At 33.2% G+C, this 288,358-nt stretch overlaps 1 protein-coding gene and 1 long non-coding RNA gene across 3 annotated transcripts; both read left to right on the top strand.

The window, feature by feature from the left end:
* The first annotated feature begins 86,948 nt into the window (after positions 1 to 86,948).
* LOC115891526 lies at positions 86,949 to 88,960 on the top strand. The gene is made up of 2 exons (XR_004051872.1): positions 86,949 to 86,988; positions 88,602 to 88,960. It is a non-coding gene; the product is annotated as an uncharacterized LOC115891526 (long non-coding RNA).
* A 12,729-nt stretch (positions 88,961 to 101,689) lies between these two features.
* Positions 101,690 to 248,974, top strand: LOC115891525 (LIM domain only protein 3). Of its 2 annotated transcripts, none has more exons than XM_030912009.1 (6): positions 101,690 to 102,095; positions 154,414 to 154,712; positions 164,515 to 164,848; positions 222,138 to 222,326; positions 227,461 to 227,612; positions 246,737 to 248,974. In XM_030912009.1, the coding sequence occupies exons 2-5, from the start codon at positions 154,553 to 154,555 to the stop codon at positions 227,585 to 227,587; spliced, it is 810 nt and encodes a 269-aa protein (XP_030767869.1). In that variant the 5' UTR covers positions 101,690 to 102,095; positions 154,414 to 154,552; the 3' UTR covers positions 227,588 to 227,612; positions 246,737 to 248,974. The 2 variants fall into 2 exon arrangements, with proteins under 2 accessions (XP_030767869.1, XP_030767870.1); XM_030912010.1 differs by having other exon boundaries at positions 101,693 to 102,095; positions 222,147 to 222,326.
* Positions 248,975 to 288,358: the final 39,384 nt, after the last annotated feature.

Raw genomic sequence — 288,358 nt, 5'->3', positions numbered from 1 at the left:
GATAAAAGATCCAGATAATAGATGGCATCCACAGAATCAAATCCAGCAAGTGGCAATGTGTAGGACACCTGGCAAGAAGGACGAAAAATAGATGGACCACAAAAATTACAACATGGTCCCATGAGGAAAGAGACCTAGAAGAAGGCAAATCTGAAATGGGACCGTGATATAAGAAAATTAGCAGGGATAACTTGGGCCCGCTTAACCAACAATATACAACTTACAAAGAAAGTATCTAAATATGTGATGGAGGCTACAACATAATTGGAAATTTCAACCAGTCTTTATTAGTTCGCTTACGTTACTGAGGTATTCATTGAAGAGACTATCCCTTAGCGCTCAAACGCACTGACGACCAGGTCGCAGCGACCAGCATTTGATTCAATGGTCGCAGCTCCCTTTCCTAATAACATTGAATCAAATGCTGGTCGCTGCGACCTGGCCATCAGTGCGTTTGAGCGCTAAGGGATAGTCTCTTCAATGAATACCTCAGTAGGCTGAAACTAAGAAACAACGGCGAATGCAGATTCTGTGGGAAAAAATGGGAAAACACCGGAACACCTCATCACTGACTGTGCCGAGACGACAACCATTCGTACCATAAACTTTGATACGACTGCAATCGTAGATGGAGAACTACCTCTGTAAAACCGTCTCTGATACTGGCTTTTTTCAAAGCCCTGAGACTGTATGATGAGTTATAACTCTAAAGGGGACACAATAGATCTGTAAGATCGCGATGATTAACAACCTCTTCCATACAATCCACAATCTACGATAGAGAAACACACAGAAAGAATAATGATTGCCATCAAACTACAGCTGCATATGTATATACTTTTTTTCCATACTTCTTCAATTGACGTCCACTGTCATTCCTAACATGCCGAATGCATTACCGCGTTCACGACCGGCATCAAACAGTGTCTATCTATAAATTTTCCAAAGTTAATCCGTTGTTAAGCCGGGGCCGCTCGACCGATTCCTAAAACAATTAAGGCCATTAGAGCCGGTACGGACGGACAAATTAATACGACAAGAAACGGCCGATGATTAAGCGTTTCATTTGTGAGTCAATACGGAGTCCGAACAATGTTTAATAACGGAGGTGCAACTTGTCCGACTGTAGTTTCTGTCGCACATTTCGAATAGGTATGGAGAGAAGAGTAATTGCAATAGTTAGTCGGATAACGAGGCCGGATATGGAGCTCGTCCTTGATGATTCTGTGTTTCACATTATTGCGTAATACGGTTTCCAAATATTTATTTCCTTTTGCAACTGATTTATGGTATATTAATAAATGTCAAGCCTACATTTCTTTTTGAAACTAAAGCCTTGTTGACACGGTCAAGTCATCATCATCATTCTCAGCTTATTCAACCATTTCCAATTATGGTCACAATTTTAGATACCTTCTTTGTATTGGGCCCATTGTTGTCTAATATTGGTTAATTTCCTAATATCTAGATCCCATCTCAGGTTTGGTCTTCTTCTAGGTTTCTTGGGTACCTCGTGGGTACTATACTGTAATTTTTGTGGTCCATCTGTTGTCCGTTCTTCTTGCCAGGTGTCTTGCCCATTGAGGGATTTGATTCTGTGGATGACATCTATCACCTGGGTCTTTGCTATTGTCGTATCCACTCTATTCTTTTCCGGTCTTCCTTGGTTATTCCCGGCAGATTTCCTTCCATTGAGCGTTGTACGCCCTGCAGTTTCCTTATAATATCCGTTTTAAGCTTAAACAAGCAAAGAGAGGAGACGGGTAACACGCATAGCAACATAACATATATCCAATGATCTGTTTTTGAGGCGAAAATTCGATCGGCGCGGCGGCCATACTTTGGTGACAAGATTTCGAGGTGTCACTGAGCGAATTTTTATGTATTTTTGTGACTACTATTTTGTTTTAAATTTATAAACTGTGTTGTTTCATACAGTGAGATGTTCAGCGTATGGCTACAAAGGCCGAAGCGAGAAAAAAGTGACTGGAATTACATTTCACAGATAAAAATCGATACACAACTTTTGTTATGTAGTCATAAAATGTACATTTTTTTCATTATAGCAGTAAAAATATGAGAAATGCTTTTAATATGTCTTGTACCACATCCAAACCAAACTATTTTAAATAATTCCAAGTAGTATTTTCAATATCCTGTATTATAATTAATATTTGAAACTATAAATAATGCTACTCAGACTGGATTTCTCCAGTGGCTTAGGGAATTATAATCAGAGAAATACAATTTCTGCAATAAACATTTTTTTATATATTTTACATGTAAAAAAATGTATAAAGTATTGTTATCAAATATGTAAAATAATTGTAAACTATAAAAAAATGAAAAATTCTGGTGATAAAAAATCTATATGTAAAGTTGTTATATAAAACCTAAATTTATCTACCTAAGATTTGCTGGGGGTGGACAAACTTGTGGTGGGCTACTTGTTACTATATTTTTTTCAATATCCTTTCAAAAAATTTGCTAATTTTGGTGTATAATAATAGTTTCAGTGATTAATTAATAAAAAATTAAAAATAAATAAATAACACAAAGCTTCTAGAATTGTTTATTTTTTTTGTGGAAGAGTATGATATTCTTATGATTGAAGGTAACAAATATTAAAAATTACATTATTCATTGAATCCGTAAGCAAGTGTGAAGGGGATTGGCTAGATTCATTATTATACCGTATGACAAAAAAAAAACGGCGTCCAGTTGGCTTGTAAATGACGATCGATGACATTCTCCATATAATTTTACATATAAAATGACAGCGATTTTCATTTCATAGCCATCGCTAATGCCGTTTTTTTCGATGTTGTTTTATATAGTTTTTATGTCATTCATTGATCGCCATAAAGTTGAATAGAATATTTTTTCTAGAGTTTTTCATTATTCGTTCTTATAAAAAAAATTTCCTAGAGACCTAAGCTCCATGACTACTTGGTCCTTGTTTATTAAACACTCTTAAGTGAACGTATTTTTTACTACATTTTATCATCTCTTGGCATTAATTGTTTTTGAATCCAACGGTTTAACATTTTAAAAAATTAATAGATATACATTGTTTGATGCTGGCCGTGAATGATATAACGCATTGGACCTTTTAGGAATGACAATGAACGCCAACCTAAGAAAAAAAATATAACTATATATGTAGTTGTTTTCTGATGGTAATTACATTGTCGATCGTAAACTAGATTAAGTCGTTTAATATTGTTTCTGTGGCGCCGTTCTTTGTTTCGTTGTTAAACGCACGGCTTAATGAGTTCATATTTTCAGCCTGTCAATTATGTCGAAAAATAATGACCGTTGCAGGAAAATTACTGTCTTCTTAAAGAAATATATTCGCAAGCTGCTCGTTATTGTTGCTAGTATAAACCGAGAGCAGCGTTTTTGCAGTAAATAATTGGAAAAGTAATTTAAATAAAACCTAAATATGATTAAATTGAAGTAATAAAGCTACCTTATGGATCGCTATTGTATTATATTGTTTAATTTGAAATTGAATTTAATCATAACTGCCTTAATTAATACAGACATGTCTGACTTTTGTGCCCTAGCGGTATTACAGCTTTGAAGCTTAAGTATTAATAGAGGAGTGTACAACTGGTTTAAATTGAGAATCCCTACTTTGAGAATCTGTGATAAATCCTGTTACTATTACGCTTCATCAGTCAGTAATTTGTTTTCACAGGCTATAGTAATTTGTATCCATAGCAAGGTGATAAAAGCTACCGTTTTGTTTACCCCGCCTGGTCGCAGTAAAATAGGCACCAAGCCACCTCATAAAACATAATCCAAGTTAAAGTATTTTATAAATGATTAGCAGAAATCTAATCAAAACTGTCCCTGTTTAATTTCGTTTAGGAGGGGTGTTAATCACCGCGACCTTAAAGATCTATTGTGTCCCCCTTCCTGGAGTTATAAATTATAAACACACATTATTATACACTAATATTAATACTTGTAATTTGTGTAGAAATTTAAAATTATAGTGAATACAAATATGTTGAATATGAGTAATGTAGGTGGTGGCAACACTGTAAAGTATATATACGCCATTAAGAAATTTCAGTTGAATAAACAAGTGACACTAAAAATTTTAAAATTTCCCGGAAAATGTCAAGAAAAATATAAAATTTTCAACAATTTTTTTTGGCAAAAAAACCTCATAGACGTGTTTCTGGGATCGAAATACAAATACAAAACCAGTTAAAATACTTGTACATTTTTAATGGAAGACGAGCAACTTCAGATGTTGGCAACAGATCCCTAAATAGTGGAAAAATGAAGCACACCAACCTAGGCATAATAGTTCATAGTAGAACTCGCCAAGTAGAACACTGGCAAATCTGTAGTAGGTTTACTAATAGGACACTGTAAACTCAATTAATATTTAATGATGATGGTATTTACAAACAAAGCCACACGAGGGTTACAAGGGCAACAAAAAGGCAGATAAAATGGCCAACCAAAGTATTCTACCATTCATAGGCACCGAATACTTCTAGGGCACTGCAAAAGCAGTTACAAGAATTATCACAAAATAGTGAGTGGCCAACAAATTTCTAGAATGGTAGAAAAATTCCCTAGGGCATTCAGGTGAAAATGTTCATAGTAGAATATTCGCCAAAATTTACGGTAAACGTGTTGAACAAAGACAGGAAGACGGCCAAAGCTGAGGTACTGTCTACTATTAGGTCATTGTAAACGTAATAGGCGTCTAAATCTGATGGAATTGACCATAGTATGGGATGAAGGCATGAGCAGATTTAGACAATTTGTAGAAGAAACTACGGAACACATTTTATGTCAGGGCGACATCCTGGCAAATGACCAATTTTTTGTATTAGGCAATCATAAACCACTGTAAACTCTCCAGGGTTCAGTTTTTAAATTATTAGATTTTTTTCAAAAGGATAGGACTAAAGAATGTAACCTAGGGATTAGAAGAAGACCACAATGGACCTGAAAATGTAGCAGTGAAACAGGCAGATTCACTCCCCAAAAATCTAACCATGTTCACTATGTTCAATTTCTTTCGATCAAAAAAAGAAATTACAGAACACATTCTAGTCGATGATAACCCAACGGCAAAGAACAAACAGCTATAGGGAAGGTTCAGTTATTAGACATTGTGAAAACAATGTGATTGGGAATTGAAATCCAGGGATCAGAAGACTGCAATAGATCTGAAAAGATCGCATTAAAATAGACCAAAAGCCACCTCATAAAACCTAATCTAAGTTAAAGTATTTTATAAATGATTAGTAAAAAAATCTAATTAAAACTAATTTAAAAGAATAGTGAAAATCCAACGGGAATAAATGCGAGCCGAGAAACTCCTTCTTGCATTAAACAAACACGAAAATACTTCGTTATCGGTAATTGTTGCCTTATTGATCGTAAAATCGGATCAATTAAGTTTATTAAACAGGCAGTTTAGTTGGGCGCTCGATTCGATTTTAGAGTCGCGACGCGATGAGCTGGCGCGAGCGAACGTTTTCCCCACGGAATTCGCTCGCTCGTCGTCGTCTAATTGCGCAAAAACGAAAGCCCCATCAACTTTGCCACGCTGTCTTTCGGCATGCCGAGGAAATCGATGACGATTTCCATAATGAGTGTTGGAAAATTAATTGCTACGGGCGGATTTGTTAACGATTTTGCTTTTCTTTTTTACTTTGACAGTTGAAATTTATTAATTATTGCACCAGTTTCTAATTCCGTACATAAGAGACTACTTCGCGCCTTGAAAAGTTAGTACCATTTTTATTGGTTTATTTGAAATTGTAATATGCGGTTCAGAATGAGAATTTCACTCGTAATACCAAGTGTGTGGTACCAAATTATTCCTAAAAAATGCCTTTTCTAAATATGCTAATGAGCCATCATCGTTCCATTTAAAAAAATTGAGATATGATTAAAAATACGATTTGGGCATCTTTTAACCGGCTAGGACAGGACACTAAAAACATTAGACGATCAAATCTATTTTTCCAAGGCTTAATTAAAAAGTGTCAAAAGTTGACATGAAATATGTCATTCTATTCAGAGTGACATTTTCTATCAATTAAAGTAAAAAAATACCGTTGGTGGCATATAAAAATCAAAAGTTGTAGTCATTTCCTGTGAAACAGGAAACGACCAAAAACAATTGAATACGTCAATCAATCCTAATTTATGTCATATACTAACATATCAAATCTCATTTTTTTATCTGAAAAAATAAAAGAGAAATAGGGGTGAGCCACTTTTGAGACGCACCCGATTGATTAAAAGGCGATTTTTTCAAGATTATAAAAGATATTCAAAATATCCTCAAAAGATACGCTCCTTAAAATATTTTGGATAATTTAATACCTACCTGAAAATTTTATTTTACAACAAGATTTGCTTAAACCTTTGAATAAGAAGACTAAGGAAGGAGCATAATGCTATCCATGTATTCATGCATGGTGGGCGGAAAAGGCACCATAAAAGCTCTCTAGGGTAGTGATCCTTGACAGTTCTGTTTGACGATTCATTTGACACATTTGAATTTGATTTGAAATTTTGTGGATTTGTCGGTCTTTATGGAGCTTATTTTATGTTATTTATTATTTATTCTACTACTGATAGTTGTATAAAGGTAGTAAATCTAGATGGAAATTGTGGCAGAACTTAAATTAACAGTGACACTATCGCGATTTATCGAAAAAGACTCTAAAATAGTTGGTTGTGTAGCGTGCGGTAGATCTCGGCAAAAATTGAGTGAAATTATGGAACAACTTTTCGCTAGTAAGTGACTATATAATATACATATGTGTAGTAAACCGATCATTTATGAAATTCACTTAAATTAACTAAATTATATATTTTTCTTGCATTTTAGCTTTTATTTATTACTTGTCAAAGATTAGATGTCAAAGAATTTAGATACGTTAATTTGACTTACCTGCTTCAGTAGCGTATCGGATGTTTGTGTTAATAAATACTTATTATAACTTATCTATTTTTATTAGAATTATATCTTTTTATAACAATTTTAATAACTACCAACATTTATTCACAACGTAAAATAAAACAACAAATTATTGAGTCTACCCCACGTCTACCCTACATCATAGTTTTACATTTTTTAAATAAAATTAGAACGACACTGATAAACCGGAATTTAAGTCGGCCATATTTGAGGCCCATCGCGGTGTACCTAAGATTTTTGATATGCTCCTTCCTTAGTCTTCTTATTCAAAGGCTTAAACTAAGTTATTACATTTTTCCGATACAAAAAAGACCAAACCGTCGTTTATCGCCAACTCAAAAACAATCGAACCATACAACGTCAGCAGGAATAACATTCGGCCACAAAATCGTACGCCACGCGGTCCTTAAATATCCATCACTAACAAAGCCAAATTGGACCATAAGCACGCATATCTGCCGATCCAGGAGGATTATCAAAACCCCAATTGAATCGGAGCGAGGCGCCCGAGTGCGGCCCTGTATCGAACGCTTAATTGGATAACGAGGACGGTTGTTACATTCCGCACTAATTTATGTAAAACCCTTTTGGAAACGTGTGCTCGAACGCGAGCCTTCTGATAATGCGGAACGACGGAACTGTTCAAATATTAGGAAAACCGAGTCGAACTTCTCTAGAGCGTCTCCATCAATATGTATCTTATACAGGGTGAGTTTTCTATGATGTTCTCTATGGGTATCTCGGAAACTACTGGAGATAGAGAGTCCGTATAGGGAAAGAATTGCAGTTTTGTGGGCTCATAAATATGCGCCTTTCAGATTTTATTTTTCAAAAAGTTCATGGCTTACTAGATATTTCGAAAAAAAAAAATTTCGGCTATTTTAAAAATTGTCTCTAATTACATTATAATCTATTTTAGACAAAATGTTTTCAGATAAAAGTTGTAGATAATCACATTCTTATAATGAGATTGTGTGCTCCGTTTTTTTTTCTAAAGCTTGTCATTTTTGACATATGACACAAACATATGTTTTTTTTAAATGGAAACCATAGTTGGCCATGACTTCATAAAAAGCACCATTTTTAAGCTTTCTAGCGATATAAGCTATGATATCTTTTTTTTTTCGAAAAATTACTGAGTTATAGTCAATTCTTATCGTTTTTAAACAATTTCACTTAGTTATCCATGGAAACAAGTTCAATCGTGGTTGCTCTCAGAAATTTGATCTGTCACATCCAAACTTTCTAAATTAAAATAACCAAAAATTGTAAATATGAAAAGAGGTGGACCAATTGCATGGACCTTAAGTCGGCCGGTCGTTCTGTGAGAATAGGTAGTAATTCAGTTTTAAAAAGATGCAACTCAAAACAATGGCGGATTTTTGAACATTTTCTAAAATAACTTAAAGTGTATGTAGTGAAATTATTTTTTTTAAGTTTTAGTTTGTGTAATGTAAATTGTAAAGAACCGTTTAATAATATATTCTGACTTTTTATAAGTTATAAATCATAACAGAATAAGAATACCATGCATTCTATGTAAAATTAGTCAAGAAAGATAAAAATTGGCTATAACCTATAACTAAATAGAACTTTTCTAACATGCCTTGAAAATCGTTCTCTAAAAAATGTAACACTCACCGGTCAACATATCCTCGAAAATTTATGGTCAAGTAAAGTTGAACCGATAATCCTACACGCCTTTCATCATTTGAAAAATTCATATTTACAATTTTTGTTTATTTTAATTTACAAAGTTTGGATGTGACAGCTTCACATTTCTGAGAGCAAAGATGATTGAACTTGTTTTCATGGCTAACTAATTGAAATTGTTTAAAAATGATAAGAATTGGCTATAACTCAGTAATTTTTCGAAGAAAACTTATTATAGCTTATATTGCTGAAAATCTTAAAAATAATCTCTGCACGCAGGCCGCTATCTTGCGATGCGGGACTTAATATCTTACCGCTACTTTACGACAAGTCGTGTGTATATACTTTGCGCTGTGCTCGACATATTGTGGAAACGACCCAAGCTCACCTGATGATGGGGTAGGGGCCCGAAACCGGTAGTGAGAGCAAGTTGATCCACATTATGTCGAGCACAGCGTGGAATTAATTTCTATATTAGCAGTTCAAGGCAAGAAACTCTTATATAATTTTATTATATACCTAAAAACTGCAAGAAATTTATTTTCCATTAAATAATGATATATAGAAATGGCATTAAAAATATGAATGTTCATTATTAAATTAAACGATGAATTTGCTTTTGCCAGAAATTTTTTGTGCGAGAAAACCTAAAAACAAAGATTTTAAGACAAGGAAATTAGTATGTTGGAGATCGAAATTGTTGATAGTTGTTTTCATTTTGAAATCCACACATAGACATTGACTATTTTAGTTTAGTATTTTGTTTCTTCACATTTAGAAAAGTGGCTGCTGAAAACGGGAACATCTTGGACACAAATAGCAGAAAATGTTTCAAAACATTCCCTCTAAAAGTTCCGATTCCGCATCGAAACATTTCAGAAAACGGCTAGTGTCACCCCATTGGAAACACATGTAATAAAGTCATATAAAGTATATAAGTTTCGAAAATGTTTCCGATTTGTGGCATACCGTTTCCATTTTGTATCAAGAAACAGACACGATTATTAGAAATATTACCTAAAATGTGTCCAAAAATCCTTGGGGAATGTGAGGATATGAAAACTACAATTTCTAACCATACCATTTAAAAAAAGTTTCTATATCTCTAGAAGTCTAAAAACTGCTTTAGATTTTTATGTTTAAAAATCTCTCCCTTAACGGATCATCTATAGTAGTATATAAAATCCTTAAGTGACTGACTCACTGATTAATCACGATCCTGCTCAAACCACCCAACGTAAGAAGCTCAATTTTGGCATACAGATTGATTCTACGGTATAGAGTGTAGAGGTTCGATAAGAAGGGATTTTTGAAATTCCGGAATTCCGAAATTCCAGTTCCAGGGAGGTGGAACCACCCCTCAAATATTACGATATTTTTTATTTAAAAAACGGTCAAGTTTCCGAAAAAACGCTTAAACACGTATATTTTATATTGCTTTTTTGCATATTTTAACATTTTTTAAAAATGTATATAGGGTGTTTCGAAAAATCTGGTCACTGGTCAAGTGCTTGACCAAAAAAGTTGATTTTTGGAAATCGGATTGACTTTAGGGTGTAGAGGTTCGATAAGAAGAGATTTTTAGAAACTCGAATTCTAAGGGGCTGAAACCACCCCTCAAATATTAGAATATTTTTTATTTAAAAACCGGTGAGTTTTTCGAAAAAACTCTTAAACACGTATATTTTATTTTCTTGTTTTACACTCGGTTTTACATATTTTAAGATTTAAAAAAAAATTATACAGGGTGTTTCATAAAATATGACCATTGAGTAATCACGATTCTGCTTAAACTGCTTGACGTTTAAAGCTGATTTTTGGCAAACGGATTGACTGTGGGGTGTAGAGGTTCAATAAGGAGGGGTTTCTCAAATCTCAAATTCCAAGAGGGTGAAAACGCCCCTCAAATATTACAACATTTGTTATTTAAAAAACGGTTAATCTTTCGGGGAAAAGTTGGACACGCATAATTTATTTTGTTTTTTTACATATTTTGAAATTTTTAAAAAAATCATATAGGGTGTTCCAAAAAGTTGGGTAATTGATTAACCACGATTCTGCTTAAACTGCTTGACGTAAAAAGCTTATTTTTGGCAAACGGATTTTTCGAAAGTGAAATTCCAAGGAGATGAAACTGAAATATTACCAAGTTATATAATAATATCGCCATATTGTTTTTTCTCATGCTGACATAAATGTGAGAAAATTTTATCCAGATTGTATGTTAATAGAAATTCTTGGTTTGCTTTATCATCACCATTACAAATGATTAATTCGACGCGAACGAAGTCGCGGGTACACGCTATAATTCATATTTTTATGATTCCATCATTAACAACTTTTACTGTACAACCCTAAATACGACATATAAATTTTAAGAGACAATTAACATAATAAATTTCTAGCAAGCCGCAGTTCTGCACTCTCCGCGCCCGACTTGAGACCCCCAACGTCTCTACTTCCTCTCCCCCTCCCACCGACCCGCGTCTAATTTATTTCCGTAAATAATTACCCGCGAGCCCATTTACATAAATCACCAACACACACATACACACCAGCCGAACCCTTTATTCCCATAACGCATAAAGGCGAATTAGAGTCTATCTAGCCGGGTAGAACATAAAATGGAGGAAGTGCGCCTCGAGATAGCATAATAGAATGTGTAAAATATTGCGATAAGTTTGGGGGGAGCGAGGATTAGCACGGGGACACGTTACCGGCCCCCGGGGAGGAGATAAAGTTGGATTGTGAAGCGCTGCAGATCTGGCTTACCGGATTTACTAGAAGTTGGTTTAAGTAAAAGAAAACATACATCTGAAACATCGTTATTATCAATCAAAATCGTTATTATCAATCAAAATCGTTATTATCAAATTTAAATATATTTGATATTAATTAAATTTTAGTTACGTAATCGAGGACGCGATTTTTAAATTCATTGTTGCCGCCCATGGACATATTCGGCGCCGGCGCCGTGCTGACTAACTGGAATTTAAATTTCGCGTTAGGGATTCAGGTGGTAGCTCTGCTGTAAAAAACGTCAGGTTGCCGCATTTATTTATTTATTTCCTGATATTGTCATTAATTTTGATACTTTAGTTTTGTATATAACGAATTTTTGGTTGGAAAGTGAAATAGCAAAAGCGGTTCCACCGTTTCCACGGAAATTTCAAATAAAATAGTTCTGCCTCGGGCGCTAGGTGGTAGTGCAATTAATTTTTAGGTTAAAAAGTTGCTACTAGTTATTGCCAGATGCGTTCAATCAGATTTTTTTTGTAGTTTCCATAGTTTCCAACGGCCATTGTCATATTATTGTCAAATTCTCAAAAAATATTGTCGTTGTCATAGCGCCAATCATAATATTATCAAAAATAATTATCAAAACTTACTTTAACCAGTGCCTTCTATTATAAGATCAGCCTACGGGCGAGATTTATGACGTCACGCTAGTTAGATATAACGGATTAATAAATATGCTGTAGAATACATGGAAAACATAATTATTCCTCAGATTTTTGGTTTGTATTTTAAAAATGATATAGTTTAAATGACATATACATAATATACAGTTAATAACTACAACATATATACCTATTTATAGTAATAAATACTTTGGCAAATAAACTATGAACCATACAAATGCAGCAAATGTTTTACAATGTACAAATAATGTATAGGTACATAAGATAATGGGTAAAATGTAAATATATTTTAAATTTTGGGGTTTGAAAATCGATCTAAATTAACAAAAAACATTTAATATCTACTAATAGTGATGTATTATTATTTGCATTCACAAAATTTATATGTATATTTTGCAAGTATCAATGTTCGAAAAATTATATTTACAAATAATACAATATTATCTAAAAAAAGGCGTCAGCGATGGCTATGAAATGAAGATTGCTGGCATTTTATATGTTAAATTATTCTAAAATTTTTGATTTTCTTGGGATTTTAGGTTCGGGAAAAACGCTGATTAAGTTTCATTTTGGGTTTCATTATTTTATTTGGTTTAAAAACGTTTCGGCTAACTATAGCCTTCACAGTGTTGTGTCATATGAGAAAAATAGTGTCGAATATAATCCAAAAATTACATATACAATATAATTCACACCTCATAATGTTTACTGCAATTAATAAACTAATATAAACTTATCAAAAAGATGACCACATATTTTTTAAAATTATTGTTCTTAACACTAAAATTATCTACATTGACTATGGAGTACGCAGTAAACATTATGTGCGTGGTGTGAATATTTTATATGCAATTTTTGGATTATATTCGACACTATTTTTTCATATGACACAACACTGATGGAGGCTATAATGTTAGCCGAACCGTTTTTTTAAACCAAATAAAAAATAATGAAAACCAAATGAAAAATCAATCAGCGTTTTTCCCGAACCTAAATTCCAAGAAAATCAAAAAATTTAGAATATTTAGAATCAAGGTTCAAGAATATCAAATTTTCCAAGATTGTAAAATTCTAGTTAATTATTTTATGTGTACAGTTATTTAGGGAATGTCATCGATGTTTATTTCCAAGCCAACTAGACGCCGATTTTTTTCGATGATACAGTATAATTCTTACGTAAAATGTAAATAACATTAGACCAATTAAAACAAAGAAATATGAATTTCTTAGTATTTTTAGTAACACCTTTATTCTTAAAACTTAATTTTGTATTATGCAAATATACCAATTTTATTGTTATTTTATTCATATTGTATTCAGCCATCACTTAAATATTTGATATTAATTTAGTATTATAAATAATCAATACTATTCATTAAAAATTACTGAACAAATATATGTTATGCTTAACATACATTATATATTATCAAACAAAAACACATTCTTCTTTTAAACTGTATCAGTCTTGTCTTTACAAAAATCTTTTTAAAATTTGAACTCAAAATAATAATCTTTTTCATGATCTCTAATACACATATTCTTTATTTTTCCCTAGATCATAATACCTACTTACGTGTTTGAATCTATCGAAGCTGAACCAGCAACACTTGGAGTGGAGATTCCACAATATGAATAAAATAAACATAATTGTCCAGTTTTCATTAATACCATCATGGGAGAATATTATTTTTAAATTTATTAAAGATATTTTCAATAAAATTCTCTTGATTTATAACTCGTACCCACTTTTCTTGCTCTTCCGGACACTTTAGGCTGCCTAGTATAATAACTATCCTTAGTAACTATCCTTTCCACCAGGAACACAACAAAGATGAGGCATAGCACCAATAACACACTCCACTTAAGCTTTATTGATGAATTGTTAGAGTCTTAAAAACACACACACAAAATCACGATAAGTAAAAAAATGTATGGGCACTTTTAGGTTAAATCACTTGCACAACGTGTAATTTTTAAAATTTCTATTTTTTATGCGAAACCGAGAGTGACCATATATCTGGTAGTAGTTTATGTCACTTCAACACCAAAATAATTAGTTTTTTGCACTACAATAATAAATAATACCAAAAATCAAAGAGTTAAAACCAAAAATCAACCGACAAAATATGAAACGGAATCTAACCCAATATCTAAGTATGTACAGCTGATGAAGTAAACAAAAGTCCGCCCGTAGGCTGATCTTTTAATAGAAGGCACTGCTTTAACCTCTATGATCTAAACCATCAAAACGTTTTTCAAACTAATTTGTTATATGTGTTTTTATTAGACAATTCATTTTGTTTGTGGCCCTAAAAATATAATGTAAGTTATTTATTTTTGCTATCATTTAAGTACCTGTTTATATTTACTCTATTTACAAAATTTTGGGCGTATTACGTTGGTCTTGTTTTATTATAAGAAACGATGTTTAAATATTTGACTTATAATTAAAATCTTTAAATAATAAATAATATTTACACATGTTTGGCTTTAATTTTATATAATAATTGTATAAATTATACTGTTAAATCTTATTTTTTACACATCACAACGATACTTGTTATTAGTATTGTTGAATTTGTGTAAAAAATAAGATTTAATAATCAAATTTAATTATATATTTTAGAGTAGAATTCAATAAATACGCTCATTTAAAAAGCCCGCGCTTCGATCCATTTAAAACAAGCCCTACTCAATAGATGGCGCCACTTCTGTAGGACCATTTTTCAGTATGGCAGAGTCCATTCTTTTTCTAGCTAGGTATATTCTTTGAAATAGTGTTTTGATACTTTAACCGTAAAAATGTTTACTAGCAGAACCTCTTTTTAGAACCTCTTTTAGTGCGAAGTGTACAGATAGCTTAATAGTGGTATCAATAATAATAATAAGTAGCTCAATTTTTTCGACAAAGCTTCGATATGTATGTCCCATTTCAGAGAATTGTCCACAACAAGCCCCAAGAATTTTACAGATTTTACGACGTCAATGGTGTTGTTGTTAAGTACAAAAGGCTGCAACGAGTTTTTATACGACAAAGCTTTAGTTTTAGAAATGTTGAGACTCAGGAGGTTCGAATCGCACCAAGATTTAATGGTGATTAAGTCATTTAATATAATCCTATGAAGTGCCGTGATGTCCTTGTTGCTCCAAGTGAAGCTAGTGTCGTCCGCAAAAAGACATATTTTGCCACTGATGTTTATGTCTACTACCAGGTAATCCAACTCACCTTCAAATCAAAAATCGTGTCTAAAAATTCTACTGACGGTAAAATTAAGCAAAAAAAAAGCTTCTACATATAAATAAATATATAGGGTGTTTCAAAAAAGATGTGCAATCTCTCGTGGGTTGATTCCTCACGTAAAATATGCGCGCCACTGAATTCTTTTTCTTTTGTTATCAAAATTGTGTAGAACGTTTAATGTTCATTAAAAGTTGATCTTGTTTTTTTCGCGATTTTGGTTCCCTTAATGAGATAAAAGCAATTTTATTAATTTGCCTAACCTAACCAAGTCTAATAGCTACCTACGTTTATTTTGTATATATTTTGTTTATATATATATATGTCACTAACTGGCCAAAGTGTTAAATAGGTACCCATTGATTCCTCATCAAAAAATATGAAAAAAATTTCTATAAACATGGATGCAAAATGAATATTTTAAAGTTACAGGAAGTTAACACTTTTAAAAGATAAGTTTTTGGTAATTATCTCAAATACCACTATTTTTTTCTGATTTTGCTGTAACTAGTACTGACCTAGTGTTACCTACAACAATTAAGTTTTATAAAATTTAAGAATAAATTGGATTAAGTAAATAATTTATTAATATTATTTTTATTTGAATTTTATTAATCGTGATTCATAATATATTTGATATCATCTTTTAATCGGCACTAAATGACCTACACAATTTTGTTAACAAGAGCAAAAAAGTCAGTAGCGCACATATTTTTTTTAGAAAAATATTCCAGTGATAACCCATATGTAAATAATTTATTAAAAACGTCAGGAATCTCCCCACGAAAGATGGCACATGTTTTTTGAAACACCCTGTATATTACGTGCGACTGAAATCTGACCAATATGAATAATAAACATATCATATTTTTACAGTTGTATAAAACCAGAATTTTTCAACCATTATTGCAAAAGAATAATTAAGTAGGCATACTTATTCCATTAAATTTCTCAGACATAACATAATTTATTATACGTATATTATTCGGTTTTAATTTATGGTTTCTCTTATCGTATTCGCTAGCAATGCTTTTAATTTTTTTTGCTAGGTCAGTTAATTCAGTGCAATTTATCAATGTCGTATTTAATCTTCTAATAGAATAATTGCATTTATTAACACATGCATAAATTATGCTGATGCTATTCGAATACAATAGGATAACATCCTTTAATAAATGCGAATTTTTAGACAATTATAATTTCAATAATAATTTTAAAAATATAAAGGTTTACAACTACAATTTCTAGTGCTACTCATTTTATTACAGTAACTGTAAAAAACAACTCTTTTTTATACATAAGAATATATTTGAACTAAATTCTGTGCAGTGTTGTAAAATATTCGAAAATTTATTTTTGTAGTTTTTCATTTCTAGTTTTTTTTTAGTTAATATTTTAGAATTTTTTCTTGAGTTAATTCTCTATTTTTGTAGAATAGTTTCTTCCAAACCAAAGCCAACTAATGGGAATAAATGAGCAAATGCGAATAATTTTGAATTCTCTAAAAGATTAAGAAAATAAGTTGGAAAATCAATACCAATACTTTTTGAGTTTTTATTCTGAATTTTCTATTTATTTCTAATTATTCTCTTCAAAAAATTGATAACAAATTGGTATTCAAAACACGGCATATTTATATTGCAGAGTAAGTATGAACACTCCATACTTTTCAAATTACAAACGGCGAGTCAGTAGCTAAATCTATATAGTAAAGGTATCATAATATTACTGTGGAATACAGTCAAAGCTGTAGTGGATCTACTAACAGGTTATTGTAATCTGATAAGCCATCTATCACTAATGGAATTGATGGACGACGCCATGCGCAGGTTTATGTCAATCTGCAGAAGAAACGATAGAACATATTTGAGGTCGGTGTGCTAGTTTGCCAAATATGCGGTTCTCTGTACTAGGAAATGATAAGGCCATTGATAGAGAGCAATATGGAGAATTCAGTCTCCAAGTTGCTATACTTTTTGAAAAGGATACTACTGGAGAATGTAATCTAAGGATCAGAAGAAGACAACATTAAATCTGAAAAGATGGATCGCTGTGGATCAGTCCGATTAGGTTAGGTTGTCACACCCCGAAGAATTTTATCTAATCTCTAATACTGGGGAATCCAGGAAATCCCAATTTCGGCGAAAAAGACCGGTCCGTCATCTTTCTAGTAATATCAGGGTTGTTCCCTGCTAAATATCTAATTATATGGTGTTCCCCCTATTTTATACAACCCTACCTGTTCATAAAATGTTTTACTTCCATGAAACTGCATTTTACTGAAAAAAAATGTTAAAATTCTGACACTAATATTAACCCGACGGGAAATTCCAAGTTAGAATTGAAAAAATCAGTACCGCAGTTTGAAATTTAGGATGTTTAAACACGATTCAACAGAACCTCAGCTACTCTCAACCATCGTTTTCAGCCGAATGCAAATACGAAAATGTTTATTCATCGGTGCCGCGAGAAATAATAATATTTCATCGATTGCCATTAAGATTACGCGAACACGCGGCAGGTGGAGCCCGCAATTAACATGGAAATACGTAATGTGTTGCTTTAATAGAGATATTTAAATTTTAAAATATGGCCGGATTGCTCCTTTTGTTTTGGGTTTGTCTGTACGGACATTAACGTTCTCTGCCCGGTCTCTCTATCTCGCCATTACAGTCAACTCGATACTCCAGATAACTTTATTACTATCGAATTAACTGTTATTGATTGGCTACTGGTACGTTGGATGACGTTTTACCATTAACTGGATCTCTTGATTATTTATTTCAAGGTTCAGCTCATGTAAGAATCTTGCTCTAAATTTATTTTACGGCCTTAAAGTTTTGTATCATCTTGATCTGTTAATACTCTCAGCTTATCTACGTGTTGAGTTTAACTTTCATAACTTTGAGGTATTTATTTATCCATTAGAGTTCTGCCTATCTGTTCTTGATAGGAAATTATTTGTGCATTGGGCAACCCATCTACGTCGATGTACCGGTTCCTGCTCGATCATCGAAGTTAAGCGATGTTAGAGGATGCGAGTAGATGGACGGGTGAACGCCTAAAATCTCCGACGCGCTGTGAATTACATATTTAACTAAATTTCTTTGAAAAAAGTAGGCAATTTTCTATCCAGTTGTATATAAAAAAACTTGTGTGTGTATATATTGTTGCATACTTATACGAATGCCACTTTGTCTAAAAAATAAAACATTCGATAAATGTATACAGGATGCTACAAATTAGAGATACGAGCATTGGTATCTCGGAAACCGTAATAGATACGAAGATGGTTAAATTGGAGCAAAATTGCGCTTTAGGATGTTCACAAAGATGCCATCAAAAAAGTTTTAAAAATTTAAAGGATTGCTGAGTTTTTTGGAAAAAACGGATTTTTTTGAAAATCTATTTTATTTTTTCCTGTCGTTAATTTTTGGAAAATCAAAAAACTAATTGCACATTTTCATAGCCACTTTATTAAGACTATCTGATAGTATTTTTAGATTTTCAAATTAGCTGATAATTTGTGAGATACAGAGGCCAACTTAATTTTTTTGAATAAGGACTTGCATTTTTTATTTGAAGTTTTGAAAGAACTCGGCCTCTTGAGTACAATGATATGCCACACTTGATACTTTTTTTTTGTTTTGGGTACCTTAATAATATCAAACCTATTTAATTATTATTTCAAATAATTCCAAGTCCGACTCTGGTTTTTTAAATTATTTAATCTGATTATATTCATCGCAACAATATTGATCAGCGCTAATTAACATTGAATAGAAAAATCGAGCCAACTAAAAGATTCAAATAAATAATATCCAGGTCAGAAATTTAAAGATATTATTTTTAACTTTTTTTATTGTGAATTTGAAATCTCAATGCATAATATTAATCGTAGTTATTACAAATAAATCAACTTCTACAAACTAGTTTCTAATGCTATACATGTTGGAAAGGGTTACCACCCTCTTAAATGCACAAATTTATTTTTCGTTCAATCTTACTTATATAGCTCTTTGAACATATCTTCTTCTTATATTTCCGAATGCATTTTGTACTCTTTATTGTAAATATTGAAATGTATTGATTTCACTTTTACAAATGGCGTCAAGTAATGCCAACCCCCTCCTGCCCCTTGGCGACGGGAACCTCGCTGGTTATTATACTGCTCTACCATTCCCAATCCATCTTCCATGGAATTTATTTGATTGTTTATCTTATATTTATATTATTTTTTTATTATTTTATTGTATTTGGTATTCCGTTTTCAATGTTTTATCCCACGTCATTGTTAAGTTTAAAAATAATCAATTGTAACGATGAGTAGATTAAATATTTCAAAAAAAAATTAAAATTAGTTTAAATAAACTGTGTTCGAATGTCCGAAATAAAAAAAAAATATTAAGTGTGGCATATCATTATACTCAGGAGACCGAGTTCTTTCAAAATCTAAAATAAAAAATGTAGGTCCGTATTTAAAAAAATTAAGTTGGCCTCTGTATCTCACAAATTATCAGCTAATTTGCAAATATAAAAATACTATCAGATAGCCCTAATAAAGTGGTAATGAGAATGTGCAATTAGTTTTTTGATTTTCTAAAAAACAAAGACAGAAAAAAATAAAATTGATTTTCGAAATATTCCTGTTTTTTCCAAAAAACTCAGCAATCCTTGACATGTTTAAAACTTTTTTGATGGCATCTTGGTGAACATCCCAAAGCGCAACTTTGCCCCAATTTAACCATGTTCGTATCTATTACGGTTACCGAGATACCAATGCTCGTACCTCGAATTTGTAGCACCCTGTATTACCAGTCATGACCTATTCATGCGAAACCTGGATACATAAAATGGACATTGCATATAACCAAAAAGAGACATTTCCACTTTATTCTTTTATAAAGTGGATACGACAAAAGATCTAGGTTACAAATGTCATCCACAGAATCAAATCCCTCGAGTGGCAATGGTCAGGACACCTGGCAAGAAGAACGTACAATTTCGGAGACTTCAATTGAAAATGGTTGAATAAGCTGAAAATGATGATAAAGATGATGATGACCATCATATAGGAAAGATTCGGGTGTAGAAGGGAGTAGGGGTGTTGAGCTGAGCAATGTCAGAGATTGGACTAGCTTGAAGGCAGAACGAAATGAAGCAAGAATGAATTTGTATAGCAAGATGGCATGAAAAGAAGATCTAGTGCCAAGGTTGACATAAATTTCTCATTAATAAGCTATTTGTTTACAAAAAAGAAACATTCGTTTAACTAAACATTAAAGAACTAAAAAAAAAATATTGGCAGTTTCACAAGACACTAGCTTGAATTCATCTATGCACAATGTACTATTTACACTATTTTTTCTGTCTTTTACTAATAAACATTTACTTTTTGAATCACTTTACTTTTATGCTAAAAAGTTTTTGTTATTTAGTTTATCCTGTAAATCATTAATTAAGCGAGGTATAATGACATAAAACTCCTTTGCTATTCTCTTTTGTATAGTAATTCTTTAATAAGTTTTTTTTTCGCATGCCTGTTATTAAATGAAAATTATATTTCGATTTAAATATTGTATGATTTGTTCTCTCTCTGTAATAAGCTGTGCTACTAATTAACAGGTACATGCTATGTATAATGCAGTATTGGAATGGTAATTAATATATTATGTTATATTAATCGCAAATACGATAATACCTGTACGACAAATTTGACATTATGCAATAATTGGTATTAAGGTAACTGCGAAACACAATATAAAATATGTAAATCAATTTGTAAGATTAATTTACAATAATGAACAATTTTCATAAATATTTAAACATTTAAATAATATAAGTACTTATTATATATTTGACCGGCGCAGCGTTGGCCGCTTTTATATATTTTCTTTTAATCAAAATATTTTAGGAAACAAAAATAAATTAATCATAAATATATAAACAGTTATTATTTACATCAACAAAACTCACCGCCTTAAGAGCACTTAAGGAACATAAAGGGCCATCGCTACCGCTTTCCCGTTCAAAATATTCTAATAAGGTTGCGATGAGTTTTTTGCAACGGTTATTAAGCTATCTTGTACACTTCGCACTAAAAGATGTTCTAAAAAGAACAATGTTCGACTAAAAGATCTGTTATTGAAAATGTTTAAGCTTAAAGTATCACAACATAATTTATTTAAACCGAAAATTAGTAATACAAAACTAAAATGGCAAAACGAATGACAATGTCAGGAAGTAAATAAATAAATGTGGCAACTTGACATTTTTTACAGCAGACCACCTGAATCCCCAGTCTTCTTCCTGTGCCTTGCGCTTAGCCGCACGTTGGCGATTGTCTGTACTCTTCATACAATGTGTAGAGTGCCGTTTTCGGCTCTTCGAAATATAGTGGCTGCGTCGCTGATGTTACACCAATCCCGTATGTTTCTTAGCCAGGAATGTTGTTTTCTTCCTGGGCCTCGCCGTCCCTCTATTTTTCCTTGTAGAATCAGCTTAGGAATGTAATATTTGTCTCCTCTAAGGATATGGCCGAGGTATGAGACTTTCCTTTCTTTAACTATGTTAAGCATTTCTCGTTCATAGCCTGCAGTTCTTAAAACTTCTTCGTTGGTGGCATGGCACACGTAAGAGTCTCCGGAGAGTCCACATTTCGAAAGCCTCGATGCGGTTCAGGGTTCTAGCCTTGAGAGACCAGGTTTCTGCGCCGTATAGTAAGATAGGCCATATGTAGCATTTTACTACCCGTAGTCTAAGTGTTAGCGGTTGACTTTGCATAATTCGTTCTAAGTTTAACTTCCTCAACGCAGTCCCATCGTTCATTGATCATGGCACCCAGATATTTAAATCGTGGAACTCGCTCTATAATATTTCCATCCACGGTCAATGCGGTGTTGATTGTAGGCTGGCGTCCTATTACCATAAGTTTGGTCTTGGCAGCGTTGATTTTAAGACCGAAACGATTTCCCATGTCCCCTATCTTATTTATTATTTTCTGGAGATCCTCTAAAGTTGGTTGGTGGAATCCCCAGTGCGAAATTTAAATTCCAGTTAGTCAGCTTGGCGCCGAATATGTCTATGGTTGGCAACAATGAATTTAAAAATCGCGCCCTCGATTACGTAACTAAATGTTGATATCGTTTATAAATTGATAATAAAACTGTAGGTATAGTATTTCCGAAGTCAATTGGAAGTACCGAGACTCTTAATTCCCTTGTCCCGACGACGCGCGACGCCGACAAAGACACTGCCGAAATTAAATCCAGAGTCCTAACCTATTCCAACAAACTTCAGATAAACTATACTTATTTTATACATTGTTATTATCGTGCAATTTCAACTTATAATTATCAAATTTAAACTTTGACGAACGGTTAAGCCGCACCTTGCAATTATTTTGTGACCCATTTTCCTCCATCTCTTTATAACGGAATGTTGTCATTACAGACATTTTCTGGGCGGGGAATTGTAAAGGTACTAACGTAATAACATAAAAAATACTCGAAGAAAATCGGAAATTACCGCAAACAATGCTGGATTTCGAATAAAAATCACACGCTTCTTCCGATATCTCACGTCGATCAGATAAAGACTCGTAGATAATCGCAATCCGATCTCCGAACCGATTGATGGCGGAACAGTTATTTGAATGCAGCGTGGAACGATCTATGGAAATACGCGAAAACATTTAAAAGCGTAGAATCTCTTTCCTCCAAATTCGTCGAAATATCCGAAAACAAGCGTTGGAAATGAAGGGTTGCCTTTTGATGCAAATAGAAAGCGTTAATCAGAAGGCGACAATATGGTACAATTGCGGGTAAATTGCGTCAATGTAGAAGATTGAAGCCCGAATATAACGAAATGAATTTGTGGCTTTTTAGTTTCAATTTGTATAATATAAAATACGTACAAAAGAATATAAGCGATAATAAAATAAATTGTAGTTTTTTAAATATGTCAAAATTAACATTAAAATGCTATGAAACTAATAATATCGTAAACTTAAACCATACAGGGTGTTCAAAAGTTTTTAAAATACAAAATAGTTTTTTTTCGTTTTTTAAATGGAACCGGCTAAAAATTCTAAAATTATTTAAAAACAAAAAAAAATTTCATTTTTTAATTTTCCATTTAACAAAACAAACAGGGTGATCCATTAAAAAAAACAAAAAAAAAACTATTTTATATTTTAGGAAGTTGGCATAGAATTTTGAACATTTCTTGTATTTTTAATATTTTTTTTTAGAGGTTGAAAAAAAAATATTTTTTTTATTTATTTATTAACTAGCGTGTACCTGAGACTTCGTTAGCGTCGAATTAATAATTTGTAATGGTGATGATAAAGCAAAGCAAGAATTTCCATTAACATACAAACTGGATAAAATTTTCTCACATTTATGTCAGCATGAGAAAAAAACAATATGGCGATATTATTATATAACTTGGTAATATTTGAAGGGTAGTTTCATCTCGTTGGAATTTGACTTTCGAAAAAAAAGTTTGCCAAAAATAGGCTTTTTACGTCAAGCAGTTTAAGCAGAATCGTGGTTAATCAATTACCCAACTTTTTGGAACACCCTGTATGATTTTTTAAAAAATTTCAAAATACGTAAAAAAACAAAATAAATTATGCGTGTCCAAGCGTTTTCCCGAAAGACTAACCGTTTTTTAAATAACAAATATTGTAATATTTGAGAGGCGTTTTCACCCTCTTGAAATTTGAGATTCGAGAAAGCCCTCCTTATAGAATCTCTACACCCCACGGTTAATCCGTTTGCCAAAAATCAGCCTTAAACGTCAAGCAGTTTAAGCAGAATCGTGATTACTCAATGGTCATATTTTATGAAACAAATTAAAATATATATATATATATATATATATATATATATATATATATATATATATATATATATATATATATATATATATATATATATATATATATATATATATATATATATATATATATATATATATATATATATATATATATATATATATATATCAATCCAAATCTTAAAATATGTAAAACAACAAAATAAAATATATGTACGTGTTTAAGAGTTTTTCCGAAAAATTCACCGGTTTTTAAATAAAAATATTCTAATATTTGAGGGGTGTTCCCCACCCCCTTAGAATTCGAGTTTCAAAAAATCCCTTCTTATCGAACCTCTACACCCTAAAGTCAATCCGTTTTCCAAAAATCAGCTTTTTACGTTAAGCGCTTTAAGCAGGATCGTGATTAATTAATAACCATGTTTTTCGAAACACCCTGTATACATTTTTAAAAAATCTTAAAATATGTAAAAAAAACAAAATAAAATATATGTGTTTAAGCGTTTTTTCGGAAACTTGACCGTTTTTTAAATAAAAAATATTGTAATATTTGAGGGGCGGTTTCACCATCTTGGAACTGGAATTTCGAAAAATCCCTTCTTATCGAATCTCTACACCCTAGAATCAAGAGCATTCTGGAAGTTAAAAGACAGGATTTTCTACAATCATGACTTGACTACAAAAACCAAACCAAACCAATAACCAGATTTTTCGAAACACCCTGTATACATTTTTAAAAAATCTTAAAATATGTAAAAAAAACAAAATAAAATATATGTGTTTAAGCGTTTTTTCGGAAACTTGACCGTTTTTTAAATAAAAAATATTGTAATATTTGAGGGGTGGTTTCACCCTCTTGGAACTGGAATTTCGAAAAATCCCTTCTCATCGAACCTCTACACCCTAGAATCAAGAGCATTCTGGAAGTTAAAAGACAGGATTTTCTACAATCATGACTTGACTACAAAAACGAAACTGGCAGTGTACCGAGCAATTACAATCCCCACCATGTTATATGGGAGCGAAACCTGGGTGCCGTACCGCCGACACATGAAGGCATTGAACAAGCTGTAACAGAGACACCTTAGACAACTCTTAAGAATCCGGTGGTTCCATCATGTCTCAAACGTATCGGTCCTTGAAAAAGCTAACTGCGAGAGTATTGAAGTCATTGTTACAAAATCCCGCTTAAGATGGGCTGGTCACGTATGCAGAATGCAAGAAAACCGCATACCAAAATCTCTGCTTTACGGTGAGCTTGTAGACGGTAAGAGGAGGTCGGGTGGACAACTCAAAAGGTACAAGGACATTTTCCACAAAAACTTAAAGGAAAATAACATGCAGAATAATTAGGAAGAAGTAGTTCACAATAGAACTCAATGGAGAAGAATTGTAAACTCAGTTAACAGCGACAACCAAAATGTAAAGAGGCAACAAAGCAATGAGATTTTTGAATGTCCGGAGTGCGGTAGGCAAATAACATCACGTATCGGGCTTTTCAGTCACAGAAAAGCTCATGAAGCAGCATTCGACACGCATCTTTTGATGCGTGTCGAATACTCGTCAGCGAGTAATGGCAGTATGTATGTATGTACACCCTAGAATCAACCTGTATGCCAAAATTGAGCTTCTTACGTTGAGTGGTTTGAGCAGGATCGTGATTAATCAGTGAGTCACTTAAGGATTTTATATTATATTAGTATAGATATTTCTAAAACTCGCAAAACATATTTAAAATGGAGTTAAATGGTAGAGCAGAGCTCGGTTAGCTTCTGAATTTCGCTCCTTCTCATTTAGAAGTAATTCACTCTTTTGTTTGGATTTTTTTTTGGTTATATTGTTTTTTTTTATCAGCGTGTTATTTTTTATTTTGTAATATTTTTTTTGAAATAGTTCTATTTTTATTTGGGAATAAAGACATTTATTATTATATTTAATAATACCTGGAAAGGAAACCAAAAATGCATAATATACAGGGATACATACTTAATTACCCTGTAAAGATTCAAAATTCGTATGAACAAATTTTCGTTAGAACCTTAGGTTAGAACAGTGGCAGGAAGACAATATATGAGACTGGCTAGGGATCGCATAGCAAGAAAAGCCTTTTCGTATCTATTTTAGTTAGGTTGTTAAGGTATATTATGTTCCTTGGAACATTCTGCTAAGGAAAACATCCTCTATACAACATAAAAGTACGAGGTTAAACTGTTAAGTCCAAATTTAAAAGCGAAAAAGATGTTGCAAATCCCAAGGCGCAAGATTGCGTGAGAACGGAAAGAAACGCAGACGAATCACACATTCGTACAATACAACGATTGGCATTTAAAAGGCCACAGCGGCCGCAACCACAATAACAGCTGCAGCAGCAGCTTGAAGAGAGACCGGCTACCGGGCAGGATTCGGATGTTTTGGCGAGGACCGGACGGTCGATCTGGGCCACAATACGCTCCAAATGACAAGTGAAATACGCAAATGATGAAGAATTGTGCCTGGAGTGAATGGGCGTCGTAACGATCCGCACCGCATCGCGTGATTGTGTTCATTCTACGGCGCGAAGTCGGCCCCGTAATGAGATATTATTGTCCGAGGCGATGTCGCTGTCTCCTCTCTCTATCTATCTCTCTCACCCTCCGGCGCCCCCTTGCGGCCTGGGGGACCACCGGGGGACACCGCCGTCGACTGATTGCCGCCCCGGAATAGCCGGCCTGATTGCGAAATGCCGATTTTTTGCCAGAAATTGTCACATTCATTGACGCAATCTGGTAGCGATTCTGTCGTATTGTCGCTTACTTACTCATTAGAGAAACTCGTCGTTTCTGGGTGCTGTCTTCATTTTGGGCGTTTGTTTTGGTTTATGTAGATGAAATTTTCGGTTAATACAGTGGTCTAAAAAGTCCCTTAGACGTTTTTGGGGTTAGGTTTTGTGTAAGAAGCCATTAATATAATAATAATGGATTAATGTGTTTCTTGAAAACAGTCCGGATATTTCGCCACTGAAAGGGATATCCAAAAAATAAGTATTTTTTTTAAATATCACTGCATATTTGCTTTATTGTAAGTTTTTATTCTGGAGTTAAATAAACTATTAAAGGAACTTTTTTCAGCAGAAAGTTCTTTATTGCGATTTGACATAACCTGAACTTATTTACGTATTATCGAATTTCAAAAATCAAGATTATCAAATGAGTACGAATCATAAAACTTCAAGATTTTGTATTTAATCACAAGAATGAATAATTAACCGTGATAAATGCCATTGTGGTTAACTATATTTGCAAAAACTAGATGTTGACTCAAAATCTATACCAATATATAAAATCCTTAAGTGACTGACATACTGATTAATCACGATCCTGCTCAAACCATTCAACGTAAGAAGCTCAATTTTGGCATACAGGTTGATTCTAGGGTGTAGAGGTTCATTAACAAGGGATTTTTCGAAATTCCAGTTCCAAGAGGGTGAAACCACCCCTCAAGTATTACAATATTGTTTATTTAAAAAACGGTCAAGTTTCCGAAAAAACGCTTAAATACCTATATTTTATTTTGTTTTTTTACATATTTTATTTTTTTTTAAAAATGTATACAGGGTGTTTCGAAAAATCTGGTCATTGATTAATCACGATCCTGCTTAAAGCGCTTGACGTAAAAAGCTGATTTTTGGAAAACAGATTGACTTTAGGGTGTAGAGGTTCGATAAGAAGGGATTTTTTGAAACTCGAATTCTAAGGGGGTGAAACTATCCCTCAAATATTAAAATATTTTTTATTTAAAAACCTGTGAGTTTTTCGGAAAAAACTCTTAAACACGTATATTTTATTTTGTTGTTTTACATATTTTACGATTTTTTATAAATTTATACAGGGTGTTTCATAAAATATGACCATTGAGTAATCACGATTCTGCTTAAACTGCATAAAATAAACAATACTGACAAACTTTTTACTACTAAACTGACCAGTTATCATATACCGGGTGCGTCTCAAAAGTGGCTCACCCCTATAACTTTTGATATTTTTTAAGATAAAAAAACGAGATTTGGTATGTTAGTATATGACATAAATTAGGATTGATTGACGTATTAAATTGTTTTCGGTCACTTCCTGTTTCACCGGAAATCACTACAACTTTTAATTTTTAAATGGCACTCTCAGTATTTTTTTTACTTTATTCGATTGAAAATGACATTCTGAATCGAATGACATATTTTTGACACATTCGCTTAAAAACAAATTATATTTTAAGTTTAAATCTAGAGTGCCATGGCTGTATTAAAAACACTAATTTTTAATCAAGGAGCCTTGGAAAAATAGATTTGATCGTCTAATGTTTTTAGTGTCTTATACTGACCGGTTAAAAGATGCCCAAATCGTATTTATAATCATATATCAATTTCAAATGGAACGAGGGTGGCTCATTATCATATTTGGAAAAAGCATTTTTTGCGAATAATTTAATACCACACACTTGGTATTTCAAATCAATTTGTCGTTATGAACCGCATGTTATAATTTCCAACAAACCATATGCAAAAATGTCAAAAGTCGACATATGAGTCATTCTATTCAGAGTGTCATTTTGTATCGAATAAAGTAAAAAAATACCGAGGGTGCCATTAAAAAATCAAAAGTTGTAGTCATTTCCGGTAAACCGGAAGTGACCGAAAATAATTGAATATGTCAATCAGTCCTATTTAATGCCATATACTAACATACCAAACCTCGTTGTTTTATCTGAAAAAATAAAAATGTTATAGGGGTAAGCCACTTTTGAGACGCACCCGGTAACAAAGTCATATATGTTATGTTTTTACTTAGTTACCATGGCACCTGAATTACCAAGTCAACCAAACTTTCTATGCTTTGCTAGTGTCTTGTCAAATTAAAAATACAGGGTGTTTCTTAATGACATTTTAATACTCAAGGAGGTAATTCTTGGGCCTATTCTAAGAAGAAAACTTCATATGAATATATGTATGTCCTAAACATGTTAACTTTTCAGAGACAGGGTGGTAACATTTTCTAATTTTCTTTTTCAAAATATATCTGCTGTTATATTTGATACATGTCTTCCATGCATCAAAATGCTTATTTTGATATACAAAAAAATTGTTTTATTTCTTATTTTTTTCTTCTTCTTAATGATTTTCACAAAACTGTCACCACATCAGATTTTCAGCGATTTGATCCTGAACTAAACTGATTTTATTTTTTTAAGCAAAAACCCACTAAAAAAATCGAGATATAACAAATGTTTAGAGATGAATGGAGATTTTGAAAATAATTTTTATTTGGGAGAAGTCAGTGGTGTACCACTTTTTTCTCCAAAAATATTCAACGTTAAACTCCTATAGACGGCACTGGTTGAAATACATCAAAATCTTTGTACACCAAAAAATGTATTTTGATGCGTAGAAGACGGGTATTAAGTTTCATAAAGATATCTATAATAAAATCAGTGTTATTACGAAAAGATTGAAATTAATTATATCACGTGTTTTAATAATTTATAATTAGAAAACATTTTCAATTTTCTCAGGATTGTTTTTTTACTCATACTCTTGTAAAATCACGTTTTTACGAACTCAGACTGACCGTACCGCGAACAATCAACAAACGTAGCCCGTAAAGTATTCAAATCCCGACCGAATACCCGGCCAATTAGAGTGACTTATTGTTTTCCCACATCGGCGCTACGTGCCCGAGATGTAAATATGGGAGGGCCGTTCGTCAAAACTCAAGCCAAATAAATAAATATATTATATACCTGCAATTTTGATTTAAGGAACGGCGCGCCATGGGAAAGGTATCATTATTATAACTATATGATGGACGGACGTGACCGGACTGTAAGCATTTACGGAATGTGCCCGTATACAGCCGTCTCTCTTCATCTCTCCAGTCGCTTGCAGTCAGTGTTGTTAAAGTTGGGTGGTTTGTACGATAATTAGTACATAACATTGACTGGTAAAATTAAAGCGAACATAGGTACACCATTTTCCCAAATAAAAAACTAAGTACAATTACATGGCTATATTTCTGAATATCTACAAAATCTTTGAAATAACCTACCGTTAAAGTGTGTTTTTGGTGCGTTTAGTTTATACAATATTTTTTATATCCATAGATAATTAACAAACCATCCATATAATACTGTGTCCATTATAAATTAACAAACCATTAATTGCCAGAACAACAAGTGACATATCATCATCATTATCAGCTTTTCAACCATTTCCAATTATGGTGTAACCTCCCTCACATATTTAGATACTTTCTTTGGAGTTGGGTTCCTTGTATATTATTGTTGGCTATGCGAGCCCAATATATAGTTCGAGGTAGACTACCAAAGTCGTCCTGATGAACTCCGAAACCGGTCGAGGAATGGGTGGTCTCCTTGGCCTGGCAAGCTTTAAACAGAAAATTCGCACATAAAGCAGGTGTACGGCTGTTAAATGCTTTTCTGTATCATGCTGTAATTTTTGTCTATCTGTTGTCTATTCTTCTTGCCAGGTCTCATGCCCATTGCCATTTGAGTGATTTGATTCTGTGGATAACATGGGTCTTTTGTCGTATCCATTATTTTCTCTATTCTTTTACGGTCTTTATTGGTTTTTGCCAGCATATTTCGTTCCATTGGGCGTTGTGCGGTCTGTATTTTCCTTATAATATCCGTTTTAAGTGTCCAGGTTTCGAATGCATAGTTCATGATTGGTAGTACACATTGGTTGAATGTTTTTTTCTTTAGATATAGTGAGTTATGATTGAGTTTCTTCCATAAGTACTCCATGCTATTTTACTCCGTCCCAAATATATATATTTTTCTACTATTTTCAGTGTTGTGCCATTTATTAGAAAATCTTTTCTGTCTACTAGTTCGTTGTATATTAGTGTAGTTTTTGCTAAATTCATTTTGATACCTACTTTATTGCTGGCTGTATTTAGTTCATTAATTTGTGCTTGCAGTTCTTCAGGACTATCATCAGTATTTAGAACTATGTCATCAGCGAATCTTAGATGGTTAAGATATTCTTCATCTATCCTTTGTTGGTCCAGGTCTATCCGGTATGTTGACGGAAAATCTCTTCTATTTTTGCTGTAAACAGCTTTGGGGATATTGCATCTCCCTGTCGTACTTCTTTGCTAGTTGGGAGTTGGGTGCCAGTGATACATACATATTCATATTGATTGCGATCTGTCTTCATCTCCCAATACATATTTAATAAACAATCATTAAATATGTATTGGGAGTTTATGCATATCTGAAGTAATGCATATTAATTATTTCAAAAATGAGTAAATTTGAACCAAAAATAAAGTTTGAAATCACAGAATCAATTAACCCTCATTAAAACAAAATCTCAATTTATTGTTTTTATGGCAACTGTGGTAGATACATCCCACGATTTGTTAGGGGTTGTAGTAATAATACAATGACACTGGCAAAAAATAAATATTTTTATTTGTTTCCAAAAAACTTCTAATTGCCAGAGCAATAAGTTTTATGTTCTAATTAATGTGTTAGGCTACCCACTTAGTCCGTTTATATTCAACCAAATTATGGATAAAATAATTGACAAACTAAAAAATATAAGGACAAATATTGACTTATGTAGGTGAGAGTACAGATCAGATAAAAAGAAAACATTCTAAATTATAATAACTGTGGAAATGAAGACTATAAAGAGTTGTATGAAGGTGACAGAATGATTAGTAATAAACTCTTGAGAACAAACACAACAAGATTCAGGAAGTGGGAAAATGGATAAAACAGCTTCATTAGTTTTTTTTTCCAGCGAGCTTCACATTGTACTACGCGAGCTTCCGACCACTTTGTATTGTGCTGCTTGGACAACGCTTGGACTGCAGTACCTGACATTATTGTTTCACTTCTTTTTACAAGTTTTTTATATTCATTAAGTCGAACATTTAGAGGACGTTTTCTCTCCAATATATGACTCACCGCATTCGCAAGAGGCTTGGTAGATTCACTCTTTTCCTTATTTCGATATTTCCCGTCTTGTTTTTGTTAAGGCGCTTCTTAAAGTTGTTCTAGATTTTAAAACAAGTATAATTTTATATTGTTTGGCTATTAGTTTGATCTTTTCTGGATCCTCTCTTCCCCTTACATATATGAAACGAATTTCGAATTTTTCTTATTTAAACGTATTGTAAAAGCTCCGATCTTCAAAATAAAAAAAAGTTTCAATATCTAAAGTGGTTCTTAAATTATAGTGTGTTATGTGTTAAGAAGTTGAGTATTTAAATTATCGCCATTACTGACGTTTTCTCGTTATAAAAAAATGGACACCCTAACGATATCCTTATAACTCCATTTCAGATGCCCAGAAACATATCTACTTATTTTATCTAGTTATCTTTTCGAAAAAAGTTTTAAAATAAGCGGTTTGTGATCGTGATCTTACTTTACTTGATAGGGAAAGGCGTACCGGCAACGCCGCAACAGCACACCGTCGCATTTCTCTCACTCCGACTTAATAAGATCGCTATGCGATTTACTTCCACACATGTGAATATCTACCCAAAAGTAACAGTTGCCAGCACGGTATATTATTAGTTATAGTACGTGTCTTTAAATAGCTTCACAACACTAAAACCATTTTACCCTATCTCTTCTATCTCTTTCTCCGTGCTCGAAGGCCGGCCGACGGGATGGTCGGCGCACCAAACCGAAAAAAGACCGTACCGTAATTTTAATGCTGGTAAATTATTAATTTATGACGCTAATAAATTAAACGTCAAACTCATGCTCGTATATAATTAATTATTCAACGTAAACGGTTTAAAGTTCCAGCTAAATCGCTATGTTAAAACGTTATTATGCCCCCTCTAACAATAAATTATGGGTACTTTTTGTATTTAAGATAGCGAGCGACCCTAAATTCCAGGACGCGACTGGCAGATAAATGATGCGGGGGGCGACAAAAGCGCGACGCGACCTGACCTGCGGAAAAAACGTCTTTATATTTTTGGGCTGTTTCCATCGCGTCGTTCGTAATTAGGCTTGATGGGTATAGCAGATTTTGATTTTGCGGCCGTGATTTTGGGATTTTTTTTTCATACGTCACAAAAGTATTAATTTTTGCGACGTGATTGACATTCTTTTGTAACAAAGACGTAACATTGAATATCCGATATCGTATGGTCAAGTGGTACATTTATTCTGTGCTCTACAGGGTGAGTTTCCTACGATGGGGGAAGAATTGCAGTTTTGCGGTGTCATAAATATGCGCCTTTCAGATTTTTGAAAAAATTCATGGCTTACCTAGATATTTCGAAAAAAAGAAATTTCGGCTATTTTAAAAATTGTCCCTAATTCTATTATAATCTATTTTAGATAAAAAGTTTTCAGATAAAAGTTGTAGATAATCACAGCCCTAATGAGTTTGTGTTCTCCGATTTTTTCTAAAGCCTGTCATTTTTGACATATGACACAAATATTTGTTTTTTTTTAAATGGAAACCATAGTTGGTTATAACTTCATAGAAAGCTCCATTTTTAAGCTTTTCAACGATATAAGCTATAATATATTTTTTTTTCCAAAAATTACTGAAAGTTTAAAATTACTGATTGAGTTATACCCAATTCTTATCTTTCTTGACTAATTTCGCTTAGTTGGTATGGTATTCTTATTCTGTTATGATTTATAACTTATAAAAAGACATTATAACAGACAAAATAAACTTCTCCTGTACCGCCTCTTCAAGTGCTTCAAAATTCATATTTACAACTTTTGTTTATTTTAATTTACAAAGTTTGGATGTGACTGTTTCACATTACTGAGAGCAACGACGATTGAACTTGTTCCCATCGCTAAGTGAAATTGTTTAAAAAATATAAAAATTTGCTATAATTAAGTAATTTTTCAAAAGAAACATATTATAGCTAATATCGTCGAAATTGTGCCATATGTCAAAAATGACAGACTTTAGAGAAAAACGGATGACACAATCTCATTAAGGATGTGATTATCTACAATTTTTATCTAAAAACTTTTTGTGTAAAACAGATTATAATCGAATTAGAGACAATTTTTGAAATAGCCGAAATTTGTTTATTTCGAAATATCTAGTAAGCCGTGAACTTTTTCAAAAATCTGAAAAACGCATGTTTATGATCCCACAAAATTGCAATTCTTTTCCCATTTAATAGACTCTCTATCTCCAGTAGTTTCCGAGTTATCATAGAGAACATCGTAGGAAACTCACCCTGTAGAATGGACTCCTGAAAGTGACTACAATGAGGAAGATCGAAGCCTTTGAAATGTGGTTATTTCGTCGGATGCTGAAGATAACTTGGACGGAGCACATGTCAAATGACTCCGTATTTCGCATGAACCAAGAGCTCTCTCTTCTAAATATAATAAAGAAAAGAAAGAAAGCAGAAAATCAGCATACTTTGGTTATATTCTCAGGAACGACAAATACAATCTGTTACACCTTATCATCAAAGGTAAAGTTGAAGGGAAGCGAGGTCCAAGCAGAAGACAGATGTCGTGGATGAGAAACATAAGGGATTTGACAGGAATGAATGTCCAAGCACTCGTCAGAACAGTAGAAAGACGAGAAAAATTCGCTGTGGTTATCGCCAATCTTCGCTGAGAAGAGGCACCTCAAGAAGAAGATCTATCCTATTTGTCAAAAAAGTCTAATGCAAGTAGATACTACTTCGAATGGCGCCAAATGCGTGGCAAAACAATGATAATGTTGACATAATATACCTTATACCTTTAATGTATCGGTATGATATGGTATGATATGGCATTACCGTACTCGAAATGGCACATTTCTGGTCGAAAATCGATAAAACAACCTTCGTCGTCGTCGTTAAATCCAACCCCGTCTCTGCGAAATAACTGTCTCTCGCGCTGTATCGCTCACTCTCGGTCTTCCCTCCCTTTCTCGCTCGCACACGTACACACGCATTAATTGAGCTGTACAATTTCAATATATCCATATAAATAGAAGCAATTCGAGCACACAATGCGACTAAATTGAATATTACATAATGCAAACGAAAATTGAATAATAAAATAGGGGTCGGATTGGAGGGCCACAGAGAGAGACAGAAAGATGGGAGGGGGCGAGGGGAGATGCGAGGAGCGAGGAAGGGGGTCAGGTGGTAAATGGAGCTCCCTAATTTCGTCGGTGGGGTTGGGGGATCCCATTGTAAACGGTTCCAATTTATACGTTTAATTTGTTTAGTATTTAAAAGCTGTTAGGCGAGCTGCTGCCCCTATCGGAGAGAAACAGACTTCATACTTTGTTGTTATAAGGAACGATGTGCCTATATAATTTTAATTATAGCAAATACATACTTCATATTCTAATTACTTAAAAGATTAATTACCTCAGAATCTTTATTATGGATTGAGGTAACTATGATCTCAGGAACTTAGCTTTGATTACTCTGTTAGTAAATACGGTAGTGTTTTTTCTGTGCAGAAAGTTCGCAGTTGCGTATAACAGAAATGCCTCTATCTTTTAAATCAAGTAGAAACCACACACAAGTAAAATTCGTATCCAATAAGATATAAAAAAGCAGGTCTGTATGTATAATTAAGAGATCTCTTGAAACTTTCCGAGCCACCTTTGTGGAGCATAATTTGTCGCGGTCCTGGACGCCTTTTATAAAACGTTTATGATCCGTGTCGCGAACTGCGGAACCGAAAGGTGGTGGCCGGTCGGCCGCGGCTGAATTTATTCGAAAACTAGTTTCGAAGTTCCGAACGAACTCAAACAGGTAAACTGGACACAATAAATTCAGAAAGTTCGCCCCGTGGTCGCTGGAGTGGACGGCGGCGCTACGATAAAATATTTAACCGGGTTTGTACTTTAACTCCCCCCTTCTGACATGGCAAGAAACGGATAAAGATCTCAAATTGCGTCGAGGGAGGTCTTATTGTTAGGAGAATGGAATATAAATTATCAACATTTAATATAACAATCGTAGAGTGAAAAATAATATTAACAATACACGTAGAGTATTACAAATTACAGATTTGCTTCTTGGTGATCGTTTTGATCTAAGAGTAAATGGTGGTACATGAGCTCTCGCAGGGACCCCGGTTAGGTATGTATAATACATATATTTATTTTCTATATTTTTGTAGTTTTTATTATAAATAGAATATTCTGGAAAACATTACACAAACTATATTGGAGTGCATCGCACATAATCTGAATGATTAACAGATATAGAAAAACCTATGACAGAGATGAAACCTCAGGTGAAGCCTACGTAAAAAACGTAGCCTACGTAGAAAACGTATCTCAACCGTTGAACAACACAGAAATATAGAGTGAGAAAAAGTTGAAAAAGTGATAAAAAAAAGAAAAAAACGAGGAATCTTTGGAAATCGAAGGAAATAGAACACAAGTAACAAAAAGAATAAAAAAAACAACTTTCTGTAATGTGTAGTGGTTCTTTGTTAGATTATTAAAAGTGTGCATTTTAGTGAAACAACTATTCTTTAACAAAAAAATTAAACAAAAAAAAATTGTTTTTAGTCTTAGATCCTTAGTAGGAGACCCCTGTTTGACATTAGAATTAGAATTAGGAATTAGAATGAGTGGGAGGGGGGTTAATCACTTCGACCTTACAGATCCATTGTGTCCCCCTTTCTTGAATCATAACTCATCATACAGTCCCAGGGCTTTGACAAAAGCCAGTATCTGGGACGGTTTTATAGAGGGTAGTTCTCCATCTCCAATATCAGTCGTACCAAAATTCATGGCACGAATGGTTGTCGTCTCGGTGCACTCAGTGATGAGGTGTACTGGTGTTTCACCATCTTCCCCACAGAATCTGCATTCGCCGTTTCTTCTTAGTTTCAATCTACTGAGGTGTTCATTGAGGAGACAGTGTCCTGTTAAAAACCCCGTGACAATCCGAAGATTGTTCTTACTCAGACCCAGGAAGATCTGTGATTTTTCTTGATCATAAGCCCTCAGAAACTTCTTCGAGTGTCCTAGACCATTGCAAGCTTTCCATTCCAAGTTGCGGATGGAATCTTCCAAGTTCTTGAGTTCCGCCTTGAGTTGGTTACCACTTGGATGTTTGACATTAACGTTGATATTAATACTTACTCACTTTAAGTACTTTACTTTTTAATTAATTAATATTTACTTGATCAGGTGCTTAGTTGTTAAAATAGTACAATAGTCTACAACCCTGGGCTTGTTTTGGCTGACTGCACTAATATACTTCCATGTCGTTCGATTCTCTACTGGGTTCTGATCCAGTGTTACGTTTATTGCTCAGAGGTCCGTCCTGAGTAGTCCTTCGATCGCATCCCCAGGACTCAGGCGTCCAGTGCTTCTTTCCTCATGTCAGTGTCACATCTTTGAGACTTTTCAGGCTTGGACTTCATTTCGTAAATGTTGTTTATGAGTAAATTCCTGTGAAAACATCTAAGCTTTACTTTATTTGCTTTTTTCGTAGTCCAGATTTCGTAATCGTAGAATAGATCATTATCAACTTTAAACAGTTTGAGTTTGATAATAATCAGTGATTTAATTCTTCTGTAGAAAATTTAGTAAAAGTTAATGAAATCTGAAATTGAATATTTAATGAAGATGTTGACTTGTTTTGAAATTTCAGAAACGTTAAACGGTTATATGATATTAATGCTTTAAGTTAATTATGTCACTTTTTTCTTCTTAATATTGATTTTTTTTATTTGATTTCAGGTTTTCACCGTTTACAAATCTTTAGTGGTAAGTTAACTCATATTTAGTATAATAATACATAATTAACCAAAACCAACTAACTGAATTGAGGAAAAAAATCTGACCAACTTTTCGCTTTGATGTATTTCGATAGCTTGTCATCTAAATGAACTTGCACCAATTAGACCTCAAACATTTCTCTTAAAATGCAGGTATTTCGATACTTCCATAGCAGATAAGTTTACATTTGTTGAGAACTTTTGAGCTGTGCATCAACCATAAATGATATAAAAATATATATAAAATACGTGATTGCTTTATTTTTTTTTGTTTCTACTTAAAACATTCTTTTAATTCACATACATAACACAGTAATTTTAATAATGATGCTGACGTCCAGTGTCATTACTCAAGCCGAACAAAAGGATTGGGTAGCCACGCCGAAACAATTGAATCGTTAGATATGTCTGATGTTTTTGAATATGATTTATAGTTTTAGTTTTGGAGGTTAGGTTGATATAGAAGGAAAGAGGGAGATCTAAATAAGAGGATTATCGAATTTAAGTTGTCATGGTTGTGTAAGTTGTCATGTTTTACATGATAGTAAACTTAGTATCATAGAATAGAGATATTTTCATCTAAATAATTTCCAATTAAGAGATACTAAAGAAATAGGTTAACTTAAATCGACTCTCGGCTGCTAGTAAGTTACAGTTATTATAAATACTTTTCAGCTTGTTCATATTATTCAAAGAACTATCAGATAGAGACATAATACATAATCAAGACAGCATAACTGATATATTTAAAACAGTAGCAAGATCTGAATCTTTGTTAACTTTTAAATTGTGCTTACTCGTAAATAGATGTTTCTAATTATTCCAATTAATTATCAATTGTTTACAATCATTTGGAATGGTCTAAATATTCCGAATTATTCAGTAAAGTTCATAGGGTGCATTCAAATATGATATATTGAAATATTTGCTTTTTATTCAAACGTAAATTCTGATATTACTAGTTTAGAACTAGGTATATATAATATAGTTATCAGATATTGATAATATCGGTACTAAGAGAATTTCGGACTTCCATTGTGTTTAAAACTTACACAATGCTTTGCTGAGAAGTATCACTGACCGTTATTATTCAAATTATCATTGGTCACAGTGATTAACATTTAATAATCATTCGGTAATGTTATGTAAGCGGCAACGTTCTGTAAGTTAAATAAGTAAAGACAATGGAAGTCCGAAATTATTTTATTATCAATACTGAATCATTGTCTACCACATTCAAAGAGATATGGGATTACTTGTGCTACTTTCTATTTTTAAATTCGAAGTTGGTCAAAGAATGCCTAGAGAAGCTGAACAAATTCGCTCACCAGGAGATAGAAGGCAATGAAAAAGCAAACGATCCAGCTAGAAAAGGAGCGAACACTTCACTAATTGGGCCAGAACCGTTCTGCTTTCCAGGTGGAAACCAACTTAAAGCAGAACTCAAGAATTTGAAAGACTCCATCCGTTAACCTGGAATTTCCATCCTCCAACGGTCTAAGACACTCGAAACAATTCCTTAGAATTTACCACAGAGAAAAATCAAAGACTTTCCTTGATTTAAGTAAGAACAATCTTTGGATTGTCACGGGGTTTCTAACAGGACACTGTCTCCTCAACGAACACTTCAGTAGATTGAAGCTGAGGAAAAACGGCGAATGCAGATTCTGTGGAAAAAATGGGGAAACATCTTATCACTGAGTGCGCCGAGACAACCTTTAGTTCCATAAACTTTAGTACGGCTGATGTCAGAGATGAAGAGCTGGCCTCTGTAGAGCCGTCTCAGATACTGGCTTTTCTGAAAGCCCTGATTAAGGGGGACACAGAATAGATCTGTAAAGTCGTGGTGATTAATCCTCCTCCTAAACATTCTACATTTTACTACTTGGAGGAGCAACGTATTTAGTATTATTTATTATAAACGTATTGCAAAAGAATTAAATCTGTTCTATTAACATTATCACTTGTAATAAGGACAAACTGACAACATCGATAAATCTCTAACGTAAGAGAGATTAAAATAAGGGAAGTGACAACACTGGTTTCGATGCCCAGGTAGGAAAAAAGTTGAAGCAGCGACCGAGTACAAGCGTTTCTTAACGGAGGGCTTTTAATTTGGCTTTTTTTTTAGGGGTTTGTTATAATGGGGTATTCTATAACAGAAATTTAAAAAGGTACCTACTAGTTATTTTGAATATCAATATGAGCATTGATGAAAATGAGAACTTTGGACGAAGTTTTTTAGAGATACTTTTTCCATATCTAATAATATATCTATTAAAATTATGGCCTCTAGTTAAGGGTTGTAGAACACATATACTATTGGTAGAATAAATCGATTTTCTATGCTAAGAAATAAAATAATTTTCAAAACTACTCGCATATAAAATATTTTGTTCATTTTATATATTTTTTATGTCTCGTCATAGTTTAACACCATTATTTAATGTTATTACTCTATGAACATTGACAAAAAGTTGAAACGGAGAACTGCTGCTACAGAACATTTCTATTTTAATCCCTTTAAGTAAAAGGAATGCCGACGCCATAAATCATCATCAGTGTCCATAATACTCTGCTCGTCAATTAATTTTGGACACCTGTATTAAATTACAAGGATGTATTTTCAGTGGCATAGTCTTCAATCCTTTTAAAAGAAAGGATAGTTAGATTATTATTATTAGATAGATAGATTCATTACGTAACATATTTTATGCTACCGTATGATCGAGAAAAAATGGAGTCCAGTTGGCTTGGAAATGACGATCGTTGACATTTCCCACATAATTTTACATATAAAATGACAGCGATCTTCATTTCATAGCCATCGCTGACGCCGTTTTTTTTCGATCATGCGGTATATCATAATGAGAGATTCTTTTTCAACCAGTGATGTTCTGTTGTTTAATAAATTTTAAATATTTTACTATATTTTCAGGTACCTATTGTAATATTTAAAGTGCATCTATAGTTATTGGAGGTGCTGGTATTCCTGTTATAGAGAGTCTTAATTTGGATATTAGGGAACCAACTCATTTATAAATTAGTACTGCAGACAATACTGAAAAGAAAATAGTTGGTGTAGTCGATCTGCCTTTAGTCGTTGATGGTTCAAGTTATTATTCGCTCCGAAGTTATAAGTGCTATTGTAATCCCTTCATTGCCTCATAGATTTATTTTTGGATGTGATCTTATCTTGCGGTTTGATCTTATGGGACATCTTAATAAAATTGGTGGGAAGTCAACTCTAGATGTCCAGCCTAAGATTTTTTCATTTCCTTACAACACAATACGTTGTGCGCCGTTAATGATTTAACTGCACTAAAACAGAAAAAAACAAGCCGATCTTATCAACTCTTTTGATGGTATTAATAGTGAACATGGTGCAGATAAAATTGCTATGTAGATTGACACTGGTGATGCTAAACTATTTCCTCAAAAACGTTTTAATGTCACCACATAATATGTCAAAAATTTTAAATGAGGAAATTAATGATAAGCCTAAACTCGGTGTTGTGGAACCTTCTAATATAGTCCTTGGTGTTCTCTATTGCTTTTAGTTAAAAAAAAACAACTGCTGGATTTCGTTCTTGTTTTGATGGTATATCTTTAAATGAGGTTACAAAATATGAATTTCTCGCCAATATACGGATAAAAATACTCTTTTCAATTCAAGAGTATGGGTATCTCAATTCTATGAGCATAGAACAAAAATCTTACCTCGTGCAATATATGAATAAGTATAAGTAGATTTCACCATCAGATGGAGAAATATATCCATAACATCCAGATTTCTGTAAGACAAAAAAACGTTTGCAGATACTACTATACTGAGTATGCTTTTAATAAGTCTAATTAAACACAAATGATGCATTAAAGTACTTTGGAGAAGGTTTATAAGTAAAACTTCTTTACGCGCGATGGGAGTAAAAATTGAAGTGGAAAAGTGGTAATCTTGGAGCGTCGTAAGTCGGGTTCTACGTGAGCCAGGGGGTTGAAAAATGGAATGTAGATTATCGAAAAATCCCATCTTTTCATAGTATTTTAATGACGTTTTGTGGACTACGAAACCCCATAATCATCAATAATGAATCAAATCAAAAAAATCTTACGATTTAAATGAAATTTGGTATATCGATAGATTGGACCAAAGCCAAATTGACCATGTACGACACGTTGCACTGTGACAGTTAATTTTGACGTAAGAAACGTCAAAAGTTGATGTCGTCCGATCGCGACCAAATTTGGTGGGATAGGAGAGCGACGGTGCACGCGATCCCACCCTGTAAAGTTGGATACGACGTTTCGTTTACATCTTCATTCATCAGGAGCGGACTAAGGATTTGATATTAACGAAAAATGTGGTTCGATTTTGGCAGAATTTGGGAAGGGTACAGGATGCCCTTGACGTTTCGAACCGATGCCTCTAAATGGAGGAATTCATCAGGATTTTTCTTAATTAAGGGTCGATTGGAACCAAACTCGGCACGTTGATAGAAGTACCCGAATGGTGTCTTCAGGCGATTACTTTCTATATCGTTAAGGTGTCATTTTTTTTATAACGAGAAAACGTCAGTAATCGCGATAATTTAAAAACTCAACTTAACACATAACAGGCCATAACTCAAGAACCACTTTAGATATTTAATAATACATAAGAAAAAATCGATAAGGTTGTTTTTTCTATTCAAAAATTGTAAACAATACATCCATTTACTTTTAGAGCATAGCAATTTTCGGCAATCGTGTAATTTTTTTATTGATAAAGATTTTCACATACTCTTTATAAAGAAAATACAGCAGGAATATTAACAAAGGTCTTGAAAAAATTACAATCTATTATTTCTAATAGATTTCGAGATATCGATTTTTGAATTCAGAGTTCTAATAGCGCGACCACTGTCGAACACCCATTCAATTTCACTTATTTTTACCAAAAATGCAAGTGTTTCTAGCTTGTAGTTAAAAAAATTCAAGCTATAGGGAAAATTACAACGGTTCGTTAATAAATGAACAAATTAAGTATCACGAGACGTAATTAAACCGTGAAGCTGAACGCATGACGTACGCACCTTTCCCTAGAACTTTAAGTACTGAGAGAGGTATTGATTGGGTCGACCGGTCAACTGCGACAAATCTGCTATATCCCCTTCCACGTCTCTTAGCGATGTGCTCTCTCGGTTTATTTCATATGTTTGGTAACGTGTTTACTGTCCTCTCTTTGTTCAGTACATTATAAACGCATTGTACTCTTCTTACATACGGAAATCTCGACCCAAGACTAACCTTTGCCAGCCCTTAGTATAAGTCATCGTTAAGTCACTGTACAAGGTATTCTTTAGGAAAAACAAACTTTTCTAGTTTCCGGTAATCTAAATAGTAATAAACAACGTGATTTTTATGGTACAGAATAATAGAAAATAGCAAGTATAATCGAAATTCAAAGGAAATCTTCGTCCCTAAATTGAATCTATATTCTATTTCGAGATAAACTTCTGCGTGATAAGTATGTATATTTTATAACTATCATTTGTTAATGATTACATAAATCAGTCGTACTCATGGTACTCTTATTTTAATTATATCGAGGAAACAAAAATCGAAGGAGGTGTTTCGTGTGCTTAACTACATAAAAACAACAGTCTCTTTTTATATCGATACAAAATCGATGTGGCAAGCGTTACTCTGAATTATTGATTTCAGAAATGTTTAAGGGAGACCGGTAGTTGATTTACGGGGGCCGATTTAAGCAGGCGCCATCTCCGACAGCCTCCTCTCGTTCTTCCTCTCTTCTGCTCAGCGCTATCGGCGCGACGATTTATCAGAAACGTACGTGGCCGCGCATAACTTAAATTCGCGCCGGCTCGCCCGATAAATAATAGCAATTTAATTATTCAATTAAAAAATTTCGAATGACTCCTCTTCGATTTACGGTCGGTATGCGATATTAATGGCTCTGTCTCCTTCCCCGGTTAATGATTGCAATCTTTTGATTTGTTCTTCGTAAGAACCGGTATTGCGCTCGCCCAGTCGATTACTTTCTCTACGTGATTACCTTAAGTTTTAATGTTAGTTAATGCCGAACACTGGATATTAAATAAAGTTATATACAGGGTCTTAAATAAGTGCAAATATTTTTATGGTGGTATAGTTCGAGACCAGGAACACGTCTATGAGTTTTTTGGCGTTTCCTGTAGCCTTGTTCAATTTTATTTCGTTTTGAGCTATTTCCAAACGTGGAAAAAAAGTCCTCGGGTATAGATACACCCGAGGCAAAGGACTTTTTTTTCATAAATCTCAATGAAATAAGTAAACTTAGACCTTTCTAAAATAGCTGTTGTTTCGATGATATTTTGTTAATTACATCTCATTTTATGTTGATATATATATTCCACAAGATTAATATTTGAACAGGCGTTTATAATAATATGTAGAGTAGATATTTAAGAACGACAGTTTTCGCTCAATCTGCAGGAATATAATTACAATATTTATGTTTATTATTAATTATATTTTTATACATAATAATGTATCTATATGTCGTACAAAATAAAAACCGTTGGCTATCGATTAGGCGAATAAATGTGTGCAGTGCTACCACTACACAAATATGGCCCTTATGGGACGTTTTCAATGAGTTAATTATTATATTAAATCTTCCACTCGTTATTGTGTTGGCAACGGCGAGGAAGCGGCTGCAGCGGTGCCACGTTTATTTGATATTTGCCAGAATTTTCTGAACGTTAGTTGAGAGTTGTGTCTCGTGTGTATTGTATCTTTTAAAACCTTTATTCATCGATCGAAAACTGTTGTTTTCAGAATATTTTGTTTAGTAGTTGTTAGTTTTTTCTTTGAAAAATGCCTAAACAGTTAAATAGTCGGTGCCAAGAATTAGTGTCATCTCTGATACAATATTTTGAGAAAGAAAGGGTCAATAACGACCCGTCATATTATAATAAAGTATATTAAAGTAGACCAGTGAACTGAGTTTTTTTTTATTTTGAGAAACAAAACCTACTAATCTTCTATGGAAAATACTTATTAATTCTTGAAATATTTCAAACAGTTGGCTATATATTTTATAATCATTTGCCACTCTTTATAATAGATAATATTTTGAATTGCCCGAAAGCCAAACTGTTATTAATTAAACAAAATGTTTAAAACAATGTTTTTAAGACGCCATTACTTGTTTTAAATATTTGTTTAAAACAGAGTATTAAATAGGTTTGGTGTGTAGGTGTTTATTTCAATAAAAAATGAGAAAAACTCTTTCAAAATAAAAAAAATACAACTATAATACATAAGGAATAAAAAACAGAGTAATCAGCTCAACTTAATATTGTCTAAATAAACTATTAATTCTGTACTACTACTTGGAGGAGCACCATTAAGGGTTTCTAAAATCGAATTAAGTTTTGTCCTTTGGCTTTATCATTACTCAACATGATATGGTTTAAAACAGAGTATAAAAGTGTTGTAAACATATTTTCAACTTTGTATTTACAATGTTCTTTAAAACCATAAAAAAAAATTTAAACAATAAAAAAACATGTTTTGGTTGAAAATATTTTTTTTCAGTGCTGCTCCAAACTATTTAAAACTGTTAACAATTTAAAGTTTATTTTAGAATCTTTAATAGATCTTAGGTATAGTAAATTTTTCAAATATATTTCTCTTCCGATTACAATCTGGCAATAATGCTGTCTACAATCAACGCACGTGCTCGATGACATGCAACGGTTTTTATTTTGTACGACGTATATGTTATGTTTGTTTACGCGGCCTTAATTGATTAATATAACAGTATTATTGCTTGATGAGTAATACTGGCAACATCATCAATATACCGAGCTGATTGGGAAAATTATTGATTGAAATTGAATAAAAAACACTTTTTTATAAGCTTAGCAATATGTTCCTGAAGAATTAAGTTTGAATGTAATGTATGCACCTTAGTGTTAACGACGAAGAATGTGTTGCCAAACTGCCAAACATTTTATTTTTCTGAATGACTACAATATGTATCGATAACAATGCTAAGCAATTTTTATCTTAATTTTCAACGGAATTTTTTTTCCTAATAAAGTGTGTGTCCTCCGCGGTTTCTACGCACTTCTGCACACCGTTTTGTCATAGACTGAATGAGGCTCCGAATAATCTCTTCATGAAAGGCGTTCCACTCCTCTAGAAGATTTTCTCCCAAAGTTTGAAGATCTGGTGCTTGTGGATGACTTTGTAGTCTTCTCTTTAGTAGGTCCCAAAGGTGCCCAATAGGTGTGAGATCAGGACTATTATCAGGCCAGTCTATAATTGTGATATTGGACTCTTCAGGGTATCGATTCTCTTGCATTATGAGGACTGGCCTGATGATCCTGTTGTAAGATGAATTCTGGACCATGCTGAGTAGCAGATGGAATGACGTATGGTTCAGTATCTGTATCATTCAGGATTCATTATGCCGTCTAGAAATACATACAAGTCCGCACGCCCATTTGAAGTTATAACGCCATATCCAAACTACTTCTATTTAATTCCCGAATGACTTATGAAAATGAATACAAAATTTTTCAAAAAATGGAAGCAATTAAAAAAAGCACGAGAAGAAATAAAGTTTTTAACCTATCCTCGCTGTTAAAGTATCATTTAATCTACACTTACGGTTAAAGTACTATTTTATCTACTATTTTTGATAGATATAAGGCAATTTTAACAGTTGCTACGGAAAAAAAACATAGCAAAGCTGGAACTGGAATGTTATTTCAATCACCACAGAAATATATTAACCATAATTAATCGGTAGCGTATACAAATACGGCCCCATTACTAAAATTTCACCAAAATCCTAAAATGTTCAAATTGGCCATAATTCAAACGTGTCAGTTGAATGCCGCCCTGCGGCGGGGGGTCGTTTAAAATGCGGATCGGCCAGCCATTGAAAAACGAAAAGATCTCGAAAACCGTCGGCCAGACAATGCGGAATTACCTGGTCTTTAAGGGAATTCAATGGGAACGGACAACTCGGTGCATGAGCATTTTAATAAATAGGAGGCCGTTATTAGAGCGATTCCCTGGTCTCTCTTCTTCTGGTTCGGTTCGGTATCGCCCGCACAATGATCCCAGTTATTGATGGATTTGCTTTTGTTGTGTGGCATTTTTTACCTCCTCCGGTCAAATTTCGTCCCATACACCGGCACCGGTTCGAATCTTGAGAACGTTATTTGATTTGCTTGTACTCGGTTTACTTTATCACTGTCTATATGTTTAGGGTATACGTATATGGTCAGCGACATCACCTGTTTACAGTAACACTCGAAGAAATCTTTCGTCAACTAGACTGGACCACCAAAGGATTGGAGCTATCTAAAATTCGCTATGACATAGTTCTAATTATCAATAGTCCTGAAGAACCAGAAGTTCAAATTAACGAACTAAATAAAGCCAGCAACAAAGTAGGTTTCAAAATAAATTTAGCAAAATCTATAGTAATGTACAGATTGTACAGGGCGGGTCAACGATAGAGTAAAGTCCATTATCTCATTTGTTTCGAGGTTTACAAAAAATATTAAATATAAAAGTTATAGGGACGGTTAAGATACACATTTTAAAACTATTATAGAGTATACAGGGTGCTTTAAAAAAAGTGGCGAATATAACATATGTTTTTTTAAATGCAACACCTAATTTTTTATTTTATTTTTAGATTCTGCGTAAAATTCCTTATTTTTTTTTAATATGTAATATTATATACCTAAAATTAATAGTTTTTGTCATATTTAAATTTGTTTAAACAAATGTTAGATTGCAGTGTAGTAAAAATTGTCAGTGATGCCATTGTTTCTGAAGTTGGACAACTAAAATTTGGTAGGAGAATTTTATAGTGATATAGAAAAAGACGTACGTAAGATATTTTAGTTAAATTCTACAGGGTGTTCAAAATACATTTATAAATTTCAACTACTTAAAATTAAGAAATTTCAATTTTTTTAAATGGTACACTCTATATATTATAATTTTTTCTGATAAATTTTACAAAACTCTTCAACTTTATTAAGTATGTCATATACATATTTTTAATAGTTTGCGATTTATTCCATTTTTATTATTTTTACCCACATTTTTAATTCAGTTACGCCATAACATTATAGTTGACCTGACAAAAAGTAATAATTATTAAAATTTCATATCTGTTCAGCAAGTTAAGAACAAAACTTGAATTTTAGTTTAATTTGTTGTAATAAGTATTAATGGTAGAGATAATAATTACAGATTTTCCTGAAAATGAATTAGTAAGTGTGACTGCTAGACACAAAAAAGCCAAGAAAAACATATTTTATGATTCAGTACTATATATTATAGAGTACTTTGTTAAGAACTATAAGAATAGATGTAGATTATGTAGAAAACATTTTTATTTTATATTATATTATTTTCAGTGTGTAATGGGATGGTTTCACGGCACTAGTAATATTGGCTTTACGAAATTAATTATAAACCAAAATTACTACAAGTAAAAATACTTCACTGTATGTGAAAGAAAATTCCTATATCAGTAGTCGTCAACAATTAGGTAATCTAGTAATACCCTAATCTGGTAATACCCTAATCTGCAACTATTCGCCCCGACGGAAAATCCAAGATCCAAGTCTCATCAATCATGTCCATTCACCGAATCAAACCCCACAAGTGGAAATAGGCAAAACCAGAGTGAATGATACACAAAAATTACAGCATGCTTGGTACACTCCAGGAACTAAGAGACCTAGAAGAACACGAAATATTAGGAAATTTAGATAGAATATAATATAATTTTAGTAAATGTAACTAAACAAACATGCATTCAACAGACATATATATGCTTTTTATAATTTATGAAGAATCTATATCTAGGTAGAATTTAATCAATATATTCAAAATATAAGTAATTATTAATTAAAATAATTCAAAAATCAATAGATTCTAATTAAAATAAGGTTTTTATAACCGGTTCTGTTCCACCACCCCAAGCGTCCTAAACAAAGAGCGATTTCTCAAACCAACCGAAAAACAGACAGACATGGACCCGTCAATTTATTTATTTATTTGTTTCCCTAATTGGCCCCATGCGGTGAGCCAATGGCTAGACTCTTGTGTACAGGGCGACACTTGGGTCTTCTACCCGCAAAGGTTTATTAAAAAAAAGCATGTCTGAAATTTTATTTGCATAACAGGATATTTATTCTATTCGTTACATCTCAAATTTCTTAACGATGAAGAATTTTTAATTAATATAAACTAATTTATATTGAAATGACGAGCAGATTTAATTTTGTGGATAAACAAAACTTAATATATTCATTTTAAAATACTTTTTTTTATATGCAAAATAATTTTTCAAATCAACGTGACAATATTGATGCTCTTTGAATTGTCGACTGCTCAAAGTTCTAACATACATTAAAACACATCTAAACAATGAGATACAGTGTATTATTGTATTATAAATATTTCTCAAATATATTATCGGGTTTAAGTATTTTACCAACTATGGATAAATTGGTTTGATTATACTAGTATTACAATTTAAATGCAAATATTTGATTAAATTGTACTTTTAAATTTTTCAAAGTGTCGAAGTCTCTATCAAAATTTGGCATTAACATTAATACACAAGATGTTGCTCCTTAGTTTTTTTTACCTATTTATTTTAGATGGACACTACGCAGTTAGTGTCTAGTAAGAAGCTTTGTTATGCCTCTTTCATAAAGTACAAAAAACTTATACTTTTTTCTTTTTCAGCTAAATTTTTACCGATTTTTTTCAATATCTACACTCAGATGCAAAAAATTGTGTTATATTTTTTTTATTTTTAAACCTTATTCCTTGATTTTTTTTGGCAAACTGTGTATAAATATATATCAACTTTAATTCGTAAACTCAGTTTGTTGTAAACTTCAGTATTTGACTTATTATACACTTATACAGGGATAATCGAAAAGTCTAGAGACTATTTTTATAAGTTTTTTGTTTGTTTGTATATTCAGTTATTATAGTTAATTTTTTTTAATATCCTTAATTTTGTTAGTGTTACTAATATTTATAAAACCAAGTTTGTATCTTTACTTTTTTAACGTTTTTTTAAATTTTAATATATAGTTCTAATCGGTGTCGATATGAGATTACGACAATAGTCACCAAACCATCTCATGATATTAAAAAAAAAATTAAAAAATTGCAAATTGTCGGTTGAAAGTTGATTTCGCTCTTAAAAATTAACCAGGGCCATGTGTTGAGATGAGTCAATAAACAAAATGCTCAGGAGACATGGTTCTGACCGAAAAATAATGTTTTAGGAAAAGATACTCACGAAATTATTGCACAATGTGTTTTAAAGTTAAGGTAAAAAACAACTCCTCGATTAACCCTGTATAATATGCCAAATACTAAAGTTTCTAAAAACTGAGTTTATGAATTAAAGCTGCTAGATAAAATCTAAATAATAATAATACATTTCTAAAAAAAATCATGAAAATAAGGTTAAAAATAAAAAAAATATATAAAAAGGCCTCTACACTATGCGGAAAACTTTTCGAAACAGATTTCGTCGCCCAACTTTGTCGCGTTTCGATTTATTTCCAGTTGTCTTGACCCACTTTGGTTTGCCTCGACTTGCTTCGACCTACTTTCGATTCTTAAAAGCGCCTGAAAACTACTCGTGGAGAGGGCGTAGGGGATTTTTTTGGCGTTTCCTGTTGCCTCGTTCAATTTTGTATCGTTTTGAGCTACTTCCAAAACCTGGCGGTATCTGTACCCGAGGCAAAGGATTTTTTTTTATAAATCTCAGTGAAATAAGTAAACCTAGACGTTTCTAAAATAGCTGTTGTTACGATATTTCTTTAATTTGTTTTATGTTGATATATATTCCACAAAATTAATATTTAAACAGCCGTTTATAATATACATACAGAGTATATATATATATTTAAGAACAAAACTTTTCACTCAATCTGCAGGAATATAATTACAATATATTTATTATTAAACTGACTCTGACGAGGGGTAAGGAGACAAAAAACTCACAATCCTCCAAGATACCCATCCAAATTCAATTTGCTTCAAAAAAAGAAGGGGGGCGACATGTTTCGGTTCATTAACAATTCCCATCTTCAGACCCAGAAGCAAATTAAATTTGGATGGGCATCTTGGAGGATAGTGAGTATTTTGTCCCCGTACCCCTCGTCAGAGGTTTTACTTTGATATGTACTCACACTGGGTTGGAGAACGTTTAGTATTTATTATTATTAATTTTATTATAATGAATTAGTATATAAAATTGTATGCTTTGTATGTTTACGCGGCCATAATTGATTAATATAACAGTATTGCTTGATGAGTAATACTGGCAACATCATCAATATATCGAGCTGATTGGGAACATTATTGATTGACCCGATGTTCAATGAAAGATACACTTTTATATACAGGGTTGTTCACCACATACGACACGGAGTATTGTAGCTAAACGATTAGATTTTTACAAATTGTAAGTTTTCGGTTCGTTGAAGGACTATTAGAGCTACAAATTAAAAATATTTTTACAAGATACAGAGTGTCCCAAATAAATAAAAAATATCAAAGTTGTATTTTTTTAAATCGAACACCCTATATATTATTACATTTTTAGTTTCTACGATTAAAATAAAGGTAAATTTGATTAAGGTTTATTACACTTAAACCTTACCGTTTTTGAAATATTTTCAATTTTGTGAAATTGCAGTATAAATTTTAAGGCTTCATTTCTCCGAGGGTATCAAAGTTTTTAATACTAAATATTTACTGAAGTTTATTTATTGATCAGTTATTGTGTTGCAATAATAAAAACTTTACAACCTTATACAGAGTGTCTAAAAATTTATTTTAAATAATTACTAGCTTTAAACGGAAATAACTTGTTTAATTTAAATGGAACACCCTGTATATTTTATGAGAATCAGATGCACAATTTAAGTCTATCAAATTGTATTATACTATTTTTTACCTATCTCTTCAAGTTTCCGTAGAAAATGCATTTTCTTGTAACTTAGAACTCATTTATCAATATACCCATGGAAAACTGACATTTTAGATTATTTTTAAAGATGTAGCCAATTTTTAAAGAGTACAGATACTAATATTGTTGATATAGTTTGTTTATTTCATTAAAAAATAAAAAAAACTGTTAAAATATTTGTTAAAGAGGCCCAGTTAATATGATTGTATTTCCATCAATGTTTTTGTGAAATGTTTCAAAAAATATTTCGTAAAACATTTCGGCGATAGTGTAGAGACTGTTTAACTCTTTAAACTTGACAAAGAAATTTTGCGTTGTGTTTTTTTACATCTGAGTTGATTTTGTATATACAAAAAGAAATTTTCTTTTTGTATAAAAAAATGCATTTTTTCTGATGATATTTTAGTAGCATTGAAGCCTGCTTTTAGCAGCTCTTGTAGCGGTTCCATCGGTGAAGCCTACGTCGTTCCGCCCGGCCGGATCCTCCCCCATAACTCTTCCCTGCGTCCGATTTTTAATTAGCTGTCAAATGAACGAAATTGCACCTGACGGTTAATTATGTTTATGAATCGAGCGGCGAACGAGGGCCGATGGCGTGGCGGAGGGGCCAAGGCGGTACTCGTCGTTTAAAACGCAATTGTTAATTAAATTCGCCGCGCACCGAAAAATAAATAAGGTTTCGCCGATTTTCCCGTAGTGCGTCCGTCGCCGTCGCCCCAAAACTAATTTAGTTTTTAATTAGGATTATGGCCGTTTAGGCCGGATTTCGACGCGCGACCGTTTTACGATCGCCGACGTAAAAAAGGCTAAACCAGCGAGAGTGCGAAGAGGAAGGAGTTCTGGACGACGGAAAATTTAATAACTAACATAGTTTGGATAATTTGGTCGCTTTTTAATTTTTTACTTAATTAATGGTCTAACGCCTGTAGGAAAAATTCGATTATCCTTTGTGTAGTTATATAAAGATCATGTCCCGAGCAAAGGAGCTAATTAAAGTGCTTCGAAAGGATGGATAATTCTTGCTTGAAGCATGAACGCGGATAAACTGAGAGTTCTTGTGGATTTGGGAATTTATCACTTAAACTTATCTTATTTCTTCTTATATTAATGAAATATTTTAAAAGAATAAAAAACAGCAAGCTCATTTAACTTGTATCTTGTTGGTAACAGCAATGAAATTTTGGATGATTGCAGCAAATGAAATCTAGAATAGAAGGGATTCTAAATGAACCAGTGCACGCAACTTTGAAAGTAATACTTTGCTATGACATTAAATATAATACCAAAACACTTGAAATGGTATCGACATGTTTAAAGAATGCTCGATTCTTCTGAGAGAAAATAGAAAAAAGGTAAACCAAGAAGAAGGAAAAGAAAAAAGTGAAGATAGAATGGATACAATTACAAAAAACCAGACTGAGATTTGTCACTGTTAAGAATCCTCTCGTTGAACAGACTATATGTATATCTGACTGAAAGATTTGTGTAAAATTTCAAAATTAAAGGCAATGTCAGTCTAAGAATATATTTCATTTCACAATTTATCTTTATGTACTACTGTTAAAAAAATAAGTATCTGTTCTCTGAGATCTGTAGAATACAATATGTCAGACAAAAATAGTAGTAGTAATAAAAAACTAGTAAATTATTATTATAATTAACAATTGAACATATATTCAGTTTGTTAATAGTCATAAAAAATTACATTATCGATTTGTATGTTGAAAATAGTTGTATGTTTTATAAATGTTTAACGAGTAAATTTAAAATTCATGTTATATTTTAAAATTTAGATGATACCCAGTGAGCAAAGTTTTGTCACCTTTAAGGAACATTAGGGAACAGTTACGTATCTGCGTTTTATAAGCTTCATATCAGTATCAGGCAAAATATAGGCCTGGTAACGTAACAACGACATCACCTAGAACACATTTCCCTTAAAGGAATAAAATGCTCACTGGGTATAATGAAATAAATACGTTGTATATGTAATATTTGGTTTAGTACGAGAGTTGTCTTTTATATTTTGCATAATATAGACCCAGGTAATAGATGTCATCCACAGAGTGAAATTCCTCAAATGGCAATTGGCAGAACACCAGGCAAGAAGAAAGGACAACCAATGGACCACAAAAATTACAGCACGGTGCCCACGAGGAATTAAGAGACCTAGAAGAAGACCGAACCTGAGTTGGGACCATGATGTTAGGAAATTAGCAGGGATAACTTGGGCCCACATGGCCAACAATAGACAACAATGGGCTCAACTACAAAGAGAGTATCTAAATATGTGAGGGAGGCTAGACCATAATTGGAAATGGTTGAATAAGCTGAAGGTGATGATGGTGATGATATAGAGACATAGTAGGCGCCTGTAAACATATTTCAAATGTCAAAATTAACGATCATCTTTAATTAATTTAACGCCAATATTTTAGACCGCTTTGTTTAAAGCTGTGCCTAAACTGAATTTTTGAACTTGACAGTCGAAAAATGGAAAAGTCGAGAAAATTTTTGCGCAATAATTGTTTACAATTTTTGAAGACAATTGTCTCAACAAGAATGCATTGACAAGTCGGTTTCTATTTTCGACAATGGAGCGCCACATCAGCCGATAATTTCTTGTTGGTATGAAGTATTAAACGTTGACGGATTAGTCTTAGTGACGATCCAAGAACAGGTCCACGAACAACAGCAGTTACTCAAAAAAACGTCAATGCTGTACGTAAGCTGATCCAAGAAGATCGACAATTTATATAACATGATATTGAAGCATCATTGGGTATTTCGAAGATCTCAATTCGATAAATTTTACATGAAGAAGTATCTGCAAAAAAATAGCTTCTCGTTGGATATCGTATCTGTTGGAAGAATACAAAGCAATGAAGCAATCTTATGAACCTGAAAATAAACGTCGATCGACTGTTCAGGTGTTCCGAAATGAACCAAAACCGACAAAAGCTATCCGTTCTAAAAGTGTTTCCAAAAAGATGGTGGCGACATTTGTCTAAAAGATGAGTCATGTAGTAAAAATTCCTCTACAAGATCAAAGAACTGTTACTGCTGATTGGTGCACATCTATTTGTTTTGCCGAAACTAATTGCTGAGTTTCGAGAAACCAACCCTCGACGACGAATGATCAGGGCCGGATTTCCGCCTAGGCCTGCAAGGCCCGGGCCTAGGGGTCCAGCCAGGCTAGGGGCCCCATGCAATGAGTGGCGCGCAACTTTTATATATAAGCTACAAATTGGCTATGGAATTGGCCTAGGGGCCCTGGATGTCTAAGTCCGGCACTGAGAATGATCTTCCACCAAGGAAATGCAAATTCCGACACAGCTCGAAAAACAATTGAGTTTTTCAAGCAAGAAAACATCGAAATTTTTGGACCATCCCCCATACAGTTCCATTTTTTACGCCTATTCTACTTTCTTTTGGGTAAGTTAAGAATTAACTTTGTGGTCAAAGGTTCCAGTCCTCAGAAGAAGCAGTCAGTGTCTTCAAAAACGGAATTTTAAAGGTATTAACAAGAGAGTGGAATAACGGAGTTTTCAAAATTGGTTACAATGGATGTAGAAATGCATATTTCTTCATGAAATTATTTTTTTTCTCGGCGATATAAATAGTTACATCCGCGGACTAACCAGGCTGCTAACCCTAAATCCATCACACTACGAAAAAAAACTAAAGAGGCACAAATCCAAATCGTCTGTTTGCGGCAACAATCCGATTTATGGCCCGGGTCCCATCGAATTTGCACAAAACACAAACGCGGCCGCGGCGGTGTTGCCGTCCATTCGGCCGCACTTCACGTTGCGTTTTTAAAAAGTTGGCGCGTCGTGTGTGTTTGTACGTCCGAATAATTTTCGTCGGCCCGTGTTTCATCGGCAAGCGGCGTGCGGATGACAGTGGACGGGCCCGATGGGCCGACATTTCAATATAAAGTGGGAGGCAAAAAGACCGACTACCATGGACGATTGCTTCGGACGGCTTCGAATATTTCCAGAATCGACGGGAAATATATGAACGATTTGGCGCGGTATTGTGAATTTTTTCCTTTAAAAAAGAGATATATGGGCTATCCGGTTTTTGTTCTTCTGGGGGGCTTTTGGTTAAATAATAAAAATGGAACTATTTCCAGGTTTAGTTGGACTTAAAAATTTTAAACTAAATCAATCAGATTTTATAAAGAAAAACAACAAAGTATATGACAATAAATTAGAATTATATGAGAAGGGAGGTTACCGCGACCTTATAGATTTACTGTGTCCCCATTTCTTGAGTTATAACTCATCATACAGCCTCAGGGGTTTGACAAAAGCTAGTATCTGAGACGGTTTTACAGAGGTTAGTTCTCCATCTCCGATATCAGTCGTGCCAACGTTTATGGCAGGAAATGATGAGGTGATGAGGTGTTTTGGAGTTTTCCAATTTTTCCCACAGAATCTGCATTGGCCGTTGTTGATTTAATCTGTTAAGATATTAATTGAGGAGACAGTATTCTGTTAAAAACCCTATGACAATCCAAAGACTTACTTCAATGAACATTTCCATTTCATGTTATGGATGGAGTTGATGGAGTTTTCCAGGTTCTTGAATTCCGCTTTACGTTGGTTTCCAGTTGGGAAGCAGAACGGTTCTTATCCAGTTAGCGGAGTGTTTCTAGGTAGATCTTTTGCTTTTTCGTTACTTTCTATTTATTCTTTGACCAATTTCGAATTGATGATTACTGAGTTGGTCGCTTAAGGCTGCTTGTCAGAGGTAGACCTCTACAAGAAATAGATTTCTTGTTATATTTTATCTAAACGAATATCTTTATCTCTAAGATAAGTTGTATAGTGTAGATTTCTGCCCGAAGGATTCTAATGTAAGTGCCCACTGGTTCGGAGTATTTAGTTTTTGGCCTATATACTCCTACTCCTGTTCCCATGCCCTGTTCCTGCTTTGGTTTTGGAAGAATCAGAATACCACGTTACAGGACGATCTTTTCACTGCTGAGCAAACGATTCTCTCTTCAAATTCTTTTTGTTGCTCAATACTAGAGTCAAGTATTTCTCAAAGAAAGTTCTCAAATTCTTGGTATGTTATCCACTGGTAATTGGAGGAATGGAATTTTTCTTTTGAGCTCAAAAGGGTGTTCCAAGTTCCTGAGTTGACAATTCTCCCAGCACTTTTTCCGACAGTGACCATTCTAATCATTGTCGCACTAAAGATTGCACTAAAGAGAACAACAAAATTTGTGACAATAATTTTGAATCAACCAAGTTTATGAGAGAACGTTGTGTGGCATTTTAATTAGCAGTTGATTTCGTAAGTAAATGCAAAATAAATGTTGCACTAAATGTCTACAAAATATTTTTTTCTCTTTGGTAGTCATCTAAACAAGAAGTGCGGTAATGAAAATGCGTGAGTTAAGAACCTTTTAACTCACTCAAAATACGTGAGTTAAGAGCTTTTTAACTCACTGACGTAGATAAAACAATTTAAAGATTAATTTCTCTCCTTTACTTTTTCTACAAGTAAAACATTTTTAACCCCTTTCGATATTCTTCCGGGTGGCAACTTTTTATCTGACATTTCACCTGGCGGGGCAGCGGCAAGGGGAGGCGGCGGTGGCCTGTGGGAGGTGCGGAGTTCGGTGGGTAAACGGGGCCTCGCTTAATTAGTTGGCTAATCGATCGGAGTGAAGTTTTAATTGTTTACCGGCTTTTTTCCGGTCTGCGAGAGGTAATTAGTCGAAAGATTGCTTTTCGAGAGGGAGCAGAAAGAGCGAGCGAGCGAGGTCGATGTTTGCCGATCTTTTTTTCTCGCTTCTGTTTGTATTGTAGCGGAGAAAAAGAGAAATATATAGTATTAGTAATTACAACTGAAATCGATACAATAAATAAAGAACAAAACTAAAAAAACGTATTTTTTGAGTGACGATTATAGTTTTCTAAAAAAATCAAAGATGTTCAAATTGAGCACCTCCTTGTTGAATACACAATAAACATCTTTTGCGCACAGACTTACAACGATTTATTAGGCGAACTGGTTTAATAAGTCCAAAACCTTGCCTAGTAGCCTTCTGCAATTCTTCTCTCGTCCCAATGGTTCTTTCCTTATATACAAGGTCTTTTAATTTCCCCCATAAAAAAGTCGAAAGGAGTTAAATCATAGGACCTAGCAGACCAAGATATGGGCCCCTTGTTCCAACCCAATTCTTTATAAATTCTCCATTTAATAGTTTAGTTGTAACCTTGGCGTTTTAATTGTAATTGGTAAATACTAATATAGAATGTTGATTTACTTTTTCAGAAGTTTTTAATCATGTAGATAAATAATAATATAGAATATTAAATTGTGATAAAAAATAATTTGGCAACTAGGTTCACACAAAATCAGGGCCTGCTTCGATACAAAGATAAAAAAATATTTATCTCATTCTTAGAAATAAATACACATTATATCGTTGGAAAGGGTTAAACGCCAGCATTTTTTTAAGTTCACAGCCAACTATGATTTCCATTTAAAAAATTATATTTTTTATTATTTCTGGCAAAAAGAGCATGCATAGAAAAAAAACTGACTACGCCACTGGATTATGCTTAAAAAAGTGCTTTAAGAACGTTTTTACAGAATTTTGTTATTCCGCGAAATACAAAAGTTATGGGCAATTTTCCAAATGGTAAAAAATTCAAAAAGACCCCGTATCTCAGTTGGCAGTAAAAATATCAACAGGGGGTTTACGCCATTAAACGTGTCTCAGAAATCGAGCCCATGACATCTATGTCGGTGTTGCTCTAGTCAGGAAATAGGTTTTCTCTGTTAAAACAGGCCAATTTCGACCACCCTGTACATCGAACTAGTGGAAAGAAAAGACATTCTAGTAAATAACACTGGAAATAGTATAAGAATATATATATTTAGGGCAACTAATACAAAGCTCGGGGTTTCTTCTACCAGAAATTAACAGAAGAATTAAGTTCCATAGCTTAATATGGAAGCAATTATGGAAGCATTATGGAAGAAACTCAATCATATTTAAATCTAGAATGCCACTTTATCTTCAGAAGAGAACTTTAGACCAATGTGTACTACCTGGACACTTAAAACGGGCATTATAAGGAAACTGCACGTCGCACAACGCTCAATGGAATGAAATATACTGGGAATAATCAAGAGAGACCGTAAAAGAATACAGTGGCTACGACAAAAGACCCAGGTAATAGATGTCATCCACAGAATCAAATCCCTTAAGTGGCATGGGTAAGACACCTGGCAAGAAAAACGGATAACAGAAGGACAGACTACAGATGGATCACCAAAATTATAGACCTAGAGAAAGACCAAACTTGAGATGGCACCATGACATAAGAAAATTCGCAGGGATAACTTTGTCCCGTATTGTCAACAATAGACAAGAATGGGCTCTCACTACAAAGAGAGTATCTAAATATGTGAATAAGCTGAAAATGAAGATTATGATGAATTGTTGATGAACAAAACGATTCTTACTGAACAGGTCCTCATGATATTTCTGATTAGGCATAGGAAACATTTTTCTTTAGTATATATTATTTTACTTTTCTAATGAAGTGATGAACATATTTTATTTTTCAGCAATAAAACATCTGTTATTTTCAGTTCTGGAATTTAAAATATGGTATGAAGCATCTCCGTCAAACAAAGCTAAAATACCATATATTATTGTCTTAAACCATTAGGGCGAATGATAATCTAATCCGTCTGAAGCTGCAGGAGCTCCTCTCCGGTGCGTACCAATCTATTTGACTAAATGTTTCCTTTATTAAAATTCATGAGGGAGAACAATACCCAGTATACGCACAAGTCACCGTCCTTATGTATTACTCTTACTAATTACAATACCCATATATGACTACTGTGGATTATTTATGTTGTTTAATATTTATAATTATGGTAATCATAATCGGGTGTTTCGTGGTATGTGTTTTAAAAATATGATGCATTTAATTTGAGTTATACATAGAATAATTCAAAGAAGTCAATTAAGGTTTTGTTTGTTGTGAAGTTTGTTTTTTGAAAGCTAATCAATATTGTAACGATAAATAGATTAAATAATAATAAAAAACAGTGCGGGATTTGAAATTACTTGAAATAAATTGTGTTCAAATGTCCAAAACAAAAAAAATATATTAAGTGTGGCATTTTTAGAATTTTTAGAATTTAGAATGAGTGGGAGGGGGGTTAATCACTTCGACCTTACAGATCCATTGTGTCCCCCTTTCTTGAATCATAACTCATCATACAGTCCCAGGGCTTTGACAAAAGCCAGTATCTGGGACGGTTTTATAGAGGGTAGTTCTCCATCTCCAATATCAGTCGTACCAAAATTCATGGCACGAATGATTGTCGTCTCGGCGCACTCAGTGATGAGGTGTACTGGTGTTTCACCATCTTCCCACAGAATCTGCATTCGCCGTTTCTTCTTAGTTTCAATCTACTGAGGTGTTCATTGAGGAGACAGTGTCCTGTTAAAAACCCCGTGACAATCCGAAGATTGTTCTTACTCAGACCTAGGAAGATCTGTGATTTTTATTGATCATAAGCCCTCAGAAACTTCTTCGAGTGTCCTAGACCATTGCAAGATTTCCATTCCAGGTTGCGGATGGAATCTTCCAAGTTCTTGAGTTCCTCCTTGAGTTGGTTACCACTTGGAAAGCAGAACGGTTCTGGTCCAGTTAGTGGAGTGTTCGCTCCTTTTCTACCTAGATTATTTGCTTTTTCATTGCCTTTTATCCCTTGGTGAGCAGGCACCCAGTGTAGGAGGACTTTGTTTTCTTTGCCTAATTTATTCAGCTTCTCTATGTATTCTTTGACCAATTTCGAATTGATTGAGACTGAGTTGATCGCCTTTAACGCTGCTTGACTATCAGATAAGATGGCTATTTCTTGTTTCCGATAGTTCCTATCTAAGATAAGTTGTACGCATCTCTCGATAGCGTAGATTTCTGCCTGTAGGATACTAGGGTAAGTGCCCATTGGTTCGGAGTAATTAGCTCTGGCCCAAACACTCCGATCCCTGTTCCCGTATTGGTTTTGGAAGCATCAGTATACCAAGTTATGGTATGGTCTTTTAACTGCTGGGCAAGCGTTTCGCTCTTCCAATCCTTCTTATTGCTCAATACTACATTGACATGTTTGTCAAAGTTGTACGTTCTTGGCATATCGTCCACTGGGAGTTGCAGGAGTGGTATTTCCTTTTTAAGTGTGGCATATTATCATTGTACTCAGAAGACCGAATTCTTTCAAAACATGAAATAAAAAATGCAAGTCCGTATTTAGAAAAATTAAGTTGGTCTCTGTATCTTACAAATTATCAGCTAATTTGAAAATGTAAAATTACTATCAGATAGCCCTAATAAAGTGGCTATGAGAATATGCAATTAGTTTTTTGATTTTCTAAAAGGTAAAGATAGGAAGAAATAGAATTAATTTTCAAAAAAAAAATCCGTTTTTTCCAAAACCCTCAGCAATCCTTGATATTTTCAAAACTTTTTTGATGGCATCTTGGTGAACATCCCAAAGCTCAACTTTGCTCCAATTTAACCATGTTCGTATCTATTACGGTTACCTACCAGATACCAATGCTCGTACCTCAAAATGCTAGCACCTGTACATAGATTTTAAAAATTTTGGTCTTACTTCAAAAGGTAAATGCCATAATTGAATGACATTACATGAGAACGTGATTGAAAAGCACATTTTTAACTTAGATCGAACAACATTAAATTCGGTCCTATACCTGTTCATTGTTGAAAGAGTGTTATTTTATCAAGAATAACTCAATATTGAAGAGAGAAGGTGTTTAATAAAATATAATCCTTAAATCCACTTAAGAACAGGTAGGGTACGTAACATAATATTTTTTTAATTAACCCACGAGTTTTATTAATTATTTTAACAGACTCCCCTGTAGTTTATAAACGTCCGACGCACATACACACGTACAAACACGCACGCTGACGCGCACCTTCAATTCATAAACCTTAATTTAGCCGGGCCCATATTAAATTTTTAATTAAAAACTGTACGGCAAAAAACGCTAACCCTTGAATTGTTTATTCTAGTGGTATTATCGACGCAGCCGATTGTTTTATGCTCTAAAAGTAATATTAAATTAAAAACCAATATTTGGGTAATCATCCGGTCCGAATGTAATTTCGAATTTTTAACGAATTTAGGTTGTTCGGTTTCTAAATTTTGATATTATCCACAACCATAGTGTAGTCGTTTTTCTCCTTCCTTCTTAATACTCTGTTTGTATGCAAAAAGGTTATTATTTGCATAAATATAATTAAAATATTTTTATCTTGTAACTGCCGAAGCGGATTTCTACAAAATTTATCCCCGATTTAACTGTTAATTAATTGATTATTACATTAATGCTGGCACTTATCTAAAGAAAACACAAAAGAAGATGATTATTATTTAAGGTTAATAAATATTATTACCCCCGCAAAGTCCAGTAGTACCTACCGCCCTTTTTTTCTTAAAGCAGCTCACGACATCTTTGAAGAATTTTAATTTTTAGTGACCAAGAGGACATATTACAACTGGCTAATATTGCCAATTTGTCTAATAATTATATCTTTTTTAATAATCATTCTTATTCCTCGATCGTCCAATTTCTATGGTACTTCTGAAATGTCTCGGCAGCTTGTGTAGTCTGTTAGGTTTAGAAATAGGATCCCGACCCTTACTAGAGGAGGTGGTAACTTGTGTGCCATTTATAGATCTTCGTCTCGCGCAGGTGTCTCTCCTGCCAGTAGCTTATCCACACAAGAACGAGCAATTGAAGTAAATTCATTTTTCATTTTTGTATGTAAGCAAGTATTAAAAAAGGATCATCGGAATCCTATCTTGGTCCAGAGCAAGTACTGGGTATACCCAAATGTATAACCCGTACTGTAGTTAATCTCTGGATCAGAAAAAAGCAGAATGTCCACTGGAAAAACAGACAGGAGCACAGGCATAGTCTTTATTCAAAGACCTATTCTAAAACCACAAAGGAGCAGGACTAAAATACGGATAACACGCTTCTTGATAGAGCATATGACTGTCAAGTGCTACCTGAAAAAGCTCAACCTGTATCGAGGATCGAGGAAATCTTTGCTGTAGACTCTGCGAGAAAGGTTATGAAACAGCGGAGCACATAATACGCCACTGAAATGCTCTAGATAACAAGCAACACTTTCTGTTTAGGAAAGGAAGCAAATTTATAAGTTGTTGGTTTCAAAATTTTGGATGGAGATGAATAATTCCACACAACAATTTTACTTATTAATGTACTAACGTCAAACATTTTGTTCATTGTTTACGCATTGAAATACGAAGGCGATTCTTCATCCATCCGGGAGATCCCCTTCTTAATTCGATCAGATCATATATGGATCAGATAAATAAAAGTGACTTTTTTTTAAGTTCAAAATTTTTAAGTTCTTAAATAAGTTTACTTTAATAAGTTCAAAAATAAGCTAATTTGACAATCTTGAGTAGTCTCGCCCCTGGCCGATAATCTCGGCGTTTTTATGCCGAGAACGAGACCGAGATTACGGCCTGATATTTCGTCGAGAATGACTGTAACCGAGACCGAGACCGAGATCTCAGTCGGACCTTAATCGACATAAACCCTCTGGACAAACCTGGAACACCTAGTGCCCCTCCGTAACCCCAACCTCAAATGACACTTATATTATAAACCAAAAGGAACTTTAAAACGTAAATAGAGAGTTCGGGAATAAATCTTCCATTAACAGTCAATCGTCTATTAAAACAGAGAGATATTCTTCGTCTAAAACAAACAATGATCCATATCCGTCTTCTGACCCACTGGCCTTCTCAGGCCGCCGTCTGACCCGTTTAACGGACCGAGAGAGTCCCGGATTCCCGGATCCTAATCAAATCGGCATCAATCCGTGTGACGACTCTCGTCGGGATATCGCTCGCCCCGAGACTGCTCGCCGACGACGATCGCTCCCTATTAAGAGGCTGTTATCGGTGCTGTCCGTACAAATTAACACGAATTCGGGATAAACGGTCGCAGATTAGCAGCGATGCGGCGGAATAACGATACGTCTCGTGGTGTTTTGTTCAGCAGACGACGATTGTCCAAAGAGAATTTGGAAAATAAACATATCTTGTAGTGTCTTTAGTGTTTTTAAAAAGCAGACGTATATTAAATGAATTACAGTGGAGACGCGCTTCTTCTTCTTCGTCGTCTCTTCATTTCTGAAGAATCGTGACATTATAGCTATGTGCAGCTGGTGATTTCGATCTTCCATCGTTGGCGATCTTCCGCCTCTCGGAGATTTGATTGAAATGGATGACCTGTAATATTTGCTATTTGGTCAAGCCATCTCGATGGTGATCGTCCTCTGGGTCTTCGGCGCTAATCCAGATGATTTAAAATAAGGCAAAGTTCTTGTTAAAAACTGCCAATTTAGGCCGTCAAGCATTTATTTATACTTTATTTTAAGAATAAGAGTACGTCCTGTGCCGGAACACTGCGTCCTGTAAGCCCTATTGTATATTTGTCCCTTTTCTGTATTTGCACCCACTCTACTATCCCTGTATTCTGTACACACAATTTGCACATGTTCTTGATATGATGGGAGCATAGTTCCTCCGATTCTAGTCTTGCTTTCCTAAATAGAAAGTGTTGCTTGTGATCCAGAGCAAATGCACCACCAAAAAGCGTCTCTAACAAACAACTATATAGAAATAATATTATGAAACACGGTTAATTTTAAAGGATGCAATGCTGAAAAACTACTTTTTAGCCTATAACATATACTAAAAAAATTATTTTATTAGTATTAGTAATTTTATAGTATTATAAATCCCAATTAAACCGTCTCTACATGAAAATAACGTTTTATTACATTACTAGCGTGTACCCGCGACTTCGTTCACGTCGAATTAATCATTTGTAATGGTGGGTGATAAAGCAAAGCAAGAATTTCCATTAACATACAAACTGGATAAAATTTTCTCACATTTATGTCAGCATGAGAAAAAACAATATGGCGATATTACTATATAACTTGGTAATATTTGAGGGGTAGTTTCATCCCGTTGGAATTTGACTTTCGAAAAATCCGTTTACCAAAAATAAGCTTTTTACGTCAAGCAGTTTAAGCAGAATCGTGGTTAATCAATTACCTAACTTTTTGGGACACCCTGTATGATTTTTTTTAAAATTTCAAAATATGTAAAAAAAACAAAATAAATTATGCGTGTCCAAGCGTTTTCCCGAAAGACCAACCGTTTTAAAGTAACAAATATGGTAATATTTGACGGGCGTTTTCACCCTCTTGGAATTTGAGATTCGAGAAACCCCTCCTTATAGAATCTCTACACCCCACAGTCAATCCGTTTGCCAAAAATCAGCTTTCTACGTCAAGCAGTTTAAGCAGAATCGTGATTACTCAATGGTCATATTTTATGAAACACTCTGTATACATTTTTAAAAAATCTTAAAATATGTAAAAAACAAAATAAAATATACGTGTTTAAGCGTTTTTTCGGAAACTTAATCGTTTTTTAAATAAAAAATATTGTAATATTTGAGGGGTGGTTTCACCCCCCTTGGAACTGGAATTTCGAAAAATCCCTTCTTATCGAACCTCTACACCCTAGAATCAACTTGTATGCCAAAACTGAGCTTCTTATGTTGAGTGGTTTGAGCAGGATCGTGATTAATCAGTGAGTCAGTCACCTAAGGATTTTATATTAGTATAGATTATTAGATGTTTTTTTTTTCATTTAGTAAATTATTAAATAAATATTGCGTCGTGTCTCGGTCTCGTTCTCGGCCGAAAATTTCTTTTTCTCTCGGTCTGGGCCGAGATTAAAAATCCAGGTTCGGTCGGACCTTAGTGGTAGTCATTTTCAATTAGTAGAAAAAATTATCAAACTTTTAACTTTTCCACTAATTATACTTCAAAATTTGGGAGAAAAATGTCATTTTGGCCTTTGATCTTCCGTCAAGAGAAATTGTGGTTGTACTCTGTTTTTTTTCTCAGATAAGATTTCGACAGACGATGACAGAAGAAAAGCAGACCAATATATGACGTCCATACCAATGTATTTATTTTACTAAAAAATGATATAACTGAAAAAAGGCTTTGTTAAGGCGAAATCACTTGCGTGTGAAAACGGTCTTTCCTACTAGCCACATATTACTTAAATATGCATTTACAAAATGGGAATTTTTGACAGAAACCTACACTATGGATTTTCTCGTAAAAAAACAATACGATAAAGATGTGACTGTAAGGCACTGGCCCAAAAAGGCACAAAAGACACAAGACAATATCACCCAAAAAAAGGACAACTGTAACGTTCATTAGCTGTTGCAAACTGACTAACCATAATGAGCTTTAGCACATACTGCAGTGCTGTATGGAGTCAATAGGGAGGTGAGCTCCATAAAAAGATAAAACAGAAAAACGATTGGTAAAAAAGTTTGACTAAAAACTAAAACTTAATGAAAAAAAGAGAATTAATTAATAATAACGTTGACTGAATATTCATTCAGTCCGCTCCTCGAAACTGATAACAGTATTATCTTGATTGTTCACTTAATTATACCCAGATCGGCTTTATAATTGGGACGTATCTGAGCGCCGCCGTAAAAACTTCGTAAAAGGAAAACATTGTTTCTCTTAATGAAAACGTATCGCGTTATATTTTGATGGTTGATGAAATTTTATGGGGTTTTTATCGGGGACGCCCCTGCACGTGTTAGACGCCTACGTGAAGGCCCCGACCGACTGCTCTCCTCGATACTCTCTTCGTCTCTTCTGACCCGCTGATCTCCAACCGGTTTCGTTCTAGCAGGTTCTCCGCGGGCGATGTTGCTGTTATTTCTTTATTTTTGTTCGGTTCGGGCCGCTAAAAATGCATCACACCAAATTCACATTTTTAAGCGATATGGTTTAGTTTTCCATACTATAAGATCGTAGAACAATCAGACAGTCATTCGATAAATCTATATCCTACTTTGGAAACTTTGTTACGTTTAAGTTAATTTAGTTAAAGTTCAATTTTTGGCAAAAATTATATATATATATATATATATATATATATATATATATATATATATATATATATATATATATATATATATATATATATATATATATATATATATATATATATATATATATATAATAGCCTATTTCTATAAAGAACCCATAGTATATGGTACTACAAAACCGAATTATTTTGATTTTATGCCATCTGTGGACAATTTTTTTTCACAATTAATCGGAATATCATCATCATCATTTTCAACTTATTCAACCATTTCCAATGGTGTAGTGTCCCTCACATATTCAGATACTCTCTTTGTAGTTGGGCACATTGTTGTCTATGACTTGCTATGTGGGCCCAATTATCTTTGCTAATTTCCTAATATCATAGTCCCATCTCAGGTTTGGTCTTGCTATTGGTAGATGTCATCGATAGAGTAAAATCCCCCAAATGGCAATGGGCAGGACACCTGGCAAGAAAAACGGATAACAGATGGGACACACAAATTTCAGCATGGAACCCTCGAGGAATTAAGAGACCTAGAAGAAGACCAATCGGAATATAATTCACTTAAAATAGTTATTTGGGTAACTAGTGCAAAAAGGACATATTTGTTGCACAACGTATGAGTTTTGCAGCTCAAGAGGAAGTCGAGAGAATCATGCTGAGTGCAAAATTCTTATTTATGCAAAATTCTTATTTAAATGTTTATTAAAAAGTTTTTACAGTAATTTACAGAATAATATTACCACTAACAAAGACAGTATAAACAAATATTATTTTTATTTTTTTAATAACTTTTTTTGAGTTCATTTTAATTTTAATGTCACAGTTTGAACAATTCACTAAGGTAATTGATGGATAAACTTCATTTTCAGTAGTCTTTTGAATTTTATTTTCATTTCTGCTCATGGAAGTCTCGGGTTCTTGTTCTTCACTTAAACCTCTTTTGCGGAATGTTGCTGCGAGGTGTCCAGTACTGGTACTTCGTTTACCTTCCAGGATTTGAGCAGCTATTTCGTTTTTTTTGGAAAGTGACTTTTCAATTTAATCCTCAGTTTCATTTAAAGATTTCCATCCTCCATGACGTTTTAGTGTTTACATGTCTAGCCCAGATTCCACAAGCAGTGTTGCAGAATATCTGCAGAAGCAATGTCCTGTATATTCCATTGGATCTTTAATATTAAGGTATTTTGCAATGTCACGGGGAATTTTACTGAAAGTATTTACTCCAACAGGTTGTACTGAGCATTGAAATATCTTAAAAGAATATATTATAGCTGGTAGATTGAGGACGAAGTAATGTATATTTGCGATTCATTTTAATAAAATTAAAACTTCTAATTTTACCGACAAATGATCGAGGTGTGTTCGTCTTGCTATCAGGAATTTTCACAATCATGATTGAACCCGTTTCATTGATATCATTTAATGTTAGTTTTTGCAATGCCAAATAGGGCAAATATCTACAATAATATAATACAAGTAAGCAGATAATAGATAAATTTTATGTAGTTAAACACCGTAATGGTACCATCATCGTTAGATATTTATTATCTGCAGCTTCAATTAAAAATTCCTGAGGGGTAACAAAATTTGATTTATTGGGACGGTATCCTACAGACTTCTTCTTCAAAAATGGAATTAATTTGGTAAAATGTCGGATTTTTATTGATTAAACAATGCTTTCATCATTAAATACTCTGACCAAGGGGTTGATGGCTTTAATATCTCTGATTTTTCTTTCAAATATGCTCGGAGAACGTTTTCAGTAATGTTCTTCCTTGTCAGTAATGTTCTTACGGAGATTCACTTTTTAAGATTAATTACCTAGAAAAAAACTACTTAATTGAAATTCTCATAAGTCTTCTTGTCTACTAACTAGTTAGCTATAGTAAAAATAACCGCATCTAATGTATTATCGGAAGAACCACACACTGCCATTAATTCTTAATACAGTCGCATTAATCCGCTCGTTTTATTAAAGACCTCGAGTACCGAGAACTCTTTGCTGTTGCGTACGTTCGCTCCTTATTAATACCATTTACATTATTTTTATTTTCGGTTTCGAGAACCGTAAATAATCACAAAAGCAATAAATTAAGTTAATTAGCGTTTCTCCGTTGATTGTCCCGATACGTGGCGACTTTCACTCTGTCACTGATAAATATAAAACGGGCACAATTAACTTCAAACATATTAGCGGCGACCGGAATGGTAATAAATCGGAATGATTTTTTCCCACCAATGATTAGAAAGTACCCTGGGGATTTCTAAAATCGATTAATTTTGCTCACGAAGGTTGGCTTTTGGTTGGGGAAAAAGAAATAATATATTACATGTGTTGAGTCGCAGTAAAATCCGATTTCCGTTTGTTAACTTAACACTCTAAATATCCAAGATATTGGAGAGTTGGGCTAAAATGTAAATTCACATACGCAGGCAGAATTGTGAAGGCGTGGATGTGATTTTTTTATTTTCAATGAAAAATAATCTGTGAATGTGAATTTTATCGTCAATGATCATTTTCCCGTTTATGTTGTAATGTTGTCATGCAGTAATTCTTTTCATAGTTGCCCGTATCATTTTAATGTACTACTACTGTTAAAATTTATGGTTAACTATCGTTAGTTTCCTATATTATACAATATGTCCCCAGATTGTGTTTACAAGAGGAACAAGTTTTTTAATGTTGATATTTTCAGAAAAATGCATTCATTGAGAACCTTGGAATTAGTGGAATAAATTAGTGTTTTTTCAATTACACTTTATACTTTTTAGTTTACGATCATTCACAATATTTAAAAAACACAATTAAACTTAACAAAATATCCTAGCAACATCTTGCGCAAGTCAGTTGTATCTATAGAGAAAGCCTTGGTTATGGGAGGGGGTTAAAATTTAAAAAAAACCGTAACTCCAAAATTACAGTAGCTAGCGAAACGCGGTTTTTAATTTAAGATTAGGAATAATATTTGCAACAAAATTTGTATAACATCAAAATCAGTCAAAGTCGCAGTTTTTGAGATAAACAAAAAATATCAAGTATGGGCGGCTATACGTGCCACCCGGTGCCAATTTTTTTTATCTGCAGAATATGCTGTCAAAGTTTCCGGAATACAATTCGGACCACCCTGTATATTATTCGTTATATTATTTGAACGCCTGCAAACAATTAAATTTTCGCTATCATTTAGGGCTTTTTTATAACGCAGGCTTACTAGAAATATATTTTGAATTACATACTTTGGTTTAACGGGGAAGTATTAAGGAAGTACGGGGAAGTATTAAGGATGTACGGGGATATATTGAGGATGTATGAGAAAATATGGGGAAGTATGAGGAAATACTGAGGATGTTAAGGAAGTATTAAAAGGGGCAGAAGGAAGTAAAAAGGATGTAAAGGATGTATGAGGAAGTTTTTGCATAAAAGGGAAGTTGGTGTACAAAATTTAGGTCAGCTGTTTCCCCCTCGGGGCAATTGTCATTTCGTGTAATTTTATTTTGGGTCAATTGCTTTCGAGTAATTTTTCTTCGGTAAACTATTTTTGGGCAATTTTCCTAGATCCCTTTAACACTGTGAAAATTCGACTTTTACCAGAATGTTACTTGGTCAGTTGCATGAAAACTATTAATGAAGGAAATTTTGTAGCCTAAAATTTTTATTTTTATTTAGATACAAAATGAATTTAATTAAATTAATACCATACAGCTCAAATTTGCGAGTTTGTGGATTAATTACTCATAAAAACATGTAAACATAAAACACAAAACATGCATAAGAACACGTAAACCGACCTGACCGTCGCGCGTCGCGTCGTCCATTTAATTTTTATATCTGTTATAATTTTCTAAGATCATCAAGGTCTCATTTAAACTATTGTGCAACGCCCGTTTTTCATTGATCGTGAAAATCATTACCGTGAACTTGGAATAAGACCGCGGACCGTCGTCTCATCGACCATTTCGTCAATGGACGATGAGAAAGACGGCGGTGCCAAAGTCGCACGACCGATTACGATGGCAAAAAGTACCGAGAGTACTATTCGCCAGAAAAACCGATCAATCGATTAATTACAGGACGAGATCGCGACGAAGATAATTAGTTCTTGAGCGTGATGACGACGATTATGACTATTATATTCGGCACGACAAAGTTTTTATCGTAAGCGTGGTTCAACGACATTCTTTAAGTGCCGTTGTGGTTTAACATTTTTTTTGTGTAGCTGTATCGATTTTACAAAATAACATTGTGCTCTAAAACTCAATTATTTTAAATATTGATTTTTTGAAATAGCATGAAAAGCAAAAACAGTAAGACTGTCAGAAGTGTCATAGGTCTATTAAAGTAGAAGGGATTGACGGACAAAATCTCACGGACGGAAATCTCAGGATATGGTGATGTAGAAGCGGAGGTGCGAGAACGGACAACGAAGGCAACCGGAATAGCAGGATGCCTGAATGATACAATAGGGCGAAATAAAAATATTGATGTGGAAACTAAAGCGAGAATTTACAAGGCAACGGTACGACCAATAATGACATATACTGCAGAAACTCGAGATGATACAGCGAAAACTAAACAACTACTAGAGACAACCGAAATGAGAGTACTACGCACTACTACGCAGAATAGCTGGAAAGACGCTTCTGGACAGGGAGAGAAATGGAAGCATAAGAAGAGCGTGCAAGGTGGAAAATTTAAATGAGTGGGTACTCAGCAGAAAGGAAGAATGGAACGACCATATCAGCAGAATGGACAACAGAAGGATAGTGAGAGTTGCATGCGACAAATCACCACTAGGTCGCAGAAGCTTAGGACGCCCACGAAAACGATGGAGCGACAACTTGTCAGTCTTTTGTCGCAATATTACCAGAACCGACAAAAAATGGGTTGTAGAATTAATTTTAACACGAAGCTGTCCAACGAAATGAACAAAAAATTTATATCGATTCTGTGTGAATGAATAAACGTGCATACGTGGTTTAATAAATAAAACCAGGTAAATCTGAAACTTGTTTTTTGTTTGGTTGTTATAGAATAAACCTAATTCATAACCATGCGTTGCAAATCATGACCCTCGAGTATTTTTTGATTAATGAATTTCTCCTGAACGTAGTTTCTTACAAAGTATGGTTGTAATACATTTTTACATGTTTTTTTTGTTTCTCTTACCATTTCCGCAATTATTGTCACTCTACACTCTATTGAATTTAAGAAAAATACATTGGAGACGCGCATTTTTTCTGATTGAAATAAAGGTAAATTTGATTAAGGTTTATCACACTTAAACCTTACTGTTTTTTAATTTTATGAAATTGCAGTAAAATTTTTAAGGCTTCATTTCTCTAAGGGTATCAAAGTTTTTAATTTATATATTTACCGAAGTTTATTTATTGGTCAGATATTGTGTTGCAATAATAAACAAAATACTATCTTATACAGAGTGTCTAAAAATTTATATTAAATAATTACTAGCTTTATACGGCAATAACTTGTATATTTTTTTACTCGTATATTTTTCGAGAATCAGATACACATTTTAATTGTCTATCAAATTGTAGGCATACCATTTTTTTATGAATTTCTTTAAGTTTTCGAAGAAAATGCATTTTCTTATAATTTAGACCTCATTTATCAAATATTGACATTTTTGATTATTTTTAAAGATGTAAAACATTCTCAAAGAGTACAGTATCCTATTATTGTCAATATAGTTCGCTTATTTAATTAAAAAATAAAAAAACCGTTTAAATATTTTTGTTAAAAAGGACCAATTAGTGATCCCAGAATTCAAACTACATTAATTGTCTGTTTACGTTGATTAATAATAATTGGGCCAAATACTAAAAAACTGTGAATTTTGTATATGTATTAGACAATGTGGTAAAAAGTAACGCAAGTAGTATAATTTATATTATTGCAACACAATATGTGATAAATAAATAATCTTCAGTAAATATTTAGTATTAAAAACTTTGATACCATTGGAGAAATGAAGTCTTAATTTTTTTACTGCAATTACACAAAATTGAAAATATTTCAAAAACGGTAAGGTTTAAGTGTGATAAATCTTAATCAAACTTACCTTTATTTCAATCGTAGAATCTAAAAATAGAATAATATACAGGGTGTTCCATTTAAAAAATACAACTATAATATTTGTTTACTTATTTGGGACACTCTTTATCTTGTAAAATTATTTTTAAATTGTAGTCGAGAAATCGTAGTTGAGAAATTTGACATAACAATTTTATTTCAAACATTCTCTTGACTGTGCGATGTAATGTTATAAAAAGTATCGCACCTCCTGCACTCGACAAAGGTTTTTTACAAATCCGAAACTTGTCGGAAAGAAAACGGTTTTCTGTTGGACACTTTGATTGTGGTCGAGAGGAACACCTGCTCAGATTAGCTATTATTTCGAACCCGTTATCGCGGTGGTGACCTTTCGCCGGGCCTTCGGTTGACCAGGTAGTAGGCCGTTGAGCTATATAGAATAGACGATAATTGCCGTATTGGTTACCGTACTGTGAAGTGCCAATTTAACCGCCGAACAGCCATTTGTTAGAACGGAGATAATGGGAAAAATCTAGGTACAGGCGTAAATTATATGTATAGCGCTTGAGGTCAAAGTCTGTAGCATATGATTTCTTTAAATCTCTTAGGTATTGTAAGTGCTTACAAATTTTCGTCTGTTCCTCTGGGTTTTAGATAACTACCTATTTATTATAACTAGCATACCATATGATCGCCTGGTGAATGACAATTTTGGCGAGGTCAATGTCTATACGCCATTTACTAAAAACTGACATAAAAGTTAGAACAAATTAACATTAATTATAGAAAATCTATTAAAAAAAAATTGAATTTTAAACTTAAAAATATAATTTTTATTTAGTATAAAAATAAATTACAATCTTGACCGTCAAATGGGTCCGATGTTAAATTGTTAAATTTGAGCACTTGCAGGCAGGTCACAGCATCTTGTTTCGGTTCTAAAAGCGATGTATATCAAATTAATTAAAATGTCTAATATTAAAAGAACATTGGAATTTACCAAAATCAGTTTCATGCCTCCACTTGTTAGTATTTTTTTCTCCTTTTTGTTATTATCTTCTGAAACATCTTTGGAAACCACTCTTTTAATGAATATCCGCACCAGAGATCTTACACAGCGGAATTTGATTTGATATCACAACATATTAATTACAATACGATAGGACTTTTATTTAAAACTTTTATAAAATTGAAGGGAACCAGTGGCGGATACAGAGGGGGGCCCATGGGGCCCGGCCCCCCCCTGGAATCTGTCGATTGGGTTAAATATTAGGCTTTTGGATAAAAAATGGCGCTCTAAAAGGCATATTTTGCATTATTTTTTATTTGGCCCCCCCCTAAAATAAATTTCTGTATCCGCCCCTGAAGGGAACACTTACCGTTCTAATGAAATTAAAGCCTCACTGCATACAGCAACACTACCACACAGACGTTATTAAAGTACCAAAGTAATCGATCAAGATGGCGACCATTTAACTCCTAATATTTTATTCCTGATCTTAATAACCGCGTATATACAAGGTGTCCCAGAAATAAATGCAAGTATCTTAACTGGTAGTATAGTTCAACCCCAGAAACACGCTTATGAGGCTTAAAATTTGAAAATTCGGAATTTTTTTTAAAAAATTTTGGAAATTTTTTTAGTTTTTAGTTAAAAAACATAATTTTTTAATATTATAGCAACATAGGTATTTGATCAAATTTACAAGAAGGAAAATCCAGAAAAGATACTGTGGTTCTCAAAATTTTAGCAAAAAATCATTTTTTTTGGAAATAAAAAAATAACATTGTTCGTTCTCACAATGCACAATTCATTAAGCAATGGTTTAGTACTTTATTAAAGAGAATATAATATTAATATAATGAATATGTGTTCATTAAAGTTTCAGCATTAAAATAAAGGACGCATTCATATTTGCGATAAAAATGTTCGTCATATTGATGAAAACATTACATTAATTTAATAACATTGTTTATTTTAACAATGTTTATTTCATTAATCGATGGTTTAATACATTAATACAATTGAAGGGCCCAGGAAAACTTGTTAAGCGCCAATTTCATAATTTTTGAATTTTACAATATTATAGCAGGTCTAACTGGTCCTTACAAAATGTATAAACTCTGCAAGGCAAGTTGTTAAATTCTATGATACATGCCTAGTAAAAATATAGAATACACGGAAAGAACTGATAACCGCCAGCCGTCCAGTGCTATCCTGTAATTGAAAAGCGCTTATCATGTTTTTTCCTGCACCCTTCAATAATTTTCGATTCATCAAAGTATAAACATTAAAACGAAAAACACGTTCATTGGAACAATGAACGCGTTCTTTTTTTAATGAAAACCTTACATTAATTTAATAACCAGATCTTCGTTCTGTTGATGAATTTAGATTCATACTATTTATAAATGAGGTATCGATCTATGATTAACAAATCTTACAATAATTAAAATAACCACTGTCCCAATGATACAATTGTTATTAATCAATGTTCGTTAATAATATGAACAATATTTTTTTCAGTCTATAGATATATCACGTTTACTGCAATCATTAAGATCAGTGGCCGTTCTCGCCAACACACAGAAGAATGGAAAAAAGTCGATTCCAGATCGGTTACAGACAGGAAACGCATCATAGCCCGATTTTTGTTTTACGGAAACGAAGCGTTTAATTGCGTCTAGAGACGAGGTTCGGGGTTTTTCATCAACCGCTCTCGACGGAATTAATTGCGCTGTGATTCGATTCGAATCGGTTCAGGGTCAGTTGATCGGACAGAGATCTTTTTTCTTGGACTGTTTGAAGGGGGAAAACGATAGGTAAGATGAATGAAGTGACTCTTCTTTTAGTTAAGTACTAATCGGTAAAGGAACCTTTAATTTAAGCGTGTCTTATAAGCCCAACTAGGACTAACAGTAAACTGTTGAGTATGGTTTTCTCTTATTTATATTGCTTATTTGTCTTATTTATAATGTCTTTAATAAAATTATTTTCATTATGGACTTTTTACTTGGAATTTGGAGAAACTTTCTGCGATGCTGCAAATGTAATATCAAAAATGGTAAAAAACAGTGCATGGCTAACAAATTCCTAAAAATGGGGAAACACCAGAACACCTTATCACTGAGTGTGCCGAGACGACGACCATTCGTGCCATGAACCTTGGTACGTCTGATGTCGAGGATGGAGAGCTGGCCTCTGTGGAGCCGTCTCAGATATTGGCTTTTGTTAAAGCCCTGAGACTGTATGATGAGTTATAACTCGTTATAACTCGAGAAACGGGAACACACAATAGATCTATAAGGTCGCGGTGATTAACTCCCCTCCTAAACATTACACATTTTACAAATTCCTAGAATGACAGTAAAATTCATAAGGACAGAGAAATAATGGTTCATAATTGAACGCCCTATAGATACACACATAGATTCGCCATATTTTATGGCAAACCTAATAAGCCAAGATAGGAAAATTGTCAAAACTTTCTTGGATCTACTTAATAGAGCAGGTTTAACAATCATTTTAATCTGACGGATGTACCAAATGAAACATTGTGCAAATTCTGTTAATCATAACATGACAAACAGAGAAGAAACGGCTGATTATAGTTTATCATCAGTGCGACAAGTTGTCAAATGTTTGGTTCTCGGCACTAACCATAAATAAGAAAAAATAAGCCATTCACCATCATCATTCTCAGCTTATTCAACCATTTCTAATTATGGTGTGGCCTCCCTCAGATATTTAGATACTCATTTTGTAGTTGAGCCCACTGTTGTCTACTGCTAAGTTATCCCTGCTAATTTTCTAACATCATGGTCTGATCTCAGGTTTGGTCTTCTTCTAGGTCTTTGTTGTTGATTTCTGATAGTAGAGATCTCGAGCTGTGTATTAGTTTTCCCAAATATATATATTCTTCTACTATTTCCACTGTTGTGTTATTTATTATAGTCTTTTCTGTCTTCTAGGTTGTTGTACATTACTTTAGTTTTTGCTAAATTCATTTTGAGACCTACTTTATTGCTGGCTGTTTTTTAAAGTTTTTACTGTTCTTGGCGAGATTTTACTTTCATGTTAATTTCGAGATTTTACTTTCATGTGATTTACCTTCAAAGTGTTACATTTGATATAAAAATAGTTGACCTTATATTTTCTTCTTCCTTCTCATTAAACTTAAGTTTGCCCACGTCCACCTAGGCACTAAATAACCATAAAAAATATCACAGTTTCGACTACTAGAATCCCTAGTTCAAAGTTTTTATTTTTTCAGTGTATTTTCCCCCTCTTTTTCGACCACTGGGTGGTGCAAGTCTTGGCGATTACATCATACCAGCAAACATGTTCTCCCACTCCCTTCAAAAAGCACCACAAGTATAGTCGTATAAACAATACAAGCGTTGGGCGAACGATAGCGTATCATTGCACAAAATTTAAATAAATTGATTCGTTGCAAGGTAAAATGTGCTAAACATATGTTTAATCCCTGTACTGTCGGCAACGCTTTGATGGAAAAAGAACATCTCTACTTGCTTGCAACGATATGATATTAAGATGTCCCTGGAAAATATGTAAGATTAGCGTTAACTATTAGTTACAGTACGTCTAATTAGGGGGATCAGTTTAACATAAATTAATGTTTTTATTCACTGAAAATGATCAACAAAAAAAAATGGTTAAAACCAAACCAAATCGTATAATAAAATGTTATCAGTTTTAACAATATGTCTATATTTAAACTAAAATGATTATAATAGTTCTGCTAACTGCACTATGTTTGTATGATTGGGTTTGCTCTCAATAATAAGACTATTGTTGAAAATAATTTATTGTTTTTTCTGTGTAGGCTGAAATTATAAATGACTGATCACTAGCACATATTTAAAGAGTCCGTTTCAAAAGCAATAACTAGCTAGCAATAACAAAATCTTTAGCCATCCAAGTATGGAAATTTCAACAATATGATAACTACTCATAAAACGTACTCATGATGGTATTCTCAGTGGACATCCTAATGCTTGACTGCACCCAATATTTTCACGGTTGAATGCTAGCTTTAGTAAAGGATTAAATTAGGTCACACTTGATTTCGGTGAGTGACACTTCTGATCGAAATGTTGTGAAATATAACAACAAATATAATAAATAACAACAATAGAAGTCTAAAATTCGTTTAGTCTCAATATTTATTAAAGCCTTGCAGAAAGACCAAGGCAGGGCCCTGCAAAACCAAGACTAAGGAAGTCTAGGTCTTGCATTTGCTCATCAGTAATTCTCCGCTTTTATTGAAAAAGTGATACGGAAATATGTAATTAAAATAATATTAACATCTTCATGTATGAGGTAAGTAAACACCTATACTACAATTTAAATGACTTTATAGACAAACCTCCACTTAAAAAAAACAATCTGTAGGTGAAAGCAAGACGTTTTCCTCATTGCAGTTGCGTTAGAGAAATAACCGAAAAAGCGCGCACGATAACTGCAATGTTGCTATCTTCTATCCAAACATATTCTCGCTGTAAATAATTTACTGCGCCTCTAAAGTGATAGCGCTCTAAGTAACCGCAGAAACAGGCCATTCGTATTCGCTACTCTTCGGCGTCGACACCTTCAAAAGCTTTCCTATTTTTTGGTCGACTTTCCTGCGAATTGTTCCAGTGGCGGACGTTTCTTGTATTTGAGGCGTTAAAATATCTTATAAAATGAAATGTTTAATATTTACACCATAATTGTTAATTGATTTTGCTAATTTATGTACAGGATAACTCAGCGGCAGCGTTCCAAAAAAGCTATAGAGCTGATATGCAACACTATGATAAAATATGCAACACTATGTTGCCTGGGTATCAGGACACATTTAGCCTAAGTGTCAGTTAGGTTTGGTTTGGTTTGGTTTGGTGAAGGTAGGTGAAGAAATGACAGAAAATTACCAAACAAGACTCATCAACGCCATTAGGCCCAGAACCTTTCTGTGACATTGCAAAACTTACTTGCTTACTTACTGACATTACTCGCTGACGAGTATTTGATACGCATCAGAAGATGTTTACGCAAGACGTTTCCTTTGATGAGCTTTTCTATGACAGAAAAGCCCGATACGTGATGTTATGTCTCTTCCGCACTCCGGACATTCAAAAATCTCATTGCTTTGTTGCCTCTTCACTTTTTGGTTGTCGCTGTTAAGTGAGTTTACAATTCTTCTCCATTGCGTTCTATTGTGCGCTGCTTCTTCCCACTGATACCGCTCGCTTATCCCCTTGAGTTTTCGTGGAAAATCTTTGTACCTTTTGAGTTGTCCATCCGTTTTCCTCTTACCGTCTACAAGCTCACCGTAAAGAAGAGATTTTGGTAGGCGGTTTTCTTGCATTCTGCATACGTGACCAGCCCATCTTAAGCGGGATTTAGTAATCATAATTTCAACGCTCTTGCAGCTAGCTTTTTCAAAGACCGATACGTTTGAGACATGGTGGAACCATGTGATTTTTAAGAGTTATCTAAGTCTCTCTTGCAACTTGTTTAATGCGTTCATGTGTCGGCAGTATGGTACCCAGGTTTCAATTCCATATAAAATGGTGGGGTTTGTTATTGCTCGGTACCATGCCAGGTTCGTTTTTGTGCTCAAGTTATCATTATAGAAAACCTTGTCTTTTAATTTCCAGAATACTCTTGAGGCGCTGCTAATCCTGTGCTGAATTTCAGGGTTGATATTGGCCTTTTCCGAAATCAAACTGCCATGCCGAGGTAATTGAATTCCGTTACACATTCCAATAGTTCGTATATTTTATGACATAAATTAATATACCTACTTAGAGTTCCTATAGTACCTTCGGTTTTATCCTGCTTAATGATATGATGATAAATTATTTTTATTTTCAAAATCGATTAATATTATGTTATTTAGCTGTGTAAGAACAATAAATATAATTTAATAATACGCCATTTGAAAAATTCCTTGAGAAATTAATTAAATTGACTCATTATCAATTAAATTGACTCCTGTGAATTTAATGAAACAATCCAGTAAAAAATAAGTATATATAGTATTCCACAGAAAAATATGCAACATTATATTGAAATATGTTTGTATTTTTAAAATGTGCATGTTTTATAAAAATATTCCAGTGAAAATCTCAAACCAGAAACCTGATATAGAGATATCAAAAAGTAGAAGAAAATAGAAAACAAAAAAGTTCTATTCCATTATTTGATTTTTATCAAAAATCAGATTGATGCTTTAGAAACAAAAATACTTGTAATCATTCATTGTGCTCTTAGCCTATTTAGAAACAAATTTCAATATTTAATGAATATCTGTATTTTTAAGCATATTCAAATTCAGGAGGGATTATCGAAGACGGCGCTTCCGAAACGGACCCGTCGTTACGCTTTTAATGGACTTTTTTGTTTCGTTCTTTAATTTCTAAACATGAGAAAATGACAGAAAATGCGACCCCGAGCCGCGCGCCCTCCTGAATAAAAAATTAAGTTTTTGTCGGAACTGATCCTCGGATAAACAACTTAATTAAGTGCGTTGTTTTAAGGATTTCTTAGCGACGGGAAAATGCTAACGAAACAAGAATCAATTAAGTTTGTTAAAGAAACAATCAAGGCAGGAAATAAATGTAACAAAGGATATTCAAATTGAATTTATATAATAGAATGTTTTCTTAAGGTATTTGAAATCAATTATTTCTAACGCAAAAGAAGATAATATTGCTAAACTAATTTAAAAGACGCTTAACTTATTCCTTCTGCAACTTCGTAACTGACATTAAAGTTCAAAAAACAAAGTAAGGTAAGTAAGTTACAAAATAACAATGATCTTTATTTCATAGCCATTATTGACGCTGTTTTTTTTTTCAATCATACGGTATTACTACTGATGTCTTATCCATTTCAAATCTGTACCTAATTTTAATAAAATAGCATATCTAACAAATCAAGTTAGGATGCAAATATTTTGCTGTAGCAAAACCCACAATATGCATCATACTGCAACAAAACCCGCCTTATCCAAATTATTTTTGTGTTTTTTTTCTGTTTAAAAATTAAATATTAATTTTTATTTCTAGAAAAACGAGATAGAAAACAATGATTCCACTCAATGGACTCGTTTTTTTATAAAATAACACTTCAAACATTTGCTAAAACGGTTTTTGCATATTAACTCACATCAACGTTTTTGGGGTAAGACTGGTTTTGAAACTCATTTCTAGTAAGTATATCTGAACTAAGTACCTTAAAACGTAGTTGCATTAGAATGATTACTCTTCGAAGATTGACAGGATATCACTGCCTAAAAAAGACGTATCTTTTCCTCTTTAAGATTTCATATTTCAAAGGAATATAAAAAAGAAGCGAATAGCTAAACAGTATAAACTAAGAGAGTTTTTAAGTATGAGGCTACTCTAAGAAGTGTCGTAACAAAAACAAAATCGAAATCATCGTTCTTTTGCTACAATTATTTTAAATTTACTAAATGTACGGTCGAAGCTCCTACGCCAATGGTATTCACTTAAGCGCGCGTTCTGCTCTTAGCAGCCATCTTTCCGCCAATGCACCGAAAAGTTGGTAATTCTGCTTTATCTCGAATGTAAAATAGCCCCGATATCATTCTTTATAAGTGCCGAGGAATTCGGCATTCTTCAAAGAAGTTGCATCTTTTACGAAAGGCATGCCTTTTCTCAATAAGGCACGTCTTTCATTCATTTAAACTTTAAACTTCATTTAAGAAAAATGAGATTACTTGATAAAAAATATTTAGTAGATTGGTTATTACTGGTTCAACTCGTTTGTGAATAAGTCAATATAATAATATTTGCTAATAAGTACCATTATTTTAATTAAACTAATTAAAAATAGATGGAGAATATCTTAACTATCTTTTTTTTTTGATGAGGAGGGGAAAAATCTTGCATAAGACACCGTTGGGTAGTGTCGGATTCCTACCGACTAAAAAAACCCTCCTCGCATTCTATCGCTCTATCCATCTGGAAACCGCTTGCGCATTACTTCAGCTGGAAGGCTGTCTATGCGGTTAGGCCCCGCATTCTATTTCCTTTGGTTTTCTTTCGTATTTGATATATACTATTTTTCATGACATTACAATATTATGGTACCATGAAGCATATCAAGTGATACTATAATATAGTACCATATTACGATACATGGCGTTCGATTGGGCTTAAACTTGATATATTATATCTTCAGTGACATTGTACTATCATGGTACCAAGGAGCATATTAAGTGGTGTGTTCGCCACTGTCAACTTCCTTGCAATACATAGCCAAAGGAATAATTAATATAAGTGTATCTGATAAGAAAAGAAGAATAGAAAGAAACATATACTGCATTAATTATACACAGTAAAAAGAATGGGATGCCAATTCCAATTCAAGTCTTTTTGAATCTGGCAACTGTGCATATTTAGCGGAGCTACAAGGCAGTCGACGAGCCGTCGATCAAAAACCGAAAGTTCAAAATTTCTAATTATATTCTGATTATGATATTGTCGCGCCATCTAGTATTCTATTTGTGCAATTTTAGCTCTTTCATTTCGAGTATTTTTCTGTTGCGTAGCTAGATATTCTGTGCTTCAGCGGAGACGGTTCTATATGCACTGCAGATCTTGAGGTTCAGTTTACGGTGTATAGCTTTAAGTTTTTGCCTTATATATCCCTTTGATATTGCGAAGTGCCACACTGGGGCGGCATATAACAGTTGAGAGTGTGCTACACAGGCTATCTTAACTATCTAAGATTCGCTGATGACATAGTTCTAACTGCCAATAGTCTTGAAGAACTACCCCAACAAACATTTGAAGGTATAATTACGTTAAATTAACCACCTGGACTATTATTGACCAACTGGAAATTGGTCGAAATTTCCAAGAATTGACGTTCAAATTCCCAAAGTAGGGAATAAAACTAAACTGGAAGGAACTAGGAAAAACTAAACTAATTTGGAAGTTAAAAACAGGTTAACAGGTTATGATGTTTTGTATGAAATATGGGCTATGAAGTCTAAAATAAACGACCTGAGGTCATAACATGGTAAAATAGAGGTGAATTTTACTAAGAGTAGTCCTAATATGTACTACCAACATTTTAATATGGGAAAGAAAGAGGTAAAATATTTTTCTTTTTAATATGTATATGTAAAATGAATTTCCCAATAATGAACTAGAAAGACAAACAAGTGTAATCATTTTTAACCTGCCGTATGTCTGACTTTCTTCCAAGTCAAAAAAAGTTACTTTTGCCTTTGAAGCATAAGAGCGACTTATGAGGTCTAAATAAATTAAATTTTCAACCTAATTGGAACTCCTCCAAATAAGGTCGCATTTAAAGTTATTAACAACTAAATTTTAACCTAACTTGAAAACCAAACAATGCCTTCGACCCCCGAGACAAATTTGAGGTTATAATAAAGTAACATTTGACCTAATTTAAGTTCTTGTAGTCTTAATGCCCTCAATAGGTTATCAGTAACTAGATTTTAACAATGCCAGCTAACTCCAACGTTGCTATTTTTCAAAGGCATAATTTTAGGTTATTATTAACTAGTTTACGACCTCATTTTTAGATTTCTTGCACTTTATTCCGTACAAGAAATTTATTAAGTATAAGTAAAATTCAACCAAATAGTGGTTAATTTTTCGTGGTTAATGGTTTTTTCTTCTTCCTATGCTACTTGGGGAGGCTACACCATTATTGGAAATGGTTGAATAAGCTGAAAATGATAATGATGATGAAGTACTAATAATTATTTGAAATTTGGCACTTCAAAATATTGCTTTATTATGCTGCTATCAGTTACTAAAAATAAGAGAATATATATTTTTTTTTAGTTAAATAATCACAGAAACCACTTAAATCCTTTTGACTTGATTAGTTGGCTGACTAAACATAACTTGACTTTGGTGTAATCGAACCCCGTTTCCTCTTATACTGTAAATTACCGCACCATAAACTCGTCGAACATCATCGAAAACGAATAATATTTGAGGAGCTTATCGCTAGTGGCGGTTAAATAAATCGTTGCGAAATTCAAAATAAACAGAATCGACCGAAAAGATTTATATTGCCCCCATTTTCGATTATAATTAATCTTATCTTCTCGCGCTTCACACACATACCACTATTTCCTTTCCAGATAAGATATCAGGTCTAATCGAGACGTACAGACGATTCGATAACGTGATATGAAGAATACGCTTCTCCGTTTGTGGCTGTGGGTTTGTAATTGTCTTAAATTCTGTGGGTCAGGGATATTTAACTGTACTGGTACCAAATAAATATTAACTAAACTGTGGTAATGGTGGTTCAATGTTAGTCCCATTTTATAGTAAAAGTGTATTTGACAGTCCTACAGTATATGTTCCCGGGTTGTCTTTACAAGAGGATTTTTTTTTATTATTAACATTTGAAAAAAAAAATGTATTATTCATAAACATTTTTCTTTTTCTCAAATGGTCAACCCACTTTATACTTTGCCAAATTTTCAAACCGTTTTGGAGAATATTAAAAAAAAATATGGAAATGTGGTTGAATTTCCTATTCCTTCGGATTGGAGTCCTCAAAATCAAACAGCGTTTCTATGGTAATATAATTTCGTGATAGATATTTATTGATAGAATTTTAATTAACGTCATATTTTCTGTTATTTTAAAATGTTAAAGAAGCACAACATTTTTGTTCAATGTTACAAAAAGGGTGAAAATAGTTATCGGAAAATGTGATACTTTAACAACAGCAAAAGAAATATGACGTTAATAAAAATTAATAATCAACGTATATCAAAGAATTAAATCGAAATTATATTACCATATATTTATCTGATTTTTAGGATTTCAGAAAAAAATTCAACCATACTTTCATGTTTTTTTTAATTTTCTCTAAAACGGTATGGAAGATTGTAAACGGAATTAACCATTTTAAAACAAGCAAAATTTTTTTTGAAGAATGCATTTTTCTCAAAATGTCAATAATAAAAAAGTTTTTCCTCGTGAAAAGACAATCCGGGGACATACTGTGTATTATCTGATATTACAAGGACCATGCTTATCTCTTCTAATAATTAATTACCAACAATTTACTTTTAAGTCAAATATACTCATATGTGGCCAATTTTATAATTTATCTGCTTCGCAATGCTTTCTTACTCCAAATGTTATTATTTATTTGGTCCTTAATTGAGCTTTTTCAACTGAGAATTCCAGATTTTCAGTTGGAAAGAATTAAAATTATGCATAGTATTATTATCGTTACTGAAACATTTTCTACATCTGTCAATTAAAATGAAAGACAATACAATATTTTTAACGCTATCGAAATATGCTTACAATTTATCTTAGATAGGAACTATCAAAAATAGGAAACATCCATCTTATCCGATAGTCAAACAGCACTAAAAGCGATAAGCAACTCAGTAACCGTTTCATTTCAAACTTGGTCAAAGAATGCTTAGAGAAGCTGAACAAATTAGGCAAACAAAATAAGAATAAAGTCCTCTTACTCTAGGTACTCGCCCACCAAGGTATAGAAGGTGATGATACGTTTGATAGATATGAAGGGCATTATAAAATAAACGATCTAGAAAAGGAGCGAACATCCCACTAACTGGACAAGAACCGTTCTGTTCCCCAAATAGAAACCACCTTAAAGCGAAACTCAAGAACCTGGAAGATTTCCTGCGTAACCTGGAATGGGAATCCTCCAACGGCCTATAAGACACTCACTCTCAGAAATTCTACCGAGAAAAATCAAAGTTTTTTTTTTTGATTTAAGTAAGAAAAATATTCGGAAACACGAAAACACCTCATCACTGAGTGCGCCGAGACGACAACCGTTCGTCCTATAAACTTTAGTACGGCTGATGTCGGAGATGGAGAGCTGGCCTCTTTGAAACCGTCTCAAATACTGGCTTTTGTCAAAGCCCTGAAACTGTATGAAGACTGTATTCCAACTGGTTATAAGTTAAAAAAAAAGGGGAACACACAATAGATCTGTAAGGTCGTGGTGATTAACCCTCCTCCTAAACATTCTACAATCCTACAAAAGTCATTTTAGACACTTGCCTAGTCGGTAGGCCACTGAAAATGATATAGCCGAAGATCGCGGTTCGAATTCCGCGTATGAGCTGTCCCGATTAGCCTTAATTTAACGTTAATTTAATATACTTTACTTTCACTTTTACATAATTGTTGTCAAACATTTATATATAATAGCTCTAAAAGCCTAAAAGGCTCATGTCTTGATTGGTTATCTTTCTCCATTTGTTTCTGTCTTTCGCCTTTATTCTCCACCCATCCACTCTTATCCTTCTCAAGTCCTCTTCTACATCCTTTTTCCATCTGATTCTCGGTCTACCCCTTCTTCTCTTTCCACCTATTTCACGTTTCATTATCATACTAGGAATTCTTGCTTCAGCCATTCTTTCAATGTGTCCCAGCCATAGACTTAGAATAAAATATAGACTACACTATTTACATTTAAGCGCGGTCCAATATTAATTTTTGTAAACATGTTTACTCCTGGGTGCAGCTGACCTCGGCCGTCTGAGTCTTTCGCCTCCAGCCTATGTTGTCACGTCTAAAATATTATTAATATTTTTTTTGTTGTTATACACATATATTGAGATATTAAAACTGTATTTTAATAAAGTAGTGTTTAATAGTAGAAAGATGTATTAAATAGTCCCTATACTACTAAATTATAAGTCGGAGACTATTTAAAAATGTCGTGTCGTAAAACCTTGTTGTCACAGTTTCTCCATGGCTATTTTATTGTTTTTATTGGATGTTTTGATTTTGTATTTTTTTGGATTCGATTTTCTTAGTGTGTAGTGTCGGTTTAGTGTTTATTTTGATTACTTTTTATTTAAAAACTATAAAACAGGTTCGTCAGTGCCAAATTTGTCAGAAATTGGACTATTTAAGTCCTGGAACAACATTCCACAGGTAAGTCAAATTTACTATTTTGGCGTCAGTGGCGTTGTAGAAAGGCGCTTATTTAGATAATAATTTAGTAAATTATAAACCCTGGAAAATCTGTATTTTTTATATTTATCATTTACGTAAAGGTTCTTACTAACCTCGTTATTAATATAACGAGTAGATACATTATTAAGTACATAAGAAGTAGACACATTATTTTCTTGGGCATTGGTTAATTTAATGCTTTTTTTTATGAAAAATGTGTTTCTTTTTATTCTAAAACCATCCTTAGAATCTAAAATAACATACAGGAATTCCAGAATGATATTCCATTATGAAACAACAATTTTTAAGGCTTATTATAAACTATAAACAATCGAGAAAGTCGAAAAAATTACAAGCTACCAAACATTTTAAAATACCAAACATTCCTTATTTTTTTTCAAGACTAAAATATTTTACAAACATTACTTTTTCCCTATAGTTTCACATCAGGTATAGAAATAACTACGTTTTTATGATAGGGTCACCATTATGATAACAAAAATGACGAACAATGGTCCAGAAATGTAAACAAGTACATATTTTTTGTAAATATTTTTCTTACCGCTTGCATTTTTGTCCATTATTATTTCACAAATTATACAGGGTTATGTAAACCAGGTAGATATTTCGTTTTTTTTATATTAAACAAAGATAAAATAAATATGCCATTTTAAAATTTATCCAGTACTTACCTAGAGTTTTTTCTTTTTTTTTCTCGACTGTTAATCTATTATTAATTTGTAATACCGTATGATCGAAAAAAACGGCGTCCAGTTGGCTTGGAAAAAACCATCGATACATACTCCATATAATTTTACATATAAAATGACAGCGATCTTCATTTCATAGCCATCGCTGACGCCGTTTTTTTTCGATTATAAGGTATAATTTTCATTTTTTCTTTTATAATGTAATATCACTTAAGTAATATCACATATAATCTGAAGATAGTTTTAGAATTAACCAAAACGTAAATCTTTAATAAAACAATCTGTTATTATTTGCCATATATGTATGTATCCAAGAAAATAATTTACATATTATTATTATATGTTTTACTGTTTTTTATCTTTATTTGAAACTCAGAAATGTTGCATTGGCTTTCTAAAAAAATGAACTTGTAAGTTTTTAAAATGCTTCGTTTCGGAGATACAGGGTGTAGAAGTTTCATTTTTATTTCGATTTTTTTCCAAATAATTTCTGAAGTGACGTCAATATTTGGACGAAAATTGGCGTTTGGGAGTTTTTTGACATGAAAAATTAGATTTAGATGTCAATTTGACTTTTACTAATAGGGGGCGCCACCTACATATTTTTTAAGTTATTTGAAGAGTAATACTTTTTGTCTGTATCTATATAAAACTACTGAGAAAAATTTACATTTCCAACGTTTTTTACTTAATAAGGTCTCTTGTTGACACTCGCCACAAGTATAGTTCTCAAGATATTTGGAAACGAATTAATCAATACATTCTTCATAAATTATTTGGAAAAAAGCGAAATAAAAATGAAATTTCTACACTCTGTATCTCTGAAACGAAGCATTTTAGGACATAAATTTATACTATTTTTTTTACTGATTTTATTTGCAGATTATGCTGCCAAAGTTTCCTGAATACAATTCCGACCACTCTGTATATCAAGATATCCCCCATTACGTACTAGTTTTTCTTAATAATTTTCTATACATTTTCCAACGCCAAGATGTACCAAGCGCATACAAATACATCAAGCTTCAAACAAGCTTGCACGTTGACAGTAATACCTACAGTAATATTGTATTATATTAATGTAATATTTTTGAACCAATGTTCAATATTACTGTAGTAATACTGTTTATACTCATGCCTTTTATATTTGTTTGAATTTGGTGCATATTTCCATTGAATAAAGTATAGTCACCATTACCATTATTATACTTACTCTATAATAAAGACAGTAACGAGTTAAATAAATGTAGTTTTCATTTTATTCACTTCCTAAAAGCTTGCTTTAATGGAACAGATTCCTGTTTTTTCTAATTTACATAATAAGACATCACTTTTACCGGAAAAAAAAATTAAACAATTATAAAGTTTTTTCTCTTTCTGTTCTATTATATCTATAGAATAGATCCTGTTTTGATTAATATTAGAGTTGTAAATGTTTGACTAAAATTAATATTTTATTAAATTAATAATTTATCATCAATTTCAAAAATTAAATAATTTCGATTATTAAAATTTCTTCTATAACACGTACTTTATTATTTTTATCGTTTTTAGACTCTAAGACGTATTTTTTTTCTAAGTCCTAAACTTTGCTTTATATTAAACTATTTTCTTTATCCTAAATCTTTATAATATAAAAAAGTTTAAATACGATATATTTTAATTGAATTATAGCTTCATTAAAATTAAAAAATACCCGCCTATGATACGGAGAGTGCAGGTGCACTGAAGAAACAAAAAGACAGTGTTGCGTTGGGCGGCAGAGCCGTCAGGAAACGACCGTTACGACGGAGACAGCCTATCTATCGCTCGTGTCGCACTCGTTAGAGCCAAAAACAATAACACAACAATAACAAGACGTTGTCTGTCCGCATCTTCCAGCTATTTATGAATGAGATGCTCAGTCTATATTTTATTCTAAGTCTATGGTCCCAGCCATCTCAGTCTTTGTGCTCTTGCTACTCCCGTTATACTCGGTGCCCATATAGTTGCTTTAATTCTTCATTTGTTCTTCTGGTCCATATGTTGTCTATCTTCTTTCCTCCAAAAATTTTCCTCGGTATTTTCCTTTCCCAAATCTCAAGCCTCGAACTTTCCGTTGCATTGAACGTCCACGTTGCACATGCATACAGCACTATTGGTCGTGTCATTGTTTGGTACATTCTAATTTTTAAACTTCTAGAAATGTTCTTACTCTTAATAATTTTCTGTAGTGCGCTGACCCATCTATTTCCTGCCATTATTCTTGCCATCATTTCTTGAATTACATTTGGATTCCTTAGAAATACGGCTCCTAGATATGTGAATGTATCTACTTCCTCAAACTTGTATCGTTTACCTCTCTCAGAGTCCAGTTGTAGACATCTTCCCTTCTCAAAATCCCTATATGACCACTCCATAAATTTCGTTTTCTTCTCATTAAACACTAAGCCTTCTTTTTGCCCTTGATTTTCTAGTCTTTTGGTCACCGATATCAGCTTTTTCCGATCTCTTTCTAAGATAACCAAATCATCGGCAAAGGCTAACCATTGGTGTCTTTTTCTATACAGAAGGCCCTCTCTGTTGATTCCCGCATCTTTTATGACTTTTTCTAATACTACACTAAACAGTACTAGAGATAGTGGATCCCCCTGTCTTAATCCGTCCCTGATTATAAATTTTTCCGTAGTTTTCTTGTTTTCTTTGACTTCATTTACTGTCTCTTGGAGTGTCAATTTTATCATCTTGGTCAGTTTCTTGCTAACCCCTAATTCTGTTAATGTCAAATATTATTATTCCGAAATATAATATCACTAATCAATACTATAAATGTAATATTATTGAGTGAAAAAGTTAATTCCTCAAAAGCTATAAACTAAATTGTACCAGGCAAAAAATTGTAATGTAAAAGAAAAAGAAACAAAAAATAGAGAGGGAACTGATTCTGCCTCTCGACATAATTGGATTAGCAATCAGAGGAATATACACTGGCAATTAAAACCGCCGCGGCAAGAAACCATGCCGTGCCGCGCGCATCGGCATTTCAAATTAGCCGGTAAAAATGTTTTCGAGTACTTAATCATTCCGGAAAAATATAATTCGGCCGGAGTTTTTGTTTGGCGAGAGGCGAAAAAGAAAAAAAGAGAAAGAACAAGCAGCGACGCCGGGCCCTTGAAACGCTATATCCTCGTAACAATGGTAATTCTGTTACAGTGCCGTTAGAACTGTACGGATGCTGCACTGGTATATTTATAACTGCCCCCTGTAGGCCACGGCCGCCGGCTTTTATACCGGCAGGTAAAGAACTCTAGAATTGTCCATAGATCGTTAGGTGCGTAGAGAAGGTTTTCGAATGTTCTCGTATGTACTCGTCCATTCCAGTGGGACTCGATTCTTCTCGAACGAATGAATCATTACGGTGTCTATGCGATGTTAAGGTCATCCGAGGGCGGGCCATATTGTGAGGTTAGGTCGAGTCCACACCGGCCCGCAACAATACCAAGGAGGGAAGTGTTTCATTACTGTCGAGAGATTAACTAAATTTCGAGACAATAATGAAAACATTCCTCCGAGGTTTGTATACTATTTTATTTACAACAACATCATTAATTAAAAAATAGGGACAGTATTTTATTTTGAAAAAAAATATGCGAAAATTTGTCGTTTCTGTTTTGGCATTTCCATATCTATAGTTACCGGTACCAGTGGTTGTTATGGCGCAAACCTTCAACAGCAAAACAAACAACTAAGTGACAGTTTTGAATTTCTTGTTCGCTCTTTCGAATTCATATAACATAGAAAGCCAGAATGTTGTCGGAAAGTTCTGATAATCAAGACTACTTCAATATTGGTACTCCGCCAGAACTTACAGAAGCTGCAAAAAGAGCAGAAGCCAGTTTACTTCCAGAGAAAAGTAGGGGGCGATATGAAATAGCATTGAAAGTATACGAAAAATGTTGTGCCGACAGAGATGCTAAGAATATTGCTTCGGAGACAGTCTTGATGGCATACTTTAGCGACATGGCAAGGCAGAAAAAGCCATCTACTCTTTCGGCTACATACAGCATGATACGGACAATGCTAGAATTAAGGGAAAAGACTGACATATCAAAATATCACAAACTTGTCCCGTTTTTAAAACGCCAGAATGTAAGCTTTAACTCAAAGAAGTCTAGCATTTTTACCAGGCAAAACTTGGAGGATTTTCTCACGAAAGCACATCAAGAATTCCTTCCTATTAAAGTAAGGTTTTTTTTAAATGTTTTCTTTTTCTCTTTTTAAATATTTCTTTTCATTGTTTTAGGTTGCGCTTATAGTAGGTGTGTCTGCGGCATGTGGAAGTGATGAGCTATTGAAGATGAAAACTACGCATATTGATATTTTAGAAAACAAAATTTGCATAGAAATTTCCGATATAAAAACTTATAAGAGCAGATCATTTATGATAACTAACACAAATTGGATAGAAAATGTGAAAGAATTTATACAGTTGCGAAAAGATATTGAAAATGAGAGATATTTTGATCAATATCGATTAGGTAAAGCTCGAAATCAACCTTTTGGATACAATTCTATATCTAAATTTCCGTTCAAACTTGCTAGCTTTTTGGCAACTGAAGCGTCTAGGGGGATGGAAATCCAGTGCTGTGGCTGAGGGTTATGTGGATGCATCTGTAGCCAACCAAACTAAAACCGCAAATATGATATCTTCAAAGACATCATTGCCACCGTCTTCCTGTAGCAATTTAAACTCTTTACATTCTTGCGTTGACATTAGAAGACCTGTCAGGAGTTAAGTTTTTGCAGCAGTGAGTGAAACACATCATCAAGGCGGCATGGCCCCTTAACAATACCGATTAACGCGTACAATAAGTCAATTTTGACCATTAATTTCAACAAATAAATGTATAAAAATCTTCAATTATTATTGTTAATCTTCTTGTTTATTTTTGTTGATGTTAGATAAGTATTTAATAAAGATATTACAAGAATATTTTGCTTCATTAAATGAGCGAGAAATAAGAAAAATCGAGTCAGGGAAATGGGTGACGGAAATGGGGGTGAGGAAAATGGAAGAGGGAAGAAATGTAGATAATTTGACACTTTCAAATTTTTTAAAAGTCAGTAATGTCAGTATTTCATATGTGATTGTAAATAAAAGTAATTTTCTTCAAAATTTTACGATAGTTCTAAATAGTTTCAGGATTCAATAGGTCAATTTTCCAACTAAAGTTTTTTTGTACTGTTCTTTTTTCAGTGTAATTGAATGAAGCAAACATATTGATATTTATAGAATACTCTTCACATAGACGCCTTTAAGATTCGTCTTTCTCGGCCTAGGGGTTGCAGAGTTTGCCACAAAAACAAATTTTATATGAGAAACTTTTTCACGCGTAGTTATTTCTCCTCCTTATTCTAAATGTCATTAATGATGATATAAATTTTGTAACATCATAAAACTTTATAATACCACCATACTATCATTAGATATATGTGAATAATGTGAATACAGTGTTAATCAGTGTTAATCACAATACGCCTTTGCGACCGCAGAGGACGGGCTCCACTGGCTCCAGTAGCTTCCATCTGGATATCCATGTATCTAATGAAACCTGGACACTTAAGAGACCTAGAAGAAGACTGAACCAAGATAGACCGTAACAGAATAGAGTGGATACGACAAAAGACTCACGTAATGAGTGTGATCGCAGAATGAAATCCCGCAAGCGACAATGTCCAGGACACCTGGCAAGAAGGACGGTCAACAGATAAACCACAAAAATTACAGCATGGTACCCACGGGGATTTAAGAAAGCTAGAATAAGACCAAACCTGAGGTGGAACCACGATATTAGGAATTACTTGGGCCCGCATAGCGAAAAATAGTCAACCAATTGGCCCAACTACAAAGAGAGTATCTAAATATGTGACGGAGGCTACACCATAATTGGAAATGGTTAAATAATCTGAAGATGATGATAATGATGCTGATGATATTAAGAACTTAAAAAAAATCATATCATATATTTATGTCTCTTTGACCTTTGCCCTTAATGACTAACATTAGATAACAATCCTTTATCCAGTTCTTTCTCAAATTTCCAATTAAGCTATTATTTATGATTAATAAAAATAATATGCGTATACCAGTTTTAATTAATGGCATTTCTGTGCTTTGCAATTACACTATCAATTAGAAATGCTTATTATTAATAGTAAAATAATTATTCTGTAATGACGTTATCTTTGTTTAGAAAACGTGCGTCAGTATTTTATCGATGAAACATTAATTAACCGGTTGCTGTAATTCATATGAATTTTATTAATAAATGCAATTTCTCCGAACAGCTATAATCCATTTTATTTTATATCAATATTATCGATATAACCGCATAATATAGCCGTTTCGCTTCATATTTAAATTGCAAACACATGTTTCAATTCTATCACAAATACCAAACATAACATTCATGTAAATATCTTCTATAACTCTTTCCAATCCTGTTTCGTACCATTTCCTTTAACACAAGAGCCTATAAAACGAGAAGAGGCAAAAACAACTTACGCATTCCACTCTATATTCTCACCTCTTCATTTTTTTTTTAATACATTTTAGATATAGTGTAAAAAAAATATTGACAAATAAAATTTAATAATGAAAGAATTTAGAACATTAACACAATGAATATTGATCTTATTTTTGTATAGAATTGATTTATTTTTGTTCTCTGGATAAACAACTTATTACAATTCAAATGTTCGTATTTAATTTAATGTACTAATTTTTAAAAGAAATAATTCCAATGAAAATGTTCAGTGGTGAATTATTAAATTATTTGAATAAAATACAGATACTAGTATTTGAAATAAAACCTACTAATACAATCAAAGTGGGAAGAAATAAAAATAGAATGAATATTATAAACTAAATAATGCAACTAACAGTCAACCCACCAAGTGACAGTGGGCAGGACATCTGGCAAGAATGAAGGACAACAGATGGACTACAAAAATTACAGCATGGTACCCAAGAGGAATTAAGAGACCGAACCTGAGATGGGACCATGATATTAGGAAATTAGCAGTAATAACTTGGGCCCGCATAGCCAACAATAGTTAACAATGTGATAAATAAATATGTAATATGTTAAATGAATTGCTAAACAATTTTATACATATCTCTATCTTCTACAATTATTTCTAATACAGTTGAGGTTGGAACCTTTGGTATTTCAGGAGCAAAATGAAACACTAATTCACCATAATACACCAAAACACTTTACTTCTAACACTGGACGTGCGTTTTACTAAACATAATAGCATCATCACCAGATGATTAATATTAAACTATTATTTACAAATTGAGCGTAAGCTAATTTCTGAAATTAAATTATATTTCTCAGTAGATTATTACACACACAAAATTATATTCTAATATGTAAGTTTTTATTTTAGTGTCTACCTTTTCAAAAGTATAAGCTACAAAGCTCTCTCTTTTTATAATATTAACTACTCATACGAATGTGTAAAGTTCCCATACTAGAATGTAGATCATCTTGATACCAGTAGGTTTATTCAATATCTTATCTGAACGTAACTTAACATACAATACGGTCCCTGTGAGATTCATACGTGCCTAATTAACGATCGAAGAACAAGTACGTACTCGCAATGATGTCTTATTCTTGTGCGTGAGGCGCGTGAATTGCGTGTGGTATGGCTATAATGTTTATACAGCCCTGTCGAAACAAATTCAGAGTCGGATTATATTTGTTTCATATTATAATACATACATAGTTATTTTTTATTTGCACCAAATTAAATTTTGTACACAATTTCTATTTTACAATTTAATAACCTCTATTTTATAGTAATGAATATATTTTTGTAGCAGTACAAAATCACTACAGCAATTTTCTTGCCATATAGTTTTTAATAATAATTTAGAAATTCTGTTCAAAGAAATTTTATATATTGTGTTTTTCTAATGATATTTCCAAAAGAGTGAAATAACACTAAAGTTATTTCTATTATTTTACAATTTACATAAGTGTGTCTATACGATAATACAATTCATGAGAGTGACAGTTGAACTAAAATAATGACTCTCTTGACTCTCCTTCTCTCTTTCTTGCAGGTTTACTTCATTTTCCATACAGTACTGGCGCATACTTCTCATTAATTAGGTAGGTGGTTTAGACAAATAGAATAAAATCTTACTTAATATTTATGTTAAATAGTCTTCGTATGTTAGTTAAGTCACTAATTTATTCATAAATATATTCTAATGAGTGAACAAATAAATAAGGGGGCTTCATGTTTCACAATTACTACATCCCGTCCTCAGGCCCAAGCTAAAGTCTTACAAAAAACACAGTCAGAAAAGTCCGGTGATAAATATAAAAACAATTTTAATAGAATTAAAACTATTACAATAGCTTGGATACAAAATTGTTGTAGAAAGTCAAATTTGGCCTGAAAATAGATAGATTATAAGTTTAAATTAAGCATGCATAAAAATTGTTGATCACTCTGTCGTTTTGTGCCACAATGTTGAAACCATCCCTGTTTTGTGCGTGCTTTTCTTTCTACCCGCTACCACACGTACTTTTTTTCCGGTCACTAATTAATAATTTAAAAATAATTTAGTAGATTTATTCATTAGACAAATTGCCGCGCGACACGAAAAAAACTGTACGGAAAACAATGAGAAAGGCGGTTTTTGGCTAAACGTTTTTTTCATTAGCATTGTATCATTTCTGAATAATGAATGACCCCCCGCTCGATTTCAACCGTTTGTTTTGGCAGTGTTTGCTCAGGGCCCCGGTGAAATATTCAGTATTTTTTCCGCTAGGTGGCATTGTTGTTCTCTTTTTTCCGACCGATTTCGAACAGTATTCAAATTAATTTTGTTCGCTATAGTTTCGTTCTAATTTTAGTATATTGCTCTATGTGTATTAGGGTTTTCGGCTCCGGAGCTGTTTTTCGGAACCGAGAATTTCCCGTTCTTTTCTACTAATTTTTGTTCAATGGTGGTGCAGTTCATCAATCAGAAAGCAAGGGTTGGTTTTTCAAAGTAAAATAGATAAAAAATTGAGATTTTAATTTTTATATAAAAATTGAGATTTTTAGAATAGAAAAAAAATTAATTTTGTTCGCTATAGTTTCGTTCTAATTTTAGTATATTGCTCTATGTGTATTAGGGTTTTCGGCTCCGGAGCTGTTTTTCGGAACCGAGAATTTCCCGTTTTTTTCTACTAATTTTTGTTCAATGGTGGTGCAGTTCATCAATCAGAAAGCAAGGGTTGGTTTTTCAAAGTAAAATAGATAAAAAAAATAGAGATTTTTAATGAAAATAATATAAAATTACTCAGTAATCAGTCATGAAAAAATTAACATGAACACACACACATGAAGACAAGTAAAGAAAAAAGTATAGGTAACTTACTTCCCCTAGGAGATGCGATGCAAGGGGTATTGTGCAAGCGGGTGCAAGCGGGTGCAAGGGGTATTGAAGCGATACATATAGCCTAGCTTACCCAAAAGTCAACCTCACCTTCACGTGGTGCACCCTGTTTACACAAACGAGGCTCTGACGTCCGAGTATAGGCGGTATAACCTTATACAACCCTCAGACCTACCATCTTCTGGGGAAAAGGAGTAATAAAATACACCTATACTTCTACATGCGGGGCTCTGTAGAAGTGGACCGACTCTCCCTAGCGACTCATGGAAACACTATGAGATCTGGTAATAAAAACATCACCGGTGAAGCTGTGGGGAAACCCCCTAGCAACACTGGGAACAGTAACAATGAAAGTTCCAAGGGGCCAAACCCAAAGAGAACTACAGGAAAGGTGGCTGACACTTGCGTGAGACAATCCTTCGCAAGTGGCATACAAGTTACAACCTCCTCCAAGGGTCGGGAGCCTACCTCCTACCTCTAAACCCAACAGGCGACACAAGCTACCGTTTCGTCTAATACCCGGCCTGGGTCGTAGCTCCTCGACTGTGAAGGACACGGGTCTCCGTAGGAAGTCCTGGGACTGTATGATGAGTTATAACTCAAGAAAGGGGGACACAATAGATCTCTAAGGTCGCAGAGATTAACCCCCCTCCCACTTATTCTAAATTCTAAAATAGGTAACTTAAATTTCACATCAAACAACATAAACCAACTTAACTCAATTTGAAATAAAAGCCCTAAAAAAATATTGAATTAAAACTGCACATATCTATAAAAAATTAACATAATAAATACTACAGGAACTTCAAAAGAGAAAAGAAGCAAGAACGATAAGAAATTGCATCATTACTTATTAAGAAGAGTTTGATTTCGACTGCTGAAAGTATCAAAGGACTTTCTCACGTAACAAAAAAATTTTTTTTTACTTATTGTTACCGAAGCCCGGTTCTGTAACGGCCAAAAAGTTTTTTCTTGCCATTTAACAATTTTATAGTTAAAAAATTATCTTCAATATCTTTGAAATTTATACAGCGAGTTAAAAGCATAAGACGCCAAATATATCGAAACATGAAACCAGAACTAAAATTAATGAACAGTATACACACAACATCCATATTTGGATACCCATGTTAATGAGCAAATCTAATTTACTGTACCAATATACTGAGTGATTAATGTGGTCTTCTATTTTAAGTGCTTTGTCATGTTCTCGATATAGTTAATTTTCCTTTTGGAATTCTTTCTACTTTGCTAAATTTTTATGCTTCAGATCACATGAAAATATCATATACCTTGTGTCGGGTTGAATATATTTATGTATTTTAGCTCAACTGATATGTGGGAAATAAAAAAACTTCTGAGAAATTAGTATCCAAAAAATGTTTAGGGTATTTTTATCCATATATTGCCGGAAAACTATTAAAAAAAAGCAATATAAAACTATACTCAGATGCAAAAAAACGCAACGGAGGATTTTTTCGTCAAGTTTAAAGTGTTATATTTTTTTTTTACTTTTAGCCTTTTTTTAGCAAACTGTATATAAATCTATCAACTTTAACACATCAACACAGTTTTTTATAAACTTTAGTATTTGGCTTATTATTCAGGGTTAATTGGGGGACTGTTTTTACCATAACTTTAAAACACGCTGTGCAATAATTTCGTGAGTAACTTTTCTTAAAACGTTCTTTTTCGGCCAGAACTATATCTCCCGAGCATTTTATTTTTTGACTGATGTCAACACATGCCTTGGTTAATTTTTAAGAGCGAAATGAACTTGCCACCAACAATTTGCAATTTTTTCAACTATCATTACTTTATAATGTTATTTTTGAATATGACGAGGTGGCTTTGGTGACTACTGTCGTAATGTCATATCGACACTGATTAGAACTTTATATTAAAATTTAAAAAACGTTAAAAAGTAACGATACAGGCTTGGTTTTAATAGATAGTAGTAACACTAACAGAACTAAGGATATTAAAAAAAATCAACTGTAACAACTAAGTGTACAAACAAACAAAAAACTTACAAAAACATAAAAATACTCTAATACTTTGTACTGTATCCCCGGCTGCTATAAGTCTCTGTAGACGTCGTTTCATGCTGTTAATGAGGCTGCATATTTTGAAAAAAAAAACTAATAATATATTACTACATAAATCATAGAATACTACAAGAGTTAATGTAACTGAATTGACTAAAGTATGTAGGTATTCAATTTGCTTATATCAAAAAAGGAGTAATATAGTAGATTATGAGCGCCAATAATATATAAACATGTTTCTGCATTTATAGTTATATCTATCGATTCCATGGTTATAACCACTTAAAATAAATCTAAACTATAATAAAAGTCCTGTCGTAAGCGTTAACACGTATTTGTATTTGTTAATACAGCAAAACTCCATTACTGCGAATTTGCTTACACCTTCTCGCAATTTATTAAGATAATAGTGCATAGAGATCTTGGTTTGCATTTTAGCTAATTGTACACATTAAATATCCGTTCAAAGGTTGTTATTCAATACAAACATAGTTTAAAGAACGAGTTTATTCAAATGGCCATATCTGCGTAGAAAAAGTACAGAAATCAACAAAGACATATTTGAGTTTAACACAACATTCTCATCATATTGAGTCGTTAACACTTCTTAAATTGTTCAGTGGTTTTCGTAACACTGTATAACTAAAATTTTGAATTAGAATTGACTTTTTTATAGTGATACGATTGTTGTCTTTTATTTTGCATATAGAGGTAGAAAAAAAAAGCAGATAACTTTTAAACACTATTGTTTTTCGAAGCATTTTCCACAAACAGAAAGGCATGTTTGCATCCGTTGGAACCACTTCTGAAAGCAGTTATTCTACTGCTTGTTGGTACCTTCAAAATAGTGTTTTTGAAGGCACTGACTGCATCTTCTGGCGACTGGAACCTTTGACTACGCAGTTTATTCTTAATTTTTAGAAACGTAAAATAGTCAGAAATCATGAACCTATACCTACGTTTTCTAATTATTTTATCAACTATGAAGGAGAATATCCATTACACTCAGCTACAATCATAATGTAATATCTTTCTATTTCATATCTTTCGTTGGTAAGTGGAAAACTAAGTAATCTATGAACTAAGAAATTTAAACTAGCCATTTTAAGTTCAACATTATGATATGAATCATTAGGAATATATCTGTGTGTAGTGGTATTTTTCCTATAGACATCAAATTCCAGGCAATTATTGGTATTTCTAATAACTAATAAATCTAGAAATGGTAATCTGTCGTTCTCAATTTCATGTGTAAATTTAATGGAAAGAAAACGATTATTTAACTTAGAAATAAAATTATCTATGGTATCTGAATGTGTGTCAAAAACAGCAAAAATATCATCCACATACCTAAACTCTTGGGAAATACTCAAACTGATTCTTAGCCTCCACTTCAAACCTGCTCATGAATAAATTAGCCAAAAATGGAGACAATGGATTACCCAATGCTGTACCTTCCCGCTGTACAAAAAAGTTGTTATTAAATTGAAACCAATTTTGTTTCATACATAACGATGTAAGCATTGTAAGCTCAATATATTCAATCACAGTTTTGTAGTCGAGATCATTTGCGTTCAGTAATTCCTTCAAGTAACCTAAAGTATGTGGAATTTGAACATTTGGGAACAACGAAAATACATCAAAGGAGACCAAAATTTCACCTTTATTCAATGTTATATTTTTAATTTTGTTAATGAATTTAATGTTATTTTTAACTGAGAAAGAGGGTTCGAAAAAAATCAAAGATTATCCTAGAACAATCGAATTTTTACGGGGTTTTTAACAGGACACTGTCTTCTCAATGAACACCTCAGTGGATTGAAGCTAAGAAACAACGACAAATACAGATTCTGTGGGGAAAATTGCGGAACACCAGAACACCTCATCACTGAGTGCTCCGAGACGACAACCATTCGTGCCATAAACTTTGGTACGACTCTACGACTGTTAAAGAACAAACCTCTGTAAAACCGTCTCAGATACCGGCTTTTGTCAAAGCCGTGAAACTGTATGATCAGTTCAGTGGTACTAAAACAAAAACCGATATGTCAATAGGAAAATAATTTTAACATATCGGATTACCACAGAGTTATAACTCACCAGAGTTATAACTCAAGAAATGGGGACACAATAGATTTATAAAAGTCGCGGTGATTAACTTCTCGCCTCCCATGTGTCTATATCTAAAAGTTTGATAATTGTTTTTACTAATAAAACCACCATCTTTTCCACAAACTAAAACACAACGTGCCGCCCGCCGATCATATTCGTCCCCCTCGCCGTACCCCTCCCATCCCTCCCCGAGGAACACACGTCTCTCCGCGCAACACTCGTAATAATGAGCACAATTACGGGATTACGTTCGGGTTCCCTCCTCCTCCCAGCGCCCCGCCACCGCCGCTCCCCCTTGGGGGTAGACCCTCGCTCTCTCGCCTACTCCGACTTGTACAATTCACAAATTGCTTTTCGATACGACCGGTTCTCTCTCTCTTTCTTTCCCCCTAGTCGACGCTCGGTCCGTCAGTCGTAGCCCGACCGCGTAGGGAGTTGTATCGCGCGTTGCAGCACTCAATCCACGCCACGTTGTGTTGTCGTTTCGTCTGTGGCTCAGACAGAGACCAGTTTGTGTTTTAGTTGTTTACGGCCAAGGCCGAGAGTCGTATATAGAGCCGCGTGGCTCGCAAAAACGTTGTTCGGATAAGTTTAGAGCGTACGCGGTGTTCTTTTGTGTGTTTACCTTTGGATTATCCCAAGGAGAATGTGCTAGGACGATATTTTTGGTTCGGTGTGTGTGTTTGTTTCGGAATTATTGCGAGAATGATCATGTAATTAGATATTTATTGCTGGGCGGAAAATATCGAAGTGTTTACAATAACCTAGAAGGTAATTTTAGTTGTGATGCGTTTTAAACAGTTCGATGTTTACCACGTGATTTGGTTGTTTCTTTAGAATTCTATTTTTCAATCTGTGGTTCTATTATTCTTTACATACAAAACTAGAGATTCGTAGGTATCGAAGTAAATGTAGTGTTTTCCACCAACAAAGAAGATTTTATTTAAGAGACCACAATAAACATTCGAACTAAGGAAAATTATATGCAAGGTGTTAAAATTAAGAAGGTATCTATATCTGCAGATACATATCATTACTGAGTGATGCCATAATTAGTAACAACGCGTACAAAATTGTGATCCAATTTAATCTTCTATCCAAACTAAATTTCCTCTAGATATAATATAGAGCAGCGTGGCTCCCAAAATCGTTGATTTGATAAGTTTAGAGCGCACGTAGTGACTTTTAGGGTGTCGATTTTTGGATTGTCCCAATGAGAATGTGTTCTAACTTCCAATTTAATCTTCTATCTAAATTAAATTCCAATATTGGAAACATCCCATTATTGAGGAAGAAAAATTTGCAATCCTCTCTTGGTATATTTTCATATACAACTGAGGTACTGAAACAGACCAGCTTTTGTACTGAAACAGACCAGTTTTTTGTTGAAGCTGTTTACAACCAAGGCCGAGAGTACTCGTATACCTCTAGATTTCTAGAGCAGCGTGGCTCCCAAAATCGTTGATCGGATAAGTTTAGAGCGTACGCAGTGTTTTTCTTGGGTCTTTACTTTTGAATTATCCCAAGGAGAATATGCTAAGACGTTATTTTTTGATTCGTAATGTGTGTTTATTTCGAAATTATCTTCAAAATGAACATGTAATTAAATTTTTATCGTTCTCCGGAAAATATCAATGTTTACTATCTCCTAAATGGTAATTTGAGCTGTTTGTTGTGTAGGTTTGAACTGGTTTGTAGTTTACGAGGTGTTGCGGATTTTTGTTTCGAGTTGTATTTTGTATTTTTAAATAGTATACTCTAAATGCGTATTAGTTAAAATATATTAAATATGATATGGTCTAATATGTATGTGGTTATTAATATTGTTGTTTACCATAAGCAATTAAGCTATACATCGGAGCAAATTATTTTTCACCATCAAGAAAGAAGATTTTAATTAACTAACCACAAGTAACATCTGAACTAATTAGAATTGCTAATCACGAAGTTAGAATTATAACCGCATCTTTAGCAACACTTAATATCATATCAACTCGTTCAGTATCATAGTTTCAAAAACGTTGTTCGGATAAGTTTAGAGATAGAGCAGAGGTTCTCAACCTTTTTTTTTTCATAGACAACTTTCAAAAATTTTTATTGGAAATTTTTTCTATTGGTTTTGGTGGACCCCCAGGTTGAAGGACCCTTGAGGGAATCATATCATAAGTTTAGAACGTACTGCGTATTGATATATATTTTGTGTGTTTACGTTTGGATTATGTGAAGAAAGAGAATATTTATGCTAAAATTATATTTTGGGTTCGTGGTGTATGTTTGTTTCGAAATTATTTTGAGAATGGTCACGTAATTAGATATTTATTGTTACCGGAAACTATTAAAATGTTTGTTAAAACCTAGAATGTAATTTATAGGTCATGTTCATCGTGGGCGTTTGAAATAATTAGTTGTTTACCACGTGATTTCGATTTTTGTTTAGTATTACTTTTTTAATTTATTCTAAATGTTTATTATTAAGCAAAATGAAATATTATTTATATGTGGTTCTATTAGTCTTTACCATGATACTCACCTGAGATATGCATCGAAGTCAATGTAGATTTTTCCACCAACAGAGAAGATTTCATTTAACAGAGCACATTAACATTGGAACTAATGGAAACAGGAAAAAATAAATAAAATTGAGACGGTATCTTTAAGAACACTTAAATATAATTACTGAGCAATGTCATATTATTAATTCTAATTTAATCTTCTGTTTAAATTAAATGTCAATATTGCAAACATCTCATTACTGAGGAAGAACAATTGACAATTATCTTTTGTTATATTTGCATCTCGATTTTCATATAGGTAGAGCTGATGTATTCAAACGCTTGTGTATAAGTTGTATACAACGCACAACCTAGGCTGATAGTTGTATATAGATGTATAGCATTGCATGGCTTAGAAAACCGTTGATCGGATAAGTTTGAGTGTCGGCAGAGCTTTTTTGGGTGTCGACTTTTGGGATACCTCAAGGAGATTGTGCGCAAATGAGATATGTATCTGAGTAAAGGCTCTTTGCCATCGACGTAGATTCTACCATTCCAAAGATTCCATTCATTCCATTGGCATATTTAATATAGAATAGTAGTAGAACCAAACCATGAGCCTTTGATTGGGTATGGAATAACGTCGAGAAGACACGTTAGATCTATATTATCTAGATGCAATTTTTGACCATCTTATGGAGAGTATACGACAATGATATTCCAACTATTTTAGGTGGATTTATAGGGTTTAGATGAAAAGTAAGAAGTAGTATACCTATCTGAAACATAATGAATATCTATGATAAGCATCTATTCAAGCATGAATATGAAGTGCCAAAAAGGCTGCTGTTGTATCTGCTTCAATACATGAAATATCTGTAATTTAGTTGTGAAGAACCCATGAACTGAAGAATAATTAAATTGTTGAAGTAAATCTGTTAAATACTTATGAAATTACTTATGAACTATTAATGTATTAATAGTTCATAGTTAATAAATAGGAACTATGAACTACTGAAGTCATGCAATATATAATAGTATATGCATATGGATACGATTGGAAAAAACTGTTCCTTCAATTACCAACCTATTTAGGTTTCAATCATTTTTTTTTCATTGAAACATTCAAAAATTAGTTTGAAATTAGATCATTCATTGTATGTTTTTATGGCATATCCGAGTAATAGAATAGAATAGAATAAGTGGGAGGGGGGTTAATCTCTGCGACCTTAGAGATCTATTGTGTCCCCCTTTCTTGAGTTATAACTCATCATACAGTCCTAGGACTTCCTACGGAGACCTGTGTCCCTCACAGTCGAGGAGCTACGACCCAGGCCGGGTAGACGAAACGGTAGCTTGTGTCGCCTGTTGGGTTTAGAGGTAGGAGGTAGGCTCCCGACCCTTGGAGGAGGTGGTAGCTTGTATGCCACTTGCGGAGGATGGTCTCACGCAAGTGTCAGCCACCTCTCCTGTAGTTCTCTTTGGGTTTGGCCCCTTGGAACTTTCATTGTTACTGTTCCCAGTGTTGCTAGGGGGTTTTCCCACAGTTTCACCGATGATGTTTTTATTACCAGATTTCATAGTGTTTCATGAGTCGCTAGGGACAGTCGGTCCACTTCTACAGAGCCCCGCATGTAGAAGTAAGGGGTAAAATACAGTGGGGTGCCCCAAGGTTGAGGCTGTCCGTAGCCCCGCCCGGTATCGTTATATGTCTTGGTGCAATTCCCTGGCCACGACACTACAGTCAGGGACAAGACGATGAGTGAGATGCTTCTTAGACCAAGCCAAGTGCTAGAGGGGATTCCCCCCAGCACTTGACCAGGAGCTTCCCCACCAACGACAAGGTCTTGCATCTCCTAGGGGATATATCCGAGTAATGCTATACTGGTGAAAAAAAATTCTAAATGACATTTCGAACTCAAGTTACTTTCCAATTTGGAATTTAATTATAGTAATTAGATTGAATCTCATTGTCGTCAAGAAGCAGTTTTTGAATTTTTTTTATTTATTAATTAAATATTATTTATTAATTATTTATTTATTAAAACTCTTATTTTACATCCGAATTTTTAACTGAGTGATATTCTTGGCCGTCAATGTTACCTATAATATTAATATGTTACCTATCGTAACATAGGAAGAAATCGTTCTTTTACACGAAAGCTCAATCTTATAAAAGAACTGTTTACGGTTGTAGCGGATAGTAGAAATTTAAGAAAATCGGTCAAGAGTTCTCTATAGAGCTTTTAGCTCACCAAATACTGTTAAGAAAGAAGTTTAAATCCTGAGTTTATTTTGCCGATCGAAGTTAACTATCTAAGGATAAATGAACAACTATTATTTGTTTATTATTTACTTAGTAAGTATTTAGACATCTATATGGTAACTTAGACAGTAAATTAATATTAAATTAGATATAATATATTCTTCTGATTGTTATCGTCAAATTCAAAAGTAATTTTAGAAATTTTTGTTTGCAATCTCCAAATAATCTATGATTTACTATTTCATCACATAATTTGAATGTTATATTTCAATCATTTTTTGAAGTATTCTATATTTTAACTACTTAAAAAAGTTAACTTCGTTCATGTAATTAAAGCGTGGTAGCTAATTATGTCTCATAACACGCGCACCTGTGACACTTATCGGATTGAACAAACACTTTTTTAATATCTACCATTAGATAAACGTGTAAAATATGTTAATTTAGTACTATTGTAAATCAAATTTATGTAGCAATTAATATTCTATTCATTATCGCATTACTTAAAAGGTGAGATTGGCAATAATAATTGAAAATTATACTTTTCTACTATGGCACATTCTTGCTCAGAAGCTTTGTTCGCTTAATATTAGTTATATTTAAAGTACAAACAACATTGTTGTTTGAAAATGTGACAGTGTTACGAAGCTGCAGACACAAGTTTAATAAAAGCGATATAAAGTTAATTAGTGTTTTTATTTATAACTTTGAAATCTGCTTATCACAAAGTACAGTACAAGTTATTCGGATCAGTTATAATAATAATCAATAATTATTTTGCCGGGAGTAAAATAATGACGTGTGAGAGACTAGGATGAGGAAGAAACTAAAATGCAGTTATCCTGCAGTTAATGTGCAAAAATGTTTTGCGTTGATTGGGAAACTATTTGGAACAAGAAGAAAAGGAAGAATAATTTCTTTGTTAAAAAATCGCTGCTATACGACACTGACAGAATTATTTCGAGCAGCTATTAATAGTGTTAATATTACGATCTCGATTATGCTATTCAATATCTACAAGTAACCAGGCACCTGAAGAAAGGACTCTCACTAAACCATATTTTGTCAAATATCGCAAGTCATTTCAAGCTGGCCAATTTAAACTTCGACAATTTTTATTTAATAAAATTCGACTATATTCGTAGGGGAGATTTCTCCGTAGCGTGCTGACTCCGATTCAATCCGAAATACATGTATTTTTACTCAGGAATCAATAGAGGGTCCATTCTATCGCCCACGCCGACATGAAGCCGAGAAAAAAATCTCACGTTATTTTTCGGGTCGCGGAGTCTGATCGTCGCGTTTTCGGACTAAGTAGGTTATTAATACTTTCTATTTTAAAATTCCGGCATTTAAAATTTATTATACAATAGCTTTATGTTATGGCTGGGCTATGGGAGAATTATTTATAGGCTTTGGTGTTAATTATAGACCATAAATGAGACTGATGCATCTCTTTTTTTGGATGTGTTTGTCACAGAAAAATTTCGAGAGTTGAAATTGAGTGAAATTCGATGATACAAATCGCATTTTGTTTTTACTTGTTTGATTTTGTGTTTCGTTCCTTTTATAAAATTCTATAAATTATAACAACGGATCATATTTTAGAATTCAATTTTAATTTCCAATTTATATTTTAAGGTTTTTTGGAGAGATTTTTTTTGCTGTTCACTATTTCATCTTTCTATAATGAAATCTCAAATGTCATTTGTCGGATTTAGTACGCCATAAAGTATTAATAAATTCCGAGATAAATTTCTTTACTTATTTATCTCGGTTCCAGATGGAATCTGGTTTCCGTAGATAATTTACACTAGATTCTAGCATTTTGATAATAATTTCTTCTAATTCTTTAAAACAATATTTTTTAATGTAACAATTATTAATTTGATCTCTCCAAAAAATCCTTCATGGGTATTTCGCCACTGCACTGCAAGAAAATCTACAAAATAATATAGTTATTTTTTGTAAACACTTCCGCCTTAAACCTAAACGGACACTGCTTGTCAGAAGTTATGTTTACAATTATACAAATTTGCCTAACAAAGAAAAAAATGCTTAACGTTTCGGAAAGTTTTTCTCTTGCCGTCGTCGGAAGCAAAAAAATACAAAGAATAAAGAAAAAAACTATTTAAAATATTTAAATTCAATTATTCGAGAACACTTTACTTTTTTAAAACATATATAGGTACGTCTACAAGAAACCGTTGCGTTCTGTTAAAATGACATTATATCAAGTTAAACTTCAAAATTAACAATTACTACCTGATTTTTTAATTAATTTCATACTATCAATAAAATATTGACATATTTATTCTCGAACTGTAATATGCAAACAGACGTCATATGTCATATTTAGCAATTAATGTTTTACTGTTAAATTATATAATGAAGTAAATTAAGTATCAAAATTGGAGAATAGAATGGCTTAAGTGTTAGGATGTAAATATGCAAGTGCCTATTGATTAAATTAGTGGTGAAAATGAAAAAGCTACATTCCATGAACCGTGTATTAAGTGTACTGATTAAGTAACAACAAACTACAAATTGAATTAATGGTTTTATTCAAGTGCTTACCATTTCAATCTGAGCTAATATATTGTTATTATACTAACGGATGGTAGATGTTGAACAAAATATTGATTCTATTAAATACGAGTACTTGGCTACTAACTCCTTCAGTAATGAAATTGAAATTGGATCAAATTAAATCAGTCTTTCTATTGAAATCCTTAAAATTTTCACTATCTGAGTTAATATACTGATATATCGTTAGACGATAACTATTCGTGCCACAAACTTTGGTACGACTGATAAAGGACTGATATAGGGAGATGGCAAACTACCACTAACTCCTTCAGTAATGAAATTAAAATTGAATCAAATTGAATCAGTCTTTCTATCGAAATGCTTAAAATTTCCACTACTTATCTGAGTTAATATACTGATACTATATCACTAGACGACAACTTTTGTGCCACAAACTTTGGTACGACCTCGGGTACGACTGATATAGGAGATGGCAAACTACCCTTTGTAAAGCCGTCTTAATTACTTGCTTTTGTCAAAGCCCTGGGACTGAATAATGAGTTATAACTCAAGAAAGAGGGACTCAATAATATCTGTAAGGTCGCGGTGATTAAACCCCCCCCCCCACTCATCTACATTCTCAGCTCATATTGGAGACGAGGCAGTGATTCTGTCTTTTAAATAGAAGTACTTAGCTAAATTATTAATCACGTTTGGAATACAACATTTTTGTTTATTTTCTCTACAAGTGTCTTCTTCCATATTAATATTGTTCGCACACAGACCATTCATTCAGCTGAAGAACTCCTTCAGTAATGGAATCGAAATTGGATCAAATTGAATCAGTCTTTCCATTGAAATGCTTACAATTTCCACAATCTGAGTTAATATATTGAAATTGTATCAGTAGATAGTAGCTAGCATAGACCAAAATATTGATTCTGTCTTGTAAATCCGAGTACTCAGTATCTTATTAATCATGTTTGGCATATAACGTTTCTGTTTATCTGCCACGAGTGTCTACTTTTATATTAGTTTTCCTAGTTCTTATTCATTGTTAAACTGTGAGGTTAGAGTAGTAAGGAGAACTAGTAAGGAGTAATATATAGGTATTTTTCTTTAATGTAAATTTAATTGCAATTGCTCTTTATAGAAGCAATGTTGTTTAATATTTAAAAAAAGCACGAATTGTTTAATAGTAAAATAGGAAAATCCGTTTTGTTATAGTCATGTATTTTATATTAAGTTAGTCCAATTATTTCTCTTATGAATAAATTGAAAATGAGCCCTATAATACTAGGATGTTTCTTAACAACTGGTTTTTAGATTGTAGATTGTATGGGATGGGGAAAGTTATTATAAATCATCATTTAGTCTCAGGGCTTTGGCAAAAGCCAGTATCTGAGACGATATTACAGAGCTTAGTTCTCCATCCCCGATATCAGTCGTATCAAAGTTTATGGCACGAATGGTTGTCGTCTTGGCGCATTCAGTGATAAGGTGTTCTGATATTTCCCCATTTACCCTATAGAATCATCATTCACCGTTGATTCTTAGCTTCAATTTACTGAGGTGTTCATTGTGACAATCTTTAGAATAAATAATTGTTATTTAAATCGAGGAAAATAATTGATTTTTCTCGGTTATAAATACTGAACAATTTCTTTAAATGTCTTAGACTGTTGGAGGATTCCCATTCCATAACAACTGGTTATAAGAGAAGATATTTTTTACAATCATTCAGCTATAAATCGAATTTAATTGTAAAGCGTGCTTTTATCACCTCTCGCAACTTATTTATACACTGACCAACAAATTCCTAATTAATCAACTACCGCCACAGCTTTATCAATATTTATTATAGGCGGTAGTAAAATGTCCATTAAAAATAGATAATGAATGAATTAATGAGCAGAGCGTTGTCGCGATTCAAACGGCCGCGATCGGCAGAACGGTTGCCATTTTCTAAACCACGCACTAGAAAGAAAAACAAATTGTGTCGTGTATATTTATTTATTTTGGGGCCTAATCTGTTTGCTGTAACAACACAAACGATACAGGCTGTTTATGATATTTCGGAATATCGTTAATGGAGTTACGAGATTACGATCTTCCATAACATAAATTGGTAGATTAAAAGATTTAAAATTTTGATAGTAAATTTAATTACAGAAACCATTATTTATTAATCATCTTACATCAAACTTTGTTAAAAAAGATAATGTTTCACCGAGGGGTGTGTCACTTGATTAAAAAATTTACATGTAGTGCCAAAGTATCATTTTACTGCGAAGCGACTGCCAATGACTGCGAAGAAAACTGCTTATGCCTGCTATATAATTATAGTCGACTGATGCAAACACCCCTGGTGTTTGACCATAACAATAACTTTTCTCTTTACTATATTGCACTCAATTGTTAACTTTTTCTGACTAATTATTAGTACTACAAAAAAATTGAATTTACTGCAATCAATTGCATCGTTTGTAGTTTATATACATCTAAAGACATTATGTCAAACTATGTTGATTTCCAAATTCTACTTAGTTCATTAATTCCAAGACACCTTCATTGGTTTTTTCTGTTGTTACATAAAACTACAAACAATTTCGAAGTTCTTTAGTCTTTTGTCACAACGATAACTTTTTTCTTTATTAGATTGCGCTCAATTGCTTACTTTTCCTGGCTAATTATTAGTACTACAAAAAAATTGAATTCGTTACAATCAATTGCATCATTTCATCATAATTATCATCATTTAGCTTATTCCGTCCACTGCTGAACAAAAGCCTCCCTCAACTCTAGCCATTTCTTTCGTGCCACTTGAATCCAGTTTCCAGCCACACTCTTACTATAATCTGTCCAATGGCTAGAAGGTCGTCATCCTCTGCTCTATAGGCCTTGTGCCTTGGTCTCCATCCACAAGTCTCGTTGTCCACCGTCCATCTGTTATCCCGGACACATGTCCTGTCCAACAGACCCTGACAGATATCACCATCAGTTGCATCGTTTGTAGTTTAAAATATATACAATTAAAGACATTATGTCAAACTTTCTTAATTTCCAAATTTTACTATACTTAAAACTATAAGAATTTCGGATTCCATTGTTTTTGCTTATTTTATATATATAACTATTATATATATTATACTTTAACCACAAGGGTAGATTAAATGATACTTTAACAGCGAGGATAGGTTAAAAACTTTATTTCTTCTCAATCTTTTTTTATTTCTACTAAAATCAATTGCCTAATTTGTAGTTGAAAATAAGCTACAAAACGAAAGGTTTACTTTAAAGCGGGTTCCAACGTGGCAGAGCTAACATGAATCCCTTGTATAGTCTTTTGGCATTGTTACACTTGTATTCAGGCTGAGTTCTCTAATTTTGAGTTAACAACCAACCAAAGATTTTGTTATATAGAATGATATTTAAATAACTAATAAGTTGTTCTGATTATGGAAACAATTTATCTAACATTTCATTAACTGCACGACCATTGGTCGATAAATTCGTGCGCTCGGCAAACAAAAAATCCACTTTTACCATCGGATTAACACTTCGTCCTCCAGTTAAAAACCGATAAGCCGTTAAAGCTCGGCGCGTTTAAACGTTATCTACGGCAATTAAGTTGCATAGAGAGCATCGCTTCTACTTTATGTATATTGGTTTAAGTCGGTTAGTTTATTTTGTAGGGAGTTGTTTTCTTTCCGAGAACCGTTTAAATATACTTCTTTAAGTCGACAGCGATACTAGCGGTGGTAGTTTCTTTTTTTAGCGTTTTATTTTACTTCGAACCGCTTAGCGCGTACAGATGATTCATTATTTCGGTTTATTCGTTTGGTGTGTGTAGCGTACTTCGTAAGTGCCTTTAATTATGTAGGGTCTCCAGAGACCTAATGAGCTCAGTTTGGCAATAAATCGACAACATCTACGATACAAAAATATAATTATTTTCTTAAAGCTAGAGAGTAAGAATCACATTTCATATTCCAGTACAATATCATGCAAATTAAAACATATATTTCACGATTTCAATCTTAATTTAAACCTTCTCGCCCTGCTTGAAACTAAAAAAACGCTTTACAGAGGTCAGGGGTATGACTTTCCTCGTCGTCAGCAGCAAAAACAAAAAAGATAACCGCTGAAAAATAGAAAAATGAACAAATAATAAAAAATAAAAAACAAAAAAAAAACATAAAGATATTCTAATCTTCTGAAAGAAATGTAAAATTTTGGAACTCAACTTTGGTAGTAAAAATGTTCCATTTGATGTGATTTCTTTAGTAACAATGTTTATATAAGTCCGTTGTTAGTAGATCGAAATATCAAGTTACTTAAAAATTTTAAAATCAACAACAAATATTTAGCCTGTTTTAATGGCGAAATCCCGGAAGGACCGTCTACAATAAAGCTATTACAAAGATATAGACTGCACTTAGAAGCAACAATGAGACTAGGACGGTTTGAGAATCCATCCAATTTAAGGCGCTTTCTCTGAAAACGTTTTAGTTTTATTGGGCTTGTAAGAAATACTCTTTTAGAATGACCGTAAAACTAAAACACGTGTTATGCCGTAGCAAATGGCAAATACAGTTAGAAACATATACAAAGTATCTGAAATTATCTATCCAATTCAATTCAACTTGAGTTTAGAGTGTTCTTAATTGAGGTAAATAAAAGTTTCGTTTTTGAGTTTACATTTTTGTATGATTTTTAATTATGGTGTGATTAACTTGTCACAAAAATCTGGGTTAGCTGGCGTGTCAAAGTCAAAACTAAGCTGGGTACATAAACTAGTTGCTAAATAGTATTCTTTTAAGCTGATTTATTGTGTTTAGCCGATTTATTGTGTCAACTGTGCTCTGTACGATATAAATTGTTTCAAACAATTGATGCTCCAACAGAAAAATAAGCCAATAGTTCACCACAATACACCAAACCTAACCATGTTAGCCTTATCAGCAGATGATTTATCAACATGACAACCGATGACAACGAACTATCTACTGATGATATGCTAACATGGTTATCAAAAGGCGGGTCCAGTGGATATTAAAAGAAAAGTGTTTTGATCTAGTTTATTTCGCTATCAACAAATCCTTCAACTATTTACAAGATCTTAGATTAGATGTCTCCAAAAGCGTAGCTAATAAAATAATGGTCTAGAATAGAAAGCAATCATTTTGAAATCACCACCAAAAGATAGTTTAACCAGTTTTAAACTATACTTTCTTGTGGAAGGTTAACAATAAAATACTAAACAAAATAATCGTATTTACTTTGTGTTATGCTTTACTTTGGGTACTTTTATCGGAGTTGTCTACAGTTATAAAAAGATAACACAAATAGCTACGTCAATGATAAAAAAAATGATCAAGTGTATTTTCTTAGAGGGATTAAAAATAATGTAGTTGATTTGGATTTTTTAGTGCTAGATTTTGTAAGTTCTATATTTGGTTATTTTCTATTACTGATTAAAAACAAGACATATTACCTTGACAAGTCTCATATGCTAAAAAAATATTTTCTATAAACCTAGGGTTAATTAATGCTCCCAAGTACTTTTCCTCTACTGTGACTTCATAAATGCCATTATTTTTCAAGTGTTTCATAATTACCAAAAATTCTCATCTTTTTATATAATATTATAATTATTGTTTGTGAGAAGGATTTTGTTTGTTTCTAAACATTTCCAAATCCCTTTGCGGGCGACTTTTTTTGGAAAGAAATAGCGGCATCAGCAATGTTTACAGAATAAATATATCGGTGACCTATGTGAAACACGACACGCGCTGTATCTTTAGCCGTATAGGACTGGAAGTAAGTCGCTAATTACTTGTAAATCCGATTTAATAAAAACATGATTAAAATAAAAACAATGTAATTAAAATAAAAAAATCATTCATTTTTTGCATCCTGGTTTTAAGTGAAAAACCATTGAGAATTTGATTTTTCTGAGCTGGAACTTTTTGGAAGTTGTCTAAAAATCGACCAAAGCAGTCAATAAATGTTTACTTTTACAAAAATTTTGAAATTTTCTTAATATTTTTACGTGCTTAATTTGAAAATTAGTCCATAACCAAAAATATTCCTTTTCAAAATACTTTAATGATTAGAATTAATTATAATATATAGAATTATTAGATAAAACAATCACTTCTACTTATTTTCACTCATTCATAATTACACAATATTTTAAAAATAATATTTTGTTTATAGATAAAAGTATAAGATTGTAAATTAAAAAAAAATAATATTAATAATTATATATATTAATGAACAAATCAACATGATGCAGATATCGTTTATGAATGACATGGATGCTGACATGATGTATACATATTTTTTTCAAGAGTTACCTACATTATCATATTGACATTGATAATTGATGTGTGATTATCAATAATTAAAATAGGGACAGATAATCAAGATTATATTATGAGAGCACCCAAATTATAGAAAGTTAAGAAATATCTATTTTATAAAGAAAATACTAGGCAGTACCAATTTTCCTTCCAAACATTTTACAGCAAACTAAATTCAATTTTTCTTTCTAATTTTTTGAGAACATACATTTTCAATTTTAATTATTCTTTGTGCTGCCATTAAATCATTTTCGAATTATTACTCGGTACTTTCTTCCTCGACAAGAAGCGGCTTAATAGAAATAAAAAAATAATACATATGTTCAGAGGCAAAACGAACCAATTAAATACACAGACTCGCTTGGTGGGAACGAATGTTAGTCATTATTATCGAATTAAAAAATTCCAGCTGCATAGGATACAGCTTGCTAATTTGATAACCGCTGTATAGCGCCGTGTCTGACTGGTAGGTTTGTTTGGAAATACGGATTTCGTGTCTTAAAAGATGCTAAAATGTCAGGGAATTGGTGATTTATGACACTCCGAATAAAAAACAAAGGGAAAAATAGAAACGGCTATCATAAACTAACGAGTTATGCTATGCCTGTTGTTTCGTAAATTATAAACTTATGTTTTTAGGTAGATGCATTTGCAAAAATGCAAATTTAGCAATTTATTAGTTTTGTTTAATATTTAAAATGATTTTATAATTCTGAAAATAATTGCGTATTATTTCTTGATATTTTTTTTTCAAAATAATGTGTTTTGTAATTTCTATGTTTAATTAGTTTATTTATTTATTATATTTATCATGTCACATACCGCATGAAGATATTTTATAAAATATATTTACGATATAAATATCTCTAATGGAAGGTTAGAGTTGTAAAATCTGAATCACGTGTTTAGAGGTGATTTTGATGTTGTGTTTAGTGCTTTTTTCCCCGCCATTTTTGTATAAGATAAATTAAAGTAAAATAATTTAAAGTTCATATTTCGATGATTTCATGTAGATAGTAAATATATAAGCGAGTATATAAGTTCTGATTATGATTAGGTGCTTTGTTTATAATATTATGATATGATTATTATGATGTTTTTTATCTGCTATTATATAACAGATTAAATTTATTGTACCAAGGTTATAGCCAAAGAACACTGATATAATTTAATACCTAATTAATTAATAATATATTATACCTACTTTATATATCAGTAATATGATAATATATCTGATGAGAATTTTAATTTTTATATATACAGTTTTTTTGGTATGCTTGTATCAACTTTCATCTGCCCATTAAAAATATTGCTGTTTACATTAAGCTTCAGTTTCATTTTAGAGTAGTGGGTGTATTATAAACAAATTTTGATTTAATTTACCTCAATGATGTTTAATGTTTTTGAGTATGAGGCAAAAAATATTTATATTTAGTCATTTTATAGTTTGGTCGACAAATGGCTGAGCTGAACTAATTTAGTAAATTAACGTATATATCACTAAGTGAGAATAAAAAAACTGCAGCGTTCATATTCCAACCTGTTTTTTAAATTAAAGTATTAAAATGTTTTGTCATTGTTAAAAACTATAATATTGATTGTCATTACCTTTTTTGCTGGCGTCGCGTATTTTTACATTCCTATGATTCATTATATTTTGTAACACGCGCCCTAATTGAAGATAATGTGATCTTTGTGGTTCACATCGTTGGGGGTAATGGATCCAAAATTGCAGAGAAAAATGAAGAGGATGAGGGGGTGGATAGTTTTATTACATTCCGCGGACGTGCCACGTTTCGAGCATTTAATCCGATTAAGTTCTGTCTGGAACGGAAACTGAAACACTTTTCGGAAACCGTTGTGTTTTTAGTACTTGGAAAATTGAAATTACATAAGATGGCTTCCACTTAGTGTCGGTGATCAAAATACCTCTATTATACTCTCATACAAGAAATATTTATATTATTCATTAAATTAACTGTTAGTATTATACAGGGTGAGTCTTAAATAAGTGCGAATATTTTCAGGGCTAATAGATCTCGATGAAAGAAACATATTTTCCCTTTACCGTTTTTCAAACTAACCGAAGTCCAAAATAACCGAGTTATTCATGTTTGAAAATTTAAAAAAAAATGATTTTTTTAATAACCATCAGATTTTTTCTGACTTGCATCCCTTTTAGTGCCGTAAGTATGGTAATATCAAATATTTAGAAATTATATTGTCGGAAAATTTTCGGTGAACAGACAGTTCTAAAAAATTTTCTAAAATGTACCGGAAAATTTAAAAGAAAATGCACGATTTGCAAAATGCACGACACAACACTCTACTGGACCAGAACAGTGTGGAAAGTGGAAACCAGCTTAAAGCGGAACTGAAGAATCTAGAGCAGTCCATCCATAACCTGGAAAGGGAATCCTCCAATGGTCTAAGACACTAGAAAAAGTTCCTCAGAACTTACGACCGAGAAAATCAAAGATTATCCTTGATTTAAGTAAGAACAATCTTCGGATTGTAACGGAGTTTCTAACAGGACACTGTCTCCTCAACGAACACCTCAGTAGATTGAAGCTCAGAAACAACGGCGAATGCAGATTCTGTGGGGAAAATGGGGAAATACCAGAACAGCTTATCACTGAGTGCGCCGAGAGGACAACCGCTCGTGCCATAAACTTTGGTACGGCTGATGTCGAAGATGGAGAGGTGGCCTCTGTGGAGCCGTCTCAGATACTGGCTTTTGTCAAAGCCCTGAGATTGTGTGATGAGTTATAACCCGCTATAACTCAAGAAAGGGGAACAGACAATTGATCTGTAGGGTTGCGGTGATTAAGCATTCCTCCTCCTAAGCATTCTGCATTCTACAGGTTTCTGGAGTCGGAATATACCACCCCTAAAAATATTTGCAATTGTTTAAGACTGACCCAGTATGTATTTGTTTCATTATTTTTCATTGAACTCTGCATGTCTCAGATTTATGCTTAAATGTGTGACAGACTCATTTCAGGGAAATATATAAGTTATTTGCCAGTGCAACAGAAATCTAAAATATGACCAGTTTGACAGTGACTCTTATAAATCCCAAGCAACAAAAAACTCATAACGGACAAACAACATTTAAGATTATCTTTCATTTGCGAAAATTTGTTATAATTTTTAAACTAATGGTCTAAATCGTAATCGTATCGTATCAAACAAATTTTTTGTCGATTTCGGCCTCATAGATGACATAAATGCAATTTTTAAAATTTGCCTTGATCCAAAGGACGATAAATATTTTTAAAGCTTTCTTTGTTTTATTTTATGTATCTCGAGTGTCACTAAAAATCTGTCCAATCAAAGAAGATTTCGAATAAATATATCTTGTTCTACTTCCTATTTAACCTAGTTGGTTAAATTAAGTACAATCATATCATATATTATTAGTTAGTAAATAATACTAGTTCAATGATAAAAATACTTTTACTTAAAGCAAACTTACTTATGTTACTCGCTGACGAGTATTTGACACGCATCAGAAGATGGTTACGCAAGGCGTTTCCTGTCATGAGCTTTTCTGTGACTGAAAAGCCCGATACGTGATGTTATCTCTCTTCCGCACTCCGGACATTCAAAATATCAGTACTTTGTTGTCTCCTTACTTTTTGGTTGTCGTTATTAACAGAATTTACAATAAGAATTTACAATTATTAACAAGAATTTACAAAAGCAACCACTGATTAATACACAGCCACAAAAAAAGATCTTAAATTATTTAGATAATTTAATAAAATACGACTCTAAAAATATTTTTGAATTGGTGCCATCTTGATGCCAACAAGTAATTAATAATAATGAGATGCCTTGAATATACAATTAAAATTAATAATCTGTTTTTCTCTAATTTATCATCAGACGGTATAGTATATAGTTGAAATAAATAACGAAATTTATTTTTAAAATTTACTATAATTAAAGATAAAATTCGTTCCCTTGAAATAATGAATGAAAACATGTTGTGCGTTGACGTTTCATATTTTGTATTTTCTTAATCAGTCATCCAGAATGTTTTAACTAAATATTATTTTGTACAATCATGCTATTTGTTAATTATTATATATTGGTTACAAAAGAACATCTACAGATGCCTGAGCGATACATACAGGGTGTTTTAAAAACATGTGCCATCTCTCCTGGGAGATTCCTCCCGTAAAAATAAGATTTATTTTTCATATCAACATAGGTCTGATTCTGCTTTGTTTCCTAGCTACAGAGTGTTAAAATCTGAATATTTTTTCGATTTATTATTATAATTTGCTTCCAAGTACTTTTAGCGTTTCAAATGAAATTTTGAGGGTAAAAGTTACTATAAATGCGACATATTTTAAGGCTAAAAAGTATCGCCATATTCACCAGGGACTTGCATCACTGGAATATTTAAAAAATCATATACGCCACTGATTTTTTTCTCTTCTTAGCGAAATAGTGTGTAAGCAGTTTAATGCCGATTAAAAGTTGTCTCTGGATATTTTGTCGATTTCGGCCTCCTAGATGACATAAATGCAATTTTTTAATTTGCCTTGATCCAAAGTCTAATAGCAACCCTTAAAAAAAGCTTAATATCATTCAATTGCGAAAGTTTTAAATAAGTACTCATTGATTCCTCAAAAAATACGAAAAAAGTTCCTATAACATGGGTATGGGAATGCATAGTTTTAGAGTTACAGGATGTTAAAACTTTTAAAAATTAGGTTTTGTAATTATCTTAAACTCTACAAACTTTCTACATAATCCTAAAAAATTGTATCATAATGATCGACGATATGCGCATAATGAATATTTGAATTTTTTTTTAAATAAAAAGTTCCGATTCACAAACTTTAAACTCAATTTTCTCAGTAAAATGATTTTGCGACATGACACCTTTATCCACTTGTGTCTTCAATTATGATTAATAAAATTGCGTTTATCCCATTAAGGAGGCCGAACTCGACAAAATATCAAGAGATCACTTTTAATTGGCATTAAATGGTCTACTAAATTTTCATATCAAAAAAAAGTCAGTGGCGCACATGTTTTTTTTTGAAAAATATTCCAGTGATAACCCAATGCACGTCCCTGATGACTTTATCGACACTTTTTAGCATTAAAATATGTAGCACTTATAGTAACTTTTACCCTCAAAATTTCATTCAAATCACTAAAATTACTTGGAAGAAAATTATAATAAATCGAAAAATTATTAAGATTTTAACACCCTGTAGCTACTAAACAAAGCCGAATCGGACCTATGTTGGTATGAAAAATAAATCTTTTTTACGTGAGAGATTCCTCACGAGAGATGGCACATGGTTTTTGAAACATCCTGTATACAGGGTGTCCCAGAAATAAGTGGTGCAGATATCGACTCAGAGGAAGACTCGTAGGCAGAATCTGCAGTACCATGAGTCAGATATAAATAGTGAGACAGAATAGTAAATATATCATATCTGTTTTGAAATAATAAAAAAATATATTTATAATACAGGGTGTCCCAGAAATAAGTGCAAATATTTTAAGGTGTGGTAGATCTCGATAAAAGAAACATATTTTCTCTTTATCGTTTTTCAAATAAGTACAAAATAACGGAGATATTTTACTTTGAAAATTAAAAAAAAATGATTTTTTGCTAAAATTTTGAGAACCACTAGATCTTTTCCTAAAGCGTATTTAATATACTAATTCGAAGGATCATAATTTTTGGGGTTCTTTTAAAATACAAAAAAAGACACAAAACGAAAGAAAAAAATGTTTAAACAGGCGAGGAAAAAGGCAGCATCTTTCGCGGAAAAATTACATCGGTTTTGAGCGAACGAGACCCATTAATCGGCGCACAATGCCCTTATTTTCGTTCAAATTGAGTTTAATTTTATTATCGCCGAGCGCTATAAGAGATCCACTAACAAGGCACTACTTTTAACTTTATACCTCCTCTGCCGAACCGGGAGGTTTTTAAGCATAATAAGCAGTAAATCTTTATAAAACTAGTGCCCGACCGACGAACGAGCTGCCGCTTCTTCTTCTTCTCCTCTTCTTCGTCTTCTCTTTCTTTCTTCTTGTTCTTTTTCGTAGATCCCGACGCAACCGTAAATAACAGAATCCGTCCTTTTTATATGACAAAGCCGGTGAATGGATTATTCCGAAAGATGGACAATTTTTACAGCACTATCTAGTTGAAACGTATATATTCATTTATTTAATTTTATACCAAAAGAGAGGATTTATGTCTTGCTTTTTCTATTATTATTATTTTATAAAAATGTAACATTTACCTTAAATGCTTAACATTATTTTACCTTCAATTTTTTATTTTATTTTAAAATTAACAACACTTTTACTAGGTAATTTTTATAATACGTTTTCATAACAGTTTTCATACACAATAGCTAAAATAAAGCGGGCCATACATTACCAAACAAATTGCGCAACAAAGCGATGCGCAATGTTGCGTTGCACAATTGATTCAGCGGCCCATACATTATCAAACAAATTGCGCAACAAAGCGATGCGCAACGATGTGTTGCCCAACTGCATTACCATCATCACTTGGTAAAATTGTGCATTATTCAAGAAACAATCATGTCTTCAATTGCCATTGCTTCAATTATTATCGTACATACCCTAGATGATGATACAGTTTATCTCGCAGTTTTCGAGATAAACGCTTTTGAAGTTTTCTTTTCTTTCTGGAAATATTACCTTTGCTAATATTAAGTTGATTTTTTCACACATAATATTTTATTACTATTACACTGAGTGGCTCTAACTGTAATTAAAATTAGTGGGCTACATTTTGAATTAAAAAAAAATTTGAAAATGGATTTAGGCACTTTTTTCTTTGGATTTTATGAAAGTTTAATAAAAACGTCAAATATTTTTAAAATATCTTTATTTTTAATATTAAAGGATACAAAAATAGATTAAGCAACCACCAATTTATGCATAGATATCAGCGTCGGAGTCAACTTTTTCATTCGTTTGATATGGTAAAGCATCATGAGTAACTGTTATTAGCATTATTTTGCATTATAGTGCATCATTGCTGCTTAACGTTCTGAAGCTTAATGCTTTTTATTGACAAGTGAGACTCTCCATACGCCAATGTTGGCATTCCTGGTATAAGTCGACTTTCGCCAACTTTATAAAGTCTTATGTCCGTTCCTTCACCATGATAAGTTTCTTTCATCTTTGGGCGATCTCATTTATAAAACTGTGTGCACCTGGCTTTTGAAATTCCAGGAAGAGAAGGCTTAAGATATGGTGTAAGCCATCCCTTAAAATCTTTTATTTTAATAATACGGTTACCTTCTTTGAGCTTGCCATCTGATCTCAACGAATGCTGGACAAAAACACACTGGAAAGTATTCTTCTTTTTACAGTTTTCAATCAAATTAACGAAGTTTGTCTCATTGCATTCCACAACACTGTTTGTAAACAACAAATTATGCAGAAAAAAAATGCTATGCCATTGGACTAAGGCACTTTTTAAAATGAAGTCAGACATTTAAAATACGAAGAAACTGCGCACTTAGGCACATTTTGCCGTTTATTACCTATTTTATCGGACTTGGGCACATGTTGCACTGAGCTGGCAACTATTTGTAAAATTTCACATTCTCATATAATCACTTAGGCACATCTTACACCCATTTTAAAATGATTGGCAGAAAGCTTGCAAAAAATTTACCCAGATTGCACTGATAGTATCAAATCGACAAAAATGTGACTTAGGCACATTTTGCATTGGTCCTTTCAATTATGGTGTAGTCTCCCTCACATATTTGGATACTCTCTTTGTAGTTGCACACATTGTTGTCTATTGTTGGCTATATGCGGGCCCAAGTTATCCCTGCTAATTTCCTAATATCATGGTCCCATCTCAGATTTGATCTTCTTCTAAGTCTTCTAGGTCTCTCTCCTGGGTACCATGTTGTAATTTTTGTCGTCCATCTGTTGTCCGTCCTTCTTGCGATGTGCCTTGCCCATTACCACTTGAGGGACTTGATTGTGTGGATGGCATATATTACCTGGGACTTTTGTCATATCCACTCTCTTCTTTTATGGTCTTTTTGGTTATTTCCAGCATATTTTGATCCATTGAGCGACCTGCAGTTTCCTTATAATGTTCGTTTTAAGTGTCCAGGTTTCACATGACTGATAGTACACATTAATGTTAATTAAGTTGTGTAAAGTGAATCCGACAGTGAATTATTTTTTTCGAACAATAAATCAACTTTGAAAAGTATGCCTTAAATGAACATGAATATGCCAAAACTAATCAATTTAAAAAAAATACAATTAAGCTTTTAAAATTCGATAGTTATACGCATCTAACACAAGACTTTAAATGGTCTATTTAGAGAGAGTATTAATACGATTGCCACGTGGTTTTCAGGGCGGTCTGGTTCTTAAATACCGCTATTAACTGCTAAATCTAGCAGAATTCCGATTAACAGTTTAAAGTTGGGTTTAGTGAAATGTATGCCGATAACGTTTTAATGGCTTAGTTTGAGATATTTATATTCCAAATCTTATTAAGCGAATATTAAATTTCTATCATGAGACGTTTGTTATACGTATAACAAATTAAAATCTATACATTCCATGTATTAGGAAAATACATTATTTTGTGTTAGGGATTAAAACAATCCATAAATTCTATAATGTTAAGACAGAAACAAAAAGTCGAGAGATTAAATAAATTTGGAGAAACAATAATGAACATTTACATTCAAAGTTTTGTACGTTTAATTTTATTTTATATTAATCAAAAAGTAGGTACAATATTTTATTTTGAAAATTAATAAATCTAGTAAAAATAGCAACATTTTGTTTCGTTTTGATGAGCTAGCCTTCAAAATCAGTAAAACATACATCATTCTTTGGAATTTATGTATAAAGAAAGCAAAAATGATGATAATAAAAATTATTTTAACATATTGGTACCCCAATAAAAATTAAATAACGGCAACCTAAGAAATGTGATAAATGTGATGATAAGACAAGTGAGAGAAATCGGAGAGGGAATACGTAAAGGTAGAAAACATGGCAGTTTCAAAATTAAAAAAAGTCATTGATATTAATATTTCATATTATGTAGTTTAAATAAATATATTATATAGTTAATTCTGACCGAATAAAAAAATAAGTATAATATACTATTCCTTATTTTTGGCCAGGCTTTTCTTCTTTCTATCTTGTGCGGCATTACAGTAATTATATCTGATGTGTTCCTATGTCTTGTTATAGAAAATTACTGGGGTTTACTTCCTGCTCAGCCGTCTAAGGCCCCCCGAAAGCCTCGCAAACTGGTCGAACTACTTGTCTCGCTTCTAAAAACGAAGATATGTTACTGTTCATCAACGAACTGGCAGCTACCGTAATGTACATTTACATAAATTAATAAGGTGTCTCGAATGTTTTGGACAGTTAAAATATTAAGCATCCATCTACATATCGTAAGAAATGCCTAGTTTTTTATATGTTTTATTGAAATGTTGAATTTATCCTATAGTATATGATTATTAATACTGGCATATTTTCATTAATTTAATATATACAGCTGATTGTAAAATGTAAAGTGTTTTTATTAGGTTCACAGCTCTTTATGTCTTCTCGGTACAATGTGATTTTCTAGGAAATCGTATTAATATATCTACTATCAACTGAAAATACACCACCTGCAGCTTATGTTGACAACTTTCTAGAAGATCTTTAAAAACTTCTGAAGGCCATTTACGATTTCTGGGTATTGAGGGCATTTAATGGTTCCTATAGTTGGCGTGAAGATGACATGTGTAGAGGACATATTTGTTTGAAAAATATTTAAAATAGAGAAACAATCATTTAGAAAGATTTAAAATGATCTTGAATTTGTTTAAATTTTATTTTTATTGGGCATATTCTGAAAATTAACAATTCTAGTTTTATTCATTATTAAATTTTATTGTGGGAGAGTAAAATGTATATTAGGAAATAACTAACAGATTAGATTTGCATGTAAATTAAATTATGTATAGATAATAGAATGAACAGCTTTTCTTGTTTTATATTTTTATATCTTAATAACAAGGAAGTAGTCTAATACTATTTTTGTATTCTTCCACTAGAGGAGATCTTTTATTTGACTTTATATTCAAGTCTGGTGGCATGTTAACTAACCAAAGTTATATATTTTAGGAGGCATTTTTAAAAGAATTGAAAATGCGTATAACCAAGAGCAATATACACTCAGATGCAAAAAAACGCAACCGAAATTCTTTTCATCAAATTGAAGTGTTATATTTATTTATTTTAGCACTAATTTTATGATTTTTTTAGCAAACTGTATAGAAATATATAATTAATTCGTCAGACGCAGTTTTTTTTATAAACTTTAGTATTTAGCCTATTATGCAGGGTTAATCAAGGGGTTGTTTTTTACCCTAGTTTTAAAACAACATTTGCAATACTTTTGTGGGTAAATTTTTCTAAAACATTACTTTTTGATTAGAACCATGTGTCATATGGTGTAATCCATGACATGACATGATTTTTTTGGCATATGAATGTACATTTTTTACTAAATATTTTCATCTAAAAATGTAAAATCAAAGATCCTACAGATAATAAGCATCATTACTAGAATTTTACATTGGACAAACTCTCTAAAGATAAATGTTTGTTCCATCTTAAGGTATATACCTATACAGGGTTGTTCACCACATACGACACGGAGTATTGTAGCTAAACGATGAGATTTTTACAAATTGTAAGTTTGGGGTTCGTTGAAGGACTATTAGAGCTACAATTTAAAAGTATTTTTACAAGATACAGAGTGTCCCAAATAAATAAAAAATATCAAAGTTGTATTTTTTTAAATGGAACACCCTGTATATTATTACATTTTTAGTTTCTACGATTAAAATAAAGGTAAATTTGATTAAGGTTTATTATACTTAAACCTTACCGTTTTTGAAATATTTTCAATTTTGTGAAATTACAGTAAAAATTTTAAAGCTTCATTTCTCCAAGGGTATCAATGTTTTTAATACTAAATATTTAATGAAGTTTATTTATTGATCAGTTATTGTGTTGCAATAATAAAATAATACTACCTTATACAGAGTGTCTAAAAATTTATTTTAAATAATTATTAGCTTCAAACGGCAATAACTTCTTTAATTTAAATGGAATGCCCTGTATATTTTAGGAGAATCAGATGCACAATTAAATTGTCTATCAAATTGTATTATACCATTTTTTACCTATCCCTTCAAGTTTTCGTATAAAATGCATTTTCTTATAATTTAGACCTCATTTATCAATATATCAATGGAATATTGACATTTTAGATTGTTTTTAAAGCAACAAATGTACAAAATGTACAGACTAGTAATATTATCGTTTTTAGCAAAACGATAATATTACTAGCCCATTTGTATGCAAAAAGAAAACTATTTAAATCTTTATAAAAGAGTATACCATTAATTAAATATAACACCATTATTTGCGCCCATATACTAATTAATTACATACTTAATTGTGTTCGTTATTAAATTATTATAAATAAATGTGGATTTGAGTCAGAAATCAATATAATAATAAGTTATCAAATTAAAGTCTCTATGTTGTTATAAATAAGCATTTATTAAAAAATGAAATATCATTTTTAAGGTGTTACTTTTTATCACACTGTCTAATGCCCATACAAAATTCAGTTTTTTAGTATTTGGAGCAATTATTATTAATCAAAGCAAGCAGTCATTTAATGTAGTTTGAATACTGGAATCATATTAATTGGTCCTCTTTAACAAATATTTAAACAATTTTTTTTAATTTTTTAATGAAATAAACGAATTATATCGACAATATTAGTATCTGTACTCTTTAAAAATTTGGTACATCTTTAAAAATAATCTAAAATGTCAATAGTCCATGGATAAATAAGTTCTAAATTACAAGAAAATGCATTTTCTACGGAAACTTAAAGAGATAGGTAAAAAATGGTATAATATAATTTGATAGACAATTAAATTGTGCATCTGATTCTCGTAAAATATACAGGATGTTCCATTTAAATTAAACAAGTTATTGCCGTTTGAAGCTAATAATTATTTAAAATAAATTTTTAGACACTCTGTATAAGGTAGTATTATTTTTATTATTGTAATACAATAACTGATCAGTAAATAAACTTCAGTAAATATTTAGTATTACAAACTTTGATACCATTGGAGAAATGAAGCCTTAAAATTTTTACTGCAATTTCACAAAATTGAAAATATTTCAAAAACGGTATGGTTTAAGTATAATAAACCTTAATCAAATTTACCTTTATTTTAATCGTAGAAACTAAAAATGTAATAATATATAGGGTGTTCCATTTAAAAAAATACAACTTTGATATTTTTTACTTATTTGGGACACTCTGTATCTTGTAAAATTATTTTTAAATTGTACCTCTAATAGTCCTTCATCGAACCCAAAACTTACAATTTGTAGAAATCTCATCGTTTAGCTACAATACTCCGTGTCGTATGTGGTGAACAACCCTGTATATGATTATTTGTAACATATACCCGTTTGGTTAACAGTCAAGCTACTCCATGTCGTAATTTGTTTTTATAACGGCTTAAAAGCAAAATAAAACACTACTTCATATCAAAACAACAAAGCTCTATACTTTTGACACTAGGCGTTCGTTATGCTAACCATGTTAGTCTCATCAGTAAATAATCAATATACATTTTTTTTAACTGAGTATTTTCATCTACAAATCCAAATTTAAAAATCCTACAGCATCTGCGTTAAAATTTTAATAAATAGGTATACGCACCTTTAACTTAGTTCGACACCTTTAAGAGTATTTCTCAGAAATCTCTCAATGTTATTATTATTTCTCTCCTCGTTTGCGTCCATAACGATGACGCAGCTTTAAAATTACTTGTTTGTTATATCCAGTCCCAATTACGGGGTAGGTCCATTATCTGTTTGGAGTGTTTGCTTGTTGGTTAAGATTCCGGCGTGTAGCCTGTTAACCGTGCGCCTCTGTGTGAGCGAGTCTTGAAAAGCCATAGACCCCTCTCGTAAAATCCTAAAAGTACCCCTTCTCAGGTAGTAAATGTCACTGGAATTTCGAATCGACCTTTGCGATGGTCCCACCTGGGCGAGGATCAATGAGAGAAGGTCTTGTGCTTGGTAGCTAGAGCTCAACTTCGATAAAATTGTTCGGTGGAAACCGTATTTTTACATTATTAAATTTATCATTTTGTTGTTTGAAAAAAATTGGAAAAATGTTTTATTCATACATAGCGAACAAGAATGATTGAAATAGCTGGAAATACTAAGTTAATAGATATTTACGATACAAGTGAGTCAACAGCATCATTAAGATACGCGTGTGAAAGTATTTTAATGGAGTTAACTCACGTGTATTGTACAATATATTATCTACGTCTAACTATAAAAACACACAACGAATTTTAAAAATTATTGTACTTAACTATATACCTATTCTAAAAGTCAATTACCTTAATACCTTTGTTCAAATAACACCATGCATGGCAATGTCAATACGACTGTAAATAATATTGATGTCACTAGTTTAAAAAATGAGCGATTCGGAAAGTATTCCCTCTGACATTGAAGAAGAGGCATTCAGAGCCATTTCTGGATTGTTTCCAGCAAGATCGAAACAGAAGTATGAATATACATACTCTAGGTATGAAAAATGGTGCACCGAAAAAAAACTACACAACTATGGAAATGAAAAGGTACTCATAACATATTTTTCCAATTTAGTGCAAAATAAATGTTTTACAAAATATTTTTTTCTCTTTGGTAGTCATCTAAACAAGGAGTGCGGTAATGAAAATGCGTGAGTTAAGAAGCTCTTAACTCACTCAAAATGCGTGAGTTAAGAGCTTCTTAACTCACTGAAGTAGATAAATATATTTAATGGACGACATCCAAAAATTCACAAAAAAAGCTATTTTCTTTAGAATTCAAACTACGGACAATAACTGTCGTTGTCTCTCTGTTGAAATTGACTTTTATTTCTATATGTTTTAAAGTGTTTTATATGTTCTCATTTAGTTTTTTCCTAGTAATATTACAATACATATATATTTTATAAAATGTTACTATGTTAATATACACTCTTAATTAATTAATGAAAAGAAAATAGCGCACTAGTTAATATAAAAGCTCGCTTCTCTCATTAGATGTTCGTAACTTTTTTCATATTAATTAGTTGAGATTTAATGAATATAATTAATTTTTGATGTTAATTAATTAAGTTTCCTCTACAGCCTTGGCCGAAATGTATATCAAGAAACATGAGACAACAATATGATGTTTACTAAGATCATTAGCGAGCGCTATATATAAAATATTAATTTTCTAATTATCTTTGCTATGAAAACTACCAGTTACTTTAGATTATTATGGATACACATTGTGTCTTATTACATTCATATTTATTATTGTTTTCTATAATGATGTTTATACCAAAAAGTAAGAATATAAGTTATTCTTCTTTTCCTTTATACAAACCATTTATGGACCACAATAATAAGTTACTTTAATAAGGTCATCTTTTAATAACTGATATGATCCGATAAGTTTATGTTTCAGCTGACTTTGGATATTGAGAATGTTAATGTAATTCTCTATAAAGGAGGAATTTAAAAAAATACAGATAATGCAATTTACGTGTGTTTAAAATGACAGACAGGGCTGTCTCTGTCATGTATTCTTTTGTTGAACAGACTACATTATTGTGTGTTGTAATTTTTTTTAGTCTAAAGTTTATGAGTTTAAGTACTTTATAATCCATTACTGGGGCGTTATTCTATACAGGGTGATCCGAATTGTATTCGGGAAATTTTAACAGTATATTTTGCACATAAAATTAAGTTTATATGTGTATATACATTTTTATACAGGGTGTAGGAGTTTCGTTTTTATTTCGATTTTTCCAAATAATTTCTGAAGTAAAGTGAATGTTTGGATGAAGATTAGTGTCTGGGAGTATTTTTGACATGAGAAATTTGAGTTTGATGTCAATATGACTCCTATTTGTAGGGGGCGCCACTTACATGTATTTTAACTGTTTTGAAAAATAGTAACTTTTCGACCGTACCTGTATAAAATTACTGAGTGACAAAATACTACACTTCCGTGATTTTCTACGTAAAAAATGTCTCTTGATAAAATGGCTACGAGCAACAGTTCTCAAGATATTTAGAATGGAAATAGTCAATAGATGTCATTATTGACAAAAAATAAACATGTTGAGTAGATAGTTATTTGATTGAAACGATTAATTTGGGAACTTTTTATTTTTTTTAAATTAATCATAAATTTTTCTTTGAAAAAATGAAGAGAAAGCCGTTTCTGTTGAACTTTTGGCACAAAAACATTTCAAATTTATGATTTCAGTGTAATAACTATTTGGTCAGTATGTTTAATTTATGTCAATGATGACAGGTATTGATAATTTCGATTCCAAATATCTCGCGAACCATTACTCGTAGCAATTTTCACCAAGAGATTTTTTCAACTTAAAAAGCGTCAAAAATGTATATTTTTTTACTCTGTAGTTTTATACAGGTACGGACGAAAAGTTATTATTCTTCAAACCAGTTAAAAATACGTAGGTGGCGCCCATATTGACATCAAAATCAAAATTTTTATGTCAAAAAACTCCCATACATTAATTTTCATCTAAATATTGACGTTACTTCAGTAATTATTTGGAAAAAATCGAAATAAAAATGAAATGTCTACACCCTGTATCTCAAAAAAAAAAAGTACCATTTTTATCTGCAGAATTTATTGCGGAAATTTTCTGGTAACAATTCGGACTACCCAGTATATATAAAATTTCCTTCATGACAACAAATATTTTAAGTTTCACCCTTTTGGTTTTTAAACTCTTTAATTGTTTATGGTAATTTCTTAAGCTCATTAATACACTTTTTCCAATAAATGTCATTAAATATAACTTACGGCCCGCATTTAATTTAATTTATACGGCCCATGAAATTGAAAAAAAAACGTGTAAAATTACCTGTGGCTTAATTTTAGGTGTAAACCAATTAAGTGTCGAATTTACGTTCTCTCACTGCCGCCCCTCAGCCAGCGGCGTCGCTTACTTTACCCCGACAACGGGGAATTTTAAAAACTAATTATGTTCTCCCTTCGTGAAATATAATTATTCGACCGTCCCTTCCCGGCTCGAAAAAATAATATAATAATACGTCTCGGCCAACCCTCCCCGTATGGTTTCCTAGCCGAAGGGAGACAGGGTCGGACTCGGCATTTATCCCCTAATGGAATATCGTGTTAGATAGATTTTTTTTTGAGAACGGTAGATAATAAAAGGGTGTTAAGCTTAATGAAATTGCGTTTGTGCTTTGGAATATTTCAGACAGACACTTTACTGTTAAGTTTCAAAGCATGTATAAATTAATTTAAATCATAAAATTAATCTCCTAATTTTTGTAAGGTATGTCCATTGACAAAAGGGTCGAGAGACGTTATCCAGAAATGTAGAGGAACAACAATTTTCCTTTGAATTTAAATAAATGATGTTAAGTGTAACTACTATACAATTTTATCGTTTGAGATTAGGTTTATCCATTTTAAGTTATATACGGTAATCCATAAAAAGTTACTTCATCAGAAATCATTAAGTTACGTATACCCGTTTGGTTAACAGTCAAGCTACTCAATGTAATTGGTTTTTATAAAAGCTTAGAGAGGAATCTAAGCTTTATAAAAGATAAAGATATAGATAAAGCACCATTTCATCAAAATACAACTTTACTTATTACACTGGACACGTCTTATGTTAACTGTATTAACTGTATTATATATATTATATTATATTTGTAGGTGCCCGGTGGCGTAGAGGTACTACAGCTCTCGTCTCCCAATTCAAAGGTTGCGGGTTCGAATCCCACAGCCGGCATTTCAGCAGCCGACTATTTTTAATAAAATAGAAATAGTTTAGGTACCTAGGTCAACTCAGCCTTAAATGAGTATTTGGGATTCACAATCCTGAGGTAATAATAGGCGGTTGAAGCGTAATGATAGTCACATTACCTTCCTTGCATACCGAACGGCTCTAGTATGGTTGCCTTTGCTACTCTCAAGGCGTCCTAATGCTATACAGGGGAGCTATTATTATTATATTATATTTGTTTTGTATTAGCATCATCAGTAAATGACTAAAAAAACTGATTTACTGATGATGCTAACATAGTTTACGAAACCGCTTCTAGTATTGGTGTATTGTTGTGAACTATATTATAATTCACCAAAATTTTACACTATTTTATTTTGCTACCGTAACACCACAGGTTCCAACCCCCAATGAACATTAAAACTTTAGAGATTTGACTTTACACAAATTTGACTCTTCATATAGATGTTCTGTCTGTAAATTTTTGGGAATAAGTGCATGTTCGGGTCCTACGAATGTTGTAGTTAAAATAATTGTATACACATGATTGTATACTATGGATATAAACATGTGGAGTTCCAATCTGAATTATATACAGGGTGAGGCTTAGATAACCGCAAATATTTTCAGGGCTGGTAGATCTCGATAAAAGAAACGTATTTTTTCTTTGCCGTTTTTCAAATAAGTCGAACATAATCGAGTTATTTAACTTCGAAAATTAAAAAAAATATATTTTTTTGTTTAAATTTTTAGAAACACTGGATTTTTCCTGGGTTTTCCTTATTGTAAATTTAATCTACTACCTATGTTGCCAAATTATCAAGAAATTATGTTTTTTAACTTAAAAATAAAAAAACTTAAAAATAAAAAAACAATTTTTTTTTTAAATTCCAATAAAAAAAAATTCCCCAAAAAAAATCATAGACGTGTTTCTGGGGTCGAAAAGTCACCTGTATACTATTTTAAATTTAGTAAACTAAAACGTAGGAAAGTTTTAATCATCCGCTGATGATACTAACATGGTTAGCGAACCGCGCGCCCCTGTTAAAAGTAATGTTGTATTGTAATGAATGAGTGTTTTATTTTACTGTTGTGACCCTAAAAGTTCCAGCCCTATCTGTATTTTCTAAAAGTTGCAAATATATATAGGTACTTATATAAAAATCATCCTTGTTTATATGGGAATTAGCTAAGTGTTCAAGTCTCTCGAAATTTCAACAAGATATAAGTGAGGTATCCAGTTGTTAGGTAACTTTCAAAACAAATAATAACTTTAAAACTAAATTTTTAAGTATAAATAAAGGGTTTCCGAAATCACTTGATTTTTTGAACATGATTTTTAGATTGTTTGGGGATCTTTTTTTGGCCCTGGTTCCATACTCGACATCATCTTCTCAAAAGTCCCAAACCAATTTGACTATCTTTGCAAATACTTTATCATATATTATGTAAATCAACATAAGAATTAAGTAAGCATGGCGTATGGAATAAACTCAATCATATTCTAATTTAGAATGCCATATCTAAAGAGGAAAACATTCGACCAATGTGTACTACCAGTCATGACTTCTAAATGCATGCGAAACCTGGACACTTAAAAGCGGACATCATAAGGAAACTGCAGGTCGCACAACGCCTAATGGAACGAAGCATGCTGGAATAACCAAGGAAGACCGTAAAAGAATAGAGTTGATACGACAAAAGACCCAGGTAATAGATATCATCAGAATGAAATCCCTTAAGTGGCAATGGGCAAGACACCTGGCAAGAAGAACGGACAATAGATGGATCACAGAAATTACAGCATGGAATTAGGAATTAAGAGACCGAGAATAAGACCAAACCTGAGATGGGACCATGATATTAGGAAATTAGCAGGGATAACTTGGGCCCGCATAGCCAACAATAGACGACAATGAGCCCATCTACAAAAAGAGTATCTAAATATGTGAGGGAGCTACACCATAATTGGAAATGGTTGAATAAGTCGAGAATGATGATGATATTATGGAAACTTATTAATACGACATTAATAATGTGAAAATTTAACTTTTAAGATCACGATTCTTGAAATTTGGTCTCCGTACTTCGTAATTTTTCTACGAATCTTCTAAGTTCGTCTCTGCACCAGTTAGTGGCCGACCCTTCGCCCCGGCGAAATAAATCGTACGGCCCTTATTGAAACAGTGATTGTAATGGAATATTGCTTATATAGAGCTTAGAGAGAGAGTAATGTATGATAATTTATTGCTTTTAATATGCAAAATTTATCAACGTGCCGTCGACGCAACAACGGAAATTTTTAGTGCGACCGCCAGCGACTAGTTTAACCGACGATTTATGGGGTTTTAGCGCCAAAAGGGGGCTAATTATATCCCAGACTATAGTTATTTCCTCTAAAACGTCACAGCCACGTCGCTTATATTTCGTTAGGTAACTTTTGAATTTTGAATCGTTCGAGCGTTCCAGAGAACGCAAGCCAGTTGTGTTGTGCAAAAGATAAAATAACAATAATGTAATAATTATTTTACATCTAAATACAAAATATTTTCATGTTGTCTGTCATTAAAATAATAAAAAATAATGCCAATAAATTTATCTTCACACTGATACCATAATCATAAAAATCGGATTACAAATTAAAAAGTTACTAAACATCAAACTTAGCCAAAATATTAGGGTGGCGGAATTTTGTGCTGGGAGTTTAGAATGTATAAAGTTTTAGCCAAAATTGTAACAATTAGAACAGTGTCCCGTGTTAGGTGGGATGTACCTAATTCTGCAAACAAATTAGGATTTTTATCCCAAAACAGACGAGGACCAAAACATAGAACCATAAATCTACAAACTTAAAAGGCTTTTTAATAAAATCCGACAACACCGCATCTTGTATTACAAGAGGTATCCGTTTGTTGAAGAACTTTTTATGATTATTGGTGCGTTTACAACCCGAACCCGGACCGGATATTTTTATCTTTTAACAAAGACAGGCGTTGCTTTGCAGGGGTGGTCGGAAAAGCCCCTTGCGGACTACGGATCGGCCTACCTACGCGTTTCTACCATGTAATTTGTGCCGCCTAATAACAGACTTTAAGTGGTTTACCTAGAAACTTTAAACTGTAACTCTCGGTTTGTCTATACGGCCGAAAGAAACACTTTGTAAGATTTGAAATTATGTTCGTGGCTTGAAATTGAAAAGGGTATGTGTTAAATTTATCTTTCTTTGGTCATCAATTATAGGTTCAAGTTAGTTAATATTTTATTAGAGAAATACCTGTTAGCAATATCTCCTCTATTAAATTCTGTGATTTGAATGATACTTTTATGAATGATATGGGTATATTTTAAAAGTCTGTTCCATCCCGCGTGAATTTGATGGCTCTTATAATCGAATTTTATCATATTATATGTCTCACTGACCATTTTTTGAGGTTTTTGGCTTCTTGCCAAACGTAAAAAGTAGATTTTTTTCATATATTTAAATATTTTATTTATATCCACATACCGGGTGCGTCTCAAAAGTGGCTCACCTCTATAACTTTTTTATTTTTTCAGATAAAACAACGAGATTTGGTATATTAGCATACGACATAAATTGGGATTGATTTATGTCAATTGTTTTCAGTCACTTCCGGTTTAACCAGAAATTACTAACAATCACAACTTTTGATTTTTTAAATGGCACTCTCAATATTTTTTTACTTTATTTGATAGAAAATGACACTCTGAATCGAATGACATATCATGTCAACTTTTGACATAGTCACTCAAAATAAATAGTATTTTACATTTCAATCTAGAGTGCCAAGTGCCAATGGCTGTGTTAAAACCACTAATTTTTATTCAAGGAGCTTTGGAAAAATAGATTTGATCGTCTAATGTTTTTAGTGTCTTGTCCTGGCCGGTTAAAGGATGCACAAATCGTATCATATCTCAATTTTTTTTACGAATAATTTCGTACCACACGCTTGGTATTTCGAGTCAAATTGTCGTTATGAATCGCATGTTACAATTTCAAATAAATCATATGCGAAAATGTCAAAAGTTGACATATGATGTCATTCGATTCAGAGTATCATTTTCTATCGAAGAAAGTAAAAAAAATACCGGGGGTGCCATTTAAAAATCAAAAGTGGTAGTCATTTCCGCTGAAACCGGAAGTGACCGAAAACAATTGAATACGTCAATCAATCCCAATTTATGTCATATACTAACATACCAAATCTCGTTGTTTTATTTGAAAAAATAAAAAAGTTATAAGGGTGAGCCACTTTGTTACTACGTCTTGTTATAATAATCAGACATGACTTAATACCTTTGAATCAATTGAAAAAACAACTCTCATGGCATTAATCTCCAAAGATCGCCATAAAATAATCAATTAAATCTTAAAATGCATGTACTATTAAGGTAACATAATAAATATGTTGATAAAATTAACAGAATTTTATTCAAACAGCAACAGTTAAATCTCGGTCTTGTCAACATGTCATCCTCATGGGAATAATTTTTTTTTTCTAGATCATTAGGTACTACATAAAAGCTATTTCTAGAGCATACTATATCGTTTTATTCAGTGATATTAATAATAATACGTCAATAATCACTTGGTACACATGTCAATAAATAAATAATTGATAGAAGTATTCATATACTAAGCCTGCTCAGCCTTTTCGTGTTTGCTAATTACTACAGTTAAAAAATGTTAACCAACATAATATTTAGTTATAAATATGTAAAATTTTATTAATTTGTTATACATACATGTAGTTTTCAGCTTAAATCGATTTTTAAGTGTAAACAAATTAATTTATATAAATCCCGATTAAAATATACAATTAATGAATACATTATTCTATCATGTTATATAATAATTATATTTTAATGTGGAAATAATACAATTTAATTTTTCTATTTGCCACATTGTAGAATGAACTAATTTAATATTAATATTACAAAATTATAGTCTCTCCATCATTAGCTATAAAAATAATTTATTAAATATGGGTTATTAGTGCCCTTACCTGAGATTCACACTATATTCTATTATTTTTTGTAGAAGATATTCAAGTTCTGTTAAAAACATAAAATTCTGATAGTATGGTATGGCAACATATGTAGGTAGTAGACTAAATTATTTAATAAAGGATAGGAAAACAATATAATATACGAACATCTTTCAAAACACAAAATACACTTAGATCCATTTTATCACATACTAAACCAACGAATACAGAACAACAAACAAGAAATGTATGATATACAAAATACCATGTGAATGCGTTAAATTTTACGTTGGTGAAACATCTAGACCTTTAAATGTTCGAATTAAAGGACATAAAGATTATTTAAGAAAGGGAGATTTTCACAAATCTAAGATTTGTCAGCATTCATGGGACACAGGGCACAGAATAAATTTTAATAACGTCAAAATTCTAATAAAAGAAGTGATATCCTCTAAAAGAAAAATAAAAGAGGATTTTTAATACAATCAAATAAAAATAAATGTATTGCTCATGCATCTGTAGATGTTAGTAATGTATGGCAATTGCTTCTTTGATTTTAAAGGTAGTAATTGTTAATTTTGAAGTTTAACTTGATATAATGTCATTTTAACAGAACGTCAACGGTTTTTGTAGACGTATCTGTTTTAAAAAACTAAAGTGTTCTCGAATAGTTGAATTTAAATATTTTAAATAGTTTTTTTTCTTTATTCTTTGTATTTTTTTGCTTCCGACGACGGAAAGAGGTAAACTTTCCGAAACGTTAAGCATTTTTTTGTTCGTTAGGCAAATATGTATATCAAAATTTGTATATCCAATTTTCAATACCTTTTTTTGGCAAAAAAAAAATCATAGACTCAATTCTGGGGTCAAAATATACTACCCCTAATAACATTTGCTCTTATTTAAGACTCACCCTGTATATTATTGAATAGACTTTTATTTGATATCATAAGATAATGTATCCACGAATTATTGTTAAATTTAACAGAATTTATTTTAAAAAAACTTTTGGATAAATACACAAAAATCGATAATAATATTATATACAAGCATCATATTTATTTTTTATCATATAACATTTTCATTGCTTTCATTTCCTGCAAATAATACGAGTATCTATTACATTCTACTTTCGTTAAAATCATTGTTGTTAAATTTTTGGACGCATTTCAAGGATATACTGGCACCAAATCAATGTTAAATTTAGTTCGATCCGACTGCATGCAGACATTTCCGAGTGCGAAATGTATTTCGTGTTCCCGACAAATTGTTAGTAAACAAATCTCTAAGTGGATTCATTTCATTATTCAATCTGTCTAGCTATCTATACGTTATTTCTTCCATTTAAAGAAGTTAGTTTAAAAGGAAAAGTTTCCGAACTACTTAGATGGCTCTTAATCGGGAAAATTATTTATTAAGTCGTCTGGACTGTTTTCAATTTAAATTTATCATTGCAATAATGGATTATTCCGAATAAGAATTCGCTAGGTTGCAATTTAGTTGTATTGTTTCCTTATTGTTAATTGACGGTGTGGTGCTTAAATAATAAATTACAGTAATGTTGGTTTTCTTTGTACTTTCATGGATAATTTCTTGAAATATAATCAATGGAGGTTCCTGTGCACGGGTTGTTTCAAATAGCGACGCTTGGGATAATTTTGGTTGATATTGATTAGGTTTACAACTGCTAACAAATCTTCATCCTCTGAGGACGACATGTTTACGCCACTGCCACATCACTTATAATATATGCTATTCCTGAAAAATCATGCAACGCTATTGCCATATCATTGCCATGTATGTGCAACGTCATATGCTACGTCACTTTGGTGGGCGCTCTCCCTAACATAAAGACTATTGAAAAGATCAATGCTTAAATTAGATTGTCTTCAAATAATCTAGTAAGGATTGGCGACATTCGTAGAAGAACTAGGGTGGATGATATGGTCAATCGTATAGCAGAAAAAACTGGATGCGGGCAGGATATACCGCCAGATGTAGAGACGAGATATGGAGTAAGAAATTCCTTGAGTAGAGACCTGATAAAAGAAACCGTTCAAGACCTCCTACCCAATGGAAAGACAACTTGAAAAGGATAACAAATTGGAACAGCCCAAAACACAAGAGGACTGGAAAAATTTAGAGGAGGCCTAACGTCCACTAGTAAGAGAGGGACAAGATATTGAAAAGTATCAAGTGATTAAGATTATCTATATGAACTCATTCTCAAAAATATATAGATATTTATAATAATAGAATATTTTTACGACACGAGACTTAATACAATGCCATGCAGAATTGAAAACAGGTCGTTCATCTTTTTCTTTCTCGTCAAATGGTTCTATTAACTGAAGAGAGTTGGAAGTCCTGTATGCATGTCCAATGATGTATATTTCGAAACCAGGATAGTTTTCTATTCTACTTTTGCCTCCTTCGAATTTGCCCTGGAGGATTAGATGCCGAAAGTGATAGCGTTGTCCACGTAGGATGTGTCTCTTAAATAGGCTACTTTTCTCTTCTTGGAGGAGATTTCGGAGAGTTCACGTTCTTCTGCGAATGTCTCCATTTCTCACTCGGTCGATCCAGGACATTCTCAGCATTCGTCGACGGGTCCACATTTCGAAGGCTTCAATTATGTTTATAGTTGTTATTTTCAGTGTCCTGCCTCCAGACTATATATAAGAGATCAGTCTAGACATAGCAATTCACCATTCTGTATCTAAGGCTGAAGTTCAAGTTCCTTCTTTCTTCTTCGAGTGCCATGTCCTCAACGAACGTTGGCTATCATATTGGCTATTATAATTTTGTTGGCAGCAGCCCTAAAGAGTGCTGCACTTGATTTTTGGAACCAATCCCGCAAATTTCGAAGCCACGATGTGCGTCTACGACCAGGTCCTCTCTTACCCTCTATTTTACCTTGCATAATCAAATGAGGACGTTGTATCGTTCAGGGTGTCGAATAACGTGCGCAAAATATTCTAACTTCCGGATCTTGATGTTTTTATTTATTTCGGGTTGTTTGGACAAGCGACTCAAAACTTCCTCATTACGAACCTTGTCAACCCAACTTATCCGCAACAATCTCCTATACACCCACATTTCAAAAGCCTGGAGTTTCTTTAGCAATGTCTCTGTGAGTGTCCAACTTTCCGCCCCATAAAGTAAAGTGGAAAATATGTAGCATCTTGTAAGTCTTAACTTTAGTTCTATGTTAATATTTCGACTACATAACACTTTCTTCATCCGATAGAATACCGATCTAGCTTTCTCTATACGTTGCTTGATTTCCTTGCTCATATCCCAATCGTTATTAATGTTAGAGCCCAAGTAGGTGATATTATCAACTTGCTCAAGGTCGACTCCATAAGCTGTTATTGGTATCGGATTTATAGGATGTTTACTAACGGTCATAAGCTTAGTCTTTTGAGTGTTAAGTTTTAACCCATACTCATCGCATGTACTTGTAACTCTATCCAACAGCAACTGCAGTTCTTCCGGACTACTGGCTAACAAAACGGTATCGTCAGCATATTTTAAGTTGTTGACATTAACTCCATTCACTTTGACACCGCCATCGATTTCCTCGAGCGCCTCCCTGAAGATGAATTCAGAGTAAAGATTAAAAAGTAGTGGCGACATAATGCATCCCTGTCGCACACCTCTACGGATTGCTATTGTTTCCGAGGTATTTTTGCCAATTTTAACACTTGCCTGCTGATTCCAATAAAGGTTTCTAATTATTTGGAGATCCTTATCATCAATGCCCACTTCCCGTAAAATCGCAACCAATTTATCATGTTTTACCCTGTCAAATGCTTTTTCGAAATCAATAAAGCACATAAAGACAGGGTGATCGACATCTCTGCATCTTTGAACAAGGACTTGGATGCAAAAAAGTGCTTCTCTAGTTCCAAGATTGTTGCGGAATCCGAACTGTGTCTCGCTAATTTGTTCCTCTATTTTGGCATATACTCTTGAATGTATAATTCGAAGGAAAATTTTTAGGACGTGGCTCATTAAACTGATAGTTCTGTAATCAGAGCACTTCCTAGAGTTTCCCTTTTTGGGGATCATTACGAATGTTGACTTGATCCAGTCAGTTGGTATAACTCCGGATTCGTATATTTTGTTAAAAAGCGATAGTAGCGACTGTTTTCCTTTAATATCGAGACATTTGAGTATTTCCGATGGTATTTCATCCGGACCCGTTGCCTTTCTATTTTTTGCTGTTTTTATAGCCTTCTCTAGTTCACCCATTGTTATCATAGGGCCTGTATTACATTGTTGTATCACATTTTCTATTCTCTCGTCATCAAACAATTCTTCGATGTACTCTTTCCATCTTCTCAGTTTATCAATGTCATTTACAATGAGATTACCATCCTTGTCAACAAGGTTATGAGTTCTGTTGGTATTCACACCCGTTAACTCTTTAACCCTCTTATGTAAGTTGAAGGTATCATGTCTCTTCTGTAACTCTTCAACCTCCTTACATTGATTCACAAACCATGCCTCTTTTGCCGCTCGTATTTTCTTCCGAATTTCTTTATTAATAAGTTGGTACTTTTGTTGGTCTTGATTTTTAAATGATCTTCTTTCCTCCATTAGGTGCAGAATATCGTCATTCATCCAATTCTGTTTCTTCTGTTGGGCTATAGGTATATTAGATGTTGTTTCTGATACTATATTTTTAAACTTATTCCAGTGGTCTTCAATGTTGCAGTCAAGTATTTTTTCCTCACACTTATTTTCCAGAGTGTTCATAATTACCTCGTGATTGTCCCGTATATAGTCGACATTTAACTTTTTTGACGGTTGTTTTCTTTCGACTTTCTTTAATCTGAGCTTGAACCTCGCTACTAGGAGGACATGATCTGAAGGGACATCGGCTCCAGGAAAAGTTTTGACTGCCTGTACTGAGTTTCGGTAACGTTCATTGATGGTGATATAGTCAATCTGATTTCTGACAGGTTTCTCTGGACTATCTGATGGATGTTTCCAAGTATAGAGCCTTCTCTTCGGGAGTTTGTAGAAGGTGTTCATAATACACAAATTATTATCCCTGCAGAATTCAACAAATCGGTCTCCTCTCTCATTACGTATACCGAGTCCAAAGTCACCTACGACCTTATCCTCTCTACCTTGGCCAACTTTGGCGTTGAGGTCTCCCATAATAATGGTAATATCTTTCTTCTTGATTTTGTCAGTGACGCTCTTGATGGTATCGTAGAATTTTTCAATTTCCTCCTCGTCACTGACTGAGGTTGGTGCATATACTTGAATAAGGTTGATGTCAACAGGTCTCGAGTTCAGTTGTAACATAATGACCCTATCAGAAACGTAACACACGGATTTAACGCACTTCTCGACATGTTTGGAAACTATAAAAGCAACACCATTGATATGATAGTTACTGTCCTCTCCTGAGTAGTACACAGTATGTTCTTCTATGTTGCATTTACCGGGTTTGGCCAGCGCATTTCACTAACCCCTAGGATCGGGATATCGAGTCTTTTCATCTCCTGTATTGTGTTATGGGTTTTTCCACTTCGTATAGACTACGTAGGTTCCAAGTACCTATCTTAAGTTTAGATTTAAGGTCAATTGTGGCCGAACGGGAGATTCTTCTGCACCCCTGCCCCATTTAAGGGGCGCCCGTACTCGGGGCCGTTTTTTAATTCTTCAGCCATAATGATAATCCTGGGGAAAGGTCTCATACATCAGGTAGTTTCCCGTTGCTTTCCTGATGCGTAAGTTCAGCCGCCCACTATGGATCAGACGCTGTTGGCAGCCGCCCACTCTGGGTCAGACACTGCACCGTTGTGGTCTTTCTTAGCTTCACCTTCGTCACTTCGAGACCTTACCAGCAAGGGTGGCCCTACCAGTAGCTACGCTACCGCCGGCATCGCTCCCTGGACATTGAAGGTTACTGAGCCCCACTCACCACGTCAAGGTGAAAGACCCCGAGGGGGTATAAAGTTCCTATCTATGACAAACCTTCGAAATAGTATGGCCGTTAATGCCACATTAGTCAAATCCAAAATCTGACGTAGATATGTCAGAAAATGCATATCTTAAATACTTTTTGAAAAGAAGTGTAATATTAATTATAATTAATCATTAATTAAAAACTACGAATCATTATCACTTTTCTTCCATATATAGAATACTACAGAACCAAACTACACCGCCATTAACACTTAATAATTATCATAAATACCTTCGTTATAGACCTGGAGGTGATTAAGCGACAGCTGCCTACCTCTCCCCACCCCCCCCCCAACCTCCGTCACTCTTATCTAATTATTTTTCGAACGATAGCTCATAATTAGGCTGCCATCGTGCCCGAATCTAATTGGGACCCGGCTAATAGACCCCATAGACGAGATAATTACCAAAAAAATAAATAATAATAAATAGGAGAACGCGGCCTTGGTTATTTTGTCGGAAATTAATTATTAATTAAATCCATTCGCCGATAGTTGCTGTTGTTGTTACGACACTGATAAACGCGTCGATTGTTTTCTGTTCTTTCTAGGAGAATTAGAGCCTAGGTATAATAGATTTTGGGACTCTATATGGCTAGAAAATGTATTGTTAAGTTTGATTTATAGAAAAAAAAAATTCGTATACAGAAATATCAAATGAATGAAAAAGAGAGAAAAGTTGTGTTGATAATTTCACACCTCCTCAATAATTTCCACAATTTGTTAGTCTTTTTACAACTGTAATAGATCCTTATTAAGACGCCTCTTTGGTTGGATCTTTAATTTTCACAATTAGTTACTTATTTTGCAACAACTGTAAAATATTCTTATTAAGCTTTGGTCCCAGAAGTATGTTGTGTTGCTGGCAAAACTACAAAGACAAACAGTTATATTTGTTAGTTTAATAACTAAAGTCAAAATTGACAGCTTTTTGAATTTAGTGCAAATATTATCGGTTTTATGGCGTGTAGCTGCGACCGTGCGTAATTTTAGAACAGCTTTACATCTTAAAATACGATTACTAGCAATATTTCTTAACTAGTTTTAAAGGAGTTTTCACGTTTTCAAGCTACATAATTGAGCATTTTAAATAGCTTAGATCTACTATCTTAATTTCAGTAGCATACATGAAAGTTTTTAAAGTGCTATACGATCCGATAATACTGTATGCCGTTTTTTATTTGCCCCTCTGTCTGTCAACTGGTCATACTTATTGATCTCTGTTGTGTGCATTAAAATACAGACCACGGAAATAAAGTAACCAAATATGGTATAAAATAATATATTATCAGCTAACCACTGATTTTCCCACCTGTGTTATCCGTTGTCAGCAGTTGTTTATAGTAATATTAATACTAATACCAGTTCATAACATGATTATCAAAAAGATGTTTTACATATCTAGTACAGATTGTTATTGCCATTGTATTTTGTGGTTAATACCAAGGCTGCCGACTTACAATCATTTGTATGGAAATCTGTATACCTGCTTAGATATTGAATATAGACTGTGATATTGAAGACGGGTTCTAGGCTTCATTGCAATTTCATTTAAAATCGATTGTGACTGGCGCTCTGACTGCTGGCATGTGCACAGGAACAGGCGCAGCAGGTGACCAGAGAATAGTAAATATGTTGTGGTATACTGTAGTTGTGTAGTTTGTGTATTAAAAAGAAGTATAAAAAATTTGAGTCTTTTTTATACTTTTTTTTAATACTCTCTTTAGTCTCTCTTCTCGACTCTTTCTCTCTTCTTTAAATTTAGTTTGTGTATTGTTTGCTGTATTTATTGCAGGAAACTCCCATTCTACAGGCTATATTTATGTTTTGCTTATACATGTTTGCAGCACGAGAATAAATCAATGAGGTGCGATTTGTTGTAACATATTATGAGAAAGAGCAACATAGGTATTGGGCACATATGGCCATAAATGTCCCACACGCAGGTGCTTTGTATCAGAGATCAAATTAAAGATGATTTAAGAAAAAAAAATTGCCTGGAGAGGAATTTAATGATTTGCATCAGAAAGATGTAAAAGACTGACGTGAATAACCTATTGTTCAACTCACAGAAGAATTCAAAGAAGTGGAAAATAAGAATGAAATTGAAAAAAGAATTGAATACATAGTCAGCATAGACACCATACGAGTAACACTGAAAATTCTCTACAAATTTCTTACCATAGGAGATGGTCTTTGATGATTCAAAAAAGAACATTTACACACATACTTTTAGAAATGTTCTTCATAATACTTATGCATTTACAAGTTTAACTGATAAAAAAGTTTGTTTCAATATAAGCAGTTTCTACGTACACGATGTTTTCAAGGAACGGTAACCTCCGCATAATACGAGAGACTCCTGTATAACCATAGACGAGATAATTACTAAAAATAGAGTAATAGGAGAGCGCGACCTTGGATATTTTATCGGAAATTAATTATTAATTAAATCCATTTGCCGATAGTTGTTGTTGCTACGACACTGATAAACTCGTCGATTGTCCTTCTGTTCTCTCTCTAGGAATTAGGGTCTAGATTTAATTGATTCCGGGGTTATATGCTAGAAAATGTGTTTTATTACCATTTCCAATTAGAGTTGATTTATAGAATCAAGTACTCGTATACAAAATTATATAATTATCAGAATTTTCTTGCGTTCTGTGTCATTATAAACATATTTATAGTTTTAATTTCCGCTGATAACGTTAGAATGATGATGTGAAGCGAGAAGTTCCTAGCTTGTTTTGATGGTATTGCAATTGATTTGCGTAATTTTATATATCAATCAAGGTTTAAGCGTTGATTGAATTTAATCAACGGTTTAAGGGTACATTTTATTTAGTTATCATAGCTAAATAATTTAATTTAGTAATCACACATATTATACGTAAATCTTTGTTCCACAGGAAATTCAGAATTATTGTATTCGACTCTGGATAATTTTTAAAATATACAGGGTGAGTATTAAATAAGTCCAAGTATTTTCAGGGCTGGTAGATCTCGATAAAAGAAACATATTTTCTCTTTACCATTTTTCAGATAAGTCCAAAATAACCGAGTTATTTAAGTTTAAAATTTACTGTAATTAATTTGTTACAGATATTGAACAATGGTGTGCGGCTGACAATTCGACATAAAATTAACTATTAGTAAGAATATTTTGGTTGCAATCTGAGACATTTCGGTTTTTAACAAAACCGATAGGGGGGTGCCGACGAATTTTTTCCAAAAATTTTGAAAAATCGTTTTTACTTATTTCGTAATGTGTTGTAGTCCTGAAAATGCACTTTACAAAACCGTTTTGTTTTTGAGATTTACGCTTTTTGTTCTAGAGATATTCGTTGTTAAATATTTCGGTAAACAGAAGAGTAGTTAGTTCGAAATATACCACCCATGAAAATATTTGCACTTATTTAAGACTCACCCTGTATATTTATGAGCTCCAAAAAATAAAACATTTTTTGGTATTACTAGAGATAACATAAATTTTCTAGTACCTAGTAGTTAATTTAGTTTATAATTTATGTAGCGATATATGAAATAATAATAAATCCATCAATAAAAATTGTCAGATTCATTGATTGTGCCAAGATTTTACTTCCTCCTCCTTGTAATTGCAAAAAAACTCGAGAAAATGTAATACGTTTAAAAATAACTTTCAAAACAATTATTTATTACTTAATTACTAAACATTAATGAATCACACTTATTATCTGGTGAATCATACTTATTATATTTGCTTTTTAGAACTACATTACCAAGTCATAAAACTAAAGGAACACGTAAAAGAATATTAAAAATAAATTATATTGCCATCATAATTTAACACCCAATTAAATAAATAATAATGTTTTGAAGATACTTTCGTGTGAAAAAATGTACCTACTTACACTTGATTTCCCCACGAAATCGGATGATTTCTATTTTTACAATCTAATAAAAAAAATAAATCTTAATAAAGATATCTGCTTTCCAAAAATTAGAAGCAAACAAAATCGAAAGCACAAAATGTTACAATGATATTTGAAATTTATTGATATTTGAAAATTGTACTTGAAAATTTTTCTTTCCATTTAACATTGTGATCATTTTCCTTGACGAGTGAATAGTACGCCAAACTGTTGTCAAGGTTACCACGTATAAATTTCGTCGACATTTAACTAATTATTGTTTATTATATTTTCATGCTTCATGAACAGGAAAGTATCAAACTATGTTATTTTCGACCGATTCTTTTACTCTGTGGCTATTCTAATTCGGTACCGGCGTCATATATTTATTTTTAGTTTAGTATAGAATTAGTGAGGATAGGAAACTTGGGATTTTGTTGTAGTAGATTTATTTTATTTCAGAATAAATTATTATATCATTTTATGTTATTTGGGTGTATTCAAATGGGTATTAGTCTATATATGATTGTTTTTAAAGTGTTTTCCGGATTCTTTTTTATATTATGCAGAATATTTGTATTAAATGATATCAAATAAACTGTAAGTTAATTAAAGGGTATCGTAAAATATTAATCAATACTTTTTTAAAAATTGATATTGAAAAAAATAATAAATAAGACAATATCAATGATAGAGCCAGAACAATCAATTTAAAGCACACTTGTAATAATTAATTAGGTTTTTCAAAACCTTCCCTCAAAACTGGATTGTATATGCTTAGAAAAGCATCATAAATATGGCTTAATTTTGTCTTGGTGTCTTTAATTTCTAATTTTATATTCTTATTTTTTTTATAGTTTAATTATCTTATTTCTGTTGGTAGCATTATTGTAGATATTTTGTGTTGTTAGTTTTTGTGAAATTTTTTTTGAGTTCTCTTACTTGTTATAACGACTGATTTTATCCAAGTTTCGTAAGTGTGTATTTCTGTGTTTTTTCTATTTTTACTTATTTTTTATATTTTTTTCTTTATTTATAGATTATATTTCTTTATTTCATTAATTGTCTGTTTCTAATTTAATTATTTCCAATTGTCTTTTTGTTTGGGAGTTCTCTCAATTGCAGTTTATTTTTATATAACATTAATTAATTACTCAAAATGAAAAAGGAAACACGGAATTTTTCCTTTAATTAAATTAAATAATAAAATGTTGCGATCTGAATGGAAATACCACTCATTCAAAGCTGACTTCCGTCGGTAGCCGTCTAAACCAACCGTTTAACCGCCTTCGTACCCCATTCATTGATTCACTAATATGAATTATACGCTCTCCATTGTCCTATATTCTTCTATTCTATCGATACGATTCAATCGCGTCACTCCTCAAAACCTGAACACCTCCCCTCCTCCTCTTCATGTCAGGACTTTCGCTATTTTCTAATCCAGACACCTGAACGAACTGGCCAAACAAAAGAGCGATATATAAAATGTTTACCGGCGTTCGGAGTCGAATTGAATTTTAGCCCTCGTATTGGCCTGTTAGGAATGGGCGAATAAGTCGATTATTCAGAATTATCGATATGGCCTGAAATACATGTTAACCCGTTATCTGCTAGGTATTTTGCTAGCAGAATGTGCTGAATATTAAGTGTTTAAAATAAGTCTCATTGGAATTTTACCAGTTTTACAGTAATGTCTGTCGGATATTTCGTCAGAAAAATCTATTTCTTATTATACAGGGTGAGTTTTAAATAAGTGCAGATATTTTTAGGGCTGGTAGATCTCGATAAAAGAAACATATTTTCTCTTTACCGTTTTTCAAATAAGTCCAAAATAACGGAGATTCTTACTTGATTTTTCGCTTAAATTTTGAGAACCATACATTTTCTTTTAAATTTAATCTACTCTCGTTGTCATATTATGGAGATATGTATTATAATTTTTAACTAAAATTTAAAAAAAAATCCAATTTTTTTAAAAAATTCCAATTTCTTTTCGTGAAAAAAACTCATAGGCGTGTTTTTGAGGTCGATATATTCTACCCCTACAAATATTTGCACTTATTTAAGACTCACCCTGTATATTAAAAAAGTACTGATATTTTAATTTAATTTTTAAATGCGAAATTAATATTTAATTTGAAGATTTTAGAACATGAATAGATTTTTATTCTCGCCACCTTTCTCTTTTAATTCTTTCAGAAGCAAAATATCTTGCATAGAAACATTGTTTTTTTGGACCAAATAAATACCTTGTGATTAAGATTTTAATGAGAAGAAAACGAAATTTATGGCGTAGTCATATAGGGATTTTGAGAACGGAAGATGTCTACAAATAAAAATAATCATCCACCGTCCAACAGCAACTAGTTCGCTATAATTCGTTTCAATTAGAAAAAGGCGGGCTTTATTTTAGCTTGCCTTTAAATTTTGTTCGCATCCAGAATAACGAGGTAAATATATCAAAGTTGTCCGGTTGATGAGAGAATGTATGATTAGGCGCGTGTCCAAATTAGAGAAGTTCTACTGTATATCATAAAAGTTTCCTCTTGAATCGTCTGAAAAATCAGAAAGAAAAAACTTCAAATTGGTATCAGAATTGAGATAATAGAGTATCATATCGACATTTATTTTATTTGTCCCATCCCTACTGGTTCTGATAGGGCAGTTTTGCCACCCCACCCCGCCGTACCTCTTTTTAACCCCCTTTCCAACCTCCAGCGTCCCTCTCTTCCACCCCTTTCCGCTAATAAGTAAGGGAATACTTCATTTAACTCGTTATAAAGTCGATTCGGTTATCCGAATTATAAATCTTGTTCTGCCGTTTTAATTTCTCCAGATCCCACCTAATGACTTACCGAAACTAATTAATTTTTTAATACGTTGCTCGTAGGCTCCGTCTGCGTTTCCTTCGCTCTGTCTCTGTCTTTTCAATCTCGCTCTATTTTTATTACCTTTCCGTAAATGAAAATTTATCAGAAACTTCCAAATAGGTTTTCGGTTTTTAATTAATTATTATGATACTTTTCGTTACTTGCAATTTTTTTTTATTTTTGTGTTTGGTTCGAGTTCGAAACTCATTGTTTATGTTACTAAGTAAAAAATATCGAAGTTTGAATGATATTTACATTTATTATCAACAAAAAAATATTATGTTTTAAATCAGAACTTGCCTTTGTTTATAGCTGTAACTAATTTTGTACTACTTATGTTTCTTTACATTTTTCTAAATGATGTAAAATTCTGTCATTATAAATTTTATAATTATTTTGAAATAAATAACTAAATAATTTTTAAATAAAATAATGTTTTAGTGCATCATGGCATATTTGTATAATTTTCTGTTATAAAATCAATAGTTCCAACTGAAATTGTATTATAAATAATGTCTACACCTGTAACGGGATTATTTCTTGAAATTCACTTCAGTTGACATCTAAGGACATTCTGGAATTATTGGAATTAAAAATAAATCAAATATAAATTAGAGGAACTGGAGGAATTTGAGGAATAGTATAAGAATTGCTTATTGCTTACAGTGCATATCATGTAACCGATATCATTTGGTACAATTGCTGGTTAGATAAAGTTAGTTTGAATGGTTCATCAGTTTTAGTGAGAACATTACTTAGTAAATTTTCAAAACAATAATATCAGAATTTAATAAAAACATCTTGATACTAATCGTACGAGAGCTAGCAACGTCGGAAAACAACTATTTTAAGGCGTCTGGCTCTTTGAGATATCTTTTACTATGCTCTCTAGAACAGCATGCGGCCCGTCTGACTGTCGGTAAACGTTGTGTTCTATACTGCGCATTGAAAGAAGATCCTAAATTTTTATTAGTCCTCTATATTCTAGTATTGAATATAAATCGAACATATCTCCATAGCGCAGTGCGTAGAGTTTCCAACCACGAACCGACGATTCAGAGTTCGAATCCGGGTCGGGGCAAAGACTTTTTTATTTTATTTTCGTTTATATTCTGATAGTAAAGTATTAAATATTTGTTTTTATTTAATTACCAGAATTATTTAATGCTTTACTAAAGAGGACGTATTTTCTTTGCCTAATTTGTTCAGCTTCTTTAGGCATTCTTTGACCAACTTGATGATTACTGAGTTGTTCGCTTTTAGTGTCGCTTTATTATCGAATAAGATGGCTATTTCCTGTTTCCGATAGTTAAAATTGTAGTAATAAAAATAATACCTAAATAAATTCAGAAATCGGAAAGAATTACGAAAAGAAGAATTCAAATTTATTACTTATTCGACAAACTTGTTAAAACGTTTTTTATTTGCTAAAACTTATTTTATTTCTAGTTTTTCCCGCTTATTCATTGATGGAAAATGGAGATATAAAATCATCAAACACATAAATACAGCAAATTCGTTAGAGTTATTAATTGAAACTCAAAAAAAAAACATCCATCAGGTTAGATACAAAGAAAAAAAAAATCGGAAATGAGTATGACTCTTGGAAAAAAAATACCTATATCAATTAAGAATAAATAACAAAAGAAACTATTACATGCAAAAAATCACTAAGGTAGGATACAATCATTTGATCACGCTGTAGTGGAAATTTAGTGGCCAGGATTTAATGGAAGTATTCTCTATCAAATTTGAAATAGGAAAGTAGTATCGAAGAAATCGAGAATCACAAATTTCTTATATCTCAATCGATACTGTGTATAAAAAGTGATTAATTTTCTTTGTTATATTGTATTCAATTAAAAAAGGGGGTCTCCATGAAAAGACAAAATCAAGTATATCATTTAACGACAAAAAACTGGAGCATGCTGTAGTCTAAAATAAAAAACGACGACAGGTACCTTCGATTCGAGTATTTATTAAAGATGGAACCTTAAAATTGGAAGATACTATCAGTATAGCGAGAAATACACAAGAAAAATGACATATTTTATATTTTTCAATGATTGATCTGTTTAAAAATATATCAATAAGTTTTACTGCTTTTGTTGTCTTTAATTTCGATACAATAAAATTATAAAACCTCCGAAAACGATGCAAATAAAACGATATTTTTCATATTATTATAAACCATGATGCGAGACCTTCGGTGAAGCGAGAGAACCCAAGAAAAACATCAATTTAAAACTGCCCCCCAGTGTAAGGCTCCGCCCCAATTAACGGTGAAAAGAGCCTGGTGTGACTGTGCAATTAGGATTTTAGGACTTACACAGTCATCGCCGTAACAACGACACGACGGGGAATCGATAATGACGATATAATAAGAGAGCCGTCAGGGGAGATACAGCTACAGAGATGTTTAAAGTCTAATTGTTCGTTATGTGGTTCCTTCCAAACTCGCTTTTAATGAAGATTAATTCGCGGCGAGTCTCGTTGAGGACGGAATAAGCCTCGCCGGATGTCGCCTGGGCCTGCAGCCTAATTATATTTTTATATCAATCTCGGTCATTTTTTAGGTTATTTTATTCGAAAGCTTTTTTTATTACTTAAGAGTCTATTACGCTGTACTGTTCGGGTCGCTCTCAGGTGTCGGGTAAAGCGGGTGTGCGGCCGAAGGAAATATAAGCTTGATTAAGCCATTAGTTGCAAAACCATATAAATTATATATCACTGTAATCACAAAACTTCAATCTATTTCCGTATTGTAACGGAATTTTTAATTATGTCTTTATTTTCGAGAAAATCTAGTCCAAACATAAGGAATATTTTGTTGATGTTTGCCCATCAAAATCTTAAAAATAAAGAAGTTGTCTAAAAATGTGCTACAATACGGATATAGTATAATCCTTTATCCTTAATTTCCTTCTTCCTTTGTGTAAAACTACGTAGCCAGTTTTACATAAAACGTTAAATGTCGAACTCTTATTTTGCTATTTTTTCGGACTAGTGAAATTAACTCTTAAGGTTTCACTGGATAAAGGTCAGCTGGAAAGTGGTAAAAATGTTTTTTTTTCTTCTTTCTCATCCTGGTTCCATCCAGTGTTAGATATAGGCCTCTTCTATGTTTTTCAGCTACCCGATCTCTAGCCAATCTCATCCATTGTCTTCCTGCCGCTATTTTGATCGTTTTGGTCGTCCCACCAGGCGTCCTACACTTCTTGTAGTTCAAAAAGTTCTCTCTCTCCATGGGTTTGATCCTTACATAATTCTCTCCATGGCTCTTCAACTCTCGGGTTTGATCCTTACATAATTCTCTCCATGGCTCTTTGTGCAACTCGTAGTTGTTTTGCTGTATCTCGGATAATTGCCATAGTTTCTAAGCCATACATAAGCACAGATAGGATTCAGCTGTCGTATGCCTTTTTCTTTAGGTTGATGGACACCTTTTTATCTTTGAAAATATCACTCATATTTCCGAATGCCACCCATGCCAAATGGGTCCTGCGTTTAATCTCCGCATTCTGGTTCTCTTTACCCAGCTTGATTTTATGACCTAAATATATATAAAGATCTATGTTTTCAATAACAACGTTTTTTACCGTAATGTTATGGCTAATGTTGCTCATCATCTTGGTCTTATTTAAGTTCATTTTAAGGCCTATTTTCTGGGACTGATCATTTAGCTCTTTTAGCCTGGTGTTCAGTTCTTGAATGGCGGTGCTTAAAAAACAAATGGAAATATTGAAACCTCTACCATGTTGCAAAGCAAACATGATAACAAGTGATATAATAACTTTATTTAACTTTTTTCAATTTCTATAGGCTATTAATAAAAATTACTAGACGAACAAACAAGAAGAAACTTTAAAAGTGTTGTAACTTTTCAAACTATTTATTAAGACTTGTATTTGATCTCGTTTTGATTATATTCAATATTATTAAATAAGTTTTACATTTTATTACCCACTATTATATTCCAATTATGCACAATTTTACTATTCTCGCTTTTATGACGTACGCATTCTGTTAGAAATTGCGACTAAAGTAATTTTGCATTCAAAGGAAAATTTGAATTTCATTCGGTTGTTCCCTATCTCGCTTATTTATCGAAGATAGAAAGCGGTACTTAATTTAAATGAAACTTTGTAAGGCCAAAATTAACCTCGAGTTAACGAGGTGGCGAATGGAAATACTGTAGAATAGTATATTTAATTTACGCAGCACGTATACATGCTGTATCATCTCTTTTCAATACAATATAGTCTTTGTATTTCAGAATTACAGTAATGATTATCATTGCTGGATTAGGCGGCATTTAATAAGAATCTATGAGAAAGTTAATTATTATTTTAAAACTGTTTTATAATATTCCTGGTAAAAAACTTAAGTACACAGTTAATATTTGTCATAAACTGAAAAAAAATGCAAGTCCGCAAGAGTCTGGTATGCTTCATCTTGGTCTTGTGGAAATCTTTCAATGGTCGGCCTTTCTTTTGGTCTTGCAGCAAACGCTAATCTTCGTCTTGCTTTCTATGCAAGACTAAGACCAAGAGCCCAAGACCAATACCAGTCATCACTAGCAGTAAACAATATCAAAAAACAAAACGTGTTACAAACTTTTGTAATAAATTAACTAAAGAAATTTGGTTTATTTACCTAATGAAAATTTTAATTTCTACATTACCAATAATACTCATTTCCTTTTTCAGAACCGCTGCAGTCGTTCTTCACCGCCCTTTTTTGCAGTAGCCTAGCCAGCACTCTCCAGCCATCCTATTCTGCTCCGGTCACTCAGCGCTCCAGTCAGCGCACCACCCCTTCAAACTGGCAGCCAGCGCCCTAGCCTCCATGAATCCGCACTACCATCCTTACGGGGGTCCGGGGGAGCTAACATCACCGCATCCCCCGTCCCCCGATAATAACAACTACCATGGCCACACGGGCGGACCTCCAGGACCACACAGGGGTGCAATGCATCCGGCTAATGGTCATACCATTGGCTCAATCGGTGAGTAGAAGAGTGCTTTTTTACAATCCATCAAGATATTGGTATTTAGTTCAGTAAAATGTTAGTATTTTACATTTAGTCTACAGGCGAAATCTTCTGATTATGGGGGGGGGGGGGTTGTGAAACACATTGGTCCTTTAAAAAGCTAAGTGCGAGAGTATTGAAGTCATGATTATAAAATCCCGCTGTGCAAGAAAACCGCATACCAAAATATCTGCTTTACGCTGAGCTTGTTAATGGTAAGAGGAGGCCGAGAGGATGGACAACTCAAAAGGTACAAGGATATTTTCCACGAAAAATCCTAGGGGATTAACATGCAGAATGAGTGGAAAGAAGCTCACAATAGAACGCAATGGAGAAGAGTTGCAAACTCATTTAACAGCGACAACCAAAAAGTAAAGAGGCAACAAAGCAATGAGATTTTTGAATGTCCGGAGTGCGGTAGACAGATAACATCACGTATCGGGCTTTTCAGTCACAGGAAAGCTCATGAAAGAAAATGCCTTGCGTGACCATTTTCTGATGCGTGTCAAATACTCGTCAGCGAGTAATGGCAGTAGTATTTTAATACATCTTAAGATTTGTCCTTTCAATTTCTAAATATCAGATAAGGATAGAAGGTACAAAAAAAAACAAAGATAAATTAATATATAAGATGAAACAGTTATTTTAGTGAGTTTATTTAGTGTATTTTTTGATATTTGTGTGTTACCTTTTTACTGTTATCCATTTTAAATAAGAAAAAGGCAAAATAAAACTAGATTTTTGGTCAACATATAAATCAAAAGAAACTACAATAAAATTGAAGTTAGAAGGTTGGTTTCTAAATATCATTCTAAGTCGACCCTATCCTGTGTTTGCAAATATAATGATAGTATATTTGTATCCGTTTGAATAAGTTCAGTCCTACCGAAATCGCTGCCCAGCATAATATGAAATAATGATATTATCATAATGATATTATCATTATTTCTGATGAATTAAAGTAAGTCAGATCTGTTCAATCGGATTGAAACTAGACAATGTACCGATATTATCATTTCCCACTTCTTCAGCAATTTTGAAAGAATCATGCATCTTGTTGCGCGATTTTAGTTTTATTAATGAAAACAGATTCATGAAACATGAACATGAAAATGTAAGTAATGTAATAATTATTTAAGAATAATAAAACTGATTAAACTTACTAATAATAATTCTATTTTATTTTAAATGGATACGTAAGATGAAGTAATTTAGTGAATAAAAGCTAATAAAGTGCTACTTTTACGGCAAGTGCTTTCTGCTCTTTAACAAAATATCCCTTAAAAAATAGTATAGGTATATGTAATATGTTCCTCAATAAGAATCCTCAATGTTGAATCCTTACAGATGTGCATATTAACATCTAAAAGCTTCTGTGAGTATCATCAGAATTATATTACAGACAGGCGGAATATGCATTTAGTAATGTACTCTAAATTTTGTATTTTATTTTCTTTTTAATCGATCGCTTTTATATCCAGTTTGCATATCTTTAAAGTCTTTATTTAAAAAGGTATTTATTCACTTTAAGGTAAAATTAATTCATTTATATTTTATGATTAATTTTTAAACCGTAACCCGTATTTACTATGTTCTTTTTAAAGCCAGACAAGTTGTTGAGCGTTTTTTTTTTTCCTGTATACGTTTGACGTTTTGTTCCTGTATATCTGGTATATTCTTTTTTTATCACATGTATTATTAGCTAATTTGACTGAAAAAGCGACGAATATGCTAAGTAAAATTTAAAAAATAATATGTCTTCTAATTATTCTCAATCTACCATATCTTTCTTTAGAGTTTGAAGTAACCTAAATATGGTTATCTTATCTTTTTAGTTTATATTTAATATGAGCATAATTGCTCTTATTTCCAAGTTTATCAGTCATTTAAGTAAGATAAATGTTAAAAACACAACTTGGTCTTGTATATCGAAACTTTAAAGTTTTACAATATGGTAGACACATTTATCAAGTATTACTGTATAACTTATTATTTCTATGTTAGAACGTTAGAAGTTCTTTTTAAAATTACCTACTATTTTAGACTCCATTATATAAATTTTATAGATACTAAGTATATCTATGCGAAAAAGAACTTATTACTACGTTACTGATACAAAATTACTTACTATAATCTATGAAGTTTAACTTTTGTGCTTTTAAATATATTTCTGATCAAAAATATCATTTTAAAATAAATTAAATATTATTATTTTGTGTGTAACTGATATTATTTTGAAAGTTATACGCTATATTTTAGTCGAAAATAACATAATATTATTTATTGTGAAATCGACGACTGTAAAATTAATAAAAACTAGTTTTATGGTAAAAGCTGGTCACCGGAAAGGCCCACTTCCGGCTTCGGACTCCCCAGCAGCGGAACCTGTAGGGCCTTGAGGGACTGAAGCATGAAATAATCTGTAGAAACGAACAGTGGGACATAGAGGATTAAATCAGTCAAATACATAATTTATTAGTACTATAGTAGGAAAGCAATTTAGCACAAAAAATCGCCTGTTTTATCTTAATGGACATGAAGTTTCGAAGCTCGTGTGTGTATGGATTTTATAAAAAAGAATTAATTATATTTATTTTAGAATGTTTAATCAATTCACATTTGGAAACTAATTGGTTGGCCTCTATTATCTTCATATGAATTTTTAGTATAGTTTAAGCATTTTGATACTATTGTAGTGTGTGTCTAATATTTTTATGGGTTTGGTTTGGTTTGGTTGTAATAATGGATATAATCATTTAAGAGTCGTAAAATATTAAATACTAGACTTTTAACCAGCGTGTGAATGATCAAAATTTTAAAATTCAAAATTGTTCATGATTAAACAACAACAAAAAAGTTGTTTACCGCATATAGGGCTCTCTCCAGTAAGTATGATTTCAGAGCTTGGCGAAAAGCGGAAAAGAATGAAAAAAGAAAAAATACTTGATATTCAACGGCAGATGATTGTACATTTTTTTGGCATTGTACAGTATTGAGCCTTTAACTAGTTCTGAGCTCGGGGTTGGCAGATAAAGATCGTGCTCCGCATTCCTAAGTGGATAGTTGTGAGATAGCCTTTCGGGAATAGCAGATATGTGCTTGCGGATTAAGCAAACGGATTCAAAAATGAGAGGAAAAAATCAGTATTTCTCAAAATCTAAGTAAAGGTTATATATGTCTTTAATATTCATCCAAAGTAAAATTTAGTCAAAGGGAATCTATACTTTATATTGAGTTCTACCAGCTCTGAAAATATTTGCACCACACATTAAGCATTATTTAAATAAAGTGCTTATTGACAATTCAAGAATGTTTCTTGCAAATACAATCAGGTCTTTACAAAGTTCTTATAGCCTTTACTTTTAATAAAATTTGATTTTAGTGGTTTTTTTCTAAAGAATAAAATATTGTGTAAAAAGTATAAGATTTGGTGTAGGCCTAACAGATTTACTATTATAAGGAATGGGGAATAATTTACTAACTTTAAAATTACCATGTCATATTATTACTTTATCACAAATTAAATATAATTTGAAAAATTAATAAATCTGTACAGTTTTTGCTTATAGATTGCCAATTTAACTTTAACTATTACATCAAGGAAGGCTCTCGCAAACTAACTTGACTATATTTGCCTTGTATAGCCTCTCAAATAGTACGGATTCGACGATAACATTTAGATCCATTGTGCTTGAAAAAAACTGATAATACGCAAGTACATGTAAGATGTCACCTATATAGGGTGTTTCTCAAAAGTGTTTCACCCCTATAACTTTTTATTTTTTTTTTAGATAAATAAAACGAGATTTGGTATCTTAGTATATGACATAAATTAGGATTGATGGACGTATTAAATTGTTTTCGCTCACTTCCTGTTCTACCGGAAATGACTACAGGTTTTGATTTTTAAATGGCATCCTCGATATTTTTTATTTTATTCGATAGAAAATGACACTCTGAATAGAATAACATATCGTGCCAACTTTTGACATTATCGCTTAAAGAAAATAGAATTTTATTTATTAATTAATTTTTAATCAAGACTTGGAATAATAGATTTGACGGTCTAATGTTTTTCGTGTTTTGTTCTGGCTAGTTAAAAGATGCCCAAGTCGTATTTTTAATCAGAATTCAATTATTTCAAATGGAACGAGGGTGGCTCATTAGCATATTTGGAAAAAGCATTTTTTATGAACAATTTGGTACTACGCACTACTATTTTAAGTCAAATTGTTGTTGTGAACCCCATGTTACAATTTCAAATAAACCGAAATAATTTGAGAATTTATAATCGAATCTAATAAATTAAAAAAATAGCGAGGGTGTCGTTTAAAAATCAAAAGCTGTAGTAATTTCCGGTGAAACAGGAAGTGACTGACAACAATTGAATGATTGATGTCACTACGGTACTAAATCTCGTTTTTTATCTGAAAAAAAAATAAAAAAGTTATAGGGGCAAATCACTTTTGAGAAAGACCCGGTAGAGTATGATGCTATAAGACGAATATTATATTTCTACCGTTTTCCAGCAGTTTTTCTACCTATTCCTCTCAGACGCTCAATTAGCAATCATTTTACTTTACGTCATTATTTTTCCTTCAGGCCATTTTAGTCATCGATAACAATTCGATAAAGTAGAAAGCTGACCTCCGATTCTTGACCCTGTTTTTAATATTTGGACCCACTTCCACTACCCGCAAAGCCTTACCGATTCCAATTTCACAAGTTCGTGAAACACCCGGTATATGAAAACGCGTAATAAAACAGGCCCAAGGTGCGTTTTACTGGCGTGTTAACAAAGTAGAAAACATATGGGCGCACCGTTTTTAGATCTCTATCGGTGCCTTTTTATTTCGCTTTCGCGTTAGATAGTTAAATCAAAAAATTTAAATACAGACCAAAAAATATCCACTCTCGAGCTAATTATGCCGTAGAATAAAAGGCGGCAGTTAAATTAATCGTTATAAAAAAGAGGTCATAAAAAGAGTTTATTATATAATTAGTTGAGTGGCACGGTTTTAAAAGAAACTTTTTATGGGGCAGTAACTTTTTGTTATTTTTTGATTAAAGTAAATGGGTTCAGAAAATAGCTATATCCGACTCTGCAGAAAATGGTATGAAGAAAAAGCAAACGTTTTTGTATTAATTTGTGCACTACCATTAGTTGAGTTGATCTATATCAGCCGGGATACCAGGGGTGTATCTTGTATTGAATATTTACTCTATATTCTTTCATTAGATAATGCTAACAATAATACGTTTGTTGTATTTTTACCAGTAATCTCACATCACGTCTCATTTTTTTTCTAACCTCAAAAACTTGGTGAAAATCCCGGAAAATTCAGGAATGTATAACACTATAACCTAATAAAAATGTGCCTGATAAACTCAAAACGCCTATCAGAGTTGAGATAGCTTGTCTCATATTTTTAACTTCGAAAAACCTACGACAAGTCATGATTTTCAAAAACCTCACGGATCTTAACCAAAGTCGGTGTTAAGTGTTATATTTAACTTTTGCTAGAATTCCAAGTTTTCCTTTTTCCTTATATTAATTTAATCTATATAATTTTTATATTTAGTAAGAGTGCCTTTATGCCCCGCCCGTTGGCGTTTTAAACTTACTAAAAGGGCTTTGTCAGCATCTGATAATTCTGACGACATTTTAAATTATTGAAATAAAATAATTATGTATTATAGATGCGATTACTTCGAAACAAATTAATTAAATTATACGTAACCGATCAATACAATAATAATAATATGGATAGGACTCACAGAATTCACAGGAAGCAATTGTTGCACAACTCCGCTGCTATTTCTCTGGTGATGCAGTCTGGCAATGGCGGACGGCTCTCTTCTCTGTTTCTGTTTTTCGTCTGGTTCTGCTTTTCTTCGTTCAAATGGTCCTATGTTTGTTGGTAGTTTTTATTAATAAAAGATGTGGACTGTGTATATTTTGTTTACTATTTATTTTAATATAAATACAATAATAAATCTAGTAATTATGTGGAAGAAAAACTTAATTAGTCTAATCTCTTCAGACGACAGAGCTCATATATTCGGTCGCCTTCCCGGTCTTCCTCTCCGCGTGCCATATGATGTTTAAGGCGCGGTTGTCAGATTTTAAATTAATATAAGGAAAAAGGAAAACTTGGAATTTTAGCAAAAGTTAAATATAACACTTAACAGTCGGTATAGGTTTTTTTGAGTCGCTGATCATGAATCTGACGTTGGATTGGCAGAATTCAAAATGCGTATCCAATATGGCTGATGCCAATTTCAAAAAATGCACGGACTTGGACAAAAGTTTGTATATGGGAGTTTTTGGGTTGCTGAACGCGAATTTGTAACCAAATGAGTCACTGATCACGAGTCTGACGTCGGATTCGCAAAATTAAAAATGGCGCATCAAATATGGCCGACGCGAATTTATTTTTTTTTTGAAAATTTGGATATTTTTTGGATTTTAGTTAAAAAACATAATTTCTTGACAACATGGCAATATAGGTAGTTGATTAAATTTACAAGAAAAAATAACCTAAAAGAGCCAGCGGTTCTCAAAATTTATCCAAAAAATATTTTTTTTAGAAGTTTTCAAAGTAAAATAACTCTGTTATTTTGGACTTTTTTGAAAAACGGTAAAAACAAAATATGTTTCTTTTACCGAGATCTACCAGCCCTGAAAATATTTTCACTTATTTGAGACTCACTCGGTATATTTTAATGATTTTATTAAAACTAGAATTGTCTCATTGTAGGCAAAAACACATAAAATTAATACTCTTAATTTATGATTTTAGAAAAATAAAATACCCTTGTTAATGCATGAATGATTCATTGTCTAACATGACTGACTAGCCTATTATGTAAGACTGTGGTCAATTATTACTAAATATTAGCCAAACGATGATAAAATTCCACCGACGATATGTTTACGAGCACTTTAATTATTTTTTTAATATTCGAATTCAAACCGCTATTCGTCGTAATTTATTTTAAGCGTGCAGGTAATTAAGGAGTGGCTCGGTATAGAATTTTCGAGCCATTCAGTCTAATTAATATTTATAAAAAGTTACGGAAATGTTTACGGCTCTTCCGACAGTCTTCTAATTAACTTCTTAATCTTTTCACGACCATAACCAAACCTGAAACGAACCATTATCTAAAATCTGAAACAATCAGAGTTAAGATTCTCTTCACCTTTGCTGTTTTACTAGAAACTAGGTATTTACTTGCTTTCGATACGATAATAGTTTTGCAAGGTGTTTCAAAAACATGTTCATATCAACATAGTTCCGATTCTGCTTTTTTTCGTAGCTACAGGGTGTTAAAGTCTTAATATTTTTTCGATTTATTTTAATTGCGTTCTAAGTACTTTTAGCGTTTCGAATGAAATTTTCACCCAAAAAGTAAAAGAGAAAAGTGGTAAGAGAGAGAGAGGAGAGAGAGAGAAAGAGAGAGAGCGAGAGAGAGAGAAAGAGAGAGAGCGAGAGAGAGACAGAGAGAGAGACAGAGAGAGAGAGCGAGGGAGAGAGCGAGGGAGAGAGCGAGGGAGAGAGCGAGGGAGAGAGAGAGAGAGAGAGAGAGGGGGAGAGGGTGTCAGTGGATCAGGCCTATAGCCATCTGGAAGAATTTAATCTAAACTACCTATGCAACATTAGTAACATCTAAATATCTAAAAGAATAGCTAAGAATAGCATCTTGAACAAAATATATCTAATAGCTTTAAAAAGACTCATGGCTTGATTGGTTATCTTTCTCCATTTGTTTAGGTTTTTCACCTTTACTCTCCACTCATCCACTCTTATCCTTCTCAAGTCCTTTTCAACATCCTTTCTCCATCTGGTTCTCGGTCTACCCTTCCTTCTCTTTCTACCTATTTCACGTTTCATTATCATACTAGGAATTCTTGCTGCAGCCACTCTTTCAATGTGTCCCAGCCATCTCAAGCTTTCCTCCAAAAATCTTCCTCAGTATTTTTCTTTCACAAATCTCTAGCCTCGAACTTTCCGTTGCATTGAACGTCCACTTTTCACATGCATACAAGCTCTATTGCTCGTATCATTGTTTTGTACATTCTGATTTTTAAACTTAGACATCTTTCCTTCTCAAAATTCCTATCTGACCACTCCATAAATTTCGTTTTCTTCTCATTAAACACTAAGTCTACTTCAAGTCAAATCACCGATATCAGCTCTTTCCGATTTCTTGCAAAGATAACTAAATCATCTGCAACTGAAAAATAAAAATATTTATTCGTGTTATGATACAAGAATTTTGAACATGAGAAACTTAATATCCAGAGATAATTCTTTAAATAATCGATAGTTCTGAAATATCAATTCAGCTCGTGAACCTGTACGAGAGACCCGAAAACAAATTAAATGGGATTTATCAACAAAACCCCAATTAAAGCGTAGCGGTACGAAATAACTAATGAAACACTAATTACTATCTATTTATTTTCTTTAATTGGGAAGGCATCGTCGTCGTCCTCCGTTTTAATTAATTTTTATTATAAATAATATTGCTCGTTAGCCTTTGGTTTTCGATGGGGAACACGTGGAACTTATTAAAATAACCGATCGTAGAGATACGTTGTTATTTTCCTCGAGGCCGTTTTCTCATAGTAAATTGGGTTAACCAAATAATAAATCTCCTCATGAGACGAGACTGAGGCTATTCGGTTCATCAGACGGTTCGTCTAATTAAAAATAATTAACAGTAATCTCTGAACGGTTTGTTGACAGTGTTTTATTGGAATTAGCGTTTTGACTGTCAGGGTCGATTTATTTGGAAATTATTCGTTTTTGTTATTGTGAGTGAGATTAATATAATGATTATATTTTAATAGAAGCATAAATATATCAAAATCCTTTATAATTTTTGAGTATTACATTTCTTAATTATATTATTATTTTTTTCCTATTAATTTATCTGTAGAAATGCTAGTATATTTGTCTAAAACATTTTTTCTATTGTAGTGTAACAACCCAGAGTCGTTCCACAAAGTTGAAGAGGTAATATTTTGGCCAATTGTATTGTAAACGTTTTAAATGAAATAAAAGAACCTACGAACCTAAATTTATTCCATTTAAAACGGCAGAGGTGTTTGTTAGTTTAATAGGTCCCCACCCGCAGGTACTAAGGTCTCTTTTTGCGAGTCTCGAAGCTAAAGTTTTTGATTGCTCTTTTGTGAGCTAAGATATTTGCCCATTCACGGTCGAAAAGTGTTGTACATCAAAAAGTACATTCAACAAGGTCCTTATTGTCACACTGAACCAAAAACATCGGCATGAATGGACAGTAAACGATTAATTTTAAACTGAAATTATTCACAGCATAATACATTATTCACAGTAAATACATACTCATGTTATATATTATCTTTATCAGATCAAATAAAAAAAATTAGAACAGAATATTACAAGGGGAAAACAAAATAATAGTCTTTAGTTAACACTAGTTAAATAATGAGGAAACATTGACTGTACCTTCAATAACATTCTTTGCCTCAATAACCAAAATAACATCAATGCGTCTCGAACGGTCAAGCTATTACTTAACACCTATTATCTCTGTTCGTCGTCTGATTTCCCTCTCCCCAGTTTGCGAATAATATTTTAAAAATCAATAATTTTATTTGAGAGTGTCTTAAAATTGAGTGTTATGAATTTTGAGACATATGTTTAGTTATATGCGGTTCAACTCACTTTATCACAATAATCCAAACCAAACCAAACCAGGCAGTATCTAACTCGATTTCTAATTTCAGGATTAAACGGACCACACGACTCAGTACCCCACAACCACCACCAGCACCCGGCCTACACCAACAGCGGCACGCCCACCCCGGACGGGCCCCACCACCAGCAACAGCACAGCAACAACTCCAGCATAGCGAACAACAACAACAACAATAACGGCACAGTGAAAGTTTGCGCGGGGTGCGGGGGTAAAATTGTCGAACGGTTTCTGTTGCACGCCCTCGATCGCTACTGGCACAACGGTTGTTTAAAGTGTTCGTGTTGTGGCGCCATGCTGGCCGACATTGGCACGTCGTGTTTCACCAAAGGAGGCATGATCTTGTGCAAACAGGACTATATGAGGTAACTATAACAAGTTACTTTTAGCTTGTCTTTCAGTTATTTATCATTTGTCGAGGATATTCTCTTCTAAATATGTCTGTTTCATTGAAACCAAACTGCTTTAATATTATTTTAAATCAATACAAGTAGTAAGTATGTTTATATATACAACTGAACTCTTTGGAAAAATAATCTTATTCTTAGATAAATATCGGATCCGTCAAAGAATGTAATTTTTTTGAACCAATGATCGTATTATTAATTAGTAATGAAGGAGATTCTAAGAGAAAATTAATACCTATTGATATATAGTCTAAGTCTCACGTGTCCTGCAGACTGCGCCAAAATTCGATTTCAGTTAATGAAATTAATGATAAGATGTAAGATGATATATGAAATATTATGTGTATATAAATCGTGATGGGTGATGGTAGAGTAAAATAATGAGAATTATCTGATCAAGAAATACTAACAAATGGGAAGTACTAACAAAGTGGATAAAATAGCAAGAATAATCATACAGCATTTCTGTTCTGTGAAGTATAAGTATAAAAAGTGATTATTATTATATATACAAAAATAGTAGTCCCCCAACATATGCCTTTTATATGAATTGGGATTCGCAATGTAGAGGTTGTTAAGAAGTTAGTTTGGTCAACACTACACGTTAATCGCATATTATTATCTCGTACTTGGGCAACTCAAGAACTCATTTAAAGGTGGGTTAACCTAGGTAACCTTAATAGTGTTTTAGTAGTTTTAATACACACTATGATATAAAATTTATTATTATAATATACATTATTAACATTATCATTCATTCGAAATGGCATTAAGGCCCAATTGCACCAATGATTTAAATTTTTCTTAAAGATAAGGAGAGCTTAGAATGAGCTGTATTTATATTTACTTTAATATTCACCTTAAATGAGGGAATTTGACTGATACAATTTTTGAATTTGAATTGTTTTTAATGATACTAACAATTTTAGTTCAATTTTTAATAAAATTTATTTAATATTAATAGAAATAGAAATCCAAGATTTGAAAAATCTTTAGCGATTTATAACATTCTCAAATGAATTACAGGTGCCCTTATTTTCTATAAAAACCACACAACTTTTTTCTTAGTCGCTGCAGTTGCTATAGCTATAAAAACATAAGGTGTGAAAATTGCGACACACGCTAAATGGACTTGATTTTTCCTATGTCTCGAAGTCTGTGGACCTCTCTGTATGTATTGGTAAATGTTGTTGAAATAAATTAAGTTCTTTTTGATTAACCTTCAGTATAACAACGCTAAAGTTTCACTTTTTAGTGCTTTGCGCAAAAATTACCCTGCGGGCCATTTTAACTATCGCGCTATCAAAATGAATTCCCGAATTAATGGAATTAATGATTAGGTTAGGTATTCGCGTGATATACTCGGCCGACATAAAACAACGATACGAAACACTGCCTATTTATTATCATGGGACCGAATCACGATTAGGAGGGGGAGAGATTTTTATAGCGTGTGATAGTGCATCGATCTGCATTGCGGTCTATTTAGAGTTCCGTCTAATTTATTAGCATAAGTCCTATACACGCCGCGAGTTATATCGATCGGTGGTGCGGTCGCCCCTTATTTTATCCCCTCGCAGGGCGACAGCTAGACTCTGTCAAAAACTAGCGCGGCTCGACTTGCTGCCGCCTCTATATGCTCTAGAAATTCTCTGCTGTCGTTATTATGACGTTATTGATTTATCTTATGGTTAACAGATCATTAAGTTTATGTTATATATGAAACTAGATGACTTGAGTTTAAATCAATCTCGGACTTAATTATCACCTTTTTTTCATAAACTGTACTACATTTTAAAAAAAAAAAATTAATTTAAAGGATGTTTAAACAATAAGTTAAGTGTATTTTTCTAAAGTCAAAATGTTTATTTTAAAGTGTCATGCCCTATATTTGTAATCAGGGTGCAATAATTTAAATCAACTGATTTTTTATTTTAATCATGGATTTAAATTAAAATTTCAACTTGTTTACAAACTTATAATAAATCGAAAAATAACTGTAAAAGTTATAAAAACTTTTCCTATAAAGCTATAAAAGAGTATTCTTATAGCAAATTAAATATACCCTATATCTATTCACCAAATACAAAGTTACACTAGCTATTGTAACGTTGAAATTCTTTAGTAAATCGAAAATTAATTGTAAAAGATATAACAACATATACCGGGTGAGTCTCAAAAGTGGCTCACCCCTATAACTTTTTATTTTTTTAAAGATAATAAAACGAGATTTGATATGTTAGTATATGACATAAATTGGGATTGAATGGCGTATTAAATTGTTTTTGGCCACTTCCTGTTTCACCGAAAATGACAAATTTTGATTTTTAAATGGCACCCTCGGTATTTTTTAGTTTATTCGATAGAAAATGATACTCTGAATAGAATCAGACAACTTCATATGTCAACTTTTGACATTTTCGAATTTGGCTTATTTGAAATTGCCAAATACGATTCATAACGACAATTTGACACGAAATACCTAGTTTGTGGTATCAAATTATACGTAAAAAAGTGCTTTTTTCAAATATGCTAATGAGCCATCCTCGTTCCATTTGAAAAAATTGAGATATGATAAAAATACGATTTGGGCATCTTTTAACCGGCCAGGACAAGACACTAAAATCACCAATAAAATCAAATCTATTTTTCCAAGGCTCCTTGATTAAAAATTAGTGTTTTTAACACAGCCATGGCACACTAGACTGCAATTTAAAATACAAGTTTGTTTTAAGCGAAAATATCAAAAGTTGACATTGAGGGTGCCATTTAAAAATCAAAAGTTGTAGTCATTTCCGGTGAAAAAGGAAGTGGTCGAAACGAGTTAAATACGTCAATCAATCCTAATTTATTTCATACATTAACATAAAAAATATCGTTTTTTTTATCTGAAAAAATAAAAAGTTATAGGGATGGGCCATTTTTAAGACGCACCCGGTATATGAAATTTATGATGATAACATAATAAAATTTATAAGCTGTCATAGAAAAAATATCGATATATGGAATATCACTACTTTAAATTACATAACACAATAATTCTGTTCACAATATATGATGATACGAGACGCATGTTATCTAGAAAAAAAGATAGTAGAATTTTTGTATTTCAACTTGAGTAGATAACTCTGGGAATTGGGAATACGAATGAAATACAACATTTAACAAGTAAATGATACTATTATGTTACATCTATTCAGGCGAAATACCGAAATTAAGAGCTTCAAACTATTCCAACTGACTTTAGAAATGCTATACATACCATTTTAGTCTCCATACAATAAATATAGAAAATATAACGGATAGTTGGATAACGTGGATGGTGGGAATTATCATGTTGTGTGCTAATGGAGACGCAAAGTGTATGCAAAGTTTCATAAGATTCTTTTAAAAGAAGTAGTTGAAAAATTATGATATTTTAAAAGCAAAATATACAACGTAACATTGCAAATTAAATAAAGCTTGTAAATATACCGTTATCGAAAATACATAATAATCCTTCGATAAACTTTTTTATATCAGAAAGGAGAGAAAATATTATCGGTTAAAAGAATCCTTCCCCCGCTACGTACTAATCTCCTCGCCGCGCCGTCTCCTTCATCGTAAAACGTAAATACATCGGAAAACTGTTGTCGTCTTCCACGGCTGTGACGGAATCAACAGTTTAGCAAGGAAAACCCGCCGATGTGAATAAGATAACCGTAAATAAAGGAGCGCGCTGGCAAAAAAAGGCCGGCGAAGAGTACGAACGGGAGGGCTAGTCAGTGAGAGCGAGAGAAAGCACGAACCACTTGAAACGTTGGAGGGTAAATAGCGCGAAAACGGCACGCCGCGCCGTACGCTTTTCCCCGGCTGGATCGTCGTTATTGTGCGGGAAAAATCGTCTCCGAACGATTATTGCGGGAAAACGGCGACAATCCCGGTCGGTATCGATGTTCGCGGGATGCCGCCGGTTCCCACGCTCCAATTCGACGTCGCGCAGTGGTCAGAGATGAGGGAAATATCAAAAATTTGATATTGAAAGAGATAATTATTGGAGTGCTCTAAGAACATTTGAATAATTATTGTTAATTATGAAAAATTTATATTGAAATGGTGAATATATGGTGGGCTCTTGGGGAAAGATAGTGACACTAGAATGTAGAATGTAGAATGTTTAGGAGGGGGTTAATCACCGCTACCTTACAGATCTATTGTATGGTCCCCTTTCTTTAGTTATAACGAGTTATAACTCATCATACAGTCTCAGGGCTTTAACAAAAGCCAGTATCTGAGATGGCTCTACAGAGGCCAGCTCTCCATCCTCGAAAGCAGTCGTACCAAAGTTAATGGCACGAACGGTCGTCGTCTCAGCGCACTCAGTGATAACGTGCTTTGATGTTTCCCCATTTTCCTCAGAGAATCTGCATTTGCAGTTGTTTCTCAGCTTCACCCTACTGAGGTGTTCGTTGTAGAGATAGTGTCCTGTTAGAAACCCCGTGACAATCCGAAGATTGTTCTTACTTAAATCAACGAAAATTTTTGCGTTTGTGTTGAAAGTTCTGAGGAACTTTTTCGAGTGTCTTAGACCGTTGGAAGACACACCATACCAGCTTCTGGAGTCTTCCATATTCTTCAGTTCTGCCTTCATTTGGTTCCCGCTTGGAAAACAGAACGGTTCTAGTTAGGTTAGGTTACCAAGCAACTGCACCACAGGTATCCAGCGCAAAATGTTAGGGACGCAGCCCCATCTATTTCCCACTAATCTTCTGCATATCATGAGAGCCTTTGTGGCTTTGCTGGTAATGTCCTTGATATGCCTGTTCCAGGGTTATTCCCAGATATTTGACTATATACGATAGTGACACTAAGTAAAATAGAAAATTTGTTAAATACTTCGTTAGTTTTAATTAAATTTAATGGTTAATCTTTGACACTCCTACTACTACTACTGTCATTATTCGCTGACGAGTATTCGACACGCATCAGAAGATGGCTACGCAGGGAGCATTTCATGAGTTTTTCTGTGGTCGAGGAGGCCGATATGTGATATGATTTCTGTTCCGCACCCCGAACATTCGAAAGTCTCATTACTTTGTTGACTCTTTACTTTTTGGTTGTCGTTGTTTACTAAGTTTACAGTTCTTCTCCATCGTATTCTATTGTGCTCTGCTTCCTCCCACTGGTTCTGCATGTTTATTCCTTCTATATATATTATATTCTTTATACTACCAGTTACAAATGGGAGAAGAAACGACAGAAACTATTCTATGATAGTGTGATAGACTGTCAAATGTTAGAGGGAGCGAGCGAGTTAAAAAGGTTTCAAAATGAGTGGCTGTGATAAAACTGTTGAGCGGGTGAAGCGGGCAAGCGATAAAAAGAAACAGTAATTCATTCCGGTAAAAGCAGTTTAAGCCGGGTGAAGCTACTGTTGTTCCTGTACTTTACTCTGCTAGTCTGTCGCGATAAAGCGAGAAGCGGGAAGCCGGTGCACTATGGACGTACCCTAACAAATATTATTTTATAGATATGGAGTTATAGATATAGAGATAGAAAACTATTATTTTATCTTTACCAGTTTTATTATCAATAATTTTCAGCAGAATAGCAAATATAAGATATTCAATACGAAGTTAAATATCGTTAAATATAATAAACGAATTGTCAAATAAAAACTAATATAATTTTACACCACTGTACGACTACGTCTGGAGCGATAAGTCTAGGAACCCATAATGTAGGTCGCAAAAGGGGAGGAATTAGAGGGAAAACACCAGATGAAAATGTTTTTAAAGGACGATTTCTTAGTTTGGTGAAGGTCAATGGAAAACAATTTTATCGCTTTTCCGTATTTTTGTCGACAAATTTTTAAGTTATTTAATTTGAAAAAACTACATCACTTAAATTTGGGTTAGAAATACTTCAATATTGCATTGTCTTCATCTAACAAATTAGCATGTACAACGAGGATTAATTCTTAGAAAAAAACAACAACATCTTAGTTAACGATATTTTCAATTTTAGAAAACAATTAATAATACAGCATTGAAGACAAAATAGAGTTCGAATATCAAATCGATCTAATGGAAATCGATATAATAAGCTTTGCACTCTTTCGTAGGGTTTTCAAAAAAAATATATAAATTTAATTTATTTTACTGCTTGGTTATTTATTATTTAGTTGGTCACTCAGTAAATGGGAATATGTGACAATAGGAAATTGTTACACATCACAGTTCGAGAAAATTACTCATAATATATAATAATTATTGTAATAGACGTAGTAATGTTATTTTTGCTTGTGGTGATAAAACTATATCTGCTTCCGTAATGCACTATCAAGGGCGTTTATGCATCCGCTTGTTCTAATATTGCGCAGTATTCACATACCGATATGTATAAGGAGAAAATATATTCACTTGTTTTCCTTTTTATCTAATTGTAACTGCGTCAGTAATGGTAATGAAATATTACATTTCCAGAATCTTTTATTCTTGACTTTTCTTACATAGCTAGAGTTAATATTTCAGTCTAGTTCATGTTAAACAGCTATTTATTTATATCTTAGATTATATACAGTATGTTCCCCGATTGTCTTTAGAAGAGGAAACATTTTTTTATTATCGACATTTTGAGAAAAATGCATTCATCTCAAAACTTTTGCTTAAAATGTTTAATCCCATTTAAACTTTTCCTAATTTCCATACCGTTTTAGAGAAAATAACAAAAATCTTAAGTCTTAAAAATCCAAACTTGTTTCTATGGTCGATGGTAATATTGATCTACAATGGTACAATTAATATATCTTTAAACATCTACGTTTGTTCTTATTTACGGAACGAGGACGAAATATAATTACTAAATCAAACGAACTTACCTGTAATGAAGTTCGATTGTAATTATATGAAGTCCTCAATAAGTAACTAAGTCCCTCCCTCCCTGTCTAACGTTTGCGTCCCCATCTTTAATTGCAACAACTGTAGATAGGTGTTTAAATAATGAGCTACATGTGTGTCTATGTGGAATTTTAATTTTTGTCTTTATTTTCGAGAAAATTTAGTCCAAACATAAGGAATAGTTTGTTGATGTTTGACCATCAAAATCTTAAAAATATATAAGTTGTCTAAAAATGTTCTACAACACGGATATAGTATAATCCTTTATCTTTAATTTCCTTCTTCATTTGTGTAAAAATACCTCGAAAAATACCTAGCCAGTTTTACATAAAACGTTAAATGCCGAACGCTTATTTTGCTACTTTTTCGGACTAGTGAAATGGACTCTTAATAGATCAATAATCAGTAAAAAGGAGTAAAAAACTACAAAAAACAAAAGACCAAAGAGTAAAGAGAGAGTAATTACTAATTCAGTAAAAGAAAGACAACGTTTACAAGATGTATTAAGCGAAACCCCCCAAACAAACATAAAAATCTAATCTCGAAAGGAAGTTTATGCTCCTTTAATTAATCACGTGATCCGATCGAATTAAGCAAGCCTCTTCCCCGTTCGGCGTCCACGGCCGGCGGCGCTCGACCTTTTATAAGTGCATTATCCGATTGACTATAAAAAGCCGGCGAATCCTCCTTTTACGACCAATCACATAATGCATTTTAAAAATTACTGTTGGGCGTCGCTAGCAGCGCCATCTAATATTGAAAGCGACGCTCCTCGTCGGCTCGGAATGGATTCGAGCTGCACACAAAATCAAATAACGGCGGTTTTTATTATTGCTCGGAGAAAAGGAGAACACGGAAAAGAATTTGTGTGTATTAAGCTGGTTTCTATTCGGTTACTTGTCGATATAATGCCTTAATCAGTGATTGATAACAGAAAATTGCTTGTGAAAATATTAATATTAAGGCGCACGAAGTCGTTCTAAAACTGATGCTTCCAAAGTTTCAGCAGGCACAGGTATAATGTTAGTTAAGTTAGTCAAAAAAATGAAAATAAAGTTCTCCTAGGCAATGAAAAAGCGTTTATTAGGACGATCTAGCTAGAAAAGGAGCAAACGTTCCGAACAAACTGGAGCAGAACCGTTCTGCTTTCCAAGTGGAAACCAGCTTAAAGCATCCTCCAACGGTCGAAGACAGTCGAAATAATTTCTCAGAACTTACGACAGAGAAAAATCAAACATTTTCCCTGATTTAAGTAAGAATAAAAATAAACTTTAGATGGTCATGGGGTTTCTAACAGGACACTGTCTCCTCAACGAACCCCTCAGTAGATTGAAGCTGAACAACAACGGCGAATGTAGATTCTGTCGGTAAAATGGGGAAACACCAGAGCACCTTATGGCTGAGTACGCCGAGACGACAACAGTTTGTGCCATAACTTTGGTACGGCTGATGTCGGAGATGGAGAGCTGGCCTCTGTGGAGCCGTCTCAGATACTGGATTTTGTCAAAGCTCTGAGACTGCATGATGAGTTATAACTGAAAAAAGGGGAACACAATAGATCTGTAAGGTCGCAGTGATTAACCCCCCACCCTGAACATTTTACATTCTACAAGGAGTTCGATATTCAATATGGTTGAAATCTCTCTGTGGGGGGTTTAGTGAAGGGCCTATGATAGGCTCTTGTAGTAGAGTCAGTATCTATAGTATTATACCACTCGGATCTGTTCTGTGCTATGTCCATGATTTGATGAAGGCCTAATAGATCTTTAGTTTGATTAGTCTTCTATATAAACGAATATTATTGTTAATTCCAGTGAATCTTTTCTTCTTACAATGTATCCTATATGTTAGGAAGCTTTGGCTTAATGAGTCAATAATTTTCTTTTTACCTTTATTTACCTTACTATTATTCCATCTATTTTGTTTCCTGTCTCTACAAAAGTCTACTATAAAACACTTATTTTCTATTAAATCAATCATTCATCCAATTCCTTCATGCAAAACGTCGAAATTATTGGAATAAATTAGTAGTTTCAATTGGCGTAGAAGTTTATTCCTTTTATCTTAATGTAAGCATTCATAACGTCAAAATTAGTGGTAGTCATTTTCAGTTAGTAGAATAAGTTAACGAACTTTTAACTTTTTCACTGATTATACTTCAAAATTTGCAAGGAATGTCATTTTGGCCTTTGATTATCATCCGTCGAGAAAAATTGTGGTTAGAAATCAAGTTAGTTAACAATAGACTCTCTCTATGGATACAACTGCATTTGCCGTTTTTTCTTATCTCCATTCTACTGAGGTATCCATTGAGGAGACTGTATAACCTTAAAAATCCTGTGCCAATCCGAAGATCATTCTTATTTAAACCAGGGAAAATCTTTGATATTTCTCGCTCCTAGTAAGTCCTCAGAAATTTCTTCGAGTGTCTTAGGATTGTTGGACCGTCGGCGTGGGAGGAATCCTATTACAGGTCCTTGAGTTCTGATTTAAGTTAGTTTCTCCACTTGGGAATCAGAATTATTCTGGTCCAATTAGTGGAGTGTTGGCTCCTTTTCTAGCTACATCGTTTGCTTTTTCATTATCTTTTATCACTTAGTGGGCTGGCACCAAGAGTAGGAGGACTATTTTAAGTGCATTCTTTGACTAACTTACTGAGTTGATCGCTTTTAAGGCTGCTTTACTATCGTGTAAGATGGCTATTAATTAGGTAATACTTACGAAAGACATAAAACATAGTCAAAGAAACATTAGTATGCCCTTTAAATTGTAAAATAAGTGTAGTTGAAACATTAGATTAAGGTTATTTCTTGGTTATTTGTTAATAAAAAATTTAGATTAAGATTATTTCTTGGTTATTCGTTAATAAAAATTTTTAATATATTCTTTTTTCAATCCTGAATAAGAATATTAGTTAATTGACGAAACGCCGTGAATGAATTAAAGCCAAGGGTAGATAAAAAAGGAACAAAGGCTCTGAGGCTAGTTATTCAAATAGAGCCGTTTATCGCTAAATAGAGGCAACTAAAAGCTTTAACTTGTACCGGTTTTTATCGGCTTTATCAAGAGTTATTACTTCCATTAAAACTCTAAAACGCTCATTTGGCTTTAACTTTTAGTTAAACAAACACGACCGTTTGATATTTTAACATTTATTTAGAACGGTTTTATATAGAGTAAATAAATAAATATTAAATTGGTGCTGTCGCCGTCGACCGCGTTTTCGTTTCATAAAAATTAATAAAGATAGATATTTTGTTATGCCATTTTATATTTTGTATATCCGATGAGTTATTATAAAAGTTCTATATTAAAATATATCCCGCGTCAAATTGACCAATTTCATAAATATAATGCAAATCTAGATAATATATTAATTAAATTAAAAACCAAAAAATAAAAATAATATTTAAGTTTAATACATATCCTCGAAATTAGTGGAATAGAGTTAGGATTATTGGTTTCAATTAGCGCAGAAGCTTGTTTCTGTAATATCTATGTAAGCATTCAGAACGTCAAAATTAGTGGTACTAATTTTCGATTAGTAGAAAAACTTTTAATGTCATTTCGGCCTTCAATTATCATTTGAACTAATCACAAGAGAAATTGTGGTTAGAAAAAAAGAAGTTTATTGTTTTATAAGCTAATTATCTCTCTCTCTAGGCTTTCTCGGATACAACTGACTACCGCAAATTTTGAAGTATAATTAGTGGAAAAGTTAAAAGTTTGTTAACTTTTTCTAATAATTGAAAATGATTACCACTAATTTTGACATTCCGAATGCTTACTTTGAAATTAAAGGAACAAACTTCTACTTCTACGCTAATTGAAACTACTAATTTATTAAACTAATTGCGAGGTTCTGAATGAAGCTTAATTGAAACCACTAATTCATTCCACTAATTTCGAGGTTGCTCTAATAAAGCTCTAATGAAACGATTGAAGCTCTCCAAATAAAGCTCTAATTTTATATTTTATGAACAGAAATTTAGATATGCAGAGATATGCTTAGTTGATTTTTATACCATCTAAAGAGTAACGAATAAAGCTCTCCGAATAAAGCTCTAATTTCATATTTTATGAACAGAAATGTAGATATGCATAGATATGCTTAGTTGATCTTGAACTGACTATCGCAGTGACAATCCTGTCTTTTCAATGAACACCGTAGTAGATTGAGATTTAGAACTAACCTGGTTAAGTCCAAAATATCTCAGCATACTGGTTGCTGTTGAAGTAAGCCTGGTGGTGATTTTAAGTTCTGTTAATACTGAGATATTTGTGGTCTGTATTGTTCCGGATATGCGTAGCAATTTACGGTAGACTCACATTTTAAAGACCATTATATCTGTTTGAAAACTACTGTAGTGTAAATTCTAGATAGAGCTAAGTTTCTTAGCTTTTACAACATTAATTACATAGCAACATTTTTGGCACTCTTGCCCTACTTAAAATTTATTAAAAGAATTGACAAGATTAAGCCCCGTATATGTAAATAGAATTATTGGCTGAATAGAATTATTGCACAGAATATATCTAAAATATTTTAGAATTAAATTACGTGTCCGACATAATGGAATTTATTGGCATATTAATAAGTTAATTGTTAACATAGAAATTCAGTTAACTGTATTTTGCTCTTGATTAAATGGTAAATGAATTGATTGACAGTTACGGCAGGAACGATCAGCGATACTACGTTGTGTAATTATTGAGGAAGAAAAGCGAAGGAAAATTTACACTTTGCAATTATAAAAATAATCTTGAATTTATTTTTAATTTTGTGAATTTTTGTTGTTTGTATTACACTAAATACCCAAATAAAACGGTTATCCCTTTCAATTTTTTTTGACGAATATCTTTTCGATCAACATAAAGAGATAAATTACAGATTTACATTTCAAAGTCGCTGCATGTGCACGTCGCTCTTAAAAATACTCCTTCGCTAAGTGATTAACGACAGACGTGAACCATCAGACGTTATCTGTTTAAAACATCTGGCCGCCAAAATCCTCATATTTAGTATAACTTACATAGTAAACATACCACTCTGTTCAGTTTGATACATCGAGTTCTGCCGTTGTTTTCTAATTTATAACAAAAAATATTATGGTGTATAATATAGAGCTAACTGGAATTATTACAGTTTAATTTAATTGTTTTCATTCTTACTTTCGTTCACACAAGCTATTATTATATTCCCTAAAAAATGGATGATTATGTTTTAATACTAAAATGATAAAGACAGCAGAGAGTTATTTTAAATATCGTTTATAAGTTACTTCACGATATCACATGATACTTTACTAGATTTGAATTAAGAACAATATTTTTTATTAATAATATCTATAAAATACTATTACTCTATACTAAGGGCTAGCAAAGGTTAGTCTTGGGTCGAGATTTTCGTATGTAAGAAGAGTACAATGCGCTTATAATATACTGAACAAAGAAAGAACACTAAACACTTTTCCAAACGTATGAAATAAACCGAGAAACTGTGCACGTATTGCTAAGAGACGTGGAAGGGGATATAGCAGATTTGTCGCAGTAGACCGGTCGACCCAATCGTCCCAATCAGTAATCAGTACCTCTGTCAGTACTTAAAGTTCTAGGGAAAAAAAATCATGCGTTCAGCTTTACGATTTAATTACGTCTCGCGATACTTTGTTTGTTTATTTATTAACGAGTCGTTGTAATTTTCCCTATAGCTTGAAAATTTTTAAGTGCACTTAAAACGTTAGAAACACTTGCATTTTTGGTAAAAATAAGTGGAATTGAGTTGGTGTTCGATAGTGGTCGCGCTATTAGAACTCTGGATTCAAAAATCGATATCTCGAAATCTATTAAAAATAATTGATTGTAGTTTTTTCAAAAGCTTTCTTAACATTTCTGCTATATTCTCTTCGCAGACAGAAAGTGAAAATCTTTATAAATAAAAACGTTACGATTGCTGAAAATTGCTATGTACTAAAAGTAAATGGATGGGTTGTTTAAAATTTTTGAATGGAAAAAAATAACCTTATCGAATTTTTTTTATTTAAACATATTGTAAAAGATCCGATATGTTTAAAGAGGTTCTTAAGTTATGGCGTGTTATGTGTTAACACGCCATAACTTAAGGTTATGACACCCTAACGATATCCTTATAATTCCATTTCAAATGCTCAGAAACATCTAATGATTTTATCTAGTTATCTTTTCGAAAAAAAAGTCTTTTAAAAATAGGCGGTTTGCGATGGTGATTTTACTTTACTTGATAGGGAAAGACGTACCGGCAACGTCGCAACAGCACACCGTCGCATTTCTCTCACTCCGACTTAATAATATCCCTATGCGATTTACTTCCACCCATGTAAATACCGACCCAAAAGTAACAGTTGCCAGCACGGTATACTGATGATTTGTGTTTAAAATTATAATACCAATATAATTTTCTAAGACAAAAAAATTGTGTCAAACTATATAGTAAACCAGAAACATTTCTACGGAAACTTTTATTGAGACCAAGGACGTAAGAATGAAATGATTCGATAGAATACTGAATTTTAATAACGAATTAATAAAGTTTAACTTAGAATGACTTTTTAGCGTATAAATTATGCAATATCATCAGTAATATCTGTATTGTCAAGGTTATTAAATAAATGATTTATAAACCAAAACTTTTTAATTTTATTATCAATACATTGACTTGTCTATTTAGATTATGTTTTTTTTAATTGGCTATTATGTATATTATTTTTCTTAACCGCGGATAAAAGTAACCTAAGACTGGAGATTTTCAAAAAATATAGTTTAAATTATTTGTAGCTATTACATAATAATATAAATCAGTCTTTGAAATATGATAAAAAAAAAATTTGAAATATGAAGTATCTGCTAATTTCTTTAAATATTGATATTTTTGTTTAAGTTTTAAAACCTATGGATCATTGATGATTAATAATATTCAATAATTAGTTTTTAGTATGAAATTATGAATGTTATTTTATTAGAGATTGTACTATGTTTGCTGATAAATATTCCAATCGAACAAAGTCGAGATTGATAAGATTACAAGAAATTACAGATAAAAATCATTTAATTTGTCAATAAAATGTATTCATAATTAATAATTCCCCTAAATAAGAAAACATACTTATAAATTTATCAGTAGTAATTGAACATTGACTTATAAAGTCTGAAATTGTTAAATAACTTAATAAAAATACATAAAGTATTTAAAAAATGATCTGTCGATATCACGATATAAATATACTTGATTTGATTTGACATGTAGATATATTTAAGCGATAACTTTATTAAAGTATTAATGAAAAGTTTTAAAGTACCTGTATTAACTATTAAGTAAACTATTTTATGTAATTATAATACTAGATCAAAGATTGTTTACAAGTTTTATTGGAAATGCAACGGCAGATTCTACTGTAGTTAAGTATTGAAAAAAATCAAAGCGTAGACCCCATAATAGAACAAATACAAAAATCATCTACAATGAATTAACAATAATTATTAAACTATGAACTATACTCAACTCATGTGTCGACGATGTCTTATAGTTTCAAAGATATATTTAAAGTAAACAAATCACCTGTGTTTCACATAATGAATTAACATGCATTTCATATAAAACCAAGAACGATAACTGGAGAATCTATTGAAACTATACTTCTCCACTCATGAAAATGATCAACAAGCCTGATGTTTGCTTCTAGGAGCTGAGACAGTGATATTAGAGATAGAAGATATTATTATGAAATCAAATATCTTATTGGATTGACACTGTTTTTAATTTTGAAAATTTACACAACTTTTCGGTGATTTGTAACACTGATTTATATCCGCTGTCTTATAGATCTATCTTGATTTATAACTTATCATACAGTCTCAGGACTTTGACAAAATCCAGTATCTGATAAGGATTTCCAGAGGTTAGTTCTCCGATATCAGTCGTACCAAAGTTTATGGCACGAACGGTTGTCGTCTTGGCGCACTGAATGATGAGGTATTCTGGTGTTTCCCCATTTTCCCCACAGATTCTGCATTTGCCGTTGCTTCTTAGCTTCAATCTACTGAAGTGTTCATTGAGGAGACAGTGTCTTGTTAAAAACAAGCGATAATCTGAAGATTGTTCATAACTAAATCAAGGAAAAAATTTGATTTTACTCGGTTGTAAGCCCTGCGGAATTTCTTCTAGTGTCTTAGACCGTTGGAGGATTCCCATTCCGGTTACGGATGGAGTCTTCCAGCTTCTTGAAATCTGCTTTAAATTTTACTTTTAATATAATTACAGTTTGTAATATAATAAATTAAATAACATTTTTAATATAATTACAGTTTTTTTGTAGAGTTACCAAGTGTAACAGTGATACATCCGACAGAAATGTGTAAATTTTCAAAATTAAAAACAATTTCAGTCCAAAAAGATATTCTATTTCAAGTTCGATATAGTCCTGCTAGATACACCAATTGGACGATAAATATAAGCCCGGCGTATATGCAAAAAAAAACAATAATTCACCTGATTCATCAGAAGTCCAAACGAGAGACCGCCTAAGCTCTATACAGATCAGTTGGATCATGTTATTATAGTTATAATGGAAGAATTAGATATTTAGTTTATCTCTGAGAATAAGTTTATTGAGTTTAATAACAAATAGGAAAATATATTTTTTTCCATAGCAACTGTTAAAATTGCCTTACATCTATCAAAAATAGTAGATAAAATAGAACCTTAACCGCAAGGGTAGATTAAATGATATTTTAACAGTGAGGATAGGTTAAAAACTTTATTCTGCAATCCTGTATTAAACATATTCAAATTAGGTAAAAAGAATCATCATTATTATTTGTATTGATGAAAGCTATCAGCTTGCTATATCTGCAAATATTAGATGTTACTATATTACTACGGAAATTTAAACGGTATAGCTTATCCGTCACCTTGAAATATCAATGTTTTCATTGATCAGTATTATACTTTTTAGCATTGAATAGTACGACCATAAACTGGACGGCTGCATTTTCTTTGATTTTTCAGAAAAATATGCCATATTCCATTTTTGAAAATTTTTGTATTCCTTTTCATAAGTTATTCGGGATTTAAATGGAAGTAGTTTGGATATGGCGTTTGTCGCCTCAGCCTGATTATCTGTGGGTAATTTACTTATTTCGTTTTGAGCCATTTCTGGCTCCAATTCAATCAGCAATCGACACGAAAGAGACTTAAAAAATATTGACTCAAAACTGACAACTAAAGAGACAGCTTTATTTATTTGTCAAATTACATAGAAACCAACGCCAATCCAGCACAATATTTTTACGTAATAAAATCCTTGAAATAATAATTTCTGAATATTTTTTAAAACGTAACTCCCTATGGAAAAAATATTGTCTTATACACGACGATAAAATTGCATTATCGTCTCCCGAAATTAGTTCACTCGTGAATTAATCTTTTTGGTCGACGATAAAATACCATTTTATCGTCTTGTATGAAAATAACTAATAATGCAAACTGTTCCAAAACAAAATAATTTTAAAAACAATAACTCTACGTGTGTGTGTTTTTTTTCACTTAAATCCAATCACGTCTTCTAATACGACTTCTTCTCTCCTATTTTCGTCGGCACTTACACAGTCACGTGCCGGCGCCTTATCGGAATGACAGTCGCGAATATAATTTGACAGCAAATAAGGACACGAATGGAAATGATTGTGAGCGCAGAGGGGAAGGAGAGCAACGATTAGATAATCTAATAGAGGCTGCTGTCATGTCGGGCAAAGGGGTGATGGCGAGGAATGTTTCCTACCAAAAATCAAACTGTCAGTCGGCGTGGCAATTACCGTCTTGTTCGTTTTTGTTGCACGTGCGAAAAAGCTTTTTTTAATAAAGATACCATAACTTTTAATTTGACTATAGTTTTATGTTCCGTTTCTATCGGTTTTCTGAAAGTTTTCTTATTACGAAACACGGTTTCTGAAAAATATCATAATTGTCATCAAACTAACCAGCGCGAGAAGGCTGGTTTTGCTGATTTTGTTTCTCAATCAATGTCATTTATGTGACAGAAATGAAGCAAATATTGGAAGTTCGAGTAAAATTCCCATTTCATTTCTAAAATTTGTAATAATATTTTGTATTTATATCCAAAAGCAATGGAGGTAGGTAGTAAAGGTAAATTAATTTCATTAACTAAATAGAATGACTTTTTAGGACTATTTAAACTTATCATGCAGCCATAGTTTCTTAAAGTCAGTAACATTTAAAGAAAACATGAGAAAGGACAAGTAATCGTGAATGTTTTGTAATCTATAACAATATAAATATTGATTAGATTTGTTTATTTATTGTTGATCTATTTTTAATATTGGACCTGCAAATCTTCACTTGAGCTGTCTAACGAATTTAACAGTTCATTAATAAAGCATACTTGTCAATATTAATCTCCATTGAAAAGAAGAAGCAAACGTAAAAGCAGAGAGTAGGTGCATTAAAAATGCATAAAAGATAAATTTTATAATAAAAGTATTGAAATTTAGAAAACGTCAACATTTGACATTTCCAGTATTTTACCATCTTTTACCAAACCGTTCCGTATCAAACCGATGTTTTTCAGGAACCGCTCTTTACCATAGTTTACCGGTCTGTTTTGCCTGGTTTTGCAACGAAATACAGCCTATGACTAGGTCAGCTCTGAAAAACTGTTTAATAAATAGACGTTTATTGCTAAAGTATACATAGCTCATTCATGATGGAATAAAGCTATTCAAAAATTCTGATTACAAAATGGATTAGAATCCTAAGATTTCGATCTAAAAGACTCAATTAGCTGGATCATTGACTAAATTGCTTTACACCTATTGCATACATGACGAATCCCAGTCTCTTCATCACCGCTAAAACGAGATCGCAGCGGCAGCATCCGCGCCACAAACGCCAAATGTATGCAAACGGCGTTAGAAGGAAAGTGGGCATGTAATTGGGCCCCGCGCGCCGTCTCTATTGATTGGGGCCCCAGCGGCGACGGTGGGAGCCCCAATCGAGTTAGACAGAGGTCCCGGGGGGCCCAACGCCAGCGGCGCCCTCCCGTTTCACTCGTTCCGAATGCGGACGATAAAAATGATTTTCGGGAATGGGGAACGGTTCTTGTCCTTGGAAAGAATAGGGAAAGGGGGATAATCGGTGATTAAATAGCGACTATGAAAATGTGGTGCAATATTAAATGACTTATATACGAGTATATCTGTTATCTCCTTGTAAATCAGAATATCTTAGAGTAGAGATAAATCAGGATTTCATAGTATAAAACAATGTGAGCAATACCACTATTTGAGAAAAGTAATATTGAGCGAGGACACTTCAAACATAGATGATAGGTATACGGCATGATTAGCGTTTTATAAGACCTCTCAACTCTCTGATTTGATCCAAACAATAAAACTAACGTTACCAACTAAGTTAACTATCTTCACTACAGTAATTTAGCCTATATTTACATGCGTGGAATGTTGACAATTGTTAAGGAAACTTAATATTAATACATTATTTTATTTTTATGTAGTTTCTTAGATTAAGATTAATCAATTTCTTTAAATTTTTAAATTGCCGCACTTATACCTGCTTCCTGCAACATTTGTGTACGCATGCCCGAACACTAGGAAGTGTGGCACACATTCTATTACAAACCGTCATACGACGAAATTGACAGCTAACCGGTACGCGCCGAAAGGCTGAACTTAAAACTTTAAATCCGTTTAAAGACGATTAATGTTAGTGTATGTGTGAAAATTAGCACTGAGAAGATCAAGATCGAGAAGAGGGCGCTCTGAAGCTGTCTGAGACGACCATTAAAGGTAGGAGCAGGTTTCTCATTTCTCTGTGCGGTTTCTCCCAGCTATTAACTTAACTTACATAGATAAAATAAGACCAGTCAAATTAAAATTAAAATTAATACAGTCCACAACTGCATTTCTGTACAACAATTGACCTAATTAATCAAATATTGATTTGAACCACATCTGAAACGAATATTCATCGCACTTAGAATATCTCCGATGGATGGGATCTGAAATTATGAAATTAGATGATGTAAAAAAATAAATATGTTATGAATCCGGACCACCCTTTATATCAATCAGTTTTAAAACGTTCTTCGACGTCTTCCGATGCCTAGTCGCCATTGCTCCCTATATATAGCCAGAGGTCGTCTTTGAGCTCTCGTTCTTTTAGCTCCTTGTCTATTCCTTCTCTTCAGCTCTTATGTGTTCTACCCCTTTTTCGTCGTCTCGCTGGTGTCCAATTCCAATCTGTTTTGGAAGCCTGTCCTCTGACATTCTTTGTACATGGCCATACCATATTAGTTGTTTCATTCTTATGTCATCAGCTATTGTTCGATTGACCTCCATAGTTTCTCGTATTCTGTTGTTCGTATACCTTTCTCTTCTGGATTTACCTGCGGCCTGTCTCCAGAAATCCAATTCTGTCACTTCCAGGGGGTGCGCATGATCTTATCTATTAGCTGCCATAGCAAACGATGCTTTTAACTATTGTGCTGTATATATGACAGTTGTTGGATTTGGTTTGGTTTGGTTTATATGCAGCCGTTAATATTTTGACGGTTTTCAAGGGGGAGGTTTTCTTGGAATCCGCCGACGCACATGTATATACTTATTATTCTTATAATTAATGACAGTATAACCTAATACAAACAATAATTTTAAAATGCTTTTACCATCTTTCTTATTTCGTCGCTCTGTTATTTCTTCATATTGCCATCTAGTTACAAAATCTTTCGACTGACGGCGTGCTTGGTCTTAAATTAAGATGCGGCCTCTGAATGTTTGTTTTTTCTTTAGCGCGCTTTTGATGGGGTCGTTATCACCAATTATCGGTGTTTGGCTGTTTAGTTAGATACGTCCTTTGTTGAAATAGGTGCCTTTTTATTCTAAGCTACTTTTTGACATACCACCATTAGGTGTGAGCGAGGTCATTTAGTAAAATATTTTTTTTATTCTACAGACAGTTATAATGGAGGGTATAATTTACTATATATTATATTATTATAGGAAACCGGTTTAAATAGCGAATATACGAAAAAATTATTATATAATTAAAAAAGTGTTAGGAAATATAATTTGCGAAAATTCTAAAAATAAAAACAAAAAAGTAAATATTTTGATATCTTCAGAAGGTCTAACTTGTATTATAATTTATTATTCCAGCTAAAAAAACTACTAACTACGGTAGCGAGTATAGTTTTAATCACCGGTTTTGCTATTGGTGCTATTTGATTGGGGCTCTTTCGTCTATAACAAAATTTAAAGGTACATAATTATAATTTTAGAAGATATTCATAAAACATTTAATCACTAGTTTATTAAAAAAGTGTATCATTAATATTGTAAATTAAATTTTATGCTGTTATAGTATATTATGTCTATTTAATTTTTTGATTATGTAACGAGCACTTTGTTTACTCACTTGTTTCTTCGAACTGATTGAATCCATTTTTGCTTTTGATCAAATCGGTGTGAGAAACTATGAAGCTATAAAATGTTGTTTTGGGGGAGATGAATATCCGGGAAAGTTGAGTTATTGAATATTATTGCACCCAACAACGCACTAATTACACTCTCCTTTACGCGTTAAATTTTTTTGGCAATTTTATTAACATTTGAAATTGTCACAACACAACACGACGCCTAGTTTGGGTTCTTTTTCACTTATTTTTTACTACCCGAAACAGTGTTACATCACACCTCGTACCTGAGTGTTTTATAGTCTCAATAACTACACAAGCAAAAACCTAAAATACTTAAATATTATGACAAAGCCACGATTTCAATACTATTTTAATGTGATAAATATGAACTGTAACCAGGAGGGCGCCGCGCAGCCCGGCGCCGGCGACGTGAAATACATTCTGATAATTTCTGATTTCTGTCGTTGAAGCGTTGAGGTCGGAATTTGTTGAAATCAGCTGAAATGCACCAAGCGTATGTTTTTTTCCAATGTTTTCTCGAATGTAGCTGTATAATATGTTCCTCTTCAATATTTGTCGAAACTAGCATAATATAGCTTTGTTCGGGTTCTTGTTATTACCGATTCTGAATCTTCCTAGAACTGTGACGCGTATGCGCAGAAGGAAATATGAAGACATTATTTCATTTGCGCATGCGCTGCAGAGTTTTAGGACGGTTCAGAATCGGTAATAACAAGAACCCGAAAAAAGCTTATACATATGTCATCAGATTTTCATAAGTATAAAAGATCTATTTATAGCCGAACAGCAATATTTGAGACATTGTAATAAAAAAACGTACACAAGGTGATTGCCATTCCATTCCTTGAGATGGCGGCTCAAGTTTTGTGTAAACACAGTTTATAAACACGATAAATTTCACAATATAGAAATATAAAATTGAAATAAATTAAAATACATAATAAAATATAGAGGAAACAAAATAATATCGAAACATGTTTGGATATACTAAATCTATAGTAAATTATGAAAGCGAAAATGTGGAGAATTTATTACTGAATCGCTCGTAACCATGAATAATCATTTTAAATCAATATCTACCGCATCTAATGCTGTAGCAAGAGCGTGAATGAAAGAAGGAGAAAGGCAAGAAGAGAAAATTATTACGGAGTCTAGATAACTCATAAAAGTTCGGTGTATTATCCAAATATCCGGAGCTTAGAGGGGCTGGGCTGGTTTAAAAATATTTTGTGTTCGAAAAATGGAAGGCATTTTTACAAATTAAGTGATTTAGTGAAGACTGTGTTGCGCAATTTGTTTGATAATGTATGGGCCGCTGTACTTTGATACGCACTTGAATTCAACCAGAAACAATATGGAGCAAGACGAACTAGGTCCATATTGCAATAGATTGCGAATTGGGATAGGGTTGAAAAGGTCAGGCGACGTTGCCAACTTCACTACGCCCAGGTTCGAGGCAATAAAACACACAATCGCCGGCCGGACGACGACACAGAGACATTGTTCGGACCGGGTCGTCCGCTCTCGCATCGGCAAATGCGCCCTCGACAATGCAAATTGTGCCGCTTATTTATGCATGTACGTAGCCATTATGTTCTATGTAAGAAGGTTAATTGGTCCGGGCCGGGCAATTATCCGTCAGCGCTGCAGGTCGACGTCGGCGACGACGCCAGAGACGGCAATGGCGGGTGGTGCAGGCAGAAAGGGTTACCGGCGCGGCGCGGCGGGTAAACACACGGGCCGGCTCTATTTTAATATGCGCGCATAATAAATCCCCGACTCCGCACTAATTGGATGGATGTTTGACAGTAAATGTTTGCCATCTTTCGCTATCTCGGCCGCAGCTCCCTCCCGCTTATCTGGCCGACGCAGCTGTTTTCGGACGGTTAATTAAATGTCGAGGTTAAGTCGAAACCGATGATTCCTAGACGCGAATAATTAATGATTTCGGGTAGTTAGCTGCCTTGTCGCGGCTCAATTTAATTAAAACTTTATGTAATATTGGTAAATAATTAGGATTTCGGGAAGTTATATTTTCAAGCTTCATTTAAAACTTCGCAATTAGTGGAATAAATTAGTGGTTTCAATTAGCGTAGAAGTTTTTTTCTTTAATTTCAAGGTAAGTATTCAGAATGTTAAAATTAGTGGTAGACCTTTTCCACCAATAATTATATTTCAAAATTTGGGGGAATGTCATTTTGGCCTTTGATTATCTTCAAGAGAAATTGTGGTTACAAATCAAAATTTGATTGTTTTATAACGTCGCGGCTCAATTTAATTAAAACTTTATGTAATATAGATAAGTATTTAGGATCCCACGAAGTTATATTTTCATGTTGCGTTAAATAATTAAAGATCTGAAAGCAGAAGTTATGCATTGCTCTTTCTTCTTTTGTTGGCTTAATAATTTCGGACGTTGTCTTTTACTCGTTACTTTTAAGAAAGCGTTTGTGATTAGCCAGAAAGATGCCAATCCAAACCATTGAGTTGATGAATCCATGAAATCCGTTCAAATATATTCATAAATTTGTGTTTACTATTAATCTTCTTCTGATATCTACACTTTTTGAAGCTATTAACGGTGAAATGTGATAATTTGCATGTTTCAAAATGTTTCCGAGATATTGAGAAACTATTATTTCTTTACGATAAAAATAACCGTCTTATTTGTTTCTCTTCCCAATTCCGCGTCAAGAACATGCTCAATTTAATATGTGTTGAGAGGCCAGTAACTAATAGCATATTATACTTCTGTTTCATTCGTATAGATCAAGTAGATCTAGCGTCTTCGAATTATGATTCTGGTAATTGCAGGAATTGTATTGAGTCAGTAATAGCATGGGTCCTAAAAGTTTCAACCTTGACGCACTCTCAATTTTATTTCAACACATCCTTAAATGTGAAGAAATTTTAAATATTGCCTTTTACTTTCCACATCTACTGAAAATGAAATGATGGATGTTTGACCGTAAATGTTTGCCATCTTTCGCTATCTCGGCCGCAGCTCCCTCCCGCTTATCTGGCCGACGCAACTGTTTTCGGACGGTTAATTAAATGTCGAGGTTAAGTCGAAACCGATGATTCCTAGAAGCGAATAATAAATGATTTCGGGTAGTTAGCTGCCTTGTCTCGGCTCAATTTAATTAAAACTATATGTAATATAGATAAGTAATTGGGATCCCAGGAAGTTATGTTTTCTAGTTGCGTTTATTAATTAAAGATATGAAGGCAGAAGGTATGCATTGCTTCTTCTTCTTCTGGTGGCCTAATAATTTCGGACGTTGTCTTTTACTCGTTACTTCTAAGATAGCGTTTGTGATTAGCCAGAAAGATGCCAATCCAAACCACTGAGTAGCTAGTTATGCCAATCCATGGAATACATTCAAATATATTCATAAATTTGTGTTTATTATTAATCTTCTTCTGATATCTACCCGTTCTGAAGCAATAAACTGCGAAATGTGATAATTTGCATCTCTCAAAATGTTTCCGAGATATTGAGAAACTTTTATTTCTTTGCGATAAAAATAACCATCTTTCTCTTCAATATACGTGTTGAGGGGTAAGTAATAGCATATACTTATGTTTCATTCGTATAAATAAAGTAGATCTAGTGTCTTCGAATTATGATTCGTGTATTTGCTGGAATTCAAGTCAGTAATAGTTTCAACCTTTGACGCACTCCCAAGTAATTTTATTTCAACACTTATCCGTAAGTGTAAGAAATGTTAAATATTGCTTTTTACTTTCCACAGCTACTAAAAATGAAATGACTGTTATCAAAGATTTAGGCAAAGTGTCAAATGTTTTTAGCGATAATGTTTAATACTGATATTAATATTTAATATGTTTACGTTATTTATTTTGGAAATATGTCTTAATAGGTATAATCTGTATAAATTATGTGCAATTAATGTATTTTAAGAGTTATTCTTATTGTTATTAAGAAATGTAACGAAACTAAGCCTAATTAGTGACACGTTATATATTTTTAATAAGATATATTTCCCCAAGAAGAAAGAAACAGAAATAAATCGTCAATATATAATGAGCTACTAAACCTTAAAGTCCAATTAGGCAAAGATCCAAACTTGCTCTAATAATAATTACGATGACTCAGCATAATTATTACAAGGAAGTTAGAACCATACTGTCTAATGATACCCATACAATTAAATTCGTTATAAAAAGAGTTTACATCGTTATTTAAAAAAAATAGTTAGGTTTTATTTTTCTTCCTAATTAGCATTTTGCATATTTTTTAAAATTAATATAATTATGAGTTGTACGTTTTCGAAACAGATAAAAGTTGTTAATTGTTTGTTTCGCAAGACTGACGAGTGTTTTATAGTATATTTTTATATTCCGACTATTATCAAGAAGTTATTGAAAAGAGCTTAAAGGATTGTGACTTTATGGCATAGTAAAATTTTATAGCCTGGTCTATTACCTACGGCTGTTATTACAAAGCGCTAGTAGTTCTTTTCATTGTATTTTTGTTAAATAATTTCCGTTAGTCGCGTTTAAGTGCTGTAGCTTTTGCTAGTTGCAACATAGTTGTGAGAATAAGTATTGGATATATTTGTTTACGGTTTTAATTGATATTTAATGAATTGATTTTGTTGTATGTTGATGGAAACCATAGATTCGGTAGGTAGACATGTGATTTTGTTAACGTACCTTTTACTGATGCAAGAATATGTTTGTACCTTTTTCCACATCGTATTAAAGAGACTCGATGTGCGATTTGTTTCCAACTGGAGCGGTTCTGCAATTTATTAAATGTTAGGGGATTGTTCCTATCAGCTTGGCAATGCTGTCGGTCTATTTTGTAGACTATCTGCCCAGTGAACGCTTTCCCATTTACCACAAGCCTTTCCAATCTACAGGGTGGTCCGAACTGAATTCCGAAAACTGCTGCAGCATATTTTGCCGATAAAAATAAGTAAAAAAGTTCGTATAAATATATGTCCTAAAATGCTTAGTTTCGGAGATACAGAGTGTAGAAGTTTAATTTTTATTTCGATTTTTTCTAAATCATTTCTGAAGTAACGTCAATGTTTGGATGAAAATTGGTGTCTGGGAGTTTTTTGACATGAAAAATTTGATTTTCATGTCAATACGACTCCTATTTGTAGGGGGCGCCACCTACATGTGTTTTAACCTGTTTTGAAAAGTAACTTTTCTTCCGTACCTGTATAAAACTACTGAGTGAAAAAATATATATTTCCGTGATTTTTTATGTAAAAAATGTCTCTTGGTAAAAATCACGAGCAACCGTTCTCGAGATATTTAGAATGGAATATAGGAATAGTCAATATATGTCATTATTGACAAAAAATACTAAATACGTTGTAAAAATAGTAGATAGTTATTTGACTGAAATAATAAATTTGGGAAATTTTAATTTTTTTAAATTAATCATAAAATTTTCTGCGAAAAATACTGATAAAACAATTTCTGTTGAACTCGAGAACCATTACTTGTAGCAATTTTTACCAAGAGACCTTTTAACGTAAAAGACGTCGTAAATATATATTTTTTTACTTAGTAATTTTATACACGTACGGACGAAAAGTTATTACTCTTCAAACCAGTAAAAAATATGTAGGTGGCGCCCCCTACAAGTAGGAGTCATATTGACATCAAAATCAGATTTCTCATGCCAAAAAACTCCCAGACACCAATTTTCATCTAAATGTTGACGTTACTTCAGAAATTATTTTGAAAAAAATCGAAATAAAAATGAAACTTCTACACCCTGTATCTGTCAAACTAAGCATTTTAAGACATACATTTATAAAAAGTTTTTTACTTTTTTTATCTGCACAATATGCTGCCAATGTTAAGGACCACAATGGACCACGTAATTTTTTTTATAAAACGGTTTCAGTTTTGAATTCACAGTTTTAACAGAAATGTTTGTAGAAAATTGGTGTGAAATAACATTTCTCTAAAGATTTTTCAGTCATTAGGTACTTATTTTTAAACCTGCTCTTGATAAAATCCATTTGCTGACAGACCGTGCCAAAATTAAAACTATATCCTTTTCGGCGCCACGCTATCCTACTGCATAATGGAGCAATTTAAACAGTAATAAGATTATAAATTGAAAGACATTTTAAATTTGCATTTAAATCAGTATCCGTGTAATCAAGTGGAGGCGGCGTGTCTCGGTGCCGCCCGTGCTCGAAAGATGACGATTTTACTGCCCTCTATATGTTGTTAACTACAACATGAAATATACTCATGTTTATGCACACATGTTCGTTTTTGTGATAAACGGGAAAGACCACAAAATATATTGAAAACTGATAGAATAACATTATACACTTTTTTATTTTAACGTGAAATAATCAGAATATATCAATATCTGGCAAAAAGGCGACTATACATACAATATTATTAATAATTGGTTTTACTGCCTTGGGTATTCCGAAACTAAACGTTTGCAGCCAATATCAGAACTAATAACGTTTTTTTCTCTTGCATAGAGTAAAATGAATGGAAATATCCAATGAATAGAATACAACTTGATTACTGTCAGCATTTAAATACTGAAGATATATTTAGGAGTTATCTAGGTATAGGATGTCCTATAGATGTTGTACCATCATTGATGAATTGCTTTATAACTTTTATTTTCATAATATTCCGATTTCTTATTGATAGGGTTTAATTCGCGTTTTATTGGTTCACATATGTAACACTGTAACCTGGCTAATAATTGCATGACATCTAACCTTCCATAGGTTTACCATCCAAATCTATACGCTTGATTGTCTATATATCTTCTTAGAGTTATAAAAATATCTTCCGTCTTGTACCAAGTCAGTCAATTTTACTGTCCCAAAGAATTCTAAATTCTTTACTTACCACATCAATATGTAGTTAGGTCCTTATTATTTTATTTCAGCAGAAGAAGAAGAAGGATTTTATATAAGCCGCATCAGCTGCTGGGCCATTTAGCGGCATTGATAAAATTAAAGTTAAATTAAACTATATTAATGGACCCAAACCCGATGCCCTAATAAATTGGAACAAAGAATGTAAGTTATTAGCAAGAACGGAAGCCAGATCGCCATTCAGACCAAATGATTTTCTTAAGTTATTGAAGGAGGGACATTCTATTAGGAGGTGGTACACTGTTAATTGGTTGCCACAATGAGATCAGTTAGGCGGGGGGTCGCCTTTTAAAAGGAAGGAATGGGAGAAATGGCAATGACCCAACCCGAGCCGATTCCAAATGACTTCCTCACTTCTGGACAGTGACCGAGCTATAGAAACTTGAAAGAATTGAGGTTTACATTTTTTACAACCAAATAGCTTATTTGAATGTCCTGCTACTTCCCACTCTGCCTGGATACCACTTTTTATTATGGACATATGTAGAAATTTAAGTTCAGAGATAGAAAATGCAAGTCATATAAAATTTCCATTATTTGCCGCAGTCTTAGCAATCCTATCAGCATCTTCATTACCTCTTATACCCACATGGCTAGGAATCCATACTAGATCCACAGTTGAATCTTTAGATATTGAAGGGTGATACAAGTCGAGCGATTTAACGGCTAGAGGATGTTTTGGTGATAATTCGTTTAGGGCATTGTAATGCATTTAGTGAATCTGAACATATCACCCATTTGGAAGGAGGTAGGTTGGAGATTATTCTCAATGATTCCTTAATAGCAAAAAGTTCGGCAGAAAGGATGCTGGTGGTAGGAAGTAAGCGATATTTATAAGACATATTGCTATGTAATACGGCGCATCCTGCGGCCTGGGAGAATTTATTTATTTTACTTCAATTGATGCAGGTGTTTTTATAAGAGAATGGTATAGAAAACAGGCTTTATTGTCTCAGATACATAGTCAATTCCTTGTCTGCGAGATTTTCTGTATTTTGCCTGCATATTTGATCTTAATTTAAATTTCATGTTTTCAATCTGGGTATTAGGTATTGCTTAGTCTCATCTCAAATCCAGTCTCTAATGTGGAGTGTGAGTCCGATCCTCTTCTAAGTTTTCTCATTGCATATCATTTTGCAGTACACCAGAACCCATAGAAAACTACATCTTTAATTTTTTTTTCACCAGAATGTAGCTTTTCCGAGAACTTTTCTAAGTAGTCTGAAATCAGTTTAGACAACTTTATCTCAATCACTATCTATGATTGTGGAGGTTAGTAATTAATACGTATCGACAATTAACATGAAGCTAAACCCTTTTATTATTTATGTTTCTTGTTGCAAAATAGTAAACTCAAAAAGATAAAAAGCAAACTCAAAAAACTTCAGAGTTGTTACAGTTTAATAGAGATTTCAATTTTCTTTGAATCTCCATTTTTTTAGTTATTGACGTTTCATTGGAATACAATAAATCTAACTTCAGGGAGTAACTAACTCGTTTAACTCTTTCGTTTCTAACTTTTTCTCCAGGTTATTTGATGGAAGATAGATGATCTACTTAACATAATCTGACAGGAAATAAGAAATAAGACCAAATTTGTAATTGAAAAAAGGCCACAAGTTTTCTTTCAACATTTAAAAAATAAACTTTAACACCAGAGAAGAATTTAGTAGTATACATTCGAAGATATAGTTTATAACTTATTTGTTTTATGATATTTTTTATAATATCTGTAAAAACTCCCCCCCTTACCATTTATATTTCTAAATTTATCAAATACATATACCTCAATTAATCGACCGAATAATATTAAATAAAACCACGATTTATTGAATAAAATATCCCTTTCTCTTCCACATATAAACGAAATTCCCGTGTGTTTGTTTTTTCTCACTGAAAGCGAAAGTCACAACAACAATAACCGCCGTACGTGGCGCCGTTTTTGTTATTTCTATCGGGTTGCATTTAGCGCAAACAAAATTCTCAAAACCGCAACTGTATAGCCATTGCGGATTTCTGACGATTACGGTTCCGTTTTATGAAAGAAATCTTGAAAATAAATGAAAAATAAGTCTTACGTATCTAATTCAACGATTCTAACAATAATGTATCCAATTGAACTAATTTTAAAGGAAGTAAAATAATTTATTAGTTACCTGCATTTCCCAAACAGTAAATAATCCATAAAACCACAATAACATACAAATGACAGGTATGAATAATATGTCATTGCAAGAAATAATAAAATTTATGTAAGATAGTTCGTCTCTTTTATTATTTACATGAACTTCTTTCATGAAAAGCCATGTATATACATGGTGTCCCAAACTAAGCGTGCATTAGAAGTTTCTAGAGAACTATAAGATCTAGATCGGAGATTTTTTGCACATCACTGTTCCACAATGAGATCTATCGATTAAGAATATTTTCAATATGGCGGCACTTCCGGAAATACTGGAAGTTGACAGCAACTTTCTTATTTTAAATGAATACCCATATTTTTTATTACATACTTAATTTCTCCGTAAAATTTTATGAATTTTGATATCAAACAGTTTATATCTATCATTAACCATTTTTGAGAAGAAACAAAATATTCAATGTTTTTGGAGGAAAAAAACTGTCTGTCAAAAAAAAATTGTATAGCCTAAACGTCAAATTTAGTGATTACCACAGTCACTTGACATAAAGAGAAGACATCTGGCTCTCTATTTCAAAAATTGAGTTGTTTGAATATCATATAATGTTGGCCATAGCTGTCATGGAATCAAGAGATTAATAAATTATCGTAAATCATTTTATTCAAATGGAAACCCACTTTTTTTATTTCACTCATGAAAAGGTTTTTGCAATTCGCTACTTTTTGATTATACATATTCCTATACCTAAAATAAATCGTTTTTTAAGTTATTTAAGACTTAAAGCGTAAATTTTTCTTCATTTTATCTAGCTTCCTTTGACATTAAGTGTCAAGCCATCAGACATTTTATTTCCTTCTGTCAAAAAACTAATTTTTTGAATCTTGTTTATTATAAATACTGTTGCTAAAACTTTACAAAATGTATTTATAAAAATATATCTCGTATTTTAGTGATATCTAATGGCATATGACATGGCCAGATTAAGTTTTACATTGCCTGACGTATAACGCCGTTTAACTACATAGGCTACTGGTTAAAAATCAGAAGAATATACGCTTTAAAACTAAATCTTAAATAAATTATGTCACAGTGCCTGTGGTAATCACTAAATTTGACGTTTAGGCTATACAACTTTTTTTGACAGGAAGTTTTTTGCTCCCAAAATATTTTTTTATCAAAAACGGTTAATGCTAGATATAGAGCATAGAGTTAAAAATTAAAGTATGCATAGGGTGTTTGTCATAAGTATTCATAAAATTTGATAGAGAATTTAAATATGTAATAAAAAATGGGGGAACTCATTTAAAATAAGAAAGTTGCTGTCGACTTCCGGTATTTCCGGAAGTGCCGCCACATTGAAAATATTTTTAATCGATAGATCTCATTGTGAAACAATGATGTGCAAAAAATCTCCGATCTAGATATTGTAGTTCTAGTTCTCTAAAAAGTTCTAATGCACGCTCAGCCTGGAACACCCTGACAAAATAGCGTATGATACTGTCCAATATACCTAATTTATTATTGAAATTCAATCTCTGAAAACGCCTTTAAATTGATTTCAAATTTATAAATAATAATAATAATAAAACTTAAAAAAATAATTTAAAAAATGGATTAAATATAAAAATAGAACTGGAAAAAATAGAATAGAATTCATTATGAGCTATTAGATATAAAAACCGAACGCTTATGGTTTCAATAGCACCATTATCAGGGAAGTAAAATTATTTATTAGTTATCAGCATTCCCCATGCCGTAAATGCCCCATAAAACCATAATAAAGTGCAAATGACATAATTGGACAATATATCATTGCTTGGAACAATAAAATTTATGTAGCCGAAGCGGATCTGTACTCCACGCAATTCAAGAAACTATTCAAGGGTATATTTTTAGACCGGCCAGCCGGTTGGTTACATTTTGAGTCACTCGATGCTGGCGTTCGTTGTTTTCACAAGAAACCGAAAGAATGCCGGCCGGCACGGTGCTCTGACCTTCAACTTGTATCGAATCGCGGAAACGACGCGTCACCTTTTCGCGACCGGCGACGTCTGACCGCAAATTTCTACAATTAATCTTGCGAGCTTATCTGACTTTGGCCTAGAACAGTTTGTCAAACCATAATTTAAAGTATCACACTTCGTTGTCATAGTAAATTAAAATTTTGATATGTTAAACTAGAAAATTCTTTGTATATCCTTTCCTACACTAGGTGGCGCTAATAAACTGTGCATAATTATTTAGAAAGACCCCAGTGCCCGAATTCCGTAACATAGAAAACGCTAAGCCCTTTTAGACGCTCAGCGTAATGACGTAAATTTTCGTTTAGCGCGCACTTATCTAACGATTTGGGTATCTTGGGTGTCTTTGAAACGGTTACCCTAAATGATTGTTTTGCTTGTCAAACTGTCAGTAAAAATTATGATTTTGTGCCTTCTCTTGCTCTCTAGTGAAAACTATTTCTTCTTCTCTAAGTCCCTCAAAAAGTAATTGGTAACTTACGACTTAGCAGCTATACATATTGCTCAAAACATCGCAAATGCTGAGAAGGGCCTTCAACATTTCCCTCGTATAATAGGAATAATGACATATCCAAAGAAAAATAGATTGAGATAACTCAACAATAGGTTATGAAATTCACGTAACATTGACATTTATCATCGTTTTATCCACATTTCACTATTAGATAGCTGAGAAGTTGCGATGCTGCCAATATGTGCTCAATCCATATCCAGAAAACGATTCACACGGCAATGAGAATACCAACATTGACTGCTTGGAGTTCCGCTAATCTAATACTTTTGCTTATCGCTTTGAAAGCGTAACGTTTTGATGTTCTAGAATTTGGACCCAGTTTCTAAACTGTTCTAGAATTTGGACCCAATTGTATATAATGTTGACAAATTTACACAAAATTTGTCTTTTTATTAACTAACCAAATCAAAATAAATTAAAAGATTTCGATTTCATCGTTTGGTTTGATCGTTTCCCATCAAGTTCACGAATCGAATGAAAAACATTATTTCAATTAATCGCCCACGTAAGTAACCTGACCGTACGTGCTTCAAATAGAGAATGGAGATAATTAATAATGTCCGTATGAGCAGCAGCAAGAACGGAAAGTAATTAAGGGCCACGTTCGCGGCGAGGGCTGTCAATCAAATCGCCTGTGCAAGAGCGAAACGACCACCAGCGCTTGGAATCGCCAGGATATTAAAATAATTAACTAAGGAAAATTAATATTAAAATAGTTTCGAGTCGGTAGTAGAACCCTGCAAATTGCATATTGGTGTGATATCTTATTAATTAATTTTTTGCGAAAGAAATTATCTATTACAGATCCATACATTTGTGGCGGGTCTATTAACGGCGTAGCCACGGTGAGGCAGACTAGCTCAATCCTTCATGATCTCTTGTAGTTCAAGTCATACTCAGTTGAACAATCATTTTAATACTAATTGATAATATATTTTTTATTATTAATACCGATACTATAATATTGTATGGACTTGAGCACATTATTATCGATTTAAAATCTAATAAGGGACATGTTCAAAAGTACTGTGAAAATGTTAACATTGATTCGTTAAAAGCTTAATTGAAGAAGCGAAAAATAAATATGAAATCAAGATTTTGTCAAGAATTAGCCACTGATTTTGCAAGCTACTTTTTTAAAATGAAACTGTAAAAATAAAATTTTTGTTGTGTTGAGTAAAGTATGAGAAAAATCAGCTTTTGGTAAAGTCTGTCCAATTACGTCTGTCCAATTACGTCTGTCTAACTACGACTATGGCGCTCGTATCCACTAACTGGACCAGAACCGTTCTGCTTTTCAAGCGGAAACCAGCTTAAATCGGAACTGAAGAACCTGGAGGACTCCATTCGTAACCTGGGAATGGGAATCCTCCAACGGTCTAAGACGCTCGAAAAAAGTTCCTCAGAACTTACGACCGAGAAAAATCAAAGATTTTCCTTGATTTAATTAAGAACAATCTTCGGATTGTCACGGGGTTTCTAACAGGACATTGTTTCCTCAACGAACACCTCAGTAGATGTAGATTGAAGATGTGGAACAACGGCGAATGCAGATTCTGTGGGGAAAATAAGAAAACACCAGAACACCTTATCACTGAATGCGCCGAGATGACAACCGTTCGTGCCATAAATTTTAGTACGGCTGATGTCGAACATGGAAAGCTGACCTCTGTGGAGCCGTCTCAGATACTGGCTTTTGTCAAAACTCTGAGACTGTATAATGAGTCATAATTCGCTATAACTCAAGAAAGGGGAACACACAATGGATCTGTAAGGTCGCGGTGATTAAGCCCCCCCCCCCTCCAAACATTCTATATTCATGAGGTTCATAAAATAAATTTGCCTGATTAACAAAATATATTAGTTAGATAGACAGAAAACAGAAATACTATAAAAAAATCTATTTAAAATTTCTAAATGTAACTACTTATCACTTCAGACTTTAGCAAAAGTCATACATTAAATCAATTTTCAAAATAAAAATTACCCCCTGATTATAGTTATCTAATGAGGTTAGACCAAAAAGCTTAAAAGTTCTGTATATGTTCTGTAGTTCTGTGTGAAAAATCAAAGACGTGATAGTCAAACATTACTATAGATGCTTGAGGAAACCATGAGAGTTGACAAATTTTAGATTTGCGAAAATCTTCCCTAATTAAAAAAATCTTAATAGAATAATTATGATCTTCAAAACTGGTTTCCGTAAATGATTAACCTACCGAAATCAATTTGATGGATTATAACTTAATTTCACAATGGTTGGTTTTCACTTTAAAAAAATGTGCTTTACGGTAAAAAGGCGTTTTGTGGTCAGTCTGTCGAGGTAAATTTTTCTTCGTCATTGATGGAATGAAAAGTTGTATAATTCTAAGAAATTATCAGAAAGCTGACTGATAGATATTTCGATCACTGATAGTTTATACATTTAATATTATTAGATAAACTGATATTAATGAACTCGTCATATTAATGAACTCGCTCATGATACCATTTTTTTACATTAAAGCCTCTTCCAGAACTTGGCGGAACATTGCTGGAATAAATTATTGCTTTCAATGATACCTTAATGCTTAAAAATTTACGATTATTCACAATGCCTAAAAAATACAACTAAAATTAATAGAATTTCCTAGCAACATCTTCCTGTAGTCAGTTGTATTTTGGTTGTATCAATAGAAAAAGCCGAATAATTGGCTTATAATACAATAAACTTTTTATTTTCAGCCACTTTTTCTCTTGATGGATAATAATCAAAGCCAAAATGATATTAGTAAGTAGTATTAGTAAGTAAATCTTCATTTAGAACCTCGTAATTAGTGGAATAAATTAGTGGTTTTAATTAGCGTAGAAGTTTGTTCTTTAATTTCAATATAAGCATTCAGAACGTCAAAATTAGCGGTAGGAATTTTCAATTCCTACCGCTAAAGTTAACAGACTTTTAAATTTTCCACTAATTATACTTCACAATTTGCGAGGAATGTCATTTTGGTCTTTGACTATCATCCGCCAAGAAAAATTGTGGTTAGAAATCAAAAGTTGATTGTTTAATAAGCTAAAAATTATGCTGTCTCTATGGTTTTTGTCAGTTTTATTGTTTTATAAGCTAAATATTAGGCTTTCTTTATGGATACAACTGACTACCGCAAGCTGTTGCTAGGATATTCTATTAATTTTAATTGTATTTTTAGGCGTTGTGAATGAGCGTAAACTAAAAAGTATAAAGTGTAATTGAAATCGCTTAAGAATAACCTTAATAGTCGCAAATTTTGTAAATAAAAGTATAATTAGTAGAAAAAGTTAACTTTTTCTACTAACTTTTCTACGAATGAAGCTTTACTACCACTAATTTTGACGTTCTACGCGAATTGAAACCACTATTTTTTTTAGTTTCGAGATTCTGAATGAAGCTTAACTCTATTAAAACAAAAATAGCAAATCTCTGTTTAAAATTATTAAGTGGCAGGTACACATTAACCGTCTCAAAGTTATTATCGTTGTATTAAAAATGTCAACCCAATAAATAATAAGCTAAAAATACTCTAGACGATAACTGTAACAAAGTGCGCACCTACAAATTAATTTCAGTATATTTCGGATCGATTAGTAGATAAAAATTAATCAGTGGTCATTTTACTAATTAACAACATCTAATGTTTGATACTATTTAGAAGAAACTTCTATAATATCATATAATAGTTAACTAAAACTAATTTTAATAACTAAAACAAGCCATGCACCGGTAACTTAATAACTTCATTGTATTTGCGATCGCCCAGTTCCCAGTTGACAAAAGCGGCTGTTTATAGGCCCACTCTATCCGATCGGCTTCGATCCTTTGATCTGCCGACCAAAAACCGAAATTAAATCTGGGCTTATGAACCGAAATCGCTCTATGATCGTGTTATGTGTTTTTTTTTCGTTTCTTTTGCCGGTTGTCGGCGATTAAGTTACCGTCGCGGCACTTGATCGACGATTTACGCGATGTGACAGTTAATTTCAGAATGAAATTAATATCTTTTGTTATCTGAATAATACATATAGCCTTTTTTATTCTATGAATTAAGAATAAACCGTAAAAAATATATTTGAATGTTTTTCGTGACTTTTCCTGGTCAGTTAAAAGATGCACAAATCCTATTTTTAATTATTACTCAATTTTTTCAAACGGAACGAGTGTGTTTTTGAAAAAAAGCATTTTTTACGAATCATTTTTTTACTTATGTTTATTTTTATTTATTTATAAAGGGTTGTTCACCACATACAACACGAGATATTGTAGCTAAACGATTAGATTTTTACAAATTGTAAGTTTGGTTCGTTGAAGGACTATTAGAGGTACAATTTAAAAATATTTTTACAAGATACAGAGCGTCCTAAATAACTAAAAAACATAATGGAAATAAAGGTAAATTTCATTAAGATTTCTCACACTTAAACCTTAGGGTTTTTGAAATATTTTCAATTTTATGAAATTGCAGTAAAAATGTTAAGGCTTCATTTCTCCAAGGGTATCAAAGTTTTTAATACTAAATATTTACTGAAGTTTATTTATTTATCAGATATTGTGTTGCAATAATAAACAACTACCTAATACAGAGTGTCTAAAAATGTATATTAAATAATTACTAGCTTTTAACGGCAATAACTTGTTTCATTTAAATATAACACCCTGTATATTTACAAGAATCAGATGCACAATTTAATTGTATATCAAATTGTATTATACTATTTTTTACTTATCTCTTCAAGTTTTCGTAGAAAATGCATTTTCTTATAATTTAGACCTCATTTATCACTATACCCATGGAATATTGACATTTTAGATTATTAAAAAAAAATAAAAAAAAACTGTTTAAATATTTTTTGTTAGTGAGGACCAATTAATATGATTCCATTATTCAAACTACATTAATTGACTGTTTACGTTGATTAATAATAATTGCTTCAATACTAAAAAACTGAATTTTGTATGTGTATTAGAGAGTGTGGTAAAAAGTAACACCTTATAAATTCCATTTAATTTTTTGAGAAATGCTTATTTATAACAACAGAGATCTTCGTTTTCATAACTTATTATTATTGATTTCTGAGTCAAATCCACATTTATTTAGAATAATTTTAAATTAATAAATAAATTAAGTATGTAATTAGCTAATTTTTGGGCGGAAATAATGGTGGTATATTTAATTGTATACTCTTTTACAAAGATTTAAATAGCTTTCTTTTTGTAAACAAATGGTCTTGCAATATTATTATTTTTACCACCTGTATATTTTGTACATATATGTGCATATGTGATTTTCAACATATATGTATGTTGCTTTAAAAAATCTAAAATGTATAATACAATTTGATAGACAATTAAATTGTGCATCTATGAATGAACAATGAATTCTAATAAACAACCTGTATATTTTTAAAATATACAGGGTGTGCAGAAATGCAGTTGTGGACTATATTAATTTTAATTTTGATTTGACTTGTCTTATTTTATCAATGTAAATTAAGTTAATAGCTGGGAGAAACCGCACAGAGAAATGAGAAACCTGCTCCTACCTTTAATGGTCGTCTCAGACAGCTTCAGAGGGCCCAATTCTCGATCTTGATCTTCTCAGCGCTAATTTTCACACATACACTAACATAAAACGTCTTTAAAAGGGATTTAAGTTTAAGTTCAGACTTTCGGCGCGTACCGGTTAGTTGACCAATTTCGTCGTACGACGGTTTGTAATCGACCTTGTGTGCCACACTTATCCTAGTGTTCGGGCATGCGTACACTAATGTTGCGGGAAGCAGGTATAAGTGCGGCAATTTAAAATTTAAAGAAATTAAAATGATTAATCTTAATCTAAGAAATTACATAAAAAGAAAATAATTTTATATAAAATATTAAGTTTCCTTAACACAGGCTGTTCATTTAAATTAAACAAGTTATTGCCGTTTATAAAGCTAGTAATTATTTAATATAAATTCTTGTACATTCACTCATAAGGTAGTATAATTTTTATTATTGCAACACAATATCTGATCAATAAATAATCTTCAGTAAATAATTAGTATTAAAATCTTTGATACCCTTGGAGAAATGAAGCCTTAATTTTTTACTGCAATTTCACAAAATAGAAAATATTTCAAAAACGGTAAGGTTTAAGTGTGATAAACCTTAATCAAATTTACCTTTATTTCAATTGTAGAATCTAAAAATAGAATAATATACAGGGTATTCCATTTAAAAAAATACAACTATGATATTTTTACTTATTTGTGACACTCTGTATCTTGTACATTTATTTAAAAATTGTAGCTCTAATAGTCCTTCAACGAACCCAAAACCTACAATTCATAAAAATCTAATCGTTTAGCTACAATACTCCGTGTCGTATGTGGTGAACAACCCTGTATATGCTATATGAATATCCATTTGCAAAAATTATTATTATCGCTAAGCCACAATATTAAAAATTGTAGTAATCTGACGATTATCTTAGAGAAACTTCTCCAGACCATCAGTTATTACACTGAAAATACGACGTGAACGGAAACTCTTCTATGCCTTTCCTTCCCGACTCTCCGCCAGCGACTACTTTACCTTCTCCGCCCTTTTGCCCTCATTTCCACCAGCAACCCCCTCGTTGCGGCCGGCCGCCCTTGATTAATGCAACCGCCCCACATTAACAATCCCGTAAATGCAAATGTCCTACCTCACCCGCTCTACGCTGCCCTCCGTCCGTCGCGTCGCGTCGGGTTAAAGGGGGGATACGCGTTATTTCTGCCGACGCTGGCGGCAGCACGTGTAAGAACTCACTCGTTCCATGTTTCGGTTTAATTAATTAATTATTTTTGCATTTTTATACACTTTCGCGTACTCGTTTCTCTTTTCGTTCGTGCCTCGTTCGCTCGACTTGAAGCTAATTCGCCACTTGTCCAATTTGAATTCCCTCTCGTATTTTTTATTCGGACTTTGTAAGTTTCAGTGCGTTTTGCATGTTTGAATAATTTCATACTTACGTGGAGAATGATACATACTAAGTTAATACTCGATAGTGGTTGAAGATATTGTTGAAGTTTATAAGGTACTGTAGATTATACCAAATAAACTTTTGGTCACGTGCTTAAGCTGGACTTGCTCAGTGTTTCCGACTTGTACCTATTTTTCTTCAAATCAAAAAAAAATCAAAATATTTTAGGAAACAAAAATAAATTAATTATAAACATGTAAACATTTATTATTTACATCAACGCAACTCATCTCTCTAACAGCACTTAAGGGACTTAAAGGGCCGTTATTATCGCGTTCAAGTTCAAACTATTCTAATTAGGATGCGATGTGTTTTTTTCAACGGCTGTTAAGTTGCTTCGACATCTGTACACTTTCAGCTACAAGCTACAAGAAAGAAGAATTTTTTATTACAAGGCCTGCTAGTATAACATTTTAACTTTATTATTATCGCTAACCTTAACTTTAAAATAACACAATTCATTTTAATCAAAAACTCGTAATACAAAACAGAAAACTAAACTGTCATAGCGAATCAAAATATCAGTAATATGATATTAACAGAACATGACACTTTTTACAGCAGATTTACTACCTGAATCGCCACCGGTAAATTTAAATTCGAGTAGTCAGTCCGGCATGGAATATATCCATGGTTGGCAATAATGAATTTAATAATGGTGTCCTCGATAACGTAACTAAAATTTAATTTGTATCGATAGTATCTAAGAAGTTATACATAAATCTTTTAACCGTTTTGTCTGGAATGAATATCTGTGTTGCACCATATATCTGAATATCATTGATTCAAAAGATCCTCTAGAATATGCCAAAACCTAACAAATTTTAATCGTGTGGTGATTTGGAAAATTTTTAGAAGAACTTAAATCCAGACCATAAAGTGCTTGGTGCATTGTTGCTGACAAAAGCTTTTTGCTGTTTTTGGTTAATTAATTATTTATTTTTCCATTGTAATATATTATTGTTTATTCGTTTCTTTTTTTTTCGTGCCTTAACAGCCTAATTTAAAGCTAATTCGCTACTTCTCCAGTTGAATTTTTTTTTTATTATTTACTTTCAGCCTTTGTAAGTTCTAGTATGCTTTACTTATTACAATTTTTTTATGTGGGGAATTAAAAAATACACTAAGAAGTTTATACTTGATAAAACTTGAAGTTTATTTTCCACTGAAAAATTCCTCATCTATTTTTTTTTCTCATTAAGGCATATTTTTTACATTTTTATTGCGAGATATCGACCTATACTATTTTTATGATAAACAAACGTTGACTCTTTTTTTATTTCACATCGATGATTGGGGAAGATTTATCCCTTCTTTGGTTAAGTGGAGTCCTTTAAAACACTCACTCTTAGAATTGGCTTTTAGAGGTGAATATATGTCAATACCGGAATATTTCAAAACGAGAACCATATCCTAGCAGGCTTCTTTCAGGGCTGAAAGAGAAACATTTTTATAATGAGGATAGAAGGAATTGAAGGTATCAAATTTTCTAATTGACTTTTCTAATTGAAATACCTCTCTAAAGAGCTGTTTTTATGTGAACCTATCAAATATACGTATATTACGAGGGAAGAAGGAAAAGAGGGTGTTTAGTTTTAGTAGCTTAATAGTTATCAACGTATTTTAAAAGTCACTTCTAGATCTGTAAAAATATGTAATTGTTATAGGTACATATAGAGCATATACCATTGAATAAGCTGGTACAATTTTTTTTACAAAAAAAATGTATGGGAATAAGAATCTCGTATCAAATACATGAAGTCAAGCTGACCAGTTCATTCATAATTTCTTGCAGTCCAAGTCAATATTCTATTGAACCAAAAATATACTACAACATAATTTTAATATCTATCAATGTCGATAGGATAATATTGAGTGGAATTGAGCACATTTTTATTGATATTAAAAAGATTAAAAAGAACAATTGATATATTGAAGAATGATAGACAAGAAATTTACTAGCAAAGTAACGAAATTAAACGCATTTCGTACGCAGGTGTTTATATTGAAGCTGTGAGTAAATTGGCATTTTTTGTAGACCAGCAGCAAAAAACAAGAATATTTAGAATTAATTGCCTTTATCGATCGTACAGTGTAAGAGTTTTCAAGAGCATCAGACTTTTTCAGTTACTCCATATTTATTGTATTAAATATAATCAAAAATTTCCGGTTTCATACACACCAACACCAACATAATCATTGCCAAAAATGTATAGATGAAATCGGAATAAAACTACAGATTTTCTTCCCTACCTAGTCAATTATAATAATTAAATATAAACAGTCAAAGTAATTTTAAAACGATTTAACCCTCTAATTCGAAAACTTGAACTATCACGAAAAGCAAAAATTCAAACATTCGATTCGATACGTCATTGATTTTGTCGGGGAAACGAGGAAGTGACGGTGCCTTTTCCATCTCGTTCGATACAGCGGCACTGAATTATCGGTTCCGTGGCAATTTATTACGACCCCATCGAAAACTCAATTTGTTCGCCATCGTCAAGACTGACGGCCAGCTGCCGCCGTCGTCGCTCCTGCTCCTAGGGCTGTGCTGCCGCTCTTACTTTCGATTGACGATGTCGCGTGACGTGTTTCAATTAAACGATCGGTCGAGAAGAAAAAAATAGCCGCCGTGAGTTAATTCAGAAGGAAGTGTAATAGTGGATGGTGAAACAAACGGGTTTATTTACGAAATAAATAAATAACTTATTGGACTGGCATTGTCTTATTTTGTGTTTTTATTCGACTTTTCAATTCTAATCAGTAGTGGCGCGCCGGGTGAAATAGGTAAAGCAAAATTTCGCCTTAAATATTTATTTCACTACCTATAAAAAATCCTAATTAAACAAATGTTAGATTAGATTTTTCGAGGTGGCTATCGGCCTGACCTACTGCGACCTTTTCAGATCATTTCCTTGGTTATATTCTCCAGTCCTATCCTTTTCAAAAAGTCTAGCAACTTGAAGACTGAACCCTCAATACAGCTCTCTGTTAATGGTCTATCATACAAATATAAAAAAACATTAATTTTATATTTGCCTTGCTATGTAGATAGCAATTTTTGTCTTTTGTGTTAGCGATAAGGTTGAGGTTGAAGAGTGTATGTTTTCTAGTCTTCCTTACGAGTCGAAGTTTTTGAGTCAAACGGTACAGGTCACTCACTCCCAACCTGGAACAGATATTTTACTCAAAAAAAATTCTGCCTCGTTATATTTTTCGTACAATACGCACTGTATTACAAGGATTTTAGTTTGAGTTGAGTGTTTGGGAAGTTAATCGAGATAACGGAGGGCGGTCATCGCTGACTTTTTGCGTGCATTATATTTTTACGTTCATTACATTTTTTTGCATACAACCAAGGCATTAATAGAAAATGGTAAACCCCCTCTAAAAACGAGAGCTCTCTAATACAGCATGGTATTGTTTTGCTTTACCCTCGGTTTCACCTTCACAAATGACTACGAATCGCCATCACTAATCGCTATTAAGTAAATTCTTAACTAAACTACTGGAGATAGTAGATGACACTAACATGGTTCCGTTTGCTTTTAAAGAGCTTCAATATATCGTAGATTTATGTAAATATATTTACACAATTCTAGAATTCAATGCTGGACTGACTGTGCAGATATCTGCATAGGCCTTCATCTACTTCTTTCTCGTCAGATACTGCTATTAAGGAAGCGACTTAGAGTGCTTGGAAGTCCTGGATGCCTGTCCAATGACGAACGTTTCTCAACCAAGATAGTTTTCTTCGGCCTATTCCCCTTCTATTTCCTTCAATTTTACTCTGGAGTACTAGACGCTGAATGAAACGCTGATGTTTCTCTTCTTGTTGATTTCGAAGAGTTCACTTTCTTCTAGATCAGCTCTTCTGAAAATGTCTTCATTTCTCACACGGTCGACTCAGGATACTCAGAATTCTTCGTAGGGTTCACATTTCGAAGGTTTCAATTCTGTTTATAGTTGTTACTTTCAGTGTCCATGCTTTCACACCATATCACAGAACGGAACAGACATAGTACTTTACAATTATATCTGTATTTACGGCCGAAGTTCAACTTCCTATCTGTGAGAAACATAGAAGTTTTAGGAAAGTTGTTGTAGCTTGTTCGACCCTACATTTTATCTCCTGATAAGGATCCCATGTCTTGCTAATATAAATAATATTTAAATTGTGTGGCCTGTTTGATGACCTCTCTATTTAAATGAATTCATTATAGCGAGTAAGTAGGGGCTCCTTATTTATCATATTAATTATTTTGTTTCCGAACACTGCATCTTGTATCGATTACTCCATAAATGTTTTGCGATAGATTTTTAGATTTTTCTGATAATCTAGCATAGTATACGGATAAACGAAAAAATTGCAGACGAGGCGCATAACGACGGTAGTATTCCATAAGTGCATAATATACTTTTGAATCAACCAATTACGTATTACACGTTACCTACAACCACAAGTACGATAAGATTTACTCTGAAATTTTAGTTAGTTAATATAAGAGTAATGTCAAAAGTTTGTGTCCATTTGACTGTTGATCGCTTGACTTGTTGATAACTTTTTGCTTACGGTATGTAATAAGATATATGCTCGTTCATTCTTGTTTGTTTTAGATAGTTGTCATGTGTGGATTGTAGATTGTAAATTGTATGGGAGCGAAGAAGTTAATCACCGCGACCTTGTAATCTATTGTATCTCTCTTTCTTGAGTTATAACTAATCATAGTCTCAGGGCTTTGCCAAAAGACAGTATCTCGGTTATACACATTTCCCGTATCAGACGTACTGAAGTTTATGGAATGGATTTTTATTATTTAGAATGGTTGTCGTCTCGGGCAACTCAGTGATGAGGTATTCTGGTAGTTTCCAGATTTCCCCACCGAATCTACATTCACCGTTGTTTCAATCTGTTGAAGTGTTCGTTGAGGAGACAGTATCTTATTAAAAACCCCTCACACAATCCCCGTAACAATCCGAAGATTGTTCTTACTTAAACACTTCAAGGAAAATCTTTTTCTTTTTTTTATATTTAAATATCTCTTTCTCGGTCGTCAGATACTTCTTCGTGGGTAAAACATGTGGAAAAGAAAATTGTTGTAAAAAATATAAAATGTAAAATAACTAAAATTTTAACGTATATTTCCCTATCAACTGTTTTGGCTGTATGAACTCTGTCTCGTTTCATACTTATAACAGTTACTTTGGACACAGCCTTTTATTACCAATTTAAAACATCCCTAATTAATTCGGTCCAATCGACAGTCAATTAATATCTTTCCGTCCGCTTTTTCATCGTCGTGTTTCGGACAACAATTTCCAATTTAGGCCTCGCCCGCATGCCGTTCTTTTTCCACCGGCACCGCGTCGTCGTCCCCATCATCTCCCCTCGCTAATAATTTATCTAACTTTCGCGCAAATTGCAATTTTACTTTGGCGATGATCGTTAGGGCCGTTAGCGAAAAAGGCTCCGATTGCTTTACACGTACACACACACACAGAGGGAACACGTACGCGTTCGCGTTCATTAAATTGGACTTTCTAGTCGAAATGAATAGCGCGCGTTAACAAGGGTGCCAATTTGCGTAATGATTGTTCGGAGTTTTTGCCCTTGCCACCACCGCACCGCTGCCGCACCCGTAGAAAAGAGAGCAGTTTTTAGTACGGCGTGGCCTCGTAATGACGACGCCGATTGCAAATTTCCTTTGAAACCGCCGCGGGCGCCGTCCGCTCAATTTCCACGTGGGTAAATGGAAAATTTCAGAAAAGAAAAGCGTATTTATTGGTTTATAATAATTGCCAGTTATTTTATTACCTATTATGCTAATTTAAAAATTCAAAGAGCTATAGTTTATACAAAAATTGTTATGCTAAAAAACGCGTTCCTAGATATCATCATTATCAGCTTATTCAACCATTTCCGATTATGGTGTAGCCTCCCTCACATATTTAGATACTCTTGTATGATGTAGTTCTACAACCTAGTTTGCATTTTATTTCTATCTTTCGCTGTTACTTTGCGGATTTAATTTTCTCTGTATTAACAACCGCATTTAATTGCCTTGCCGTTTGGGAGGAAAGGAATCACTGCGGGTTGTCTTTCAGAAAGAAATGAGCACTGCATTATCAGTACAACATTAAAGTATATATATTTCCCACTTTGTAGCCAGCTCTTCAGAGTAGAGTTTTAATTAGCATTACGATCGACAAAATTGGCAATTATAAACCAATAAATACGCTTCTCTTTTTTGTGAAAGCATTTAAAACTGGTTTACCTGCTCGGTAATCTTCCAGTTTACATTTTATCATATTACTGGGCATTTAATTTGGTCCGTATTAATGACCATGTTTGATTGCTGTGTCTTTTGATTGAATTGGGAAAATAGTCTCTACGGCTGGTCAAAAATAAATTAGTACAACAATTTCAGCTAAGGCAGTTGAAAGTTAACACAAGACTTTCAACCAAGATAAACCAGTCATACCTTAGGTACTTCGGGCACATTTCGAGAAGAACAGATGGACTAGAAAAAATCATAATCGAAGGGAAGATTAATGGCAAACGACCAAGAGGAAGATCTCCGACGCGCTGGGTGGACCAAACCAAAGTAATTATTGGTCAAGGCCTGCAAGAGGCTTCTACAGCCGCTCAAGATAGAGATGGATGGAGAACAACGATCCGAGCAATTGAGACATGATGTCACCATACTCTTTCGAGAGTTAACGGACGAGAAGAAGAAGAACTTGGGCCCGCATAGCTAATAATAGACAACAATGGGCCCAACTACAAACAGAGTATGTAAGGGAAGCTACACCATAATTGAAAATGGTTGAATAAGCTGAAAATGATGAGGATGATGATGACTGGACATCATTTCATTTGCCGTCCCTACGGACCAAAATTACTTGTAAATGATAAGTAAAAGGATAATATTGCCAGCTTTATCAGAAAACTTTGAAGCATTTAAAAAATAAATATAAAATATATATATTTTAACGAATTAAAGTAAATGTTCTTCAATAAAACACTCTTCTGAAAATAAAGCCACTAAAAACTAAAGTTTTGGTCTCGGTCTTTTGAAGCTAGACAATTTTTTGTTAAAAATCTACTGAAAAACAGCTATTAAATTGAAGGATTTGAAGGACATGTTTGAAAATCGGTAGTTTGAAATGCTGAAAAAGTAGTAAATCAAAAATTAATAAATAATTTGATTCACTTTCACAAAATTTGTATTAAAATATCAATATTTGATAAAACAGGTGGCCTGCTCACAAATACACGTCGCATCACTACGTATTTCTAAGCTGTAGGCTGTTAATAGTAGGGACAGATCGTTACCACTTTTCGTCTCGCTAGCTCGTGTGTCGCAGCCTTAAATTTTTACTCTCAGCCCGAGTAAAGAAGTTTCACTTCAAAAATATAGTTTACTAAGAAGGTTAGGTTAGATTGCTCGGGTTTGGGATCATGTTTGATCCCTCACTGGGAGGCCTCCAGCCCATAGCGATACCTCTGTTATTATTGTACCAAACCTTCCTCTCATTCTTTCTTTGCGTTAAAGCACTTCCGTACTGGAGGAATATTCATAAGGATTTAAAGCAAGAAACCAATAAAATGTGTATATTTACAGATATTACATCTATTTTCTATTAGTATTTGTCAGTCCATAACTATTATTTCTTGCTGTGACTCGAAAATAATTTTCTATATGGAAATCAAGATGGTAATTAATTATAGCCGATTTTAATGGCGATGTTTACGGTGTAAATTGCTCATCGGATCGCGGGCGTGGGTGGGGGTCTTTGACGTTCGGACAAATCCCGTTAACGAGTGGGAAGTCGGAACGCGTTTGGTGTCGCACCGCTTACGGTACACCTTAGCACCGCGAGACCACGCTGTAGGTAAATCATGCGTCCGAAAAGAAACCTCAAAAGTATCTTCTTTCGATCCGGTTTAGTTATAAAAGGATTATTCTAAATATATTAGCATATTAACTGATCCGATATACCTTGACCTTTCAAAATATATATCTAATATAGAAGGAATATAAATTGAAAATTACACGAATTGACCAGATCTGGAAAATATATATATTACAAAAACAGATGTAAATTAATTATTAGTTTAATTGTAATTCAATTGACTTATTTTAGATCAGAAGTAAAGGAATCTGGATACGTGATATACTGATGCTTCCAAAACCAAAGAGGGAGAGGAGTATTTGGTCCAAAAACTAAATAGTCCGAATCAATGGGCACTTCTCTCACCATCCTCCAGGCAGAAATCTACGCTATTGAAAGATGCGTACAACTTATCTTAGTGTGTATCGGAAACAAGAAATATACATCTTATCCCATAGTCAAGCATCGTTAAAAGCGATCAACTCAGTATCTATCAATTCGAAGTTGGCAAAAGAATGCCAGAAGCTAGAAGCTGAACAAACTAGGCACAAAGTAAAGATCTCCTACTAAGGGTACCAGCCCACCAAGGGACAGAAAGCAATGAAAAATAAACCGATCTAGCTATAAAAGGAGCGAACGCTCCACTAACTGGAGCAGAATCGGACCAGAAGAATTTGTCTGCTTCCGCAATGAAAACGAACTTAAAGCGGAACTCCAGAACCTTTAAGACTCCATCTGTAACCTGGAATGGGAATCGTCCAACGGTCTAAGATACTAGAAGACATACCGTGAGTAATTAAAGACTCATCCTCAATGAACACCTCTCAGTAGATTGAAGCTAAGAAACAACGGCGAATGCAGATTCTGTGGAGTAAATGGGGAAACACCAGAACACCTCATCACTGAAAGACGACAACCATTCCTGCGATAAACGACTGATATCGGAGATGGAGAACTAACCTCTATAAAACCGTCCCAGATACTGACTTGTGCCAAAGCCTTGAGACTGTATGATAAGTTATAACTCAAAATAATAAGTCAACCGAAGAAAGAGGGACACAATAGATCTGTAAGGTCGCGGTGATTAATCTCCCTCACATGTATTCTATATAGGAACTCGATGGGGATAACTGGTATTAAACAAATATGTTGTTTTTGTCGCCTGTTCTATAACAAATTTCCATGATTCGGGAGTGCGAATAAAAATTATGTTTATATCGATTTTTCTTCTATAATTTCGTGTCTTTATTCGTAATTGTCTCATATTACACTTATCGTTATCATTATTTTTAGCTTTATTCTGCTGTTAATTATGATGATGCTTTCCTTGTCCAGTGTGGTCCAGCAACAGAGGACATATAAGTATCAAACCGTTAATAAAATAGCTTTTACAAGGAAAATTATTTATCAGTAAATCGGCTAGAAAGGAAATCGCTGTGATCGTTTTCAAGTTCGAGACCACAAAAGTTAAATATATATTATTTTCTTAAAACAGCACTAATACATTGTGTTCTTCAACCAAAAATTATGCACTCTTTTGCTCTAGGTCATTTTCATCTGTTGTCAAAAATAAAGTGATGTAGGTATTGTACGTGATATTATTGATTGTGATGTCCAAAAGGTTCTCCACTTTATTGTACAAGGCCATAGTTTTGTTTAGATTCATCTTTAGGCCTACTTCATTGCTGATCGTATTAAGATGGGGAAACATTGATTAATTTCAATAGTCAAGTACTCGAGTTTCAAGCGATTTCAATAAACGAGCGATCGCTCGAGCGAAATATCGCTCATATTTAAAAATACGGTTTTTAAGGCTCATCGCTTGTTGTACTCATAACACCAAGCACTAAGTTGCGTGCGCAGAGCACATATTCTTTCGCTGATGAATGACATGTAGCAAGCGACGAGCGATTCGCTTGATCGCTTGATTTAGTTTATTTCAAAGCATGGTGGATGTAGGTTGTAAAACTTTGTCACTCAGATACGCAACGGATAACGTCGTATCAATTTTCTATCTACAATGTATGTAGAAAATTCGCTCGGCTTTTTATCGAGTATGTCACATTAAAATTGGATTTCAATTTATTTCATTCTAGGATCGTTTGCGTTCGTCACTCGTAACTCGTCACTTGCATCGCTCGTTCATAATCATAATCGAGCGATGTCGGTTATTTTAATAATCAAGTACTCGAGCGAATTTTCGCTCGAGTTATCCCATCACTAATTAAGATCAATTATTTGTTCATGTAGCCCTCCTGAACTCCAAGCGATTAGAACTATTACATTTCTTTGCAAGTTTAAATTTTATTCTCTATATAGATTCATTTAAAATAATAGCCTCTTTGGTGGACTTTTTCGATTCTAAATGATCTACCTAAAGAGATTCTAAACAAAATACGAATATGAATGAATATAATTAACTTTAATTCTAAAGTTTAATTTGCTTTTATTCCATCCATTATATCTTAAGGTTAATCATACATCAAGTACAGAACTAATTTAGAAACTACTGCTGATTTTATAGTTCCCTTCCGTCTCAATCGATCATCGAATTACTAATCAAAAATCCAATTAATATCTCGTAGATTAATTTCTACAAGCTAATCTCGTCTCAGACCGTGGAGGACCGTGAAGCAATGTTGCCAGACTTGGACAAAAAAAAATCTTTCAAATTGCACTTGCCGAGCAGAAAATGTGTATTTTCTGTTATTTTTTATTAATTCATTCTCTAAAGTAAAGATAAATATGTGAGTGATATTTTTAATAATATATTGATATAATAATTTGATACTAAGATCCTCATTATTAATACTCAATTACAACCTTTTGATATATCAAGATTAATTAGTATTTAACTAACTCAGTTTTTTGGTGTTATAACTATCGACATATTCTTTACTGTGTATTTGTATCACTGGTGATGAGTGAAATAACTAATTGTAATGTGTAATTGTTAATTTCTTTCTTTGAGAACCGTACATTCCTTACTTTCAAGCCCCTAGAACAAAAAATATATTAAATTACTGTACATAATAATTGTTTTCTTTTAAGAGTAGATTCCGAAGAGTATCAGATAATCCATCAAAGTTCAGTATCAGTAACATATTTCATTAAACTGATTTTATTAATATTTATATAATATTAATTCATGCTTGCTTCTTTTTGGTCTTATTTTGCTTTTTGTACTTTATTTATTTAATAATAATAATGTTTAATTTTTTGATGTGGCTGACTCCAAGTTCGTTTTATCAGTGGCAGTCGCTGTTTTAAAATATCTCAAAAAATTGTACAATTTATTTTTGATCTGCTCAATACAAATAGGTAGGTTTATTTATTCACATAAAAATGGACATGGTACTGACATTTAAGTGAGTTATTGCGAGGTGTTCTTGTGACCATATTTAATGAAAAATATGACGAAATATATTTATGATATGTTTTATAATTTTAAACCACTCTCGTAAGTTATTCAGCTCTGAAATCCTATGTCTTTCTGGGGCATGTCTACTTTGAAAATAACTTTTGCGTTATCAGCCGTAAAAAATAGAGTCTTCTTAGAATCTCCACATTAAGACCACCTCACCAGTCTGTTTCACTGAAGTGTTGGTTCAGTAACACTGAAACACAGAAAATATTGACAGAATTGACTTACAAAACTATTTTTTTCCATTTTTTTACTAGCCCCCAATTTATTTCTGCGTAATATCCACAGAAAAATAAAAAAAACACTAATTCACCACAATACACCAAAACACTTCACTATTGCACTGGAAACGCGTTTCACAAGCATCATTAATAATGCATAATAATATTGCTGTTGGAAAACCGAAGGTTCTAACCTTTAGCTAATATCTACAGGCTGATCCATCATTTACGATATTTTTGACGCTATATGTGAATTGCAAAGATACCTCTCGATCAACTGGATGTAATTTTGCAGACATTTTATATTTACGATATCAACCAAAGATGTTAATAGCAACCGCAAATGTTAAAAGCGCTGACAAACAAGTCTACGTTAAAACGGATCGTCACCTGTCATTCTCACTGAATCAGTCTGACTGATTCAGTGTTACTGGACAAATAATGAACATGAATTCATATTTTTAATGAAAATGATTAGCATATTCATACTTTCAGTGAAAGATCGAAAGCTAGTTTTATCTTTTTTAATTTTGAATCAATGAAAAAAATTCGATGTTTGTGAATGTGTCTATCTAATTCATTCATTGCAGTTTCACTAGCACCTTATTTATTTCTGCTTAGTACATACAACCCGACCCACCATTTATGATATTTTTGTCGTTTTTTATATATCAGAATATTTTATATTTAACTCCATATATGTTACAATATACTCCTCACAAACATACTTCTCGAACAAATGGATGTAATTTTGTAGACGTGTGTTTATGAGATCAACGATAGATGTCTACACCAACTGGATGTATTCAACTAGCGCCGCTTTCCGGTTTTTGTGGTACTGACAGGTCCCTCCTTTAGTCAATCGATTTTTCCAAAATTTACAGTGTAGTATACATTTGTTCGATGTTTTCGTTATCTATATTTCAGGTTTCTTTATGCTTTTTAATCTAATTACCTAGACCAGTTATAAAATCACCAAAATCAGCGATACTTAACCACACCCGACAACATCGCCCATCGGTCACGACAATAACGCAGGAGAGGGAGCACTATCGCAGGTCCACGACGTCGTGGTGGGGCTTACGCGAGCCTAAGGGGGGCCGAAATGAGACTGGTGTTGCGTTGAACGTTGCGGGGGGACAGCAGGGGACGACCGTAAGAGCGAGAGAGAGAGAGACAGAGGCAACAACACGGCGCTCGATAGGCCGGCGGCAACATTAATTAGAAGTATCTTATATTGTGGAAAATACCGCGATTGTCCGCGAGCAATTTCAGATTAACGAACCCAATTATGGGCGCGCTGTACGGAGGAAATTATTAGTTGTTCGGCTGTTAATTAGATTACGGCGAGGACAGGCCGAAGGGTGGGGTGGGGGAGGGAGGAAGAGGTTGTATTTGTGGGAGACGGGAGGGGTCGGGAAAGGGGGGAGTATCGTTTCACCGATAACTTCAGCTATTATTACTGGTAAAGGCGAGTAGAATAAAGGTAAATCTTTTTGATGAATTGCAAAAAGTGTAAGTAGTTTTGCTCGTTGAATTTTGCTCCTTATAATATTCTGCTCTAACTGGTAATTAGATCCTTTATAATATATGCAAAATATTCTAATTTCTTTTACTTAAGCGTTCCTTAAGTAGGTCTCAAAATGAATTTAGCAAAAACTAAAGTAATATACAAGGATTACAAGGAACTAGTAAACCGAAAAAAACATTCTAATATATAACACAAAGCTGGAAATACTAGAAGAATGCATATATTTGGGGCAAGTAATACACAAACTACCAGAAATCAACCGAAGAATTATGTTAGCATGGAAGAAACTCAATCATATTCAAATCCAAAGTGCCACTTTAACTTTAACGTTGAATCTAAATAAGAAAACATTCGATCAATGTGTATTGCAATGTGTAGGCATGCGAAACATGGAAATTTAAAACGGGCATTATAATGAAACTGCAGGTCGCACAATGCTCAATGGAACGAAATATGCTGGAAATAAGCAAGAAAGACCGTAAAAGAATAGTGTGGATACGACAAATGACACAGGTAATAGATGTTATCCACAGAATCAAATCTTTCAAGCGGCAATGGGCAGGACACCTGGCAAGAAGGACGGACAACAGATGAACTACAAAAATTACAGCATGGTACCCTCGAGGAATTAAGAGACCTAGAGGAAGACCAAACCTGAGATGGGATCATGATATTAGGAAATTAGCAGAGATAACTTGGGCCCGCATAGCCCAATAATAGACCACCAATACGCCCAACTACAAAGGGAGAATCTAAATATGTTAGAGAGGCAGAGGAATATTTGGAAATGTTGAATAAGCTGATGAATGATAATGAATGAAGCGTTTTTATATTTATTTTCTGTGTTCATACGGCTTTGCACTTCGACATGTAACTCTGTTGACTCAATATATTCGTAACAGGTGACGTAACGTTGAATCTTTCGAACGACGCCAGTTTGATAATTTCGATTCTTTTAAATGTCCACGCTTTGGCACCATATAATAATTAGCATCGGAACATTCTTCTTCTTCTTTTAACTTTTTGTCTCCACTGCAAAAAAAATCTTGAGTTTTACAAGAGTTCTGGCTACCTCAATCTTTGATTTTACTTCTTGTAATCGTTCGGCATTTACTTATTTCTTATATTTTGTTCTTTTGTAATAACCATGAATTTTGAGTTCTTCACATTTATAGCTCAGGTAACATCTATTTTCTCTTTACTGTTTTTCAAATAAGTTCAAAATAGCTGAGATATTTTACTTTGAAGTTTTCTTTCTTGTAAATTTAATCTACTGCCTATGTTGCCATATTATGAATATATTATGTTTTTTTAACAAAAATTTAAAAAAAAATCGATTTTTTTTCAAAAAATTCTAAATTCTCCAAAAAAAAATGTTTTGCGAAAAAAACATCAAAGGCGTGTTTTTGGAATCCAAAAAATGTTAAAAATATTTGCACTTATTTAAGACCCACCCTGTATATTCTGATGTAGACTCTGCGTTAAGGCTCGTATTAAGAATATCTTGACGTTTAATATATTATTTGATTGTATTCATTTCTTTATCATTTTTAATATTAATTTTTATTATCTTTTTTTTTTATTTTTTATATTATAAAATCGTGAGTGAATTAGTTTCGGGAAGAAAACATATTATGCTGGGTTGGCGTTGGTTTCTATGTAATTTGACAAATAAATAAAGCTGTCTCTTTAGTTGTCAGTTTTGAGTCATTTTTTTTCTTCTCTTTCGTGTCGATTGCTGATTGAATTGGAGCCAGAAATGGCTCTAAACGAAATAAGTAAATTACGAACAGATATTCAGGCTGAGGCGACAAACGCCATATCCAAACTACTTCCATTTAAATCCCGAATAACTTACGAAAAGGAATACAAAAATTTTCAAAAAGGGAAGCAATTAAAAAACGTGCGAGAAGAAATAATTTTTTTAACCTATCCTCGCTGTTAAAGTATCAATTAATCTACCTTTGCGGTTACAGTACTATTTTATCTACTATTTTTGATATATATAAGGTAATTTTAACAGTTGCAATGGAAAAATATATTTAAATAAATTGAACTAAGTTCCATTCTGTTTTTACTCATACCAACTTCAATTCATTAGATCATATTCCATTGTAATGGAAAAAATTACGTGGCTCTAGGTATACCATGTAATAAATATGAAAATTAACTGTTCTAATCCTAGTTAATCATCAAGTTTCTTCTATTATGAAGAACTCCCCAAAAAATACGGTCCTGTTCATTGCCGAACGAACAGTCATCCATCCCCACTCCATCACGCCATGTAGCGAAACAGTGTTTTAATTAATTCTTTCATTATTTACAAGCTTTTTAATTACTCGAGTTGATTAAAATAAGCGCCATCAAAAAGTTGTCTCGGTGCTTAGAAATTAATTATTGCACGGCGACGGGCTTAAATAAACATCCGGAGGCGATGGTGTGAGGAGAGGGAGAGTAGAGAACGCGTCGCGACGCATTTTTGTAGGAGGATGGGCAGCGCCGACTGTCGGTTTATTTCGGTTGATGTAAATTTGTGAAGGGGGGAAATACAGGTAGAAAAAACAGGGCGAAAATAGAATAGAATCGTTGTTTTTCTGGTGAAGATGATTGAAGAATAACGCGGCATTTTAGGGACACAGTCTAAAGTCGTGTTGATTGTGATATTTTTAAACTATTAAATGCCATACAGAGTAGTAAAGTATTTTAAGTTAACGTCTCTTTTTTGCTGCTACGGCTAATCTGGACCGGGCCTACTTTTTTACGTGGAATCTGAACCGCGGTCCTCGGTCAATTGCCTACCGAATTGGCGAGTGTCTAATTGAACTTTAACTCGCAAGATATCCGATCCCATCCGGGCTCGAACCGACGTGAATGAGCAGTGTGTGTGTCATTAGGTTTTATACTCTTCACTCTTGCCATGGAACAACAGCACGAAAAAGTTTGCATACGGTCACCCGTCCCATCCACTATTACACAAAGAAACTTATATCCAGATATTCTAAGACAGATCTTTTTTTTTTGGGCTCACCTAGTTCTTGACATATCTTTACATTTTATGTGGTCTCTTCGCGCAAAAATATGTTCATATATTTGTCGTTAAAACATTTAAGCTGGATTTATAAACTAGGGAGTTGGCGTTCAGTTGAGGTTCAGTTGCAGTTGGATGTTCGCGACAGTTGAGGTTAAAAATTTTTGCATTTATAAACTGTCAGTTTTGGTAGTACGGATTGATTTGGAATTGTAAAAATTTGGAGCGTCTCTTGATTTAGAATTACTTTTGATATAGAAGTTGAAGCATAATAATTCAACATTGCGCAAAATATAAACAACATAAACAGAAATAATGTAACAACAAGGAGGGTCATTTTCCAATGCATCTCTTTTCTGTGCTTCACGTGATCGACATGCATTTACTCATTGGCTGCCGTTCCAACTGCCGAACGTCGCGAACTGCCGACTTAAATATTGACCATTTCTAAACTCCCCTAAACGTAAAACGAACTTCCAACTTTTCGACCAAATGACTTTATAAATGGGAGCATTCATTTCATAGTGTTGAACATTTTGAATGTCAACTGAACCTCAACTGAACTTGAATTACCGAGTTTATAAATTGAGTTTTATAATGTTAATTATACAAGATGCGTATAATTTTTATGACGATAAATTGGACTTTTTGAGTTGCAGATTGATTTCAATAGTAGTAAGCTCTATTTAATGAGCTTAATTGTATTTTACACCTCAATTTTAGTTTTTATTGTTATTTTTGTTAAACAATATCTTTTTTCATTTTCCTAACCAATATCTTTTTCATTTTCTTAACCAATATCTTTTTTCATTTTCTTTTTATTATTTTTGTGCACAATTTTATACTGGGTGTTTTAAAAAGATAATCACCTCTATAACTTTTTTATTTTTTAGATAAAAAAACAGATTTGGTATTATAGTACAACATATAGATTCACAGAAAACGACTATAACTTTTGCCATTTTCTCTTAAAAAATGTATTTAGAATTTTGACCATTTAAAAATGTATTTAAAAAAATTACTTTTTAAAATGTCAGTGTAGTGTCATGATAATAAATGTAACGACAATTTGACTCCAAATTCCAAGTATGTGGTACCAAAATATTCGTAAAAAAGGCTTTTCCTATACAGGGTGAGTCTTAAATAAGTGTAAACTTTTTCAGGGCTGGTAGATCTCGATAAAGGAAACATATTTCCTCTTTACCGTTTTTCAAATAGACCCAAAGTAACCGAGTTATTTTTGAAAATTTTCAAAAAAAATATTTTTTGCTAAAATTTTGAAAACCACTAAATTTTTTCTGGATTTTCTTTCTTGCAAATTTAATCTACTACCTATGACGCCATATTATCAACAAATAATTATGTTTTTTAACTAAAAAAATCTCCAAATTTTTTTCGCGAAAAAAACCTCATAATCGTGCTTCTGGGTCGAAATATGCTACCCCTCAAAAATATTTGCAGATATTTAAGATTCACCCTGTATATGCTGATAAGCCACCATCGTTTCATTTGAAAAAAATGAGTTATGATTAAAAACAAGATTAGGTCAACTTTTTAACCGACTAGAAAAAGACACCAAAAACATTAAACAATCAAATTTATTTTCCAAGGCTTCGTGATTAAAAATTTGTGGTTTTAACACAGCCATGGCACTCTAAATTGAAATTTAAAATATTACTTTTTTTTAATTGAAAATGTCAAAAGTTCACATATGATATAAGTTATATCATATAACATTCTATTAAGAATGTTATTGTCTATAAAATAAAGTAAAAAATTATTGATGGTACCATTTAAAAATAAAAAGTTGAAGTCATTTCCGGTGAAACGGGAAGTGACCAAAAACAAGTGAATACCGTCAATCAATCCCAATTTATGTCATATACTACCAAATCTCGTTTTTTATCTTAAAAAGTAAAAAAGTTATAAGGGTTAAGCACTTTTGAAAAACACTTGGTATGTAATATATAAAAAATTTTATATTGTATTATTTACCCTGTAACTGGCGTAAACTGTGTTGTAGAATAAATAAATACATATTTACTATTGTGCTAAAAGCCAAAATTATTCAGACCAGTTTAACGTTCTAGTTTTGAGCCATTATTACGATGTTGTATTCCTGTGACGGTAGAGATTTAATGTGACTCTGTATTTAATGGTCCCGCAGGTTGTTCGGCAGCTCGGGAGCCTGCTCGGCGTGCGGCCAGACCATTCCCGCCAGTGAGTTCGTGATGCGCAGCGGCGGCGGCGGCAACAATCCCTCGGCGCCGGGCGCGCCGCTCCACGTGTTCCACCTCAAGTGTTTCATGTGCAGCAAGTGTCTGGCGCCGCTCGTACCCGGAGATAGGTAAGTCGATTATCTTGTCATAGAATATTTGTATGTAGAGTAAGGTCATAGATTAAAGAACTGGTAAGTTAAAGCTCATTTGAGATTCAGTTTAGATGTGAGTGGTGTTTCTTTTTAAATAATATATTTTATAGGAGGGGGGTTAATCACCGCGACCTAATATATCTATTGCGTGTCCCCATTTCTTGAGTTATGACTTATCATACTGTCTCAGGGTTTTGATAAAAGCCGGTATCTGAGACTAGAGAGGCCTGCTCTCCATCTCTGACGTCAGCCGTACTAATATTCACACGAAGGGTTGTCGTCTTGTTTCCCCATTTTCCCCGCAGAATCTGCATTCCTCGTTGTTTCTCAGCTTTAATCTTAGAAACCCCGTGACAATCCGAAGATTGTTCTTACTTAAGTCAAGGGAAATCTTTGATTTTTCTCTTTGTATAAAGTTCTGAGAAACATTTTCGAGTATGTTAGACCGTTCGAGGATTCCCATTCCAGGTAACAGATGGAGTCTACTCCAGGTTCTTGAGTTCCGCTTTAAGTTCGTTTCCGCTTGGAAAGCAGAACGGTTCTAGTTCAGTTAGTGGAGCTCTTTCATTGCCTTCTATCCCTTGATGGGCGGGCACCCAGAGTAGGACTGCGACCTGCAAAGCCTATTGTGTTTGTCCCCTTTCTATGTTTTCATCTACCCTCCAATACCTGTACCCTGCAGGTTCTTGATAAGATGGGGCATAGTTCCTCCAGTTCTAGACTTGATTTCCCAAATCGAAAGTGTTGTTTACGATTTAAAGTTTCGCAGTGACATATTATGTGCTCCGCTGTTTGGATCTTTATCGAAGAGACTGCAGCAAAGATTTTCTTGATACAAGTTGAGCTTGAACAGGTGCACTTGACAGCCATATGTCCTGTCAAGAGACATATAATCCACACTTTATTCCTTCTAAGCATTAGCGGTTCTTTTATGGTTTTAGAGTTAGGTCCTTGCTATGCCTGTGTCCCTGTCTGTTTCTTCAGTGGCCATTTTGCTTTATTTTGCTTTTACCTAATGTAGAGTTTTACTGCACTACGGATTATATATTTGGGTATTCCCAATGCTGGGTCTGGACTAAGATAGGATTCCGATGATCTTTGAATTGCTAGTTCACCGACTTCTTCATTGACTTCTCGGCACCTAGAAAATCTTAAATCTGTTCTTTTCTGCCAGAGGTTCCAGTTAGTTCACCCAGACATTCCCAGACGAGTTTCGACGATACCTTTAGGCGCCTTAAGTGCCACCTCATTGTCTGAGGATATACTGATGAGTGTACCTGAGTAAGCTCTTCTGTGGTTTTCTGTCGAATAGCGAAAATTTCTGCCTACGGCTGTGTATTTACCCAGGGAAAAGGGTAAATTAGCCCTTGGCCTTTCCAGCTTCTTTTCCGTCTGCGGTCTCAGCCGGTCTGTATACCAGGTTAGTCCATCCTGAAGGAATGTTGTATCTGTCCACGTTCTTCGATTCATTTTATTCACTTTGAATGATTTGTGATAGTGTTAGAGAGTGCTAGGGCTTACTGGCTTATTAATCCAGCTTGAAGCTGTATCCTTTATTTGTTGTTGACCTTTATCAAATTTACCTTTATTCTAGTCGTAGAAACTTAAAATGTAATAATAGACAGGGTTACATTTAAAAAATAGAACTTATTTTTTATTTATTTGGGATACTCTGTACCTTTTGAAAATAATTTAAATTTTAGCTTTAGTAGTCCTACAACGATCCCCTAACTCACATTTTCTAAAAATCTAATGGTGTGGCTACAATACTCCGTATCGAATGAGGTGACTATATGATGTGACTATATGTGTATACGAGCTCAAGCTCATGGATTTAGCGAAACCTCCAATCGCAAACAAGGGGCTGTTGGAAAGCAATCGTGTCATTTATGACGCAGTTGCATTTTCTTTAGATGCTATTTTTTTATTCAACTTAAGTAATATAGGTATACTTGTTAATTAGGTTTGTGTGTCTTCGTTCAATTGATAAGGATTATTATAATTATAATTAAGGAATAAATAATTATTACAGATTTATTTTGATTTTCAAGTGTTTTCTGGTGTTAATTTCCCGAACGATTAGTGTCTAAGATGGACGTGTTACGTCATAACTGTCATTATTGTCCTGTAAATAAGTAACTTCCTCTATATTATTTACAAATTGAACCGCTATATATTATTTTACTGCTAGGCTAGTTAGCTAAGATATCTCGTGACCACCCACTGCCTCGCGAGTACCACAAATGACCGATGGCCACACTAGAACAAAACACGCAACGACCAGTATTAGCTCCCAACGTAACAAATAGCCCCTGCATCTATTGGAAAAACTGCTCACTGACTCTCGCGTTTATCACCCACCGTTACGAAATATACAGAGTGTGTTACCCAGACAGTATAGGGATAAAAGTGAACTATGACATGATTATTATATTTCAGAAATAATTTAATTTGACTTTCATTTGTAATTATACAAAACATTAAACTGATCAATCAAACTCATACATCTTTATTAATATTATTAGAATAAAATTTTTATTATTGCGTTAGCATATTGTTAAGATGTAGAAAATACACCTACATGTTATATTGAATAAATAAATTATCTTTTTGTGGTTCAATAGCTAAGACACTCGCCAAATCCGTAGGCAACAAAAAAATACGTTAAATTCACTTTGAACTTACTTGCCAAACACAGCCATGATTATATATTATTAGCCACAAATGTAACGATATACTTGCGCAAACTTAGACAATGTTCACGTGAAACGCACAATATTCTAGTACGATCAAAGACGGAGCAAGTATACTTCTGCGAAATCATACGCGATATCATTTTTGAAATAAGGAGTTTTGTTTGCGATAGGATGGATGATGACGATTGATGATGCTTTCGAAAAAATTGACTTAATATTTCATACAAAAAAAGAAAAAAACCTAGAAGGCACCGAACAATCTGATGTAAAGAGTAGTTAGTGAAAGAGGAAACTATTCACCTCATCATCAGTTCTTTTCGGTAGTTAGTTTAGGTCATTCATTTTTTTTAATACGGTTAAGCGGCCCATACATTATCAAACAAATTGCGCAACGCAGGCTGTTGCGCAACGAGTTGCCAATGTATGATAGTGTTTGATGCGTTGCGCAATTGTTTGATGAGTTTCAAGAATATTTGAATTCTTTTGTGCAACAGGACTGTTTGCTCAACGCGTTGTGTAGTGTATGTGTGTGTTGCGCTTCGTTGTGCAATATTTTAGTTCTTTCATCCAAATTCTTTGTTTTCTTTTCCGTTTTTTGGTATCATCGATATCATCTAGGGTATATACGATAATAATTAACGCAATGACAATTGAGGACATGATTGTTTCTCAAACAATGCACAACTTTTAATAAAAAGTTTGATCAAAATTTTACTAAGTGCATGGGTGAGGCAGTTGTGCAACGGAACGTTGCGCAACTTGTTTGATAGTGTATGGACCGCTGAATCAGTTGTGCAACGCAACGTTGCGCATCGCCTCGTTGCGCAATTTGTTTGATAATGTATGGGCCGCTTTAGGAATTTGTTCTAGTTTTTTATACTAATTGACTCATTTTTTGTATCTCTATTATGATATTTTTTGTTTTTATTTGCCAAAGACATGGTTTATTTCTGATTTCTTCCAAATTTTCCCGAACTCCGCGTGTGTACTTTACTTATAGTTAGCGGTAAACTAAACGTAAGAAGTGTATACAGGCAGGTGGTTAGGATACAGTAAACCTTCGAACGAGTATATGCCACATAGTTCAAATAAATTTACGCAAACCTAAACTTGCTCAAGTCTCGGAATGGAAAATTGAATTTTTTTTGATACTTGCACAGGTCTAGACATTGGCCTAAAATCTTCCAGCATAGGTTCCATTATACTTGCACAAGTCTTTTTTTTAGAAGAAAAAGTTTACGAAAGTATATTGTTACCTGTGTGGCTGATATAAATCAATTACACAGTTTTAATTATCTTATGGCAAAGATATTAAATATTGATGGAAGCTTTGGTGTTACTACACCAAATTCAAAACTGATCTACTACAAAATACCCTATTTTAAACTCTAGACGTGTTAGAGTAGACAGAAAATGGTAGACTAGAAAATATTAATATAATAAGCATGTAATTTAAGCCTATGAATGATTTGATAACATACTGAAAATTATCCAGTAAAAACATGAATCTCTGATCTAGTTAACCAGCTAATAGTGATTTTATATTTTTTCTATTAGTGTATGTTTCGAATAAATCACGTTTCATTCCTATTATACATAGTACTTACTTAAGATTGATTTAATAAATGCTTCCATAAAAAAATCATGTAATATAGGGATTTTTGTGGATAATATACTACATTATCGATAAATCTTAGTTGACTGCTGGATTAAATAATAATCACTCATAACTTCAGTCAAAACGTTTAATAAAAACTGATATAAATCGATTACTCAACTGACTTACATTGCTTTCTTTAGGCTTATCGATATATTTTTCATAAATAGATTTTATGAATAAAATAGAATATAATAATTGGGGAATTCAGTTCTTCGCTTGAAATACAATGGTTACATTTTAAAATGTCTGACCCATACAAAATTTAGATAGAATTTCTGTTTAAATATTATAAATATCCATCCAGCTGGTAATTAAGGCAAAGGGAGACTAAAAATATTCAATTAGCTGTCCTTCATGGTTGCAAAAAAAAATATCTCAAAACTATCTCAGTTTATGTCGCCAGTACATCCACGTTTTTTAATCAATTGAAGCCAGAATGGTCTAAGTCAAAAAATTTAAGAATACAAAATAAACTGACAAACAATACCATCTACTTTTATGCGAACATTTCAGTTGATCCCATTTTGTTACAATACCAAAGTTACAGTGTTAATATCTTATGTAAGTATTTAACAGTAAGCCGTTAACTTTGAAGCCACATAATAATATCTCAAAGCTACATTTTTTGACTTAGACCACCACAGCCCAAGTATCCCTGAATAATCTCTTGAATTTTAAAGTGTTTAGTAACCACCCTGTTGATATTAAACCGCGCTGCCGCATACATAATATTGAAGTGTTTATTACGTTCCAGGTACTACATGCTCGCGGGGAGCCTCGTCTGCGAGCAGGACTGGCACAAATTGCTCAAGAGTTCGGCGGCGGCGGCCCCCACGGTGCGAAAGGGCAAAGTGGGCCGGCCGCGCAGGAGTAGAGACTGAATAATGGATACCAACATCGATGCAGGTAATTGAAAACATTTATTTAATGGGAATACTAATAAATCGACCCGGCTTCCTAATATAACTTTACTTTTAATCAATTTGATTCGAATCGTCAAACCATAATTGATCCTATATTTATCATTGACCTGTAATACATAGATTATGTGGTATATACATAAATCAGTTTATACGTATGATGTAGTGACGGGAATACATAGAGATACAGATAGAATAGCGACCGTTCCAGAAAAATACCGCGACAAAATACCGCGATTTTGTAATCGAGGTTCCAACTTCCTAAGTGTCGCGGTCCTCGCTTATGTAGTATTTCTGGCATTGGTACCTACTTTTATTTTATACTACCTACCTAGTCCCACAAACCACTGTCAAAAAAATCTTTATTGGTGACCGGTTTCGGCAATTCCAGCCATCATCAGACCTTAAAAATAGATATAAACAATAAAACTTATATAAATGTATAAAAGCGAATAAAATTTTCATTTTATTTTATTTGTTTTTACGTTTCATCTTTCAAACAACGCTATTTTATACCATGCTTAGTACATACAAAAAATCGCTATTTCAAAAGTAACGTAGCGACAGGAGCACCAACGCCAATAGTACCAATCGCTACAGGCGAAAACGAAACCCTAGAAGCGCTCCAGCGACTGCTGGAACGAAGTAAGCCGCCTCCGAGGTTGACAGTCGATAGCCAGTTACAGCAGTTACTTCTGTTCGCGACAGGGAACTAAAACTCTAGGAGCGCGACGGCTGGAGCGAAGTAGGCCGCCGCGCCGCCGAGGTCGAGCGTCGATGCCCAGAGTTCCAGCAGTTGCGCGACAGGGAACTACAACTCTAGGAGCGCGACGGCTGGAGCGAACACGTCGCCATCGCCATCGAGATCGCCCGACGCTACGTACACTTCCAGTAACTATTGTAGGCGACCGACGAAATCGCGACGGCTGGAGCTAAACACGTCGCTATGCGGTTACGACGGTTCAAGCTAACTTCAAGAGCGATTATAAATAATTTATTTGCAAATTATAAATAATTTATAATTTTGTCGTCATTATGATCGTCGTTCTTCAGTAACAGGTTTCCCATTCGTTGTGGAGCGCGACACGGCGTTACAAAAAAATATCGCTCCAGAATCGCGTTACTCAAATACCGACACATCACTAGTATGATGTAGTGACATAAAATTGAAGACTTATTATTTTCTGGTTCTCAGAAGGGAAAATATTCGACATCAGTATTTGTTTAACCAAGTAATTTACCTCAATGGACTAATGACCCCAAAAACATTATGACAAGATTTGTCGTGATCTTAGTTTTGGAAAACGAAAAACTTGATCGCAAAATTACGAAGATTGAATAATGTCTATACCTTTGTGGGGGGTTTATTTCTTGAAAAAAATCCTAATAGAAGAATCTACCGTATGATCCAATAAAAACGGCGTCAGCGATGGCTGTGAAACTCAAATGTCATCGATGACATTTCCCATATAAATTTACATCTAAATGACAGCTATCTTAATTTCATAACCATCGCTGACGCCGTTTTCTTTTCGATCATACGGTATTATTAAGCATATTGCTAAACAAATGCCTTGGACTTATTAGATTGTATTGTATTCTACTTACGAAGAGTGAGTCACAGGTGGGACAATCCACTGCGTCCGCAAGGGCCTATTGTTGCTTAGTTCTCCATTTTTAAAATTGACCCTCAAGGTCCAACCTTTTAGTATAGGTTGTTATATATCTGATTTCACCAAGGTCTGATAAGTCTAGCATGGCCTTAGAATACCTCACCTGGTTTTGCTGCCAGCATTATGTGCTGCATAGTTTCTTCACTTTCCAAACAGAGTCTGCCATTCGGCGTTTTCCATCAGTTCCATCCTCTGGAGGTGTGATCTCAGTCTGCAGTGGCCCGTCTATACTACAGTGAACATAAGCGCACCATTTCCGCCGACCTTTAAGAGTTTTTCTGTTCTCTGTTTGAATGGCACTGCCGAGATTTCCTTTGCATTTCCATTCCGGGACTGTCGTTTCAGTAAGAGAGTCTTTAAGTTGTTGTCTTGCGAGATTTTTTGTGTGTCGGTTCTGGACTCACGAAGCCCTGGTATGATGTCCTGGTATACATATCAACGATACTTTATTCCTATCCCCTAGTAAATTGAGTAGTTTCCTAAAATGAGAATCGACATATACGGTGCATTTTGCTTTAAATGTGGATTGACTACCTGAAAATATATTTATTCTTTCCCGGTATACTGCCGTTCTACCAACATTTGCACACAAGTTTCAATAGCATATAACTCAGCTTAGAATTGTGAGGTTAGAACCATTTCATATTTTTGAAAAATATTCATAATCATCTAAATATTGCCATGCGTCATCAACAATTCTTTTAATAGCAACGCATACATCTACTTTATGTTTATTGAGGGAGTGTTTTCACCCATTGATCATTCATCTCACCTCATAGATCATCACCTCTTTTGTACTTAATAAGGTAAATGTTTAGATATTCGGTAATGCCTGTTTCAAAATAAATAGTTTAAAAATACCAGCAAAAGTCAAAGATAATACCGTTAAGGCTAAATTGGTATTTATGGAGAAAATGGTGGATAAACTACGATCCCAACAAATATGTAGGTTAGATTTTATAAAAGCTATGTCTTACCATTCTATAATACCAAATAAATTGTATTGTATTCAGATATTATTAATAAGTATTGTATTCAGATATTATTAATTTTAAAATATAAAATGTACATTATTTTTATTAAAATAAATATATAAATTAATTATGATATTTTATTTATTTCGCAGCTATATTTATTTGGTGTCGAATATACCTGTCAGATAAAAACGGAACTTGGGGCTGGTGTCGAAAATTGCCATTAAATTTTAGTCGCTACCTGCTTAGTGTCGAAATTTCCTCCGCCCTTATTCTTTCCCGGTATACTGCCGTTCTACCAACATTTGCACACAAGTTTCAATAGCATATAACTCAGCTTAGAATTGTGAGGTTAGAACCATTTCATATTTTTGAAAAATATTCATAATCATCTAAATATTGCCGTGCGTCATCAACAATTCTTTTAATAGCAATTTATACATTACTCGAAGTATTTGAGGGAGTGTTTTCACCCATTGATCATTCATCTCACCTCATAGATCATCACCTCTTTTGTACTTAATAAGGTAAATGTTTAGATATTCGGTAATGCCTGTTCTCCAATTTAGCCAGACTAATGAAGACTTTTAATTTCGATAGACAACTTTCAAAAATGAGAGAAGGTATTCTAATTCTTCTAATTTTTAATTAAAACAACAGATAACTTCAATGTCGTAATGTTTTTTCCTGTACGTATAATGATATATGGAGGTAATATACAGGGTGAGTCTTAAATAAATGCAAATATTTTTAGGACTGTTTGTGCTTGAAAGTACAATTTAAAAAAAAGACTATGAAAATAGGAAATAAACGAGAATTATTCACAAAGATTCTACAACAACACGAAATTATACAAATGAATAACTAACATTATGACAATTGTCAAATAATAAACGATAAAGTTACCGAACACGGCGCAATGTGATCAACATAGCGATAATAACTCTCTCAAGTAAAATGAAGAGTTGCTCGGTATCTTAAATTCTACAAAAAAATTAAACATTTTTGCCAAGATTTCATTTAGTCAGGTTTATAGTCTTTAGTGTCAATTTCGATATGATTGAGGACCTACATGGAAAATGTTTTGCGATTACCGTAGTTAGTGTTAAATAGGTATTTTTTAAAGATAAAGTTAAAGTCGGTTTATAAAATGATCTACTTTCAAAGATAAATTATTCACTTCATCGATCAATATTAATTTAATAAAAAATGGTATGTTGAAAACGAGGTTGAAAACTTATTAATGTGGGAGGAGGTACTCTTGCAACGAATCAATAATTATCATATGGGGAAAAAATAAAAACAATCTCGCAAATTCGCTTTTAATTTAACTTCCACCGTAGCCGCGAGCGCCGAGCGAATCGAATCGATACAGCGACCTCTATATACCTCTAATTAGCGAAAGCCCTCCTTTTTTTTCGCCATCGACCAAACAAAAGCTACATCTCGGTGATTAGGTGTGTTAAATTTTGATTTAATTAAAGCTTGTTACCGATATCTGACAATTACGAGGTATTGTGTCGTGGAGCCTTTGTCTTCCTAATTAGACAATCCCTTGTTGCGAGCCAGAAAGAGAGAGACGAGGACGGAGAGACGAGGACGACCATAGAGAAAGAAAATGAGAGGACGCGGCTAAAAATGGCAAAAGAGACCATAAAATATACAAACAAGGCCTCATTAGACCGAACCACCGTGGCATTTTAACAATGGTTCTATGGGTGATGAGGGGATATAGAGGGAGAGAGGAAAGAATGACGAACAGGCGTACAGATCTGCCGAATTCGCTAATTGACCAGCGATAGATTTTTTCTCCGGCACAGAACAGACTCTATCGTCTAATTAACGTCAAAATTTGGCATTACTGTCACGTAGATCGGAATCGGTCAGTCGGCTTGGTAGGTACCGGTAATGAGCCAATTTGGTGGGTTAGGTCGCCGAAATGGACGACCCTGTTTCACTTTATTTCGTAAAAGAAAATAAGTAAATAAAAGCGGATAGTTTTAAAGTATAATGCGGCTTGATCATTATTTTTAACCCATCTATCTGTTTAAATTCGGAATTGACGACCGAGATATCTAAAATATGTTCCTTGATTTAAGTAAGTACAATCTTCGGATTGTCACGAAGTTTTTAACAGGACACTGCCAATGAACACCTCAGTACACTGAAGCTAAGAAACAAAGGCGAATGCAGATTCTGTGGGGAAAATGGGGAAACACCAGAACACCTCGTCAATGAGTGGACCTAAAAGACAACCATTCATGCCATAAACTTTGGTACGACTGATACCGGAGATGGATGACTAACATCTGTAAAACAGTCTCAGATACTGGCTTTTGTCAAAGCTCTGAGACTCTATGATGAGTTATAACTCAAGAAAGGGGGACACAATAGATCTATAATGTCGCGGTGTTTCACCTCCTCCTTTTTTTTCTATTTATGGCCACTTGCCTATTACGGCATTCAGCCAGCTTAATTATATTAATTATATGAGCGTTTTCCAAATTATTATATAGCGTTTCAATTTACTTAAAATCTAAACTTAAATTCTAAATCGGACAAATATAGACTCACACACACATTTAATATCCCTGTCTGAGGCCGGATTCGAACCGGCGACCTTGAAAACACATACCCCGATTGCAATTAATAACACATTTTATGTCAATGTGACCACCTGGCAAATGTGCGATTCTCTGTAATATGCAATGATAAGCCATTGACAGCGACCTATATGGAGAAGTCTTCAAGATGCAAGACCTTTCGTAAAAGATAGGACTAGAGAATGTAACTTAAGGATCAGAAGAGGACCACAATAGATCTGAAAAGTTCGCATTGAATCAAATCGATAGCTACCTCGAATAATCTAATCTAAATACTCATTTGTTAAAATATACCTATAATTTTCTAGTTTATTGTAGTTCAAAGTTCAAATGGTTTTGGTGCTAAGCTCAAATGCGAGGGCGCTTTTAGACTGGAATTATTAAAAGTTTCGTAGTTAACGCAGGATAATTAAACTCGGAGCGTTTCGGCGGCGTGTAAACACCCACCTGGCCCGGCAAAGAAACAGCCCGGGGCTTCTTTGCGAAAAGGGAAAAATCGAATCTGACCGCGTAACGTAATTTCCGACAAAACAAACATTCTTTGAGAGGGCGCAGCGCCCGCGCCGGCCGCCCGGTTAAGGTAATATAATTTACTAAATTAATTTCGGATTAAATTTAATCTCGTATAATTAAAGCATCGGTTGCCTGCGTAAAGGACTGCGGACGTGGCGCGTCCGTCGGCCATTTTCCCTTTGATTGAAAATGTAATTACTTTGCGGACATCAAAGGAACGGTGGGGGGAGGGGCTAAACCCTCCTAAAATTTTTATTTTATGAATCTTCTAAACCGTCGGGACTAATTAAATTTGCGGCGGGAAATTAAGCGAGGCTCGGTGCGCGATCGGACGTTTTGTTTGCCATTGAGGCCGCAGGAAGTGGGTTTCGAAATTGAAAACGGGAGAAACATTTAGGTTGTATTGTAAAAAAGGAAATATTAGAGGATGTTGAAGATTTTTAACTGGGATTATCTTTGGGCTTTCTATAGAGTCCCAATATGTATTGACAATTTTGTCGTTGTGGGTTTAAACAAAATGAAAACTTGTGCACACCTAAAAAGGCGCATTCTTACGACTGGTGTACTTGACAAACATTTGTTATTGGAATATACTTGCCATGTCGTGAGAACGGTTTCCTTGGCCACTCGCAGGGTTCGGAAAACTACATGTTACTTTTAAAAACTACATAAACTACATTACATGTAGTTAATGTAGTTTATGTAATCTATGTATGTAACTTTCAAATATCAAAGGTTTGAGGTGAGGTTATAATATAAGTTGAAGCTTTACAAACACATAATGTATTTAAGAAAACAAAAGAAATGTGACTTTAAATATAATATTTACATCATATTATCTCTATTACACCTCATATAAAGGAAAATTATTCATAATATTAATACATAGTTTATTAACGTAGTTTTCATGTAGTTAATGAACAGGAAAATACGTAGTTTTTGAAGTAAAACTACACGTAGTTAATCAGGTAAATTACGTTTTAATTAACTATTTCCGAACATTGGTCACTCGTCGCGTCCCCACTCTCTGTCGCCCGAGTCAAACGATTAATCGTACACTTGCCAAATGTACTTGGCCATCCTTGTTTACACTTGCCGAGGCGCAAAAAAACGACTGCGCAAATAATTGTACTGTTATAGCGTATGTCCGATTTATTTCCGGATCGTAGCGTTTTTCTAGTTAATTGAGGATAATTTAAAACGTTACAACAATAATAGATTATGTAATATCAAATTTACATTAATAACTTCAATTTTGGCGGTATCTAAATCATTCTCACAGCAATAAATGGAGTGGACCAATGAAGACTACACGGGATACACAATCCAGATATGTCACATTTTCATAGAAATTGAGATAGCGACGTTGAACAATACAACTTTATGGACAAATGTTAACGTCATTCGAGAAAAAAGAAAGCAATTATACGCTTAGTCCCTGAGATATTACAACTGGGTTATTTTGCCGTATAAAGGAAAAACCAGAGTAGTCCACGCGTAAATGGCAAAAATCAGAGATGAACTGACGCATGGGCGACAAGCATGCATCTTGCAATTAGTTATTATATGTTATAAATTTATGTATTGTAATAAAAACTTACTTAAATATTAATTTTCTCCCTACAACAAAAAATAATAGTTTAGATTTAGGTTTTATACAACCTATAATTGGACATCCCTGGTTTTCCCCTGTTTTGTTTTGCATTTTGACATTTTTATTTCGGTATTTGAGAATATGGCGATAATTTACAATATTAATAATTCAGAATTGGTAGTAATATATATTTTTCTAATTATTCAACCGAAAATAACATATTTCTTTAAATTGCATTTTTCTCGGCTCCTATTATGGACAAAACTGGGGTTTCCCGTGTAGTCTTGAAATGATGTTGTTTTGGAATTTATGGATTTATACGAAAATGAGCCCTTCATATGGATGGCCGAACATAAAGAACATAGATATCGTATTCCAGTGTACAGTAAAAGAACTTAAAAAGAATCACTAGCAACGACAATTTCGGGACGACCGGTATCCATCGATGTGACTATACTGTTTACTTGCCAAGGATTTAAACAATGTTTGTGCTTGCGTACTTGTTGAAATGGACACGTCGTGTGAGCACCACACTTGCCGATGTTGTTTACAAAGTGGGGACTGGTGGGGATACTTGCCAAGTACGCAAATATTGGCGTACTTGCCAAGTAGACCAGTCGTGAGAGTGCGCCTTAAGGAAAATAAGAGATTGGACTGGCCTACAACGAGATCTACAATCACACGCACTGGTTCGAGCTGCACAGTTGCCAACCTTTATTGAAGATGGTACCATTACAAGAAGAATGAAATTGTAACTACTTATTACATTTACTCATTTTTGCAAAAATTACTGCCACCTAATAACAAGTGCCTCTTTCTCCTGCACCCATTACACCCTATTTAAGCTTGTGCTCTATATACATACATCTTAAAGAGATGCAATAGAGCCCAACAAGACTAAATTACGTCTCCTATCTTTCCAAGTTCGCCATGTCGCTCGTCCTGGAGCGGCGCAGAGGCACTAGCAACCGTCAGCGGCCGTAGACGCGGTTTCCGACACCGAAATCAAACAAAATAAATAGTTCAGTTCGAGTGTAATTAAAATAACTTAATAATGATTAAAGTTGTAAGAGAAAATAATTACTCAGTCGGCGGCGGTTCGCGGCAGCCGGATGCTTCGGTGCAATTAGACGGGAATGCGGCGCGAATTCCGCCTTTAACTTATTGCCGTATAAACGGAAAATTAAAGAACGGACGCCGTTCGCAAATAAAAAGGCAATTAGGCTGTTATTAATTTTCGTTGGAGGTTCGGCGGTTGAGGGATAGTGCCGCGTATCGACGTCGCGCGTCGGTAGCTCAATTCCATTGTTAACCCGGTATTAGCGGCCTGAACATTTTGCTTATATTTAGGGTTTTTAGAAACCCGGACAAGTGAACTCAAGGACAAAGTCCAAACATCGTCAAAATAAATTATGAATTTATTTATGTAAAATTTGAGAATGCCTGACGGTGCGAGTAAGAATATCTGACAGTTAATGTATTTTCTGTCATTGTTTGGATGTTATCTGACAATATTCTTCCCTAACTCATTAGGAAAATGGACACACTTTAAAGGAGAAATTAAGGGCAGTTGAAAAAGTGTTAATTACAATCTTTTCCTTTTGTGAACAGTAGAGTGTGTCCCATTTTCATGTTTTATGTGTTGTTTCTCGTTTATGAGTAATAGAGAGACAAAGATGCGGTTTCCACATCACTATACTACCTTCTTCTAAAGCTTATAATACTACACACAGGTTGGTATTAGCTCCCTTGCTTGCAGAACTACAGGGTGAATTTCAAAATGTTGCATTTTTTGCATGGTGAACGGGCCTTTAATTTGATATGGTTTTGACTGGCTCACTGCTCAGCTTTACAATTTTGGAAAATATTTGTTTATGTGTTGAAATTGTATTTATATATTTTTTAACATTGCTAAATTGTCTTGCAGACGCTTTGTTCTGTGCGCTCGGGGTTTCTTTTTGCTTTGCCGGTGGTCCTCTGTTTTTCTTACGGGTTTGTTTGTTGTTGGTATATTATTGTATTAAAAATGAAATTCTGTTTAGTTATTTTTTACAGGGAGTGTGCCACACTGATGCCTTTGGCAATCAGTGAATCGGTTTTGTAATCGCGGTGCACTCCTTATTAGGCTATTAGGCTATTAGTCAGCCAAAGTATGGTTTATATTTTATATATTTTTTATATTGGGGCCTAATAAAAAGATTTGATTTGATTTGATTTGATTTGATTTTTCGACCCTCTTCGTATCTCTCGGTTATTTTATAACTTATCGAAAAGGTAAACACTGAGTCTCATAGAGTTTTTGACATAACACTCAGTGGAAACTAAATATGTAACACCGTTGGTCGTGTGACCAGGGAAACTCTCATCCAATATGCGATGTATTAACAAATCTATCGAATCAAATTGAAACCTAATCTCGTTAAAAGTAGCACGTCTGCCATACTAAAGTTGGACACTTTTTATGGGACTAGAAGTAAGCGCTAGGTATCACGACCAATAACTCTATTAAATATGAGTATTCCTAAAAATGTGATCAAGATGGTCAAGATTAACATTGCAAGTCTTGTTAAATCTCAGAACATCCTTTAACGCCAAGGATTTGGAAGTTGTAAAACAAGAAATTGCAATACTGGAAGGTACATTCTAATTACTCAATTAAAAAAAAACAGTTATTATAATGTTGCATTTACCCCACACTTCGTAATTGTGAAACCTGTTTATCTGTCTTTTTTTTTGTTTCACGACATTGTACTAAACTATAAATCATACTCTATTTCAAATAAGTTTGTCATTTTCTCACAGTACTTTTGATAAATAAGTTATTGTCATCTGTTTGTGTTTAGAGTTCTTCACCCAATCTTTTATTGGCCAAGTGTTTAACTAGTTTTATTTCCTTTTCAAATCTTTTTATGTTTTTTGAATTTTCCAGTTAAGTTCCAGTTCCAGTTCTTTAAAATGTCAGTTCATTTTCATGAAAACTATAGAGATTTTGAGATGTGGTTGTACCATTTTCTCTTCTTCTTCTTCTTAGGTCGCCGCCTTCCTTCAGAGGTTGGCGAATCAACTGACTATGATGGTGCGTGAAACTGCAAATTTCAATAGACATTCTTCCGAACCAACGACGCAGAAAGCGCTTCCTTAAGCCAGACTTTCTGCCTTCTTCCCACTGATCCTGACTGAAATAAAACTGCATGACCGTTCATCGATGCAGTCAATCATGTTCTGCAGGTCTAGAATGTTGCCAGCTAGTATGACCGTATCATTTTCTCTACAATGTACCATTTTTGTGAAGATACGTAAATAATAACGAATAGTTTAAGCAAATAATATTAAAAACAAGAGGGCAACCTCGTATTTCCTTGTTCCGCCTTGGCTTATCTCGGGTAATCTCCGCTCTCATTCAGTATTTACATGCAACATAAGCAAACCATTGATTCTTTCCCTAGGTACTATGAGTGGTATGGTCACGTATTTCGACTTTTGCTAACTTCCAGAAGTATTTCACGAGGAACCATATTAGTAGTGTAGAGGATATACTTATATCTTGCATTAGCATTACATTTTTTTTTCTTAGAGGAATTATTACGTAATGGTTATGTGAATGTCAATATTGTATAGTACTAGTACCTAATCACACTGAGTGCCCCGAGACGACAACCATTTGTAACACAAACTTTGGTACGAATGATATCGGAGATGGAGAACTCTCTATAACCGTCTTAGATACTATCTTTTTGACAGCCTTGAGACTGTATGATGAGTTATAACTCAAGAAAGGGGAACACAATAAATCTATAAGGTCGCGGTAGCCCCACCCCCCATACAATCTACAGTAATAGTAGTACAAAAACAAATTCCATGACATAAGTTAGAGTAAGTTTATCCAGACGAACAGGAAAGACAACGACGTATTTGATTAAACAGTTACTCAATATTAATCCGAAGTTGTTCGTCTCTCTCTTTACTCTCCGTCCAATATTAATAACGTCAAAAGTGTATATTAAGTTTAGGGATATAAACGAAGTGAAATTTTAATGGAAAAAGTAAATTTTCTCCGAGAGGATAATTTCATTAGGGGGAGAGAAGAGGAGAAACAAAGTTTATAATCTGCGCCGCCGAGGCTCATCAATATGCCTTTTAACGTAATTTGGCTGGTTTCGCGAGCAATTAATACTTCGCGCCGACATAAAACAATACTTTGGACGAATTTAAATATGAAAATGGGTAGGGCGGGGGGCTTTATGGGTCTTTCGGGGACGCCGTCGACGAAATTGCCGAGCTAGACGAAGCATCGCGACGCTAATCGCCGGAAGCGGACGCCCGTTTACGTTTATTTCGCTTTCGTTTAAAAGCAAATTGAATCGAAAGAATTTATAATATTTATTTTTTCTTTTTTTCGTTCGAGTCCTTTTAACATTGGAAAACAGTGTTATTATATCTGTGGTACTAAGGCAGAACGTCAATATAGGGAATAATGTTGACATATCGGGTTCTGCCTTAGTGCCACAGTTATACATAAGTATATTTTACAGTTTTGTCAAATAATAAGAGAGGCTTTATGGGTCCCTAGACCATACTTTAACTGACATCGGGTCAATCAATATTAATCAATTAAGGCCGCCTAAACAAACTTAACATATTACTGTTTTATATACTAATTCCATTATAGTAAAATTAAATAATAAATATATTGTAATTATATTCCTGCAGATTGAGGGAAAGTTTTGTTCTTAAATATCTACGCTACATATTATAAACGCGTGTTCAAATATTAATTTTGTGGAATATATATGAACATAAAACGACATGTAATGAACTAAATAATACCATCGTAAGAATAGTTATTTTAGAATCATCTAGGTTTACTTATTTCACTGAGATTTATGAAAAAAATTCCTTTGCCTCGGGTACAGATACCGCCACGTTTTGGAAAAAGCTCAAAACTAAACAAAATTGAACGAGGCAATAGGAAACGCCAAAAAAATCTCCCCATGCCCTCCTTACGACTAGTTTTCAGGCGCTTTTACTAATAGAAAATAGGTCGAGGCAAACCGAAGTAGGTCAAGACAACTGGAAATAAATCGAAATGCCACAAAGTTGGCCGACGAAATGCGACCTTTTCGAAGAGTTCTCCGCATAGTATAGAGGCTGTTTTAGAGAAATTATTACGTAATGGTTATGTGAATGTCAATATTGTATAACAGCAATACCTACCTCATCGCACTTAGTGCGCTGAGACCGCAACCATTCGTGGTATAAATTTAAGTACGACTGATGTCGGAGATGGCTTGCATCACGCTTGCATCAAATTTGTGTAACTTACAAAAATCACAGAACGAACGAACAAACTCTGAACGAAAAATATATGAGGCTTTTAAATCCAATAAAAAATAATTAAGATTTTTTAATCCACCACATGCCACAAAACAAACTTAATATAAAATAAAATATTTTGACAGTGCCATTTGTCGTCTGTCATCTCAACCTTCTTTGGCTCATTGGATAAACTCTAGACGATTTAAAACTTTTGTTTTACCTCATTAGGTTTGAACACTCACACAGATTTAATTGTTTCTCTCTTCCATTTTCTATGGAATCTCTAACCAGAATAAAGGTTTGATTTTCTCAACGACTATCTATAGCGCATTACTACAATATACATTTTTGGAATAATTGATTTTAGTTTAGATAATATCTAAAATATTTTAAATTATTACTATTTTGTAGCAACACACCACATTATAGATGTAACACGCCATGTGATGAAATACTAATTGATTTCTATACAATTTTTACACTACCTGGCCACCCTGTATAATATACACTACGATCGGAGGCCGATCGTAGTGTATATTATACAGGATGGCCCATTAGTGCAGGGAAGTCCAATATCGTCGTAGTAGTGGAAGTTATGAAAAAAAAGTTTTATACAGATGCTGTATGGTTTATAATGAGAGAAGTGTCATAAACGAAAGTTAAGATAAAGTTTCAAGTTTTTAAATCGCACCCCCATTTTTCTGTAGATAATCAAACTATCAGCATAAAATTCTGCATATTGTTGACTATTTTTATTTGAAGCACTGTGCGGTGTTGCCATTCTATTTCTTATTTACCAAAACTTTGGATAAAAACACTATATCCGAAAAATGGTTCAAAACAGGAGTGTACATCTATAGGTCTAGGTTATATCTATAGGTCTCAGAACGCGTTTGTAACATTTGATAATAGGGATTGTTTGGCGTGACATGATATACAGGATTAGTGTTACGGATCATATCAATTAAATAATTAATTAAGAGTAAATAAGTCATAAATATACTGTCAAGGGTATGGCGACATCTGTCGGAAGAGCAAAAAACCACTTTGCAGGTTTATATTGTCAAGAAGCGTGACGAAATATTTCCGGAATTGAGTAGGGCGCCATCTCTTAGACATTAGTTGAAAATCGAGAAACAAAAGGAACAAGACTGAGTTTTAGAATGGAAATTTCACAAACGGCCTGGTCTGGTACCGTATATAAAGCGCTATCCATGCTTGACAGTCCGTTAATTTTTTAATAGAGTTCTGTAATAAGCGAATTGTGACAAATTGGCGAAGGCGATTTGTGTATTTTATATAATTAAGATAGTGTTTATAGCTAAAAAATCAAATTGTTAAGAGTTTATCGTGTGCTTGGAATTTGGGAATCCGTAACAATTAGTATCAGAAGTGGGATTGAATGAAGGATTTCCAAATTTTAAGAAGAAATCAGGTAGATTTTGAAGATTTTAGACCGGATTTGAGAATTTGTATGCTTGGGACTAGAGAACAAGCGAAGAAAATGGAGTAATAGGAAGTAAGCAAGTTATTAGATGATTTTATGGAGAATATGAGAAGAGAGAAGACTGAAGAACAAGAAATACTACGTTAAGACAAGGAAAAGGAAAATTACGATATCAGAAAGACCGACTTGATAAAACAGGCAAACCTTGCATTCGGACAGGCAATATTGCGTTGCTTCAGTGTGATACAGTAATATTGCGTTGCTTCAATGTTTATATAGCAACAATTGGTCTTTAGTATTGCAACATTGGTATATTTAGTATATTGTGAACAGGCGAAGTTGTGAATAGGTGTGATATCTAAGAGAGACAGAAACGTACTAGCAAGGGTTTTTATCTTTAACCTATATTTAGGATTTATTTACTAAGATTTGTTTTGTGTGGTAGCCATAACATTTGCGATAGCTATACATAATGTTACTTTTAGGCGCGATTATTAGCGTCCTCGTAAAAATATAACGTTATTTTTATTGTTAAAGTTGGATAATTAACCGAGAAAGCCCATCGAAATAATCCGGAAGAAACTTTAGATTAGCGAGGGGTCTCGCGCCTTAACACTTAGACCCAGTACTTACGCTTTGCATTAGTGCAACCGACGAACGGTCCTATTTTCGAAACTAAAAGGCGCTTTTAAAAGTGACGCGCTTTCTCTCCCTTTCCCGACGTAAAAGCATTAAGTTGGCGGCGAGCGCCGTCTAATTCGACGTCGCGACGCACAGTGGGGTTAGATGCTGGTAAAATGGGTCAAAATGTATATTTTGCGTAGACGGGAAATTTACCGTAAATCATATATATCATCAATAAGATATGCATATTAAAGATAGATGCAGAGAGTTCAGTAGAACATGAACGAAAATATAAAAGGAAGGGAAAATCGAAATAAGTAGTAACGAAAAACCCTTTTTTATCGAGCATATTATTTGTTATAGTCTGTCCAACGATAAGCTCCTTGACAGTGATAGATGTGTATCTCATTTTAATTTCAAAGTAGTTTATTTTATTTTACAAAGAAATAAGTTGGTACAATTGGAACGCATAGCAGAAAATTAATATATTTAAAATTTGACTGATAAGTGATTACTTCAAAATATTGTGAAAAAAACTATATAAAACTGAAAAAATGTAATCGATTTATTTTATGAAAAAACGGTATGTGTTAATACAAAACAAACAAGAATAAAACACCAAAACCAAAGTACCAAAAAATATAAAAAAGAACGATTTCTTACTTTCAAGCTTCAAGAAACTTCCCGCATTTATTATTATATTTATCAATATAACTTATGTACAAATACAAATTTGTAATATTCCACAGGAATAAATAAAACAACGTACTTAAAACAAACTATTTTATTAATACTAACACTTACCAAATGTTATCACACATTATATTAAAGGTTGATTAATTAGCTTTAATCTTAATTTTTTTAAACCAGTACCTTTTGATATTATTTTTCTACAGTACTAAAATCCATTTTTTACATATCGTGTGATGTCGATATTTTACAGCTAGGCCAGTTAGGTATATGTTTAGTACGAACCTTGTACCATATACGAGATGCACTTATCTACGACGAGATGGTATACAAACTTTATTGATGGTAACTTTAATGGTGTATAAGACTTTCTGCCTGGGCAGCAAGTATTAACTATAAACTGCTCTTCTGGGTCTGCAGTTAATTTTCCCTCGATTTTTCCTCCACTTGACTTCAAAAGACACAAAACACACGAAATAACACGAATCAAAATGCACCATCTTCCAAAACGCAGATATTTGACATAAGTTGACACAAAATTATAACCTGTAATTTGGCAAGACTTTGACAAGCCTAAAAAATCTAAAGGCGAGTTCATACGCATCGGCGTCCGTTTGTCGTTCATCGTTCCGTCAAACCAATAAAATTGAAATATGATCTGTCAGTTCTGAAATAAACCAATAAAACTGCAAAATAAAAACACTAAATCACCACAATACACCAAAACTATGTTAGCATCATCAGCAGATGATTATAAACTTTTGAGTTTATAATCGATAGATGATTATAAACTTTTGAGTTTATAATCATCTGCTGATGATGCTAACATAGTTAGCGAAACGCGCGTCCAGTGTAAAAGTAAAAGTGTTTTGGTGTATTGTGGTGATTTAGTGTTTTTATTTTGCTGTTTAACACCAAAGGTTTCAACCCTCAACTGTAATCAATAAAACTGGTTAAAAACAATAAGATACGACGCATGACGGATTTATATTTAAACCCATCCATAGTTAACTTAAAAAATATTAGAAACTTTTTTTATTAAAATAAATAGATTGGTATGGGACGTCATCTGCTTTTCTTTTGTCATCGTCTGTCGAAATCTTACCTGAAAAAAAAAACAGAGTGTATTTCGGTAATCTGGAGACGACCGTGGATACGTCAGGAAACCGAATTCTTTCAAAACCTGAAATAAAAAATGCAGGTCCGTACTTAAAAAAAATTATCTCACAAATTATATTATCAGCTAATTTGAAATTCTAAAAAAACATAACAACACTTTATCAGATAGCCCTGATAAAGTGGCTATGAGAATGTACAATTAGTTTTTTGAGGTACCAAAAAATAACCACGGGAAAAGATAATAATTGATTTTCAAAAAAATCCGTTTTTCGAAATAACTCAGCAATCCTTGAAATTTTTAAAAAATTTTGATGGTATTTTGGTGAATATCTCAAGGCGCAACTTTGCCTTTCAACCATGTTCGTATCTATAACGGTTACCGAGATACCAATGCTCGTACCCCGAATTTGTAGCACCCTGTATACATTTCTCAAATGCAGCTATGAAATGAACTACATGAAAGACTATCTTACTTACATATGAATATTCCTTAAATACAAAGAAAACTCGACACTATGACCTATTAATAACTAGATTTTTCGATGAACTGACCACTGTGCGACCCCTACATACACTGGCGTACGCGACCGTTTTAAAAGTTTTTCCTTTTTGTCGAGCACGAATTCATTAGGGTAACACTATTTTTCGAATGCACCTTGTATACGTAAAGCGTTTTAATGGTAATGGCGTTGTTTTTAGAGTTATTGCGTTACTTTTGAATAATGTCATGTTTTAAACTTGGCATTACGACAGCTAATTTTGCTTCTTTTTACTCTGGAAAATTTAAAAGCACTTTCGAGTGCACGGCGTATTATAAAAGTACTTTAATAAATTAAGTCTAACAATGGGATGAGTAAAAAGTTATAGCTACTCGCATGAATATACGAAAATGTAATGGTTTTTTAAATTTTTACGACAAAAATACATTTTAACTCTCAAAATTACTAATTGAAAACATCAAGATAAATTATGAATCAAATTGAAATGACTTGACAACCAGTCTTACGTTATTACCTACATTTACCTACTTATGTCAAATTAGTTTTTAGCTTCATACAGAACCTGCAAATTAGTGGAATAAATTAGTGGTTTCAATTATACTTTATACTTTTTAGTTTACGGTTATTTACAATTTCTTCAAAATACAATTAAAATTAATTGAATATCCTAGCAATAGCTTGCGGTAGCTAGTTGTATCCATAGAGAAAGCCTATTAATAATTATTATTGTTTTATAAGCTAATTATAATTAGCTTATAAAACAATAAAATTTTTCATTTCTAACCACAATTTGCTTTGACCGATGGTAATGAAAGTCCATAATGTCATTAGTTGCAAATTTTGAAGTATAATTAGTGGCAAAAGATAAAAGTTTGTAACGTTTTCTACTAATTGAAAATGTCTACCACTAATTTTAACGTTCTGAATGATTGCTTACATTGAAATTATAGGAACAAACTTTTACTCTAATTGGAACCATTAATTTATTCCAGTAATTTCGAGGTTATGAATGAGCGTATCTCAATTTTTTATATATGTATTGACATAAAAACAAACATTTTTTTGGTAAAACTTGAGAAGTGATATTGCTTATTTTCAACAGTCATATATACTCAAAAAAACGGGAAAACTTAAGGGAAAATTTTTGGTCAAGTTAAAAATGTTACATTTTTTTATTTTTAGTTTACCTTTCCTTGATTTTTTTAGCCAACTGTATATAAATATATCAACATTAAGTTTATTCATATATTTAGTTAGTTATAAATTTTAGTATTTGACTTATTATACAGGGTTAATCGCAGAGTTGTTTTTATCCCATCTTTAAAACATCCTGTGCAATAATTTTGTGTCTAAGTCTCTATCGTTACTTTTTAACGCTTTTTAAATTTTAATATATAGTGAGTAGAGTTTTACATTTTCTAATCAGTGTCGATATGACATTACGACAATAGCCACCAAAGCTACCTTGTGATATTAAAAAATAACATCATAAAGTAATGATAGTTGACAAAATTGCAAATTGTTGGTGGTAAATTCATTCAAAATTAACCAAGGCATGTGTTGATATTAATCAAAAAACAAAATACTCAGGAGACATGGTACCGATCGAAAAATAATGTCTTAAGGAATGTTACTCACGAAAGTATTGCACAGGGTGTTTTAAAGTTAGGGTAAAAACAACCCTTCAATTAACCCTGTATAATAAGCCAAATACGAAAGTTCAGAAAAAACTGAGTTTATGAATTAAGGTTGATAGATTTATACACAGTTTGTTAAAAAAATCATGAAAATAGGGCTGAAACTAAAAAAATATAACACTTTAAAAAAAACTTGACGAAAAATTATCCGTTGCATTTTTTTGCATCTGAGTGTAATTTGTATTCTAAACTGTGAAAAATGTAAATAAAACTATACAAACAGTGTTCATTGATTTGATACGCATTTATCAAATTATTATATTACGGGTATATATGAATTGGTTTGATTATTGTATTATTTTTATCATATTTTTTATTTTGTTTGTTCAAAATTAAAGCAGTTTTTCTTTTTATTTTCAGTTGTACCGTGGTATACCGGGCTCAGTCAGGACGTGCAATAAACGAGAAGCATTTCCACCGATTGGCATTTTTGGTTCGGTCTTCCCAGCATATCGATTTCATTTTAGCAATGAACATTTAACGGTTTTTGTTTTTCTTGCCCGCATCCGTCGAGAGATCGGACTTATTTCTTGTACAGGGTGTCCGCTATTGTATGGATCAAACGTTAGAAGCATATTGTATAGCTAAGAATATGAAAATACCATTATTGAGAGGTTGGATTATTTTCCGTTAATAAAAAAGGTGAATTAATAAATTTGTACTTTTATACAGGGTGAGTCTTAAATAAGTGCAAATATTTTTAGGGGTAGTATATTTCCAAACCAAACCAAACACGATTATGAGGTATTTTTCGCAAAAAAAAATTAGTAAAAAACATAGTATCTTGATAATACGGCAACATAGGTAGTAGATTTAATTTACAAGAAAGAAAACCCAGAAAGGTTCCAGTTTGGTTCTCCAAATTTAAGCGAAAAATCAACTTTTTTGGAAATTTTTAAAGTAAAAATCTCGGTTATTTTGGACTTATTTGAAAAACAGTAAAGCTAAAATATGTTTCTTTTATCGAGATCTACCAGCCCTGAAAATATTTGCACTTATTTAGGACTTGTCCTGTATATTTGAATGACTTAATTGAGAAACGCGACAAGTCCACATATGTTTCAAATTGATATTTTGGTTTAAAAATGCTATTAAAAGCATAACTTTAGATTAAAAATCCAACATTTCCAAACATTTCTTTTTGATTACCTATTGTAGGAATCAAAATGTCACATTTATTTATTTTTGTTTGTTATCTTAAAATCATTTGTTTGGACTTGTTGGCTTTCCCAGTTAACCGATTAATTTGTATTTACGTCAAAATATTTAGGTAAATCATCCAACAAGGCAATAAAATACAGTATGGTTGGTACTGAAATTGTTTTTAAACTCTCAAGTCAAAGTCTTTATCATTATCAAACTATTTAATCTTACAGTATCATCAGTGTGATCAATTTCACAAATACAATATGCGGGTGAAGTTTTCTTTACTTGAAATGACTTTAAAAAACAACAACAAATCATCCAGTGTATAGAAGCCTCCCCAAACACAAAATCATAAAAATTTCTCTGCGGAAATGCATTATTCTTTTTCTGACTTTAGAATAACTGACATCAGTTACATGAAAACGTGTTCCTACCTTACATTCTAAACACATGTGTAGGTATGAACTTAACGTAGTAGATACTGTAATTTAGACATCAGTACCGTACCGAGAAAAAACGAAAATAAACAAAAATGAACCAACAAACCAAACCAAAACAAAACAACCCTAAACAAAGCAATCAAAACCCGCTGTAAGCAAAAACTTGTCTGTTTACAAATTCCAATTGCCTAGTACTTTTCAAATCTTGCTATATTTTACAATATTTTATCAATAAATGAAAATGGTACACTTCCTCAAGAAGTTTTTTGCGAGTCAATGTTTAGAAAAATTTCTAGATTGAAAAGCAGAAACGTGTTTGTAACTGGTTTTAGGTATTGTAAAGTTGAAAAACTGAAAATTATGCATTCCCGCAGAAAAATTTTTGTGACATACTATTTAAAAAGGCTTCCAAATACTAAATAAACAAATATTTCTTACATAACTGACTCCAAGTAGACGAAAGTAACTAAAAAAAAACGATTTCAGCTATTTCGTAGCAAAAAAAAACAGATTTCAACTATTTTTGTAGCAGAAACGATTTCAGCTATTCTAAACCCTCAAAGCCTTTCTCATAAAACTATTTAATATTACGGTATCATCTCTGATATCAATTTCACCAATACAATATGCTACTAAAGTATGATCCGAACCTGAGTCACTCTGTAGTGTTTAAAAGCAGAAACGCTCTTTCTCGAAGCGAATCGAAAGATTTTGAACGAATCATGATGGTAAACAGTTTATACTTATTATTATTCAAAATCGATCGGTTTGTTTCCCAATCTCGAACCCTCTTATTGCAACAAGTATTCTTAATTCTTTTTTTTTCTTGCCGTGTTGACGCTCCTTACGTCGACGGGGCGAATCTGTAAATATTGACGGTGATCCTGTAAAAAATGAGAGAGAGATTGTTGTGAGAGAAACTGTAAAGTGATTCGACATTTAACAATCCCGAATTTTTATTTGGTATGTTGTTGTTATTTTTGTAAATAATAAAGTATTGTTAATTCAGTAATTTGACTGGTTTTTATTCGAAAAATACCTACCTTATATTTTAAATTAACTGGAGAGTAAAATGACATGATTTTTTTTAATGTGGATTAATAAATGTAAGAGTTTTTTGTTTCGAAAACAACATTTTTAAATAAAAAAAAAATAAAAAGACAGATTCAAAAAAATCTCTAAATATTTTAAAAATAGAGAGACTGTAACACTTAAATAATATAATTTACTCAAAGGTGATAATATGCAGTAAATTTGCACTTGAAAATAGATATTCTACCAAGTGACATCTCCAAGACAGCTACAAAGTTTTTCATAAGAAAATACATCCAAATAAACTTATTGTTTTGCCTCTAAAAATGTTTAATTAAGTATGTGACTTTTGTAAATGACAATATATTATAACAATCAAAACTTATAGAAAAACACAAACTAAAATGCGTTTCAAAATTAATAAATAATTCCGCATTAAAATTCCTCCTCTCTATTTTTATATCAAAAATTAGAGAGTTTACACAGGGTGTTCCTTAATGACATGTTAATATTTTAGGGCATGAACTTCATATGAATGTATGTCATAAACATCTTAATATCTAAGATACAGGGTGTTCAATTTTTCTAGAATATATTTTTTCCATAATAACTCTCATTTTATTACAGATGTCTTTATGAAACTTGATACACGTCTTCAATGCATCAAAATATCTTTTTTGGCGTACAAAGAATTTTATTTATTTCAACCAGTGCCGTTCATACGAGTTTTACATTGAATATTTTTGGAGAAAAAAGTGGTACACCACTGACTTCTCTTAAAATAAAAAATATTTTCAAAATCTCCATTTATTTCTAAACATTTTTAGTCTCTTAATTTTTTTTTGTCCAACGCATAGTTTTTGCTTAAAAAATTAAAGTCAGTTTATTTCAGGGTCAAATCGAAAATCATTTCTGCATCGACTGGAAGAAAATGAAACAATTTTTTTTGTATATCAAAATAAGCATTTTGACGCACGGAAAACGTGTATCGAATATACCATCAGAGATATTTTGAAAAAAAAATTGAAAATTTTACCACCCTCTATCTAGAAAGTTAAGATGTTTAGGACACATATTCATATAAAGTGTTTTCTTAGAATAGGTCCAAGAATCACCTCCTTAAATATTAGCATGCCATTAAGGAACACCCTGTATTTAACCAACCGAACCGTTGCGTTGGCTATTAAATTAATGTGAATGCTCACAATGATGTGAAGTCGAATCTTGCTTTAAAACAAGAGCTACAATATCCTATTGTAATAATGGAAACGATAAGAAAGTCCACACTTCATACTTGTCATTCTTGACAGTTCAAGAAACTAATTAACCTATACAGGAGTCCCCGTAGTTTGACAACAGGGTCAAGCGTGGCCCAGTCGCGGGAAACATACCTAACAGACTTCGGCGCATCAAAATTGGTCCAAAGCTGGGTAATTCAGGCTTGGCTAATTCTATGTTCACCCTGTCTTGGGCCACGGCTGGGAAATCAAGTCTTAGCCATCTCTTAATCCACCCAACTTTGGTCCAACACTGGGAATCTCAGCTCCGGCCATGCTAAGGCGACCCAGTTTTGACAAGAAGCGAAAAAGGGGCCAAAAAATGCTTATTCTCGCATATATGTAGGGTTTTTTGGCCCCTTTTCCGCTTGTATTTTGTTTGTTTATATATACCCTACCAAGCCTTCAGCTCCATCTACGGTAACGTGGATGAAGCAAGCATGTTTGCCGCTGGTTTTAATTTTGGTGGTACGATCTGTGATTGTCACAGCTACCGCTAGATGGCAAGAGCGTCTAGCACTCTCCATAGTAGTACGTTTTGTACTCAAATGCTATTCTCTGCTTTTCGTTTGTCAGATTGAAGGTTACAGCAAAGAGCAAAGTCGGCCTGACGATGGAGATAAGTCTCCGAAACCGGTCGTCGAATGGCTGAAGGGAACAGTCTGATGAACTTAATGCAGAGAATAAGCATATATTATGTAGGGTTTCTTTGGCCCCTTTTCCGCTTTTTGTATTTTGTTTGTTTAAAATAAGTTAATTGCACATAATTTACCTTTGTATAAAAGTGCTTGGTTTGTCCGTCACGTTAATTAATTTAAAATTTATTAATTTACAAAAGACAAATAATGTAGTAAATATGATTAAACTATTAAAAATATAAAAATTTTTACATTACAGTCTGGTTAGTTTTAATTCAATTTCTAAAAGCAATTACGAAAAGAGGCTCGTATTTTCCGTCGTTAATAGGTTTTAAAACCTTCAGCGCGTGGCGGCGAACTAATTTCTAATCTGCGTAATTTCCAATAAAGAAAAAAGAAAAACTTTTAAAACGACCGTTTTCCGAACGTAATTGATGGACGCCATAAAATCGGATGTAAAAGCCGAATTTCCTAATTGAGAACGGTAGAAGGAGGTGGCGATGGGGGTGGATAGGGAGGTGGAGGAGGAGGAGGATCAATTCCAGCTTTATGAAGGGTGTGAAGTTTGATATAGGAAAGGAATATCACAGATTACTTTCCTTGATGAGAAATGAAAATCCAAAATGCATTAGGGAAATTGGCACTGCTTTTATATTAATGTTAATTGCACGCCCGGATCCATTTCGGTCTGGCAAAGATATACGAGCTTTACGGGGGAAGTTTGAAAAGTACGTATTTTGTATTTCTGGAATTTTATTGTTCTTTCTTTAAAATAAAAATTTTATGAAGTAAACTTTGTCCGCCTGAGGTAGAATTGTTTAATTCATAAATGTGTGGATATATGAAATTTTAAGAAAGATAATGATAATGTTGCTGATTTGTAATACTATCAGTGTTGAACAATTTAAAATGTTACTATCAATTAGCACTGCATGCTCGTCCATGAAAAGTTTATTTATCATATATCAGTGTTTTTATAATATTATGAAACACATTTCATGTCGGTGCGACATCGACAGCTTTGGAAATGTGTGATTCTCGGTAATTGGCAATCATAGATCATATGGAAGGTTCAGGTCTCTACAACAAAACTCTTTCAACAAAACTTACTACTCTTTCAACAAAAAAAACAAATATTTTATTGAAAAAATGTTAGAATTTTTTTTATTCAAAGTAAAATGTGGAATATTTAGGAGGGGGTTAGGACAGAGAGAGAGAGAGAGAGAGAGAGAGAGAGAGAGAGAGAGAGCAGATATTTAATCTGCTCAACTGAACCTCGCCCTTTTGTACGCGTTTTTTATTTATACCAAATTACTAAAAATTCTATTTATTTATCAGAACGTGCATTTAGAAAAACTATATTAAAATGTATATATGCAAGACTTATAAACGACTATATTAAAATATATATGCAAGACTTGCAAGAATCTTCCAGCAAAACCAAGATCAAGACGAAAAATCAAAATTACTTATTAACTGCGAGAACAAAAACAAGACCAGAAGAGTCCTGGTCTTGACCTTCCTTGCATTTTCTCACCACTAACAAATACTTTGTAATATCACATTATATAGTAATGAATTTAGCTAAAACTAAAGTAATGTACAACGAACTAGTGGAAAGAAAAATAAAGGGAGGAAGAAACTCAATCATATTTAAATCTAGAATGCCACTAAAGAAGAAAACATTTGACCAATGTGTACTATCAGTCATGACCTATGCATGCGAAACCTGGACACTTAAAAACGCCCAATGGAGCGAAATATGCTGGGAATAACCAAGAGAGACCGTAAAAGAATAGAGCGGATACGACAAAAGACCCAGGTAATAGATGTCATCCACAGAGTCAAATCCCTCAAATTGCATTGGGCAGGACACCTGGCAAGAAGAACGGACAACAGATGGACCATAAAAATTATAGCATGGTACCCACGAGGAATAAAGAGACCTAGAAGAAGACCAAACCTGAGATGGGACCATGATATTAGGAAATTAGCAGGGATAACTTGGGCGAGCATAGCCAATAATAGACAACAATGGGCCCATCAACTACAAAGAGAGTATCTAGGTATTTGAGGGAGGCTACAACATAATGGTTGAATAAGCTGAAAATGATGATGATGATGATAATGATATTACATTAAACATCATTACTCGCATATATGACACATATTTCAGTTACATCATTCGCTTATATTATAATATTTTCAGTTAGCAATAACAATTTAATTTTAAAATACCATTCTTAGTTATCAACTAAATTTAATTTGAGCTAATAAACTATTTATAATAAATTATTTTAAAAGTTTTATCAAACTGTGTTATCTCTAAAATGTAGTAATTATATTGTAGTCGTTTAGTTAACAGTCAAGTCATTTCATCGGTAATTTTTCCTATCGTCTTTTAAAAGTTAATTACTAAAAGCAACTTTATTTAACGATTTAGGCAGTTGGACGCTAATTCAACTAAAAGCTTCACTGTTCTGGTCTCTCTGTAGTGTGTAGTAATCTCAAAACAGTAACGGCTAAAATATACCCGCTCTCTCGAGATAAAAACTAATATCACCCATTTACACGAATTCCATTTTCTCCACACTTATTTTAATGGTGATTTTAAATTAGTAATGCACCTCATTTATATCTAAACAGTTGAGCACCGTAATGGGTTATTAGGATTTGCTTAAAGTGTGGTTAATGCATACAAAATTGCCGATAGATAAGCTATGAACGATTCGATATATGAAAAATGTTGAAATTTGCTTAAGAACCAGTTTAGAGACATTCTTAGGTAAGTAGGAAATGTGTTATGTTAATGCATGTAGAATCTGTACACATAAATTAAATTAAAGTGCCTTGTACGGGTATAAGATTTCGAAATAAAGTTTTTCTGTACATTGTCGTTAGTTTGATCAGAAAGTTTGTAGTCCACCTTAACTTGCTCTTTGATTCGATTAATCTAAATATGTATGTGTATAATTAATTTGTCTTAACTGGAAAACATTTGCCCATGACTTGATTATGGAAGCAGAGCTCCAAAAAATTAAACATTCAATAGTTTCTCATAGTGTTTTTCATGAGCTGCCATGGTGATTTGCATGTAACGGAACGATATTACAAAATGCATTACAAAACGTTTGAGTAAGATTACTGACTAAAACATTAGATCACATACCGGATTGTTTTAGGGAATCTCACTGGCTTAATTTGGACGAGAGTTCATATGACCTGTATGGTTCATAGAATTAATGAATCTCAAACACCAATTTATCTATTTGAGAAATCAACTAAGCACAACCAAATGAAACAACTATCCTACTATAGTTCATATCAAATAAACTTTTAGTCACGTGATTAAGCTTGACCGATACAGCGTTGCCCACTTTTACATATTTTCTTTTAATCAAAAAGAAGAAAACAAAAATAAATTAACTATAAATATACATTTGCGTGCATAAAAATCGGCCCAAGGCAAACTTTTGAAGTTAACTATATATTTTTTAGAATATATTTGTGAGAATAAGAAAAAATATATAATGTTTGAAAGACAATTTTATATTCTTTGAAAAGAGTTTAGAGATATTAATTTTTATTTCGGTTTCTTTGGATTAAAATTATTAAATTAATGCATGAAATAAATTATCGTTTTTTATTACTAAGATGTATGCCATTATTTATTTATTTATTGATTGACAATTAACTAAAATAAATTTTCAATAATGGGTATGACCCCCTCTTGCTCTTACAACATCTCTCATACAGTTTGGCATAGATTCAATCAAGTTTGATATTGTTGCTTGCGGTATGTTAAGCCACTTTTCTTATACTGCAACAATGAGCTCTGGGATAGAGGTTCGAGCTCTTTGTCTAGTACGAATCCTTCGTTTTAGCTCATCCCATAAATGTTCTATCGTGTTTAAGTCTGGACTGCATGCTGGCCATTCCATAACCCGAAAACCGACTTCTGAAATGTAATCGTGTACGATTCTTGATGTATGTGCTCTCGCATTGTCATGCATAAAAGTGAATTCGCTTCCAATGTAATCGACGTAAGGTACCACATGAACTGCTAAAATCTCCTCAATATACCTAGCACCAGTTAAACCTCCTCTCCCGTGCCGACGGTATTCCTAACAGATAAAAACTGGGTCGGTTCGCACAGTTATAGAAATTGTACCCCAGATCATGCAGAAACCACCTCTATAAGCAATCCGCTCCTCAATGCAGCATTCTGCGAATACGTCACCTGGCCTCTGGAATACTTTACTTCTTCGGTCGCTACCATAGAGGCATATCCTGGTCTCATCTGAGAATAAAACACATTCCCATTGTTCTAGTGGCCAATTCAGATGTTCCGTGCAAAAGGCAGGCGTGTTTGACGATGACCTGGGGTAAGCTTTGGACCAATTGCGGGTGTTTTGGGGGTCATGTAACTTTTCTTCAATCTTTGTCTTACTGTCCTTACACTCCTCGTGTTTCAAGGAGCTGTTGTTGCACCTGAATATCATTAAGATGCCGATTTCTTAATATTGCTGACACAATAAAGCAGTCATTACGATCCGTTGTATATCTCTTTCCACCAGTTCCAGGTCGCCTACGAAAGGATCGAGTCTCATCATATCGTTCACACACTCTTCGAACCGCTCCGCGTGTCATATACAGTTGCCGAGCTACATACAGGTCTCTGTTTAAGTCCATTTTCAATTAAAGCGATTACTTTGGCAGCTTTTTTCCGTGATGTATGCATTAAATTGAAACACTAATCAAACAATGAAACACAAGTAACAGTAAGTAAGTAACAGTAAAGTAGCAATATTTGATAAGTTTTTTTATTCTTATTGTCACCACAACACAAATGCCTTTCATTCATATTTCTACGCATATAAACGATAAGTACTTTGGATAAATTTATACTCAAATTAAAGCATGTTAAATTGTCTTTGAAACAGCTCATATTTTTTTCTTGGTCTGATAAATAGATTCTAAAAGACACAGTTAAAGTCAAAAGTTTACAGTGGGCCGATTTCTATGCACGCAAGAGTATAAACAGTTATTATTTACTATATTACTTTCAGTTGTGATTTTCTTGAGTATATATGTTTCTTTAATAAAAATTAAATGATTTCTGGATGTTTTTAAATCATCTATTTACCGACGTTTCGATATTTTTATGTATATCTTTCTCAAGGCATATCTCAGAATGTTACTTCGGCCGTTGATTATATTGTATAAGAAACCTATACCCAAGAAAATCACAATTGAAATATTTAATAAAGGTTTATTGCAATGTTCATTTTCTTAATGCGGTTCGAGTTTACAATAATTATATATCCAGCAACATCGGGCACGCTTCTATAGCATTCAGTCTTTTAAAGAAAAAGTGAAAGGCTATGTGTTGGAAGAGCGTATGTTGAAAAACTAACATTTACACTTAATGATCATTTTTTTTTCTCTCTTTTTTCTTATTACCTTGATTTTTATACTTATATATTCTGCAAATAATATTATTGAACAGTGTAGATCTTTAAGCGGTAACTTCAAGTAGAACTCAAGAACCTGGAAGAATCCATCCGTAACTTAGAATGGGAATCTCCAACTGTCTGAGATACTCGAAATCATTTGTCATGACATAGGTTGTGAAAAACCAAAGATTTTCCTTGATTTAACTAAGAACAATATTCGGATTGTCACGGGGTTTTTAACAGGACACTGCCTCCTCAATTAACACCCCAATAGATTGAGGCTGTAGAACGGTTATAGTCTCGGCGCACTCAATGATGAAGTGTTCTGGTGTTTCCCCATTTTCCCCACAGAATCTGCAATGGCCACTATTAAAGTGTTCATTGAGAAGACAGTGTCCTGTTTAAAACTGCTTCCGAACATTATTTTTACTTAAATCAAGGAATATCTTTCATTTTCCTCAGTCATAAATCCTGCGAAATTTCTGGGAGTGTCTTAGATCGATGGAGGACTTCCATTTCAGGTTACGGATGGAGTCTTCCAGGTTTTTAAGTTCCGCTTTAAGTTGGTTTCCGCTTTGGAAGCAGAGCGTTTCTGGTCCAATTAATGGAGTGTTCGCTCCTTTTCTAGCTAAATCGTTTCTTTTTCATTGCTCTATATCCCTTGGTGGGCTTGCACCCAGAGTAGGAGGACTTAATTTGTTCAGCTTCTCTAGGCATTTTTTGACCAAATTCTAATTGGTGAACAGTGATACTAGAGAGCAGAAAACAACCAAAGAGATACCCTAAGCTGAGATGAAGGTACGACGAAATCAATTGAGCATAAAATGACACCATTACCAAACAACAATTTATGTTTGTAAATGAGATTAATTTTGACATTTTATATAAGATTACTATCGAGATTATTACAATTTTTTTTCAGTATAGAAAAACAAAGAAAATATACCTATATTAAAAAAAATATCTTAACAGACTGAAGAAGGATCTTGAGCAAATGTCAAAAGCGACACCGACGCGACGTTTCTACTGCTCCCTGGTAAGACCCCATACCACGTTGCTACTTTTAATATCTAATGGACATTAAATATTTATAACACGAAATAAATTGATTTTCCCTTCTTGCGTTCGTGCCCCACTCCCAAGGTTAAACAGATCTCCGAGCTTTTAAAGTAATTATTATTATGTAAGTGCTCGCAGGTTGACTTTGTACGCCAGAGAAAACTTTTGATTGGTTTTAAAACGTAGTGCGCGCTCTAAGCGTATTGTTATATTAATATTGTAATGACTTTAATGGACGTTGTTTTCTTTTTCCTCGGAATAATTAATTTTGTTCCTCTTCTGTAATATAGCGGAAATGTTTTGTTATATATTTTTAATGACGCAAACATTAAAATTTTAATAAAATTATATAAGGATTCTTGCCACTTAACTGCTGATATAGAAATTTAATTCTACGCTGTGTTTGTCATAATGTTGATCAACCTGCTCTCACTACCGGTTTCGGAGCCCTACTCCATCATCAGGTGAGCTTGGGCAGATCCACAAAATGACAACCACAGAGTAGTTAATTCCGAGTTGTCAGACAGTATCGGTTAGATATTAATCGGTGGTACGAAAGTACTCCCATTTTACGCAGGCCGCTATCTTCCGTTCGGGACTTATTATCTAACCGACACTTTCCGACAAGTCGGAATTAACTATCTCTGCACTGTGGTTGTCATTTTGTGGATCTGCCCAAGCTCACCTGATGATGGAGTAGGGCTCCGAAACCGGTAGTGAGAGCAGGTTGATCCACATTATGACAAACCCAGCGTAGGATTAAATTTCTATATCAGCAGTTAAGTGGCAAGAATCCTTAGGTATATAATTTTATTATATACCTATACTGCAAGAAATTTGTTTCTATTTTATAATTTGGCTTGCCTGAAAAAAGCCTTTTACCATCCTTTTACTATCGATAGTTACGCCTCGGTGGTACGAAAGTACTACCATTGCACGCAGGGCGCTATGTTCCGTTCGGGACTTAATATCTAGCCGATACTTTCCGACAAGTCGGAATTAACGATCTCTGCACTGTGGTTGTCATTTTGTGGATCTGCCCAAGCTCACCTGATGATGGAGTAGGGCTCCGAAACCGGTAGTGAGAGCAGGTTGATCCACATTATGACAAACACAGCGTAGAATTAAATTTCTTTATCAGCAGTTAAGTGGCAAGAATCCTTATATAATTTTATTATATACCTATCTTCTTCTTCTTATCACGCCCTCTCCTGCCGAAGGGTGGCGATCCAAATGGCAATTGTGGCTCTGGAAACTGCAGCCCGGAAGATTTCCGCAGACGAACGTTCAAACCATCTCCTCAAATCTTTTAGCCATGAGTTCTGGCGTATTCCTACTGATCTTTTTCCTTGCACTTTGCCCTCTATTATATACCTATACTGCAAGAAATTTGTTTTCTATTTTATAATTTGGCTTGCCTGAAGAAAGCCTTTTACCATCCTTTTACTATCGATAGTTACGCCTCGGTGGTACGAAAGTACTACCATTGCACGCAGGCCGCTATGTTCCGTTCGGGACTTAATATCTAACCGATATTTTCCGACAAGTCGGAATTAACTATCTCTGCACTGTGGTTGTCATTTTGTGGATCTGCCCAAGCTCACCTGATGATGGAGTAGGGCTCCGAAACCGGTAGTGAGAGCAGGTCGATCCACATTATGACAAATACAGCGTAGAATTAAATTTCTATATCAGCAATTAAGTGGCAAGAATCCTTATATAATTTTATTATATACCTATACAGCAAGAAATTTGTTTTCTATTAAAATTTTATTTATATCTATAGTTTCTAAGTTAACCAGGCGAATAGCTACCAACTAAATGACTAGTAATACATTAATTATTTATTAAATATTAAACAAAACATAATTATATTATATCAGATTAAATATTTAGTGTAATGTTAAGTGATTTAAACACATGCCATAAATCTAGGGATGTAATAATCCAATCAAAAACATAGAATGTAAAAAAATATACTTTACTTGAAATATTCTAGGCGAGTCTTATTTTTTTCAAAACAGAAATTCTAGTTCATATTTATATACAGTAAATAATTCAGTAATCCCTTCCCTCAAAAGAGAAATTATTCTTTCATTGAATTAGCAGAGGGAAAACGCGCTCAAACCGCCCCTTATCCACCCACACGCCTCCTCCCTCAAAAACCGTCCATAACTTCTCCATTAACTCGCATATTTCAACGTCGTTGAGCTTTTAGTTTGGCAACGTTTGCCTGTTTATTTATTAAGCGAAGGATTTCATTACAAGTTTGAAGGAAGCAGGAAAATGCAACAGGGCAGAGGCTGCGGTAGTCCGCTGCTTTAGAAAACGGTCAGTGGCACCCCGGGGCGGTCATCCTAACTTATTCATTCACAAAGCCCATTACTTATGCCTTTATGTTGCCACAGTGAGGAAAGGGGTATGAAGAGACTGGTCCGTCTGAGTGGCTCGGTTGCCTGTGGACGTGGTCTTGGAGAAAAAAATGCGTAGGAATTATGAATTGCATTTGGAATGAAATACACGTGGAACTTTCCAAACTATATTCTCCAAGGGACCGAAAATAGGATTAGACTTAAAAGAAAACTCGAGTTACGGTGAAACGCACTAAATTACGGTTCTTAAAGCATATTATAAAAATAAAAATGTGTGTCGAATGAGTAAGGGAATATTTTGCCAGGCGACATCCAAGAAATGACATTTGCCTGTGAATTTAAATGACATACGCAACTGACACTGACAGGGATTGTCCTGTAGAAAGACTATCCCAAGTAGCATAGGAAGGAGAAAAAACCATTGACCACGGAAAATTAACCATTATTTGGTTGAATTTTACTTATATTTAACTTAATAAATTTCTTGTAGGGAATAAAGTGCGAGAAATCTAAAAATGAGGTCGTAAACTAGTTAATAATAACCTAAAATTATGCCTTTGAAAAGTAGCAACGTTGGAGTTAGCTGGCATTGTTAAAATCTAGTTACTGATAACCTATTGAGGGCATTAAGACTACAGGGACTTAAAGTAGGTCAAATGTTACTTTATTATAACCTCAAATTTGTGTCGGGGGTCGAAGGCATTGTTTGGTTTTCAAGTTAGTTTAAAATTTAGTTGTTAATAACTTTAAATGGGACCTTATTTGGAGGAGTTCAAATTAGGTTGAAAATTTAATTTATTTCGACCTCATAAGTCGCTATTATGCTTCATAGGTAAAAGTAACTTAGTTTTTTGACTTGGAAGAAAGTCAGACATACGGCAGGTTAAAAATTACCTTTTTAATTTCCTCGGGGTGAATTCCGTTTAAAATAGTTTTCGAAAGATTATTACGTCATAGCACATTACCTTGTTCCCACTGGAAAAAAAATCAAAAATCTTTTTATGTCACGAATTCGACCAAAAATCCTTAATTTTTTACTTTTGTTACCTCCAAGAAAAGAGAGATTTTAGTATGGAATAAAACAAACAACTGTTTGAAGAGATTTTTAAAATAATTAATTGAAGTTTGACTAGTCTTTTTGTTTATAATTAAACAAAATGAATATAATTATAACTTATGAACACGTACTAAAGTTTTTTTGGAATCACATAAAAATAGTTTAAAATACCATGTTTTAAAGTAAAATTACTAAAGAATGAACCGTATATAAAAAGGTTCTTGACGTTATGGCGAAGTAACGAATAATAATTTTTCAAATGTTAAGATCATTTAATTGTAGCATTCTATTACACTAACAATTCTGTATTTGAAATTCCGGGTTTAATAAACGAGTGAATTTATATATTTCTTTTTTTCTGATTAGATATTTTTAAACATCTAAAAAATGCTTATTATATAAAGTATAAAGTGTAAATTTACTTTTATACTAATATATTTTTATACTAATATACCTTGGTGAGTATTTATTTAAGGTACTAGAACCATCCAATGAAGAATTCTTTGAAAATAATATTTTGGGAATACCTTTATACTTTGAATCAAATATCTTAAATTAGTCGTTTTTAAAAACAACTTCAACTACAGACTAAGCTATTCTATGCTTCAATTATTTTAATTTACTGTAATATGTAAATTTTTATTTGATCAAAATTGATCGCCGTTTTCCAACAATAATTTCTTAAATTTCTTAAAAAAATATCGCTTTTATCATTGTTATTTCCTGACCTTAAGAATAATTCTTTCAAGAGTTTTTTCTGCCAATCGGTTATGATTTCTTTTTTTCTGGCCAACTGGTTTTTGTCCCCTTTAAAAATAATAATATAATTATGACAGTAAATCATACACGGTCTAATCCATGGGTTTAAAAGAAACAGCTCTTGTTAAGTTTGGTGGATGAGATTACCTATAAAAATAATCAATATTCTTAGTTTATGTTATTATGTTGTAATACTTTCTATTAAGATTACGTGTAAAATAATTGAATTTGCTGAGAAACTATTAAGATATATTTTTATTTTCATTTCAAGGTAAAGGTATTTTACATTTATAATTACCTGAATAAGTTTGAATTGTTTGTAAACAATTACTAGATTTATTCACTAGATATATATCTCGCGTATCTAATCTCTCTATTTTTATATCACTTCTTAATTATCTCATCAATAATTACAGAAAACTTGGAGAGTATAGTCTGTCCAACGAGAAGATCCTTAACAGTGATAGATGTGTCTGTCATTTTAATTTCAAAGTAGTTTATTTTATTTTACAAAGAAATAAGTTGGTACAACTGGAACGCATAGCAGGAAATATTTAAAATTTGATTGACAAGATGACAAGTGATTACTTCAAAATATTGTGAAAAAAACTGTATAAAACTGAAAAAATGTAATCGAGTTATTTTATTTAATGAAAACGGTATGTGTTAATACAAAACAAACAAGAACAAGACACTACATACCAAAAAATATAAAAAAAGAACTATTTTTACTTTCAAGCTTTATGAAACTACCCGCATTTATGATTATATTTATCAATATAACACATGTGCAAATACAAATTTGTAATATGCCACAGGAATAAATAAAACAACATAGGTAAATAAAACAAACTATTTTATTAATAATAACACCTACCAAATTTTATACCTTAAAGGTTGATTAACTTTAATCTTAATTTTTTTAAACCAGAACCTGTTGACATTATTTTTCTGCAGTACTAAAATCCATTATTTACCTATCGTGTGATGTCGATATTTTACAGCTACTCCAGTTTTTAGTATGTGTTTAGTTTGATCCTTCTACCATATACGAGATGCACTTATCTACGACGAGATGGTATACAAACTTTATCGATGGCAACTTCATCGGTATATAAGACTTTCTGCCTGGGCAGCGAGTATTAACCATAAACTGTGCTCTGGGTCTACAGTTAATTATCACTCGATTTTTCCTCCACTTGACTTCAAAAGACACAAAACACACGTAATAATACGAATCAAAATGCATCATCTTCCAAAACGCAGGGTATTTAACAAAAGTTGACACAAAATTATAACTTATAATTTTGCAAGACTTTGACAAGCGTCAAAAATGACAAAAATCTAAAGGCGAGTTCATACGCATCGGCGTCCGTTTGTCGTTCATCGTTCCGTCAAACCAATAAAATTGAAATACGATCTGTCATTTTTTAAATAAACCAATAAAACTAGTTAAAAACAACAAAATGACGACGATTTATATTTAAACCCATCCATAGATAACTTAAAAATTATTAGAAACTTTTTTTAGTAAAATAAATAGATTGGTATGGGACGTCATCTGCTTTTCTTCTGTCATCGTCTGTCGAAATCTTACCTGAGAAAAAAAACAGAGTATATGTAAACATTATTATTATATGTAAACATTATTATTATTATTATTATTATTATTTTTTACAAAGCTAAATTATAAAGTAAGTTCAGTGAAATTTTGGAATCAATTATTATTTTGAATTGAAAACTTTTTTCTATAATGAGATAATTTTATAGTATCAAATAAAGTTCATTTAATATCACATACGTTGTTTTTTATTCTTGCAGTTTGGGATAAATTCTTTTTTTATTAAAAACATATCTTTCGAAAAATCTTCCAAATTAGTAAATGACTGAATAATTCTTGAGAACAGTTATAGTAGGAAGACGCCTGTCCGTCTGCCAGCATGCCTACTACTCATTCAACCCTAATTACACCAGCCACGACCAATTTCTCTGCGCATTTCTGCGATCCCCAATTTGTTGTTTCATCTCCCTGAGTGGCGCTTTATTGATCTTCATTCGATTTATTCGCCTTTTTTACGATTATGATGATCTCGTAACAAATATTGGATCGTAAAGCAAGGATAATCTTTGCAAGGGCTCTGTTCTCTATTGGTTATCGACTCTTTCCTCTCATGCTCTCTTGTTCCCTTTTCTTTAGAAAATTAATTAAAACTCTACATCATACTGGGTTTGGTCTATGGGTTCAAAGGAGACTGCTCTTGTTTCGTTTAGTTAATGAGAATACTTGTTAAATAATCGACATTTTTGAAGTTTATATTGACATATTTTCTATTTAGATTTGGTTGTATATGAAGTAATTGGAAGTTATTTAAAGGTTTTAACAATAACGCATTTTAATCAGAGAAAATATACTAAGAGATTTTCAAGAAATTTTACTTTTACCTAATGTTCCTAGGTAACTGTGTTAATAAGTTTGGAAAGTTTGTAATTTATTACCAGGGAAATGTATCTACTAACTCATCTCTCTATTTTATACACTATATTACTTAATTTTCTTACTGGTGGTTTTAAGAAAACTTTCAGAGTTAATTAAATATTTTAGTTTTTAATGTATGGAATAAACTAAACTTACTGGAAGAATGTAAAAGTTACTATCTAAAATTTGAACCATGTTGGGTTGAGTTACTTTCAGTGTTAGAGAAAATTCCTTTAATTATAAGGATTTTTTTTCTCTGTTATGTTCATATTCGTGATGGTTGAATAATTAAAGTCAGTTGTAGGAGGAAGATGTACTTCAGCGTGTCTACTATTCATTTAACACTAATTACACCAACCACGACCATTTTTTTTGGTCGCATTTTTGCAATCCCGATTTGTTATATCTCCCGGCTTTATCGGCTGAAATTTTAGGAATTGGCCTCAAATCCAAGGAGGCAATAAAGAAAGAGAGATATATCTTCTATTATAGATTCGGAACAACAGCGCTATCAGGTCTAAGGAGAGACCAAGTTAAGGAGATGAAGAAAATGGAGACATATCCTCTAACCTCTATCTCACGGGTACCTAAACCGGAGAATTTTTATAGAACCTTTTAACTTTGCCCCTATTGGAGAAAAATATTATGTGCACCTCGTAGGAAACATATTCGGACTCTTAATTCCTGTTAATTGTTCCCTCCACCATCGCCAGAATATACTTTACTTTTCATACTAGGTTCATAATATTGTATTCGTATAAAATATTATTATTATAATATTTTATAATAATAGTATTCGTACTAAAATATTTTTCCAAAAATCTTAAAAAGTATGCTAAGTGGATCTACACTGCCATAGTGCGATTTGCCTCACAAGGATCCCTAGTATGGTGCCCAGCTTTGGAGAAGACAACCAATATTTTCAAGCTTGGAAAGGTACAGAGGAGTGCATGTGCATTAGAGGGGCGTTAAGATCGACGCCCACAGATGCTCTAAATGTGATCCTCCACCTCCTCCCATTAGATATTTATATTAAAAATCTGGCCTCTAATAGTGCAATCCGGCTTAAAGAAACTGGTTGCTAGACGGTCAAACTCTACGGTCACAGCAGTATTCTTAGAAGAATACCGAAGGATATTATTGCTGGCCCGTCAGATCTGACACCTAGGTTGGAACTTGACGAGAACTTTCTAGTCAGAATTCCAACCAGAAAGGAATGGGAGACTCAAAAATAGTGAAAGAATTTGATATTGCGCTATTTACTGACGGATCTAAGATGGATTCAGGTTCGGGGGTGTTCTCGAAGATTCTTGACATCGCAAGGTTTTACCGGCTTCCGGGTAGAACAAGTGTTTTCCAGGCGGAGACACTTGCCATCTGGAAGGCCTGCGAATGGTTGAGCGAGGAGACACCTTATGAGCGGAACACTGCAATAATCACTGACAGCCAGGCAGCCATGTCGACACTGAACTCATCTAATATATCGAAAATAGTAAAAAAAAACGTACGACAAGTTATCCTACATGATATAACCTTGCTTTGTGTTCAAGGAACCACAGGAACATCGACGGAAACGAACGCGCTGATGAACTTGCAAGGCGAGGATCGTGCCTTGATCTAGATGCACCAGGGGAAGTTTTTAATCCCATTAATACCAAAAAAAGACATTTCCCAAGCAGCATTTGGAGGTCGGGACAACGTTGTGTCACGCGACCAAATGTCGGGGCGCAACGTCGGCACAACCTCGTGCCAACCCTAGTCTGCATTAGTTTGGAGAATAATTTTTGGGTCGAAACGACGTTGGATACCGACGTTGGCTAGCAGCCTAATTTAGTACAAACTGCAACGTTGTTTAAAATCCTAATTCACAGAAATACAAAACTATAATAATATGGCGTTTAAGTCGCGTTTTATCCTAAATTGGGATAATTATAGTAAAACTATTATTTTTATGATTTAGTTAGAGACATATGCCAGATGGTATTAAAGGAAAACAAAACAAAAGTATTTAAGTGTGGAGGATGTTTGAAGATCATAATTATTGAAACACTTTAACCGACTCTGTAACTCGTTACCCAAGGCAAAAAAGTTAAACGCAAACAACTTTATTGATAAATGTATTGTTTCTACTTTGAAAAATACTAATGGGCCTTAAAATTAAAGAAGTTTTAAAAAATTTCTTGAATTTTTTTTTTAGTAAAATGAGAATAATTTATTTGTAGTCGAAAAAATTGTTTCGGCGTGTTGTTTAGGGTCAAACATTTCAAGTTAATGTTTTCAAAAAGCAGAAATTGCTATTTTAGGAACGAAACATTTCCTTATTCAACAACATGGCGGCTTTCACTTTGTTGTTTTGGAGATTAAGATGGCGTAGTTCGAGTAGTCGCATACTGGACTAATAAAGTCGCAGTTCAGCTTTAACAGGTAGTATACTAGTCGCAAGATTGCCTAATTTAGTCATCCTAGAGTCTAGCTTGTGCCGCCCTCTATATTCTAAATAAACGAGGGAGTGGATAAAGTATCGGTAATATGTCGATGTATATTTAAATTTAGTTTTATATGTATCTTTCCCATTTTAATTAAGTTTTTTTTATAAAAACAAAAACAGCACTAAACTGTCTGACTGAACAGAACAATGAAGTGAAAATTTAATATTTAAGGCTATGGTTCAATACAGTTGCAAAAAGGTAGTGGCTCGACGTCCTACCATCGTAAGAATAAGGAAATCTAAGCAATGTTGGGATTAGGCAAACAGACGACGTTTGCATAACGTTGGAATAGGTCCTGAAAGTGACGTCGGAAAACTCTTTATTGCCCAACATTGTAACTACGTTGTCCGAATCACCTAAAGATCACTTAAGCAAAAAAGATTACAAGATAACGTTTATTCGACGTCGCAGAAGCTTTTACTTTGCTGTAGTACTAGTTCAACGTCGGCACAACGTTACAATAACGTTTACATTTATTTTAATACCTAAGGTACGGAGCTAACTATTTTTTGTAACTAATCCAACGTTGAGTTTAGTAAACATGTGGTCGCAAGTCGTGAAAATGCTACTTGGGTTACCACCATTTTCTGTCTATGGCGAATACTTTAAGCACCTGCAGGGCAGCCAGGAAAACTTGGGCTTATGGCGGTATATACCGGACACTGGCCAATTGGTGAACATGCGGCGACAATGGGCATTCCTTTTAACGAAGTTTGCCGAAACTGCAAGGACCCGAAAGAAGGGGAAACGGTTCTGCATTTGCTGTGCCGCTGTCCGGCTGTGTATGAGATCCGCAACCGTTTCCTCGGTGGTTCCAGCTTTGTAAATCTTGAAGATGTTGCCGGGAAGAGCATAACAGAAGTCACCAGATACCTTAATGCTACCCAGTGGTTATAAACAGTCCAACTTTTCCATCCCTAGGGATAGAGTCTCAGAGTGAGTGGTATCAAAATGGCAATTCTGCTAATTGGAGTTCGACAAGCGGTCGCACTCGCCAGTTCAACCAACCAACCAACCATGTCCATATTCCGAACCGTATTCCGATGTCAATCCAGCATCCTATAAAATCACTTAAACTACAATTCTCACAATTATATACCATCAACCATAAACTGAATCAAATTTTGATAATTTATAGGTTGTATAGAGAAGCATAAGATTTTTTTTTTGAAATTTGAAATGAGTGTAATCAACATGAAATGCCTCATGTAATCCCGGCAATCGAACAGACATGATTTTTTTTTTAAATTTGGTAAGCACACTGATATCGTGGTTAATAGGGGGAATATCTTCCCTGAAAATATCCATAACAAACTAAATACATTTAATTATCCTTACCATAATTTATATCATAAAATCTCCTGCATCAGCTGCTTCATCAAACCTCGCTACACCAACTATTAGAGATTCACCAGCGGAACAACCAAGCCCTTCCGTCCCGTAATCAGACCTGTCCAGCCGACTAGCAGATCCGCTGGCTGACACACGGGCCGGCCTTGATAGCTGAAAATGAACTTTAATTAACAATATAGATCGTGACTATAAATAAAGTGGAGTAAGCCCGTCGACGGCGGTCTTTTAATTATTGCGATCTCGCGAGGGTGGAAGAGGGGCTGAGAGTGAGCGAGATAGAGAGAAGGAGAGAGCGACTGTGACGGTAAAACGGTCATTAGAGCACCGCCGGGAGATAAGTGAGGGGGCGGGGGAACGCGGACAGGAAGAGCGGGTCTGGTCCGGTCAAGCGCATCTGCCGCGCTGCTGGACTGTTTTTAATTGCTAGTCGGTTTTAATTTAGGCGTGGAAAGGGTTAGGGAAAGAGTATATTCCTTGGTATTGATTCGTTTATTAGGACTATAGATACAAGTGACAGGTGTACTTTGTGGACACTTGTCAATTTTCGGTTACAAGACGATTAATTTTGACAGTTCGTCATTTACAATTACTGATCCTCACACTTGAGACACAAATTGCAGTCTTTTTTTTCGAGTGTCTTGGACTGTTGGGGGAGCCCATTCCAGGTTACGGATGGAGTCTTCCAGGTTCTTGAGTTCCGCTTTAAGTTGGTTTTTACTTGGGAAGAAGAACTTCATTCCCTGTTCCTGCTTTAATTTTGGAAGCATCAGTATACCACGTTATGGTATGGTGTTTTACCTGCTAAACTAACGCTTCTTTCTTTCAAATTAAATATTTACTGTGATTCCAATTAAAATAAAAAATTTGAGTAATATAATAATCTAATTATATTAACCATATATTACGACTATATAAATATTTGACAGACAGACAATCATAATATTATTTATTTTTTTAAACTTTTACCTCGAGAAGCGGCTGCTATACCGCGTGTGTCTCGAAAGGGGCTCACCACTATAACTTTTTATTTTTTTATTTTTCTCAGATAAAAAAACGAGATTTGGTATGTTAGTAGGTACATATATGACATAAATTAGGATTGATTGACGTACTCAATTGTTTTTGGTTTTACCCGTTTACCCGGAAATGACTACAACTTTTGATTTTTAAATGGCACCCTTGGTATATTTCTACTTTATTGGATAGAAAATGACACTCTGAATAGAATGACATAATATCATATGTCAACTTTTGACATTTTTACTTAAAAATAAATCGTATTTTAAATTACAATCTAGAGTGTCATGGCTGTGTTAAAAACGTTAATTTTTAATCAAGGAGCTTTTAAAATATGCCCAAATCGTATTTTTGATCGTATCTCAATTTTTTCAAATGGAACAAGGGTGACTCTGAACGAATCAGCATATTTGGAAAAAGCATTTTTTTACGAATAATTTGGTACCACACACTTGGTATTTCGAGTTCAAATTGTTGTTATGAACATGAACCGCATGTTACAATTTCCAATAAACCATATGCAAATATGTCACTACTCTAAAGTGTCATTTTCTATCGAATAAAGTAGAAATATACGAAGGATGCTATTTCAAAATCAAAGGTTGTAGTCTGTAGTGACCAAAAACAATTGAATACGTCAATAAATCCTAGTTTATGTTATATACTAACAAACCAAATCTCGTTTTTTTATCTAAAAAAAAATAAAAAAGTTATAGGTGCGAGCCATTTTTGACACGCATCCGGTGTACCTATAAGTTAAAAACTGCAAAAAATATTTACACCAGTAGATCGATAAAATTGGTGTTTTTTTTTAGGATTCCGTACCCAAAGGGTAGAAACGGGAACCCTATTACTAAGACCTGCTACAAAGGTCTATCTTACGAACCGTTATAGCTAGACAGTTGAAATTTTTACAGGTAATGTATCTATGTTGCCGCTATAAGAACAAATACTAAAAACAGAATTAAATAAATGTTTATAAATAAAAAAGTACTTTCACTGAACATTATCTTTTAAGTAAGAATTTTACATAGAATATTTCAAGTCCTCGGTGGCCGCGTGGTTAAAAGTTAGGACTTTACGCTGCTATGACGTTGGAGTCGTAGTAAGGCAGAAGGCAGGTTCGAATCCTAGTCAAGGCGACTTTTTTTAATCGTTTTTTAATATTTTTTTTAATTTTTACATATTTTTACATATTTATTTTTACTTTTTACATATTTATTAATGATTAATACAATTTACAATTTTTAGTAATGTGTTTCTTAATTTTTTTTAAATTACTTATACGCGCATTCTAAATTTCAGCTAAATCGGAAAAAAGTTTATAATAATATAATAATATATATATAATATAAGTACGGAATCCTTTGTGCGCGAGTCCGACTCGCACTTGACCAATTTTTTTGATTTTTTTTCTGTTTTTTTTAATCCAATTCAAAGAAAAAAAAACTAGTGTCCTACGTTTAACTAAACTAATAAATAAAAAAATCACAGGAGTAAAAAACAAATTCTAATAAATTGTTGTCTTCTGTGTAAGGGCTTCTGGATACGGTATTTCAAATTTATTTTTTACAAAATATGTATTATTAGAAGAACATCCTAACGAATTCCAGTATATTCCTTCTATTTCATCATTTCTTTCCATATTCTCCCCCGGTTAATTACTTCATATCGCAAGCAGCCCGCCTGGATTTGCTAACGCGCGTTTTACGATATTCTGAATGCGTTTAATTCGGCGTGGTAATTAAAAATCGTATAAAACTTTATTAAAGGTAATTAAACATAAAGGCGGCCTCAAGGCTCGCCCGTACGTGTTCATAGGGCGGAATACACACACGCAGGGTGTTGTTTTTGCTCAATTTAAAATTAGAAAGGATATAATAAAAGGCGGAATATTTATGATTTTTTATAGAAATTAAGTTATGATTAATGATTGTGAAATTTTAAAACAATGGTATAATTTGTTGATTTCATTCTTTTTGTTTCGTTTTTATTTTGTAATTTATTGCACCTTAGGTATTATCAAAAGTTACGGGCGAATCTAAAAAAAGTATAGTTTTTGAGTTACAGGATGTTAAAACTTTTTAAAATTAGTTTTTTTGTAATTATCTTAAATACCATTATTTTCTTTATTTGAAATTGCTGTATGTTGGACTAATAGTAATAATAACTAACAGTAATAATATTTAATAATAAATTAGGTAAAATATATAACTTATTAATTTTATTTTAATTTTATTAATTATTGTGATTAATAAAATTGCAAGGAGGCCGAATTGGGCAAATTATCACGAGATAACTTTTAATTGGCATTAAACGGCCTACACAATTTTAGTATCAAAAGAAAAAAGTCAGCGGCGCACATGTTTTTTTGTGAAAAATGTCCCAGTGATAATCCATATGCACGTCCCTGGTACATTTATTCACACTTTTTTGGCATTAAAATATGTAACACTTATAGTAACTTTTACCTTCAAAATTTAATTCGAATCACTAAAAGTACTTGGAAGAAAATTATAATAAATCGAAAGATTATTAAGACTTTAATGCCCTGTAGCTTCGAAACAAATCAGAATCGGACCTATGTTGGTATGAAAAATAAGTCATATTTTACGTGAGGAATCTCCCCACGAGAGATGGAACTTGTTTTTTCAAACACCCTGTATAAATTACAACCATTTATAGGTCAACTGGCAGTAAGCGCCAATAAATAATAAAAAAGGGTATGGGCCATGTAATAACATCTAGGGCTTGCCCTCGCCAAAATTATTATCGATTGTCATTCCCCAGCAGTCTTTGACGCCATTTTTTTTCGATCGTATTTTATATATAATTAATAGATATATTGCTGCTTAATTTTTCTTATGTTATATGATCTAATTAACATTTTTACTGAAAAAATAACATATCATCTTTTTGTGCAAACAGACAGTAGAGGTGGTACTAGATAATAATTCCATTGTTCTCATTCCCGAAAATTTTACGTTATATATTATATATTGTATTAAAATAATATAAGAAATGTTTTGAAAATTATCACTCCCAAGTATACTTATAATATAAAGACTAAAAGCAAAAACCTTTTAGCCACAACCCTGACCATTCTTTTCGGTTCCCTGTCTCCAAAGAAAAAATCCAGGACCGTCTCCACCCTAATTAGCCAACGAGGGGCCCCCCAATTAAAACGCCGCCAACACCGGCATCGTCCATATCCTGGGGCCTTAATTGGGCGGCGCGATCGATTGTATCTCTTACATCTGCACAATGGGGCAATTAAAACCGCAATAAGGCCGGGGAAAGGCCCCTTTTGTTCTTTCTCTAGGTCCCCCTTAATATCAAGGCTTAATTGAAGTGCAGAGTTGATACTAGAATAACTACGCACGTGTTTAATTCCATGAGAAATTGATCTGAGTATATGAAAATAGTCGAATTTCGAAATAGTGACACGAGTTGATAGACATTGTGTGATTCTAGATTTATAGTTACCCTCATTTTTAATTCTACTAGTCTTCCAACTTTCGATATATTTTTGTAGGTACGTCTTGATAATAATGCAATACAACTAACGATATTAGTACGAGAGCTAGCAACGTCGGGAAAACAAGTATTTTAAGAAATCTAGCTCTTTAATATATCGTTTACTATGCTTTCTGGAACAGCATGCGGCCCGTCTGGTTGCCGGTAAACGCTGCGTTCCCTACTGCGCATTGAAAGAAGATCCTATATTTCTATTAGTCCTTTAAATTCTACTATTGAATATAAACCGACCGAGTCTCCATAGCTCAGCGCGTCAGAGTTCGAGACTGGGTCAGGGCAAATTTTTTTTTTCGTTTATATTCTGATAGTAAAGTATTAAATAATTCTGGTAATTAAAAAAAAAACAAATATTTAATACTTTACTATCAGAATATAAACGAAAACAAAATAAAAGAGTTTTTGCCCTGACCCGGTCTCGACCCCTCTGAATCCTCGGTTCGTAGTCGAAAACTCTACGTGCTGAGCTATGGACACAGAAGAAGAAATAAACTATGGAGACTTGTTCGATTTATATTCCATACTAGAATTTCACGGACTAAATAAAAAAAATATAGGATCTTCTTCCGATGCGCAGTAGTATCAACAGGCATCGGCAGCCAGATCCGCATGCTGTTCCAGAGAGCATAGTAAAAGATATATCAAAGAGCCAGCTTTCTTAAAATACTTTCTCGAAAACGTTGCTAGCTCTTAGACTATATACTAAGGAATGAAAAAAATAGGTACCCTGGTGTGATTTTAATTTTAAACTGGCCTTCCGACCGAAATTAAGCGTATACCGGGTGCTCAAAAGTGGCTCACCCCTATAACTTTTTTATTTTTTCAGTTAAAGAAACGAGATTTGGTATGTTAGTGTATGACATAAATTGATTGACGTATTCAATTGTTTTCTGTTACTTCCTGTTTCACCGGAAATGATAACAACTGTTGATTTTTAAAGGGCACCCTCCGTATTTTTTTACTTTATTCGATAGAAAATGACATTCTGAATAGAATGATATAGCATAATATGTCAACTTTTGACATTTTCAATTAAAAAAGTAACATTTTGGCAAAAAATAAAGAAAACTACGGTCCAAGAAACGACGTGTAGGGCTTGTTGCGCGGGAAGCTGCGGGAAATCAAACGATGCTACTTCTTTGATAACTTGGAAACGACTATTTATTAATTAGACAAAACGTACAATAGAAAAGTTATTTTAATATAGTACAGACATCTACTGATAGGTGGCGTAACATGTACCTTTTTTTGATATTTTCTAACAGGGCTTGACCTCACAGTTACCATCGATTGTCATTTTTTGTCCCAGCCGTCTTTGACACCGTTTTTTTTTGATCGTATGGAATTTAAAATAGAAATAGTATAAAAAAAATAAAAAAATACGATACAAGTACTTGTTGATAATTGTACCTATTAAAAATATCTTTATAAATGATTGTGAATAGGTACTCAAAATACACATTTCTACTGAAATTCTTTTATCTGAAATAGAAAAAACAAGTAGCAACTACATGAGAGCACTTTATTTCGAGTGTTATGTTTGATACTTATTTAATGTAATTTCCATGTTTCGAACAGCTAAAATAAGTGCTTTAATACTACGTCATTAAAGTTATACCAGTAATATTTTTCAATTAATTATATTGACTCGCATTTAGGAAAATCTAAAATTAGGTTATTCAAGGTAATTTATTATTTTAAATCTAACAAAAAAAAATTATATATTAGTATTTTATACAAATTTATATAAACTTTATGCATTAAAATAAGTTCTAGAAAAAAGCAACATAGAATACTTTAAAAATTTATCGTTGGTGAAATATATTTAATTATTTCAGATTATGCAAATTTCACTTGTAATTTCTTTCGATTTCCGATTGGAACTATTTTATAAAAGCTTAAAATTAGGTGTAGTTCACAAAGTACATGGTAAGTAGAATCCTTGGTAAAATGGACATCTTGCTTTGGTATTAGATGAAAACGTTAATCAATCTGACATTAGGAAAATATAAATTTGACGAACTGCCATTACTCGCTGACGAGTAGTACAGGGGCGGGAAAGTGAAATAGCAAATGCGGTTCCACCGTTTCCACGGAAATTTCAAATAAAATAGTTCCAGCCTCAGGCGCTAGGTGGTAGTGTAATTAATTTTTAGGTTAAGAAGTTGCTACTAGTTATTGCCAGATGGCGTTAAATCAGAATTTTTTTGTAGTTTCCATAGTTTCCAACGGCCATTGTCATACTATAGTCAAATTCTCAAAAAATATTGTCGTTGTCATAGCGCCTATCATAATATTATCAAATGATTATCAAAACGTTTTTCAAACTATAATTTGTTATATGTGTTTTAATTAGACAATTCCTTTTGTTTGTGACCCTAAAAACATAATGTAAGTCTTTTATTTTTGCCATCATTTAAGTACCTATTTATATTTACTCCATTTACAAAACTTGGGCGTATTACGTTGGTCTAGTTTTATTATAATAAACGATGTTTAAATATTTGACTTATATATAAAAACTTTAAATAATAAATAATATTTACACATGTTTGGCTGCAATTTTATTTGATAATCGTATAAATATATTATACTGTTAAATCATATTTTTTACACATCACAACGATATTGCACATATTACACATCACAACGATTAACTATTATTAGTATTGTTGAATTTGTGTAAAAAATAAGATTTAATAATCAAATTTAATTATTTTAGAGTAAAATTCAATAAATACGCTCATTTAAAAGCCCGCGCTTCGATCCATTTAAAACAAGCCCTACTCAATAGATGGCGCCACTTCTGTAGGACCATTTTTCAGTATGGCAGAGTCCATTCTTTTTCTAGCTAGGTATATTCTTTGGAGTAGTATTTGACACGCATCAGAAGTTGAATAAGCAAGGCATTTTCTTTTATTAGTTTTCTGTGACTGAAAAGCCCGATACATGATGTTATCTCTTTTCCGCACTTCGGACATTCAAAAATCTCATTGCTTTGTTGCCTCTTTACTTCCTGGTTGTCGTTGTTAACTGATTTACAATTCTTCTCCATTGCATTCTATTGTGTGCCGCTTCCTCCGACTGATTCTGCATGCTTACCCCTTTTAAGTTTTCATGAAAAATATCTTTGTACCTTTGTGTTATCCACCTAGTTTACTACTCTTACCATCTACAAACTCATCGTAAAGAAGAGATTTTAGTAGGCAGTTTTCTTGCATTCTGCATATGTGTGCAGGCGAGATTTAGTCATCATAGCTTCAGCGCTCACACAGATAGCTTTTTCAAGGACCGATACGTTTGGGACATGGTGGTACCATCCGACCATACTACATATACCACTCTCATGCACCACACTATTATGAATTGATTAAGAAAGTATACTATTTGGAGACATTGACATCAAAATCAATTTGTTTGGCAAATTACATCATGTACTTCAAATTATGATAAAACAGAACTATATTAATTTTTGATTGAAAACTACTTTTATATTAGTGTAAAACTGATAAAAACTGAAACAACTAGAACCTCCAAATATTTAAAATGAGGCGACCAAAAATTTCTCTCAGCGTTACAAAGGGTCGCTTAGCGACAGAACCAAGAATAGAACAAACATAATATGAAGACATATCAAGAATCGATACTTAATTGAATGTACCAGAAATCTGGAAGAAATTGTCGAATCACATCATATATTCTTGGTAATCCCGGTATCTCTGCTCAAACTATAAGGGTATTATTTTTCAAACCACTATTTTCTATATAACCATACCTCCAACATTACTGTTAAACATAGAAAATGTAACTTTTGATGAAAAACCCTCTTATGATCAATAGTGGAAAGTGAAAAGTCTGATTGAAATAGGTGTTCTGCCTATTTCAATCAGACTTTTCACTAATCTAAATAAAATATAAATCTAAATTTCTAAAAAGAGCGATACAAAATTCGTACGGTGTCGCAAAAGCTCGCGTTGCTAAAGAGCCAAGGGTCGAAAATTCAAATGAAGACATTTCGAGCACCAATACTTAATGGAATGTACTAGGTATCCGGAAGGACTCTCGCATATCAGAGAGGCACTCCATGTAATGAAACGAGTAATTTGTAAGCGCGAACAAGTTGGAGTTGGAGAGGGGGGAGAAAGAGTTTCTTCCTGCCTCTTTTCTGCTACCTAATCCATCGAAGTGCATTCCTTACTTGCCGTTTTAATATTCATCCAAAAACGTTTTTTTAAAGGTAGAAGGTTAGACAATCGAGGAAACAGCAGTTACCCTAACTATCTAAAAAGTTGTGGCCGAGTTTAGATGGATGACGAGAAAAATTTCCACTAAATTATTTTCTTGGCATTATGTCATCATAACTAAAATAATAAGTTCTATAGGTTCTCTATAACGTAGTAGACGTTATTAGGATATATAAATATAACCAAATTTTAGTTACATTTCTATTTGGTATACGTACCCTATATATTGACATAATTGTGGCTTTCACGGGTCGGTCTTATGAGTAATATTGGTTTTGCAAGCTGGTAACTCAGGGCTGTAGTCTCCATATACAGTTTCGAAGTGCATTACATGAGATCAGCCGTCATGCTAGAGCTAATTTGCAATATAAAGATATACCTATATAGGTGTACAATTAGATTTCCATAAGGTTTTTTTCTGTATTAGAATCTCATATCAATCCTTCTTCGTTATCAATTCTTCCTTCCAGATTCCTCTCTCATTTTCTACTTATACTTCGTACATCAAACTACAAATAAAACACCTTTTATTTAAACTGCGGAAGATTAACTAAAGTTTAAATTTAACTATCATATTAAAATTTTAAAAATAAGCGCTAAAAAATTCCTACATCGTCACATAAACTGGCCTTTTAAAAAAGCCAAGGGCCAAAAATTCAAATGAAAATATCTCCAAAACCAACATTCATGATGGAATGTACTAGGAATCCGGAAGAACTCTTGCATACCAGAGAGGCACTCAACGTAAATGAAACAATTCATCCTTACCGTTACATTACTTCCTTTCCGTTTTAATATTCATTTGGAAACGTTCTAGCAGAAGCAGAAGGTCAGACAATCATCATCACATACTACACTTACACTATCTATTTGAAAAGGTTAGGTTGTATTTCGATGGCTGAAATGCGAAACCCCATTAAATTATTTGTTTAACGTTGTGTCCTCAAAAACACGTTGTGTTTAACCTGCGAAAAACTAAATAAAATATAAACATATAAAAACACACGTTAAAAAATTACCGCGATGCCCTCGTCACAAAAGTTCACCTTTTAAAAGAGCCAAGGGTCCAGAATTCAAATGAAGACATCTTGAGCACCAACATTCCTAATGGGATGTACCGGAAGAATTCTCGCATATCAGAGAGGCACTCAACGTAATGAAACGAGTAATCTGAGAGCGCGGGTAAGCTGGGGAGAGAAACTGTCGTTCCTTCTCTTTTTCTCTGCCTAATTCCTCGCAATGCATTACTTCCTTTCCGTTTTAATATTCATTCGAAAACATTTTAGTAGACGCAAAAGGCCAGACAATCTACGAAACAGCACTTACACTAACTATCTGAAAAGGTGCGACCGTGTTTCGATGGCTGAAATGCCAAATCTCCATTAAATTATTTGTTTGACGTTGTGTCCTCAATGAAATACTTTGTCAATGTTTTAGAGTAGTTGCTCTTGGGACTAATTTTAACATACAAACTTTGACGTTATTAGGTTTTTTAAATATAATTAATTTTTAACTTTAATATTATTTTATCTGATTTTTGACGCAGCACTTTTACCTTAAGTGCATTACTTGCACTTAACAGTCTTGTTATAGCTACTCTGCATTAGAGAATAGTTCTACATTTATTATAACAGATAACAGAGAATAGTTCTACAAATATTATAACTGTCTACATTTATTATAACAGATAACAGAGAATAGTTCTACAAATATTATAACTGTCTACATAGGTAGACAGTTATAATATTTAATTAACATCTGTCTCATAGTGATATTAAAAATATCACGAGATAATCTATCTATACCTCTCCTTAATATCAAATTTATATTTGGCAACAGAGGTAAATTCAGGTATACCCCAAAGCAGTTCTTTAAATCCTCCACCTATTAGAAAAACTTCGAAAAAACACCTCGTACTTAATCTGCGCAAAACTAAATAAAATTTAACCGTATAATATATATATACTTTTCTAAGGCGTTCGATTGTGTAAATCATCAATCAAGATCCTAATTAATAAACTGGAGCACTATGGATTCAAGGAAACATCTCTCGAATGGTTTAAGTCGTATCTGAGCAACAGAAGTCAACTTGTAAGGGTGGATACCACGTTGTCTTCTAGCAAGCCAATAGAATGTGGAGTACCACAAGGCTCAGTACTAGGCCCTATTTTGTTTCTTCTTTTTATTAACGACATTGCTAACATAAACATCAGTGGCAAGATATGTCTTTTTGCGGACGATACTAGCTTCACTTGGAGCAACAAGGACGTCACGGCACTTCATAGGATTATATCAAATGATTTAATCACTATTAAACCTTGGTGCGGCTCGAACCTCCTGAGTCTCAACATTTCTAAAACTAAAGCTTTGTCGTATAAAAACTCGCTGCAGCCTTTTGTACTTAACAACACCTCCATTGACGTCGTAAAATCTGTAAAATTAGGGCTTGTTATAGACAATTCTCTGAAATGGGTCATACATATCGAAGCTTTGTCGAAAAAATTGAGCTCTGCCTGTTTTGCATTAAGATCTGTTTCTAAGGAGCTTAGTCAGTTTCTAAGGACTTGTCAGTGGCTAGAATTGTTTATTATGCACTTTTTGAGTCGCACCTCAGGTATGCCCTTACATTCTGGGGTACGTGTTGTGCGACTCAATTTGACCGCATTTTCAAGCTCCAGAAGAGAGCTGTTATTCACTGGGACTAAACAGCAGAACTCATTGCCAGGACTTTTTTAAAAAATTAAAAATATTGACTCTTCCGTCCTTATTTATATTTGAATCAGTTTGCCTAATACGTAAGCATGTATCAGCTTCTCAAGAAAGGCCATCTCACACTTATCCACTCAGGAACGCGGAGCAAGATCTTTACCTACCTACCCCACGCTCAGAGTTAGTTAAAAGTTCAATATTATACAACTCGAAAAAAATGCCATTTGAAATCATCACCTGCCATTTGAAATCAAATCCATAACATCGTTTTCTTCATTTCGCAAAGCATTGAACTCTTATTTACTAGACAAGGCTTTCTAGGCTGTAAATGAATTATATTTTGAAAATCGAATTTGATCTTGTAAACACTGGTCTAATGTTTGCTATTGCTATATTTACTAATGATATCGAAATAAATTTATTTAGAGGTCATTGATATTTACTCTAAACTAGCTAAATATTTTTGAATGTTGTTTTTATTTTTTTGTTCTTTGACATTGTAAACATTTATAAATGTTTATTTTAAACAATAAGACTGACAATATTATTTGTATAATGGTTTGTATTATCTTTTGTTTGTTTGTTTAGTTTACCTTTGTCTACAAATTGAAAAATTTTTTGACAATAAAGGCATTTATTTATTTATCTCCAAAATTCCAAATGAAGACATCTGGAACACCAACATTTATAAGGGAATGTACCCGGAATCCGGAAGAATTCTCAAATATCAGAGAGGCAGCCAACTTAATGAAACGAGTAATCTGAGAGCGCGGGCAAGATATAGGAAGAAGAACCGTCATTCCTTCTCCTCTCCTTTGCCTAATTCATCGCAATGCATTACTTCCTTGCCGTTATAATATTCATCCGAAAACGTTTTAGTAGACGCAGAAGGTTAGACAATCGAGGAAACAGCACTTACACTAAATATCTAAAAAGGTGTGACAGATTCGATAGCTGACGAGCCAGATCTCCATCAAATTATTTCCTTGACGTTGTGTACACATAATATACTTATTCGTTTTTTCAATGTTTTAGAGTTCTGGTTTTAGACTTCTGGGGCTAATGTTAACATACAAAAACTTATTAGGTTCTTTAAATATAATTAATTTTGAACTTTAATACTATTTTATCTGTTTATTCGATGCAGCACTTCCACCTTAAGTGTATTACTTGTACTTAACAGTCTTGTTATGACTACTCTGTATTAGAGAATTCTACAGTGGTAGACAGTTCTAATATACAGAGTGTCTCAGAAATAAGTGCAAGTAATTTAAGGGGTAGTAGATCTCTATAAAAAAACATATTTTCTCTTTATCGTTTTTCAAAGAAGTCCAAAATGATAATTAAAAATTTTCAAAAAAAATTTTTTGGTTAAAATTTTCAAAACCGCCCGATCTTTTCTGGATTTTTTTTCTTGTAAATTTAAACTACTACCTATGTTGCCATATTATCAAGAAATTATGTTTCTTAACTAAAAACTAGAAAAATTTCCAAAAAAAAATAAAAAAATTCCGAATTTTCAAAAAAAAATTTTCGTGAAAAAAACCTCATAGGCGAGTTTCTGGGGTTGAACTATACTACCAGTTAAAATACTTGCACTCATTTCTGGGACACCCTGTATAATTATAATCTGTCTCATACTGATATTAAAAAAGAGAGAGAGTTCGAATTATTATAATATACCTCCCCTTAATATTAAATTTATATTTGCAACACAAGTAAATTCAAGCGTACCCCAAAGCAGTTCTCTAAAGATTCGATTTATTAGAAACGCTTCGAAATAGCACCTCGTAATTAATCAGCTCGAAACTAACTAAAATTTAAACCTGACATTTATATTTTAAAAACAAGCGCTAAAAATTGCCATGTTGCCGTCATCACAAAAGCCCACCTTTTAAAAGAGCTAAGGTTTGATAATTCAAATGAAGACATCTCGAGAACCAACATTCCTAATGGAATGTACTAGAAATCCGGAAGAATTCTCGCATATTAGAGAGGCACTCAACGTAATGAAACGAGTAATCTGAGAGCGCTGGCGAGCTAGGGAGAGGAAACGTCATTCCTTCTCTCGTCCTCTGCCTAATTCATCGCTATACATTACTTCCTTTCCGTTTTAATATTCATTCGAAAACGTTTTAGTAGAAGCAAAAGGTCAGACAATCGAGGAAACAGCACTTACACTAACTATCTGAAAAGGTGTGCCTGAATTTCGATAGCCGAGAAGCGAAATCCCTATCAAATTATTTGTTCATTACGTTGAACAAATTTTGACGTTGTTTCCTCATGATTGAAATGCTTATTTGCTTTGTCAATGTTTTAGAGTAGTTACTTTTGGGGATAATTTTAACATACGAAAACTTTGACGTCATTAGGTTCATTAAATATAATTAATTTCGAACTTTAATACTATTTTATCTCTTTATTCGATGCAGCACTTCTACCTTAAATGCATTACTTGCACTTAAAAGTCTTGTTATGGCTACTCTGTATTAGAAAGTTGTTGTTTTTAACCAGTTTTATTGGTTTATTTCAAAAATGACAGATAAAATTTTGAATATTATTGGATTGACGCAACGATGAACGATATACGTACGCATTTGCGTATGAACCCGACTTAAGATTTTTGAGACTTGTCAAACTCTTGCCAAATTATAGGTTATAATTTTGTGTCAAATTAAGTCAAATACCGATTTGCGAATTGCTTTTGCATTTTGATTCGTGTTATTAGTTGTGTGTTTTGTGTTTTTTGAAGTTAAGTGGAAGAAAAATCGATGGAAACTTAACTGTAGACCCAGAGCACAGTTTAGTAAATATTCGGTGTCCAGAGAGAGAGTTTTCTACACAAGTAAAGTTACTATTAGTAAAGTTTGTATACCATCTTATACATGGTACTAAAAACTGGAGTACCTGTAAAATAACATCACACAATAAGTAAATAATTGATTTTGGTACGGCAGAAACAATGTCAAAAGGTACTGGTTTAAAAAATTAATATTAAAGTTAATTGATCAGCTTTTAAAGTATAAGATTCAGTAGGCAAGTGTTGTTATTAATAAAATATTTTGTATTATTTATGTTGTGTTTTATTTATTAGTGTGCAATATTATACTGGTCAGGGTGATTTGGCTATTTAGGAACATCTGGCGTGTACATTGAAAGGAATACGTCATAATTCTTGATTTTACGTGAAATCGTGTTTCATTTTCCCCATGTATGTAGGTCTAAAATTTAAATTATCTGTGAAGTAGTTCACCTCAATTGTATAGAATATAGGCATTGTGTCTGTATCTATTGAGTCCCAACCCAAGAGGGTGTTCTACAATTTTAATATCATGAGATATAAGGGAATTTTTAAATAATTTTGTGGTAAAATATTGTATAGGTTTATTTTCCTTGTGTAGATTTAAGTTTATCAGAATAGCAATAGATAATAAACAAAACATAAAAAATGCATTAATATAAACGACTATTCACCATGACAAAACAATAACACAAAAACAATTGACAAAACAATAAACGAAATACAAACCACAAATCATAGACAGAAGACACACAATGATAACAATAGTTTTTTTATTTGCACATAAGTTATATTGATAAATATAATAATAAATGCAGGAAGTTTCTTGAAGTTTGAAAGCAAGAAATAGTTCTTTTTTATATTTTTTTTGTATTGTAAAATACATCCTTGTTTGTTATGCACACATATACCGTATGATCGAATAAAAACAGCGTCAGCGATGGCTATGAGATGAAGATCGCTCATTTTATATGTAAAATTATATGGGAAATTTCATCGATCGTCATTTCATAGTCATCGCTGATGCCGTTTTTATTCGATCATACGGTATTTTGCCTGTACACGTACCGTATTTTTTTGAATTAAATAACTCGATTAGATTTTTTCAGTTTTATACAGTTTTTTTTCACAATATTTTGAAGTAATCAATTGTCACTCAAATTTTAAATATAGATATTGAATTGTACCAACTTTTTCTTTGTAAAATAAAATAAACTACTTTGAAATTAAAACAACAGACACATCAAGGATTTTGTCGTTGGACAGACTATACTGCAAAAAGTCCTATAATTAAGGCATATTTTTCGACGAAATAGTATATACAATTTAAAATATGTTAAAAAAATTTAACATTTTTATATGAATAACGATTATAGAAAATATAGGGAAAATTTTCGTTCTGCTCAATAACACTGCGATTTTAATTAATTTAACCACCATTTCCTAAATGCCATTTTATAAAATCCCACCTAAAGTATCACCATTGCCACGATATCGTCTAGAATTAAGTCGTAGCACATTTAGCTAAATTAGGGCTCCTCCGTAATCGTAGGCAGAGCCATCTATTTCGCCCCGTTTGAAACAAAATTTACAATCGTTTCTGGATCTCGCAAAACGGAAGGGGTTGAGCGAGAGAGCGCGCCAGGGGGGGCATTACGGCAAAGTTGGAACAAAAACCCCCAATTAATTAGCGCCGAGAATTAAGGCGAATTAAGCAAAAGCCGTCCGGTCCATTTAATTTGTCAGTCAGAGGAGCGGTGACGGCGCTCGCTGGCTGGCGGCACAAAGCGACGCGACGCCAGAGATTTATGAATCGGACTGGCTGGCCGGTGTCAATTGGACTTAGCGGAGGCCTGTTTAGGGTACGATAGATACAGAAGAGAGAGACAGAGAGACAGCACAGCATATAAAGCAGGCTTTAATTTTGACAGTTAACGAAATTCTTATGTATATTTTTAAAACGTATTGTTTATTGTAAAATCTTAGCGATGTGATTTCAAATATGTCTCCTGTATATTGGATATAGTTAGCCGGATTTGTGTAAACAGGCATATGGCAAGTATATTGCATGATGGTCTATGCCTGGTACATCTCAAAATTGGCCCACTCCTATAACTTATCTACTTTTTTACATAAGAAAACGAGATTTGGTATTTTAATATATGACATAAATTAGAATTATTGATTGATGTATTCAATTGTCTTTGTCACTTCCTTTTTCACCGGAAATAACTTCAACTTTTGATTTTTAAACCCTCGTTATTTTTTTACTTGATTCGATAGAAAATGACACTCTGAATGGAATGACATATCATATATGAACTTTGACATTTTCGCATATGGTTTATTTGAAATGCAACACGGGATTTATAACGACAATTTAACTAAGTGTGTGGTACGAAATTATTCGTAAAAGAATGCTTTTTCCAAATATGGTAATGAACCACGTTTGCTCCATTTGAAAAAAATGAGATATGATTAAAAAACCGATTTGGGCATCTTTTAACGGACCAAGACAAGACACGAAATACGTTAGATGATCAAATCAATTTTTCCAAGGCTCCTTGATTGAAAATTAGTGTTTTTAACACAGTGGTGGCATTCTAGATTGAAATACGATTATATAATACGACTTTTGATAATCGCAAATGTCAAAATTTGACAAATTAATGATATGTCGTTTTATTCAAAATGTCATTTTCTATAGAATAAAATAAAAATATACCGAGGGTGCCATTTAAAAATCAAAAGTTGTAATTTCCGGTGAAACAGGAAGTGCCCAAAAACAATTGAATACGTCAATCAATCCTAATTTATTTCATATACTAACATACCAAATCTCGTTTTTTTATCTAAGCAATAAAAAAGTTATAAGGGTGAGCGGTATACATGCACTGTTTTTTCATCTTTCGACGTATCGTGCATTTCAACTTCCAGGCATTCTTTGCCAATCGTCGTCTGTCAGTCTTCTCTATTCCATAGCTTTTTTGAATTTCTTCATGCCATGTGTGTCTGAGCCTTCCTCTCTTTTTTAGGTTCACAGAACGGTAGTAATATAACCTAATAGGCCACCTTTTTCTTCCTTAATTCTTCTAACCTGACCATACCAGTGAAATTGTCTTTGTACCATTACTTCTATTATATATGGGATATGTTCTAGTCTCGACATCCTATAGGATCTTCTCAAAAAATTATTTATGTTTCTTTTTGTATGCTTTATTTTGGTCCAAGATTCAGAATCATAGGTTGTTAGGGGTGGCTATCAATAAGGATCTCTCTTTAGTACTTCACCCTACGTGAGAGTATGGTGACATCATGTGTTGATTCCCCTCACTTCCTCGATCCAAGTTGTACGACACTGCGCCATATGTGCGGCTTTGGGGAGGTCGTGGCCACCTAGGGTTTTGACTTGGTCTACCCACCTCTTAGGTGACCTGCCACGTGACCCATCTCTTCTTCCCTCTACCTCCAATCTCTCAGTTGAGGCGCCACTCCTGGCAATATGGCCAAAATATCGGAGGATTGACTGATTTAATTTGGTAACCAGACGTGTCTCACTTTTTAGTTTCTCAATAATGGAGATGTTTGTTCGATGAGCCGTCCATAGTATTCGCAGCAGCCGTCGATATACCCACATTTCCAAGCCGTTTATTCTTTGCTTATCACTTTCCTTTAGTATCCATGTCTCAGAGTCATACATAGGTATGGAGAATATGAGGGAGTTTGCAATCAATAAGGATAGCTTTATATAATTGATGTTTTATATGGTGGTCTAAACTAGTTATTCAGTCCTAAATGATGTTAGCTCTAACTCTATTTCCATTCCCTCCATCTCGTATTCATTGATGGAGTCTTATGCTCTCAACTCAAAAGATTGAAAAGGGTAATGGACACTCATCCTTCTTAACCTCAAAGTGATGGGTTCACTGTTTGACGCTCTTGAATATCATAGGGAAATGGAGGTCCATTGTTGCAAATTTAATTGGCCACTCTTATCTTTCCTTATTCCTTCTTATCCATCAACAGTTTTCCGTATATGTTTTCTTTGTATAATGTATATACATTAATATGTGTATTACCTAGCTCTTCGATCTCGCTCGCATTTTTAAAGCTGTGTTTATATCCGATTTCTTTTTTTTTCATTTTTCGTTTCCCTGTCAGTTGTCCATCCATCTTCTTTGAAAGGTGACAACTTTTTTCCAGTCTAGTCTGTTAGAATTGGTACTGGTTCCAAAGGATAAATTTTGCTGAAATAATAATGTGCCTTTTTCTTCCTTTTATCTTCAGCACTGGATAGTTGTTAACTTCTGTAGAGGATTCGACTAGGATAGTGTGTGTCATCCTCCGTCTATGACGACCTATATGTATGTGTTTTGTGGTGGTATCACTTTCTAAAGCAGATCGTCTAAAGTCATAGTGCCTTGGATTTACACAAAACCCACTTGATCATAAAATATTTTAATCATATGTAGTAAAGGGGTTGTTCGTAATTTTTTGGTTTGTTTTAAAGATATTTAATGTAATATCTGCACGCTTACCTATTGGAAGCACTCTCAAACTTTAAACGTAGGACTGAAGTAAGATTTGACCTGAATCACCAGAAAGTGAAAAACTTTGAAATTTTTCTCTAAAAACTGTCTACATAAACTGAAAAAATGTCAGAATTTCGAAAATGTCAGAAAGAAACTTTTAAAAACACTCATTAAACCAAGATAATTCAAAAGCTGTTCAAGCAAGCATAATGTGTGTGTTTCTCAAAAGTGACTAACCCCTATAAATTTGTTTTGCAGATAAAATAGAGAGATTTGATATGTTAGTAACAGGACATAAATGACGATTGATTGACGTTTTCAATTATTTTCGGTCACTTCCTGTTTCACCGGAAATGATTACAACTTTTGATTTTTAAATAGTACCCTCTCTATTTTTTACGTTGTTTGGAAAATGATATTCTGAAGAAACATATGAAAACATATCACATGCCAATTTTTAACATTTTCTTAAAAAAATATATATTTTCAATTTCAATCTAGACTGTCACGACATTAAATATAACGACAATTTGACTCGAAATGTATACTTCGACTAGGTATGTGGTACGAAATTACTCTTAAAAATGTTTATTTTTACAAAAATAAACCACTTTTGTTCCATTTGGAGAAACTGAGTTATGATTCAATATACGACTTAGCCCTTTTTGTTTGAAGAAATAAAAAAGCTGTAGGGATCAAACACTTTTGAAGAACACCTGGTGTGTTTGCAATCGGAAGAAAAATATCTAGTGAAAAAGTGAAGTTATACATTTTCCTTAATTTTCTGACTGTCTTTTATCAATGACGAATATGAAGGATGGACGATGACGAATATTTATTTCACTATCCGACGGGTTCAGGTAGAATTATACAAGTCCCACATTTAAACTGTATTACTATCACATTATCGAAAAAGTAAACGACGTCCAGTTGGCTTGTAAATGAACATCGATGACATTCCCCATATAATTTTACATATAAAATGACAGCAATTCTTATTTCATAGCCATCGCTGATTAATTTATCCATCGCAAGTAAACCTGCAATTGCAGCACTAAATATTTCTGAAAACCCTGTATATACAAGAATTCTGTGGAAATTCTGCTACGCCCCTGATACGCTTTCCAAAGGGGTCGGGTTTCGCGAGAAGTCCCGATTAATTAGTTCCCGGAGCGAGCGGCGAGGGGGCGCCACCAAAGTTTACCAGTTAATTAGGGAACTCTCAACTTACGGTATTTACAGTTCGTCTTATTCCATAGATATATAGGGATTACAAAAACTACGAGCGATACGTGTTTGCTCGTCTCTCCGCCGCGTTTTCCCTTTTGTTTCAACCCCTTTCAGCGTTATTCCCCTTAATGAAAAAACACTCCCTCGTGTCCGAATAATTCAATTCCTGCTAGATTAAAGCGCGCTAAATAGTCGTTTTTGTCCGATTAAACAGTGACGGCTGATGGGTTCAATGTTTCCCCTTTTTTATTAAAGTCCATTCATTCATTGGTCGAAATAATGGTAGAAGTTTTTTCTCAAATATGGCTTTTGATCCTATTAAGTAAAGATCTTGGAACAGTAGTCTTTAATGTTCGTATATG

The sequence above is a fragment of the Sitophilus oryzae genome, unplaced genomic scaffold, assembly GCF_002938485.1.
Source record: "Sitophilus oryzae breed Bouriz unplaced genomic scaffold, Soryzae_2.0 scaffold_1184_pilon_pilon, whole genome shotgun sequence".
Classification (NCBI taxonomy): domain Eukaryota; kingdom Metazoa; phylum Arthropoda; class Insecta; order Coleoptera; family Curculionidae; genus Sitophilus; species Sitophilus oryzae.
Note: the sequence above shows the minus strand (reverse complement) of the source record. Positions and strands in the feature narration are given on the sequence as shown.

Bases quoted from the DNA above. Each gene is read 5' to 3' on its own strand.
- LOC115891525 (XM_030912009.1), top strand. From the start codon at position 154,553: ATGAATCCGCACTACCATCCTTACGGGGGTCCGGGGGAGCTAACATCA. The intron at 154,713-164,514 runs GTGAGTAGAAGA...TTCTAATTTCAG, and splicing joins TCATACCATTGGCTCAATCG to GATTAAACGGACCACACGAC. The intron at 222,327-227,460 runs GTAAGTCGATTA...ATTACGTTCCAG, and splicing joins CCGCTCGTACCCGGAGATAG to GTACTACATGCTCGCGGGGA.